Source organism: Delphinapterus leucas, chromosome 12 (assembly GCF_059928025.1).
Source record: "Delphinapterus leucas isolate spDelLeu-1000000601 "Yukka" chromosome 12, BTC_Dleu_Yukka2, whole genome shotgun sequence".
Classification (NCBI taxonomy): domain Eukaryota; kingdom Metazoa; phylum Chordata; class Mammalia; order Artiodactyla; family Monodontidae; genus Delphinapterus; species Delphinapterus leucas.
Window position 1 is genome coordinate 55,268,074 of NC_143140.1, and position 288,358 is coordinate 55,556,431.

The 288,358-nt window shown below is 38.8% G+C and overlaps 1 protein-coding gene across 11 annotated transcripts; it reads right to left on the minus strand.

Annotated features, from left to right (window-relative positions):
* Window positions 1-10,854: 10,854 nt before the first annotated feature.
* MAN1A1 (mannosidase alpha class 1A member 1) lies at window positions 10,855-223,402 on the minus strand. Of its 11 annotated transcripts, none has more exons than XR_004022419.2 (17): window positions 222,575-223,292; window positions 176,391-176,487; window positions 173,745-173,860; window positions 162,802-162,882; window positions 129,851-129,945; window positions 88,822-88,945; window positions 86,419-86,512; window positions 77,736-77,851; window positions 67,679-67,898; window positions 66,742-66,914; window positions 55,089-55,204; window positions 42,265-42,389; window positions 40,732-40,929; window positions 23,947-24,730; window positions 22,953-23,043; window positions 19,841-20,008; window positions 10,855-18,733 (listed from the first exon to the last, which is right to left on the minus strand). XR_004022419.2 is itself a non-coding variant. In XM_089921966.1 (12 exons), the coding sequence occupies exons 1-12, from the start codon at window positions 223,178-223,180 to the stop codon at window positions 50,161-50,163; spliced, it is 1,917 nt and encodes a 638-aa protein (XP_089778092.1). In that variant the 5' UTR covers window positions 223,181-223,292; the 3' UTR covers window positions 49,500-50,160. The 11 variants fall into 11 exon arrangements, 2 of the variants coding, with proteins under 2 accessions (XP_089778092.1, XP_022411129.1); XR_016395187.1 differs by lacking the exon at window positions 19,841-20,008 and having other exon boundaries at window positions 10,969-11,502; window positions 17,275-18,733; XR_004022421.2 differs by lacking the exon at window positions 19,841-20,008 and having other exon boundaries at window positions 10,856-18,733; window positions 23,947-24,718.
* Window positions 223,403-288,358: the final 64,956 nt, after the last annotated feature.

The following is a 288,358-nucleotide window of genomic DNA, read 5'->3' on the forward strand; positions in this document are numbered from 1 at the left end:
CTTTCCCTCCGATGTGGGACATGACAGCCAGGAAAGGTCCTTCCTGGCATCTAGGGATAAAACTACTAAATACAGAAAACCTGATTTTTGATAAGTGATGTTTTTGAGGAAAGAGCTTGATCGTAAGGGGAAAATGTGAAAATGAATAAAGGAAAACCTTACTCAAAATGGAGTAGAGAAGCCCTGAAGGTGGAGCTCTCACACACATAACACTCATACCACTTACTTTACATACCCCAGCAGGAAGAAGGATGATTTTCTCCTCGCCCAGCAACGGCCCAGCCAATGAGAAACTGCTGTAACTCAACCAATGAGACTGCTTGAACTCTCACTCTCCTCCAATACACTTTCATTCGAAACAACCTCTCCCAGTTCCTCCTTTCCTCTATAAAAGAATGCTCCTCTCCTTTTCTCTATGGACTTGCTTATAGCTCACAGTAGTTTGCATGTCCTGAATTGCAGTTCTTCTGCTATTCCCAAATAAACTTGATTCTGCTGGCTAAACTGCTTACCTTTTTATTTTAAATGTTGACATTACGTCCGATTGCTTCCCCTACCAGACCAGGGCAAGGACTCTGTTTTTCCATCTCTACCTTTTCTATACCTCTAACACTTAGCACAATGCATGGAATATAGTAAATGATAAGTAACATTTTTGTTGTTGTTGAAGAAAAGAAAAACGTGATATAAATTAATTTTAAGGTAGTCAAGGAAGGAAACCAGAATAGGCCACCACCAAATATGCCTCTTTGACATAAAAATTATTTTGAGCTGAAGGCAATTAAGATGCAGCAAATGCAGAAGAAGTTTCCTCTTTTTCCTAAAGACAGGATATAAATTCTCCTTCTACTGGAGACAGAATCTTATCAGCCCAGAGAAGGCACCAGAGGAATCTGTAAACAAAACTTACTCCATTATATTTCTCTCCCATATATTTACCTTCCTACAGTTTGCTATCCTTGGAAGCCTAAAACTGCTTAACTTTTTCCTGTTATTTCTCTACAAATGTATTGTTCTTTGTTGAATATGCTATGGAAGCCAAAATTCTAAGCCACCGCTTTGAGCTGCTTTTGATTTAGGTTTCTCCTGTGTGATATGTGCTGCATGTGTTAATAAAGTGTTTTTGTCTTGTTAATCTATCTTACTGTTAAAGAGTCCCAGCTGAAAACCAAAGTCAGGTAGAGGTAGAGTTTTGTCTCCCTACACCACTGGCGAGGTGGACCAGGTAATAGCGGCTAGTATTTGATTGCTGATTCCATACCAATCCTGGTTCTAAGCACCTAACGTAATGTAAATCTCATTTAATCTTTAGAACGATTCTATGAGATAAGTACTACTTCCATTTTATGGTTTAAGAAACTGAGGCGCAGATAAGCCATGTGACTTGTTCAGATTCACACGGCTAGTAAGGAAAGTAGCCTGTATCTGAATCTAGGTGTCTTGTATCAGAGCCTGTGCACTTAAGTGCCACAACATATTGCCTCACAGAATTTTCCTCAGTGTGATCTTTTGCTGTTTCAGTGTAGAGAGGATACTAGTTTTCTTTTGCTGCATAACAAGTCGCCATTAACTTAAAGCCTTAAAAGAACAATCACTTATTAGCTCACAGTTCTATAGATCAGAAGTCTGGGCATGCCATGGCTGGGTTCTCTGCTCAGCATCTCCCAGCACTGAAACTAAGTGTTGGCCAGGGCTGTGATTCTCATGTGAGGCTTGCAGTCATCTTCCAAACTTATTCAGGTTGTTGGCAGAATATAGTTCCTTGTGGTTGCAGGTCTGAGGTTCCAACTTCTGCTGGTGGCATTGCTCTTAGCTCCCAGGGGCTACCTACTGTTCCCTGCCACATGGCTCCTCCGTTGTCAGAGTCAGCATTGGAGACTCTCCTCTGCATCACATCTCTCTCATGTTTGACTCTCTTTCCAGGAAGAGTCCAATCTCTTTAATGAGTTATCTGATTAGGTCAAGCTCACTAAGGATAATCTCTCTATCTGAAAGTCACTTATTTGGGACCTAAGTCACACCTGCAAAATCCATTCACAGTAGCACCTAGGCTAGGGTTTCACTGAATAATTGGGAAAAGGTATGTGCACACTGGTGATAGTGGAGTACTATGGAATTCTGCCTACCACGGTTAGGGATGGGGTGGGGTGGGGGTACCAGTGGGAGGACAGAGTCTAGGAACTGACAAGGGAAACTTGTAGCTCTGCTCTTTAGAAAAATATCTAAGCTCATGCAGGCTATGAGAGGGCATGTTCTGGGTATCTAGCAATGCCATTGAACTTCACAGAAGAGGACTTAGCCCAGGAATTTGGAAACCTGACCCTGCCACTAAGTAGCTATGTGATCTTGGCCAGATCATTTAACTTCTGCAGGTCTAGAACTTAGGGGGCTGAACAGACCAGGGATTTCCAACCAGGCAGGAAAGCAAGAGTGAGGCAGCTGCCCTGAAGTCACCTGGGGGGACTCTTTCAAACCAAGTATGTCCCCTTCTTTCCCAAGATGTTGTCACAGTTCTGAGAGGTGGAAGGGAAAGGTTGACAAGGAAGGGTGATGAGCATGTGCAGTGTGGAATTGTTCCTTAAGTCATTCCCTCATCCATCCATTCATTCCACAAATATTCACTTAAGACCACCTACTTTGTGCCAAACACACAGGGAGGAAGTGAGAGAGAATAAAGCAGACAGGCTCTCTGCTTACTCTCCAGTCAGGGACACAGAGGCAAGTGAGTGCAAGATGGTGAATGTTACTGAGAGGGGAACCACAGGGTGCTAAGGGGGTTGAGAGCACGGGTCCTTTTTGAGGAACTGATGCTTAAGGAGTAGGCATTAGCTAAGAGAAGAGGGTGGAAAAGCAACAAAGCGGGGAAGGTGGGGACTGTTTCAGGCAAGGAAAGAGCATTTATGAAGGGTGGAAGCTTAAACGACTAAGGCACATTTAAGGACCTATAATTAGACCACTATGACCTGAATTGGTACATGTCCAGCTGGTACATAGCCAGCTGTACAAATCACGCTAATGAGTTTGAATTTTTTTGCTAAGCACAATGGGAAGACATTGAAAGGTTTTAGGCAAGAGTGACTTGAAGAGATTGGCATTTGAAAAATAGCAACTGGGCTATAGTTTGAAAAATATAGTGAAGAGGGTGGCTGTAGCAAAGTCAGGGAGGTCACTGCAGTTGGCTAGGGCCAGGATGGTGTCCATGGGCACGGAGAGAAAAAGGCAGATTTGAAAGAGATGCAGAGTGGTTGGTTGGATTTGAGGGATGATTTGTATATAACACCAACTACAGGAGTTATAGGATTAAATGTGACTGCACGTATTTTAACTCACAGTTGCCCCTTTGTACTACTCAAGATGTGTCTTCTCCATTCACAAGGTCTTTAGGTTGCAACAAGACAGCAGATCTTCTATATCCTTTCGGGATACTTATTCCATTGGTTTGGAATATTCCACTGGGAATAAGTTTTTAAGTGAGATATAGAAGATCTGGATTCCAATGCCTTATTTCCTTATCTGCTCAATGAGGGGGTTGAATTGCAAACCTCAGAGACTGATTCTAGGGCTGACCCTCCTGACCCCAGGTGAGCTAATCAGAGGAACTGGGATCACTCTGGTTTCCCCCCAGGCTGGCCCGAGCTGCTGGCTGCAGTAATAGCGGAATTGGCAGTACCCTGAGCAAAGTGCACATATGGATCAAGGGCCACCCCAAAGGAAGAACTTTTGTACTCCTCCAGTCCCAGGAGTAATGCAAAGGTAGTAGCCAGAGAGAGTCATGCCTGTAAATTTGGCTTCACAGCCTGATACCTCTGAAAGTTGCCCAACATGTCACATGGCAGGGTTATGTACCTTGAGCACATGCGGGTATTTAATCACAGTCAATTTCCTTTTAATTTCTCATTTCTCAGTGGAAGAATATGCATTGAGTACAGTGAATGACATGAATTCAACATAAAGTGTACTGCATTTTATAAACTTCATTTTGCTCTGTCCTCAGAGATTCCAATCAGCAGTGGAGCTCTGTGCCTGGTCGGAGATGCCTGAATGCAATCTGCTGGGGATGGCAATGGGAAAGTTATGTCTGTGGCTTGCCTACCCCCAGGATCCCCCCAGCAAAACCAGCCATGAAGCAGATATGATGGAGATTTTCCACCCTTTTAGGACCCAGACTCATGTCACTGGATATATATCGCCTTTTTGTAAATGCATCTCAGAATTTGTCTTTATGCGCATTTTAATCTAATTTCACTCGTACAATTGCTTAGATGAATTGTAGAAAATGCATTTTATTTTAATCCACTAGAGGGCGCCAGAGGCATTTAGACATTGGTGCAAACAAGCTTTACCTTAGGTTCTTAGTATACTTATTACAGAAATTTCCTGAACACACTGAACTTCATGGGGCAGGAACACACTGAACTTTATGTAGCATACACAGCAGGGTGTAGGAACAAAGGCTCACAAGGATTTAAATATTAAAAAACTATATAGAAATTAAACACTTAGAGATTGTCAATATTTAGAATATGGGTCATATATTTTTCCAGTTAAATAATTTCAACTGTTAAATAGAATCTATGTGATTTACATAGAGTCAGAGGACAATCTGAGAACTACCATTAGAGTGAGACTTCCAGACTCCAGAAATGAGATTTTAGGGAACCTCCAACTCAGGGAAGAGTATGTTGTTTCTGAAATAAGCATTTCATGAAATCCTGCCAGATTCCTGTGCATCTTACCCAGGGAATAGAAATAAATGCCTTAGATTCGATGGCCTTCAGAACCAGATGTCTCCATAGTATCCAATACAACCTGGCACACTGGCCCAGAGACACAAGCAGCTTAAAAAACTGAAGAAAGAAAAGAGTGCACATGGATCCTCATGGAGAGAATTTAATAAATTCTGTCCCCATAAACAGCAGTTTAAAATAAAATGAAAGTGCTTGGATTGATTTATAGGAAAGTGTGTTAGAAAGCCCAAATGGTATAAAGAAAATTAGCAATCTAGCCCCTTTAGATGCTGCTGGCCCTGTGGAAATTTACAAATTTATTTGTTTAAATCAACATCATATAGCCAGAATCTTTGTGATAAGAGCTGGTGGTTATAACAGGTCTCTGAAACCTAATTTGAATATCAGATAAAAACTCAGAACAATGCTCTATCCCACCCCACCAAGGCCCACCCTAACTGGGTATTTGCTATAATCTCAGGGTCAGAATTGTATTTCCTGATGCTGATGTATTTCCTAAACCAAAGGTGAAAGGGCATGCCTCCTTTTGGCTCAATCTAAAAACAAAGATTCTAAGCACAGTCAAATTTGAAATATTTTTCCTCAAAGATTGTTCTGGATGAATTAAATAAAACAATAATTTTAAAGAGTTGCAAGGCCCAAATAGCCCAATGGACCCTGATAAGTGTGGAAACAAGATTCTTCCCTTTACACTTCTGCCTGAGAAATCTGGGCAGGTTGGCTGCAATCTCGGAGTTCTTCATTATTCTTTCTTCAAAGGTTTGTTTCCTCTGTAAGGAGGGCCCTCATATACTTTTATAACCTAATCTACTCAATCATAAAATATAACCCTGTATTATGTTTTATGCTGTAGATGTATTTCAAAACAGAAAGACAGTAGAGGAGTGGGAGATGAGGTGGGGGAGTTAAAGAGGAATAAATTTACTCCTATAATTTATTCTCAGACTAGTATTTGGAAAGGAAGTTATGAGATGGAGAACAATTCAGTAATTTACACTTTACTCTTCTGAGTAAATCATGCAAATGAATAAAATTCCATTTCTAGCTAACTTGATTATATCTCCTTCCCTACATAATCATGTCCTATTTTGAGAATAAAATTTTAAAGTTTTTTTCCCTATAAAAATATTCTCTTTTTTTTCTGTTTTAAAATAACAAATGCCAAGTTCCCTATGGATTTTAATGATATTGAACATCAGACTGTCATTTTTCTCATAATAAAGAATACATTTACAATGTCATTCAGTCCCTAATGACTGCAGAATGAATTTCAGTCCCCTGTCTGCCCCTACCTGCTAAAAATTTTTCTCTTATCAGCCTTTGGTTGCAAATGCAATACAATTTATAGTAAGTTAGTTGGCTGCAAACCCTGGTAATTCCTACTAGGCTGGCTTGGCTAGAGGACAAGAACTCTTGTTTGAGGTTCTGATACAGCTTCAACGTCATGAGATCATTAAAATTGTCAGCTGGTCTGCAGCAGCTGCCTAGGTCCCAGGTTCAACAACTTGCACACACCAAACCTACATTTTTGAAGAGAAAGGTAATTCTAATTGTAAATGCCACTTTTCATTCATTTGCAAATTTCTTATTTACTCAATCTCTGATTTTTTTTAAACATGTTAACCACTTTCTGTTCCTGCCCTACCTATCCCACCCCTGAGAGACATATTTAATGGATTACAGCTCTTTCTTCCTTGGAATGGGGATATAGTCCTGTAATCCAGCACAGTAATCCATAGTTCCTACAATTATTGGAAGTTGGCACTTGAGGTGAAATCTATTTACTACCTTGGCTTTAAGTTATACCTATCTGAAACATTAGGTTCCAATTAGCTTTTCCCTTGGTAGTAAGGAGCTTAGAGGATGGGTTGAACTGGGACCCAGATGCTCACATAATGCTCCCTTCATTTTAATCAACACTTAGTATTGAAAATATCAGGGGACAAAAAGCCAAACCGGGCAGTAAAGACAGACTTTGTTCATAAATATTACTGGCCTGAGACTTCTGAGTTGAGAAACTGGGTGACATAAATCTTGTTTGATTGTGTTTGTTTATGCTCAGTTGTGGATATTTTTGTGTGACCAATGAGTGATAATCTCATCAGAGGTTTGAGAATTAGTAAATTCTCAGGAGGGAACCTGTGTTCAGAGAAGAAATCTCGGCAAGTATTTGGCACATAAGTAAACTCTAATTGGTTGCTGCCAACTGCATTCTACAGCTCAGTTCCTCTACAGGCTTTTTCACATGAGTTTTAATTTATTCTGATTGTTTTACTAATTTATTCTGAATTATCTTAATTGATTAAAAAATGTCAGAAAGATAATGTGGTAGATTAGCTATCCAGCATAACTTTCCTATTTGAAACAGTCAAATCTTAGATAGTTTTTTAAAGTCTCCTTTCCTTCCCACCTGCATTGGTAAACTGACATTGAAAGTAAGAAAACCAAAAACCTCCCAAACAGAAGAGAAAAGAAGAATTCTGGAAGGTAAGCAAGTTCAAACCAACCATCACTCTGAGGTTTCTGACAAACCTTGGAGACCTTGAGATCTGTTTGATCAATGCAGGGAGTAGCGGGGCAGGAGGTGAAACCTAGGGCCTCCTCCAAGTGAAAAAACTGATGCTAGACATTCACATACAGCTGAGACCCCAAAGAGCTACACTCTCAGTCTCAGGGTGAATAAGAAGTGAAACCCCCTGCCTTGAAGGGGAAAGTGAGAAAACCTGTCTGTCTTGACCTTGGCACCAAGGGAAGGGCAAGGAACAACTCTGTAGAGAATTCGTAACTCTATGCTGATCTCAAGTGGCTGTGCGTTCTGAATTCATCCTATCCATGTGGCCACAAAAAGCCTTATGTGTAGAATGTAATTTGAAGTGGTTTCAGGTTTGTAGTGCCCCTGGATGACTGGCAGAAGCAAACACAAATCCCCTCTGGAGAGACTCAGGCTACAAAGAAAAATGGAAAGTTGCCATGAAGTGATCCTCATTAGAGGAAACTCTGAAGTTGCCATGTACTTTGAGGAGAAGGAAGGTCTGAGATGCAAGAAGGAATGGGGAGCAAAAATATTGCTAAATATGCGGATAGATATAAACACATACTGTCTAAAACAATAATAATGTTTTATTTGTGGGGAAAAAATAAGGTAAACCAAAAGATTAGATAGCAATAAGCTTGTAAGGTGTAGAGAGGAAAGGAGTTAAGTTTTTTAAGGTTCATATGTTATTCAGGAGGGGAATAAAGATATTAACTATAGTTTTTTAGGTGTGTGTATTAAAATAGCTTGGACTGCCATTAAAAGGCTAGGAATAGTATAACTCTCAAAGACATAGAGAAGAAAGAATGAGATGGGAAAAGCATAATTTTAATCAGTCTAAAAGAAGGCAAGAAAGCTAGGGAAAAAAAAAACAGAAAGTTAAGACAAAGAGAAAGTACATGATACAGTGCTAGAAATAAATCCAAATATATAAATAATCACAACTCTCTAGTTAAAGACAAGTTTCGTCAAAATAAATAAAATCCTCTGTATGTTCTCTATAACAGATATACATAAACATAAAAACACAGAAAGATTGAAAGTCAAATGACTGAAAAGATATTCAGGCAACACCTAAATGAAAACTGGTATAGTGGAATTGCTACTAGACAAAATATAATTAAAGGTTAAATATGAAGTTACTTTATGATGGAAAAAGTTAAATTCATCAGGATGATATAACAAGTCAAAACTTGTATGCACTTAATGAAGTCTGAAAATATATAAACCAAATACAGAACTGCAAACATAAATTGATAAATCTGTAAGCATGGGGGAAATATTAAATATCCCTCATAGTAAAGAAATATCTCTCATAGTAAATTATAGATAAGGCAGACAAAATATCTGTAAGGATAAAGACGATTTAAAGAGCAAAATCAACAAACTTAATCTCCCAAGTTGGAGTATGCACATTTTTTTGAAACACAGATGAAACATTATGAAAACTGACACTGTGAAACTTGACATTAAGCTTCCACAGGCACTTTGTATAAAGCCTCAAGTCAAAGGCTTTATATCATATAGATATAATCTATATATAGATCATATATATATATATAGATCATATATCATATAGATCGCTCCTCTAACACAATGCAACTAAATTAGAGATCATTAAACAAACATAACTAAGAAAATCCTATACATTTAGCTATTCAAAAAACCACACATGTCTAAGGGTCAAAGAAACGAGTCAGAGAAAATTAGAAAATCTTAATCTGAACAATAAACATACTCCCCATCCAATTTTTGGGGATTCAGATAAAGTGGTACTTAGGGAAAATTTATATTAGAAAGAATAAAGGCTCAAAATTAATAAGCAAAATATCTAACTTAAGAAGTTAGAGAGAGGAGAATTAACACAAAGAAAGTAAAAGACGTAATGCAATTTGATCAGAAAATAATGAAACAGAAAACAAAAATACAATAGAGCAACATAGTTGCAAACTGATTTTTCAAAAAAAACGAAAAAAAGAACAAACCTCTGGGAAAATTAAGGAAAACAGGGAGAGTATTCTCAAATAAACGTCATGAAAAAAAGAGTGATATGACTAAAGATGTCAAAGTCACGAAAAAAAAAAAAGTCAATTGTGGGCTTCCCTGGTGGCGCAGTGGTTGAGAGTCCGCTTGCCGATGCAGGGGACACGGTTCGTGACCCGGTCCGGGAAGATCCCACATGCCACGGAGCGGCTGGGCCCGTGAGCCGTGGCCGCTGAGCCTGCGCGTCCGGAGCCTGTGCCCCGCAACGGGAGACGCCACAACAGTAAGAGGCCCGCGTACCGCAAAAAAACCCACGAAAAACAAAAGTCAATTATTTTACAATCTAGATGAATACATTCTTATGAAAATATAACTTGTTAAATCTCAAGAAGAAATAGAGAACCTGAATAGTCTTATAACCTTTAAAGAAATGAAATAGTTAAAAATTTTTGCACAGAGAAATTTTGATCTTCAGATAATTCCAGTCTTACACAAACCCTTTCAGAGAGTAGAAATGGAGGGAAATACTCCCCAACTTATTTTATGAAGTCAACATTACCTTGATGTCAAGTCTAGACAAAGACATTACAAGCAAATCCAAAACCCAGAACACCCTGAAATAGGCCAATCTCAATCATTACCACAGATACAAATTCTGAACAAAATTTATATTAGCAAATTGAAAATGCATAAAAAGACAGTACATTATGATCAAATTGCCTTCATCCCACAAATGTAATATTGGTTTACTTTTAAATTGTCTACCGCCTCATAAATAAATAGAGAAAAATCAGGTGATTATTCCAACAGATTCAGAAAAAAACATTAGAAAAACTCGACATTCACTTAGATTAGAAAAATTCTTGGTAAAGTGAGAATAGTCATTGTCATAGCTTGAGTCCCTCAGGAAGAAGAACCTGAGATGGGGGTTAACATGCAAGAAGCTGACTAGTGGGTGTTCCTGGTGTTAGCATCTATGGAAGAGAAAGAAAGTAGGACTGGGCAGAGGGGGGAGAAGTTGGGCTGCACTGTAGACTCAGGGAAAGCCTCAGCCAACCCTAAAGAGAGCTCTGAAATGAGGGTGGCCTTTTGCAGTTGGCTTGACTTGGGGTGAGTAGATTGGGCCTTTATATCTCATGTCAACCCGAGGTGGAGCTGCCCCAGGAGGAGGATGTGAGATGGGCAGGTTGACTCTCTTAAGCTAAAGAAGGCTGACAGTCAAGGGCTGTCTGGCAGCAGCACTCCCAGCTGCTGGAAGAATTACTTCAGCTCCCAAGTAATTGGGAGCTCAGAGGCACATCAGAGTGTCTGTTACAAGTCTGTACAAAAATCCTACAGCAGATGTCACAGTTAATGTTAGCGTGTGGAAACCGTTCCCTTCAAGATTAGAATCAAGACAAGGAAGCCCATTATCACCACTTCTATTTAGCACTGTGTGCTGAGACTGGAAAAGCAAAAGGTTTAAGGATTAAAATGGCAACAAAATGAATATGATTTGCAGGGACAATGATTGTCTATGAAGAAGATAATTTACAAATAAATTATTACAATAAACAAATTTGTCAGAGTTGCTATATACAAGGTAAAAGTATATAGATATGTGTATACATATGTCTGTCAATTGTATTTTTATAAATAGTTATTTAGAAAACCTTATTTTAAAATACTATTTACAACAGCATAGAAATATAACTTGAAATAAATCTAACAAAAATGTGTAATCCCTTTATGGAGAAAATGATAAAATTGTATTGAAAAATATTAAAGAATATGTTAAATAAATGGGAAATATATGGTGTTTATGGACAGAACTGTTCTATAAAGATTTCAATTCTTCCCAAATTGAGCTATAGATATGATGAAACTCCAATAAAAAAAAGTACCACTGTGGTTTTTGTGGAATTTCATTTATTTATTTTTGGCTGTGTCTGGTCTTCATTGCTGCACACGGGGTTTCTCTACTTGTGGAGAATGGGGGCTACTGTTTGCTGCGGTGCATGGACTTCTCATTGAGGTGGCTTCTCTTGTTGTGGACAGGCTGTAGGTGCGCGGGCTTCAGTAGTTGTGGCACAGCGGGCTCTAGAGTGCAGGCTCAGTAGTTGTGGCACACGGACTTCATTGCTCTGCGGCATGTGGGATCTTCCCAGTCCAGGGCTGGAACCCAGGTCCCCTGCATTGGCAGGCGGATTCTTAACCACTGTGCCACCAGGGAAGCCCGTTTCTTTGGAATTTGACAAGCTGATTTGAAAATTTATATGGAAGAATAAAAGACCAAGGAAGAAGAAAAGTGAAAAAACTTGCAATACTGGATAAGATGACTTATTATCAGATTATATGATTAAGAACATGATGCTGATACAGGATGAGACAAATTGACAAGTGAATAGAACAGACTAGAGCCCAGAAAGAAATCCCCATATATGCATATATGGAAGCTGGATTTTCACAGATCATTGGAAAAAGGAGACTATTTTGTAAATGGTTTAAGGACAATTTGGTTCCCATATATTTTTAAAAATCTGAAAATAGATCCTAATCTTATATCATAAACAAAAGTCAATCTAGGTGTTAAAGACTTAACGTGAAAGGCACAACCATACAGTTTTAGAAATAGCATATAGGGAATAGCTTCAAAATCTTGAGTAAGGGAGAGTTTCTTAAAGAAGACACAAAAGTGCAAATTATGCAGGGAAAGATGAATACACTCAAGTACATTAAAAGTGAGAATTCAGATTGTCAAAAGACACAGTAACAAGAATACAGAAACAACACGAAAACTGAGAGATGATGTTTGCAACCCTTATTATCAACAAAGATTAGTATCTGGAATATACAAAAACTTTGAAAAAATCAATAGGGAAAGACAAACCAACACAAAAATGGAGAAAACACACAGGAGCCAGATACTTACAAAAGAGGAATACAAAAAGTCCATAACCATAGGAAAAGGCGTTAACCTCATTAGCAATCAGGGAAATGCAAACCAAAACCAAGATAAGTCTTGTAAGTTACGTTTTCCTTTGCCCCCAAACTTAACAGCAAACATTTATTATCTAACAGTTCCTGTGGGTCAGGAATTTGAGGGTGGCTTAGCTGGGTGATTGTTATCCAGGATGTCTCATGAGGTTGCACTCAAGAAGTTAGTGGAGACAAGGATATACTGTACAGCACAGGGAATACAGCCTATATTTTATAATAACTATAAATGGATTATAATCTTTAAAAATTGTGAATCACTATGTTGTACACCCAAAACTTACAAAACTTTGTAAATCAACCATACTTCAATTAAAAAAAAGAAGGAAAAAAGAAGGTAGATGAGCTGTAGTCTTCTAAAGGTTTCACTAGCACTGGAAGATCTGCTTCCAAGATGGCTCACTCACACGGCTAGCAAGTTGATATTGGCTGTTGGCTGTTGCCACATGGAGAAACTGCTTGAATATCCTTACAATATGGCAGCTGGCCTCTCTCAGAGCAAGTGATCTAGAAGAAAGTCAGGCAAAGCTGTGCTGTCCTTTGTAATCTTGCCTCAGAAATCATAGTCCATCATTTTTGCAATATCTTATTGTTTATGCAGATCAGCTGTATTTATTGTGGGAGTGCAGTGTATCAGGAGGTGAATGTTAAGAAGCAAGATTCACTAAGAACCATCTTGGATACAAGCTACCATAGCTACCATTCCACATGTAATAGACTGACAACATTTTAAAAGTCTACCACTCCCTGTCATGAAAAAGACACAATGACACTCACTAGGACCACATGGGGAAAAATCAAGACAGAAGAGTTAACTATGTTGTGTGGGTCCCCTATCCTCTTGTCATCCTTCTGGTGAGAGAGAGGCGCTAGGGCCATTGAGCCATACTGTCTCTCTCAATCCAAGAGTATAGAGCAATAAAGACTGTCACCTGCCTGCACGTGGGAAGATAAACTGGTACAGACATGTCAAAAATATTTGCATTTCCTAGGAGAGTTGAACTTTTTGCACAAGCCATGATCTAGCAATTCCACTTGCAGTATATATTTTAAAGACAGTTTTGCACATGTGCGATAGAAAAACATGTTTACAGAAGTCTTACTTTTAAGAGCAAATATTTATAAATAATCCATTAATGGATAAACTAATCATGGTGTACTTATCAAGTGGAAAACTATATAGTAATGCAAAATGAATGAACTAAGGTACATGCTTCAATGTGAAGTAATCTAAAAAACAATGTTGAACAAAAGATGCAAATCACAAAGGAACATGCACAATGTATTCTTTAGAGACATACATATGAGATAAAACTGTAAAGAAAAGTAAGAGAATAAATGATCAATACAAAATGTAGGCTGGTAACTACTTCTGTGGGAGAGGGATCAGGAAGTAATTGGAAAGGAGCACTGGTAATGTTCTATTTTTCAAATGCCATGGTTCTTTAAATACTACTGATACATTTTATATAGTCTTTTTGCGAAAAGAATATGCTTCACAATAAAAAAATGCAAATAAAATGTTCTTAAAAAGTAATTTTAAATGTCAGGTCTATTTCAGTGAGCAAACGAATTTTTCTTAAATATTCATCGTTACACATCAAGCATCTCCCCATCCTCCATTCCTCTTCATCAAAAGAGAAAAGTATAAATGTACCAAGCCTAGAAAAGCGAGTTGAGTTTCTTCAATTCACAAATGCTACCACAAAAGTCATGGTAATTTGCCCTCAGAGCTCCTTCTGATTCATTGTCTGGCTCCACATCTTTGATGTGGATTTTCAGAACAGCTAAAATAGGCTGAGAATAATAAAACCAAATCCAACTTCATGCAAAAGAAAAATTAGAATTGGACTGAAATTGATTTGCTAGGTGAATTCTATTCTTCCTCAGGTCTGTGACATCATGCCATGTTAATGTTAAAACATATATTCTTCTCTTTATTTTCCTCATTGTTCTGTAAATGGTTCAGAAGAGAAATGTCATCAAGTCCAGATGAGTTACCAAGATGGTCCTAAATATTAGGGTTCTCTTACTGATAAAAAAATCAGAAGAATATTTCCAGAAATATAGTACATTTTTCTACAGTGCGTTAATCACTAAACTTTTTAAGAGTTTCCAAATCATAAATAGTTTCAATAGTGTATGTGCATTTTAGTTGCATAATCATATAAAAATAATTCATTGGCATTAAGAAAAGATCAATAGCACAGATGTGACAGACCCACGGATCAGTCAGCGTTCTTTGGTTGCAAGTAACAAACACCAAATCTGATTAAAACTAGCAAATAATTTATTTTGAGAATGTGGGGTGTCTCACCAAAGCAAAGAAACAACTGACCAAGCAGACTTTGGAAAGGGCAGGAATTAGGGTAGCTTCAGGAATCTAGATGGTAGAACTCATTAGGCAGTATTTTTTTCTTAGGTACTATCATCAAAATAAATTAGCTCCAGTATCTTTCAGTTCTTGTGTCACTGTGCTCGGTTTTCAAATTCCTGAGACAGTCTGGCCTGGGCCACCTCTTGGCAAGAGGAAGGGTATGGCATAATTGACAATTCTACCCAGACTGCTGCAGTGATAGGTTTGGGGTGGTAATGGGAAAAGATCCAGTATTCTCCAAAGTAAAATCAGGTGCTGTTACTAAAAGAATAGGGGGTATTGACATTGGGCTGGCAAAACAGCAGATATCCACTATAACCCTCTTAGCAGAAATTAATTTTGCTGTAATCTTCTTATCCAGAACCATTGCACAATTTAAATTAATGCTACAAACATTTGGGCATTGTCTTAGTCGGCTAGGACTGCCATAACAAAATCCAATAGATTGGGAGGCTTACGCAACAGAAATTTATTTTCTCACAGTTTGGGAGGTTGGAAGTCTGAGATCAGGGTGCCAGCATGGGTGGGTTCTGGTGAGACCCCCTCTTACTGTTTGTAGATGGTCATCTTCTCCCTGTGTCCTCACATGATCTTTCCTGTCTCTTTTTCTTAATGCCACCAGTCCTATCAGATTAGGACCCCACCCTTATTACTTCATTTAACCATAATTATATCTTAAAAGTCCTATCTCCAAATAGAGTCATACTGAGGGTTTGGGGCTTCAACATATAAATTTTGTGGAGACACAGTTCAGTTCATGGCAGATACCACTATGGGATTCACAGTTTGCTAACTTACTTTTTTTCTTTTTTCTTTTTTTTTTTTCGGTACGCGGGCCTCTCACTGTTGTGGCCTCTCCCGTTGTGGAGCGCAGGCTCAACGGCCATGGCTCACAGGCCCAGCGGCTCCGCGGCATGTGGGATCTTCCCAGATCGGGGCACGAACCTGTGTCCCCTGCATTGGCAGGCAGACTCTCAACCAATGCGCCACCAGGGAAGCCCTGCTAACTTACTTTTCACAGTCTTCTTGTCCTCATGCACACATTTGATTGCAAATTCTGGAGAATGTGTGCTGTTTTCTAAGTAATCTGTCTGGGGTGTGTCACGCTCTGTGGGGAGCCCTACCTCTCTGCCACCTGGACCAGGAAATACTGTGCTCAAAGCCAGAGGCTCGTGTCTGATATCCATGTCCAAGTCCATTACTTTTCTGCATTTCAGCTCTGGAGCACTCTCTGCTCCGGTCTTGGTAGCGTTTCCTCTTCTGTTTTTCAGACACCCCAACAGGAACTGCTTAGCTAGGCCATGTGGAATTGTGCAAAGGTGTCAGAACGCCTATGTTCTATCCCTAGCTCCAGCATCTCAAGCTGTGTGACTTTAGGGAAATCATTTAACTTCAGTAAATTCATCTATGCCACAAATGTGCACTGCTTTCTTACTTGCAAATTTGGGGCTAGGTGTTGAGAAGTCAGTGATACCTGCTACGAAAGAAAATGTAGGATGCTGTGAGAGCACGTGAGGAGGGTGAGGGCCTAGCAATGAATCTGGCAGTGTAGGTTGCGGAAGGCTTTCTGGAGGAAATGACCTTTGATAAGGAAAATGAAGGATGAGCAGGAAGGAGTTACCTAGGAGTAAAGTGGGGGCAGACTGGGGGAGGACACACCTTCAAGACAGAGGGCCCAGCATGTGTACAGGCCCTGAGGTAGGAGTGACTTGGCACACGGATCTTCTGGCTAGATCAGAGATGCACAGGAAGAGTGATGTAAGGTGAGGCTAGGCAGGAAGGCAGGGGTAAGAGCAGACCATTGTCAGACCTGTCGTCGATTCTGTTCTCTGTCCCAGGACCTGGGGTAGGAGTAAAGGAGACTTGCTCCAGTGTGTGTTTTCAAAAGATCACTCAGGCTAGAATATGGAGGATTACTGAGAGGAGGAGGAGGGATGGCTGAGGCTAGATCAGTGAAGCAGCTGGGGGGACGGTGGCTTGGAATAGAATGGGGAGAGTAGAGATAACGTATTAGTCATTTCTTTTTTTTTTTTTTTTTCAGTACGCAGGCCTCTCACTGTTGTGGCCTCTCCCGTTGCGGAGCACAGGCTTCGGACGCACAGGCTCAGCAGCCATGGCTCACGGGCCCAGCCGCTCCGTGGCACGTGGGATCCTCCCGGACCAGGGCACGAACCCGTGTCCCCTGCATCGGCAGGTGGACTCTCAACCACTGCGCCACCAGGGAAGCCCCCATATTAGTCATTTCTAACCAAGATTACTATGCCTGAGGATTATATTAAACCTACCTGACTGGCCCAGAGTGATGTTTACTGAGTGATGAACACATTCAACATTTATCGAACCAGACACTTCTCTAAGTGCTGAGGATATAGCAGGAAACAAAACACAGAGTTTTCCCTCACACAGCTTAGTTGCTAGTGAAATGGCTTACATTCTAGTGGGGTAGTTGAAGGGTCAAATGAGATATGTAAATTGCCCAAATGTGAACGGTTACCTTGGGATCTCTAGTTCACTGATATCTAGAGAATGCTGGTTTTCAGCTTCCGCCTTGTATTAGTTTCCTGTGGCAGCTGTAACAAATTACCCTGTATGTCTCCTGTGGCAGCTGTAACAAATTACCACAAACTTAATGGCTTAAAACACCACAGACATGTTACCTTCAGTTCTGGAGGTCGGAGATCTGAGGTGGGTCTCAGTGGGCTAAAATCGAGGCAGGGCTGCATTCCTTCTGGAGGCTCTTGGAGAGAATCTGTTTCCTTGGCTTTTCTCGCTTCTAGAAGCTGCCTGCATTCTTGGCTGAGGCCCGTCCATCTTCAGAGCCAGCAACAGCCAGACACGTCTCTCTCACACCCCATCCCTCTGGCACTCACCCTCCTTCCTCTCTCTTTGACTTATAAGGATTCTTGTGATTGCATTGGGCCCACCTGGATAAATCCAGGAAACTCGCTCCATCTGAAGATCCTTCACTTAATCACACATGCAAAGTCCCTTTTACCATGTAAGGTAAGGCATCTACAGGTTCTGGGGGCCAGGACATGGACACTTTCAGGGGTGGGTATTATTCTGCTGACCCCATTCTCCAGTGCAGGTTCAGTCTGTCCAAATCATGACACTGAATCAAATTTTTTCTTTTCTCTTTTTGGTGACCTCCCCAGGGTGTCACAGAGCAGTAATGTGAATCACAGAGACAACCAAGTTGGTTCAGTTTCTTTTTCCTGTGTCTGAGAGGTTTTAAGAGAATCCTAGAGGTACTCCCTCTTTATAAGAGGGTCTAGTGTCAAAAACACAGGTCTGGCCTGGTGCTGCTGGGGAAGAGAGCTGGGCAGGTGGTTCCTAGTTATGAGGGCCGCCTCGATGTTCTCAGAATATTCCAGCCAGTATCTGGAAATCTTTAACCATGAGTGCTCTGTCGAGCACGATATCCTACCTACAGGGTTACTAGTGGGGAAAAAAATGACACTTTAAAGAATATCCCCTGACACATTTTATAGCACAGGGGTAGGAAAAGGTTCAGGTGAATAAGAGAAGATCTGGAACTTGTTTCCTTATGGGGGAAACGATTCTAAGCAATTCCTTAAAGAATTACACTTTCGCATAATGCTGTTATTTTTCTTTTAATTTTCTTATTATTTATTTATTTTGGCTGCATTGGGTCTTCATTGCTGCGCACGGGCTTTCTCTAGTTGTGGCGAGTGGGGTCTACTCTTCATTGTGGTGTGTGGGCTTTTCATTGCGGTGGCTTCTCTTGTTGTGGAGCACAGGCTCTAGGCACACGGGCTTCAGTAGTTGTGGCACACGGGCTCAGTAGTTGTGGCTCATGGGCTCTAGAGCGCAGGCTCAGTAGTTGTGGCACGCGGGCTCAGTAGTTGTGGCACATGGGCTTAGTTGCTCCACGGCATGTGGGATCTTCCCGGACCAGGGCTCGAACCCGTGACCCCTGCATTGGCAGGCGGATTCTTAACCACTGTGCCACCAGGGAAGTCCAATACTGTTATTAAGGGATACCACTGGGGATTTTTAGTGACCCCTTTAAAACTAAATTTATTGGCATTTTATCGTCAGGGACCAGGCTGCAGTTTTGTATATCTTTCCCATGGTTGCTCTAGAGGAGCAGCTCTGAAAAGGAAATAAAGGGTTAAGTTAATAAAGGTTAAGTTCAAGTCCTCTTTTTTCCTTCAAGAAAATGACTAGGGTTTTCTGATTCTAGGTTAGAAACTGCCAACTCAGTAACAGCAAGTGAAAACCCACCCCCTTCAGATGCACACATAGTGTGAGGTGGGAGTGAGGCCTGGGGCTGCCGCAGCGCCTGGCGGGTCCTTGGCTGCACTTTGCAGGGATAGGCACATTTGGTTTGGACCTCCAGCCCCTGTGAGTGAGAGGGCCAGGCCGTGGAGTGTGGTTTCAAATACGTGGATGAAAACGGGCTTGAGAGGGAGGATGGATACTAGAGCGTTGCAGAAGTCAAGGCTGTTATCTGGGAGGAAAGGAGTGCACTCTGCCCCCATGAGTTGCCCCTGGTGTGACAGGGACAAGAGCTGACAGTGGAAAGCTGCGCTGAGAAAGGGGGCAGGACAATAAACTTTCTGGCCCCGTGTCTTTATTGCCTGCCATACACCACGCTCATGGGTCCTCAGGTCAGATTTGCTTCTTTGGCGAAAACGATTCTCCATTTTCCCCGGCCTCTGAGAAGCCACTGGAAGAAGCGGCCAGATGAACTTCAGGCGGGATGGGCCTCATCTTTGAAGGACAAATGCACAGAGGCACCCAATCTGCACTATCCACTTTCCTAGAGTCACAGTGCACTTCTTTCTTCCTTTCTCAGCCATTTTCCAAACCCTGCTCTCCGCTTTCCTTCAGTCCTTGTAATCAGCATCATCTCATCCACACCTTTCAGTGGCTGGCGACACAATGCCTGCAACCTGGCTCGCTGGTCTCAGTTCCCCGCAAGGCAGTCTCGGCTCTCAAGGGCACCGGCTGAAGAACAGACGCTGCCTCTGCGTCCCCTTTCCCACACTCCAAGCAGGAAAATGGGTGAAAGGGAGGTGAGGATGGGCCTCTCTTTCCCTTTCAAAACACTGGCATCAAAACCCTGCTAGGATTTCCATGCAGTACTTCATTGTGCATTGTGGGCTACAGCCCAGGTCTTTTCTATGAAAGCTAGAATTGATTCACTAGGTAATAAATGGAAGAATCCTCCCCAGGCTTCCCAGCAAAATTACTTACACTATTAGTAGCACTAAGCAGGCTTTTACAACTGGAGATAAGCTACCCTGATGTTCCGTCTGTCTAGATGTGTGAAATCCAGGGCTATTTCACATGGCCTCGAATAGGTGTCAGAGCCAGAGGAGAATGTGGCTGTTTGTGTCTCTGATCTCCTGCTTGGATTTGTTCCTATGAGGAAATGCTCTTTTTTATTCTTTCACTAGAAAGCCATAGCTCATTAAAACTACAAACAGAGAGCATAAAAAAACCACACGTTTAAACTCTGACTTTGCCTTAGGGTTTAGCAACCTGCCTAGTCAAATTGCCCTAGTGTTGCTATTAAAGCAAAGCTGCCTCTGTAAATAAATCACCAGGTGGCTCTGTCCAAGCATCTGAGAAATTTGTGTCAACATGTCTGTCACTTCTGCTGGCTGCCTGCAGTTTCGACAGTCAGGTGCAGGGTAGGCACCAGTCCCAGCTAGCGTCCTGGTTGTAGGGCTGCTGAGCTGTTGAATGGGGGAGATCAGCTGAACTCCTTTAAAAGCCCATCTCAGGGTCCCAGAGTTGTATGTCTGGAAGAGTCAATGTGATAATCAGTAACACCTTTTTTGTTTGTTTGTTTGTTTTTCAATAGACGAGCTCAGAAAAATTTTAAGTGAAATCTTATATTATTATTATGGTTATTATAGTCTCATTTAAGGAATCACATAACAAATCCTTTTTAAACACAAATAATCATCCCTTAATTTTACTTCTAGAAGTGCTGATTTTCATATGTTGGAAAATGGTTACTCCTCTAGAGAACAGCGTTCAGGGGTAAGTAAGCCATTTAGCAGTAATATAGTTAAATCTAGAGAACAGCGATCGGGGGGGGGGGGGGTGGGTAAGTAAGCCGTTTAGCAGTAATATAGTTAGATCTAGAGAACAGCGATGGGGGGGGGGGGTAAGTAAGCCATTTAGCAGCAATATAGTTAAATCTAGAGAACAGCGGTCGGGGGGGGGGTAAGTAAGCCGTTTAGCAGTAATATAGTTAAATCTAGAGAACAGCGGTCTCGGGGGTAAGTAAGCCGTTTAGCAGTAATATAGTTAAATCTAGAGAACAGCGGTCGGGGGGGGGGGTAAGTAAGCCGCTTAGCAGTAATATAGTTAAATCTAGAGAACAGCGATCGGGGGGGGGGGGGAGGTAAGTAAGCCGTTTAGCAGTAATATAGTTAAATCTAGAGAACAGCGGTCGGGGGTAAGTAAGCCGTTTAGCAGCAATATAGTTAAATCTAGAGAACAGCGGTCGGGGGTAAGTAAGCCGTTTAGCAGCAATATAGTTAAATCTAGAGAACAGCGGTCGGGGGGTAAGTAAGCCGTTTAGCAGCAATATAGTTAAATCTAGAGAACAGCGGTCGGGGGGTAAGTAAGCCGTTTAGCAGCAATATAGTTAAATCTAGAGAACAGCGGTCGGGGGGGGGGTAAGTAAGCCGTTTAGCAGCAATATAGTTAAATCTAGAGAACAGCGGTCGGGGGGGGGGTAAGTAAGCCGTTTAGCAGTAATATAGTTAAATCTAGAGAACAGCGGTCTCGGGGGTAAGTAAGCCGTTTAGCAGTAATATAGTTAAATCTAGAGAACAGCGGTCGGGGGGGGGGGTAAGTAAGCCGCTTAGCAGTAATATAGTTAAATCTAGAGAACAGCGATCGGGGGGGGGGGGGAGGTAAGTAAGCCGTTTAGCAGTAATATAGTTAAATCTAGAGAACAGCGATCGGGGGTAAGCAAGCCGTTTAGCAGTAATATAGTTAAATCTAGAGAACAGCGATCGGGGGTAAGCAAGCCGTTTAGCAGTAATATAGTTAAATCTAGAGAACAGCGATCGGGGGTAAGTAAGCCGTTTAGCAGTAATATAGTTAAATCTAGAGAACAGCGATCGGGGGTAAGTAAGCCGTTTAGCAGTAATATAGTTAAAGCACTGAGAGTGAATCATTTCTGCTACCACTCTCAGTAACTCTGTCTTGTGTGTCCCAGCTTGAAGGACCTTATGGAGGACGTGGACAAACATCTGAAGACAATACATCAGCTAGGCAGCCCGGGCCTCTCTGGGGTGCGGTAATTAAGGAGGTGGCGACAATTGAATAAGTCAGGGAAGGATGCAATGACCTTGCAGCCCTGATGGTTTCACTTCCCAACAGCGTCCAGGCATAACATTTCTGCCTGTCCTCTGGGACAAGGTGGGTAATGCAGAGCAGCAGAGGGGGCATTCTTCAGACACCAAAAGCAACAAAAAATAGAAAGTGTAAGGAGCTGACTTGATCTATTGAAGTGCATGCTTAATGTTCTCCCTTCTCCAGGGGATGAAAATGGCATTGAACATTTAGCAACACACAGCAAATGCAGTCCCAGTTAGAACCACAGGGGCGCTCAATAAGCAAGAATGGACTTAACACTCCAGGACCAGCAGCAAAAGGAGAAGGAAGTCCTTGCAGTCAGAAGGCACACAAGCTAAATGTCGGCTTAGACGTGATCTTTACTCCCATCCAGTGTGACGCTCCAGCATTTACAAAATGCATTTAATGCTCACAGAGATCCTGGAGGGCAGCTACTGTGGGTTGAATTATGTCTTCCTGAAAGTAATGTTGAAGTCCTAATCCCAGTACCCGTGAATGGGACCTTATTTAGAAATAGGGTCTTTGCAGATGTAATCAACTTAAGATGAAGTCATACTGGATTAGAATGGGCCCTATTCCAGTGCCTGGTGTCCTTGTAAAATGGGGGACATTTAGACACACATAGAGGAGAGAATGCCATGTGAAGACAGATACACAAGGCAAGACAGCCATGTGACAATGGAGCCATGTGACAATGGTTGCAGCTGAAAGCCAAGGATGCCAGTGTTGCCAGCAACCACCAGAAGCTAGAGGACGGGCATGGAACAGATTCTCCCTCTGAGCTGCCAAGAAGGAGCCAAACTTGCTGATACCTTGATTTTGGACTTTTAGCCTCCAAAATTGTGAAAGGATACATCTCTGCGGTTTTAAGGAATTTAGTTTGCAGTACTTTGTTACACCATCCCTAAAAAACTAATACTGTGGGTGATCTATTTCCAACTGTATGAAAGAAAAACCCAGGTTTCAGATATGGTAAGAAACTTACCCAACATTCTATAGCCGGTAGGAGATCAGTATGGAGACTTAAAACCCAGAGCTGTGACTTCAAATCCTAGGCTCTTCCCCCACCATGACCTCTGAAAACAGTTGACATGGAGGTGACTAAAGACGAGATGTGTAGAAATTTCATTTCTGAGTATACACTTAAAAATTATTGAAAGCAGGGTCTCAAAGAGATATTTGTACACCCGTATTTATAGCAGCATTATTCACGATGGCTAAAAGGTGAAAGCAACCGTAATGTCCATCGATGGATGAATGGATAAACAAAATGTGGAATATATATACAGTGGAATATTATTCAGCCTTAGAATGGAAGGGAATTCTGACTCATGCTACGACATGGATGAACCTGGGGGACATTTTGCTAACAGAAATAAGCCGGCCACAGAAAGACAAATACTGTCTGATCCCACTTATATGAGGGGATCTAGAGTAGTCGGATCCCTAGAGACAGAAAGTAGAGCAGCTGAGGAGGGGAAGCAGTAGGGAATTGTTTAATGGGTATAGAGTTCAGTTTTGCAAGATGGATAGAGTTCTGGAGACTGGTTTTACAACAACGTAAATGCACTCAACACTGCTGAACTATACACGTAACAACGATTATATGATACATTTTCTGTGTATTTTACCACAATTTAAAAAGGAGGGAGAGATATGGAGGGTCAGGGGTAGGGGTAGGGGGGCATGGAGGGAGCTTGTTCTGCTAACACGATTGTTAGGTTGGCTTTGCTCTGAGAAGGCACAGCCAGATTGGAAGGGCTGGCTTCCTCATTCCAGAAGATATTGCTTCCACCTGCCTGGGGCTTGTACCCTATGGAAGCCTTCAAAGAAGGAGGGTCACCTGCCTTCCTCCAGGGGGAGGGAGCCCACCCTCTGACAGTGCTGGCCTCGCCTTGCAGGCCAGCACACACTCTTACCCCAAACTGCTGCTTCAGGCAGCCTGGCCCAGGTGCTGGGCATCTGCCCCTGAGACTTACCTTGCTGCATTCTTCTCTCCGAAGACTCGGGGAACGCATCCTCCATTTGTTAGCAGAAGAGCGATTTTCATTGCTCTGCTTCCTGATCTTGCTGGCTTGTGGTGAAGAAGGGAGGCATGGGGGTCCGTTCCACAGACTATTCCCTTCACCTCCAAAGTCACGCTCCCTGATAGCAGAGCTGTGGCCCACCAGCTAAGAGATGGCCTCACTGCTGTTTCCTGGTTGGGAGCTGAGGGCTGAGCTGCTGGAAGCTCCAGTGCGGTGGCCCCTGGCCTGCAGGGGGCGCTGTCTCGGTGGGCGCTCTAGATGGGTGGTACATGCCTCTATTTTGTCTGCGCCTTCACTTGTGCTTGTGTCATTGACATACACATTTATGGTCTGATTCATTTGAGATTTACAACCCCTTCTTTCGAGAGTTTAAAGGGCGCAAAGGGACAGCATGGATGGATAAGCATCATAATGTTATGTGAATGTGTTGGTCCCTCTGCATCTGGCCTTCTCCATCCATTCCCCACACTCTTCTGCTGACCTCCAAGGGTGACATGTCCAGTGCTCCCCTTGCCCTCTGGCTTCCAACTGGGCTCAGCCCCTGGGAGGCACTGGCAGGGGACCACAGGCAGGGGGAGAGTCCATTCATGGTAGGTCTTCTCTCTGCTCCCTCGCTGCTGGCTCATGGCTGAATTCCTCCACTAAGCCTGCAGCTCCTGTTGGGGCAGAGTGGGGTGGCCCCTGCTGGCTTTGGAGCTCCCAGAGTTGCAGCCACAGCTTCCTCCTAGTGACAAAGCTAAAACATTTTAGTCATGAGTTTGATGTCCTATATTCAAGGGGAAGCAGTCCATGGACTGGGAGGGGAGGACAGTGCCTCACAAACAGTGGTGCATTCTTCCCTAGGGAATTTAAGAAACAGTCAGCTTTATAGAGCGTTAGAAACGGCAACTCGGAAACAGGGCATGATTGACTGGGGTTGCGCATCTGACCTTATGTAGAAAGGTCAAGGGGTAAGGAAGTAAGTATAGAGCCCAGAGTTGGCTTGGCATTTGGGGATTGGATGACCAGATATACTGCGTTACAGGTACATGAAAGTACAGGTACACCTCCGTAAAGAGCTCTATGGAAGAGTCTCTTCCATTCCTCCTCTGGGTACCATCTGATTCCTGCTGAGACTCTGACTGATACAGTGAGTGTCAGGAGAAAAAAATATTATCACAGAGAACCAAGGGGTTGGGAAAGGACAGGTAATATAAAAAATGCAAATCAAAAGTTGATGGATGTACTTAGGTTCTCTGACTTACTGACTGGAATTTTTAACATGAAAGGCCCAACAGCTGCATTGACTAGATCCTGTGGCTTTTTATTTTTAATAGTCTGCAAATCTTATCAAAAAGACATCCAGGGCTTCCCGGGTGGCGCAGGGGTTGAGAGTCCGCCTGCTGATGCAGGGGACGCGGGTTCGTGCCCCGGTCCAGGAGGATCCCACATGCTGTGGAGCGGCTGGGCCCGTGAGCCATGGCCGCTGAGCCTGCACGTCCGGAGCCTGTGCTCCGCAACAGGAGAGGCCACAACAGTGAGAGGCCTGCGTACCGCAAAAAAAAAAAAAAAAAAAGACATCCACCTTCTGTATATTATGGCCATGATTCCTGTCCACGGGTAAGTGTGGATGTTTTGAGGACCAGCTATGAGGAGGAGCTACACACTGGTGCCCTAGTCCAAAAGGATAATATTAATAACAGTAATAGTAACAGTAAGAGTGACATATAATATGCTGGGCATTATGCTAAATCTTTTCTGTATCGTCTCCTTGAATCCCCACAACGGCTCCATGAAGCAAACACCCTAATGTACAATGAAGAAACTGAACTTAGAGAGGCTAAAAATGTGCTTGGGGTTTTACAGTTAGACTTCAAGCCCAGGTATCTGACACCCCAGCCCTGCATTTGCAGCAGCCCTGCCCTTTCCAAATCATGGCCATTGCATTTCTAGGAAATCAAATATAGTTTTTCACCAGGATAGGGCAAGGTCCCCAAACTCTAATTAGAGGAACTAAGACACCCTGTGGAACAGTGGCAGGCTCTGTTTCACGTCTCTTGCTTCCCCCAGATGCCCACAAAATGGGCCACCCTACCACCACCACCACCATCACCATTACCATTACCACCACTACCACCATCACCACCATTACCACCACCATAACCACCACCATCATCACCACCACCACCACCATCACCACCACCATTACCACCACCACTACCACCATCACCGCCATTACCACCACCACCATTACCACCACCACTACCACCATCACCGCCATTACCACCACCATTACCACCACCACCACCACTACGACCGCCACCACCACCACCATAACCACCACCACTACCATTACCACCACCACCACCATAACCACCACCATTACCACCACCATTACCACCACCACCACCACCATTACCACCACCACCACCACCACCACCATAACCACCACCATTACCACCACCATCACCACCACCACCATAACCACCACCATTATCACCACCACCACCACCACCATTACCACCACCACTACCATCACCATCATTATAACCACCACCACCATTACCATCACCACTGCTACTTCCTCCTCCTTCTCTAGAAGCTTAAGTTTCTTCCAGGTTCCAATCCTGACTGAGGCAGCAAATATCATGACTGCCAGTGGGTAGATTTCCTCTCCTCTGCTGGCTGTCTACATGGCCAAGTCCAGCTGCTTGGAGTCTCTTGTCCCACCCCTGCTCTGTCTCCAGGGATCTTCTCAGCCCTGACTTTCCCCTCCCCCAGCACACACACTATTGCTGCCTGTATCAGATAGAGGACTAGCCAGCCCTATTCTCTCACAAGCCCAACATGGTTGTCTATCAGTCTCCCTGCCAGGCTTGGCTCTAGCTGAATTTTGGAAAGGACTGAGAAGTGGCCACACGATGGCACTGTAAAGCTGCCAATGCTCTCACAGAGTTGGCAAACTGCAAAGCTCCAGGGAGTCAGCATCTGTGCTTCTCTGTTTTTGTGAATGTCAGAAAACTGAAAACAGGTGGATGGTCAACAACCTCCAGAAAATCTTAATATTGTTTTGCCAAGGACTCCTCCTAATCAATGGCTAGTGGTGTTTGACACTTGCCAAACGTCAGCTGTCCTTCTTCAGCACACATCCCCACTGCCCAAGGCTCTCTTCTCTTTGCACTCAATACATTTCTCTTCTAAATAGTCTGTCAGTTGTTATGAACCCCAAAATACACACACAGAGATATAAGAAAGATTAAAATTCCTTACCTAAGCGCGAGTGAAATGCTTTCTCCTTTTGTTTTGTTTCATGGTTATGCTAAATAGTTAGAAGTCTTTTCCCTTTCTACACACATAGCTGGGCAAACATGCACAAATGAAAACTGCCCACATCTAGAAAAATCCCTCGGCTGCCCTGGCTGATTCGTCATTACATATTTATAAAACACAGGCAAGGTTGCCCAAGCAATCATACAAACATTGGCCATTTTCCTGTATCTTCTCTGGCTGATTCAAACTCTTAGGAATTGAGATTTGTTTTGTGCACGCTTTTAAAAACAGCACTGGTGAGATTTACTTGGACTTCTTATTTTTTAATGTGACTGAATGAGAGCCTAATGTTCTCTGAGCTCTCTGTCAAAGACAGCAAAAAACTGGGGAGAGATACATCTTCAGGATCTAGGTGGGGAGGAGAATGGGCTGAATCCTGGCTCAACCTTTACTTTGCGACCTTTGCCAAATAGTCTCAGCTTCTTTGACCTTTTTTTTAAAAATAAATTTATTTATTCATCCATTTATTTTTGGCTGTGTTGGGTCTTCGTTTCTGTGCGAGGGCTTTCTCTAGTTGCGGCAAGCGGGGGCCACTCTTCATCGCGGTGCGCAGGCCTCTCACTATCGTGGCCTCTCGTTGCGGAGCACAGGCTCCAGACACGCAGGCTCAGTAGCTGTGGCCCACGGGCCCAGTTGCTCCACGGCGTGTGGGATCTCCCCAGACCAGGGCTCGAACCTGTGTCCCCTGCATTGGCAGGCAGACTCTCAGCCACTGCGCCACCAGGGAAGCCCTTCTTTGACCTTTAATTCGCTTACCTGTGAACTGGGGTAAAGAGTATTTGACTTCCAAAGTTGTTTGGTGGGATTAAATGAGATAAGGCAAATATGCATAGAAGATGCTCAACCATTCATAGCTAGTATTCCTGTGATTAGACTGGATGATCACAGAGCGTAACCTATAGTCAAGTGGCTGAAAGGTCAGGAGAGTGCCTCACGCTCCTCTGGAGACCCCATGTGGTGATGAAGAGCACGATCTTTTGAGTCAAACAGTCTGGATTCAAACCTTGGTTCTTCCATTTCCAAGCCTCAGAGTCCCAGTTTGTAATAATGGTGACAATCATAGCCGTTACAACATTGAATGAGACAATACACATATTGTGGGTTGAATTGTGTTCCCCCCAAAGATGCTGAAGGTCTAATCCCCAGTACCTGCAAAGGTGACCTTATTTAGTAATAGGGACTTTGCAGATGGTCAAAATAAGATGAGGTCATTAGGGTGGGCCTTAATCCAAAACAACTGGTATTCTTACAAAAAGAGGAAATTTGGACCCAGAAAGACACTCACAATGGGAGAACAGCATGTGAAGATGAAGGAAGAGATGGGGGTGATGCACCTACAAGTCAAGGAATGCCAAAGATCGCCAACAAACCCCCAGGAGCTAGGAGAGAGGCATGAAAAGATTCTTTCTCACAGCCCAGGGCAGGAACCAACCCTGCTGAGACCGTGATCTCAAACTTCTAGCCTCCAGAGCTGTGAGATGATAAATTTCTGTTAAGCCACCCAGTCTGTGGTACTTTGTTACGGCAGCCCCCCAAAACTAACACAGCGTGGATGCACTAACCCAGTGGTTGGCACCTAGTAAGCATTCAATAAATGTTAGTTTTATTGCTGTTGCTGTCGGCTAGTGAGATTTCTCACCTTTTCTAACACTAGTTCCTTTGCACACAAATATTCTCAGCTGGTCTCTCCTGCTTGGTTACTAGAACATGCATTTTATTGTGATGCTTAAACACGTACAGAAAGGAATATACAAAAGCTGTTGTTCGGATTTTTAAAACATTTAAACGCCTTCAACAGAGCTTTCACTAATTAGAAAGCCCAGCGTATAAAGAATGACTTTACACAAGGTGAGGGTGGAACCAGAAAACATCCCTGATTAAATTGTGAGGTATTCTGGCAGGTGTCAGGCCCGTGGCCTGCAGGAGACAAATCAGCAGCTCTGAGGGGGAGGATGGGGCATCCTGACTTGCTAGTCACACATTTCTAGGGGGTGGAAGTTCACCTCATGAAAAGCACAAGATTCCTAGCGGGGCTCCTCAGTGGCTGCTTTATTTTACACTTGTCCTGTAACAGCACCATAGAAGCAGTTTTATTCTCTCATTTCTTGGTGTGACCTGTCTTGCTGATGACAACTACTCAGAAGTCTTGACCGATCTGACCTGTGACTTGATTTTGTATCTTGGCATTCGAATTGTCTCTAAAACACAGCACAGAAGCTCACACAGCTTCTGACTCACAGAAGCTATTCAACAATATGTATGTGTTGAAAGAAGAAATGGACTGCAAAAATAAATATGTATTTTACTAATACTCGATTCTTGACCTTAAAGATCATTAGGATGTTCTCACAGGAAACATGCTTTAAAAGTTTCAGGTAGAAAGTGTCGGTGGTCCTTCTTTCTGGAGAAATTAAAATTGCAAGCATTCTCTTCCTCTCATACATGCAGTGTACAAACAATCCCTAGAATTGAACTGTCTGGAGTATTTTATTTCTTAATTAATCCAGTTTTGCTATTTGGTATAAGTAGGATGATGTTCAAGCTGAACGAAAGAACAGGAAAGTTTAGGGAATATACAATCCAAGGAGGAGTTTTAACTCCCTCCACATCTGCTGCTCTATTTTGCTTTAAATTAGATTTAAAAATTAATTTAATTTTTCATTTGAAGCTGCTCAGCTTTCCCTCACCCCTTTCTCTTTTCATTCTGTACCTGGTCCTCCTGTCTGTGTCCCCTTGGAGGCCAAACACTACTTTCTACATCACCTGATAATTCTTTTCCCATCTTTTTTTTAACCATTGAGCTATATTTCCGTAAGAAGAGCATGACATCACTTGACAGAACTATGCTTATTGGTATACGAAAAAGGCAAAGCTCTCCCCTACTCAAGTTAGAAATTCCACTCCGTAATTCACGTCTTTGTTAAAGCACCGCCCTCTTTCAACGTGCAAATACTCGAGGGAACACAACAGTACACAACTTGACACACCTTCACCTTAGTTTCCGCATTTGGAAAACCAAGACCCGGCATGGGGATAACTATTTCCCGGGACTATTGCTGAAGATCACATTTTCATGTATTTGTTGATAAATACTCAGCTTTCCACCAAGCAAGATTTTTATCTGCTGACCACAGGTATGATACAAGAAAATATTGGTAAAATAAAATCAAGGAACCAGGAACAAGGATATTACGTACAATAGCAGAAAGTCAAGACTAAGTTAGGAAAAACATCTTGGGGGATGGGCCGGGCTGGGCTACCCAGTTTCCGTAATGAACCTTTAGTTATTTACTTAATTATATATTTTATTTTTTTTGGCTGCATGGCATGTGGGACCTTAGTTCCCTGACCAGGGTCAAACCCATGCCCCCTGCAGTGGAAGCTCAGAGTCCTAACTTCTGGACCGCCAGGGAAGTCCCTGTAGTTAAGCTTTAAATATGACTGAGATTCTTGAAAGTTCAAGGGTTAAGAATCAGTTATATGATTTTTATGATCAGAGAGAAGAGTAGGTCTTTTAAGAGATGACGTGTGGAACTTGAATGTCCTTAGCCCCATCAGCATGTGGTGCACTGAGGTCGCATTTTCATTAGTATCTCATTAGTATCTCACTTTCCCATAACTTCTGCCCCAGCCCTGTGGATCTTAACCCCTTATCTTTCACTTACTGCTCCCCTCTGCTTCCCTGCATCTCCATGTTTCCTCCAGTCACCCTTCCAGTAACAGTAACAGGAACAGCACACAAAACAAGGGCCACAAAACAAGAACAACTGCTTGTAGACATCCTTTTGCACAAACAGACCTGGGCAGGGGCAATGGTCCCCTGCTGCTAATTATACGAAACTAGTGTCCCATTTAGGCTCTCTGGGATTCTTACCCCTATGAGGCTCTCCTATGTAAAGTGCTATGTAAATGTAGGATTGCATCCATGGGTCACTGAGACATTTAGAAGCTGTTTAATAAGTGTAAAGAGGGAGGCTGAAGACCAAAGTGGCCCCTTCTCCAGCTTTGCCTTGGCTCTAGGCTTTCTGGCATTGTTGTCAAGCCAAGGTTTCCTCAGTGTTCCTAACAAATGTAGGTTTCTGTCTACTGAGTACTGCCTTTTTTTACTTGGGCTCCTATAACAGAGTACCATAGACTGGGTGACTTGTAAACAACAGAATTTACTTCTCACAGCTCTGGAGGCTGTGAAGTCCAAGATCTAGGTGCCAGCAGATCTGGTGTCCGGTGAGGGCCTGCTTCCTGGTTCATAGACGGCTCTTTTGCTGAGTCTTCACATGGTTGAAAGGAGGAGGGAGCTCTCTCGGGTCTTTTTTATAAAGGGCACTAATCCCATTCATGAATGCTCCACCCTCATGACTTAAGCACCTCTCAAAGGCCCCCACCTCCTTTTACCACCACAGGATTTCGACACATGTATTTTGAGGGGAACAAAAACATTCAATCTGTGGCAGTGGCAGACCCCTCTGCATGGCAGTGGGTTGGGTATGGACATGGAGAACTCGGATCTTTTTTTTGATTGCTTTCAATTGAAAATGGACTCTTTTTTTTTTTTTTTTTTTTGCGGTACGCGGGCCTCTCCCTGTTGTGGCCTCTCCTGTTGCGGAGCACAGGCTCCGGACGCACAGGCTCAGCGGCCATGGCTCACGGGCCCAGCCGCTCCGCAGCATGTGGGATCTTCCCGGACCGGGGCACGAACCTGTGTCCCCTGCATCGGCAGGCGGACTCTCAACCACTGCACCACCAGGGAAGCCCGAAAATGGACTCTTTTTAAAGTTGTCTTTTTGGACACAGTTGAAACCCCTTTAGTAGGAGGGATAACAAAACAGTTAGGGAGCTAATATAAGCCCAAAGAGGAAAAGAAACCATGAGGAGTTTACCTGCATTTGGGCTGAGGACTGGGCTCCTGACCAGTAGCCGATTATGCTTTCTTTCCTCCTTTCTTGGGACATCTGCTTGTACTGCACCACATGTACCCTCAGGAGAGTGTTAAACCTATGCTAGGTATCATCATCTTCTATGAACTTGTCTGTCTCTCTCTCTGGATTCTGGAGTTGCCTGAGGGGAGGTTTTTGTTTTTGTTTTGTCTTGTATCTCAGTATCAGTAATTCCGAGCAGATTCTTAGCTCCAAGAGGGCAGGGAATACATTTTGCTACTTTCTGTATCCCCTGCTCAGTCTCCAATAAATATTTGTTGCATGAATAAATAAATTATTCAGCAAATTGTAGGTATTAATAAATATTGATTCCATTAATGAATTGTATGTGGAAATTAAATCATATTTTCATGCAGTAAGGGAGTTAACTATTTTGAGACACATTTAATATATCTTATGTAAAATGACTCTCTTATCCGTTTAAAATCTCTAGTCCTGTCTTTAGGTTTTTCTGATTATACAAGTAATACACGTCCCTGACCGAAAATCTAGAAAACACAGATAATAAAAATGACACAGAACCTTCCCACATAAAATTAAGAACAGTTAACATAGCCTTACTCATACTGCACACATAAATTTTTTTTAACATCCTTATTGGGGTATAATTGCTTTACCATGGTGTGTTGGTTTCTGCTGTATAACAAAGTGACTCGGCTATACATATACATATACCCCCATATCTCCTCCCTCTTGTGTCTCCCTCCCACCCTCCCTATCCCACCGCTCTAGGTGGTTACAAAGCACCGAGCTGATCTCCCTGTGCTATGTGGCTGCTTCCCACTAGCTATCTATTTTACATTTGGTAGCCTATACACACACATAATTTTTTATTCTGCTTTTTTTAATCATAAATATTTTCCTACAGTGTTAAATCTTTTTGGTTAGCATCCTTTTTAAAGGCGATACAATATTCTGGCTTCTTGATGTGCTTTCTTTTTTTTTTTTGGCGGTACGCGGGCCTCTCACTGTTGTGGCCTCTCCCGTCGCGGAGCACAGGCTCCGGACGCGCAGGCTCAGCGGCCATGGCTCACGGGCCCAGCCGCTCCGCGGCATGTGGGATCCTCCCCGACCGGGGCACGAACCCGTGTCCCCTGCATCGGCAGGCGGTCTCTCAACCACTGCGCCACCAGGGAAGCCCGATGTGTCTTCATTTTATTTAGCTATTTCTCTTATCCTAATGTAGGTCAGTTTTGATCTTTCACTATTATAAATAACAGTGCGGTGAAAATCGAATATAAATTTCTGTTCGCATTTCTGATTGTGTGCTTAGAATCAATTTCTAAAAATCTTTTTTCTCCCAAGTTGTTCAGGGCAGTATATTTGAGTGAACACTGGTACTTTTTGCCTTTCATTAGTGACTTTGGGTAAAGGAAAACATTGTTACCAGCTATTAGTTTGCTGACGGTTCTTTATTAAAGATAGAGACCCAATAATTCCTTCTCCTCTAGCCTTGTGACTACCTACTGAATTGCATCATTACCTCAGCCAGGTTTACAATGCCCCCCGCCCCTACCCCACCCCACCTGGGCTGTCTGAATGCCCTGGACATTTCCCTGACACCCAAAGAAGGGTTTTGAAAAAGCTGAGATTGATGGAGGTCCACTCAGGAGTGTGCTCTTTAGGTGGAAAGGATAAAGGTAAGTGCATTTTTATGGTAGCCTTCAGTCACCCTGAAAACCTACTGACCTAACCAACTTCCTGAGTTTATGCCCCTTGTAACCCTCTGAAGACTACTCTGGACTCTAATACAAACTCAAGGACATGCTGATTCTATAAACACAGTGTGTGGCAGCAGATCTCATTAGAAGAGGAGATGGGTGTACTTTAGCCCAACACGTTACATAAAGAATGCCAGTCTCCATAGCAGGAGAGACAGCTTACCTTGACTGTCCAGAGGTAGCCTTTTCGTGGCTAAGACCTAAGTGGATACAGTAGATTTTAAACTGGGCTGAATAGAAATTGCCATGAGGATAAAGACACAGCGCTGGTTCTGGTCCCCAGCTCTGCACTGGGGAGGTTCCTGTGTAGATCCCTACGGCTGCTGGCCTATGATCTCCAGCTATGATCTCCTCTATCCACGGGGAAAGAGGCTTAGTGGACTCCATAATAAGCCACAGCTAATGGCACAGGGTGGCCCTCAAGATGGTCATGTGGCTCAGAAGAGGGTCAAGAGGGTTAGGATGCTAAGTGCCCACCTCTGCTTTTAGACATTTTATGGGTTATCGTTCCCTGAGAGATTGGCTGTTCCAGAAGAAAGGAAATCCTTAGAACATCAGGGGAACTGGAGTCATGTGTTGGAAAGCTGCATATCCCAGGTATGAGGTGAGCACAGAGGCAAGGACAGGGTAGGAAAGGTGGTAGAGGGAGGCTGCAGGTAACTCTCAACCTGCCCAAGTCCATAGCCATATACTTCATTCTTGGGATTTCTGGTTTTAGAACAAAAGGAACACTTGGTCTCGAAATAGATGACAGGCAGGATTAAAGCTGACATTTATTAATTAATGGCACGAATTTTAAACAAGTGATATACACTTCACTGTAGCCAAAACACTGTGGTTTAAGAAAAAATATCACGTGGCCGGCAAGCCTTGCCAATATATTTTTACAAGGCGGTTAATACTACCAACACTCTGTGATGTTGGGCGAAACTGCTCTGGAATATCGTGGTACAGAGCACAACACCACGTAGTTGTGAAAGGCTAGATACCAGGGGAACAATCCCTATAACTCAGGAATGCAGTGGGAGCCGGAATGTATTGGTGGGATCCAGCCCCTCGGGCTGAGCATCTCCCCTCCCCACCTCTAATGGTAGGTGGGCGTAGAGTTAGGCTGAGTGAGACATCTTATTCAGGGGCAGGGAAGCCAAGACCTGGGGTTTGTCTTTTAAAATCCCGAGAATGTATCTCATAACTAGAGCTGGGAACTTCTCCCAGCCTAACCTTTGCCTCAGTGTGTGTTGCTCGGTAGAGCGCCAGCAATCTTTTCCAAGAGCCAATCTCAGCACTGGCTGGAGCTCCACTTGTAGGAGACTGGAGCAGGTCTCCTTGAGATCATTGACCTCCAAACAGGCCCAGCATCCTCCAAATGTTCACCACATCCGTGGCCAGGCCAGGCCAGCTGCTGCCTTCATAGATGCCCCCCTTGCCAATGCACTCCCAGTGGGGCTGACCTGCCTGACCGGAGCCTGCCTGACCGGAGCTCCTCTAATTCTCTGACATTTAGCCAAGTTGCATAATGAGGAAGCCATGGTTCAGTCTGTACTTTAGTACCAGGAGACACAGAGGCCTGTGGTTTGGCAACGATTTGACTGGTAACAAAACCAGCTTAGAGCTGAGAGGCTGCTAAGTGGGCAGATGGGTTCTTTACATCCGACTTTTTTCAGAGGTTCTCTGCAGAGTTGGCTCTGCCTTGTTGTGTAGCACGTGGTCTCCCAGAGCGCTGGTGAAGATGGGCAGACCGGAACTGGGTGAAGGCACCGAGAGTTATTGGGGTTCAGCAACCACACAGACCAACCACATAAGCATCTAGCACTTGCCGTGGAGCACGGAGTACGTGTGCCCTAGCTATTCTCTGAAAGAAGATGTCAATGCTCTCAACCATGGATAACATTGAGAGAGAGAGAAAGAGGATGTATTTTTCATACAAGCAGTGGTTCTATTCACAGCAGCAACCATCCTCCCCACAACCCAGCCTCCAGCTAAGCTGTGATGACCCAGTAGGGAACGAAGAAGCCCTGACCCGAGGGAAGTCTTTGCCAGATGGAAAAGGAAGAAGAGAGAGCTCCTTCCTTCGTGGGTGGATTTAGAAGTGACAGAGGACATGACACGGAGGGTGAGGGGTCAGCTGTGAGAGTCCTGGCTACCATCTGTTGCTGGTAGGTGAGGCTTTGGCAACAGCCTCAGGAGAGGATTCTTTCAAGTAGTAAGGGACCCTGGAGCCCCTCCTCACTGCCCCCCTCCCTCTACCCAACCCGGTGCTCTGTCTGTGATGAAATATTTCCCGGGCCACTGTGGTTAGAACCTGGAAATGCAGAATAAAAGAACAAAAATGGAGGATGCCAAAGCAGTGCAGTCTGTGCTTGCCATCTGTGAGTTTTCAGAGCGATTTTGCTTCCAGCCTCCCCTCCAGAGGCAGCTGACATTATTTTCATATGCAGAACTTCCCATGTCCTGGCAGCCTTCTTTGGCTGCCAGAAATAGAGTCTCGGGGTCGAGGAGCTTCCCCAGAGATCTGATCCACTCAAGAAGAACGTTGTCTGCGGCTGCCCACTCACCGGCACGAGGGCAGCATTTGTTCCTGGTGATGAACTGAGCGTGTGATGTGCTGTCTGGAGGGGGCTTCACGTGGGATGTGCAGCTGCCCGTTCCTCAGCAGCATAAGCCTCATGCATGAAACTTTCAGTGACCCCGCATTTCTTAATGGAGAATTTCTCAATGGAGAATTTTAAACTTTTCCCCCTGCTTTCAACATCCTACTTAGCCTGGCCTCACCCCGCTTATGCAATTTGTTTTGTACTCGTCCTTAACATCCCATCCTCAGTCTGGTTGCCCTGTTGGCCTTATTCTTAGATTCTTCATCTTCCATAGAATCTTCCAGGTCTCCTGGCTCTCCTCCTTTTTGATCATTGCTTATCACACGTTAATTGTATGTTTTCTTCCAAAGCTCACCCTGGTCTCTTGTGCCCGTTTTGTTCTCCCCAGCTCATCTAAGAAAGCATTGAGGCCAGAGTCCCTGCCTAATTTTTCTTTTTGAAGCCCCATCTTAGTAAACATAGACAAGGGCGAGCTTTTGCTGGGATTCAGATATTGTGTCTCTGACCTAAGACCCAACTCTTTTAGCTGTGACCTGTGTGGAACAGGGAGGGAGAGCTCGTTCTCGGTAGAGGAAGAGGAATGAGATAGCTGCTGGCAGACAACTAGGGTGAACAATTCCTGGAACTCAGTCACATACCAGTGGGACAGATCCTAGGGTGGCCACAAGGGCTCCTGCCCCTTCTTGTCACTTGTCATTTTCTCTCCTCCTTCCAGGCTGTAAGGTCAGGGCTAGAAAGGAAACCACAGCCTATGGTCCTGCTGGCAAGGAATCCACAGCACTTCACTGTGTTGGCCTCATCCCTGGGAAGGGAGGTCTGCGTGAAGGAAAGAGGTATTTGCAGCAAGAAATGGTCTGGCTTTTGGAAGTCTGGCTGTAGTGGACGTCCATCCAAGCACCTGCACCTCCAAGGTAGGAATGGGGGGACTGCTCTCTTTTCATGTCAGCATTTTACTACCTCTTACTGGCAATGAGAGAGGGAGGTGAAACCCCAGCCAGAGAAGTGGCAACTAGCTTCTCCCACCCCCAAGAGGCGCCAGAGAGGAGCAGCCCTTCAGACCCCCTGGCGCTAAGCATTTCTCTTCTGGAAAGGCCCCCCCCCAGTTGTTTGCTGTCCCTTCTTCAGCCCCCCTCCTTCCCAAGAACCTGCTGGTCCACACATGTTTTGCTCTTCAGTGAAATGGGGGACTCTTAGTTGTACCCAGTGGCACACCCCAAGGAGGTCCACATGACACTGTACTGCAGGATAGGACCCCAAAGGCATGGAAGTGGGATGGAGGAGGGGAGATCAGGCTGGGGAAGGGGACCCCTTGTGAACAAAAGTTCCTGCATCTGACCTAGAGAACAGACTTGAGGACACAGCGGGGAGAAGGGGAAGTTGGGATGAAGTGAGAGAGTGGCATGGACATATATACAGTACCAAATGGAAAATAGATAGCTAGTGGGAAGCAGCCACATAGCACAGGGAGATCAGCTCAGTGCTTTGTGACCACCTAGAGGGGTGGGATAGGGAGGGTGCAGGAGGGAGATGCAAGAGGGAGGAGATATGGGGATATATGTATACCTATAGCTAATTCACTTTGCTGTACAGCAGAAACTAACACACCATTGTAAAGCAATTATACTCCAATAAAGATGTAAAACAAAAACGTTCCTGCATCTCTGACTCTCTCCCTCGACCCTGGGTCTCCAGCAGGGGCTTTGGTGGCCAAGAGCTTGGACTGCTGGCTGGGGAGTGGGTATGGAGGGGGGTGAAAAGGCTCAAATTTGTTGTAAAAAAGACACCTTGCTTTAAAATGTTTGCCCTCTGTTACTCTGTGGTGGGACACAGCTTCCATTTCCCAGCCCTGATTTTGGGCTCATTTGCACTAGTTATGCCATCTGAGGTTAAAGAGGTGGGGGGAAATTTTTCTGATCTCTTTTTTTTTTTTTTTTATTGCGGTACGCGGGCCTCTCACTGTTGTGGCCTCTCCCGTTGCGGAGCACAGGCTCCGGACGCGCAGGCTCAGCGGCCATGGCTCACGGGCCCAGCCGCTCCGCGGCATGTGGGATCTTCCCGGACTGGGGCACGAACCCGTGTCCCCTGCATCGGCAGGCGGACTCTCAACCACTGCGCCACCAGGGAAGCCCAATTTTTCTGATCTTTATGGAGGCTCTACCTTGTGCTCCGCAGATCCTTTCACGCCTATTATCGTGTTCTCACAGCCCCTCGCAGAAGGCATCTTATATCCATGGTACCCAGGGGGAGCCGAGAGCAGAGACAGGCGGCTTGTTCCTGACAGTGGTCCCCACGCCTGCCCACCCCCAGCATCCTCTCCTCTCACTCATGCCCTCACTCACTCCACTCCTGCCGTCTCCTCGCTGTTCCTTAACCTCCATGCCCCATCGTGTCTTAGATCCTTTGCTCTAGCCAGTCTCTCTGCCCGGCACACTCTTCCCTTGGATGACCCAAATAACTCCCTGCCTAATTCTTCCTATCCTTCATGCCTTTCTGCCAATCTTCCATTCTCCACGGTGGTCCACCCTGACCACCTGATCTTCCTACTGCAACGTGTACAGCAGGTACCATCCCCGGCTCTTGTGATTGTCTCACCTTGTCCCACTTCTATATTTTCCTGTACTTCTCATCTTCTAACATTGATATAATTTCCTTATTTATGACATTTATTGTCTTCTGCTAGAATATAAGTGGGCTGTTTGTCCACTGCTGTCTCTGAAGCACCTGGAATCATGACTGGCAGGTGGCAGGCACTGAATTAATAGCTGAGGAATCAATTTAATGAAAGGTCACCCTAGCCTGGATCTAGCAAGAGACAGAGCTGGATTCAGACTCTAAAGCCGGTCGTCTTGCTCTCCCATCTCAGAACCCACGGCCTGTGCAGGTGGAGAGCACATCAGTGGCTGCTCAAGAGATGCCTGTTAATTAGATTTCCCCATCAGACGGCTGCTCCCTCACAGCAGGGATACCAGAGTTAACGTCCGTGAACACAGGGCCTTGCCTTGTTTTTCCTGGTTGACAGGTGTGCTGGCATTCGGATGAGGTGGCACGCTCCAGGTCACAGGGCACCAAGCTCTGTGGTACTCAGGAAGGTCCTGAATGAGCCCTCCTTGAAAGCAACACAAGCTGTTGGGCCCATGCTGAGCGCTCAAGACACAAGCTTGAGATCTCTCCAAGTCAGACACCTGTCAAATCCAGAATTGGCTCCCAGCCTTGCTTGAAGGATTTGCTCTCTAGGAAATGATGGATAGAAAGAGCTGGGGCTTGTAAGGCATGAGCTGGAGGTACCAGGGCAGCACAGAGCCTGAGAGGATGCGAGAAGAAGCCAGTGGAGCAGTGGCACCAGGTTATTACCTGCGTGGCTGCTCTCCGGGCAGAAAGGCAGCTGAGCCCCAGAGGGTTATGTTGCTGCAGTGGTTTTGTCATTTTTGTTTTTAATTAGGGTCTGTGGATGGAGACACTGTGAAGAACTCTAAAATGTGAGGGCAGAATTGGGTCAATTGGGGTCCACTGGCTTGAAGGATGCAGGCATTTCACTGCTCATTTCATAATCTGTTTCCTCAGAACAGATTCTCCCCTGAACTCCATTTACCCCGTCCTTTTACTCGTTATGCTTGTGGTTCTGGTTTCTGTTTTGTTTTTCTTGTTTTAATTCCTGTTACTAGCTGACCTTGTTTATGTTGGCATTAAGGACAATTTTCTTCCTAATCTCAATGGCTTGGTAATAGAAAGTTACACGTGGTTTGGATTCTTGGTGAAAGGGAACATGCGTATTTATTCTCATACTTACTGGCTCACTGTGTTAGTGTTTCTAGGATAGACCCAGAATTAATGTTTTAATGAACACTCCAACTACTAGGAACACCATTCTAGAACATATTAACCCAGTCAGAGAGCTGCCAGTTAGGTTGGTATTTGGTCAACAACAAGCATTTTCTTCCCCACAAAAGAGAGTAATGGAATTAATTTAGCATTTCCTAGCTTGTGGTATCTATTTCAACATAAATTCCTATATAGGGATCGATTGCACATATAACTATAAAACAGAGTATTGGGGGAAATATTATGATGAGGAAAATCAGAACACAAGCACAAATCAGGTCCTGGCTGATGACATACAGGCAACCGATACATGTTCTCAGGAACAGCATTTAGAAAATGGACTTAATGAGAATAAATCACCTCTGTATGATTTCCCATTGCGAGAAGCTGATATCTGCGGCTAATCTCAGTAGTTGGAACGAGCGTGGCAATGTTTCAGTTAATTCTGGGTGATTCTGGGTGATTTAGTTTTGCTCCCAATGGATATACATTTTCTGTTCATGAGTTGCTTTGTAACAGAAGTGTGTCTCAGGATTGAGACTGTCACTTTTTGATGACCTAACAAATAAATAAAACAGTTTTTAAAACCAGCATCCTGGTGACTTGAGAGAATCTGCTTGGCTTCCCAAAGTGTATAGCTCACCAGGACGCAGTCTGCCTCCCGCCCCAGATTGCCTGGCCTAGCAGAAAATACACAGGGTGCCACACACAGTAGCAACATCTTTTTCACATGTGCATCTCTTCCTTTGTATTCTAATAAAATCTCCCAAATGAATAAAAAAGAGGCTCAACTTCTTCACCATGTTAACTGGGATCACAGAAGAAAAATGAGCAATTTTAGCAGAATTCTCTAGATCTAAATGGTGCAATGAACCTACATTTGGAGAACTCCTAGGTTAACTGAGCTACAGTTTTTAACTTGCTAACTGTAGCATCTAGCTACAACAGTGGTTTCCAATTTTTTCAGGTTACAGACTCTCTCCCACTTTGGGAGTTTGGTTAAAGTTTTAGATCCTCATTCCTGAAAAATGCACATAGAGGTATACCCTGATTTTCGAAAGTTCACTTTTCGAAAGTTCACTTTATGCCACTTTACCAAAGACCGACATTAGTACTTGTTTTCGCTAACCAAAAGAAATCCAAGGAGGATTTTCGATTTTACAAAAAAGGCAAAAAGTGAAAATAGTGTTCAGCATGTGTCTTGCAGTGAGCCGTCATAGAGGCAGCTCACACCTTGAGCAGCGACGATGTCACCACCAAGCTCCTTCCCCAGGAACTACGCTCAGCATCTCAGCATCCAGGCACCATAGCTTTGAACTGTGTCTGTGATCATCTGGGCTCTCTCTCAATTTATTTTGTGCATCCGTTAGCAAGATGTGTCCTAAGGTAACTGCTTCTTCCATTTTGGCTTACGGAAGTCTTTTCGGACAGTGAGGAACCCTGTACACTCACAGGCCCCATTCATAGACTTCTAGGTCAACAATCCCTCATCTGACACCATGCCAGAAGCTTCTTGTGCTTATGTTCTTTGGTGTGCTCTCTAGAAATGTGCCCAAATTTGCTGTTTATATTGAAGCAGGTACACACACTACACACATACACATATGTATGTGACATTTTCTCTATTAGAATGAATAAATGAAATAATGTATGAAAAGATATGTCATAAAAAGCCAAATATGAGAATGTTGATATTATTGTTGCTATTATTATTACTTGCATTGGCCATTTAAAGATTCAGCACTAAAACTTTTGGTTGATGTTGCAGCAAATACTTTCTTTTATGGAAATTGCTTTAAAATGTGACCTTTACATTCTTATAATCCAAACTGCCTCTTTATTCTTATTTCATTCTAATAAATCTTTTTTAAAAATCACAGCACACCCACTCACCAATATTTGTGGGACATGTACTTTGCGGTGTATACTGTACGTGGAGTCCTTTTCATTCTGTGAGAAAACCACTTCTCCGTAGTACTCTGATGGGCTTGCACCTTACTGTAACTCCGACAAAGGTCCTGCCAAAAACAATTTAATTCTGACCTGAATTAGTGATTTTATTAATTACATTTTAAGCAAGTCAATTGCTTGTTTTTTAAACTGATTTCTTGTTATAAACTGATTATAGACCACTAATGTTCACTAATATACCAAATTAGATTTCACATCTTCTGCATTATACACTGGAAATGACACCAGTCCACACGTTGACAGGATCAGTTAAAAAGAATGCCTGTTGCAATCACACTGTCCTGTGTAATTGTGGAAGCAGATAACCACTCAAGAACAATTTATGAGCTTGCTAATTCTTTTTTTTCTCTCCTTGCCTGTAGTGGTAATATACAGCTCTGACATGGAGAGCCCTCAGGAGTGCTGTCTAAATGAAATTCTTACAGTGGGGTGGAAAATAACTTATGAGAGGGATAACTTTGTTCCAGCATATGGTTTATGGACTTCTGCTTAACATTTGGGGAGAAGGAGTAGGGAATGGGGGGAGCTGGGAATTGGAGAAATACACTGAGAGAAACAATGTTTATTTCCTATTTTGAAAAATAGCATCTCAGATCAGTAGAATCAAACTTGAACTAGTGGACTCACGCAAAATCTTTGACAAAGAAAGATCTCTCAGTATATAAATTTGTTGAATGCCTGAAAGAGTGGGTGCCACCTATCGATATGGATTGAACTCAGAAGGAGAAAAAACAAAATTACATTTACACTGTTAGTCCATTTGGGCTGCTATAACAGAATACCATAGACTGAGTGGCTTATAAACAACAAACATTTGTTTCTGAGAGTTCTGGAGGCTGGAAAGTCCAAGATCAAGATGCTGCAGATTTGATGTCTTATGAAGGCCCTCTTCCTGGTTCACAGAGGATTGTCTTATTGCTGTGTCCTCCCTTGGTGGAAGGGATGAGGAAGCTCTCTGGGGTCTGGGATCTCTTCTTATAAGGACACTGACCCTATTCATGAGGGCTCCACCCTTATGACCTAATCACCTCCCAAAGCTCTACCTCCAAATACCATCACATTGGGAATTAGGTTTCAACATATGAATTTGGAGGACACAAACATTCAGTCTATAGCACATACTCATTTACTAGATGCTTATTATATGCTATGAGCTAGAGTCAAAGATGACTAGGCATCATTATAATATTTTCTATAAAAAGGAAAATGTATCTTAAATATTGCTTTCTAGCAATCAATTTTGGACTTCAAAGTTGTTCCAATTTGTCACCTAGTACTAGACATTTGTTTCAACCAACCTCCCAAATTAGATATTTTGGTTGTTTCAACTTTTACAAATAACATAGAGTAGCAACAACTAGCTGAAAAAAATAATTTAGCAAAATGAGAAAATCTCTGCTCCCAATTTTGAAATAAATGACAAAAATGCTTAAATTCTGGACCCACAAATTGTTGCAGAACAACACTATTCTATAACAAAGTGATCAAACTTGGCAACAGTGACTGAGGATATTAATTTTGGACCAAATTATAGTGCAGACCGGCCTTATATTTGTCCAATTTATGAAGTTAAATTGCTTTTGATAGGTTTTCTTGGTCTAAATCACTAGCAGAGAGAGAGAGACTGGCAACAAATAATTGCAATATAATGTAATAAGTACACCCATTTAGGCTTATCCAAGATGCTAACACAGCAAAAAGGAGGAAGACTGGGAGAGGTTCATGGGTGACATTTGAACTGGGCTTAGAAGGGTAGGCATTTCTATCTAAACCTAGTGAACAATGCAGAGAAAACTACTCCAAAATGTCTTTAAGTAATTTTTTAAAAAAAAATCAGGATTCTATGCTGATGACTATTATTAAACTAATAGAGTCAGTGTTTTTTTTTTAAAAAAAATCTAAGCTCTCCCTCGGAAGACCATTTAGCTTTCATCATTTTTATGTTCCACTAAGTGGGGTATAAAACTAGGCTGATGTATTTGGGTTGGCAGATAAAGACTTAGAAAAGTGCTACTACCAGTCACGTGAAAATTTGGAGTTAAGATCAATTGTGATCCAAAGCAGGGTGACCAAAGGTTAATCACTGACATCTAAAACGATCATTTTGATGGCCATACCTTCTTTAGGTTTTACTTTAGGCTTATCTGCCCTATTCTCTGAGAACAAGCACTTCATGGACTCATTGATTTCCTTCTCTGAAGTCTATTCTTTGACTGAAAGCATTTGTTAAACTTTTTGGATCTTTCACGGATGGGCAAATGTGGCTTCTCACCAGCAAGTTCATCACGGAGATATGAAGACTCAAAAATATGTTCAACATTTTTGCTCTGCAGCTCAGGGAGGACTCATGGATCCTTGCAATCAAGGTTCTCAATCTGCTAGTTTCTAGCAGCTGGTAGCCTTGAGGCTTGTTTTTTCAATGAAGACCTCTCAAGCTAAGCAGAGGTTCCAAATGGTGAGTCTAGCTATAGCTACTTTTGTGACGTTTACCTGTTTGCTCTCATATCTATTCCCTGAACTTCCTCAGCTTGGCTCTGCATCTCAGGGAACTACATTTCCCAGACTTCTTTGCTCTGTTTTCCTGGTAGTCTTGACCAATGGAAGCATTGGTAAAAGACTGTAAGGTAGGGGAAAGGAAGAAGCCAGTGTATTTCTCATATTCATTGTGCTTCTAGTGGTGTCTCTAGCAGTTGCTGTATCACCTTCATGATTCTAGCTCCTCTTGGACTATTCCTTCCCTCTGTGGTCCCAGTTTCTGCTGTGAGTCCTCCACTCTTGATCTAGCTCATGCTCCGATCACTTGTGCTCTCTGGTAACATCACCTCCACCTTGTGTCTCTCCCGCTTCTGCCCCAGATAGTGGCATACTGCAGTTGCTAATTGCTGAATTTCCATCAGAATTCACCATCCACTGTTTGGCGTCTCAGCTCTTCTATCACCGATGTAACTAATTCTTTGTGTTAAATTTCTTCTTTCTGAGACTGAGTGGTTTCTGTTTCCCTGGCTGATATACCACTTGTAATAATTACAAAGCTAATGACCAAAAAAGAAACTGGAGGAATTCTCTATTTAGACAAATCTGTTCACAGTGTGATGCCTGCTCCTGAGAATCTAGGAATCTTGGTATCATAACGATTAGAATCACAGAGAAAAGGTTTCTCCAACTTCCTTTGAGACGTGGGGCATATCGATAGTTTAAATAAAGGTCTCAGGGCAGTTACTAATATGTATTGGGGAGCTGCCAAGTAACCTCTGTCCAGTGGAGTAGTAATTGGCACTTGGTCTTGAAACTTCCTCTCAGGAGATAAACTACAATCTCGTTGCCAAATAGATTTTTTTTTCTTGCTTCTAGCTTTTTATAGAAATATCATGGGCAAAAAAAAATGTAATATAGCATATTTTTGCAGGGTCGGGGGGTATATGTATGTCTCATTTTTCCCTTTACACCTTTTACTCCAAAATAGAATAAAACATTTATTTTAGAGAGTATTCAAGACTCATTTTAAGCAGAATAGCCTGTACAGTTTTAATCAATAGATAAAGACCCTGGAGAAGCCTTTGCTCTTGCTCGGACATGCTGAATCTCCTATTTAAAGAATGAGCTGCGTACATGAGCCAAGAATGCTTTCTGGTTTGGCAGCCTTTATCTAATCTTTGGGAGAGGTTAAAAGCCCAGATACACAATGTGGAAATGTTGAAACTTCTCCCTAATGCAATCATCATTATATGAGGAGAGGGAAAGAAGAAAACCATCTATTGTATACCTTTTTTTAAACAGAAAAATAAATCCAAGATCTTGTGAAAATTCATATTTTTATTTACCTTTTAATCATGGTTTTGACATATTACATGGTTTTTATCTAGTGTTTAAAGAAATCCTGTATATCGATTTGTAATAATGACAGAAGTCACTTTCAGATTTTCAGGGACCGATTAATCTCTCTGAGAGCCCTTGTTTTTCTCCCTCTCTGTTATTTGCTCATTTATATTAGCACTTCCACTAGAAGTTAGAGGCAAGAAGATAAGGTGGATGAGAGTGAAAATTCTAACCAGTCATTTTTGTCACCACTAGAATGGTTGAAGAAAGGGCAGCTTGGGAAAAGGAAGCTGAACTTATTAGGAAGAAAATTACAATGTAATTATTAATGGATTTGCTTGAGTCCTAAAATCCTTGGTCCTGTTACTAGAGAGGATTACAAAAAGGCTGCAGTAACTACAGAGGAGTCCTTTCTCCTTTACATCACTGACAGTGCCCCTCGTGTGTTTCATAGACCAGAAGAAGCCAGTCTCAGATGTGTGAGCAGCCTTTATCTATGATGGCTCAAATGAACAAAAACCCCCTCATCCCCCCAAAACAAAATAAAAAAACAAGCCTAACCCTAATGGCGAGAGAGTCTCTGGTGTGTCTGTTGACCTTACCAGCGGTGTATAGTCCAGAAGCAGTTAAAATACAGGAATACAGCTTGGACTCCTGTGGGTTTTCCCTGAGACAACTGATATATTTTGAATATACTAAAAGATAAGAAAATTGTCCTATTTTTGGTGAGTTTGCTTTTGCAAGTACAGTGAATAAAATTTTCTAATGACAGCTTATAATTAGGTATCTCACAGTTAAGGTAAACACTAGATTACCCACTAAAAATAGAATCTGCATTCAGTTTTGCAGATAGAAGTACCACTTTGAGTTAGTAGGGCCTAGCAGACGCTGTATTCTGTTGCAAACTTAAGATGAAAATTCTGTTTATATTTTTTTGAAGAAAAGTTTGAGACTTTTTCTTCACTCTTAACACTTTGTTCACTCTTTACCAAATGCTCTCTGAGTGCCTCCCAGTGCAGGATGGGTGCAACCAGACTGAAAACAGATATATGCCAGATGCCATATTGTCTTATATTTATATTAATTAATAAGCCATGGCACCTTCCTTTTAAAATTTTATGTATTTTTGCATATTTGCCCTTTTTCTAGTCTTTAGCTCTGTGCAGACAAGAAGCAAGTGTAACTTGCTCTCTTCTGAATCCCTAGGACCTAGGATAGTGTCTGATATACTCTGGGTGCTTAATAAACATTTGTGGAATGAATGAATGAGTAAACAAATAATGACACTGGAGTGTGATGCATGTGAATAGGAGTTTGCATAAAGTCCTTTGGAGAGTCAGAAGGAGCAAGAACAAATTGGGGGAAGAGAGAGGCAGACAGGTCACAAACGTGTAAACTGAGACTTGAAGGAAGAGTAGACATTTTTCAAGAAGAGAAGAAGACAGACAGGGAGGGCTATTTCAGGTAGAGTCCAGAAAAGTGAAAGTCAGCAAGGGTGTGGCTGCGGGAGGGAGGGGAACTGTGTGACTTAGTCAGGCAGAATCTGGGGCAGAACTGCAAGCCCCTCTTCAGGAGTGAACAGTGTTCTGTCACTGGGGGTGGGAGCGGGGGCGGGGTAGGGGGTGGGAAGTACCAGGAGAAAAGGCAAGTGTCACTCTCACCTAATGCGTGTCTCCACTGCTGTGGAAACAAAGGGTTTGTTTGTTTTGGAGGATGGGGACAGGTGAGGGGACTCTCAATCAAAACCACTTTATGCATTCTTCTTTGGATATGATTATTTTAAGTCACTGTAAGTGCTTTTCAAACATGTAAGCTGATTTTGGAAGCAATACTGGCTCCCTCAGAAGTTATTTCATCCATCTTTCCTAGTTCATAACATTGAATTTGTTGGTTTCCAAAGCTACTCTGGGATGAAAACAAAACTATACTTCAATTTTAAAAGCAGTTCTTGCAGTCATGGTTTTATTTTCATGGGATTATTTGAATATACCAGTGACACAATTGATAATAATGCTCTTACCAGAGCAGCAATCAGGTGGGTTGAACTCTATTTCTTTTCTTCCACAAATGTTAAAAGAAAACCTCTTGTTCTTCAATAAAAAAATATGTGGAAAACTCTTCAATTACTGCATCATACTAGTGTGAAGAAAGAACTGGATATTTCTGTTCTCATGTCAGAAAATAAGAGCTAAACTCTGACCTTGGAAGATGAGCAATAATATGTGTTTGAAGCAGTCTGATTGAAGGACAGTATCCAAAAAAGCCTAGGGTATTTGGAAATGGCAAGCAAGATAACAGCAAATGTGTTCTCATAACAAAACAAGCTGGAGGCTTCCCAAGGTAGAGAGATGATTCTTTCTAGCTCTTTCTTACAGAGCTAGAAATAGGGGCTGGGATTCAAGGATTGAAGGCATAATCCTGCCAGGTACAGAGCTAAGAACATGTACATATATTAGCTATTTTAGTCCTCACGATGTAGGTGTTATTATTCCCATTTTACAGATGAGAAAATGAAGGTTTTGATGTCTCGTAGTCTGGGTGTGGTGGCCTCTAGTCCATGGATGGAACATTGCTGGCTTGTGTACTGCTGTTTCCTGCTCCAGCATCCACAACAGACAACACTGAAGGGATAGCCTAGCTGCTCCACCTGGGCTGACCACTCCTCTCATTTTACAGATGAGGAAACTGAGACGTAAAGACTTCAAGGGCTTGTTCCAAATCACGCAGGAAGTTAATAATAGAGCCACGTTTGGAACTCAGTTGTCTTCTCAGTGAAGTCTGCTTCCCATTGGCCCAACTGTACCTGCTTTCTACCCCTTCTCTACTGCATCATATAGAGAAAAGAGACTAGAGGGATTTTATTTTAATGGTGGCATTTAAAACATATAAAATTTTGCAGCTCCTCGCTAAGACTACATTAAGTCACAAAGTTATAAATCTGGAAATAGCAGATAGCAGTGTGAATAGCAGTGAAATTTACTTAGGATTTATTTAACTAGTGAGGTTAAAGTATTGTATTGACTAGCAGGGTGGTGACGAGGTTTTGCACAAAGAAGGAAGAGACTTAGTCTGCTTCTCCTTCTGTCACTTACCAAAATAGAGGCTTGGGTCCCAAGAAGCCAAAGCTGCCATGTCCATGAAATGGGACCAATAGCACTGTGCTTGCCTTAAGAAGTTGCTATGGTGACCTCCCGTCTGGTTCTAAGCAGCGATTCAAAGCTATGTGTTTCTACTTTCCACCAACAACTATAAAAATCGAAAGTCAGGAACAAAGTTCTTAAAGATTCTGTGAATGAGAATCATCACTTATTTCTCCTGAAAGAGTTAAAAAACAGAACAAAATAAGACAAACAAAACAAAGAGCTCTCAGGTGTTAGTCATTTTCTGGAAAATGCTATTTGAAAATCAGTACATTTTATGGCCCTTTCTGCAGAATTATGAATTAATATGTATTCATAGCCTAAGGCCAAAATATCCCAGGATGCGGAAAAGTTGCTATGCATCTATGACTGTTCTCTAAGCTTTCATGGTAATTTGCATTCGCTGGGGAATCAAATGGATCTGTAACACAAAATTACATTAATTTATTAGTAAGTAACGGCATGTCTTAAGGAGATTCAAAGTGATCATAAGTCAAAACATCTTTGGCGATTAGCATTGCAATGAATGTAAAAACGCAGCAGGGGTGGGGGGACGTAGGTGGGTGTGGGTGGAAATGAAGGTCCTTTTCAGAGGTCATTTGCAAGAACATCTTATATATTTACATGGCACGTGGCCAAACTAGGAATTCTGTGTAGTCTGTGCAAGTGACAGTCATGTTAAAATTCAACAAGAAGAAACAATTTAAGAACAAACTTTAAAAGCAGCTTTTGGGAGAAGAAAGCAAATGAAACAAAGGAGTGATTGAAGTTAATACTTTTAAGATTACCTCAATAAGAAAAGAGTTGTTTAAAAATCCAATGTAAATATGTTTCTTAAAGATTTAGGTGTACGGCTTAGTGTTCAGACATGCTTTTGTGAAAGGATGAATCTACGTTTTCCAAAATGATCCAAATTATGTTTCAAGTTGTTGTGCTTAAACCTTGAAGTAGAAATAAAAATTCAGAAAAAGGTACATATGCTTGTCATGACTTGCTAATTAATTCACGATTTCTTCTATCTCAGGACTTCCACCTACCTATAACTTAAAACTGTGGCTCTCGACTTTAGTATGCATAGGAATAACAGAAAGAGCTCATTAAACATGGATATTCCAGGCCACCCCCCAATTTTGATTTGCTCAATTTAGGGTAATGCTCTGGAATCTGCATTTTAACAAGACCTACAAGAGGTTCTGATACAGGTGAACTGTAGCCCACACCTTGAGAAATACAGCCTTGGACCAATTTCCAAGGGTGAACTCTGAGTTGACACCTTTATGTTGGAGTGGCTGGTTGGATATAACATATGCTCTCATATATTGTTCCTTCTTATGAGCATAAATCTTACCAAATCCCTGTGTCTGGTAGCACAGAGCCAGGACAGAAAAGAGTTCCTGACCTTGGGAAAATTTCCCAGTTTCCTCATATTTAAAATAAGAGAGTTGGACTAAATGCTGTCTAGACTCCTATGTAGTTCTAATAGTTTATATGCATATCTGATGCCTGGCAAATATTTTGTAAAGATTATGACTCATGTGTTGGCCAATGTAGACGGAATGAGCCAGGAAAAAACAGAGATCAGTCTTTGGGTCATTAAATCAGTTAAAAAGATGAAATAAGATTTCCCCTCAGCCCCAACCTAAGGAGCTAGAAGGTCAATTAGATAATGAACCCTGTGCTTAAATTAAAAAAGATCTATGTTGTTTTCCTAAAACTTTATGCAACTGTCTACATATAATTATCAGAAATTAGATGTATTGATTGCCAAGTTGCCATCACTGTGTGGATGGTTGACAATTAGTATGAATAAAAATCATGCTTAGAATCTTTTTAAATAATCCTGTCACCAACAGAGTAAACACAACCAACGTCAATTGTGTTACAAATAATTGAATTCAGAAGGTTCCCATTTGACTAACTCTACGTTAAGTGAAAAACCAATTTCTTTGCTTCATGCTATCGAAATAGTTTTTTTTATATGATATAGGGACTGTGAGATTAAGTTACAGGAAACAATAGTAGGCTATTCAAACAGAAACACTGGAAAAAACTCAGTATTAAAGAAATCACGACTTAATTTTTTTGGTGTGCATTTTACACAAGGCCATACATGGTACCTTAATGATATAAATGGAGTAAAAAAAAATCTGTTGGTTGAGGGTTGATTCCAGTCATAAATACTAATTTACTCTATAGTTCCCTAAAACTACTATAGGTAGCAATAAAAAAATTACCCATTCTTATGATTATTTATTTAAAACAACAGCATGTTATGTAATACTGGTACTTAATATTTTTAAATAATGTACTGCTTTTAAGACATTTGCAAATAGCTGTAGCAAAGCCTATGGATATACGGTAGAATCTGTTTTGTTTTGTTTTCTTTCAGCAGTGGTGGTGGTGGGGGAGTTTGAGCTCCTCAATTGGACCGTAAACTTAAGAGCAAGGACCATACTCTTTATGTTATTTCTAACGCCAACTCCCTGCCTCTACCCTACCTGCCCTGGTGTTCACCATATGTTAGATTCTTAATAAAACTGTTTGATTAACTAAAGATGGTTATGCAACATTATTTGCAATTTAAAGTTTTTAATGGGAAATATTTCCTCATCACAATTCTCCGGGTGTGGTACGGAATCACTGTTAGGATCTAATATTTCCATTTGCAACTGTACACACTCATCCCAACATATTCAGAAGCTTCCTTAAAAGGAGAGAAAACCCAAAAAACAAATGACGAGATATATTAAAAGGCTTTATTTACAATAGAGAAATTTTACAAATATAGTTTTTAAAAATTATGTGTCGATCTATCATTTCCCGTAACATTAGAGATTTATATAAAGTTGGAAATGACAGAATGGATTTAAGTACAAATCAAAAACAATCAATGGAAAGAACTGGTAGTACATATGAAGGCATCATGACAAACATCACTGAGTTCTATAAACTGCCATACAACTTATATGCGTAATATTAATTGCACGACGTATCCCAAACAAATGCAGAAACACAAAATTAAGTGCTATTTTAATTATTCACCTTTTGGGATGTGAAAACATATGTAAACTTAATTGCACAGTTTTTGCTGAAAATGAATGAAAGACAGCATTTACCTAAGGACTTCAGTTGTTTAAAATAATTAGTGCAAAATATAACTTTAATTAAATTACATCACCATAATATTAATCTCTTATCTTGTTTACATTTTTGGTGTTTTGGGTTTTGTTAAAATATCCAAGTTCTAGAATCGAAATACCTTTGTTCTTGCCACTGGCCGAGCAACACGCAGTACAATCTTCTTGCCTATTTATTCCAGAATACAAAAGGTACGTCATAGTGCAGTGCGTACATACAACCTGATTTTAATATCCTATCTGCTGCAGAAATACCTATCAGCTTGTGCTCTTTCAAATCAGATTGAAAAGCAAAGAAAATAAATTAATTTAAATTGCTAGTCCAAGGACATTCATGTGAAAATTATAATCTAAATACATATGGCCCAATTTTAACAAGAATCTTCTATATTTTGCCTTTAAGTCCTGGGAATAGCAATCATGACGTACTAAGGGATCTTTTTTTCACTTACTAATTTTATTGACTTATTGTTTGAATGAATAATATTGAAAAAAAGGGCAGGTCACACAAGGTGGACTAAGTCTATTGAGATCTAAGAAAATAACTGTCTTAAAAAATATTAGGTTGAATCACATGAAATTGCTGATACTGAACAATCTTTAAACTAGAAATGCCTCAATTTCACGTGCTTCAGCCTAATCCATGGGGTTGCACTGATCTATCTGACCACTGTAGTTGAAAATGCAGGTGGTCAAAATCTTTGTACCTCAGTATATGCATCATCATATTAGCCCTTTCATGGGAATATATATAAAATATGAACAAATATGGTAAGAAAACACAAGGTGTCACTAGATCTATTTTTGGGAAAACCATTCATATCTCAAAAAAGGCTTTGAAGAGTCATGTAACCATAATTATTTTGAGCTGTTATAGGATTGTAGGGGATTGGGAGTGTCCATTCCTATATATTACTTCTAAGTGGAAATCGCTATGTTGAATTTAACCAGACAAAATACACTACATCCTAATTTGACCTAAAAGTTTATTAGATTTTCCTCAATTGACCATGAATAGATACACTGGCAAAAATTCTTTCAGAGTTAAATCCTGCTTTCATAAACTGAAATGAAATAATTTACTACATTTGAGAAAGGGCTCTTTTCAAATCTGAAAAACCTGAACGAAATGTAAAGGTTTCTTTTTTTCGAGAAAAAATAATTAAAGGTGAAATGCAAACAAAAAACCATATGAAATACTCACCCTCTCTTCAGAGAGAGCCCCAATTTCTTCATATATTCAGATAAAAGCAAAAGCTAACACACTAAAAGTTATACAATTTCCCTTTAAAAAATATAATTCGGTTAACAGCAGAGCTCTGAAAAACTGGAAAGCTCACTTCACTGTGTGGTAGAGAATGGAAGAAATTAACCAGTACATGATCCAGAGATGACACAGGGCATTTAAAGTAAACCTTGAGAACTAATTCCCAAATTAGGGAACACTAATATAAGTGACCAACAAAAATATACCATGGATCCAATGAAATGAGGTCAAGAGGAGATGATCCTTCTGGAATGACATTCTAATTTGAATTAAAATGTGAGTAAAGTATTTTAGAAGACATTCTATCAAATAATGATAGACCTGCATAAGGAGGCTTGTCACAGTTATAAGATCTGTCTCTGGTGGATAGACAAACCAGATTAACACGAAATTGAAAAGGAAAAAGCTTTTTTGTTATTTATTATTATGGCTTTTTGCAACATGGCAAAACATTACAGCTTAAAGCAGACATCATCTCCTCATAGAGGAGGAAAAAGTTTTGCAGTCAAATCAAAATTGTAATTAAGAGGTCATTGGTACACCATTCTATTTAGTTTAATAAAAATGATACTACACCTTCATGAACTCCAGAGATAAAAGATTACTTCAAACAAACAAACAAACAAAAAACCATGTGATTCACTGAATGAATAATAAAGGCTACAATTAGGAATTTAGGTCCATCTATGCCTATGGTAATAAAAGACTGCAAAACATAAAAGACTGCAAAACAATTTTAAAACTTAGAATAATCACAGACCTATTAATAAAAATTCATCATATGTCTGATCACCAGAAAAGGAATTATTAAGGTATGCAGTGAAGGGAATGGAGGAGAGTAAAATACAAAATGTCTTTTTATTTCTCATTGACTTCAACTTTCTTTATATTCCTAGAGAGTACAGGGAGGAGATGTGCCTCGGTATTGAAGATCCAGTGTTCCAGTGGAAGTAGATCGTCATCAGAAAATATTAAGTACAAATATCTGGAGAGAGAAACATGGGTATGTGAGGCCTGAGAGACCCTGTCAGCCAGTGAAACCACAAAGAGACAGAAAAAAAACACATCAATGTCTCCATTCATCTTATGGGAGAATCATGGACAACCGTCAAGTATAGCAAAACCTTAAGGGGTATACTCATTAATGCCGAAGAAAGAAGCTGCTCTGTGCTTTGGTCCCTGTGTACGAGAACCATACAAAGCAGTCCCAAGTTGTCGAGCTTACATGATGATGAAGACACACCTGCAATTACTGCCGTGCACCTAGAATGGCATTCGGAAGCAGTCATGCCTGATGTTATTTGAATGTGTTCATGATAAAGACAACTAGAAAGAAGATCTCTTCAGGTATCTTAGTCACATACAACCAGAATAATTTTTACTTACTTTAGTGTTTCTGCCAGGAAGAAACTCTGCTGCACATCATCATAGCTCTCCTTGTGGAAGTAAACATCCCTGAGGCCTGAATAGCCTCCTTTCACTCTGCAGTGTTTCTCCAAGGCCTAAATCACAATGAGGAGGGAAAAAAATGGTCACATTCCAGTAAACTGACTGTCACAAATTTTTACCATTAGATTGTCACATTTAACTAAAATAAGGATTCAAATGGAATGATAGATTGCAATAGTTTCAGGTGAAAATTTTAAAAAACATAACGTAAATGCAAATAAAGTATGAAAAGTTAAAGGACATATGGACGGTATATCTCATCTAATTGGAAACACTTCTATATTTAGTTCTGGAATTTCAGTGATTTTTACCATTTCTTTTTATGGTCTAGAGCAGGATGCATCAAACTACAGACCACAAGCTATATCCAGCCTGCTTTTTGTTTTTGTAAGTAAGGTATTATTGAACCACAGCCACACTCACTTGTTTACATATTGTGTGTGGCTGTTTTTTCACTACAATGGCAGAGTTGAATAAATGCATAGGGCCCCCAAGCCCAATTCTCTCTGGCCCTTACAGAAAAAGTTTGCTGACCCCTGGTCTAGAGAGATTGTTCATGTCAACTGGGATTCTAAACCGCTGGTTGAGAAAGTGCACTGGAACCAAAACAGCTGCTACTATCGTCAGAATATCTTATTTAAAAAAAATTGACTGTGGAGTACTGAGTGATATTGGTGACTGACAGATATAAAAGAGAAAATGGAAAGCAGTGAAAAAAACATGGCTGGTATCCATTTCTGAAATACATCTTTCTTTTCTTTAGTCTGAGATGGAAGAAAGATGGGATGAAACCACTGGTAACTATGAGGAGAGAAATGAGCCTACATTTCTATAGCTGCCTGACTACAACGAGTACTACAGTCAGAGATGGGGAAAGACATGGGTTGGGCAGTGTGGGAACGAAAATTTAGGTAACACCTAAAATAACTTGCCTTCCATTCTGTCAGCTGCTGCTAACCTGACTGCTCTTTGTATTTGGAAATTACATTGGCTTGCTTTGCTGGTTACCAGGCATAGTCATCTCCAGGAAAGTTATTTTCTATTCACCACATCCTATTAATTCTAAAAACTAAAAGGTCAAATGAAGATTTCCACTGTATACAAACTGTCACTGGAAATCTGGTTCTAATTCATAGAATGTGTACAAAAATAATAAAGTGTAAGCCTAAGCCCCTTAAAATTTTTAATGAGATAAAGAAAACATAGGAAACATGAAAAAAATGTTACTCTTAGGTTCTCACGTCATTATTCATTTATTTTTCAGTTTTCTTTTACAGATTACAACGCTTTTCCTCTTTTTTTATGTGCATAATTACATCATATTTTCCTCCCATTTAGCTCAACTACCAATATATGGCATAGGTCTTGCCATGTTACTTGAGAAAAATCTTCATTGGCTAGAAAAGGGCTTTGGAAGAAAGCACGGCTCTAAACATGTGGAGCCCAGAAAACGTGGGATGGATGAGGCAAAGGCAGGGAGCAGGAATGTGGTGCTGAGAGCTCAGCTTCCATCTGCAGACACTGATAATGAGGATATTGATTCTGCACCCTAGGGCTGGAGGGCAGAAGGGAGAGAGCATGGGGCCCAGAGGAGAAGCATTTAATTACCAGGTGAAAGAAAATCTAACTGGCAGGCTATGTGAATAAAAAACACCCATCTCCTGGTTTGGTACTGTTTAAAAGCCCCGGGGAATATCTATCTCCTGGTTTGGTACTGTTTAAAAGCCCCGGGGAATATAAGAACAATTAACTTAAAAAAAAAGCTTCGATTATATTCTTAGTTTCAGACAAAGAGCTAAGTGGGGGAAAAGCCTGAAGAAAGGAACTTTCAGGTCCTATTATATTTTTCCTTCCTTCTTTTTTGATAACAGTTCTTTTTGATAAAAAGTCAAATGCCAGATACATGCAGTAGGCCAAAAATTATTTATGAAAAAGGAAAAAAACCCCAAGATTTAGAAGAAATGGGTAAATTTGTTATTACTGAACATAATGAAATCCTATTTCTAGACATCTCCTTAAAAAAAAGATCTTATCCACAGATGTTTTTCTTGGTTTGCCCCTTGAAGTTTTTTGGTAATAAAGAAATAAGCTAAAGAGAGGGCCAGGCATGATAACAGCTAACCCTCCCTCCTGTAGAAATTTCTATAAGCTCCTTCTTTTATTATAGAAAAAAGAGTTGTTTTGGGGGTAGGCACTGCCCAAACGTTTTTCATCTTTTCAGATCACCTCCACTCATTCTTTTTCTCCCCCAATCCTGATGTGGTGAACCAGAGTAGTCAAGAAGACAATCTAACGTTTTAGAGGTGGGGGCCGAATCCCAGCTCCAGACTCCCTAGCTGCGGCCTCAGTTTCCTGGACCCAGGCAGCATGCCTTTTCTCAACATGAGGTTGTCCTGAGAAAAAAACTCAAGACTAGTCCAGAAGATGGCAGAGGAGTAAGATGTGGAGATCACCTTCCTCCCCACAAATGCATCAAAGATACATCTACACATGGAACAACTCCTACAGAACACCCACTGAACACTGGCAGAAGACCTCAGACTTCCCAAAAGTCAAGAAACTCCCCACGTACCTGGGTAGGGCAAAAGAAAAAAGAAAAAACAGAGACAAAAGAATAGGGACAGGACCTGCACCTCTGCGAGGGAGCTGTGAAGGAGGAAAGGTTTCCACACACTAGGAAGCCCCTTCATGGGCGGAGACAGGGGTTGGCTGGGCGGAAGCTTTGGAGCCACGGAGGAGAGCGCTGCAATAGGGGTGCAGAGGGCAAAGTGGAGAGATTCCCCACAGAGGATCGGTGCCGACCAGCACTCACCAGCCTGAGAGGCTTGTCTGCTCACCCGCCAAGGGTGGGCGGGGGCTGGGAGCTGAGGCTCAGACTTCGGAGGTCACATCCCAGGGAGAGGACTGGGGTTGGCTGCGTCAACGCAGCCTGAAGGGGGCTAGTGCGCCACAGCTAGCCAGGAGGGAGTCCGGGAAAAAGTCTGGAACTGCCTAAGAGGCAAGAGACCATTGTTTTGGGGTGCGTGAGGAGAGGGGATTCCTTCCCTGTCTGTCCACAGAAGGCAGAGCACTGCCTAAACAAGCTCCAGAGATGGGCACGAGCCGCAGCTATCAACTCGGACACCAGAGATGGGCTTAAACACTAATGCAGCTCCTGCCGCCACCAAGAAGCCTGTGTGCGAGCACAGGTCACTATCCACACCTCCCCTCCCAGGAGCCTGTGCAGCCCGCCCCTGCCAGGGTCCTGTGATCCAGGGACAACTTCCCCGGGAGAATGCATGGCACGCCTCAGGCTGGTACAATGTCATGTCGGCCTCTGCCATGGCAGGCTCGCCCTGCACTCCGTGCCCCTCCCTCCCCCCGGCCTGAGTGAGCCAGAGGCCCCTAATCAGCGGCTCCTTTAACCCCGTCCTGTCTGAGCGAAGAACAGACGCCCTCAGGCAACCTACACGCAGAGGCGGGGCCAAAACCAAAGCTGAACCCCAGGAGCTGTGCGAACAAAGAAGAGAAAGGGAAATATCTCCCAGCAGCCTCAGGAGCAGCGGATTAAAGCTCCACAATCAACGTGATGCACCCTGCATCTGTGATATACGTGAATAGACAACCAATCATCCCAAATTGAGGAAGTGGACTTTGGGAGCAACTGTAAACTTGGGGTTTGCTGTCTGCGACTGACTTGTTTCTGATTTTTATGTTTATCTTAGTATAGTTTTTAGTGCTTGTTATCATTGGTGTATTTGTTTATTGGTTTGGTTGCTCTCTTTTCTTTACTTAATTTTTTTATTTTAATAATTAAAAAAAATTTATTTTAATTATTTAATTTAATTTATTATTATTTTCTTTCTTTTTTTCCTCCCTTTTCTTCTGAGCCATGTGGCTAACAGGGTCTTGGTGCTCTGGCTGGGTGTCAGGCCTGAGCCTCTGAGGTGGGAGAGACAAGTTCAGGACACTGGACCACCAGAGATCTCCAGGCCCCACATAATATCAATCGGCAAGAGCTCTCCCAGGGATCTCCATCTCAATGTTAAGACCCAGTACTACCCAATGGCCAGCAAGCTCCAGTGCTGGATGCCCCATGCCAAACAACTAGTAAGAGAGGAACACAAACCCACCCATTAGCAGAGAGGCTGCCTAAAATCAAAATAAGGTCACAGACACCCCAAAACGCACCACTGGATGCAGCCCTGCTACCAGAAAGACAAGATCCAGCCCCACTCACCAGAACACAGGTGCCCGTCCTCTCTACCAGGAAGCCTACACAACCGACTGAAGCAACCTTACCCACTGGGGTCAGACACCAAAAACACCAGGAACTACGAAATGCAGCCTGCGAAAAGGAGACCCCAAACATAGCAAGTTAAGCAAAATGGGAAGAAAGAGAAATATGCAGCAGATGAAGGAGCAAGGTAAAAACCCACCAGACCAAACAAATGAAGAGGACATAGGCAGTCTACCTGAAAAAGAATTCAGAATAATGATAGTAAAGATGATCCAAAATCTTGGAAACAGAATGAAGAAAATATAAGAAACGTTTAACAAGGACCTAGAAGAAATAAAGAGCAAACAATGATGAACAACACAATAAATGAAATTAAGAATTCTCCAGAATGAATTAACAGCACAATAACTGAGGCAGAAGAACGGATAAGTGACCTGGAAGATAAAATAGTGGAAATAACTATTGCAGAGAAGAATAAAGACAAAAGAATTGAGGACAGTCTCAGAGATCTCTGGGACAACATTAAACACACCAACATTTGAATTATAGGGGTCCCAGAAGAAGAAGAGAAAAAGAAAGGGACTGAGAAAATATTTGAAGAGATTATAGTTGAAAACTTCCCTAATATGGGAAAGGAAACAGTCAGTCAAGTCCAGGAAGCACAGAGAGTCCCATACAGGAAAAATCCAAGGAGAAACACACCAAGACACATATTAATCAAACTATCAAAAATTAAATACAAAGAAAACATATTAAAAGCATCAAGGGAAAAGCAACAAATAACATACAAGGGAATCTCCATAAGGTTAACAGCTGATCTTTAAGCAGAAACTCTGCAAGCAAGAAGGGTGTCGCAGGACATATTTAAAGTGATGAAAGGGAAAAACCTACAACCAAGAGTACTCTACCCAGCAAGGATCTCATTCAGATTCCAGGGAGAAATTAAAACCTTTACAGACAAGCAAAAGATAAGAGAATTCAGCAGCACCAAATCAGCTTTACTAGAAATGCTAAAGGAACTTCTCTAGGCAGGAAACACAAGAGAAGGAAAAGACCTACAAAACCAAACCCCAAACAATTAAGAAAATGATAATAGGAACATACATATTGATAACTACCTTAAATGTAAATGGATTAAATGCTCCAACCAAAAGAGACAGACTGGCTGAATGGATACACAAACAAGACCCGTATATATGCTGTCTGGAAAAGGTTCACTTCAGACCTAGGGACACATACAGACTGAAAGTGAGGGGATGGAAAAAGATATTCCATGCAAACAGAAATCAAAAGCAAGCTGGAGTAGCAATTCCCATATCAGACAAAAATCAACTTTAAATTAAAGACTATTACAAGAGACAAAGAAGGACACTACATAATGAAGAAGGAATTAATCCAAGAAGATATAACAACTGTAAATATTTATGCACCCAACATAGGAGCACCTCAATACATAAGGCAAATGATAACAGCCATAAAAGAGGAAATTGACAGTCACACAATAAGAGTAGTGGACTTTAACACCCCACTTCCACCAATGGACAGATCATCCAAAATGAAAATATATAAGGAAACACAAGCATTAAATGACACATTAAACAAGATGGACTTAACTGATATTTAGAGGACATTCCATCCAAAAACAACAGAATACACGTTCTTCTCAAGTGCTCATGGAACATTCTTCAGGATACATCATATCTTGGGTCACAAATCAAGCCTTGGTAAATTTAAGAAAATTGAAATCATATCAAGTATCTTTTCTGACCACAATGCTATGAGACTAGATGTCAATTACAGGAAAAAAACTGTAAAAAATACAAACACATGGAGGCTAAACAATATGCTACTAAATAACCAAGAGATCACTGAAGAAATCAAAGAGGAAATAAAAAAATACTCAGAAACAAATGACAACGAAAACACAACAACCCAAAACCTATGGGATGCAGCAAAAGCAGTTCTAAGAGGGAATTCTGTAGCAATACAATCCTACCTCAAGAAATAAGGAAAAAGAAAAATCTCAAATAAATTTACACCTAAAGAAATTAGAGAAAGAAGAACAAAAAAATCACAAAGTTAGCAGAAGGAAAGAAATCATAAAGATCAGATCAGAAATAAATGAAAAAGAAATGAAGGAAACAATAGCAAAGATCAATAAAACTAAAAGCTGGTTCTTTGAGAAGATAAACACAATTGATATACCATTAGCCAGACTCATCAAGAAAAAAAGGGAGAAGACTCAAATCAACAGAATTAGAAATGAAAAAGGAGAAGTAACAACTGACACTGCAGAAATATAAAGGATCGTGAGAGATTACTACAAGCAACTATATGCCAATAAAATGGACATCCTAGAAGAAATGGACAAATTCTCAGAAAAGCACAACCTTCTGAGACTGAACCAGGAAGAAAGAGAAAATATAAGCAGACCAATCACAAGCACTGAAATTGAAACTGTGATTAAAAATCTTCCAACAAACAAAAGCCCAGGACTAGATGGCTTCACAGGTGAATTCTATCAAACATTTAGAGAAGAGCTAACACCTATCCTTCTCAAACTCTTCCATAATATAGCAGAGGGATTCTACGAGGCCACCATCACCATGATACCAAAACCAGACAAAGATGTCACAAAAAAGGAAAACTATAGGCCAATATCAGTGATGAACATAGATGCAAAAATCCTCAACAGAATACTAGCAAACAGAATCCAACAGCACAATAAAAGGATTATACACCATGCTCAATTGGGTTTTAACCGAGGAATGCAAGGATTCTTCAATATATGCAAATCAATCAACGTGATACACCATATTAACAAATTGAAGGAGAAAAACCACATGATCATCTCAATGGATGCAGAAAAAGCTTTCAACAAAATTCAACACCCATTTATGATAAAAACCCTCCAGAAAGTAGGCATAGAGGGAACTTAACTCAACATAATAAAGGCCATATATGACAAACCCACAGCCAACAACATTCTCAATGGTGAAAAACTGAAACAACTTCCACTAAGATCAGGAACAGGACAAGGTTTTCCACTCTCACTGCTATTATTCAACATAGTTGTGGAAGTTCTAGCCATAGCAATCAGAGAAGAAAAAGGAATCCAAAACGGAAAAGAAGAAGTAAAACTGTCACTGTTTGCAGATGACATGATACTATACATAGAGAATCCTAAAGATGCTACTAGAAAACTACTAGAGCTAATCAATGAATTTGGTAAAGTAGCAGGATACAAAATTAATGCATGGAAATCTCTTGCCTTCCTATACACTAATGATGAAAAATCTGAAAAGGAAATTAAGGAAATACTCCTATTTACCACTGCAACAAAAAGAACAAAATACCTAGGAATAAACCTACGTAATGAGACAAAAGACCTGTATGCAGAAAACAATAAGACACTGATGAAAGAAATTAAAGATGATACAGAGAGATGGAGAGATGTATATACCATGTTCTCAGATTGGAAGAATCAATATTGTGAAAATGACTATACTACCCAAAGCAATCTACAGATTCAAGGCAATCCCTATCAGACTACCAATGGCATTTTTCACAGAACTAGAACAAAAAATTGCAAAAGTTGTATGGGAACACAAAAGACCCTGAATAGCCAAAGCAGTCTTGAGAAAGAACAACGGAACTGGAGGAATCAGGCTCCCTGACTTCAGACTATACTACAAAGCTACAGTAATCAAGACAGTATGGTACTGGCACAAAAACAGAAATATAGATCAATGGAACAGGATAGAAAGCCCATGGATAAATCCATGCACATATGGTCACCTTATTTTTGATAAATGAGGCAAGAATATACAATGGAGAAAAGACAGCCTCTTCTACAAATTGTGCTGGGAAAACTGGACAGCTACATGTAAAAGAATGAAATTAGAACACTCCCTAACACCATACACAAAAATAAAATCAAAATGGATTAAATACCTAAATGTAAGTCCAGAGACAATATAAAACTCTTAGAGGAAAACATAGACAGAACACTCTCTGACATAAATCACAGTAAGATTCTTTCTGACTCACCTCCTAGAGAAATGGAAATAAAAACAAAAATAAACAAATGGGACCTAATGAAACTTCAAAGCTTTTGCACAGCAAAGGAAACCATAAGCAAGACGAGAAGACAACCCTTAGAATGAGAGGAAATATTTGCAAATGAAGCAACTGACAAAGGATTAATCTCCAAAATATATAAGCAGCTCATGCAGCTCAATATCAAAAAAACAAATAACCCAATCCAAAAGTGGGCAGAAGACCTAAACAGACATTTCTCCAAAGAAGATATACAGATTGCCAACAAACACATGAAAGGATGCTCAACATCACTTATCATTAGAGAAATGCAAATCGAAACTACAATGAGGTATCACCTCACACCAGTCAGAATGGCCATCATCAAAAAATCTACAAACAATAAATGCTGGAGAGGGTGTGAGAAAAGGGAACTCTCTTGCACTGTTGGTGGGAATGTAAATTGATACAGCCACTATGGAGAACAGTATGGAGGTTCCTTAAAAAACTAAAAATAGAACTACCATATGACCCAGCAATCCCATTACTGGGCATATACCCTGAGAAAACCATAATTCAAAAAGAGTCATGTACCACAATGTTCACTGCAGCACTATTTACAATAGCCAGGACATGGAAGCAACCTAAGTGTCCATCGACAGATGAATGGATAAAGAAGATGTGGCACATACATACAATGGAATATTACTCAGCCATAAAAAGAAATGAAATTGAGTTATTTGCAGTGAGGTGGATGGACCTACAGTCTGTCATGCAGAGTGAAGTAAGTCAGAAAGAGAAAAACAAATACTGTATGCTACTACATAAGTATGGAATCTAAAAAGAAAATGGTTCTGAAGAACCTAGGGGCAGGACAGGAATAAAGATGCAGACGTAGAGAATGGACTTGAGGACACAGGGAGGGGAAGGGTAAGATGGGACGAAGTGAGAGAGTGGCATGGATATATATACACTACCAAGTGTAAAACAGATAGCTACTGGGAAGCAGCTCCATGGCACGGGGCGATCAGCTTGGTGCTTTGTGACCACCTAGAGGGGTGGGATAAGGAGGATGGAAAGGATATGCAAGAGGGAAGAGATATGGGAATATATGTATATGTATAGCTGATTCACTATGCTATACAGCAGAAACTAACACAACATTGTAAAGCAATTATACTCCAATAAAAATATTAAAAAAATAAAACAAAACTCAAGATGAAGACACGCTTAGCACAGTGACAAGGGCCTTTCAGATGTTTAGAGAGACCTAGCTATTTTTATTTTTTGAGGCTTTTGGTAAGTTAAAATGAAAAAAGGTGGGGGGATGCTGAAGAGGCATTTTTAACTTTCAAAAAATGAAAATCCTTCATGTCAAGTCTAAATTTTAAGACTTTAGGGATGTGAAGCTGGGGACAAGCAGCTCTCCTGGGCCCCCCGTAATAGGCCCTGGTTTTACAGTTTTTCCACAGTGGAAGTGGCAATGTAACCAGGCTGGTTAGTCTGATCAGAACATCATTTCACCACAATCTGTTCTGGGGCTCTCAGCCTCTGGGCACGAGTTCCTCTAAAAAGAGAGCATGAGACAAGGATTGGATGCAGGGAGATTTTGGGGGAGGTGATATCAGGAAGTGAGCGAGTGAGTGGGGAGAGTAAAACAAGGAAGGGAGAAGGGCCAGTGAAATACACGTTGAGCAGGTCACTGCTGTGTGCATGGGGGGGGGGCTTGCTCCTGCTGGAAAACCTGTAAGGAACCATCTAGAATGCATCTCAGAATTACTCTTCAGAGGAGCAAAGACTGGATAGTTATCCATCAACTCTAAAACCTCACTGGCCTATTGAAGACCAAAATAATTCCCAATCACCAAGGCTTAGATGAACCTCAATTTTAATATACTTTTTTCAGAGGAAAAAACATAAACTTAAAGAAACTGAAATTACAACTGACTAACCATAATTAGAAAATTATGCAAAAGAAAGAGGCCTAAAAAATTGCTATTACTTAAAATGATTGACAACTGGTTATAAGACACACATTAAATGAAGAGGGTTAATAAGCAAGATTCATCAATGGCTTTCTGAGATATCAGTTAAATTTTACATAAAGGCAATATTCATTTTAGATTTCCCAAGAGAAGTTATTCCTAATGGTTTTAAAAGACAGCTAGCTTTCTAACAAAGAGTGCTAGACAATAAGAGAATGTAATTAAAGCATTTGCTTGTTCTTATCCCCTGAATTCCCTTTCACTCCTTTTGGAATAATAGCTCTTAAAATTAGACGTTGTGGGCTTCCCTGGTGGCACAGTGGTTGGGAGTCCGCCTGCTGATGCAGGGGATGCGGGTTCGTGTCCTGGTCCGGGAGGATCCCACGTGCCACGGAGCAGCTGGGCCCGTGAGCCCATGTATCGCAAAAAAAAAAAAATTAGATGTTGTTTGATGCATATCCTGAAGGGCGCCTCTGCTGGCATTCAGCATACAAAGTGTTCAACGGATTAGTTCAGGAAGATGATACACCATATTCAGCAGGAAGAGACTCAAGAAGTGACAAAGACAATTCAAATAACATACTGGACAGATATGAAGCTTATAGATATTTGGAGACTCCTGAGACTAGCGTCGGAATATTCTGTACAAAGTAGTTCTTCTATAGGTACTTTCTAAAATTTAGCTCTAAGCAGCTAAGTTACTCTAACTAAAAGCATATTTTATCATTTTCATGCCCAAAGACTAAAAGAAGCAATCATATAGTGGTTTCTTGAAACAGAGAGCAGGTTGGGGTAACTATTCCCAAGTTGCCCGTAATCCTTTGTGGAATTAACCGATCACCTTTTTTATAGTCATGAGAACTTAATTTTATAATATGCCTTTCTAGATTTCTCCTTCAACACCAGAGTAGGTATATTTATATCACTGTTACATAAAGCAAAGCTGAAGCCAGGGATATAGGATGACTTAACTGAAAACAGTCTTGAATGGAAAGATGGCTGGTCAAAACTTTAAGCTTTAAAAATCAAAGAAATGTTGATATGCTAGATTTATAGGTATCACTGAACATTTTTTCCACAGACATTTTTCTTTCTTTTTTTTTTTTTTTGCGGTATGCGGGCCTCTCACTGCTGTGGCCTCTCCCGTTGCGGAGCACAGGCTCCGGACGCGCAGGCTCAGCGGCCATGGCTCACGGGCCCAGCCGCTCCGCGGCATGTGGGATCTTCCCGGACTGGGGCAGGAACCCGTGTCCCCTGCATTGGCAGGCGGACTCTCAACCACTGCGCCACCAGGGAAGCCCCCCACAGACATTTTTCTATAAGAAACATAAGCAAATTAAAACGTCACCTCTACAGCTTCCCAGGCCCATTTCCTGTATTTTGGATCATGAGTCAGTCTCCACATGTACATGTAAGTCTCAACAACTTCTGGCCGTAGGATGTAGTATTTTTCATTTTGCCTCGTAGCAATGGCTTCAACACCGCCATCGAATCTGAAAGCTTCTGGTCCCAGTTTCACAACTAAAGGAGATGCAGTGGAGGACAAGGGTTATTGTCCTAGACAATCTTTAGTGTCTATAACTTTAATGAAACTAGAAAGTACCTTACAACATTCAAGAGAGGTGCCAAAACAATCATTTTAAGGAATAATTATAAACACTGTAAATAAGCAATATTCAATATACCTTTATAATTTATTCATTGAAAAGAGTCCATTTTAGAAAATGGTAATGATCCCTTATTTTCTTTCATTTAACCATCATTTACTGAGCACCCACTGGGTAGGTGCAAAGCACCACCTTATTAGTGAGCTAGAAAATCAGTGGTTGAGAATTCTAAGTCATTATGTCATGAAGGTTATTTAGTATTTGTACATCAAACTCCTATTTTTATAAGAAGGCTGCCAGACTCATCATATATTTCATGGAGATTCTGGGAAGATTAATAACGGTTTATAACATACCAAGTTTCTTTTGTACTGGGACAGAGACTCTCACCCAATGTTATTTACCTAAAGCAGGGCCAACAAGTTAGACAGACTTAACCCTTTATGGCCTGGATTTTTGTTTCTTGGTAAACTAAAGGTAAATATTTTTATACAGAAGAGTAATGCCTCTTAAAGTAAAAACAGAAATTCCTTTAAGATATTAATCATGATCATCAAGTTTCATCAGGCATATGGTGGATGTTCTTTTGATGGCAACAAATGGACAAAATGGACAAAGTTCCTTACTGAATGAAATAAAAAGCACATAGACTGTGTATGAAGGGTAACAGGTACTCACATGTGCGATTGTAAGATTCATGACAGGTACGGGCAATTTCAGCCCCGAGTTGAAGGTAGTGTTGGGTCAGGCCTTCAGGAGCGTCATCTGCCCCGAGGGCAAACATGCCTCCCGCAAAGCAGGTCAGGTGGCCCATCTTGTGTTCCAGGAGGCCCCCTTTCCACTCTGCGATGTAAGTCAGTCCGTTACGTGACTTCCGGATCAAGTGAGTCTCAATTGCCTGAAAATAATACTTATTTTCAACATTTTGTAATCTCTTCTCAGATTTATACCAAAAACACCACAACATTAAAAAAAGATAAAACATCACTCACGATTGATTTGAGTTTGTTACTACAAACCCAATTCGACCTGAAATTTCATGTTATTGCTCTCTGTATATGTCCTCTAGTCTATGCCTTATTAGTTTGGTTAGTTATAATTAACACTGTTGGGCCTGCCCAGTAGGTTTTTCTTGGTTGCATGCCCAAACACTTGTAGTCCTCATACTGAAAAAGCTGTTTCCTTTTCAAAGACAGGCCACTGGTATAGTGGTAAGAGCTGCTTTAGTGCATTTCCATTTTCACAAATGGAGAAACAACACAAAGCACAGGCTCTACCATGAATGGTGAACAGACCATATTTGTGTATAAAATCCAGGCTGGTGGTCCTACCCCTCCTTTCTCTCTCTTAGGCTTTGAGGGATAGCAAAACAGAGTGGGAAAAAGGAGCTGTTCTTGAGTCAATCAGATTGCTTGGCTTCAAATTCCAGCTCTGACACTTGCTATCTGTAAATTTGTGGGTAATTTGCTTACTGTATCCTTAAATCTCAGTGTCCTTATTCATAAAATGGGAATAGTAGCATCCACTGTGAAAACTGCAATATTTTGTTTATAAAGCAGTCAGTACTGTGATTAGCACTTGATAAAGGTCATTTATCATCATCACATCTCCACTGTGGTACCACATGAATTAAATTCCTCCTTAATAATTCTTTTAAAAAGGACATTAATATACAATGAATAAGTATTTTTTTTAAAAAAAGAATAAAGGTCTGTAAATTTGGGAGAAATGATGTTTACAAAAGTGGCTTGTTAAACACCTTTTATTTCTGCCCCAGGACTGTTGATATTCTTTCGAATAAACAAAATAAAATAAGCCCTTTTTTTTAAAAAAAACCCAAAATTGTAGTGTAAGTGCTTGGCATTACTATTTTTAATTACTTTAACAGGAAATGCTCCCCTACACCCCCAATTACTTCTTGGAAGGAGAAGGGCTATGACTGTGTCTATAATTGTTATACTATTATAAAAAAAGAGAGGATTTTAGGAATCACATTTGGGAATACAGGCATAACTCATTTTATTGAGCCTTGCTTTATTGTGCTTTGCAGATACTGCATTTTTCACAAATTGAAGTTTTGAAAGTGTCAAGCAAGTCTATCAGCGCTGTTTTTCCAACAGCATTTGCTCTTTTCATGTCTCGATGTCACATTTTGATAATCCGCAATACTTCAAACATTTTCGTTATTATTATATTCGTTAGGGTGATCTGTATCAGTGATCTTTAACATTACTATTATAACTCACTGAAGACTCAGATGATGGTTAGCATTTTTTAACTAAGGTAAGTACATTGTTTTTTTAGACATACTGCTATTGTACATTAAACAGCCTAGAGTATAGTGCAAATACTAAGTTTATATGCACAGGACAACCAAAAATTTCATGTGACTTGCTCTACTGTGTTATTCACTTTATTGCAGTGGTTTGGAACTGAACCCACAATATCTCCAACACATGCCTGTAGTAGATAGAGACAAAACTTGTGATATAGAAGAATGAATGAAAATGAATGCAGAGGTAGATAAAACCTCTCCTTCCTTTATTGGAAATAAACAAATGAAACCAAGATGGTAAGAAATAAATGAACACACTACTGTGCACATTAACTGTGGTTAAGCTAATTTTATTGATGGTCTAGTTATTACATTAATATTTCATTCTTATTTAATGCAACTGAACATCTTAGCTAGTTATACTTCTCATAGCACAAATTGCAGTAAAGTCCTTCAAGCAGATACATGTTCATCACCCAAGAAGTTATTCTTTCTACATGGCAAGAGTAATAGCTTTTGAGCATGCATTAGAGAAATATTATTACCCTGTTACAGATCCTGAATAAAGTACTATATTATTTTTGGCATGATTCTGACCAAGTTGCTATCTCTCAAAATAAATTACAACGAAGTTCCAAGACTTTTAAAACAATGTTTGTGTGGCAATGGGAAAATGTAAATAAATATAAAGGAGGAAAAAATAGTCTTTAGTGGCTCTAAAAAATTTTGTGTCAAGCCTACAGAGAATTGATTAGGAAAAGAGAGTATTGTATATTTTGTGATTTCATCCTTCTATATTTGAAAAAAATTAGTTGGCTGTGCCTATAGAATCCTAAATGCCTAATATATCACCTGCCCAGGTATCATTCACGCCAATGGACTTTCTTGCAGCATAAGCAACCACCGCTATGGATTCTTAGTATGGCCTCCAGATGAGGCCATAACAGCCAGTTGAAAACTCAAAGTATTTCATTATTAACACAACGAAAGAAAACATGCCACTCTGGGATTAAATGATTTCCAAAATGCACTGGAAGCTAAAACTGATGGACTACATCTCCAGTAACTCAACTGTCTGGAACAATATTGTAAGGCATCCTCTCTTTCATAATAATGATATTTTAAAGTACAAGAAATACAAAGAAATTTTACTATGTAAGACACGACTACTTCTTAAAATCAGAAGCGTAACTGTTCTAGCTTTGCTTTCTATGTTGAAAACACACAATGGATTGAAAGTGTTTTTACTATTAAGAGAAAGAGGAAACACTTTGACTTCATTTGCTCTTAATGGATTTTCCTGTCAATGGTTTGTCTAAATACAATATGCTAAAAGCTGTGTGGGTATAGTTCTCAAAACGGGAGGAAAAATATTTCAAAGAGTATTTTAAAGTTGTCTTTCCTGGAACATCAAGATCCTAGGGGGCCACTTTAAAATTAGAATAATTAAAATGTCTGCCAGGACTGTAATTAAAAATGACATAATGGAAACCATACTGTATGGAGAACTCCCTGGTTTAAAACCTGAAACCTCATAGGAATGAAGAAAAATAAACTTAAGAGTTTGCCTTTAATGTTTATCATGTCCTTTAAAGGCTGTGCGAAATGAAGGCCAATGTTCTAACTAAGGTGCCTGGTTCCTATATGTGAAATAGTAAAGAGTTGTGTCTGCTCTACTTAGTCAAGTTCACTACTGACCTTGGAGGGAACCAACGTAATATTAAATCCAGTCAACTAGAGCAGTGCAAGTTGTATTTATATTTAAACAATTAAGTTGGTCTATTGTAAAATCACCCAGAATTCCTTTTAGGGGCACTTACTTTAGAACAATGGCAACATCACTGGAATTACAAATATCCATTTTTTCCCCTAAGAATTATTATTATTTTTTTTTTGCGGTATGTGGGCCTCTCACTGTTGTGGCCTCTCACGTTGTGGAGCACAGGCTCTGGACGCGCAGGCTCAGCGGCCATGGCTCACAGGCCTAGCCGCTCCGCGGCACGTGGGATCTTCCCGGACCCGGGCACGAACCCATGTCCCTGCATCGGCAGGCGGACTCTCAACCACTGCGCCACCAGGGAAGCCCTATTATTATTATTTTTAAAAAATTCTAATTTCATATCTAAACTATGTAAGAGGCTGAGCCCAACAGGACATCTCCCACATAAGGCCACTTCTCTAAGATTAGGATATGTAAGTTACCTACCTAACACATAGAAATAAACATAGAGAACTGGGAAAAGGGGGAGACAGAGAAATATGATCCAAATGAAGGAACAAGACATAGCCTCAGAAAAAGAACCAAACAAAGTAGAGATAAGCAATATACCTGATAAAGAGTTCAAAGTAATGATCATAAAGATGCTCACTGAACTCAAGAGAAGAATGGATAAATACAGTGAGAATTTCAACAACAAAGAGTTAGGAAATATAAGGAAGAAACAGAGCTGAAGAATACAATAACGGAAATAAAAAAATATACTAGAAGGAATAAACAGTATGTTAGATGATACAGAGGAATGAATTAGTGATCTGGAAGACAGAGTAGTAGAAATCACACAAAGTTGAACAGAAAGGAGATAAAAAAAGAAATTAAAAAGTGAGGTTAATCTAAGAGATCTCTGGCACAACATCAAGCATACTAACATTTGCATTACAGGGTCCAAGGAGGAGAAGAGGGACAGGAAGGGACAGGGAACTTATCTGAAGAAACAATGGCTAAAAACTTACCTAACCTGGGAAAGGAAACAAACATCCAGGCCCAGGAAGCAAAGAAAGTCCCAAACAAGACACACCAAGGCACATCATAATTAAAATGGTAAAAATTAAAGATAAAGACTCTTAAAAGCAGCAAAAGAAGGGCAACTAGTTACCTACAAGAAAACTCTCATGAAACTATCAGATGTCTCCTCAGCAGAAACACTGCAGGCCAGAAAGGAGTGGCACAATATATCTAAAGTGATGAAAGGGAAAAGCCTATAACAAGGAATACTCTTCTTAGCAAAGTTATCATTCAGATTTGAAAGAGAGATAAAGAGTTTTACAAAAAAGCAAAAGTTGAAAGAATTTAGCACCACTAAACTGGCTTTATAAGAAATGTTAAAGGGACTCCTCTAAGCAGAAAAGAAAAGGCCACAACTAGAAATATAAAAATTATGAGAGGAAAAACATCACTGGTAAAGACAAGCAGATAGTAAAGGTAGTCGATCAACCACATAAAGCTAGTAAGAAGGTTAAAAAACAAAAGTAGTAAAATCATATATATCCATAATAAGTAGTATGGATACACAAAACAAAACGATGTAAAATATGACATCAAAAACATTACATGTGGTGGGGGAAATAAAAATGTAGAGTGGTTAGAACGTATTCAAGCTTAAGAGATCATCAACTTAAAATAATCATATATACATATAAATGATGTTCAATATGAACCTCTTGGTAATTACAAACCAAAAACCTATAATAGACACACACACTCAAAAAAGAGGAAGGAACACAACATAAAGCTAAAGACTGTAATCAAATCACAAGGGAAGAGAGCAAAAGAATAAGAAAGAAACAAAAAAGAACTACGAAAACAATGAACAAAATGGCAAAAAGTACATACGTATAATAATTATTTCAAGTGTAAATGGACTAAATGCTCTTATCAAAAGACATAGAGTGGCTGAATGGATGAAAAATCAAGACCCATATATATGCTGCCTACAAGAGACTCATTTCAGATCTAAAGGCACACAGACTGATAGATAAAAAAGGTTATTCCATGCAAATGGAAATGGAAAGAAATCTGGAAGCAATACCATATCAGACAAAATAGAATTCAAACAAAGACTGTAAAAAGAAACAAAAAAGGACATTACATAATGATCAAGGGATCAATCTAAGATGAAGATATAATAATTGTAAATATATATGCTCCCAACATAAGACCACTTAAATACATAAGCAAATATTAACAGACATAAAGGGAGAAATTGACAGTAACACAATAATAGTAAGGGACTTAAACATCCCACTCACATCAATAGGCAGGTCATCCAGAAAGAAAATAAGGAAACACTGACCTTAAGTGACACAATAGACCAAACAGACTTAATAAATAGATAATTTAAGAAAACTGAGATTATATCAAGCAACTTTTCTCACCACAACGCTATGAGACTATAAATAAACTACAAGAAAAAATGCAAAGAAACATAAACATGTGGAGGCTAAACAATACACTAGCAACAACCAGTGGATCACTGAAGAAATCAAAGAAGAAGTAAAAAAATACCTGGAGACAAGTAAAAATGTAATCACACTGATCTAAAATCTATGGGACACAGAAAAAGCAGTTCTAAGAGGAAAGTTTATAGCAATACAAGCCTACATCAGGAGACAAGAAAAATCTCAAATAAACAACCTAAACTTACACCCAAAGGAAACAGAAAAAGAACAAACAAAACCCAAAGTTAGTAGAGCAGAAATAAATAAAATAGAGACCAAAAAACCACAATAACAATAGAAAAGATCAAAGAAACTAAGATCTGGTTCTTTGAAAAGATAAACAAAATTGATAAACCTTTAGCCAGACTCATCAAGAAAAAAAGAGAGGGCCCAAATAAATGAATCAGAAATGAAAGAGGAGCAGTTAAAATGATACCATGGAAATAAAAAGGATCATAAGAGATTACTATGAACATTTATATGCCAATAAAATGGACAACCTAGAAGAAATGAAAAAATTCCTAGAAATATATAATCTCCTAAGATGGAATTGGAAATATAAATAGAAAATATTAATAGACCAATTACCAGTAAAAAAATTGAATCAGTAATATAAAAAAAAGTTCCAACAAACAAAAGTTTGGAATCAGTTGGCTTCATGGGTGAATTCTACCAAACATTTAGAGAAGAGTTAACACCTATTCTTCTCAAACTATTCCAAAAACTGAAGAAGAAGGAATGCTTCTGAAATTCTATACAGCCAGTTTTACCCTGATACCAAAACAAAACAAAACAAACAAAAAAAATACAGGCCAATATCAGTGATCAACATAGATGATAAAATCCTCAACAAAATATTAGCAAACCAAATTCAACAATAAATGAAATGGATCATACACCATGATCAAGTGGGATTTATCCCAGGGATGTGAGGATGGTGTAATATCTGCAAATCAATCAATGTGCTATACTACATTAACAAATTGGAGAATAAAACTCATATAATCATCTCAATAGATGTAGGAAAAGCTTTTGACAAAATTCAACATCCATTTATGATAAAAACTCTCAACAAAGTAGATACAGAGGGGATATACCTCAAGATAATTAAGCCCATATATGACAAATCTGTAGCCAACAGCATAATAAATGATAAAAAGCTGAAAGCAAGAAGATCAGGAACAAGGCAAGGATGCCCATTCTTGTCACTTTTATTCAACATAGTTTTGGAAGGCCTAGCCACAGCAAATAGACAAGAAAAAGAATAAAAGAAGTCCAAATTGGAAAGGAAAAAGTAAAACTGTCACTTTTTGCAGATGACATACTATATATAGAAAAATCCTAAAGACACTACCAAAGAAGCAGGACTGGGCTTCCCTGGTGGCGCAGTGGTTGAGAGTCCATCTGCCGATGCAGGGGACACGGATTCGTGCCCCAGTCCAGGAGGATCCCACATGCCGCGGAGTGGCTGGGCCTGTGAGCCATGGCCGCTGAGCCTGCAAGTCTGGAGCCTGTGGCCCACAACGGGAGAGGCCGCAACAGTGAGAGGCCCACGTACCGCAAAAAAAAAAAAAAAAAAAAAAAAAAGCAGGACTAATAAATAAATTCAGTAAAATTGCAGGATACAAAATTAATATACAGGTATCTGTTGCATTTCTATACACTAATAACAGACTATAAGAAAGATAAATTAATAAAACAATCCCATTTATGACTGCATAAAAAGTGTAAAATACCTAGGAATATATCTAATCAAAGAGGTAAAAGACTTGTACTCTGAAAAGTATAAGACATCAATGAAAGAAACTGAAGACAACACAAACAAATGAGAAGATATACCATGGTCATGGATTGGAAGAATAAATATTGTTAAAATGACCATACTACCCAAGGCAATCAACAGATTCAATGCAATCCCTATCAAAATACCAAAGACATTTTTTATAGAACCAGAACAAATAATTCTAAAATTTGTATGGAACCACAAAAGATCCCAAATAATCAAACCAATCTTGAGAAAGAAGAACAAAGCTGGAGGTATTAGACTCTCTGCTTTCAAACTATACTACAAAGCTACAGTAATAAAAACAGTACGGTACAGTCACAAAAACAGACACATAGATCAATGGAACAGAATAAAGAGCCCAGAAATAAACCCATGCTTATATGGTCAATTAATCTATGATAAAGGATGAAAGAATATACAGTGAGAAAAAGATAGCCTCTTCAATAAATGGTGATGGGAAAACTGGACAGCTACATGCAAGAGAATCAAACTGGACTACTTTTTCACACCATATATAAAAATAAATTCAAAATTGATTAAAGATTTAAGTGTAGACCTGAAACTATAAAACTCCTAGAAGAAAACACTGGCAGTTCACTCTTTTGACATTGGTCTTAGCAATATATATATATATCTATATACACATATAGATATGTGTGTGTGTGTGTATATATATATATATATTTTTTTTTTTTTGATCTGTCTCCTCAGGGACGGAAAATAAAATAAAAAATAAACAAGTGAGACTACAACAAACTAAAAAGCTTTTGCACAGTGAAGGAAACTAACAAAAAAAAAAAAAAGTGAAAAGGCCACCTACTAAATGGGAGAAGATATTTGAAAATATATCTGATAAGAGATTAATATCCAAAATACACAAATAACTCATACAACTCAACAAATAACCAGATTAAAATGGACAAAAGACCTGAATAGACATTTTTCCAAAGAAGATGGAAGGCAGAGAGACGGCCAACAGACACATGAAAAGATGCTCAAGATCACAAATCATCAGGGAAATGCAAATGAAAATCACAATGAGATAACATCTCACACCTGTCAGAATGGCTATCATCACAGACAACAAATAACATGTGTTGGTGAGGATATGAAGAAAAAGGGAATCCTTGTGCACTATTTTGGGATTGTAAATTGGTGCAGCCACTATAAAACTGCCATACGATCCAGCAATTTCACTTTAGGGTATTTATCTGAAGAAAACAAAAACACTAATATGGAAAGATATATGCACCTGCATGTTCACTGCTGCATTTTTTCCCATAGCCAAGAAATGGAAGCAACCTAAGTGTTCAAATGGGTGGTTGCCAGAGGGGAGGGGGATGAGGGAGCAGGAGAAATAAGTGAAGAGGATTAAGAGGTACAAACATCCAATTATAAAATAAGCCACAGGGATGCAATATACAGCTTAAGGAATATGGTCAATAATATTGTAATAACTTTGTATGGGGACAGATGGTTACTAGACTGATTGTGGTGATAATTTCATAACATATACAAATGTCAAATCACTATATAGTACACCTGAAACTAACATAATATCATACATCAACTACACCTCACTTAAAAAATAACTATTTAAACTAACACAACATTGTTAATCAATATAAAATAAAAATAAAAAAAAAACTAAGGAAACAAACACCACATAAAGTATCTGCCTAACACACTACTTAGTACACAGAAGGTAATTCAAATATTTATTCACTCTCATTCCTCCTCCATCACAAAGGACCTTTGAAAACTATTAATAATCTTCGATTAAATATTAGTTTGGTTAGTTCAGATTTTTTTTTTTTTTGCAGTACGCGGGCCTCTCACTGTTGTGGCCTCTCCCCATTGCGGAGCACAGGCTCCGGATACGCAGGCTCAGCGGCCATGACTCATGGGCCCAGCTGCTCCGCGGCATGTGGGATCTTCCCGGACCGGGCCACAAACCCGTGTCCCCTGCATCGGCAGGCGGACTCTCAACCACTGCGCCACCAGGGAAGCCCGCAGATTTTTATTTGAAAGTACTATTTATCTCTGGAGGTAAGTTTACTTCAAAGGGAGGTAACCATTAGGATTGTTTGTAATCTCGGGCAATTTTAACTTCCTCAATTTTTAGAATATATAATAAATTCAGGATTTTTTCCTCTCCATAATTTTAACTGTGACTCTAATAGGGAACTCATACTTGTTGAAGAAAAATACCCTTTTTAAGGTGTGTGAATCTTAACTGAGGTTTGAACCATGGAAAAAACTTTTAACTACCCTATTAGAACTAAACATTATCAAGTATGATTATTATTGTTATAATTATATTAGCACATATTGAACTCTATCTAACTGGAAACATTTTTTAACCCACTCAGGTAGTATTCCATTTTTTCATTAAAGCTTGATTAATATGCAAGTTATAAGTTAGTTGAGTGGCAACGATGATTTAAATTTGGGTTTACCTTAATAGCATCGAAATACATCTTCTTAGCTTGTAGGTCTGTCTTGTCAGACATTAACCATGCCTTTAGCAAATATTCATAAAAGCTGTCTCCAAGTCCTCCAACTGACACGTGATCTGCAAAGAGAGGGAAATGAATTTTAGACTGATTCAGACTTTAATTCAGATAATGCAGTAAAATCATATTAGTAACTAGGATGCAAAACCGTTAAGTCAACTGCAACTCAATGTTACATTTAAATTCCAACAAATCTCGTTTTTGAAAGATATTCTGAAATGAGCTGATGTGCTGTTAACTAATGTGATATACTTTAAATAATTACCAATACAGTTTTGTAAACATGCAGATAAAAAATATATAATCAACCCTAATTCTAAAACTCTGTTTCTTTAGTAAAAATACCAAATTAAAATGTTTCACCATATTCAAATATATTTTTAATTGCTTTATCTCTCAATAATAAACTATGTCAAAGCTGTGAGTATCATCAAATCTTAAAAAAAACAAAACAAAAAAAACTGGCTTGCAATATAACCAGAAGCTCCTCAGCTTCTTGTATTATAATTTTTATTATCTGATAGGTTTTGTAGTGTTATTAATCTGAAGGGTCAAAATCCTTTGAGAGAGGTAAGAAAGAAGACAGGGCAGGAGAAGTTTTTCTTTTTAATACAGTCACTCCTCCATATCTGTAGGTTCCCCATCAGTAGATTCAATCAACTGTGGATTGAAAATATGATAAAAAAATTCTAGGAAGTTCCAAAAAGCAAAACTTCAACTTGCCATGCACAGCCAAATACTATTTACATGGCATTTACATTGTATTTACATAGCATTTACATTGTATTAGGTATTATAAATAATCTAGAGATGATTTAAAGTATCTGGAGGATATGTATAGGTTATATGCAAATACTGTGCCATTTTACATAAGGGACTTGAGCATCCATGAATTTTGGTATCCCTGGGGTCCTGAAACCAATCCCCTGCAGATAGGGAGGAATCAATGTACTCCATTCCTACAGTCCCCCTCCACTGTCATTTATTATGCCAGATCCACTACATATTTATATTATTGCTATACAAACAGTCTTTGACTTATAGGTAGGTAATCCTCATTAAAAGTGAGAAAACTGAGGCTTAGAGGGGCTAAATGAAATTATAACATTGGTAGGTGCCAGCTAACTCTTCAGCCCACACAGGGTCTCAAACTTGGAATCACTTGCTCTCTAACATATAACACTAAATGTACATATTCTTTGGCCTACTGTTTGAATTAATACTGTTACGTTTCAAGCATATTTACCTACAAAAACAAAGACATACTCTCTTTGAAATATCATTCCTAGAATTCATAGAGAATTTGCGCATTAATAAGGTAGTCTTATTTGGGAAATTTGCATTTGAAGTTTCATAACTCGAAACTAACTTTATGTATCTATTACAAAAATAAAACCTTTATTAGTTGATTTAGTTACACAAAAGTAAATTGGTTTTTATACTACTATCAAGACAATTTTCTCCTGAGTCCCACCCAACAACTCCACTTGGACATGGGGACCTAAAATTGAACACAGGTTAAAAGTGAATGTATTATCTTTTCCTCCTCAACCTTATCTTAGCCTTGGTCCCTATCTCACTAAGTGGTGCCAGCATCCTGCCAAGACTGCACAAGTCAGACATCAAACAGTCATTCTTTACCTCTTCTCTCCTTCACTCCCATATTCAATGAGTTACCGAACTCTACTAATTTTACCTCCGATGTATCTCTTAAGTCCATCTACTCCTTCCAGTCCTCACTAACATGATTCTGGCCCAAGCTACCACTATGCCCTGCCTGAGTCTGCAATGGCAAATTATCTGGTCTCCTGCACTGTGACAGCATCTTGCTATTTAAATTTATTAAAATTAAAAAAAAAAATCAGTTCCTCAGCCATACTAGTGCTCATACATGTGGCCTGTGGCTACTGCACTGAAGAGGGAAGATACAGAACATTTCCATCATCACACAAAGTTCTGATGGCAGTGCCACTCCAATCTATTTCCCACATTAATGAATGCCAGAGCAACCCTTTTAACATGTGAATCAGATCAGCCCTTACTTGAAGCCTTCAATGATGAAGACTCAAATCCTGGGTCTCTGGAGACCTGGAAGGCCCTGTATGACCTCAGTCTTCTCTATATCATCAGTCCTGCTCTATCTGCTCTCTGCCCTCTTGCTATATGGTCCCTCTTTTGGTTTCTCAAAACCATCAGGCTGCTTCCCACCTCAGGGATTCTAAAGGCATTGTTCCCTCTGTCTGAAGTGAGCTCCCTGATTCCTTTTCCCTTCATTTAGTAATCCTTACTCATATTTCATATCTGAGGCCCACTAAGTTCTCTCATTATACACTTTCTGATAGCACACGTGTACCACACCTGCACTTTCATAAGATGGTGAAATTTTTTTGTCTCCTTCATAAGATTATATGATCCAGGAGGGCAGGGACCAGACCTATTATGTTTCCCAGTCCACATCAGCTCCTAAAAAGCATCTTGCACATAGTAGGTACTCAGTAAAAAATTGATGAACAAAGCAAAATTCTTTTAAGTCAGTCTTATTAAGGACTATACCTATTAAGCCCAGAAGGGCTATATTTTTAAGTAAATATGGATTTTCTTTTGCAGAAAGTCCAGAATTAGTTTTAATTTTAATGTAAAGTTAGTCTTTTTATAATTGTAAGGCTGATCCTTAAAATAGCAGTTTGAAGTGACCTTTACAATTTCCTAAATAAATCGCCACAGAAACCTCTGACATTTACAAATTAAATAGACTAAGTACTATCTCATCGATAATAAGCCCTGTTGTTATAAACATGATTGCAGGAGACAAATGCAAGTGATGTGTGGAAAAGCAAATCACTGTCCAGTTACTGTCAAAATAACGGGGACTAAATGAAGTAATAGGAAATGATGGCCATGATCCAGACATGTCCTTTAGAGTTAAAGCAATGAGAGCTGAAAACTAACAGCCAGAAGCAGCTTCATTTTCTTCTCCCTTGGGTTATGATTCTATAATGAAGGAAGAAGCAAGCTTGGGCATTTGGTGATTTTTTAAAAAAGGAAAAGGGTTTACATATTTGTTTTAATTAATGTTGCTAAGTGCTAGTTGATTTTCTATTTTCCTACCTATAAAATTTTTATATTTGGAAAGAATCAAAATAAAGGAACATAAAGGAACATAGAGGAGAAACAAGAAAAGGTCTTTTTGATAATTTAGCATATCACTCACTAAGCTTCCCCCATGTCTGGATGACTATTTGTGTTATCTGTGTAAATATCTTAGTGGCTGTAAGAGAGAACATGCCTGATTTTATCAGCAGGAAAGGACTGTCTACTTCTAGAAAGAACATATATGGTATTCTTATTCCCAAATGTTCTAAACATAATGTGTATAATAGCTACTCAAATATTATGTTCTTTTATAAAAGGGGTAATGTATTCTTTTCAATAGGATTAGGTCACATAAAAGGATTCCTAATACTTAAAAAGAGAAAAAAGAATCAAGACAAAAAGGATTAAATACTCAGTATCTTCACTTCTTAATTTTATAGACTTCATCTGAATCTGAACTTCTCTCAAAGCAATCCCCCAATGATACTAGTAACACCATATTTTATAGATACACACACACACACACACACACACACACACACACATACATATAATGTTGTTATGTTAACTGAAGAAGGGTGATAATTGTTCTGTTTATAAGACACGGAGCCCCATATTTGGCCTCAACGGTCAAGAGAGATTATCATTGACCAGGACCAGATGCTGCCTCTCAGCCACAACTGAGGAGCAGGAGACAAATTGTTCAGAGAGGAAAAACAGAACCATTGTTAAAAGCAGAAGCAGAGGGCTTCCCTGGTGGCGCAGTGCTTGAGAGTCCGCCTGCCGATGCAGGGGACGCAGGTTCGTGCCCCAGTCCGGGAAGATCCCACATGCCGCGGAGCGGCTGGGCCCGTGAGCCATGGCCGCTGAGCCTGTGCGTCCGAAGCCTGTGCTCCGCAATGGGAGAGGCCACAACAGTGAGAGGCCTGCGTACCGAAAAAAAAAAAAAAAAAGCAGAGGCAGATTGGATAGGGACTGCATGAGTATTCACAAAACTCAAGTAAGCTCCTACTAGCTGTAAGATACTATGTGCTGAGTTAACAAATATGATGAAGTCACTGTCCTCAAAAGTTTTGGATCCATAGGAAGATGGGTATGTATATGAATCATTAGGAAAAGACTGTGATAGGAAAGTACCCAGAGGGTTGGGACAGAGGAGGAAGAAGGGGGCGGGCAGAGGAGAAGCGGGTGCTAACAATTTCCAAGCAGTGTCTTGAAGAAAGCCACCTAGAAGAAATGGAGATTGGGCTGGTTATTGGTAGATCCAGAAGTTCAGTAAAAGGGCTGAGGAAACAGCACAAGCCAAGACCTGGATGTGGCCAAGCAGACCTTGATTAAAGAATAAAAAAAAGTGTGTCTTCCTTGTGGCTGGAACACAGGATGGGGGTGTGGGAAGAGAGACAGGAGACTCATGAACCCTATTTGTTTTTCCATCAGGAATTGGCCCATAAACAATCCAATTACAAAGGGCCCTTTGTACCACGAAGCATGGCCAAATACGTAGTGTATCGGTGACCCAGAAGGTGAAGCTGGGATGTTCCAGAACAACTGACTTTTTGTCCCTCTTCATAGTGACCTCTAAATCCTATATCACAGGAAGAGAAAAGTAAATCATAGAGGCTTTTCTTCAACTTTTGAAATCTTTCGTGACAAGGAGAACTTTAAAAATGCTTGTCCTTTCAGAGAATCGTATCTAGTTATCTTGAACTCAGAAGGCTACTCAGGTTCTCTTTTATCCCAAATACTGGAGTGGCCCTCACACTTTTTAGCCTCAGCACCCTTTAACACTCTCAAAAACGAATAAGCACCCTAAAGAACTTGTTTATGTAATATCTATCAATATTTACCATATTGGAAACAAAAACAGAATTTAAAATATTTTATTAATTTATTTAAAGTAATAATATACCCATTATATTAATATATAGATTTTTCATAAGAATATGTTACATTTTACAAAACAAAAATAATTAGTGGGAAGACTGATACCACTTTACATTTTTGCAAATCGCTTCAATGTCTGCTGTACTAGAAGACAATTGGATTTTCATATCTGCTCTACATTCAGTCTGCTGCTGTATGTTGTTCTGGCTGAAATATATGAAGAAAATTCAGCCTCACACATTTGTACAGTTGGAAAGCAAAGAGTATTTTGATAGTCTTTTCAGATAATTGTGGTAATTTTTCTTTGGTACTACAACAAAACTTGACAGGTGGTCAAGGTTTTTTAACAGTTGCAATGTGGAGTTAGAAACCACATCAATTAATTTTTGTACTATTACATTAAAATCCATTGGGTCATCTTGCACTTTGAATGCACTTTTTCTCACACATGATTTTATAGCAGCATGCATTGGTCATTTGGAAAATATTGGTTCACTGAATTATGCACATCTTCCAGATGTTGATACATTTGATTATACAACATTGAAAAACCATATTTGTTAATATCATCACCAATCTCAGCAGAAGAGTCTTTTAGTGTTGGTGAAAGACATTAAGGTTATGGTGGCAATGTGCAAGCTTTTCAAAATTCTAATTTTCATTTAGAAGCTCAAGTTTTACCTTTGGCACAGATACTGTTAGTTTTGCTTGAAGCAACGTGCTCACTTTTGCGACCACATCTATCAATTACCCAAGTCTGAATAACCAGTTTGTCTTCAGTAGTTCTTTCAAGTAAAAATGGTGACTTGTGAAACAACATGCGGCTAGTTCAGCTTGCAACTCAATCACACGAGTGCTTTTCTATGAGGCAACCACTATTTTTCATCATGCAGCAGAAACACCTTAAGCGTCCTTTCCATTTAATCATACAGAATATTACAATGATGTGTACTCAATGATTGAGATTTACTAGAATCAGTAAATTTTTTGCTTCATTAAGAGCATTCATGAGTGAAACTGGCATCTTTTTATTTGTTATCTGCAGTGAAGGATATGATCACAGGTATATCTCATTTTATTGCCCTTTGCTTTATTGCTCTTTGCAGAGCAGACACTTCGTTTTATAAAAATTGAAAGTTTGTGACAACGCTGCATTGAGCAAGTCTATCAGCATCATTTTCCCAACACCATTTTGCTCACTTTGTGTCTCTGTTTGAAAATTTTCACAATATTTCTTTTTCATTACTATTATATTTTTATGGTCTATGTGATCAGTGATCTTTGACATTACTATGACTTACTGAAGGCTCAGAAGATGGATAGCATTTTTTAGCAATAAAGTATTTTTACATTAAAGTATATACAGTGTTTTTAGACATAATACTACTGCATACTTAATGGACTACAGTATAGTGTAAACATAACTTTTTTTTTTTTTTGCGGTACGCGGGCCTCTCACTGTTGTGGCCTCTCCCGTTGCGGAGCACAGGCTCCGGACGCGCAGGCTCAGCGGCCATGGCTCACGGGCCCAGCCGCTCTGCAGCATGTGGGATCTTCCCGGACCGGGGCACGAACCTGTGTCCCCTGCATCGGCAGGCAGACTCTCAACCACTGCACCACTGGGGAAGCCCCCTAAACATAACTTTTATATGCACTGGGAAATAAAAAAGAATGTGTGACTAGCTTTATTGTGATATTTGATTTATTGCAGTGGGCTGGAACTGAACCCACAATGTTTCTGAGGTATGCCTGGTGTTAGTACTATCTGGTGTCTCTGCCATGGCTATCACTATGGCTTCAGCAGTTTTGCCCACCACTGCTTTTGCAATGTAACTGCACCTGTCAGCACAGTAAAAAAGGCAGAAAGTCTTAGTGTTATTATAAAAATATAATAAGCTTTGATTGTGCAGATCCCCTGAGAGATTTCAGGGATATCTAGTGATCTGCAGATCACACTTAGGTTAAGTGGCAACCTTGACTATGGTGTTGTGGTCTCAATGCTAGGGCCTTCCATAGACATTATTAACACAGACATAGATTTTAGCACATTTTTTCTACTACAGTATTCTTTAAGAAAAATACTTCTAAAGTAGCAGTGAGGCATAATCATCTAGGAATATCATATTTAAATATAAAGAAAAAAGCTCAAATTAGAGTAAAATTTCAGGACGTCGCTAACATCTGCGGCACAGCTAGACATCTCACTTAGGATTTTTCATTTGCTCTCAGGTGCTGCTTCATCTACCACTGTTCTTCCAAATCAGCTTGAGAACATTTCTTTCAGCTACTCTGAATCTTTATATGCCTGGTTAAAGTCCCTAAGGATCTGAAGTGAGGGCTTCTAGCACAATACTTTCTTCTATGGTGAAGTTGGCTCTCCTGGCAGGAAACCTTTATCTGCTGGCTTAAAATTGACTAAAGCACCCTGTTTGCTCTTACAATTTCTCAACCCTTAAAGGCTCAGTCTCCTCTCCCATCCTGTAGCCAAACAGAAAGAGAAAATGTTATGAAATAGAATACTCTAGCTAATCTGGGTAAACCCTGCTAGTCATTAGCACAAAGGAACAATTTTCTTATCTATATAACCAGTTTATTATAGGCTAGCATCCCCACAGTACCCTGACCAGATATTCCCTTCCTGATTAACAGCTTTAAATGTGCTTACAGATCATCATGCTCATAGTTATGCATGAAAAATGAACAATCTAGTTCCCCTGGTAACATTTACAGTCTGTCTTATGACAGAAGCCTATTTATTAAAGGAACCATGCTCCCTTTCCCCTTTTCTAAAGATTCTCCAACAAGATTTGTGCTTTTCTTGGTGTTCCTTCTCTCTGTTACTAGAACAGTGCTGGGTATCATAAAGAGCTAAAACAATGCTTAACTTTTTTTTATTATTAATTACTGAAGTATAGTTGCTTTACAATGCTGTTAGTTTCTGTTGTACAGCAAAGTGAATCAGCTATACATATATATGTATCCCCTCTCTTTTTCATTTAAATTAAATTAAATTAAATTAAATTAATTATTTATATTTTTTTGGCCGAGTCGCATCTTAGTTGCGGCACATAGGATCTTTGTTGAGGCATCAGGATTTTTCCTTGCGGCACGTGGGCTTCTCTCCAGTTGTGGTGTGCAGGCTTCTCTCTAGTTGTGGCATGCAGGTTTTCTCTCTCTAGTTGTGGCACAGGGGCTCCAGAGTGCGTGGGCTCTGTAGTTTGCAGCACTTGGGCTCTCTAGTTGAGGCGCATAAGCTCAGTAGTTGCAGCGCATGGGCTTAGTTGCCCTGCGCCATGCGGGATCTTAGTTCCCCTACCAGAGATCAAAGCGGGGTCCCCTGCACTGGAAGGCGGATTCTTTACCACTGAACTATCAGGGAAGTCCCTATATCCCCTCTCTTTTGGATTTGCTTCTCATTTAGGTCATCACAGAGCACTGAGTAGAGTTCCCTGTGCTATACAGTAGGTTCTCATTAGTTATCTATTTTATACATAGTAGTGTATATCTGTCAATCCCAATCTCCCAGTTCATCACACCACCATCCACCCCCCACCCCTGGTATCCATACTTCCATCCTCTACGCCTGTGTCTCTACTTCTGCTTTGCAAATAAGTTCATCTGTATCAACAATGCTTAACTTTTGACTTACATTGAGCCCATTGTCCACTATTGGGATTCAGATAGTTAGGATAAAGGCCTTGTGGTTTTTCCAGGTTGTTCAGTACTGTTCGAATATTCATTACCTACAACAGAAAATGGAATGTTACTATGAAAATATGAAAAACAAGTTTGGTGCCATTCTTCTCTCTTTCTTGATTACATTTTTCCATGTTAGAAAAAAACCCCATTGATTTAAATGATGCAGAATTAGAGCAAAGAGAGTTGCCACCAGCTTACAAAAATAATAACGGTAAGTGAATACAGTCTATCATATGCCAGACACCACAGAAGAAACTAGGATGTATCAGTGGATAAACAAAGTCATTACCATTTTGGAATTTGCATCCAGTGGAGTGAGACAGCTAACAAACAAATAAATATATCAGGTGGTAATAAATGCTGTGAAAAAAATACAAAAGAGTAATGGGACAGAGTGATGTGAGGTGGTGAGGCTGTACTCTGTTAGTCAGGGTGGTCTGGGGAGGCTACTGGGAGAGGGTTTCAGCAGAAATTAAGTCATGCAGAGCAATGGAGGAAGAACATGTGGGCAGAAGGAAGAGCAAGTACAAAAAAGTCCTGAGAAAAGAGTGGGTTTGGCAAGACCACCAAAGGTGGAGGTGAGGAAGTGAAGGGGAGAATGTCGGAGAGCCTAGAGGTGGCCAGGGCCCACATCTTGCAGGCCTCACAGACCATAATGTGGGCTTATCTTATTCTGAGTGTGACGCAAAGCCATTGAAAACTTGTGTTTTTACAGGATCGGTGTGACTGAGGGGGCAAGGGAGGAAGTGGTAGTCAGATGGCTACTGCACAGTCCAGGTAAGAGATGATGGATCCCTGGACTAGGGTAGCAGCACAGGTAACGGGATACAAAGGATTTCTTGATGGATTGGATCTGAGGTTTACCAAAAAGAGAGGAACCAGGATGACCTCAAGATTTCTGGTCTGAGACATTGGGTAAACTGAAGCGTCTTTACCCAGATAATGAAGACTAGAGTAAAAGCCAGTGTAGGGTCTGAGACATTTTAAGTGGGAGTTGTCTGATAGGTCTTTCAGTGGAAATGTTGAATAGGTACTTAGCTATAGAGCCTGGAGTTCAGGGGACAGGTTGGAATTGGAATTACAAATGTGGAGTTAACAGCCTACAGACAGTATGTCAAGTCATGAGATTGGATGAAATAATGGAGAGAGTGAATGTAAAAAGAAGAGGCCCTGGTTTGAGTCTTGGGGTTTTCCAATGTTTAGAGGTTGATGTGATAAAGAAGATCCAATATAGGAGACTGAGAAGGAGCACCTGGCAAAGACGGAGGCAAGCCAGGGGCAGAGAATACCTGTGGAGAAGGAAGTGATCAAGTGTGCCAATGCTGAGAGGGAGAGGGAGAGGGAGAGGGAGAGAGGGAGGGGGGAGGGGGAGGGGAGGGAGGAGGGAGGGGAGGGGAGGGAGGAGGGAGGGGGAGGGGAGGGGAGGGGGAGGGGAGGGGGAGAGGAGGGAGAGGGGAGGAGATGGGGAGGGAGATGGGGAGGGAGAGGGAGAGGGGGAGGGGGAGGGGAGGGGAAGGGGAGGGGAAGGGGAGGGGAGGGGAGGGGAGGGGAGGGGAGGGGAGGGGAGGGGGAGGGGAGGGGAGGGGGAGGGGAGGGGAGGGGGAGGGGGAGGGGGAGGGGAGGGGGAGGGGAGGGGAGGGGGAGGGGGAGGGGGAGGGGAGGGGGAGGGGAGGGGAGGGGGAGGGGAGGGGAGGGGAGGGGAGGGGAGGGGAGGGGAGTGGGAGAGGGAGAGGGAGAGGAAGATGGGGAGGAAAAGGGAGGGAGAGGGAGAGGTGAGAATGACTACTGGATCTGGCAACAAACACAGCCCTCACTGGTGTGGCTAGGAGAAAAGCCTGGTGGGAGAGCATTCAAGGGAGTGGGAGTCAAGAAGAGAAGATAACAAACACAGACAACTCTTCCAAAGAATTCTGCTGTAAAGCAGAGCTGACAAGTGGGGTGAGTGGTGGGGTGATGGGTGTGTTTCTTGAAAATTAGAAACTGATTCAATTGCTACTTTGCATTTGTAAAACACTTTGAGTTTAAAAAGTCTTTCATGTATACGGTTCACACAGTCCACAAAACACTATAGTTTTAGATAAAGGAAAAACTTCAGAGATGTAAAGTTACTTGCTTGAGGTGTAGAGAATCAGACATGTAAGCGAGGCCCTCTTGCACTGAGTTAGAATGGTGCCGTGAAAAGAATGGTTTACAGTTTGGTTAAATGAAATGCTGCATGTAACAAAACTTCATAAAGGGCTATATTAAAATTGGTGGTTCTTTTCCACATTCCATATTACTAAATCTCCCCAGAGAGGGATATTGTTTCCAACAAGTACTTTTTTGCAGTGCAAGGTATACTGAAGAATCTCACCTTATCAGCAAAGATGGGGTTTCCTGATAAGTAGCTCAAGTGTATAAACTCCAAATGCAGAGTTCCAAATTCTGCCAAAATACTGCTGCCTCCTGAGGCCCAGGGCCAATTCCTTCCAATCCCACTAAAGAAGAGAAGAAAGTGAAAAGTTATGGGTCAGAATGATTCCATTTTTTGCAGCTCTAAGTAGAAGTGAAAGAGACAGCTTTTGAATAATGACACCTCAGTTAATAGTTTGCTCTGTATATTTTAAAATATCCAGTATTGCTTTCTTTGGCTACTGGTTTCAGGCTTTGATTCCTATCTTCAAATTGAAAACTACTTTTGACTTAAGTCAGAAAGAAGTTGTTATGTGCTTGCTGCTGCTGAACAAATATTTTAGAAGGTACAGGTGCCATAAAGAGATATACACCCATTCCAAGTAGAATACAAAACAAAATCAGACCAAAACACCCCTATCATGCTCCATATCCCATATTAAGCCTTTCAACATTTTAATTAATTTCAGTCTGAGAGTCCAGGGACTTTTATAGACATTCACATTATATACAACATTTTTCTTGGATATCAGATATATTTCAAAGATTCGTTAGTTATATACTCATTCCACCCTGCTTTAAACTTCCTCCCCGTTTACTAGACTTCCTTTCTTATGTTTCCCTTCACACAATTTTACCTATTTTCTAAGGCACTCATGTATTCCATGACCTATTTAATCTATCCTCAAGAACTTCAACAAAATTATGTAATTCAAATCTGAAAGAGGTCAAAGGAATAAGCTTAAAAAATTATTGCCTTGTGGCTCATCTTAGTGAAATGCTTTTTAAAAAGAGTTAGTCCTAAACATACATTGACACAAATACACATAAAGTGGCTCTTGAGACATGGTCATACCCTTGGGTACAGTTTATGTCTGGAGAGCTACTTAAAATGTCAAACACAGGTGATAATTCAAATAAAGTCAATGATTCTCCTGACCAATAAATTCTCTTCCAGAAAGCTGAAAACCCACATTTTGGTTTTCATTCAGACTTACATTTACTGCATGCCTACACTTTGCCAGGGACTATGCAGGGCACTGGGTTACAAGGATCCTTATGATGAATAAATCACTCTTAAGGACCTTATAGCATAATGGGAAAGAAAGACCTAAGCGTAAATAATTCCAGTCACATACAGTAAGTGCCAAGTTAAATGTGTGAAGTGTTCTGAGCACCTAGGGCCAGGACATGCAATCCAACATGGAAGGGATCACAGAAGGCTTCTTCGAGGCGAGTCCTGAGTAGATTCTTGAAGGGTAAATAACAAGTAGTGAGGGAAGAATGGAGAGAAGGAGAATCTGGACACAGAGAGACACACAGCAGAAGGGCTAGCCGGGAACCTGAGGTAGCTCCTGAGACTGGTGAGTGGAGGAAAGGGAAGGTGGCAGGAGAGAAGGCTGCAAGGTTAAGTTGAAGCCAAACGTTGCAGGCTTGTGGATTTCTCACTTTCCTCTCTTTCTAAGTTGGCCCCATAGACATACTGCTCTCGGTGTCCCCTAGGTTTCCTATCCCCTTTGTTTTTCATTTTACACATTCACAGCCCTGGGTAAACCCTTCCAGTTCTGCCACAGGCATGCTGAGGATGCTGATGAAAAGGAAAACAATGGTGACAATCTGGTGTCTGACACTGTAGGCTGCCACCCTCTTATTCCCTGTTTCTTTTTGGAGTAAAATCTAGATTTTGCTCCCAAACACAGATTTATAGTAAACCTAATAAAAAAATAAACAGAAATAAAAGACAGAGATCTGAAAACCACATATTCATTTATTTTAAAAAATGCCTTACATTTATTAACTTCTGGGACTGAGAGTCAGTTTTTATTTTCATCGTTGGCTTAGATCAAAGGAATATCCAATCATCCAAATAGGATGAACAGCTACTTTCAAATTTTATTAACATATGGCAAATGCATACAGTAACTGGTCACTAATTTGCCATCATGACATGTTATGTTTTTATTCCAACCGTTCTATCACTGACCAAAGTCAATAAACCTATTTAGCAAAACTCCAAATTTCTATGTTCCAGAGAAACTATAAAAGCCACGGTATCAGGGCAAGAGGGAGTGATGACTTCACCCTGGAGAAGGAAGAGGATGGCATGCCAAGGAGCCCAGCCCAGTTTCCAGAGCTTCAGGGACTGGTTCTTTTCAAGTTCAGGGTGTTAGAGGCTATGGCAGCACACTCAGATGTGAAACTTAAGCTGTATATGTACTAAATAAAATTCAAATTACTTTTGTATGCAGGCATTTGTTCTCTGCTATTAATGTGGTTAATCAAGAAAAAATCAGAGATATACTGAAAAAATTTCAATATGTTAAAAAAAGATTTAAAGGTTTATATATATATATATATATATAATGTCTTTGTCTTTGCACACATTCATATCAGAAGGAAAACAGCACTGTATCACTAATTATACAGGGAGCAAAATATTAAAAGCACTAGCAAAGGATATATCGTGAACAGAAAGGAAGCTGGGTTTCGAATACATATATATTTATATGAAAGTATAGCTTTGGTTGCCATTCTTTCAATCTACAAAATTACTGTGTTTCAGTAAAATTATAAGATCAATGGTTACACTGGCTCTTAAATGTAAATCAGGGAAGGGTTTCAAGAAATCAGATAGGGCATCATTATATCTAGATATTAAATAAGGTCATTTGCCTTTTCTTAGGCAAAGCTGCAAAGACATGGAGATTGGCCTGGAAAGCATGAGGCACATGCCATGGGCCATCACAGCTGAAATACCTGTGTGTCAGGGAAGTGGCTGCCTACTTGCACAGCAAATTTGTAGTGAGTCAAAACCAAGTTTTGGTCACTCACAGAACAATTTCTAAGATCTTTTTTGTGTCTAAATTCTATGAGTCTATTGAAAAATCTATATATTTATATGGCTCTAATTTCTTTTTTTTGGTATTTTTATTTTTTTAAAACTTTCTATTTTCTATTGCAGTATAGTTGATTAACAATGTTGTATTAGTTTCAGGTGTACAGCAAAGTGATTCAGTTATTCATATACATGCATCTATTGTTTTTCAAATTCTTTTCCCATTTAGATTGTTACATAAAATTGAGCAGAGTTCCTTGTGCTATACAGTAGGTTCTTGTTGGTTATCCATTTTAAATACAGCAGTGTATCCATTTTAAATACAGCATATATAAAATAATATATATGGACAGTGGGCATTTGACATGAATATGGTGAGTCTGTGATAAAGGGAAATGAGTCAAGAAAGATTCTGCTCCCTTGGTCTGGGAGTCAGGGTGCCCTGGGCATCCCATGATACCAAAGGCTAAGCTTTCTAGACCTCTGGCTCAAAATGAATTTAATTTGAGAGAATAGGGGATTTTAAACGTCTTTAACTTTAGTTCTGCTATCATAGTACTTTAAAGGCAATCATGTTCTCCTATCTTTATTTTACAAGCACTAATAATATTTTAGAAAAATATTTTAAAGATAAAATAACAGTTTGTGTTCAGAAACTGTATGTTCCATAAGGCAGGCATGAAAGGGAAGAACATTTAAATATTGCCAATATTGTTATAACGACTGCATTTTAAGCCAAATATTGCCAATATTGTTATAATGACTGCATTTTAAGCCAAAATGATGACTCAGCATATGGAAATATATACAGACACAAAAAGGCAATTAACATGACTGGGGAGCTGTCAAGTGTTTGGTTCAAAGAATCCTGGAATAGAACTTCAAACTCTGCTATCATTCTAATTTCATTTATTTCGGTTTCCTCCAATCTCCAGTTCTTCCATTTTAAATTGGAGTATTATTTAAAACATGTGTCTCAACTTTTAATTTAAAATTTCACTATTCTACAAAGGTAATAATTCTTTGAAAGTAAAACATCACATCAGAAAATAACTGATTATGGCAATTGCAATTAGAAACGTGTCTTTTAAAATATTGAGTTGCGGGCTTCCCTGGTGGCGCAGTGGTTGAGAGTCCGCCTGCCAATGCAGGGGACATGGGTTCGTGCCCCGGTCCGGGAAGATCCCACATGCAGCGGAGCGGCTGGGCCCGTGAGCCATGGCCGCTGAGCCTGCGCGTCCGGAGCCTGTGCTCCGCAACGGGAGAGGCCCGCGTACCGGAAAAAAAAAAAAAAAAAAAATTGAGTTGCTATGATTCTTTTGAAAGTGTGGATTACTGTGTTGTTGCTCTAGAGACTGTAATTTGAATGTGGTTTAGTAGCAGCCGTAATATACTTCCTCATTCTACTGCACTCAAAAACAAGAAGGTATAATTATTTACCGAACTCATAACTCTGATAAGCAATGGGTGTTATGTTTTCTCTTCTCTCTCCTGGGAATGGTTAATAGCTCCAGAGGAAGGAAGTACAGTACTAATGATGTTATTCTACGCACGTTTGAATCCTGTGGGAGAGCTGCTCTTTCGCCAGAGCTTGTAATGAATCAAGTAGCTGGAGGATTGCTCTGGATTGATGGTATACGCCTTCAAAATAATCTTAAATCTAGGTACCTGAAGTTATATGCTATCGTTACTCCCCAGATAAAATTTGGAATATTAACAAATACATTTATTTACTTAATATAATCAAATGCAACAAATAAAGAATTTACAGAACTGAAACAATTCTAAAAAATTGCCAGATGAATATGTAAGCAAAACATTAAATAGTTCTAAAGTCTTGATTAGATATAGACTTTCAATTTACTCTTCCTTGCTGCTTGCTCTTCTCTGCGAAATGGGAAATGGACCAATAAAGAAATTTATTGAGGATTCTTGTCTGAATAATTTCTGATTAGCTGATCAGTAAACAAACTCCTTTCAAGTTCATAGTCCAAAATACAGCTTATTCCTTGTGGCTATGGAGTTAACAAGTTTTGGAAGAAAAAAATTTCCCATATTCTATATAACATGGTAAAGCTTTACTTATGTTTGCAAATGACGGGGCACACAGGGATATTTAATTCAAAAGAGCAGATAATCCAATAATATTCCTTTTGGATTTTAGCATTGATTAGGAAAAAAATAATTGGAAAGTTCATGATGATTGTTTCATTTAAATGTATTCCCAAAGCTAATTGATTTTGAGATTAAGCAATTTCAGCTTCACTTATTACAAATGCTTCCTTCCTGCAAAGGTTTGCACAGTGCCAATCTTTCAAGTTTGTAGTCTAAGACCTCATAAGACTTGGACTAACAATTCCAGGGACTGGCATTCTAAGACTAGTCAAGATTCTACTGTAGCTCATGCACAGAAATTTTGACTGGGGAGCACTAGTCTCCTGAGGGCTATCCTATCAGGGAAAGCTGGCTAATAAAGGGTAGCCACTTGACTGAATTCATTCATAATCCAATACTTACTGCTTCTGAACAGCAGCATGTGGTTTATATCTCCAAAGAATGTTCATACTTAAGTTTTTTAAGCAAGGGCCGAAATAATTTTTTAAAATTATCCATATCTTGTCCCACTTTGTAGGTATTTATTTTAGACAGAATCGAAACTGAATATTTATTATTTTAGTTTATTCTCACAGTCAATACTGCTGTCCTTGTATTTGACTACCTTGGATTGGAGGATAGGCTGGGGCCTACAAAAACTGAGATGACATGTCCTCTTTAATTCCATAACTAACCTGCTCCTAAGGTTCAAAGATGCTAAAATTGTTTTCCAGCTGCCCTTTGGGTAAGACCTCCTTGCTAACCAAACCACTTCCAACAGACTGAAAATAAGTTGAACGTAGCTTCTGCCCAGTTATTGGGCAAACTGGGATATCCTATCATTAGGTCAGAGAACACCACCAAAAGGCAGTACTGATGAGAAAGCATTTCAGTGCCCTTAGGATGTGTGGGCATGCACACACATTTACTTTACCGCACTTAAAAAAAATCGTATTCTACCTGTTGTTTTAAATATACATTACATTTTTCACAGACATTTCCCATGTCAATCAATGTACATCATCGTTGTTGTTGAGTGTTGAGTGCATAGTATCTGACTGAATGGATATATTCTAATTTACTTAAACACACCCCTACTGATGGACACTGAAGCTAATTTATTTTTTATTTTTAAGTTTTTTTTTTCCACTGTAAACAATTTAGTGGTATGTCTGGACCTTTTATAAAGCTAACTTATTTCTTAATAAAAATGCCTACATTGATTCCAGCTGGAAGATGTTAGTTGAATTGTCTAAACCGATAATGAGGATGGATTTCGGAATGTGTACTGGAGGCATAAATGCCCACTATTTACAGTTATTTCTCTTTACAAAATGGGCCTATTGTATCCCACCACATTTGGTAGAACTCTAGAACTCCTGGGATAGCTCAAATCCATTTGTTGAAATCACATTAAGTCCTTTAAAACTGGAGATGTGGAAGTTACAGACAAGGATCTATATCCACTTTTTGAATAAACCTCACAGAAGCATAGTACAGTCCATCTTCCAAATGGTAATTCACTAATAATAGTTTGCCAGAACTTCCCTTCCTTTTAGATACAATTATTCCACTATTGTAAGAGTTTAACACATAACATCATTCCAAAACATTACTTAAGATCCAAGACTACAGTCAGATTTGGCTATGTTTATTCATCTCTTTTTCTGCCTTTCATTCTATGGGTCTATGGCTCATCTACAGATCAAGATAAATGAAATCAGTACAGATCCCAGGCTTTTAATTTTCCAAATGGTATACAACAGTCTCTTTCCACAACCAGAATGGCAAGGATTTCTCCTTTCTACTAGATTCTAAGATCCTCAGGGACCCAGATTCTGCTTTATGCACCTGTGTAATCCCGAAGTCCAGGGCATTAGACATTCCCTAATGATTAATAAATTAGTTATCATTATACTTCAGGGTGGGCAATAAATTGTTTTTAAGGCAAGATCAGTAAAATAAATGCTAAATTAAGGAACCTGTAGTGGGAAAATGTAGCTAAATCCTATTCAAATTCCCAATGATGAATCAGCAAGAAAGTTCAAGAAAATAGATGATATATAGGTAATCAGGGCTATTAACTAGGGCATTCTTTAAAGCTGCGTTATGTAAATTTAGATATTTCTCTTATCATCTAATGGAAATCTAATCAGCCAAAGAAACTAGATGGTTAGTTAAACGACCTTATCATTTGAAATGGTAGCATTCGTTTTGAACTTTTACATAAGGATCATGCAAACAAAAATGTGTGCATAGCTTGTGGGAAGAACAAACAGATTCAGGGATTACTCTGAACAGATGCTGGAGAATAAAGCTACCAAGCTATTGCATTCTCATTTTTCTGCCTTCTGCCTACAATGTATGGTTCTGAGACTGTGGAAAACTGTGTTATGAAACAGTGTGGCAACTAAAGTTTTAAAAACATAAAGATTAGGAAAAATCATGACACAAGAATAAAGAGGACAATCGCGAATAAAGAATAAATTGTTGAGGAAAACTCAACAATAAAGACAGGTGTCCTCTACCGAACGTAAAATAGACAGCTAGTGGGAAGCAGCCGCATAGCACAGGGAGATCAGCTAGGTGGTTTGTGACCGCCTAGAGGGGTGGGATAGGGAGGGTGGGAGGGAGGGAGATGCAATAGGGAAGAGGTATGGGAACATATGTATATGTATAACTGATTCACTTTGTTATAAAGCAGAAACTAACATACCATTGTAAAGCAATTATACTCCAATAAAGATGTTAAAAAAAAAAAAAAAAAAGACAGGTGTCCTCAACAGAACATTGAGCTACTATGATGAAATCAATGACTGTCCTGTTTTGGCTCTCACTGACATCCTTATATAAAATATAGTCAGTGCTAAAGGATCATCTGTGTAAATTAGCTATGTGCTGCCTTGTGATGTCTTCTCTGTTACTTATCTTTCCACATGCTGAAATTCATCTCTCTAACCTGAGAATAAGACCTAAAGGTGGAGATACAATTGTTTCTTTTACCACCACCGCCCCTTAAAATAGATATTCACATAGTAAATGCCATAAGTTGATGACTGATGCATTTATATATTTCAGCAACCAATCCATTTCTAATATTACTGTAACTCATATTTTTTTTCTATAAAATTCAGAAAGTAGTCTAAGGTTTACTACTTACAGTTAAAATATTTTACATGTATAGACACTTTCAATTGTTTACCTTTAACTTACACGTTTATATATTTTCAGTAATTAAGATTCTTTATACTATAGGAAAAAATCCTAAAAAAAAAATGTAAATAACTCCCTAACAACTTTCACAAAGTGAGAATAATCAAAATGGGTAGTTTACATGGTCTGAACTTTTGGTAGCCTCCTAATGCTGATATGAACATTTGAAAAATGTTTCAAAATACTAAGCAAAATGGTTGGTGGAACTTTGATAGTAAAACTACCTATTTCCTAGTAGAATGTTCAAAATATGAGCACTGACAACATAACTAACTTTTAAAAATCTTTATTTAATGTGTGTTAGCTCTGTAAAATGCCAAAGTGAATACATGAGTATAGTACCTTGAGACCATACAATCATACTTATTTTACCTTTAAGGAAATAATCAGATAAATGAGTGCTGACATAAAAATGTAGCTTTTGGTAACTTTGTTAGAAAACATTATAAAATGCTAAAATGAAAACATCAAAATAGTATTTTGAAATTAGAAAGTAATAACCACTCTCATTTTACCTGTAAGGAAAAGGAAGAGAGAAAAAAACCCTTCCTTCTTTACCCTCTGCTCATGGAGGCTGGGCTTTATATTTCATTTAAGGTTCAGTACAAACTTGCTGGCTCAGAGAATTTTATGTAATTATTAGGCCCCGAACACTGCTGTTCTTAACCCACTTAGGATAGAGTTTGGTGGTATTATGAGAAGAATCTCCAGAGGAATCTGGAATGAAAGGGGAGAGGCTAGGCTTAGGACAAACTATACTAGACTAAGGTAAGACCAGACTTTCCAGAAAGATCTGGTCTGAAATGAGCTGTTGTGAAATAAAGCAATGAACTAGTAGGAGGATTCCAGGGTTTTATGGATTGGGGCTCGTCTTGGTGCAAAATAAATCTTACAGCTCTGATGAGTGTCTTCTTGTTCCATGAATGCCAGTTTAAGAACAGTAACAATGTTTATGGGCTATTCCCCCCCTCCCCCATTCAAAATGAAAATGCTCTCTTGGGTCCTTGAGGAAAATGTACTTTCTTGGAATTTAAGATAACCTACTTCAGTTAATAGTAGGATGTCAATGTGAAAAATGGCACAATTATCATGTAACGTTAAGCACTAAGAAGAGAATAAAACAGGCTGATGTGACAGAGTCTGACAGGGAGCTTCTTTAGATGGGTTTGTTGGGAAGATCATGTTAAAGAGGAGAGTTTCGAGCTGAGACAAGCAAGATAAAAATGAAACTGTCAGTGAGGACCTGGGAATGGTTCCTGCAAGTGCCCTAGGGGGTCATGACTCTGAAAAGTGTGAAAACAGAGGCTGGCTGTGTGGCTGTAGTGACAGGGACACTGGAGAGCTGATAAAGGGGCAGATCACCCAGGACTGGTAGGCCAGAGCAAGCATTTGATTTATTCTAAGTACAATGGGAACTCACTCTAGGGTTTTAAATAGGAGGTGATAAATCTGATTTGCTTTATTAAAGCTCACTCTGGACACTGTGGTAAGACTGCACTATGTGAGAGCAAGACCTGGAAGGAAGCAAGCAGGCAGGTATCTAGGCAACAGGCAGATGGTGGTCTGGACTACGTGCTAATTGTGGAGATGGACAGACATGGAGGGATTCAGGCTACGTCTGGAGGAAGAACCGGATTTGGGGATAAGGGAAGAACGGAATCAAGGATGATTTCTAGTTTTTTTGGCTTTAGCAGCTGGGTAGGTATTGATGCTACTTAAGAAGATGCAAAAGACTGACACAGGAACAGGCATGATAAAGAAAAGCATGCGTTCTCTCTTTCAGATTTTGCTATAATAACCATCATTTATAATTACAAGGACAAAGTCAAATTTGATCATCTTAATTTTCCTTTTTTAGTTTTTTTATAAACATCAATTTATTCAACTTGAGGAAATTTTTAGTTTGAAGAAATCTTTTTCTTCTCATACTCTAGATCCTAATATTTTTCAGAGTAAACACCATCAATAATTTACTGAAATCTCTTCTGAAATTTCCAAGTACATGGTCACTAGACAGAACTTTTAAAAATACAAATGGAAGTATGCTATACATATTACCATATACTGTGTTTCATGAAAGAGTTAAGTACCTTGGTGCTCTACTGCATTATAGCTGCATAGTATTTCAGTGTGTGGGTGTACCGTGACTTATTCAATCATTTGTCTCTGTTCTCAAGTTTTGCTATTATAAAAATTGTGGCACATTCATGAGTAGGTCTCTAGGATAAAATCCTACAAGTTGAATTTCCAGGTCATAAAGTATGTATTTAAAATTTAATAAACACCACCCAGTTACCTTCTAACGAGTTTGTGTGCAAACACAAACTGAGTGTGCATGAGAACATTCTAGCTACTAACTCTGGGTATTTATCAAATTTTTAAAACTTGGTGAGTTTGCTAGGTGAAAAATAACATCCTAATGCTATTTTAATTTGTATTTATTTATGAGCTTCTGATGTTCAATGGCCAATGTGCATCTTTTTCTGAGAAGTACATGTTTATGAAACTGTCTCATTTATGTATTGGTGTTACTGTCTCTCCCGCTTCTATTACTTTTTATAAATTAAAAAAATTATATAAGTAATGTGTACACATTGTTATAAATGAAACAATGTAAAGATGAACTGAGAAACAGCTAAATATTGAATCCCTACCCCCTTGTAATGTCTCTCACCTGTAAATCCTAGTTAACCAATGTTTTCCACCCATATGCATACAAACATACAGATATATATCTATATAGATATATATCTCAAGGATTTGTTCTTTCCAATAAAAGATATTACATTATATATATTACTTTTGTAAGGTATCTGTCTCAATTAGCAGCTCATCACAGACACTTTCTAGGATAATCATTTTTAACAGCTGCATAATAATATTCCATAAAATGGATAATCACATGTCATTAAGCCAATCCTCTACTGATAAACAGGTAGATCTCTTCTAATTTTTAAATACTATCGTTATGCCATATTAACCATCCCTATTCATACTAATGCTTTTAGAAAGAGCTTTTTATACATTAAGAAAACTTGCCTTTTATCCATCATGTGTTTTGCCAATTTTTTCCCAAGTTGCTGTTTGTCATTTGATTTTAGCCATTTTTTGCGGCTATATTAATTTTTATTTGGTGAAAGTTTCCAATTTTTTCCCTATATATGTTCGGGGTTCTGTGTCCTATTTACAAAGTCTTCTCCCCTCACCCAAGATTATGCTTTAAAAATCCTGAAAATCTGGGCAATAACTTCTTCTTTTAAAAGTTAGACTCAACAGTGAAAATCAAAGTATTATTGTATGTAAGTAAGCATAAAATTTACATTTTTAACCATAAGTATTTTGTTTCTCAAGTCATGTAACACTTTTTTAAAAACTGTATTAGGCGCACCTGTTCAATAGCTTAGCTAAGTATAGCTGTTGAATATTTAAGTATTCTAAAGTTAATTTCTCTCAGTATTTATTTTTGATCCTACTGCAAATTTACTGATTTATTTCTTCCCTGTAGAGATTTAATAGTTTCATCAATATTTCCCCATTAATGGAGGAGAAGAAAAGTTGCATTTAAGCAATAATGGAGAATATTTTATCCAAAAAGACAACAGAGAGGCTACAGGTAAATCAGAGAACAGGCTGCATAAACTTTAAAGATTATTTATGCATTTAGAGAATTTTTAGGTGTGACCTTGGGCAAGTCCTTTAAACTCTCTAAGGCATCCATCTCCTGATCTTTAAAACAAAGTAACACCTATGCCACCCACCTCCTACAATTTTAGCCAGATCAAATGGGATAATACACATGAAAGTGCTTTGAAAATATAAAGAGTTTAGTCCAGAAAAGTATTTTTATCTTTTGCATTAAGCAACTGACATTTAGCTAACCAAAAGAAATCTGGTTTTGGTTTTTTTCTCTTCAATTTTAGAGATATCTGCTCAATAAAAATAAATTAGCCAAATGTTCACTTGGAGGTAGAAATTATAACTCAAGTAATAAGGAAACAAAGTGAGGCATTCCCAAGTTTTAAAAGTGTAACAAATTGCTACCATTAACAGCCAACTTCCTTAAAGCAATTTAATTGCTGTAAAGCTACCAAATATGCAGCACTTTAAGAAAGCTCTTATATGTCTTGCAAGTCCTCTAGAAAAAGGTAATTCAAAAAATATTCCTAGGGACTTCCCTAGTGGCGCAGTGGTTAAGAATCTGCCTGCCAATACAGGGCACACGGGTGTGGTTCAATCCCCGGTCTGGGAAGATACCACATGCCGCGGAGCAACTAAGCCCGTGTGCCACAACTACTGAGCCCGCATGCCACAACTACTGAAGCCCACACTCCTAGAGCCCGTGCTCCACAACAAGAGAAGCCACCACAATGGGAGGCCCGCGCACCTCAATGAAGAGTAGCCCACACTCGACGCAACTAGAGAAAGCCCGTGTGCAGCAACGAAGACCCAAGGCAGCCAAAAATAAATTAATTAAAAAAAATCCTAGTAGTAAGAGACAGCTGCACAGACTGATGACATATTAATCAGGAAGAGTATGAAAATCCTGCCCAGGGATGTCCCTCTCCCTCTCCCCATCCTAGCCAAAGGTTAAGAAATCTTAATTTGTTCTGGACAGGTACAGTATATCCTTTCTTCAAGGTGGCTAAATAATCAACTATGAGTCTTTAATGAATCATCATTTAAAAAATTCACATACTTATAAATATACATAGCAAATTATTAAAGATTATTCTCGTAAATTAACCCCTGCTGAAAGAGGACTTACACAACAACATCCATTTTAGAATGATTTCCAAAAGACTATCACAGAAATCTTTCTTAGGCTCAAACTTGATCATTATGCCGACTACTTTACTATAGTAAATATGTAATGTTTGTAAAGGACATTATGATTTCCAGAGCTGTTGATCCAATCAACTGTGAACCAATGGGTTAAACCCAATAGGAAGTTTAAAGCTTAATTCTAAAGGGTAAAGAGTTGGTAACTCAAAAATGTATTTTACTTGGCAAGTTTGAGTAGACATTGTTGTAAATAATTTCTTGAAATTAACCTAAATTTTAAATTTAATTAAGCTTTTTTTTTTTGGCTTTGCTGTGTCTTCGTTGCTGCGCGTGGGCTTTCTCTGGTTGCTGCAAGCGGGGGCTACTCTTCATAGGGGTGCGTGGGCTTCTCATTGTGGTGGTTTCTCTTGTTGTGGAGCACGGGCTCAGCAGTTGCGGCATGCGGGCCACAGAGCGCGTGGGCTTCAGTAGTTGTGGCGCATGGGCTTAGTTACCCCCGGCATGTGGGATCCTCCCAGACCAGGGCTCGAACCCCTGTCCCCTGCATTGGCAGGTAGATTCTTAACCACTGGACCACCAGGGAAGTCCTAAACTTACTTTCATATAAGGTCTTGTTTGCAAGGGAAATAGTTTAAATTTCATTCTTGTTAAAATTACCTATAAATAATGAAACAATGTAATAACCAATGTCAAAAATAATAGTCCTTCACAGACTTATTGGTAATTCACACTTTAAAAACAGGCAATGGGTGCCTCTTTTAAATGAGAGCATGACAGGTAGGAGGTTGTTTATATAATTCAACTAATCTTCTCAACAACTGCATAGGTAATATTACCTTACTGTTTAACAAAGGAAACTGGGATTTAGCAAGGTTAGGTGACTTCCCTAAGGTCTTCAGTTAAATGGCAGGAATGGGGTGGGGTTCCATGCTAGGTCTATTTCTAGAATGTGAGCTCTAACTCTTTTCACATACTACATCATGCCACTTTTTATGCTGCTAAATATGGTAGGGCCATGAAAATAAGCCAACTACCTGAGTCTAGGAGAGCAAAAGGAATTTATTAGCAGTGAAAACTGAGATACGACCAATCAGTATTCATTATTTGAAACAAGATGGTGTTTTAAAAAAGAAGAAAATAATATATATATAAGATTGACTCATAATATACTTCAAAAAAAAAAAAAAGAACTCCCCAGTGCAAATATCTCTTGTTATAGAGATAACAAGAAAAATGATGCTGAAATCTTACAACAAAATAAAGCAAGTTCAGTTTTTTAATGTTCCCAAAATGAACTCTAAATGTCCAGGTCAACAATAGTTACTAGATGCACACAAGCTTAATGCTTTGCCAAAATCTGAAGTCTTTTGGGCATGAAAAATTATTTTTCTATTTTTTTTAGGATCCAGTCCTTAATGGTAATTTAGGGCCATATTCTCCTATAATGTATGTTTTCATTAGATATGTTTCAAAATATTAAAAAGCATTAAAGAAGTAAAGTTTTACTTCCAATTTCTACCTCATCTTCTCTTTTCCTATTCCCTCTTCCCACAGAGAATCATTACTGTCTCTTGAATCACGTTTCAAAGATAAATTTTTTTGCCTATGCTAACAAATATGAATAAATATCCATCCCTTTTTACATAAATAGTAGACTAAACACTGTTAAGACCATATTCTTGTTTCATATTTAGAATATTCACAGATCCACTTTTATAAACTTTATTTTTAATAAAAAATTTCAAATACATAGACAAAGTAAAGCAAAAGTTCAGTAAACACCTAGATTTACCCATATACCCACCACTTAGATTTAATAACTAGTAATATTTATATTGCCATATTTGCTTCACCTACATACCTATATGTAAGCATATTAGTATTCTTTTGAGGAATTATCATTATTTTTTTAACATCTTTATTGGAATATAATTGCTTTAACAATGCTGTGTTAGTTTCTGCTGTATAACAAAGTGAATCAGCTATACATATACACATATCCCCATATCTCCTCCCTCTTGCATCTCCCTCCCACCCTCCCTATCCCACCCCTCTAGGTGGACACAAAGCACCGAGCTGATCTCCCCGTGCTATGCGGCTGCTTCCCACTAGCTATCTATTTTACATTTGGCAGTGTATATATGTCAATGCCACTCTCTCACTTCATCCCAGCTTACCCTTCTCCCTCCCTATGTCCTCAAGTCCATTCTCTACCTCTGCATCTTTATTCCTGTCCTGCCCCTAGGTTCTTCAGAACCGTTTTTTTTTTAGATTCCATATATATGTGTTAGCATATGGTATTTATTTTTCTCTTTCTGACTTACTTCACTCTGTATGACAGTCTCTAGGTCATCCACCTCACTACAAATAACTCAATTTCATTTCTTTTTATGGCTGAGTAATATTCCATTGTATATATGTGCCACATCTTCTTTATCCATTGAGGAATTATTTTAATGAAATTATAGATATCTAGTCATGAAATATTTCAGTATTCATCTCCAAGGACATTTTCCTATATAACCACAATATCATATGGCACCAAAGAACATTAATAATTTCTTCAAATCATGTAATACCTAGTCATTATCCAATCTCATCAACCAACTGACCTCAAAATGTAAAGAACCATTATTTTTTACAGAGCTGTTTTTGGCTGTAGTACTGCTGGCATAAGAGAAATAGTACAGGCTTCATCTAATACCAGAAGTTTACAGTGTTTATTTTTCATTTTGGTTGTTGTCATGTTATTTTTATTAGCACCTTTCATCTCTATCAAAAAAATACTGTCTAAACTTTACTTTGACATTGGCATAGGAAAATTTCCTCACTATGTTTAGCTTTCCACAGTTTGACACGCACAAAATTGCCCAAAAAGTGTTATTTATATAATTATAGCTAACATCCTGAGCAAAGTTAGGAAATGGAGAGGAGAAAGTCCAGCTCCCCTTGTGGCAGAATCTTTCTTCTCTGTGTTCCACAAACTCTCTACTCACTGACCTTGCCAGGACTCTATCTAGTATTCTCAATTTATTATTTAAAACGAAGGGATATCAGTGGTGGTGATGGCTGCACAGCTCTGTGAATATACTAAAAACCTTTGAACTGTACACTTTAAATGGGTGAATTGTATGGTATGTGAATTATATCTCAATAATGCAGTTTTAAAAAGAGAAGAGAGGGAATACATATAAAACTTATTCTAAAATATCTTAGAATTAGTTCCCTAAAGTGAAATTTAAAAATTTTCTATGTATTCTTAGCACTGAAAAAAAAAAAAGCCTAATAATTAAACTAAATGAACTAAAGTTCCTATTTATTCTACTACTTTGATTATGTAACCATATTACAACTTTGACTCTTGCAAATGTAAGTACAGTATGTGGAGACAGTTTATTAAAAAGTATAGTCAGGAATAATTTTTTGCTTTATAAAAACCAAATAATCCTTTAAGCAAAAAAAATAACTCATAATAAATTTAAAGTTATGTGACTTGAAGGGAAATAAGCAACCTCATTTTCATAGGTAACACTGACAACTGGTACAACCATTCTGCAGGGGTGTTTGCTAAAATATATCAAAAATATTAATAATATTCAGACTCACTAATTTAATAATTCCATTTTCCAGAAATTTATCCTGAAGAAATAATTTAATTCTATTACCAAGTATAAACACTTATATTTCCAAGTATAAATAAATGACTTGTACATTAGGGTATTATAATGTAAGAGTGAAAAGAGCTTGGCTATCTAACAATAAGAGAAAGTTTAAAAATTCTGGCCCATTTAGAAGATCTTATAGTATGCAGCCATGTTGTAAGAAAATGTTTAACAACATGAAGGATTCTTTCTAATATTTTTTAAAAAATGAAGGGACTTCTGGCTTCCAGCAATGGTGAAGGGAATTGGTTGGCAAATCCTCCAGTAAGTAACAATTATAAAATCAGGTATCTATCTTTTTTTTTGCAGTACGCGGGCCTCTCACTGTTGTGGCCTCTCCCGTTGCGTTGCGGAGCACAGGCTCCGGACGCGCAGGTTCAGCGGCCACGGCTCACGGGCCCAGCTACTCTGTGGCATGTGGGATCTTCCCGGACCGGGGCACGAACCCATGTCCCCTGCCTCGGCAGGCGGACTCTCAACCACTGCGCCACCAGGGAAGCCCTATCTATCTATCTTTTAAAAGCACTAGAAAGTGACCAAAATCAGGCTTAATCTAAAAAAAGATAAAAAGCACAGACCACTGAAAGACAGCCACTGCAATGATTTAGAGTTCGAGTTAGTGACTTTTCCCCTGATCTCACAAAATTTCAATCTTACTTTAGACAGAGTTAAAGGTTGGCAGGGTAGCTGAAAATGTATATGTGTGGGGGTGGTGGTGGTGGGGAGGGGTAGTCCACAGAAGCCATAGAAGGAGTGGGACTAAAAATCTGAGTATACTCTGCCTAAATCCCTGGAGGACCACCAAATAAGATACCATTGGGTCACCAGGAAAACAGCTGACAGAAACCAGAGGAACACTTACCTCTGAACGGCAGAGCTGCACCCTATGAGATTTGTGAGTTTGCGGCTTTGTCCGGCTCAGGTTACTCCTGAATCCAGGCCTAACTCAGAAGGCAGAAAGCTAAAGCCTTACTGATTTCAAGTGTAAGAGGACAGAGCTTGCTAATGCTACCACAAACTTTGCCCCAAACCTTGACAGAATGCTAAACTGCACAGGTATAAGAAAGTTCCCCAGGAGGCCAGATTAAAAACAATAGCTGGAAGCTAAAAGAACTGAGCTTTTGCACACTGCAGGGGAGGCAGAGCTTATGGTTTGAATCCAAAGGAGCAAACTGCTTACTAAACAACAAAATCATCCTCGGAAGAACACAGAACATCAAAGGTTGCCAAACATATCCACACTATCTAGTTTTTAACCAAAAATGACTAGATATGCAAAGAAACAGGAAAATGTGACTCATACTCAGGAAGAAGGACAGTTAAACAGAAACTGGCTCTGAATGGATCTAGAGGCTGGATTTAGCAATGACTCCAAAGCAACTACTTAAATACATTCAAAGAATTAAAGTGGAACTTGCCAAAGAAGTGGGCAGAATAAACAGTAAACTTGAAGCTATTAATAAAAATGATCACATCTGAAGAACAGAAAGAAGACAGTTTAAACATAATGAATAGAGCTTCAGAGTCCCGAGGAGAACATTTAGAACCTTTCACAGCAGAAGTGTAACTGAAATTCCAGGAGAGAAGGAGAAAGAGGTGGAAAAAATATCTGAAGAGATAATGGTTGAAAACTTCCCAACTTTTCTGAAAAGCATGAATTTGCTAATCTAAAAAATGCAGTAAACACAAGCAGGATAAATACAAAGACACCCACACCTAGCTAGGTAGATTAGAGTCAAATTTCTGATAGCCAAAGATAAGGAGAAAAATTTGAAAACAGCCAGAAAATAAACAGCGAATCACATACAGAGAAATAATGACAAGGTAACGGCTGACTTATCAGAATCAGTGGAGGCTACAAGCTGAAGGAATGACATATTCAGAATGTTGATAAAAGATCTGAAAACTAAAAATTCTGTATCTGATGAAACCATCCTCCAAAGGTAAAAGGGAAATAGGTATTTTCAGATAAGCAAGAAACTGAGATGATTTGTTACCAGTAGCAAACAAACAAACAAAAAAACTAATACTAATGCTCAGTAAATACAAAGGGCCAACTATACGATGCCATTTTATTTTATATAGGGGACCTGAGCATCCTTGGATTTTGGTATCTGAGGGGGTCCTGAAACATATCCCTCTCGGATACCAAGGGCTGACTGTTTACAGTTGTAAAGTTCCTGTATTTTACCTGAAATAGAATATTAACTCAAAGTAGATTGTAATCCTTAGGACAACTATATGTTATATCTAGATATATAGATTATATACCAATATGTAAAAATATATGTTCTTATTTAATAATACAGGAAAGGAGAAAAAGAGGGACAGCAGGCAGCATGAGCTTCATAGGTACATCAGTTCCTCTGCCTTCACATCACACAGGGGTGAGGCACAGCGACCTGGGTGGACGCTACACATGTGGTTGCTTTGTATTACAGTCGAGGAACCTTAATCTTTTAAAGGAGCTGCTAACAAGCTTGCCCAGCTTTTGCTCCAGGACGGGACGTTATCTTTATTATCTTGGGCAGCAAAAAACCACAACAAAACAATACAAAACAGAACTGCCCACTGCCCTAGAAGTCATGCTAGATATTTTATCTTCGGAGGCTGTTTAAAACATCTTTGAAAAGAGAGTCAGGAACAAAAACTGTATGATTCAACAATTTCGCTCCTAGGTATTTACCATAAGAGAACCGAATACATAACATGTTCACATAAAAACTTGAACTTTTCATAAACAGCTTTATCCATGATGACCAAATTTTGGAAATAACACCAATGTCCATAAACAAAAGAATGGATAAACCATGGTATATCCGTGAAATAAAGTATTACTCAGCAATCAGAAGGAATTAACTATTATACATAGAAAAATATTAATGAACCTCAAACACTATGCTGTATGAAAGAAACGAGACAGAAAAGAGCATTTACTGTAGGATTCCCTTTGTATAAAATTCTAGAAAGGGGAAAAGTCATCTATGGTGAAAGCAGCATATCAGTGGTTGCTGGGAGTCAGCTGAAGGGGAGTGATGATTGCAAAGGTCACAAGCAAAGTTTGGTGAGTGATGAAATGCTGTATATCTGATTGCGGTGGTTACAAAGTATATATTAATATATTTGTCAAAATTCATTGAAATTTACATTTAAAATGGGTGAATTTTTGCCTGTAAATTATATCTCAATAAAGTTGACAAAAAGGAAAAAAAAGCATGGGGAAAAAGTATATGATTTCATTGTTGACTCCTTGAAAATGAGCACTGAATGATATATAAAGTGTTTACACAGGATTGAAATTGTGAGTGATTATTTTTTTGTTTTCTACATTTTCATATTTTCTCCAATTAATGTAGTTTCTTTTATAATAAGAGAAAAATAAACTATAAATTTTATTAAAAACAATAGCTTACCAAAGACTATTTTACTCATTAAAATTATTAAAAAATTCGATATCTAGAGAGAAAATACACCCATAGTATTTCACTGCTCTACGCTGATGCTTAGAAAACCAAACATTTTCTAAATATGCAAAATACCTACTGGAGTGAAAAAGGAGACAAGAAAAAACTGCTTGAGTTTCTAGCTCTTAGGTTAACATATTCAACTGAATGCTAAACAATGTTGGAACACTAAACTTACTAGACTTGCATAAGTGATGTGGTTCAGAGAGACCCTTGTAATATAGCTTTGTGGTAATTACTTATTGATTGTTCACCAGCACATTTATTCCTTGATAACTTAATTGAAGAAAGTTTTACCGTTAGTCCAGACGAAGCAAAGAATCTGATTAACTTCATTCTAACCCTACTGGTATTTAATGTGTTTATGATGAATCCAAAGCTTTGGTCAATAAAAATGATCACACTTTGCAAATATCATGATATTATCATATTGACTTAGGATTTTCTTTAATATATATTGATAATTCCCAAACATTTTTTAATGATTCTTTTAACAATTTTTTTTTTTTTTGCTGAGAAACTCAAGCATCTTGACTGGCCATTCAAAAATGCATCATGGAATAAATTGTTAGCACACAAAAGGTACCTGTAATTCAGAAAAATAAGAGTTCTGTAACTGTACACCTTAACTTTGTCTTACAAAATAAAATAAGTCAGACTTTTTTGGGAAGCTCAGACTCTTAGGAAACGAATTGCTAAACTAATGTCTTAGTAACAGGATTATTGGAAATTGAGAATGAATCTAAAAAACTTTAAAAAACAAACATGGAGGCAATACTAAATTTTTTCTAAATAGAAATACAGATGCTTTGCTTGTCCACAGATGAAAATGAATAGTTAAAGTTTGTGTCAATCTTATACCTTTTAAAAATTACAAAATATAGAAATAAAAAGTGTGGGCCCTCATACTGGCCCATAACAAAGCATCACATAGTAATTATGTATAACTCTACCACTACTCCTGCTACTTAACATTCAGATTTCAAACCTCTCACTGAGGGCAAACATGTAAGTCTGCTCTTTTGCAATTAAAAAGAATCATAAAAATAAGCAATAATGCTAATTTTCTACAGTGGGTACTTTTTGAGATTAAGATTTCATATTTCTAAACACATGGAATTCTCATTAGTAACTAACATAAATGAATAATACATGACATCTCAATTCATTTTCAGATATATTCCTCGCAATAAGTTTATTACTAGAATAATGATATATTTACTAAGATGACTTCTTTGGAGGACATGTAACAACATTCATCTGAACCAGTAATTTATGAAAGTGTATTCTGGAGACAAGAAATGTAGATCAGAAATGGCAATAGTTGTTCTGGCTAAAAGAGGTTCCACGTGAAAGAAGTCTGGAAAACAATGTTGTGAAAAAGCTCTATTCCAGAGATTAGCAATGCACTCTGCACTTCGACATTGGCCAGTTAATTGTTCTGAGAAGCCTACAGTGAGGAAACCTTTGTAACCCAGTGTTCACATTTACCTACAGGGCTATTTTCTTTCCATAGATCACCTATTAATATCTCACGGACATAATATTCTATGAAACACCACTTGGGAAATATAACTTATCTATAAATTCTGCTATGCTGGTTTAAAAAATATATATTTCACAAATGCAGTTGAGTTGCAGGCATTTTTTTTTTTTTTTTTGCGATACGCGGGCCTTTCACCGCTGCGGCCCCTCCCGCCGCGGAGCACAGGCTCCGGACGCGCAGGCCCAGCGGCCATGGCCCACAGGCCCAGCTCCGCGGCACGCGGGATCCTCCCGGACCGGGGCACGAACCCGCGCCCCCCACATTGGCAGGCGGACCCCCAACCACTGCGCCACCAGGGAAGCCCTGCAAGCATTTTTGATTGACAATCAACAGCACACACTTACGTCCTATGAGGATAAGTGCTTTACCAATACAAGAGTAGAATGCTACATCTTTCATGAACCTTTCTCTTGTTTTTCTGCAGTGCTACTTCCTCTGTAACATTCTCAACTAATGTAATGCCCTCTTCTCTATCTATTTTAAACATACATAAAATAAACTGATAAAGATATGCTGTATACCTGTACTTTCTGAGTTCAGGATTTTCGTGGTGGGACTCATCTCAAGCTGTAGTAATTTTGAACCTGAATCCATTTTACATGGTGTTCTCTTCTCCAAATTAAGGGATCAGGTTCCTTTTTTCAGTCTTCCTTTTTGACTAACCAAAACAAGTAAACAGAACTGAAAAATACAAACTTGCTACTGGTATAAATCACAGGCTTTTTCTCTTAAGTTAGGTCATTTTTTGGTAGCAGTCCCTTGTCAAACAATCTGATTTCAGAGATCATTTCAACTGAATGGAAATCTTAGAGGTTGCTGCTTGATGGCTAAACCAGTGACAGAAGACCAAATTTAAAACTGGACCCAGCATTTTGAGGACCTAATTGACTGTGAACTTCCACATGCAGGACTTCATAAGCTTGTGTTCTGGGGAAAAGTTAAATACGAAAGAAGTAAAATACAGAGATCTAAAATCATCAGCTCCTGAGAGTGGGCATGATTTGGTTGTATGCTTTTTGGCTTTCGAGACAGGGATGAGCAGTAAACCTAACTCAGCTAAACTGAAGCCCGATCATGTTGCTCACGCTGCTTAAAATCTTCAATGACTTCCCACTGACGTCAAGAGAGCTATGGAACTCCTAACAGGAGTCTGTTCTTGCTCCTCTCCAGATGCTGCTCCGGGCCCCCGGCAGCCTTGCCTTTGTTCTGCATCTCAGCCTTACCCTGCTCCTTTCCGACACAGAAATTCTCCTTCATGGGCCCCACTGCCCGGATAGTCCACTCTTTCCTCTTCACCTAGATCTCATCTACACATCCCCTTGATCTCACCTTGAAAATCACTTCTTCAGGAGAGCTGTCTCTGACCTCCCTGAGATTTGATATGTTTTGGTTTTTTTTTAAAGAAGATGTTGGGAGTAGGAGTTTTTAATTAATTAATTTATTTATTTTTGCTGTGTTGGGTCTTCGTTTCTGTGCAAGGGCTTTCTCTAGTTGTGGCAAGCGGGGGCCACTCTTCATCGCGGTGCGCGGGCCTCTCACTATCGCGGCCTCTCTTGTTGCGGAGCACAGGCTCCAGACGCGCAGGCTCAGTAGTTGTGGCTCACAGGCCTAGTTGCTCCGCGGCATGTGGGATCTTCCCAGACCAGGGCTCGAACCCATGTCCCCTGCATTGGCAGGCAGATTCTCAACCACTGCGCCACCAGGGAAGCCCTGATATGTTTTTGTGATTAATTAATGTCTGTCTCTCCCATAGACTGTAAATTCCATAAGAGTCACCAAGAAAGTGTTTGTGTTTACCAGTTTATCCCCGGCACCTAGCCCAGGATCTAGAATGAGGAGGGTGGTCACCTGATGACTGCTGAATAAGTGAGCAGGTTCCTTTAACTCACTGCAATGGAAGCACAGGTCTAGTTCCCAGACCACTTTCCCGGCGCAGCTTCTCTGTGCCAGCACTTCCCCTATTTAATATAACTGCAGCGACTACAACAAATATGTAACTGGACCTCAGATAACAAGCACAGAATATGTCTTGGACCACATGTTCCTTCTGCTGATTCTACAATTCTATGCTTGCTCTACACCAGCCTACTGCTTTCTTGTCTTGCCAAAGCATTAATGAAACTTGTTTTACCCGATCATTAACCCTTGAAACAGCTTATCAAAATGCTCATGAAAAGTAGACTCTTATTGGGTAAAGAAATAAAGCTGTATTTTTGAGTCTTAAACAATTTTCACACAAAAGGAATCTACCCAGAGTTTAAAAGGCAAAGGCTGGGACTTGCCTGGTGGTCCAGCGGTTAAGAATCCACCTTCAAATGCAGGGGACGCAGGTTCAATCCCAGGTTGGGGAACTAAGATCCCACATGCTGTGGGGCAACTAAGCCCATGTGCTGCAACTACTGAGCCTGCACACTCTAGAGCCAGTGCGCCACAACTAGAGAAGCCTGCGTGCTGCAAGGAAAGATCCTGTGTGCCGCAACTAAGACCCGATGCAGCCAAATAAATAAATAAATATATATATTAAAAAAAGGCAAAGGCAAGAGAAAGGTACTGTTGGGCCACGGTCTGGGCAGTAGGTTGGTGATTAATGGGGAGTATCTGCCACACTGCACTGTGATATTCTACTTTTATCATTCCAGATACAATGGACCAAAGATTCATGCATTTACATATTCTTAATTGAACTTACTTTCTACCTCATCTTCTAATTAAAATGCTTTCATACTAGAAAATTATGAAGATGTTTTCCCAAAGTGGTCTCTCTACCTTTAAAATCAGCCTACCTGAACCAAACATCTTCCATCCCATTCTTCTTATATCCTTCTTAAAGTATCCAGATATAATTTAAATCCTTCCTATGATTCACACGTTTGGAAATCTTGTTTTCTTATCTTGCCAGCATAAGAGAATCTAAACGTTGTTTAGATAAATCACTGGGCTTGGTATACCAGTTTTTAAGGTTTAGATGATGCGGGAGCCTCAATCTCTTCTCTAGCTATGTAAAACAGGAAAAAGAGCAAAAGATGGAACACCACTTTGTTACATATATACAATGGAATATTACTCAGCCATAAAAAAGAATGAAATAATGCCATTTGCAGTGACATGGATGGACCTAGAGACTGTCATACTGAGTGAAGTAAGTCAAAGACAAATACCATATGATATTGCTTTTATGTGGAATCTAAAAAAATGATACAAATGAACTTATTTACAAAACAGAAATAGAGTCACAGATGTAGAAAACAAATTTATGGTTACTGGGGGGGAAGGGGGAGGGAGGGATAAATTGGGAGATTGGGATTGACATATACACTCTAATATATATAAAATAGATAACTGATAAGGACCTACTGTATAGCACAGGGAACACTATTCAATACTCTGTAATGACCTATATGTGAAAACAATCTAAAAAAGAGTGGATATATGTATATGTATAACTGATTTACTTTGCTGTACACCTGAAACTAACACATTGTAAATCAACTATATTCCAATAAAAATTAAAAAAAAAGAAACACCACTTTGTAAAAAGCTGCCTACATTATTTTTCACTACAAATTAATGCCATATTTACACAACGTAGATTTACTAGAAAGACAGTTTTGCTAATTATACCTCTATGCATCGTTTTTTGTTTTAGAGGGGAAAAATAAATGATCACATTACTTCTTAATTCACTCAGGAGCTTTCATCTCCATGAATTCAGCACACAGTTACGCAGAACTTTTAGAAATCCCACAACTCAGTGGTATAGCTTATATTTGTAGAAGGAAACAAAATGTTAGGAGAACAGAGAAAGGAAGGTGATTAAACTTGTCTAGGGTGGGGAAGGGACAAGGTAGAGAGAAAGGAATTAAAGAAAATCTTTCACAGAATAGGTGATATAACTGGACCTTTAAAAACTGCAGACATATGATCCAGCAATCCCACTCCTGGGCATATACCTAGACAAAACTATAATTCAAAAAGATACATGCACCCCTATGTTCATAGCAGCACTATTTACAATAGCCAAGACTTGGAAACAACCTAAATGTCCATCAACAGATGAATGGATAAAGAAGATGCAGTACATATATACAATGGAATATTACTCAGCCATAAAAAAGAATGAAATAATGCCATTTGCAGCAATGTGGATGGACCTAGAAATTATCATACTAAGTGAAGTAAGTCAGAAAGAGAAAGACAAATACCATATGATAGCACTTATATGTGGAATCTAACAGATGACACAAATGAACACATCTATGAAATAGAAACCGACTCACAGACATAGAGAACAGATGTGTTGCTGCCAAGGGGGAGGGGAGGTGGGGGAGGGATGAATTGGGAGTTTGGGATTAGCAGATGCAAACTAGTATATATAGAATGGATAAACAACAAGGTCCTACCATATAGCACAGGGAACTATATTCAGTATCCTCCGATAAACCATAATGGAAAAGAATATGAAAAAGAATATATATATGTGTGTGTATAAATGATTCACTTCACTGTACAGCAGAAATTAACACAACGTTGTCAATCAACTATACTTCAATAAAGTTTTTTTTTTAAATGGCAGAGTTTTGTTGGGGGTAAGAGGGCCCTTCCAGCAAAGGGGCTGAATGAATATGCATGAACATGGGGGTTTGAGAGCACAGTGCCTATTTGAAGAAAAGCCCTGTACCTCTTGGGAAGCTGTTAAAGATTCTTGAATAAGGGGAGAAAGTGTGGAGAGCAGAAGGATAATGTTTTGAGAACATTACTCTAGCTATAATAGATACATGCATGTAGTCAAATTGGAGGGTAGAGAAATTGGCGGCCGGGAGACTATTTCCAAAGCTACTGCTCCAGACAAGAACTGAACTGACAGGGGCTAGAACCCGGGGATGAAATGAGAATGGGAAAGAAGCCTGGCTGTGAGAGGAGTCAGAAATATTATGGGAATGAAGTACATAGGATCTGATGACAGACTAGGTATCAGGAAAAGTATTTCAAAATGTCCTCGGGATGAACTGAGGTTACTGGTGTAACAAAAGGTCAGTCTGAAAGGGACACTGGTTTGGGGATTAAAATCATACAGATGACTTTTGACAGGTTCAGTTTAGGAGCTATCTGGCGCTCAGCAGGATATACGGAGTACATTCTGTAGTGAGGACTGGGTTAGAGATTTGGATTAAAGGGTGGTTACTGCCACAAACGTAGGACTTAACAGTAGAATACCCAGATGTTTCTATCTAGAGAAGGCTCATAGGAGAATATCTTAACATCTCTGCAGAGTGGGGAGGATGAGGTGTGGATAAGTAGGTTGTGTGAAAGGTGAAGAGAGAAGGATTGATGCCTTGAAGAGTCAAGACAAGACAAGAGAGGATACAAAGGCCTCTCTCACTGCACTGAGGGCCTGGCCACGGTACTAAGGGAAGCAGGGGGAGACTGAAGCACAGAAAAACGCTTTCACTCTTTCCTATACCACTAAGACTCTTAATGAATACAGTTTCAAATTTTGATCACTTTGATATTATCACAAAGATAAGGAGAAAATACAGAAGTAGAAGAGTAACTAAGATGGTAGGAAAGAAGAAAAATTGTTTCTAACAAAAAAGGTTTAAAAGAATTCAGGTTCTACATGAAAGGCTTAAAAATATAATCTGTAATTTTTATCAAAAAATTTGTATCTGTTTTTCATTTGATCCTTACTTGCAAAATAAATCTTTTTGTTTTTCTTCCCAAAAAAGAAGAAAAAGGAATTCAGGCTCTTTATTCTAAAAGAGAGAATAGAGGGAAGATTTACATAATCCTAGCTTTCACCCAGATAAGAAAGATGCTATGCACATAATTTTCCATTTTTAACTCTTTAGAAAGGAGAGTCTATTTGTTTACATTTATTTTTATCTTTAAATAGTGAAAGTGGGTTTAACAAAAGGTATAGTTCTAACCGAAGGGTACTGGTGAAATTTCATTCTGGGAGGCATGTGGAATTCAACCATACTCATTTAAAACACTTTTAATAACCTGGAAGTGCTGAATGATCGAAATAGTACAAAGAGACAAACATGGTGATAGCCTATAATGGCAATAAAATATTAGGACAGTTTTCTCTTCCCTGTTTTTCTGCCAGGGATCAGAAAAATTTTAAAGCATAAAATTATTTCTTTTCATTGCAACTGTTCCAAACTATTTCAAAAGGAAATCTGAATTACAGAATTGGATATTTATGTCTGTGCCAGACTAGATTAAATCAAATTAATGAAAAATATACATATATTTGGAACTCCTTTGTGGACTACAGAGAATTGCAGAAGCATAAGGCATTAATATTAGCTTGTCTGGCTGCTTGTAGCTTGTGCACTCATACTTCCTCTTGCTTCCCATCTCGTCCCCTTTATATCTTTTCCTTTAGGATCAACAAAATAATAAATGTATTTTGTAGCATCTTTAGTTGGAAAAGAGGCCCTAGGCTTTACTGTCTTTCGAAAAACTGGAAAAGCAAGTTTATTATTCTTATAAATCTATAAATTCCAGTTTTTGAAACTTCTTTTTAAAATGTAAGTATGAAATCACCATCTCTTGGTCATAAGCCTCAGAAACATAAATTAGCGAATTCTGTAATTTGAAGTCCTTTGAATCTAGCAAAAATTTAGGATACTAGCACTAAATTTGGTGTTCATTTTAAAATACCACTCTTCCAGTATAGGCTAACACCCTCAGCCACTTTACTGCATACCCAATCAGTATTAAAGATTAGTGCCTTTAAGCACTTTCTGACCTATTTCATCTTAAAACCAATAACTCACCTAAGAAAAGCTCTTGATCTAATTAACAACTTTTTAAGGCAAACTTCCATGGTTGGCCCACTTTAAAGTGGAGAAAATTAATACCACAAGATTATGTAGTCTTATAATATTTATATCTAGTTAAAAGTAATTTAGAACTTCCCTCGAAACCAATTTAAAAGATATTCTCAAGAGTAATCTAAACAGGATCAAAGTCCACTAAATATAATAAGACAATATGCCCATTATAAACTGCCAAATGATAAGACATTGGTCCAGGCTTGATAAAGGCAAATGACATTTAGATACTTATTGTTTATGGCAGTAGCCTTTGAGACAGAATGCAAGCCTCTTAATTAGAGTGCAGGAAGAAACTATCAGAGCTGCTATTTCTAAATTTTTTTATCTAAAAGAAAAAAGCTTTATTAAATATTCAGATATACACTGCTCCCCTCCCTTGGTGCTTACGTAAAAGGTTTCATATAAGACACCCAGAGATTCCTGTAGAGACTACACAGTGAGGAGAGGTCGGCAGTGGAACCCTTACTTGTTCTACAGCTTTCAGCGACTTCGGATGTATTGGGGTTTATGAGCACAGAATGTCATTGATGTAGTTAACTTAAAAATCCAAGACCTCTACACAGTAGAAGAATTACAATATTATAACACTTTGTAAAGGGGTGGAGAGTGACTACACAAATATTCTGCACTGAACAGAGATTTTTCTGATTGTCCTGAGGCAGAGTATTTAATTAAGAGTTGACATTTCACAAAAGAAATGTGTCCCTATTTGCTGATGTATTCTGGTACAAGTGGGTAGGATGCTACCTACCAGATAATTAAAAAAAAGAAAGAAAGAAAAACAGAAGAAATAGAAAGAAAGCATGCTTAACCCATCATTTGAAGATAAAGGTAACAATTTAAGAAGAATTTAAAAAAGAAATCTGAGTTCGAAAGAAACTCTAAGAAAAGATCATTTTGAAATTGGATGTTTATGAAAATATGCATGAATGTGGTTCACCTTTAAGATTCATATTTGTATCAAACTTGAGAATGGAATTTCCTATCCTGTTTTAAAATCTTCCAAAGGAAGAGTTCCAGAGGCTTTTCTTATTTTCTATTAGTTTGTAAGAAGAAATGATGATATCAGGAAAGACTGAAATTTTCTAGCAGAGTTACAAGAATATTCTTTGCATAATTAAAGAACAGGATTTAAAGCAAGCATCATGTTTTAAGAAGATCAGCTAATACCACGCTTCTCTCATCAACACAACTTTTTATCTTTTCCACCTGGACAAAATTCAAACCAAGTTTTGAAATAAACACAGAACAAGACCTTGGAATCACTTACTGTATCACAAGCATTAAAATGAAATTTTAAAAAAATACAGCTCACACTAAAAATATCATTCATTTACTCTTAATAAAATTTTATTTCCTCATCTATATCTTATCCTTTTACAATTTTTTGAGTGTTTTAAAATGATCATGACATATTAATACAGTGGTGCATATATATATAATTTATAAATAAAAATACATGTTCTGGGGTAAGTGCTCAAAAATAATTTACTGATAAGACAGCAAAAACGCTTAAAAACCATGGACTTGTCCTGATATAATTATGCAGTACAAATTCTATCATGCAACTAGCTATGGTAATTGCATGTAAATAAATGGCTAAAAGTGATGCATTTATACAGTGTTAACATTAATTCTTCCTGTTAAGTTCAGGAACCATAATTTTTATACCTCATAATGAATGAAATTGCCACAACTTTAGTCCTTATTTTACCTTATTTAGTCCTTATTTAGTCCAATGGTATCCCTTCTTCAGCTGGGCAGTTCCACTGTGTACTTCCCTTTGTTGTTCCAGATGATGACAATTACTATGAGGCCTCTATAATGTTTCCTTTGTTTGAGGAAGACTATGAGTTATAAACTGAACACATAGGAGGCTTGTCAGAATTACAGATGTGTGTATACATATTATACACACACACATAAACACACACACAATTCTTTACTTGAAAATCCATTCTTCCCTCCTAACTTAAACAGAGGTGATATGGATGGCTACCACAATGATGTCGGGTTCCTGAAATTCCACAGTGATCTGCTCTTTTGCACCTAAAAGACCCCCAACTTCTTGAATTTCTAAAGACCTGTCATAAACTTTATCCTTGTAAAATTGATACTATTTATTAATCTCACTTTAACAAATGAGGAAACCAAGGCTGAGAGAAAGAAGAGACGTGATCACATTATTTTTTAATATTGTTATATTCAATAAAACGCAGCATCTTAAACACATGGTTTGATGTATTTTGAGAAATAAATATGTATTTGTCACACTATTCTTAAGGTAGTGGAAGCAGGACTTATATTCCTGTTCTTTCTGCTGCCATTTTCTTACATACTTACAATCAGCAAAGTTATAGGAATTGGCACTGTCAGATATTTAAAAACTTATGGCAAATCTGTAATTCAGAACTCATTTATTTTCCAAAGTCCATTTGCAGAATGCCAACCAGGTATAAAAAATCACTATGCTGACAGCAGTTTGGAACAGAGAGAGTGGGACAGGACATTCCGTAGCTCCCTGAGGAGAGAGGGCACCAACCCAAGGGCACAAGGCATAGAAAAGCAGAGATAAGAGAACACAAGAATGTGTAATAGTTTTATCCAGCCCATATAGATGATCATTTAGAAAATCATATGCTTTAAGAGGGTTTGGCAGGTAGATTTACTGGCCTTTGAAATAAATGTAATCATATTTTAAAAGAAAGAAACACAAAAAATCCAAGCTCTTTGTATAATGTACACACACATAGCCATTAGGAATGATATGCACCTTAAAACAGCTTATGCAACTTTTATTGTACTTCCAGGGAGTAGAACAGACTTATACGTAAATTTTGGAAAACTGCTCACTGATAAAGCCATTATAGTAATTGCACTGGGTCTGTTTATTAATTTGTCACAATTAAGTCAATAACAGCTTTACTAATGTCCTATTACTTGATTAGTTTTGAAAGTGATTATCTTAAGAACTCGACTTAATTGGAAGCCTCTCAATTTACAAGGTACATTAAACTCTCAGTAGCATCTTAAGATTATTCAACATATGCAGGTCAATTACCAGTAATCACTGTTTTGTACAAATGTTCCATAGAAACTATAGCATGACATGCCAAAGAGGGAGAATGAGAGTTAATTAATAATGCCAGAGTCCAAGTGACATTTCCAGGATAAAACGGCAACATGGGCATTCATATAAAGTCTTCCTAAAACTGGGTCTGTTACTAAAAATCAAATAATGGAAAGCTAGCAACTCTACACCTTACAGATGAAGATAATTTGTCATGATTGCTAAATCACCAGATTGCACTGCCTCTACTCATGCCCAGCTGCACATTAATTTCCAGATTAGTAAATTACAATTAATTCTTACTACTGCTCCATCACTTTTCTTTTTCCAGTTAATAAAAGAGACTGCAATCAATAATTGTTCATCCCAGTTTTCAGAACAGTTCAACTACAGCTATTTTACTACATAAGCAGGAAACATGAGTGGTTCACGTACCCAAGGAGACTGAGGTCTTTAAAAATTATTGGCTGCAGCATAAGCATTTTATATTGACCTTCCAATTCCGACTCAAAGATTCAAAGTAGTTAGTTGAATATTTACAATGATTAACAATTATAAAGGCTGAGAAAGTGCCTTGAGACCTAGGCTGATTTTCAAACACCTATTCAAACAATTTCATAACTTTTAGATTAAACTCTATTAGATATTTGAAAGGTCTGCCCCACACTAACAATGTGAGTCTGGTCTTGAGATTCATCACAGGAAAACTGATTGCTGCTTCATTAAAAACCTGGGATTGTAACTCCTTGAAAAGATTATTCCACTGCTGACCTGTAAAGGCACTGTATGAATTATGTGTTTTGACTTGTTCCTAATCTAAGTTCTTCACACAGAATACATTTCAAATTGCCAAGGCTGATTTGCCCCCAACTGTGTGAACACAGTGAACAAAGCTGAATCTGTAAAACATTAGTTCTTCTTGGGATGAAAGGCACTTTGAGTTTGTTGCATTCAAATAACTATGCGTCCTTAAACAAAATTTTCCTGGTGAGTTAACCACTTAAACAGTGGGGATGCTATGGGGAAAGTCATGGTCATATTTAACAATCCAATCCCACGGATTTTGTACCAAGAATCTATCTGCCAAAAGTTGAAGAGTGAGGAAGGCCTCTTAAGAGACTTCCCACACACCACAAGTCGTTTTTTAACGGCTTTAAGCAATCCTCTTGGGATAGTTTGTCTCTCAATTGCCTACATATCACCTTTGATACGTTACTGCACTTTAATTACTCATTTGCTGTAATTGAGCCATAAAGGTAGGACCTTACGAAAATATACAAAAAATATCTTTCAATATCTAATCCATGGTTGAGTAAAATAACCAGTTTACTCTATTCACACATCACTTTTCTGCCACTCCCCTACCAGAAGCACAGCAGAAGAGGTCTGTGGCAGATGGAGATTCATGGAGAAAGAGAGTGGGTGGTGTGGAGAACTTATGAGGACTCTTAGAGCCTGTGTTCAGAAACAGATTAGATCTGCTTCTTCCTCCAGAGAACAAAGGACACTGAAAATCCCATTTACCTGGGTATTAAGTTCAATTATGACCAGAGGAGTGGGAAGAAAGGGAACAGTTCATCTGCCCTTAGGCTCTTCAAATTCCTTCTGCCTCACAACGCATGACTAAGAGACAGCAAAGCATCCTTTGCTCAGAATTACTTGTCCCTTAAGTCTTAATAAAGGAGGCTATACACAAAGTACATTTAAATTAACTGTTGCCATACTTATTGTCCACTTGCAATAAATAAATGCCTTTAGTTTGGTCAAGCTACTAAGTGCCTGGCATGGACGCAGTGATCGGTAGCTTGGTGAGGGGATTAAATGATTTGGAAGAAGCTTAGGTTCTCTCTTCCTCTGGTGGAAGGATAACCTTAGCCTCTTTTCATGGGCTGTGGAATGTCCTCAGATACAAAACAGGTCACCAGCTGCTATTAATAAAGTCGCTTTGCTTGAAGCAACAAGAATGGCTTTATGGAAATAGCTCTTCTTTTTAACAGTCACCCCGAAGTCCTTAATTAAAAATGCCTTTTTTCTCCTTCTATGCTAAAATGACCCAAACTTTGCTTTCTAGTCTTCCTGGATTAAAAACTATATACTGCAAGGGAAAAAAGGAGATGTAAACTCTTTTTGGGTAATTAAGGTCTGGAATTAGCTGTTTTCTAGAAGCAACAAACTGCTTAGGGATAAGTGAAAATGTTGGGTAATTATTAACAAAAATAAATTAATCACAGAAACAGACCCCCTAACCCCCCCACCTCCACCCCATGGATGTTTGGAGTTGGCTGCCTCTCTGAGCAGCTCTGAGATTTAAGAATCTAAACAGCTTGGATGTCTCAGTCATTTCTTCTATTACAATGGTTCTCAAAGTGTGACCCCTGAACGGAAGCATCAATCAGCCTCTGCATCACCTGGGATCTGGTAAGAAATGCAAATTATCAAGGCTGGCCAAAAATCTGCCCAATCAGAAACTCTGTGGGAGGGGCTCAGCAATAAGTGTTTTACCAAGCCCTCTAGGCAATTCTTACATACTCTAAAAGGTTGGAAACCACTGTTCTATTAAAGCTGGGTATTTTCAAACCAATTGCCTAATATATTTCTATATTTCAAGAATTAAACTGACAATTAATGGGGAGGGAAAAGTTTTCAAAGGTAACTGAGAAGAGAAATGCAGCTATCCTTAGGATAAAAATACTAGATTCATAGCAGTGATTCTCAACCCTAGAATGAACACTGGAATGGCTGAACAGGCTTAAAAAAATACCAGGACCTTACTCCAAGCCAGATGAAACTGAGTGTAGGGTAGAGAGGCAGCGATGATATTTAAAAAATGCACCAGTTATTCTAAAGCACCGGGAAGGCTAAGAATCACTGATAGAAAATAACCACAGCAGTCAGACTCTTAATAGAAGTAGGAAGCCTAAGAACTAGAAAACAGGGCTACATGGATGTTTCTAGCAAGAATATATATATACGTTTTCATAGACTAGGTTTGTGTCATATTAATTAAGCACTAGCTGGCATGCAGGACTTGGGAAGATAACATTACATTTTATTGCCTCATACTCTCCTTAAACCTCATGGGTTGAACAGTTCTTATTTCTAGAAGAGATAAGTCACCAATAAATATAATTTGAGAGAGGAATCTGAGTTTTGATCTTATAGGCTTATTCCAAAATAATTTAAAAAATAATATATGTTGGAGCATGAAGCCACCACGATCCTATATGGACTATGGGGATACATTCTCTCTACACTTCCAGCTGGTTCTACTAATACCATCTTCCTTCCTGACAGAGGAAAATGGGACTTGAGTTTGAGAATGGATTAGAAGCACTGAGTGGCTTAAAAACAGAAGATTACCATAAAAAGGCATCAAAACCAAGTCAGTTTTAGCTATGTCCTATTTTACTGTTTTATACACACACACACAATTTCATAATGAATATTGAGCGCAAAACCATAAATTAATAATAATTCCAATTTACATTTATTTCATAGCACTTTGCAGTGATTAATCTTCTTTTACACATTAATTCATTAGATTTCCACAAAAATGCCTCATGAGGTCATCAGGATAGATACAATCATTGTTGTTATTTTAGTTTTGCTTATGAGAAGACAAACTTAATTAAGTGAATTATCCAAGGCCAAGAGTTATATTGACAATGTTAATAAGTAGCAGCTTTAGCTGTGGTAATAATATTTTGATGTCTGATATTAGTAATTTTGTGCATGTCAGTTTTAAAACCTCAAAGTATGGTTATTTTTATTTCCAGAAGAGTATAAATAGACAAATGAATTAAAATATATAAAAGAGGGAAACACAATATAATAAAGTATCCAATCAGAAAAAATAAACACATAAAACACTTTCGCTTAAAATACTTGGAAAGACTGTAACTTCTTTTTTACTTTTCTAGAGTTGGTAGAACTTTTTTTTTTTTGTGGTACGCGGGCCTCTCACTGTTGTGGCCTCTGCCGTTGCGGAGCACAGGCTCCGGACGCGCAGGCTCAGCGGCCATGGCTCACGGGCCCAGCTGCTCCGCGGCATGTGGGATCTTCCCGGACCGGGGCACGAACCCATGTCCCCTGCATCGGCAGGCGGACTCTCAACCACTGCGCCACCAGGGAAGCCCTAGAGTTGGTAGAACTTATCTTTGAATTCTTAACAGATCCATAAAACATATAAATAAAAGATAAATTGTAAGATGCAGCTCTGATTTTATATTTGGGCTATATAACTGCTACAGATCATTTTTAGGATAACTAAGTACTATTTTACTTCTTAGAATATTAGCAAATCATTAAATAACTTTGATCTGCTCATATCAGAAGATTTGTTTCTTGATAAATTTTATATTATTCTTATGGTGTTAAAGTATAGAACGGTATTCTGCTTCATTTTAAAACATAATACACCTCTTTCAAATCTGAAACCAGGTACTTTAAAAGATAGTTAGCAAATTAAAAAATGTAGAAGCTTATATTTCAACTGTCAAGTAAATATGCAGGGAGATATATGGAAAATACTTAAAAAAATTTTAACCTAATTAGACTGTCTTTCATACTTTGTGTCTATTAAAACTCATCAACTATAATTTAATATTCAAGCATTTTACACCACCAAAGTATTACAAAACACAAAAAGGGGGTTTGTTACAATATACATACTACATGCTTCATACAGGATAATCTCTCACTATTAGAAAACATTAAGCTGTGTACTATTCTTAATTAAGACCCCATTTCAGATAAAGCAATTTGCAATGTAACTAATGACATAGTATGCATTTGCACTGGATAATTAGAGTAGTCAGTAAATAAAGCTTTACAAAGCAGGAAATAAAAACAGGTAAGGGAGTTGTGGTTCGTTCATCTCCTTGCTTACTAATGAGAGCTAGAATAGAGATCAGTCACTTCCCAGCACGTTCCTTGATGTGTGCAATAAAATCACATGCTGTAGACAGATACACTAACCTAATATAACCACCAGGTAGGTGTCAGTTCAGAGAAATACACGAAGAGAAACAAGTGATAAAGCAGTATAAGCTAAAACTAACTCATAGTAAAGACAGAATAATTACTAGGAATGCCCAGACTATATGCCCTGTGATGTAAATGAGTAATGGGAATATTAACCATATTATTTTAAATTAAGAACATACTTTAGAAAACCCTAAATTAGTATATATATTCTACTTAGGCTTAAATTATACCTAGAGTTATGGAAGTGGTGAAATGTTTGATTTTACAAACCACGGAAGTGATTTTTCTTCTTTAGGTTGGAGAAAAAAAAATGCATAGGGTCTCTTGCTAATAGTAGTAACAAGATCAGACATCAAATTTTAACATTTTCACATTAGAGAAACTGAGTTCTACCAAAATCTAATCTGTTAAATCTAGGCAATGATTTCCTTTTAGCAGAGGTATTACGTAACTTACGCATCTTCATTCTACTGTCATATTGGTGAAGCAAGCATGTTGCTCTAATCAGGTACTGTGTATAACACCCAGGTGTCTGTTCAGTCAAATTACCACTTGTTATCAACTCATAATTTCAATTAACTTACAGCTTAATACAGCATCTCTTGAATTGAGAATTTATTATAGATGGAGCAGAAGAGATAGTTATAACATTTTTTTCTGAACAGATTTTGGGACAGACTTTCTAATGCAGGATATGAGTAAATTATTTAGGTTCTCTGCTATTCTCAGTTTGCACAAATACTGAAATCTAATTTGGCTTATTGGTGTTTTGGCTCCAAATACATAAACCTCCCCAATTCAAAATACTGCTTGCTTTAAATCAACCTGGTGAGTACTTATTATTTTTCCTTGGCACAGACTACCTTACATTTGTCAATTACATGAGTGAGTGTATAACACACAAAATATATATTCTGCTTTACTAACCAGGCTGTAAATATGAATACGCTGAGAGAAAGACCATGTCTGTTATCTTTTTAAATAAAGTGAAAAGAAGCAGAAAATCTTACCTGGACCTAGCATAGAAACTTCATCACAGCAGGGACTAAAATAAATGCTTTTTTTTTTTTTTTAACAAAGAAAAGGTAAAGAAACCAATTATCTTTAGGCAAAAACCTGAATACTAGAGGAATGTGAACCGATAATATCAGTAAGTTCACATTTTTGTTAACATATAGGTGTTGGCAAAGAGTAGCCTCCATAACTATTTTCAAAATTGAGGCGCAAGAGCATAATTATGATATTACAGACAGCATATTTGCCTCCCCCATCATAATTATTGCCAAGAGTTTCAAAGCCAGTCAACAGTGAATACGGAGCTATTCTAAAAAGCATCCTTGAGCACTTTTTTCTCTTGGGCATCCTTTTTTTCTTGGGCATCCTTCCTATCTATAGATACTCCCTTATTCCGAGAAGTTAATTAAAATATAATTTTGCCAGACATATTTTTCCCCATCTCCTTTGAAACTTCTACTGGTGACAGGCTTCAGAAAACTAGAAAATAAGCTCCATGCCAGCTGTCCCTTGTCCCCTGGCCCATACTGTGAAAATACAGAGATTCAGAGAAAACAGCATATATGTACAGGTTGACATCAATAGCACATCCTGAAATCTAATTATTGCAGTTACATATGAAACACTGCTTTTGTCCCCTAGAGAAAATTCTTCAAGATGATAACTCAGTTTCACAGCTGGAAGAAGAAAGGATTCCATCAGAGTACTTGATTGGGCAAAGGGACAGGATGAATTTTAGTGGGTTGATATTACTATTAATTTTGCCAAGGTTTATTGCATAAATTTGGGTAAGGCACTGCTATTTAGTAAATGGAATTGAGAGTGGATAAAATATATAATAAAAAATTCATACAGGTTGGCAGGAAGAAGTTAAAACTGTTCCTGTCAGTTGTAAAATGGTCACCTAATTTCCTCTAGTTTAATATGAAAACATCAGAGAATACATAAATGAAATGGCACATTATTTTTGACCCAAAATAATTTTCCTGTAATATTTGAAATTAAAAGTTCTAATGTAAAATACTGTAAAATACTGTAAATCTAAAATAAGGTCTTAAGAAAAAGTTAAAGCCCTAGTTAATGAACTTCCAGGAGATACAGATAAAAAAGATAACAGCAGATTCAATACTGAATAGTTTTTAGAACTACTCCTTTATGTACTGAAAAATATCTCCACTGTACACAAAGGGTAGGTATAACTAAGGAAAAAATCCTCTTGGCTGTAAAAAAATAAACACTATGTTAAATATGCTTTAAAACCATCTAATTTCTTATGATGATTTCAAGAGAGGCTAGAATTAATTAAATGATATCAGCACCTTACAATAACTGAACTTTTGCAAAGATGTAGGCCCACACCTCTATTAGTTTTTGGAGGCCTTTATCTAATTCCATTACCTTCCAGGAAGCAGTAAGAACTATCTCCACAGCATCTTAGAGTAGAAGGCTGGAGTGATCATTCACTCCAGTATTTTAAACCTGGGGGGCCCTTAGGTTCTAGGTGGACTCCAATGGTACTGTTAGCTTTTGGAAACTGAGTAAAAGTATGTGCACTCAGGAATATGCATTTTATGAGGAGAGGGCCGTGTTTCATCAGAATTTCCAAGTGAAATAAACATGAAAAGGTACAGAAAAAACTAGTTAAGTAGCCTAACTTCCAGTTTACAAATAAGCCTGGAGAGTTAAAATGATTGCTCTAAAGACAAACCTAGAATAGCTATAAAATACCCAGAACCAGGTCTCTTGATAACCAATTAACTCAGTGTACTATTTTGCCCGTATCATTCTTCTCAGAGGGTAAGTAGGAAAAATGTGTTAAATGTGCACAGTGTTTTCATAACTGGATCTTATCTCAAGTAACAGAGAAGTTTCTAGGTCAGAATACTACCTATAAATACAAAGTCTGAAGATACGGAAGGCAATACAGGTGATCTACGTAAGCCAAAAAAAAAACCCTCATGGATCTCCCAATACCATGCTGCCTCCAAGCCAAGCACATATGCCCGCTTTCACCTTAAGACAGCATAGCACATGCCATTGATCTCCAAGCTGACAGAGAAAGCCGCAGGAGTCCAAAGGGAAGAATGGATGGATCCTGAGATATCACATTATGCAATAGAGAACTACCTCAGTTTAACATGGCCCAGGGGTTTGAACTTTCCCTGGCTCACTGCCTCAACACCCATGCCTCTGCCCCAAACACACACACACACACACACACACACCCACACACACATATATAAAATTATAGACAGGTACAGCGTGATTTCAAGGTATAGATATATAACATACAAATGAAAACAAAGCATGAATTTAACTGATTTATTAGCCAATTAATTTCATGATTTTTCATGATTAATTTTAGGAAGGAATGTCACTAAAATAAATAATTAGGAAGAAATGTGCATTAATCTTGCCAAGTCACCCTGTGTATCCTCTTGCCATTTCTAAAACTAGAAAGCCATTTAACTTGTGCCTATGAATCAATGTGTGTATAAACATCTAAGCACATATTCTAGCTCTACCGTTTACATATGGTATGATTTTAGGCAAATGACTTAGTCTCTCTGTGACTCAAGTTCCTGATTAGTAAAACAGAGAGAACAGCAGTACTGACCTTACTGAGCTGTTGTGAGGATTAAATGTGGTAATATGGGTAAAGTACCTAGAATAAACTTTCATATTTTATGATGACAAAAGAACTGTCATCATTGTCATCCTCACCATCATCACAAAGAGACATATATGCAATTAATTAGTTATGGAGAAGAAGGAGTTAAGAAGGAAGCTTAAGATAAAATTGTTTATTAACAAAATGCTCAAGCTATCATGAAAATTCAAACTACTTCCTGGGAGAATACCAGAAAGTCTATTCGGCCCAGGCGTTTCTTGGGGCCGCATTGCCATGGACTTGGCATGCCAGGGTTCTCCACCCAAATGGGATGAGAAGGATGGGTTGATCTGGGCCAATGGAGCAGTCCCCTTCCCTCCTTACAACTGTGGGTGAGCAGCGTCAGGTGCTCCAGCCTCAGTTACACCAACTTGTTGTGTGGGAGATCTGATTAGTCTAAATGTTGTATCTCTGCAATATCTCTGACCAGCAGCTTAACTGAAGGGAAGTGATCTTAGGAATTGACTTCTTTGAAAGTGAAATGCTTTGATGACAATTTTAAAGATAATGGGATGCTCTTGGAATTTATGGAGACAGTATGCAACATCACCATGAAACAGTGAAACCTTGAATCATGTCTTGTGTGCATGACTCTCTTGCGGTCATTCGATCCCACAATGGGAACCCATCTAAAGCCACGGAACACTGAAAAACACTAATAACTTCCAACACAAAGACAGGCACCAAGACTCCCAATGGTGTTAGTCACCAACATCATTCAAGTAATTATCCATCCGGTGTCTATTTGTTAGACCACAATCTTGAATATATCAACTTAAAACATGTTGTCGAAAATGAAGAGCTTTACCTTTTTATATTCAGCAATGCCCAAGGTATTCCAGAGGGAGTATGAAATGCAGGTAGCAATTTTACCCCAAGTTCCACTGCTTTCTTTCGAAATATCTGAAACGTTAAACAATTAAGTGAGCTACTGTTGAAAGAAAAACAAAATATGCTATTCTACTATCTCACATTGAGCATGCTTCTACTTAAAATTTTTTTGATATGAAAAAATAAAAGTTTCTCAAATTAATAGAATTACCTAGGAACGTAAGAATGGTCCAGGGGCCATTGTGCTGTGCAGTATTTATTACCAATCTTGGTTGCACAAAGAATCGTGTAGGGAGATTTGAATAATACTGATGTCTGGGTAGCACTCCTACGATTCTAATTTCTATGGTTTGGGGCTCCCAGGTGAGAATTTTTTAAAGCACCACAGGTGGTGTCAAGTGATTTCAACGTGCAAGCCATGGGGGAGAACCACTGTTGCTGGTGAGTAAGTCTTGGATTGAAAATCAGGAGCTCTGGTCCTGTTCTGCCTTCACTTATTTACTAGGGCACAGAGAAAGGATAAGTTGTAAAAAGACATATTATTACAAGTAATCTATACATCCTCTCAGCCCTGTGCGGTTTTAACTTCCTCTTATGTTAAGTGTAGGTGATATGAAAGATACAAAGTTAAATTTGATACAAATTTCTGCCAATAATTTAGTAAAGAAGGCAATATATGCATATACATATCTGGAACACAGATAAAATGACTGCATAACTTAAAATCACCTGGGAGTTCAGATGAGTTCAGTAAGGCTGTATGGTGGAGATGGCATTTAGATGAGGATTGTATGCAGTGTGTAATGGGGGTTAATGATGCTAGAGACAGGCTGAGGTGGGGGGAGTGGAGGGGCATCCCTGAAGGTAAGCACAGACACAGGCAAGCGGGGGCCTGCAGAAGAAAATGGAATAAGTCAGCTTCCCTGTCCACAAAAAGGGGGAATACTGGAAAATAAGGTCAGGTATACATAGCATAGGCCCAAATCATGAAGGCTCATAAATGTAAGGCTAAGAATTTTATCCCGTTAAAATGGAAAAATATTGAAAGTTTTTGAGCAGCCAGTTCACTTGAGCAGAACTGTGCTTTAGGAAGGTTAATTAGATGACATCCCTTCACAGTTTTAGGTCCAAAGAAAAGCACTAAGTTAATTTACTCATTGAAGGAAGGACTGCTACAGCTTTCCCTGTTATAGCTGTGGCAGCAAGCAGGAGCCTTGTCCCTTCTCCTTGCCATACTGTACGACTGAGCGTGGTGGGCTGGGAACTTACTATTTCCTCTGCCTCTTCCTCAAACAAGGGAGACGTGAGAAAGGTTGGGGAAACCCTGAAAAGCATGGAGAATGAAAGCAAAGTCCTCTCCCAGCAAGGGAAAGCATTCATTAAAGCCACTGTCAGAGAAGGCTTGTGTGCCCAGAGGAAGGGGTTTCAGTCCTTAACTCCTGCTTTAAGACCCAAGCCTCCCCACAGAGAAATCCAGGCACTGGGTTTCCGGGCTGAGGAGAATTCAGTAATACGGATATTGACACTGTTTCTGAAACCCTACTCTTTTGGAATCTAACTCTTACTTTGTAATGAAAGTTGAGGAAATAATGAGTTTTAATGTAAGAATTTGGCTGGCAGTCAATTTAGATAAACTAGCATTCCTGGAATACAAATGAGGACACAGACATTTGTAGTACATAAGGAACTAAAAAATAAAGATACCATTTTTTCCCCGCAAATTATTATTATAACTCTTTCTGAAGTGGACAATTTCCTGTTTCAACAGCAAACGGTGAATGGAAGAAGAGGAGAAAGAAAAGAAGCCAAAAGGTATATTCTTCCTTTCCTGTCTCTGTCATGCCCTAGAGAATTCCAAGGTCTCTTCTGCTGTAAGGGATTATCCAATCACTGCCCAGCCATCTCCTGACTTTCTAGTTTCCACCCAACTTTTAAAACTGTTAATTAATTAACTCCTTTTCAAGAAACTTACATAGGACAGAAGTCAGACTTGTAATTAAAACACCATCATGAATATTATAGCCATATGGCATGGGAGTTAAGGGCTCAGGCTTTGAAAACACAATGCCTATATTGGAATCTCAGCTCTACTTCTTCAAATTGGGTATAATCTTGGGCAAACTGCTTAATCTACCTGTGCCTAAACTTCCTCAACCATAAATTGGGGATAACAATAGCATTTGCTATTTTAAAGGTTGTGGAAAGAAACTGAATGAACTATTATATTTAAAGACCTTAGGATACAGTCATCACTCTAAAAGGTTAGTGGTAGTATTTATGGTAAAATGATAAGGGTATTTCCCCAAGAACTTTCCCTATTTACTGCCTGAAATTCTTTCTTTTCTTTAATCCAGCTGCTGTTTTGGTACGCTCTACTTGGGTTCTCTGTGTGCGTGAATATATATTTTTATAGACAAATATACTGGGTTGGCCAAAAAGATCATTATGGAAAAATCCGAATGACCTTTTTGGCCAACCCAATACGTGTGTGTGTGTGTGTGCACGCGCGTGCACGCACATGTATGCCTCCCCCACCCTCAAACACACATTCTTCATCAAAAGCATTCATTCTCAAGAGCTAAGCCTTTAGTTCTCATCATTGCATTCCCAAATTCAACTTTCCATCTTGACTCTAGCTCTGCACTTCTACTTCTGTGCTCACATCACAATCTGGGCACCCTGTTGTCTTTTGGAACTTAAGATATCCAAGGTGAAATCAATCATTTAATGTCCAAGGCAAATGTCCCTACTTCCATCACTGACACTTCTGGTCAGCCAGTCCCTGGGGCTCAAGAGAGCACGCATTTTGACTTCTGATTTCTCTCTTCAGTTATTAAGCATCAACATTAAAGTTCTTGGCAACATCGCATATACAGCCCATTTCCTTTCTGTAATACAAGCACAGTCCATTCATATTTTCATCACCAGTTACTATGAAGGGCATGAGAGCAAAGAAGGTCCTCTTACCTGGTTTCCCATTCTCCAGGATTTCCCCTCCTGTCTCCATTAATCTGTATCTATGTTATCTGATTTCTCTTTTTACCATACAACTTTCTTATTCAAGAAACCATAATAATTCCCTCCGTTGTATGAAATGTCAAGTCAGAAATGATCTACTGACTTATCAATGACCTCTATGAATCAGACCATCTATTATCTTCTATTTTTTCAAAGACCATCCTGGCTGAAGCTTGAGTCTTCAGGGTTTCAAGTACTCATTCAAGTTCAGTCTACCGTAGTATCTTTGTTAAAAAATGTTTTTCCCCTCAGATCTATTGAGATATAATTGACATACAACATTGTGTAAGTTTAAGGTGTAACACATGATGATTTGATACATGTAGATATTGTGAAATGATTACCACAACAAGGTCAGTTAACACTTCCATCTTCTTGCATAGTTATCTTTTGTGTGCATGTATCATGCCATCTTAGCATACTTATTTACATAGTTCTCTCATCCTGAAACACGCTGCTCTGCCTCCTGTTGGCCAATCCAAATTCACTCATTCTCCAAGGTCCAGGTCAAGTCCCAACCCCAGGCCAAGATCTTTATCTCCTGTGAACTTCTACACTGACAACTGGCATCACAAAATGCAGCATTTGATTAAAGAAGGCAAGATCCAGATCTCTCAATGTTTTCTCGTGTTACTCTCTTGTATCCTCAAATAATTTTCTTTTCTTTAAAAGTAGAGAAAAAATCTCCATTTCTCCTTCATTGTCTATTATACATATCCAACCCAAATTTGGTCATTTTGTGTTAAATTTATTGATATCTCCACATTATTCCTATGAGTGGTAGGTGGGAAGTTTTTATAATCTCAGTTAACAGACAGGAAGGAAACAGCGACCCATTCCATCTTGAGGTTTTTGCCTTTGCTGTTTCCTCTGGCTGCAATGCCCTTTCCCTAGCTCTTTGCATGCCTGGTTCATTCTTAACTTCAAGAATCCACTTAAAAGTCCCCTTTTAAGAGAGGTCTTTCTTAACAACCCCACATAAAGTTGGCCATTCTCATGTATTGTTTATCATATATCACCTTGCTTATTTCCATCCCACTATTTATCACATCCTAATTATCTTATTTGCTTGCTTGTTGATTGTTTGACAACCCCACTAGATGTAAGCTTCATGAGGGCAGGACTTTGTCTTGTTCTAGCATCCAGCAAAGTAGCTGGTACTCAATAAATGTTCATTTAATAAATGAATGAATCAATCAAATATTAATAAATATATCTGGAGCACTGTAATGAGAAACCACTAATATTCTAGTATTTGCAAAGTGTTCTATTCTATTCCACGAGTTTCTATTGTCTGCAAATAAATACATCAGGTATTCTGCAGTCTCAACCTTGGGCACAATTACAAAATAGTTTTTGGATGAAAACATTAACTAACCTATTGATACTTTAAATGAAATCATACGTTGGCCTAAATCAATTTCAATTCTTAATATTTGATTTGTTACCTCCTCTTGAGACACGAAGAGGTTAGTTACTTGGAGGAGGAATCCAGATTCTCAAAGAGAGCATCTTTCTACCCAAAATGGTGAGTAATAAAATTCCAAACTAGCTAACAAAGTTAATATTGTTAAAAGAATGAAGGAGAAATGTCACAAATCATTCTGAAGTGCAGTTAAGTTTTAACTAGCACATCTTAGATAATGTGCTCAAAAGTAAATGACCACAAAAAGCACACTAAATGGTACTTCACTGCCCCTTCAAATGGGGCAGGCATGCTGGAGGGGGCATTGGACCTAGGTCAGCACTTGGATCCTAGGATTGGCTCTACTACGGTTCAGTGGGAGGCCTGGACCCATCACTTAACTTTTTTGGTTCTCAGCTTCCCCAGTGAAATGGGAGAGCAGGGCTGATAATTTCTAGTTTTGATTTATTCCTGAAAAAACTAGTATCAGGAGTCACAAAGCTAGTACTAAAATGAGACTGGCAAAAAAACGAAACTATCATAATTTTTTAGATAGAAAGTGTTAATTTGCCACCCAATTCTTAGTCAATCTTGGTTTTCAGGGTTTGTTGGTACCTATATTTGGCAGGTGGGTTTTGTAAAGTTAAGAGGGCAAGATGAAAAATGACAGATAATAAAATGTAATCTGTGCTGATAATAGAAGACATACTCATTTTTAAAAAAATGACCATTAAAACTGAATAGGGTTTTTGGGCAACTTGCACCGATCAGTTTGAAATGGGCAGATATCTAATGACCCAAAAGGAATCTTCAAAAAGATTCTGCATTATGGAGATTCTGATTACATTCACAGAAAAAATCAAAACTAATAAGATTTGCTTAAAGAAGGATGGTAAAATGTTATGAAACAGCTTCTAAAATAATCTTTCAAGCATGTAATGAATAAATAGGTGTAAATAAAAACTTTTATGGTCTAAAGTTAAGAGTTTCAAAATGACTATACCTAAACTGTATCTTTTCATTATACTTAAATAACATCATCACAGTCTTACTGCTGTTTTTGATCAAAAGTTTAAAAAAACTTCAGATTTTAGAACCTACCAAATAAATCTTTTATCTTTTTACTTTACCCTTACAGATAGGATTAGACAAGGCTGTAAACAAGATGTATGGCTTTCTTTGCCTTTCTAGTTTGCAGATCCCTGAAGAACTATACAAGAATATTTACACACCAAAGCAAAGAGTAAGGAAAGAAGAAATGAATAAGAACAGATGGTTCTGGAAAGAACTAGTTTCAGTTCAGACATGGTTCGGTTTGAAATGTACAATATCAAAGCCTTTCTTCAAATGCTCATGCTGAAAACTTCACTGTTAAAAGATCAAACACTAATTCCCCATTAGTACAAGCAGAGTTTACCTATTACTCATTTTTGCTACATAAAGCTTTCAGCACAAAATGCCGTAGATCTGATAAATATCTTTGGCTGAAAATAACTGAAATAACCCACATATCATTAGCTGAGTTGATTAACACACATAATATGGGCCAACCAATAAGTACTTATTGAGCTACTCTGGCTTTTCAATTCAGAGTGGAACCTTAAAAGTTCTAAATATTTGAATAAAGATATAAAAATAGTTAATCCAGGAGAAATTTAGAGCTGGAAGGGACATCAAAGGTCATCTAGTTAAATAATCTTGGTTTACAGATAAGGAAACTGAGGTTCAGAGAGGCCCTATTCCCCTAATTAAATGCTCTGATGTGGGATAGTTTGATGACAGCTATAGCCAAGTGAATGCCAGATTCATACCATCTCAGATACACGTAATTCTTTTGATCTGGAGGGATCTCCCCTGTGAGTCCCTTATATGTAAGTGTGTACACATCTTTCACTGCCTCTTTCTAACTTGTGCATTCTCTCTTTAATTAATCAAAACCCTAAACTGAAGTTTTTCTAAATTAAATGATTTGTTGTATTTGTCAAACTGCATTATGAACTTCATTTTTTAAATTTATAAATTTAATTAGATGAGAACTTTTGTCAACTGTTTTGTTTTTCTTCCCTGTGATTCAGTACAATTCAATTTTTAGCCTCTAGGCCATTAGATGAAGAGAGTATTCTTCACTTTTCTGAAAAATTAAAGCATTAAAATCTCCCCAACTTGTTTATTCAAAATAACAAGGATATGCATGCTAACCTGCCAGTAATCATAGGTTATAACCAAGAAGAATCAATACAACTGTACCTTAGACTTTCTAATGTATGAAAGCACAAAGTGTAAGTGAAAGAAAAAACTTCTGATAAATATAACTCAAAAAATCTAGATGTAGAATGCTCTTAGTGAACAGGCGTTTTAGACTTAGCTAGCTTTTTAAAGATATTTATTCTCATGAAAAAATTAACAGCTAGTGAAACTTTTTTAAAGTTTGCTTTTATACTATCCCCTAGTCAAAATGAATAAATGTTGATAAATGAATTAATAAAATTGTATCCTGATACTATTTTTTTCCTGAGGGTTCAATTTCATTCCCTAGCTCTCAAGTTGGGAAGATTTCATAAAGTTAAGAGGGCAAGATGAAAAATGGGGAGAAAAACTGGGAAGAATTTCAGGCTATTGTTCAAGGTCGACATCACTAGCATCCATGTGGGCAGAAACCAATGCCACCTACTCCTGGAAGTGGTCCAGTGCTTTCCCTGAGCGTAAGCCAGAGTCAAGGTGGCTTGGTAACACACACACACACACACACACACACACACACACACACACAGAACAGGGCCCGAGTTCTAGTTCAGGGTCTACTACTCACCTGTTCTGCCACAATAAAGATGAGGCATTTCACTTCTCTCATTTTCTCGCTTGTAAAATGAGGGCACTAGATAAGACACTTTCTAAGGTACTTTCCTGCTCCATAGGAAGTGGTTTTAAGACTTAAGAAGCACTTAACTACATGTTGCCCAGTGTGGTAAGGGAGATACACCAGAAAAAATAAGATCCCTGATCTCAAGGAGCTTACAACCAGGAAGGCAAATCAGCCATATAAAACTACATAAACATAAAACATACACCAGAAAAAACAATATGAAGCAACATATAAGTAGAGAATAAACAGAGTGATATAGGCTATAACTAGGGAAATAAAACAAAAAGAGAGATTGAGTTAGGTGATAGGGGAGAGCAAAACTTCTGTGGGTACAGATGTGTGTTTATTTGGGGGTGAGTATATACATGTTTGTGCACACTCTGGGTTAATGGGGTGGAGGATAGGAGATAAAGCAGAAGGGAAGAAGAAGGAGCCTGACTGAGAGCAGGGGAGAGAGGTAGATTAATAGGTTCTAGAAAAGGATAAGAAAGAAACAGAGGAAAGAAGGCAAGCTAATGACCTTAACTATCAAGTTAAAGGGTTGGTTAAAAGAGCACATCAGTGGGCTTCCCTGGTGGCGTAGTGGTTGCGAGTCCGCCTGCCGATGCAGGGGACACGGGTTCGTGCCCCGGTCTGGGAAGATCCCACATGCCGCGGAGTGGCTGGGCCCATGAGCCATGGCCGCTGGGCCTGCGCGTCCGGAACCTGTGCCCCGCAACGGGAGAGGCCACAACATTGGGAGGCCCGCGTACCGCAAAAAAAAAAAAAAAATGCACATCAGTTGGGTCAAGAAAGTCCCAACACTTACCATCTTGGTGCCTCCCATTTACAAGTGGAAGGATTTCTCAATCATCAGGATTCTGAGAGATGGGACAGGGAGAAAGGCTGTGGTTCTCATTGGTTATGGAAATTTTCTGAGTTGTAAGGGCAAAGATACATAAATGACAACACCAAGAAACATTACAATGGCTGTCTGAAGGAAAGACCTTGAGAAATAATTAGGGTCCTTTAAAATAATGTTTCCTCAAGAAGAAAATTTCTCTACATGTGCTCTAGAGATAAATGGGGCAGAGGTGGGGCTGGGGAAAAGGAAATAGTATGGTAATAGAAAGTTGTATGTCCTTCTTCTAACATACATTCGATATGGAAGTTAAAAATGCACAGAAAAGGAGAGGAAAACCAATGGCTAGATAGCTCTCACTCTTAGAATTATCGTTAGGTGTACTGCACACTGTGTTATCTTAGATGTTCTAACTCCTAAAGCATTGGCCCAAGAACAGTAAATAACAGCATAGTTCAAGTCATCACACAGGGCTTAAAGATGGATTTTTGAGCTGATCTTTCCACCTCAATTTAAGTTTAAAAAAATGGGCAAGTTGCCAACATAATGTTTTGAAAATATGCAGTCTATTGTTAATAATATTTAATATTAGGTAAGTATGCCACATAGTTCCTGAACATACATCTTACACCAAAAAGAAAACATCTTCCTTTCTTCTTCTTCTTTTTTTTTTTTTAAGAAAACGTAATGCCTGCTAAAGAGACAGAGAATTATGAAAACATGTACCCTATCTGGCTATTATTTCTAACAGAATTTGTGGGAACTACCACACAAAGGTTGTTAATATGTGATATCATATGTTAAAATGGGGACTGCTTTGTTTATTATTACATTTGTAGGTAAACATCACAAATCATTTGATATATACAAAATGCAGGCTTAGAAACCTTTGTTCAAAAGAAAGATAAGAGGAAGAAAATGAAAGAAAACAGCCTCATTTATGCAAATATATTGTGATTTTCTGGCATTTTTGAGTTATGAGGCATTCTCTGCTAGTGAATTTTTCCAGATACTGAATCTCACTTCTAAAGAGCATCAAAATGTTTACAGTTTAACCTTTTTATTTGTATAGGTTTTATAAACATGTTTATCTGTTCTTTTGCTTTAGTGCAATTACATGAATCCTGTCTTGATGACTCAGCATCAGCATCACATGCCAACACTGAGTTGAGGCTAGAAGATCTAGTTCCTGGTCATCAGATGACTGAGCTGTACAATCTTGAGAACTCACTTAACACCCTCTTTGCCTCAGTTTCTAAATATGTGAATAGGGATCATTCTTCCAAATCACAAGATGATTGTGATTAAATGCACACGTGCTTTTGAAAGAGCATAATAGTTATCATCATCATTGTTCTTTGCTGTAAGATACTGGTTCCCTCAGGAGTAATTTAAGCATATTAGGCTTTTGTCCACACACTAAATGGTCCAAAAACTGCTGAGCTTTTACGTCTGCTTCCTATAATCCTACTGTTTCCTTCTGTTATTAGCTATCCGTTAATTACAATGAAGACTTCTCACTGTTGTAGTGTATTTGCTCTCCTTCCAAGTTGCGGCCTAATTTTGTAAACAGTTGTCTGTACCAGGGCCTGAGGATAAGTCAAATGTCTCTTCTGTGTCTATTTTACAGTGCAGGGTGTGAGCTTCAGGAAATGTGCCCTCTTTTCTGTCAGATGACTACATTTGAACTACTAACTCTATAGGTATGAAAAAGCAACTAATTAGTATGTTATTTAGGAGTAATAGTTTGTAAGTTTACAAAGTAAACTAAATACCTATGTCTACATAGGTTTTGTTTGCTTTTTTAAAAAAAAATGTAAAATGTTAGCCACTCTTTTTTCATTCTATCTAAGCAAATGTAAACTTACCTGGTTGTGCATCTATTCCCATTTAACTGGTGTTTTTTGATTTCTGCATCACCCTCCTTTATTTATTTATTATACATGGATACCTCCAAAGTGCCTCTGGGCACAGAGTTCATAATTTCATATGTCAGTTGATGGATGAACATTTCAAGTTATCAAAGGGTGATGCTGCTGGACATAAAATTTGGAAGCAGGGCTATTTCTGTCTTATGTTTGTGTGCCCCAAAGCAAGTTGATTAATCTCTCTTAGCCTCAGCTTCCTCATCTACAGAATAGAGAAACATACCTTTGCATTCTATAACTCAGAGAATTTCTCTTTTCCCTATTCTTTTTCCCATGCCAAAATTAAAAATTTTAATTTTCTTATTCTACTATGAATATATTCTCATTATCGAAAAATCATAAAATTAGACAAATAGACAAAAAATATAGAGCTCCATCAATCCTATCCACCCAAACACAATTATTGTTAACATCTTAATTATCTATCTTCTAAATGGTATTGATTGCATTTCTTTTGAAAAATGGCATCTTCCCACATATACTATTTTGTAATGTTTTAAATTCATCCCCAGTTAATCTACATTAAACACATCATTCTACATCAGAGGTCAGCAAACATTTTCTGTAGAGGGTCAGATAGTAATTATCTCAGGCTTTGCCAGGCACATTCTCTATATTTCATGTTTTTTAAATTTTTTCTTTTATCATCTTTTAAAATGTAAAACCATTCTTAACTCTGGTAGTACAAAAACAGGTCTCAGACTGAATCTGTGCTATCGGTTGCTGACTCCTGTTTTACATCAATGCATAGATTTCTGCAACATCTTTTTTAAAACAGCTATATAGTATACTAGTGTATGGATATGTCAGAACTTAGATACCAGTCCCCTATTATTTGACACTTAGGTTTCCACTGTGTTGATGTTGCAAACAGCAGTGAATAAATATCTCTGTACATACTTATCTGTATTCATGACTATTTCCTCAGGTTGAACGTTTGAAAGTGGAATTTTTGGTCAGAGGGCATTCGCTCATTCACTCACTCACTAACTATAGTTGTAGGTTCAAAGCAGCCAGAGACAAAATGTAAATGAATGAGCACATCTGTAGTTTGCGAACCCCTGGATTACACTAATTTGACTGAAAGCATCTTAAATATTTTTCATTTAAATGAAGAGGTTTTAAAATATATTCACATACCCTATTTCACGATAGCACTACTATGTTTTTAATAGATAAGTGTTATATTCTTACAGTACCATAAGTAATTCAATGAAACAATGCCTTTTATTAAAAATGATCATCATCAGAATACAAAATGTCACATAACTCAATACTTTTCATATTAGAGGAGTTTTGAATGTATCAATTGAAATAATTTGGGAGGCACTTCCTCTTTAAAATATGAGCATAAATAATAACTAATATGAAACATAATTTATCTTGTCAATTGTGGCCACTCTTGTACTATCTGAATGCATTTTAAAGCGATTGCACACACACACACACACACACCTTAACATAGTTTAAACTTTCTAAATTATAAGCTTCCAAAAAGGAACCTGCTCTGTAATTTTGACCTTTTAAAGATGTCAACTCATTTATTCAACAGATATTTATTGAGTGCTTATGAACTACATGCTAAATTGCACAAGGTACCTGGAATACATAAGTAAATGAGAGAGTTGTGGTCAATGATTCCTAATAACACGTATTTTTGAAGTGTGACAACAGAAAAACATTCACAGAGTAGTATTTTATGATATACAGGGAAGGCCCAGGTAATAACTTCCATTTCTTCTCCAAAAAGAAAATGAAGACAAATACAATAATGTTGCAGTACTTCACAAGGTAATCAGACAAATCCTTGCCATTAGTCTGACCATGTAAAATTGGCAAAGGTATCAGATATATGGAAAAACAATTGTACAAAACTGTAGAGAAAGTTATCATTTAGGTGTTTTTGAAGATCTCAAATTCAGCTTTAGACCAAGCAGGCTTACCCCAATATGATCTATGTAAATAAAATGTACATTTGTGTGTGTGTGACTAGTCAACATCTTGAAGGTTATCATTCAGATGGGAATCACCTACAGTAGTTAAGAACTGACCAATTAGATCTGTAAAAAGAACCAGCTCCAACAGAAAGCACTGGAATAGTCTTTTAAAAAGACTCACGGACAGAGAAAGACAAATACTGTATGATATCACTTATACGTGGAATTTTACAAAGCTGAACTCATAGAAGTAGAGTAGAATTATGCTTGCTAGAGGAGGGGGGCAGGTGCGAACAATGGGGAAAGTGGGAAGATGTTGATCAAAGGGTATAGAAGATGAGTAAGTTCTAGAGATCTAATGCATGGCACGGTGATTATAGTTAACAATAATATATTATATACTTGAAAGTTGCTAAGAGAGTAGATCTTAAATATTCTTACCACAAAAAAGAAATGATAATTATGTGAGGTGATGGAGGTGTTAGCTAACCCTACTGTGGTAATCATTTTGCAATACATAAGTGATCAAATCAACACTTTGCACATCTTAAACTTACACAATGTTATATGTCAGTTATATCTCAAAGAAACTGGAAAACAAGTAGAAGACATGGCAATCACGGATAAAAGGGGAGTAATCAGAAGTAATGGAGGGTGCTCTGCAGCCCACAATCCAGCTGAAGGGCCAGGCGGCAAACCCACAGAGTCAAGATGCAAAGGAAATGGAGTCAAGTTCTTTTAACAATAAACAAACAGCAATGCACTGGATTAAAACTTGACATGAACACTGAAAATTTCATCTGTTAACAAAATAGAGTAAGAGTGGGGTATTCTTACTTTGGCCCTAACTTTATCACTACAGACAGTACCGTTGAAGACAACGACTGAAGACCCTGGGAAAAAGCAACTATCTCTTTATAAGGGTTAGAAAAGGGAAACTATCTCTTTTTTTTTTTTTAGGGATAAAAAAGAAAAACGAACAAAAATTCTGGCCAAGTCCAACATGGATCTTGGACTTTGGGAAAATAAGATTTCAAAAGGCTCTTAAAAAATCTTCATTATATATTAGAGTAATGATAGAAGTTTGTGTCACACATTCCTCAGGGATTATGACAGGACTCTTCTATTTGCAGGGCAACTCTATTTAACTGGAGTTGTCCTTAATATAAATGAAACCCCAAATAGCTTATGCTCAGTTTGATACATTTGTCAGATTTTAGTTAAAAAGCTTTATTATAATTCCCAAAAGAGAAAATGTTTCCCTCAATTTTTTTTTTTTTTTTTTTGCGGTATGCGGGCCTCTCACTGCTGTGGCCTCTCCCGTTGTGGAGCACAGGCTCTGGACGTGCAGGCTCAGCGGCCATGGCTCACGGGCCCAGAAGCTCCACGGCATGTGGGATCTTCCCGGACCGGGGCATGAACCCGTGTCCGCTGCATCGGCAGGCGGACTCTCAACCACTGCGCCACGAGGAAAGCCCTCAATTTTTGATCCAGCAAATTATGACATGGTTTTGCAAACAATGGTGAAAGCCAAATCTGGATGTCTATTTTCTTAGTTCATTTTTTTTAGAAAAGGAATCCTGTTAATTGCACGAGGAGGGACTCATGGTATTAGGTCAGTGGTTCTCAAACCAGCAGCATCAGGATCACCTGGGAACTTGTAAGAAATAAGAAATACAAATTATCAGGCCCCAACTGAGATCTACAGAATCAGAAACTCTGATAGTGGGGCCCATAAATCTGCGTTTTAATAAGTCTTCCTGGGAAATCTGATACACATCACAGTTTGAGAAGCACTGAACTAGGTGAACTCAGGTAATTCAATACGAATGGGAAATAAATTGATTGGAAAGAATAATAAAAATATTTATTGCCACAGGTATAATGTATACTGTTTCTGTAGTGAACTAAGCAAAAAATCTTTAATAATCTTCAAGTTTCACAAATAGCACAAGAGGTATTAAGCCATGTGATGCTGAATTTGCAGTTTAACCGCCAACTCTCCATTTGCTGCTCGCCTGATATTTAAGAGCAAGCGGGACAGCCAATTCCTAAATGAGTAGCAGTCATCACTGCATTTCAGTCTTATGTGCTTGCCACTGTGGTTTAGGAGCTTGTTTTGCTGTTAAGTCATGTCTCTAAGTCACTTAATAGCATTAGAATGGAAAGATACGATCAAATTTATGAGGCCAAGAACGAACCTCCTGTGAGTACTTTATACCACATTGAGAATCTAATTATTGGTTCACAACACGGCATTTATTAGTTTTTTCTCTCTTCATACAGACTCTGTGGCAAATCAGCACACAATAGTATTGTTTTAAAGGGCCATTTATATGTAAAGTAGTTCTTGTATCTATTTTTGGTAGTTCACAGGTAAAATTATCCTGTTTTAGCGTAAGACTGGTCATACAAGGTTAAACACATTAAAAAACAATAAAACAATTATTTTTCAACTGTGAGAGTTAGGCCAATACTGTAGATTTGAAATAATGTAATTGAGAAATATCTGTAAAATGAGGCATGGTTCGTATTAATACTGTGAAGAAGATTTATGTACAATTTTCTTAGGCTATATTTTGGGCTTTTTTTCATTAAAGTTCTTAATAAGGAAATCAACAGGAAAGAAATGGAAACTAGTGGATATATGTAAATATTTCTTGATGTCTAGATTCCTCAGAAAACTTGGAAAAATTAAATACATAAACATTTTTAAGTTTCCTAAGGCCTTTCCAAACTCTTTCCACACAGGCTAAGCTTTGTTTGTCAATGATTGGTTAGAATCTAGAATTGGGGTGGAGGGGATCAACATACTGGTTTTGTGCTGGTTGAATAACTTTTTACATTTGAAATGTCATGATAAAGATTTTTCACTAAGAAATACAAATATAGGTGAATAAAATAATCACACAGCTAATTATAATCACAGACCACACGCATATCGTTAAACTGGATTGCAAATCAAATATTTCAAGGTCACTCCTTTTCCCCATGAGTTTTTTTCTTTCTTTCTTCCCCCACTTCCTTCTTTCTTTTCTTTCTTGCCTCCCTTCCTCCTTTCCTAAACATCTTCCTCTTTTATAGCTCTTGCAATAATAGACACTTATACTGTGAACTGATAACATTTCAAGATAAAAAGAACATAAAAGAGATTTCGCTCCAAGTTACCTGTAACATGCTAACTGTATTTGAAAGTGAATATTCAGACATAAACTATAAAATGTGAACAACGTGCTTTGTTTATACTACTGCCCCATACTAAGCTGCTTAAATAGGATGAGAACCTCTGAGAAAACACAATCATTTAGTAAGAACGCCCAAGTTCAGGGATGCTCGGAATGAGAATGTTTAAGTAGGCTTTCAGCCATATGATTTCCCAAAGACTGAAATGCATAAATGACTTTGGCCAAGTAATAAATAGCTGATGCTTATATAGCACTCAATATATTCCAGTGACTCTTCTGTCTTCATTTATTAAGTCACATAATCCTTCTAACAAGCTTCTGAGGTTGGAAGGGTTATCACCCCTAATTATGTTCACACAACGCCAGCAAGAAGCAGAGCTAGGATTTGAATGCTACAGGCTGGTGCCAGAGTCCGTGGTCGTCAACTGACCACTACTCCACACTGCTGAAACCAAGTTTTGGAACAACTCTGAACAAAAGTAACATTTGTTTTAAAATGAGAATGAATTAATGAAAAAATTGTTCAGTGTTCTCTATACAATATATGTCATATCATAGTGCATCCTATTAAGTATATAGTATGTTTATGACTTGAAAATTTACTAAAAGTGGTAAATAAAAAATTGTTTCAAGTTATTTGGGTAATCTGTTTCATAAAGTAAAAAGATGAATGCTGTAAGTTAAAATACCTGTTCAACCAGAACTTTAAGGCATGTAGAATATTTACATGTACATTTGAATTATGCTTGTTTTACATGTGAAATATGATCTCTAATTTATACATATCACGCTAATGCAAATGCATTAAATATCCTTTTAGAGAGAGAAAGAGATCCAAAATACATCCCAAGATCCAAAATTCATTTCACCAAGCTTGACTGTTGTTCTGGGTAATCTCTTTTATTACTGATTTATTTAAAAACATATTTAAATTCTAAAGACACACAGAGATATAGATCCTCTCACCCACGACACACATGCCTACAGAATGCATAGCCTAGTGTCAAGACACACATCCTAGTAATTACCATCCAGGTCAAAAAACAGGACTTCGTCAGCCCCACTAGAAGCCCTCTGTGTGCCTTGTCCCAGTCGTTACTCCTTCCCTCTCTCCAAAAGTAACCACATCCTGGCATTTATTCTCTTATATTTCTTTATCAACCAACAGCACATGCTTCGACACGACAGACAGTCTTGCCCACTTTAAAAAATAACAACAACAAAAACTACTTCTAAGCCTTTTTTAAACCATAGGCCCCCCCCCTTTTCCCCTTTCATTTCTTTATAATTTATCTGGACAAATTTAAGTCATTTGAACTTTAGGAGCCTCATCCTGCACATGCATAGTGCAGTTCAACACATTCTTCTCACCGTATTTTTGACAAATTGGAAGCTGGATCCAGAGACTTGATCCCTTTGACAAGACTCCGGGTGATATGTTCTTTTATCAGGAGGCACACATGAGGTTTGTTTTCCTTTTGAGAAGTCAGAAGCTTTGATAATCATGGCCTGGATCCATTAACTCATCAGGGGTTGTAAAAATGGGTGAGCTTCTACTTTTATCATTTCACTTTCGTTTATTAACAGAAATAATTTTATTAACATATACTTGGCTTATCTATTACTTGGTTTCCAGTGATACAGTTCACACAGTCAAAGGCTTGATTCAGTTTTCAAGGTAATAAATTGCTTCCCTGTCATTCTTTGAAAGTGACCAATTGTTTTTGCTTTTTAATATCATTAACAAGTTACCAACTTAAACATACTTAATGGGTGTTAATCTGTTACATTTCTTATTTTTACTGAAACTCAAAATGCTCATCTTCTGCTGGAGGAAGCCTCTTTTAAGTTGGCCCTTGTGTCCTTTTTACTTTACTCTAGTAGTCTTTGTCAGCATCTTTGTTACTTGGTTTGATAAGATGTTTCAGAATAATCTTGTAAATTTTCTATTTTAGCCATTTCTCCAGGAAACCGTGGTTAGTAAGAAATAGGAATTCAAGACCCAATCTGGGTGCTAGGGATGATTCATTGTTTCTAGGCCTTTTCAGGGGAGACACACACACACACACAGATACACATGCATATTTATATATTTTAAGATAAAATATCTCATAAGTTTTTACTAATATTTTCAATTAAAATTGAGAGCTACAATGTTTTTCTTTTTAACACTTTCATCATACAATTTACCCATAAGTATACATTTCGCTGGTTTTAGTATAGTCATACTAAATTGACTCTCACAATATTTAGAACATTTTTATCATCCCTCCAAAAGAAACACCATGTTCATTAGCAGTCGCTCCTCGTTTCCTCCAACCACTTCAGCCCTAGGCAACCTCTAATCTACTTTCTGTCTGCAGATTTGCCTATTTTGGACATTTCATAAAAATGGAGTCACACGATACGGGGCCTTCTGGTTGTCTGAAGCTTGTTGCTTGGTATATTCATCAGGAAGAGCTCTTGGAAACAATATTCCCCAAGTTCTTGCATGCAGATAATTGTTTGCCTGTGTTCTTTACACCTGAAAGCCAGCTTTGCTGTATATAAATCCTTTTCTTTCTTGCTACCACTGCCAAAATTCTTGTTGAGTTTGTCATTAAAAATGGGAGATCTGATTATAATGGAAAGCAATCTGCGTTCACATTTTGGGTAAGGAAGGAGTTAAGACTGTAGGTATTCATAAGTAAAGAATCAGTGCATGTTCCTAACTGTTTGTGTCTATAGCAGTTTCTTGTTCTCTTTGCAGTGCTTCTCTAATTTCTAGCATCTCCCTTCCACTATCAACCAGCCAATTTCTCTTCCACAGGACACAAGGTTTTTCCAGAGCATAAAGATGCCCAACTTTCTTACTTCTTTTTCACTCCAGGTATTTACGTATCTGGACTACCTAAACATCATATATCATGAAGCACCAATCTACATTTCATCAGAAGGAATCACTGTGCTTACGCCCAAAAGTAAGTTAAGAAGTGCTGAGTTATGAAGAGGAAACTTCTCCCACACACTGTTCTTCCAAGTTATAACATTCTGTGAACTTGAAAATCAGTGTATCATAGCTCCAGAACACTGAATTTAGCAGATGCTTAAAAGACATTTATTTCATATTCCATTACTTTAATGAAAAAAATCTGAAAAGTGATAAAATGGCTCGCTCAAGGTAATACAGTGGGTCAACCACTAAACAGGGTCTGAGAAGCCAGGATTCTAGATTCTAAGAGCAATGTTCCTTCTACTCCATAAGAGCTACTTAAGTTCACTAGGTGGGTGTCTCCAATATGATGAATATTTCAAATAGACACCTGTTTGCAGATGGTTTACCTATAGGTCCAAAATATGGCAACTTTCCTTAGAAATACAATTTTAAGTAGTGAGAGCCTCAGATCATTACACAGACGTCTACTCCAATTACAGGATCACAGGTAAGTAGCTAATCCTCATAAATGGAAGGAGAGGCAGAGTTTTAGGGTGAGAAGAGAGTGCAGTGAAAGAAGACACTTGGCTATTCATCACATCTATGGATTCCCCAAAACAGTTTTTAAAAATAAAGTATTTCAAAATATAGAAATTTCCAATATCTGTGTACCCATAAGCAAGCTCTAGCAATTCATATCATGTAGTCATATAGCCATATTTGCTTTAGATTTTAAAATATAAAGGAAAATATTACAAATTTAAAAAAATAGTTTCTAATTACCTTGGGTTTCCATCATAATGCGAATCTAGACTTTGAGAACTCTCATGAGTGTCTGGTAGACTATACGTTCCCCTCTTTATAGTTACCTCCTTTATATTTCAGACAAGGTTTTCTTTTTTCCCTGACTCATTACTGAACAGCTTTTCTCTTACTCTCTTCTTCTTCAAGCAAGCATGCCTGCTTTTGAAGTTTCTTAAGGGATATTTACTGCTGTAACAACAGGAAAAAGGCTCTGTGCTATGTCTTCCCTAATACCTTCTTTCAATTAGATCCTGTACAGAAAGACAAAGTCACAGATTGTGCCAAATGCCTCAGTAGTCCCAGATTTCCTTCTATGTTAGTAATGGACATAAACTTTATTATTGACTCTATAATAATAATCACAAATAATTCCACTCTTTTCGGCTTTTAAATGGTTGAGGATGGAAAATGCAAAGAGATTTCCAATGAACATATTTTTTTTAAGGGTATGAAATACTCTACATACTGTTTTGTATCACACTTTAGATAGGTGTGTGTGTGTAACAAAAAAATCTTGTTACTATAATTAGCTTTTGTCTTTTTAAACTGCTCTTGAAAATACAAAGACTAAGTAGTTAGATCTGAGACTGTGCAAGGATTTATGACCAATCTGTTTACTTAAGCTTTGTGTCACCTCCATTTCCATGTGAACTGAGGATGATATTAACATCTAATGGATGTTGCTGTAAACAAACCCACCATCTGAAATGGAAATCTATAAATAGACTATAAAGAAGGAAATTCAATTATCACTGAGTAAAGCCATTTTCTTTATGAAACAGATAAAGGAGAGAAAGAGAGAAAGTTGACTTTCAAGACTTCACAAGCTGGATTCTTGTAAGAAAAGTTAAAAAAATTCAAACCTTAAAAAAGGCTAGAACAACTAAATCCTGAGGAAGCCTAGGGGCAAAAGTTTGGTAAGGATTTTTTTCAAGTTTATTACAATTTTTCCTTTAATTTTTTCTGATCATAAGATTAGCACTAGTTCACTGTGAAAAACCTAAGTATAGAGAAACAAAAAGACAGGGGAAAGATCATATACCAATTATAAGCAAATGTTGTTTACATTTAAGAATAATTTCCTATGTCGTTTTTCTGTTTTCTGTAGCTGAAAACAAAGAAACAAACAAAAATACTAAGTTCATAGATACAGACAACAGAATGGTAGTTGTCAGAAATGGGAGGGGTGAAGGGTGGGAGAAATGGGTGAAGGAGGTCACAAATAATCATATACATATTAAATTTTATATCTTGCTTTACTTATCAATATTTGCCCATGTCAGTAAATAAACAAGCATACATTTTAATGGTTGGGGCTTCCCTGGTGGCGCAGTGGTTGAGAGTCCGCCTGCCAATTCAGGGGACACGGGTTCGTGCCCCGGTCCGGGATGATCCCACATGCCGCGGAGCGGCTGGGCCCGTGAGCCATGGCCGCTGAGCCTGCGCGTCCGGAGCCTGTGCTCCGCAACGGGAGAGGCCACAACAGTGAGAGGCCCGCGTACCGAAAAAAAAAAAAAAAATTTAATGGTTGTACAACATGCCATTATGTGGGCATTCCATAATCTGCTCCACTATTCTTTTACTATTGGATATTTGAGATGTTTCTTCCTATTTACTGAGTATATAAAATATATTCATTAATTGCTTTAGGCATAATATGATTACGTTTTGGATTATTTCCTTTGGCTAGATTCCCCAATGCTGAATAACTAGAACTAAATGAATACCTTTATTAAGGATCTTCTTATATATATAGTACTCAATAGCTTTTCAAAGCAACTGTATTGAATTACATTCCCTTCAGCAATGTCTGCGCAAATTTTTGCCCTACTCTCACCAAACTGGGTATTAACATGGTTTTTAGTCTTTGCTAATTTGATAGGGAAGAGGGAGAGAAAGAAGTCAAAGTGTTGGTATTTTACTTTGAGTATTTATAAGGAGAGTCAGTGATTATTCTGCATCTGTCTGGACACGGGGATGGGGGGGAATACATTGAATGGATAAGTAAAACTAGTGGGAAGTGCACGCCAGGCAGTGGTGACATGAGACTGGTAATCCTTGAAAGTGTGGCAACTACCCATTTATCTGAGTACTAATTAAACCCCATTATTTAGGTAGCATCTTGAAATTCCACAATGGAAAAACTTCTGTAGCAATGCCAGGTCACTGGATCTAGTCTTAGTTTAACCCAAGGCCCTGGTTTTGAGTCTTGCCTTTTGACAACAGTTAACATAATGGAAGGAAAACATACTAGAAAATGGTTGACTGCAAATCCTTAATGACTATGAGAAGTAGATATATTAATCATTTTTTTGCAGTTACTATTATGATATATGACAATAAATATGAGCTTTCCTTCTCTTTGTCTAAGTGAGTAAAATATAAAAAGCAAGTAGGCAACTGGATTCCAAATTTTTATTCACAGTCAGGAGAAATTTATTAAAGTGCTTTTGTCATATGGTAGATTTATGAGCTATTTCTAAGTTCTTTTTGGAATTTTCTAATTACATAAAAGCATTCCAATTGTATTGGTAAACCTTCATAATTTATGTCTATTAATAAAACCAAACTATTTTAATTTAATTTGAAATGACAATGTACTATCTTTTTCCTTCATATTTCTGTATCAGAAAATATGATTCAAAACTTGAAAATACTATTCTTTTTTCTAAATTGCATACATCTACATCATTCAGTGCTATCAATTACTACTGTCCTCAATATGCCTTTTATTCTGATGAAGAGGGTGAGGGAATGAAGAATAAAAACACAGAGAAGGAAAATGAGAATGCTTGCAACTCAAAGAATTTGGAAAAATTCAAGGAAAATTTTGTTTTGGAAAAACACATGAATGTGATGAATAAATAATTTCAAATACAACTGGAATAAAAATCTGTTATAAACTCATAAGTGTTAACATATCATAGTTTAGTTTTCAAATATCAGTTATTCTTTGTTGCTTAGGAAGTGGAAGATTTCATGGGTTATAGAAGATTGCCGCTAGCTCATTACATGAGGGTTAGATGTTGAACTGATGAGCAAGTAAATAAGAAAGAAAGACTGTGGTACTAACCCTGTTGGCTTTGGGAATAATATGTGGACAGGGTTATGGCACAGACAGAGCAGGGTCTAATTCCAGTTCTACCAATTCCTACATGACTCAGGAATCAGCCGGTCCGAGCTTCAGTGTAACTGGAGATTATGGAATCTCTCCAGTATTAATACTGTACACCTGGCACACAATAAACCCTCAAAAAATGGTCTTATTATCACCAATATCATCACCATCACATTCCTCCTCCTCTTCTTTGTCCCAAAGAAAAGAACGAAATCTACCATAAACTCAGAACTCTTGGGTTCCTCTGTTTAGAATGTTATTTTCTCCAAATCTTCAATGGTGTCAGTCCAATCTGAGCTCCCTAAATTCACCCTAAAGTAGTCCTCCTCTTCCTACCCCTCTCTCTGTCACTCTTTATCACATGATTGTATTGTATTTTCTTCACAGCACTTACTGCTATCTGAAATTACACTGTGGACTTCTTTAATATTTTATCTCACTAGCATGTACATTTCATGAGAACAGAGACTTTGTCTAGTTTGTTCATCACTGAATCCTCCAGAGACAAGAACACAGCCTGGCACATAACAGATGCTCAAAATTACCATAGGTGGCACATAATATTTGCTGAATAAAGATGTAAATCATAAGCAACTAAACAGGTTAATAACTGCAAGCCTGACAAGATGATAGAGCTTTAAGGTCCACTATACCTAATTCTTCAGAGTTAAACTCTGGGTTAATATTATTCTAAGTCTAGTCATAATGCATTATATAGTCATAAAGATTAGATAGCAGAAACTCAACACACTGTCATACAGAGTGAAGTCAGAAAGAGGAAAACAAATACCGTATGCTAATGCACATATGTGGAATCTAAAAGAATGGTACTGATGAACCTAGTGGCAGGGCAGGAATAAAGATGCAGATGTAGAGAACGGACTTGAGGACACAGGGGGGGAAGGGGAAGCTGGGACGAAATGAAAGAGTAGCATTGACATATATACACTACGAAATGCAAAATGGATGGCTAGTGGGAAGCTGTTGCATAGCACAGGGAGATCAGCTCGATGCTTTGTGATGACCTAGAGGGGTAGGATAGGGAGGGTGGGAGGGAGGCTTAAGAAGGAGGGGATATGGGGATATATGTATACATATAGCTGATTTACTTTGTTGTACAGCAGAAACTAACACAACATTGTGAAGCAGTTATACTCCAATAAAGATATTAAAAAAAAACACTCAACACACATGCTACAGTTGTTATTTGAATTAATAGTTAAATCTAAATTGAATAATAAGTCTACTTTCTACCTGACTAGAGGAAGTGCATGACACAAGGCTAAAGTAAGAAGCCACTATTTAAAAATTTTAATACCAAGTTAGCTATAAGAATTGAAACACAGAAGTTAGCAGCAATTTATAAATTAGAGCAACTATCACGATTATTATATGAAGAACTTAAAAATATCTGTTAAAATAAGATTAAACAAATAAATGCATCAACCAAATGGGACTTATAAGACAAATGTGACAATCTCTTTTGCTTATCTGGTCTAACCCTAACCTTCTATCTAATGGCACAAATGAAAAACAAAAGTGTTTATAATAAAGAGCTGTGAAAAAATTCTTGTGTTCTATGCCCATATCATTAAACCTCTTGGATTTCCTCGTTTTGCAGGACCCTGGAATTAGTCACTATTTGTACTGCTTCAGAGGAATGGGATACCTCAGATTAAAATAAAGATCAATTATTAAGTTAAAAACAAACATTACCCTCAAGGCTTAGGTCCACTTTATTATCAATGTAAAAGAATTTCCAGCTAAATTATAAGATGAACTTCCAAATGCAAAATTAATGGTTGTATATCCAGATATATCAACAGATCTCTCTTGGAGAAACACTTCATAATGTATCAGAAATGACTTAAGTTACTAGAATAGTTAACCCTAAGATTTGTCAATGAACTATCTTCTAAAACATTTTAAAGAAAAAAACTTTAAATACATAAACTATAAATCTACATCATAAAATGGTAACACAAGAAAGCTTTGTAAATGAAATCTTTAGAAGACATACTTTAGAAGGCACCTACTATAGACTGAATGTTTCTGTCCTCCCAAAATTTATATGTGAAATGCTAATCCCCAATGTGATGATAATTTGGAGGTGGAGGCTTTCCGAGGTGTTTAGGTCATGAGGGTGGAGCCCCCATGAATGAAATTAGTGCCTTTATAAAAGATATCCTAGAGAGCTCTTTCACCCCTTCTGCCATGTGAGGACATTTAGAGAAGATGGACATCTATGAAACAAGAAGCTGGCCCTCACGAGACACCAAATCTTCTGGCACCTTAATCTTGGATTTCCCAGCCTCCATAGCTATGAGAAATAAATGTTCATTGTTTATAAACAACCCAGTCTATGGTATTCTACTATAGCATACAGCAGCTTGAACGGACTAAAGGAAATTCAAAACAAATTCACATCACTACAATCAAATTTACTAAATTTATTGTAGATACAATTTCATCTAGTTATAGCTTAAAAGAAACAGCTCTGCATAGGTACATAGTTGCATTTAATCTAATTAGTTAACATGCATTTTGTTTACATTTCTACTGCCAACTCTAATCATCTGTACTGACTTCTTAAGGCTCTAGAGTCATGAATGTTTGTCCAACAATCATATATTTAAATTTCATACTGCATGAATATTTTTCTCTTTTTTGTTTAAACAGTAACCTTTGTTCAGTACATATTTTCATATGAATTTATGAATATTATGTAAAGTGCTTATATCTTAGAAAATTTAAAAATAAGTTCACTGATGCTTGAAAGTTGTTTTTTTTTTTAAGACCTATTTTTTTTCAATTAAAATATATTGCACAGTAAGCTATGCAGAGAGCTTCTGGCAAAATCCCTCCTTAATCACTCAGTCTTGTGATGTTATCCTGGATTATGACATCACTCAAGACTTCCCTATTTTTTAAATATCTTATTCATACATTCCACTATATAGCCTTAACTTCCAGAGCTTCTAGTCATCTGCTAAATTACTGCTACTTCTACTATCCTACTTCAACTAAACATCAGGCAATTTAACCAGTCCATTTTCTCTCTAACCATCACTCACCGGTTTTTTTTCATACTGTCTTATACTCATTCTTGGACTTTATGGTCTATAATTTTAATGAAACTTTTTGCCAATACCATAAAATCCATACCTTTTTTGGTGTCTCTGTCTCACCTGTCTAGCAAAACTCAATGAAAACACACCAACTACCTTCTCCATGCTTGTATCTGAACTGCTGAGCACTACTGAAGAAAGAAATATCATACATCTGAGGATTGATGCCACCATGAATTCATGGTCACCCACGTTGATACTGTCCAGAAATTCTACCATGTATCTCTAGTCACAACCCTCTCTAGAATGACAATTTCAAATTATACACACTCATCTGAAATGTCTATTCTCTCCCCGTGAACCTCAGCAGATGTCCTTGTCTGATGCTTCTTCATACAGTTAACAGGGGCCATCGCATAGTAAACATCTCATATCTTTGCCACCAAATCTACCAAGTCACTGACATGTGTGCCCATTTTCTCCTCTGCCCTCTCATACTGCAGCGGAGGAGGGACTACTCCCTAAGGCTATCTGTCCTCTGAATCCTACCCTCCCTTACCTTCTAAAAGACCTTCTCCTCTTCAATAAAAATCAATTTGGATTATATGCTATTATTCTACTAAAAGTACTTTCAGTAAAGTCATCCGTGGCCTCCATATTGCTACATCCAAAGATATTTTCAGTCCTAAACAACTTGCCCTAGCAGCAACCTCTGACACAACTGAACACTTCCTCATTTTTCAAAATACTATTTTCCCTTTGCTCCTGTGATAATCACATTTATTAGTTTTCCTCCTACTTCTGGGATTACCACTTCTTAGTCTCCTTTTCTAGCTCCTTCCTCTCACCAATGCCTAAATGTTAAGGCTCCCTTTTTTCAATCTATAAGAATTCTCAGCAGCCCCATTCCCTTCTATCCCTTCTATTATCATTTAGCTGTTGATGACTCATAAGTTCAAGCCTATAGCCTACTTCTATCTTCTATGTTTGAGATCCCTAATGTCTGGTTGCTACTTGCTGTCTTGTAGCTAGACTGTCCAACTTTGAAGGCCAGCTCTGCTGCTTTGTATGCCCTTGGGTAAGTTACTTAACACTCAGTGCTCTGTCTTTCCCTATGTAAAATGAGGATAAAAACAATATCTACTCCTACTTTACAGGGTTGCTATAACATCTAAATGAATCAATATTTGTCAGTGGAGACTGTTTCTCTTGTTCACTGGTTCTGCAGCACCAAGTGCAGTCAGTGCTTCAGTGCAGGTATTCAATAAGCATATGCTGATCCACTAAATAAATGAACTTACCAGATGGTAACTTATCACAATTCTCAGGAATTTTCTACTAGTCCCATTAAATTTTAAGTTCCTTGCTATAGGTACCTCATGATACCTTCCTAAAGGACATTGCAATAATTTCAAAGAAAAAAATATACAGAAATATTACTAGAAAAGTACAGCTTTTGTTTAAGTCACACAAATACATACACACACAAATTTAGTATTAGAAATCTATGTCAATATGATTCAGACAATAAAAATGATTTAAGTATTGGTTTTAACAGACATTGTAAATTACGAAATGATTCACTATAAATCTAAATATAAACATATTACCTCATCTTTTACATTAGGTTTTGCAAAACAACAAGTTCCTGGTCTGAGCAAACACTTAAAGAGGAAGTGGTTGGAGGAAAGGCACCAGGTCCACAACGTCTGCTCAACACAGCAGGGTGCTGCTGAAGAGCAATGATTAGCTCCCCCACTAGACAACTGCAGTACTGATGACAGGCATTCCTTTTCTATAGCATAGTTTACCTGGGTTTCTCAACTTTACTGTTTGAAATTTGGAGGGTTACAGGAGAAGTCTAGAATAGGAGATGTTTCTCACAGAAACAGAATTTTGTAGACAAGTGCTAGAAGAGTAGCCTTTTACTTGACAAGTCAGTGAATATGTTTTCCTATCCCAAGGCATGACTCTCTAATTACTACCCTAGGGCCATAGTATGGAAGTCTTTTCCTTGTGGAGCAGACTAATTCCAGTTTGGGGACCCTTGAAAAAATTCCCCTCTTTTCACAAATTCCTATCTTCTGCTTCTCCTAGCAGCTGGGAAGGCTATACAGTTTAACCCAAGTCAGTGGCTACTGTGGCAGTCACTAGCACTATTTACTCCCAGGCGTGTGGTGGTAACACTGCATCCTGTCCCCCAACCCTTTAAATTACAGTGACCATGTGACTTGCTTTCGCCAATAAGATGAGAGCTGAAGTAACAAGTGTCTTTTCAATAGACATGTTAAAAGCCAGTGTGTGATTTTCCAGGTTTTCTTTTGCCACCTCAACACCCTGCCTCCTGCCTTGGCAAATGGAAATGACTCAGATGGCAGCTGCTGCACCAGTCTGGGCTCTGGAGGGAGGATGATGAGAAGCAGAGTTGTGGGCAGAGCATGCAGCATGGGCAAAGCATAAAGAGTGTGTAGAACGTATTGTCTTAAACCATTGAGGTTTTGAGGTTGTTACTGCATCATAATAGGTCTATTCTCACTGATACGAATTTGTAGTCCACTTACTATATGCAAAGTACTGTGCTAAACTAAAAGGGATACACATATTTCATTAATAAACAAGTTAATTTTCTGAGTTTCCCTCTCCTTTAGGTGCCAAGCCCTCTCATTTGGTCTACCACATTTATCACATGCAAATCTATACCAGCTTCTGCCACTTATACCTTAGCCATGAATAGGTTTTGGAGCTCAAATTCTTGGCAAACTGTAGAACTGCTTTCATGTATTACTGAGATAAAGTTCTTATGGCTAATAAAACTTCTGTGCTTCCAAAAACAATTATAAATACAGGATAGAGCTTTGTACAGAGTGAGACACATAGAAAACCTGAGTTAGGGAGTAGGTATGATTTCTGTAATTCAATGTAGGCCAAAAAAAGGTAGCATTTTCATTTGACGAAAGTGTACATTATTTTAGAATCAATTCCATGTACTCCTAGATCCCTTTTAAAGTACAAAATAAACTTCCAATCTTAAGAAAATATTCAACATGAGACAATTTAGCTCATTAACCACGGAAACAATTACAAATTTAAGCAAAATTACTGTAATCTAATATCATTTTGCTAAGTTAAACCTTTTAAAATGAAAATATTACCTATTCAGTTTATCATATTCCTTTATTTTATAAAGTTTCAATAATGAATGCTAAACAGTAAATTAATATCTAAAGTATATATAAGGATCATCACTAAACAAACTCTACAAAATTGATGTCCAGCACCCCAAACGTCTGAATCCTATTATGAGAAAAAAATAGATCTTTCTACCACTACACTCACATTCTCAATCTTATTTCTCTCCTCCCTACTCCACAATCCTACCCACTTCATGTTTTCCCCCTTGATATTTTTAAAATTAGAGGTATTAGCTACTTCTCTTTTTCAGTAAGTCCTTCAGCAATCTTTTGTAGTGGTGTCTCTGGAGCAGTGGATTTCTTTTGGTTAATTTGGGAAAACGTTCTTTTGCTGCCTTCAGAATGAAGGCTACCTTGGCAGAGTAAACTGATCTAATGTAAAAATCTATTATATGTGTTTCCCCAGTCTTGGGTCAGATGCCCTTGTTGCCTTTATTCAATGAAAGCTCATTCTTCAATCTTTTTAGCTTTGATGAGTTGACTTTTTCTAGTTCACATACTTAAAACATATTACTTGAATGTTTCCTTTGAGGATTAAATACCTTGTCAGTTCTAAATGTTCTCTCTCAATTTACAGAATAAAGTAGTTTATCAAATCAGGAAAAGCTTTCCTAAGTAGTATTTTATTAAATTATCAGTTTCCATACAGCTTGTCTATTTCCTCTGACACCCTTATTCATCATAGTGGAATTATGTCTTTTTTTTTGACTCCCAAACATCTTTTCTTCCTACCCTTCCAATAGGGCCTTCAATTTCCTATTCAGGAATTATCTATACTTGGTCCTCATGGGATACTGAATTCAAACCCTGTGGAAGACTTTTTATCATATCCTCTCTTTCATTTCCTAAGATCCTTAAGGGACCACATTAAATAAAACTGCCAATTGACCTCCTTCTTCTGGAACTTTGTGTCTTGACAAGGGTAGGAAAAAATTAGTGCATGTTTATTAATTCTAGGGTGACCCAGAGAGATTGCTGAGCCATAGAGATCCTCTGTGGCAACTTGAGAGTGCTAGTTCCAATTTCTTCTTCAGCCTTCTCTATGAGTCTGTGGCATTACTATATCCCATTAAGTTTACTTTCTGCTCAATACAGCCACTGATTTCTGTTGTAAAGCAAATAATAATAATGTGGTATAGTCATACATGCTATTTTCTACGTGTATCATCTTCTCTTGAAATGTCTTGTTTTGCATTTGCCAATTTTCAATATCACTTTTGCTTTGGTTACTCTTATTCTACAGTAATATTTCCCAAAATTGGTTCTGGGAAACAATGTTTGTAACTCAGTGTTAGCAGATGTTACATTAAAAAAAAAAAAAAAGAGGGAGGTTATAGTTAAGTAAGTATGGAAATACAGAGATAAAAAAATTAGTTTCTTTTTCTGTAAATTGTGAATTTCTAAGAAAGGATATAGGATGTAACTTTTTCCAAATTTACTTTTAGTATATATACAGATACAGATTTATCCTGCCATATCTAAAGAAACTAGTGGTCTGTAGAACATAATTTGGGTAATGATATTCTAGATGCTATTTACTATCTCCAATGAGGACTTTAGTTTCCGTTGAGCTTATAATAGAGCAATGCTATCTCTTTTATTTATTTTTATTACTGATCATTTAGTATTTGGTATTCATCTTATTTTCATCCCATCCGTTTGTAATTCTTGTGCTTATCTGCATTTCTTATATAGACTCTGGAAATCTTGTGGCTTGGCTTTTGTTAAAAAAATAATACTACAAAATATTTTAACTGAGCTAGGGCATTTCAAGTTTTTGAATATGTCCCTGTAATCAAAGTATATGTCAACAGGTATTTCATGTTCCTATTGTTCTTTTCATAGGTTTAGAGGTCCATTGACATTCTTGATTATTGTTCAGTGTTTCTAATTGTAATTTTCCTGAAGCAGGTAACGCAAGTCAATGGTATTTCCTCTTCTGTTTTTGTAACATAAACATAAGAATCTTGAACTTACATCAGTGTGGGCCTATATACTTCTGATGGTGATTTATAAGATGTTCTCAGAATACTCCTGAGCCTCAGTGATGAAATGAGAATGTTAAATTATGGTGATTTAGTAGTCCCTCTATGAGGTAATTTAAGAAGATGAATTTTCCTAGACTATCTTAGTACTACCTTGATCTATAAAAGAGTGTGTAGCATAGAACTTTATCAGCAATCTAAAACCAACTAATCCATAATGTGGCCATGTTGATGTGCTTTCTATTAAACGAATGCCCAATTTTTCATTTTGATATGGAGACAAATAGATCAAGCTCAGGCTTAGGGTAAAATAATTTTCCTTGATCACATTCCTGACAGCTAATTCTCCTGAGTGCATTGGTCAAATGAAAGGCAACCATCAGTGATGAGGTAATAACTGGGGGGAAGAAACAGGAAATGATGGTAAAACAGTCTTATACTAATTGTTTCTCACTTGGCAATCCCACTTTAGAGGATAAATATATTTATTGGCTGATTATAGCTACATTATTCAAAATATAGGAATACTGGAAGCAACCCAACTGTCTAACATTTAGGGAATAGTTAGCAAAAACTATGCTGAGAAGATGAATCTTTAAGGACTAAAATTAAAAATGTATTCTACAGAAACAAAGAAAAGTATTGATATATAAGAAAGGAAATACCTAAGGTAACTTTTATCATAAAATTAAAATACAGAAAATATAGATATAATTAACACAATGAATGTTTTGCACAGGGATAAGGACAAAGCATATATACTAAAAGAATAATTATTTTCAATGGAGGTGTTTTTTGTAGTCCTTTTCTTACTAAAGTTAGCTAAGTATAGAATTTAAAAATATCCTTACAGGGCTTCCCTGGTGGCGCACTGGTTGAGAGTCCGCCTGCTGATGCAGGGGACGTGGGTTTGTGCCCCGGTCCAGGAGGATCCCACATGCCGCGGAGCGGCTGGGCCCGTGAGCCATGGCCGCTGGGCCTGTGCGTCTGGAGCCTGTGCTCCGCAACAGGAGAGGCCACAACAGTGAGAGGCCCACGTACCGCAAAAAAAAAAAAAAATCCTTACAATGTCTTAGGCAGATGATTTTATCTGTAGGCAAGCTATATCTGTATTATATTTATATCAGTATATAAACATATATGTCTCCAGTAAGCATACACACATATAGAAACAAACACAGGTATATAAACTTAAGATACTGTTATGAGTAAAAAAGTATCCTAATCTACATGATGCATATTTAGAAGAAATACATAATTGTTTCTCTTGGCATGCTCCATTACCCTATCTAAGCCCAGATACAATGAAGTCCTTATTTCCTCCAAATTGTCTCACCCCACAGAAATGATGAAGGAAGTTAAAACCAAGGTCATCCTAAGTATGTCATGCCAAAAACGATGAGAATACACAGGCACTGGATACTCAAAGACATATATTCTAAAAGCATAAACTTCTTTAGTAAAAAACAGTAATTAATTTTAATTATGAGTTTTTAAAAATATGGATTCCCAGGCTTAGCGTTTAGAACATCCTACATCAAAATGAACAAATGAAGTTATGTGCAACTGGAAAAAGGGAAGAAGAGGGATAATGAAGAACAGGGTTTATCACAAACAGGACAGATACAGGGGAATATAGAAGCCATCCATATACTTTGAAAATCTCCATGGTAGAATAAAATCTAAAAAGAAGGAGAATGTTAAGATTGTACAGACTGTTTTGTTATGACTAGGAAAGCGTCTGAGAGACGAGAAACAAAGTAAAGCAGTCTTTCTCATTAAGCATATATTGCTCTGCTTAAATTTGTTTGAAGGAGCATAGAAATACATGAACTAGTACACTTGGTAAGATCCCCTCTTCCCCCCAGCCAGATTGCTCAGGCTAACACAAATCTGATTGATATGCAATTGAAATGCGTGACTGTTTTTCCTGATGTCAGCTTTTAACACTGTTGAAATTAAAGGTGAGGTCCATTCTAATGACTCTTAGTGGACTCTTAGGTTGTTATTCATAAAGCTGTCCAAAACCTTTCAGGATAATAGCACCTGTGCTCCTCATGAGCATGATACAAAAATCCTTTCTTAATCTATTGATAAAAGGCAGCTAAATTAAAAATTCCTTCTTTGTTCTGAGCAGCGATAATTAATTAAGCTCCAACCTAGGAGGAGCTGCAAAGCACTTTATGTAGGGTTACTGGCCTACAGGACTTCTAACTGGGAAGCTGAGTATCTCACTCACCCCCTCAATTTCTTAAATACTCTAATTTTTATATCTCACTTGCCAAGCTTTATTTCAAAAAAGTTTTTATTAAGTTAATATTATACTAACATTAAAATAATTTTTAAAGAAAGAAATCCACAAACCTGCCACTATACTAAACTCTTTACTTTGTCCATAGGCATATATAATTTGTAGTTTTAATCACACCATACATAACATAATGGAGCCAGGCTTTTTTAAAGGCACTGCCTAACATTTCCTGACAACATGCTCTGTCAGACTTTCCCAGTGTGCTCATTTAATTAGTACTTATTATAAGAAATTCAGTATATGCTAGAGGCCCATCAAAACGTGAAAATTTAATGGATACCATAAAAAGCATACTTTACTTGGAGAATATCATTTTAAGACACTTCATAATTCCCATTTATATGCCACTTTTCATCTTACCTCTTCTCCAGACAGGTAGTAAGCTGAGATTAGTCCACCGACAAAGCGTATATTTACTTCAAAAACAGAAACTTCAGCATTCTGTGGAAACAAAATAAAGGAGGTTCATATATAAATGGTAGTACACAATTGAGAAAAATATCACCGTGATAAAGTGCATGAAATATTTAAATTTTGTTCAATCCTACGTGCTTGCACAGAGAAATTTATACACAAGAGGGAAAAGCCCTGCCTTCTAACAGTGTCAAAACACATGTAAATAGATCAAAAAATTTTGACTCTTAAAATAACAATTATAAAAATATTTATAAAATGAAGTTATTTCCTCCCTCTATTCAACACTAGATACAATACTCAATATTCTTTGTGCAGATGCGACAGGCCCAGGACATTCTATTTTTCTATTCTGTGTTCTTTTATTTTATTCATTTGCCTGTTTTTCTTCCCAAAAGACCATTCAGACTCTTCATACTTTTGCTGGTAGTTCAACATTATTCTAGAATTCTTCCCACACCATTTTAAAGTAGCACAGCTAGAATGTAAATAGGATTTGAAGCTGGAGTGACTTGGGTTCTAGTGCTGGTTCCCAAATGTTCTGTCTGTGGTCTGGGATGATCACATTTCTCTGAGAAGAAATTTTATCTTTGCATAAAGGAGATTATAATAATATATGTTGTACCTTGTTAAAACAGCTCTTATATACATCAATAATAGCTTGCTTTTATTATTATTTACAAAGCTCTATATCCTGTGCTAATCTCTACATGGACTATGTCATTTAGTCCTATATCAACCGTGTGAAATAATTACTATTCTTACATCCATTTTACAAATGGAGAAACTGAAATTTATAGTGGTTACTATGACTTTCTTAAGGTCAGACAACTAATAAGTGGTTGGGGGCTTCCCTGGTGGCGCAGTGGTTGAGAGTCTGCCTGCCGATGCAGGGAATGCGGGTTCCTGCCCCGGTCCGGGAAGATCCCACATGCCGTGGAGCGGCTGGGCCCGTGAGCCATGGCCGCTGAGCCTGCGTGTCCGGAGCCTGTGCTCCGCAACGGGAGAGGCCACAACAGTGAGAGGCCCGCATACCGCAAAATAAATAAATAAATTAATAAGTGGTTGAATCAGGATTTAAACTTGACTACTCTGATTCCTGGTTTAGAGCTGTTATCCTGACTCCTATATCACCTCACATGATAATGCATCAAGTATCTTTATTAATGGTCATATAATTGTGGCATATAATTAGTAATTATTGCCAATACTTTTATTATTTTACAATATTTGACTACTACATGGATCTGTCCTACATTCTATTACTAGATAATTTAGCACAGCTAACCTACAATAGATGGTAGGTACACTTTGTTACCGAACCAAACTTGGGTCCACTTGCCCACACACACTAAAGCCAATCTACTGACACCATGTTGTGTGTGGTAAAGGAGAGTACAACGTTTACTGTAGGGCACTAAGCAACAAGAATGAGCAGCGCGTGCTCAAAAGACCGGAACTCTCGATGGCTTTCAGGGGAGGGGTTTTAAAGGCAGTGTGAGGGAGGGGCTGCAGGGTGTGTGATCAGCTCGTGCACCATTCTCGGATTGGTTGGCATCAAGGTGAAATTTCAAGCGTCATCAACCTTCTGGTTTCAAATGGTCTAGGGTCTATGTGCTTGTGGTCAGCAGTTTTCATCTGGTGTGGGCCTGCTTCCTGTAAAAAGAACATAGGAATGTGTGCCAGGCCTTTATGTATATCTTTCAGGGGACTGGGAACTCGGTGATTCTGCGATGTGGCAGATTTATAGTCTAACTTGTTACCAGTTTCCTGGCCCAACAGCTATTCTTTGTTTCTACATCTTCATATTTCCTGATCATTAACTCTTCAGCCAGCCTTTTGAGACTCAGGGGAGGCCTAGAAGACTAAAGAAAAAGCCTTTTGCTTCAGAGGATGGGGACACAGGGGCTTGTGTATGGTTTCAGCTTCAAGCTTTTGTTAGCTTCTTTTCATGTTTGTTAGGCCTACCCAGTAATTGTTCACTTTTGTCAAACAATTCGCTGAAATCACAGGGGCTAACAGCAAACTAATATATGGAGTCACATATCCAGCAGATCAGCTTAGTCACAATCATCTGAGATATTATTTCCTTTAACATTTATTAAGCAACTACTATGTGTCAGGCACTGTCCTAGGTTCTAGGGACATGGCAATGAAGACTCATAAGGTCCTCAAATTCATGGAGTCTACATTTTAGTGGGCGAAAACAATTCCAGAAGAAAAAAAAGAGGTATATTTTCTTTAATTTCCACATGCTTTCTCTAAAAAGGTATAAGGATCTAACAAATTAAAGCTAAGTAATTGCTTAAGTTAAAAAAAATTTTCAAAAAATTTCTTGCAAAAGGAAGGTCATGAATATTACTTGGGAGAGACACATACTAGGCCAGAGTTAGGCAAAAGCATCATAATGTAAGACTCTGGTGAGTTCGTTCAATTGTATTTCATAATTTGTAATATGCACCTAATACAATTTGATTAAAGTACTTTACATGGGAACAATTTATCTGTGATGTGTATTACTCTGAATGAGTATTACATAAATATTGGTAAAAGCTTTAATATTCCACAAAATTACTGATAAGGAAAGAGAAAGCGAATCGTTAATTTGTTTTGGCTCACACAGCTATACTTCTTATGTCTAAAGGTAACAACGTCTAATAATAAAATCTAATAAATAAAACCCTCAAATCCTATCATTCTCAATTTGTACTTGTGTTTTTCAGTTTTTAAACCTAAGAATAGTCCTCCACGTTTCTGCCTACTGAAGTCTGTTAAGATGATTTTATATTCTTATACTAGCTTTGGCTTCATTTGATATACATTCATTCTCTTTTCCTCCTATGAAAATTTTGGATAATCAGGACTTTTATATAAACATCTGATGAAAATTACTGCATGGTAGAAGACTGAGCCATGTCAAACACCATCATAAATACATCTTCAGCAAGACATCAGTCACCTACTGGGTACAACCAGTTATTGATCCAGCAATGTGTTCTAGAACCTAAATTCTATTTATCTTCCGCTGTCTGTAAGATACTGAGAGACGGTTTTGCAAAGTGCCACGCTCAAGGTCAGTGCTTTGTCTTTTGAATTTCTCGGATCTAACGGTTTGGTGAGCCTATCCAAGAAGCGAATCTGGCTTGTTAGTGAATCCATACAGGTTCCCAGTTACTTGTGTTCTTGTCTTTCAAGATCTCGCTCAGGAAGTCACATCACCATTAGCTGTATTCAACAGTCATCATATCTACCTTCTTTTGAAAACCAAAATTACATTTGAATTCCCAGCATATAATATTTTCTACTTTTTTTTTTCCAAAGTTAAATCTAAATTATTTAGAAACCTTAATTTGAGAGCTCTTAACATTTTGGGTTATATTATGTTTTAGGTCAGCAGACTGAAATTTATACACTTCAGGTCACTCTTTACAGATCCTTTGATGAAAAACACTAAGAAGATAAAAATATAAATTGGCTGGCTCGACTGCGGGCAGCAGACTATCAAAACACTACCTTAGAGTCAGAAAGGCCTGGGACTGAAGGTTGGTTCGGGAGCCCACTGAGCGCAAGATCCCAGGCAAGTCACATATTCTCTCTGAGCCTTGGTTTTCTCATTTGTAAAAAGGGACAGTGCATTTCGTACAAGGCGCTACAAGTCCATGAATGTAAAGCACCATGCACAATGCCTGCCACGGGTAAAGTACTCAATAAAATAAGTGCCATTACCACTGCACAAAAGCTCAGCTTAAGTAAACCAATAAGGCCTAGCTTCCTCAGGGGTTCTTGGAAAATCAGAAACTCCAGAATCATAATCTTCTAAATACTAGAATGCAAACTGATATACCTTCTCTGACTCTCATGGGAGTCATGTTTCAAATCCTCTTTTGAAATACAGTATCCTGACCAAGCTTCCTTTTGGGCTTGATACAATTTATACGATATCTGGGTTTTCAAAAGTGAACTTCTACAATCTGAGGGTTTGAGGCCAATTTTATCAACTTCTGACTCTGATTTCCATTAAAATGAACTTATTAAATCTAAATGAAAATATGCATCCTATTAATATTCATGCAGCATTTTTTAAGATGTTCTAAAACGTTTCCAGTGACTTACCCTAATGACAGGAGAGGGGTAAGGGCGGGCAGAGAACAGTATGTAAAGGAGGGAAGCCCCAAACAGCCTGCAACACTAAAATCTTTTGGATTTATCTTAACAATGTAGATTTTGTAGTCTCCTTCAATCTGTGCTTGTTTTAAATGAGATTAAATCCCTTAAACCTTTAAGTAAGGTCACATTCCAGGAATATGTCCCACGTAGTCCATGGCTTCTAGTACATAGCTGTATGTGAGCACCAGTTTGAGAAGCAGATCCAGTCTTTGTTTAAACTGCACGCACCTGCTAGTTAATTTCACAATTGATGAGCAAGTGGAAGGTGGATATTTTTGGCTTAAGGCCTACCCACAAAACCATGCGGACTGGAGAAACTGCTCTTTCACTTTGAGTTTCCTCTACCAACAGCCTTTGAATCAAAGAACACACTTAACCAGAATCATACATAAATCATACATAAATACATACATCTAAAATCAAGAGGTGAAATCATGGAAAAACTAGGCTTCACTACTTATCTCTCATATTGCTTTAGGTGTCTTAGACTGATAATTTCCACCTTAAGTTTATCCCTTTCTTTAGTATTGCTGTCCTCTGGCTTACTATACGTATATGTAAAATTATGAGATAAAGTGATAAAACTTGCTAAAATGGAAAAAAGTTTAATTCAATAAACCATTTTGTATGGCTCCCTCCCCCCACCCTTCATGTTATCTTCCATCTCTCTACTGGGAAAGGTGTCCTTCAAATAAACAGATCAGGAGCTCACAGGCATGAAGAATCTAACCATATCCAGACAAGAGGGAAAGTGAACACTTCAAAATCCCTGTTTCAACCTGAGTGCCTAAAAGATCAACCTCTTACAAGATAGTATTTTAAATAACTCAGAGAAATTAGGTTGTATTTTTTATAAGCAACTTATTTACCAAAATTATCTATAAAATGATAGATAATAATGGGCTTGACCATTTTAATAACAAATTTAGGTTGGAGAACAGATTCAGCCACAGTTTTTGACTGCAGAACTACAGAGGCGCAGACTTTCCTTGAAGAATAGATATATTGTTTCTTTGCACCTTCAGGCCTTATGATAATTATTCAGAATCAAACCTGCATCAAATTTAAGGAATTCTCCTTGTTTTTTTTTTTTTTTTGCTGTATGCGGTCCTCTCACTGTTGTGGCCTCTCCCGTTGCGGAGCACAGGCTCCGGACGCGCAGGCCCAGCGGCCATGGCTCACGGGCCCAGCCGCTCCGCGGCATGTGGGATCTTCCTGGACCGGGGCACGAACCCGTGTCCCCTGCATCGGCAGGCAGACTCTCAACCACTGCGCCACCAGGGGAGCCCTCTCCTTAATTCTTAACTTATGATTCCATGCAGCAGGGCAGGTCTGATTGATTGCATTAAATTGAAAAAGACTTCTTGGAAAAGAACTTTCATTTTCAGAAATATCTTAATCCTCTTCTCAGTGTTTGGCCCCAATTATTAGAGTTGGTTTTTTTAAAGAGTATTTCTCTGAGCCCTAAGATCAGAGAATACTTCTTTGCTAGCTATTCCTCCAAACATCCTGTCAGCTTTCTACTCGATGAGCTATAAGCGAGGAACAAGCAAGCATTAATAACAACTGTCCCACTACAAACCAATGCAATAATTGTTTAATAACAATTGCTCCGCTACTAACATATGGTAACTATGCTTTACCTTACTGAGAACCAGTGGAAACACGAGACTTTACAAACCCATTGCTTAAAGAGAGGTTATTGCCTATAAGCCTTGCCTGTGTTTAGGCTTAGCATACACATTCATTTATAAATGGTACTTTAAAGTATGTGTTGTATTAACATTCTGAGGATTACAACTCCTTTTAACAGACTAAATAGCAACATTAAACTTTATAGCTTAGTATAACATATGTCTGAGCAGCTTTTAACTTCATATTTAAGTAACATGATAAATTTCTTTAGATGAACAAAGTGCAAATTCTTTGGGCCACAAAGATAGGCAAAATCAACATCTTCTCTCTGTCAGTAGATTGGTTTCACCACGAAGGTCCAGAAGGACCCTCAAGTAGCAGTCCAATCTATGTATCACTAATTATGGTCAGAGGGAACAGATCAGTATCCTTATAGCCAAAACCCAAATCATCACCCTTAGCAGACACTGATTAGCATTCGGATAGAATTTCATATTAAATAACTCCATCCGACAGGACAAGTAACTCAGTTATCTGCACCATTAGGATGTAATGCTGCTCTAAAACAGAGCTTTTACAAGAGCAATACTAAGGCAAATGTCACTTCTTTCATGCTCCATGGCATGGAGCTCTGGACCTAAGTCAAGAACTCATTCAGGCATTCAAGAAGATCCAAAGTTGCTTTTTGAGGTCCATTTAAAACCTTCAGATAGAGAACCCTACAGCTTATTTTCCTGAAGAATAGGATGGCATTCCGGTTGGATAAGAGACCAATCTGGACCTTTAAACTAAAAAATAAAGTCACTGTTGCCGCCAATAGTTATTTTTCAGGAAAAAAAAACGGTGTAATTGTTGACATAATCACTTGAATCTGTGGGTAGAACGAGTGAATATAAGACAAATTCTCTAATGGGACATAATAAAACCAACTAGAAAATTGTAAGTTGAAGCACTTTAAGATGATTAGGAGATGGGACTTCCCCGGTTGCACAGTGGTTAAGAATCTGCCTGCCTGTGCAGGGGACACGGGTTCGATCCCTGGTCCAGGAAGATCCCACATGCCACGGAGCAACTAAGCCCACGTGCCAGAGCTACTGAGCCTGTGCTCTAGAGCCTGAGAGTTACAACTACTGAGCCCATGTGCCACAACTGCTGAAGCCCGCGCACCTAGAGCCTGTGCTCCAAAACAAGAGAAGCCACCGCAATGAGAAGCATGCGCACCGCAACTAAGAGCCACAACTACTAAGCCCACTTGCCGCAACTAGAGAAAGCCCACGAGCAGCAACGAAGACCCAACGCGGCCAAAAAAAAAAAAAAAAAAAAATGGTTAGGAGAGTAAATCAAGATAGCTGTCTTGAATTTATGTTTGTTATTAATTTTGATATGGGAAGTATTATCATTTGGATATTATTGATAAACTTTTATATTTTCAAAGGAAAATATGGCAATACCCAAAGAAAGAACTGCAACAAATATGTTTCAAGACCTTTCAAATTAGGAATAGTAAAATAAACAGAAATTCGAGACCTGTGCCTATGGCTTTTAAAAGTATATTTTTAAAGTATATTTTGAAGGGTATAACCCAAGACTATCAGTAACAGTCTTAAAACGATATTTTTACATAAAAATCTTTCAACTCATTGAATAAAATCTTATAAAAATACAAAAATACAACTTTAAAGAAACAAAGCTCAGTATCTTAGCCATCACTCAACCTATAGTCTAATCCCTTTATCTTACAAGTAAGGAAGCCAAAGAATTTGCTCTTCTTCTCTTCTAAATACTCTGGGCTTCTCTGATGGTGCAGTGGTTAAGAATCCGTCTGCCAATGCAGGGGACACAGGTTTGAGCCCTGGTCCGGGAAGATCCCACATGCCGCAGAGCAACTAAGCCCATGCGCCACAACTACTGAGCCTGTGCTCTAGAGCCCGCGAGCCACCACTACTGAGCCCAAGTGCCACAACTACTGAAGCCCGTGCGCCTAGAGCCCGTGCTCTGCAACAAGAGAAGCCACCGCAATGAGAAGCCCGCGCACCGCAACGAAGAGTAGCCCTGCTCGCCCCAACTAGAGAAAGCCCGCGTGCAGCAACAAAGGCCCAATGCAGTCAAAAATAAAAAAATAAATTTATAAAAATAAATAAATAAATACTCTGATATCCTCTATTAGTTTCCCTCTGCTTCCTAATAGGTCCCCACAGTCCATGGAATACATTCATGTCACCTGCTCATGGTCTGAGGCCAGCCAACTGCCTTCTGTTACCTTGTCTATTACCTTGAGAGGCCTTTTTGCTTAGTCCTTTTAAATAAATGATTCCAGAGTTTCTCAGGCTACCACTGGGCATGAAAGCAAAGAACTGCTGCAGTATTTGGGGGAGGTTTGGGGCAGTAATGCTATATATGCCAGACAAGGGACCTGGACACTATTCGGGTCTCATGTCACTAAAGTCTACTTTCCCGTCTTCCATCATTAGACTCTGGAAGAATCTAGTTCTCATTCCCCTAACTTTCTGGAGGTGAGGGACAGTGGAGGAAACACATTTTCCATTCTCTCCTCCATATATAAGCTGAAGACAAGCTCATTATTATTTACTGGTAGGTAGCTGAATTTACTCAAAAGTAACAAGGCAGGAAAAAAGTATTATTAAGAAACAATAAACCCTCAGAAGAAAATCTAATTTTTTGTTCATTGCCTTAATTTTTCACACTCAGTTCTATTGGTAATATCCGAGCTACCAGACGTCATATTCAACCAAAGAGCTGTAGAACCTTACAAAATCCCTCACTCCTTGGGCCTGTTTTCTCATATTTAAAATAAAAAGACTGAACACATCAATCTCCAAGGTCCCTTTGTATTGGAATACTGTCTCCTTTATATTCTAAATTCAATTATAAGGCAGATTAAACACAGACTCATCTGCTTGTACTTTAAGTCAGTGATCTCCAAAATGGGGTACATATAGCAATTAATTAGAGGAGTAGGAACAAAATATTAAAACTTTTAATTTATATATATTTTTAATCCAAAGAGGTAGGAAAAAGACTCAGCTTTATGCTAGCTTTACACTCTGAACTATGTTGGTATTCTCACTTGGTCTGTGGGAGAACAGGAGAGCCACAAAGCAGAGGTGTCAGCAGGGAAACACCCTTTCTTTGTCCATTCTCAACATACAGCATGTTACTTGTGATTGGTTATGGAGATTTACAGATATTATCAAATGCTTACCAGATAGACAAGAGGCTTACAAGAATTTTTGCAAAGTAATCTCAGATTAAAAATAATACCAATAGTGAAATAAGTGAGGCAGAGAAAGACGAATATCACGATACCATTTACATGTGGAATCTAAAAAAATGATACAAATGAACTTATTTATGAAACAGAAATAGACTCACAGACGTAGAAAACGAACTTATGGTTACCAAAGGGGAAAGGGGGAGGGATAAACTGGGAATTTGGGATTAACAGATACATACTACTATATATAAAATAGATAAACAACAAGGACCTACTGCATAGCACAGGGAACTATATTTAGTATTTTGTAATAACCTATAATGGAAAAGAATCTGAAAAAGAATACACACACACACACACACACACGTGTATATGTGCGTGTATGTATAACTGAACTCAAAAAAACACCAATAATGCAAACATAAGTGAATGACTCAAAAACACCAGGGTCAACTTCTCCTGTTCTTAAAACAAGCTCTCTGTTAACCTCATTACAAGGTAAAGCAATGACTGTGGAATTAGATTAGCTCTAACACGATGTAGCCCTCCTTAATTATCAAGAAGTAGTATTAGAAGAGTGCACTGTCCTTAATTATGAACCTTTTCCTTGGTATACAGTGGGTATTGAGGTTTGTTAAAAATGATAGTACATATATGAAATTAAAAAAAATATTTCATATATAAATTGACAAAAGGTTATACTGGGAATTCCCTGGCAATCCAGTGGTTAGGACTCTGAGCTTCCACTGCAGGGGGCATGGGTTCAATCCCTGGTCAGGGAACTAAGATCCCTCATGCACATGATGTGGCCAAAAGAAAAAAAAAAGTTTAAACTGATAAGGGTCTACAATCAACAAAGGTTAAAGGCTTATTTATGGGAAAGTGGATGCAGCTGCTCCTGGATGCAGTGGAGTGTTGAGATGAGCTACTTCATGGTATTACTGACTCGGCAGCCATTTTGTTTTGCCAAGTGTCTTGCAGGGGCTTTAAATGGACACTAGCCCCTCATGCAAGAGTGTGCCCTCGATTAACAGCCCCAGAGTCCCAAGCAAATGTCAGTTCCTGATATGACTCCCTCTGTGATCATGTCTCCCCCACCTCCCAGGGTCTTCCCCTTGTGCACCCCTTAGAAAAGACCACTGTGGAGCTTACCAGTTGGTTTGAATTGACCAATTTGGCCTTAGCTTTGGAACCCCAAAGCACTTCACCCACCCTAATAACGGCATGTGCCCCAGGTCCTGTCTTTCTGTCTGTCTATAGTCTGCCTTGATCTCCCTGTGTGGCCCCTGCGGGTGAGTCATGTACCTTCTCAGGACCTGTTAAGTAATAAACTTCTCTATTTCAATTTCTTTTGTGGTCTTTCATTGAACTGCAGCTCACCATGACACCCTGGGCTCCATTCAACAAACGTTCCTCTAACAAAGTCACAATAACGCACCATGGTGCAGTGCAAAAGCATGAGCACTGAGTCACACAGACCTGTGTTAGGCTCACAGCCCTGACACACAACTAGCTGTGTGGTCTAGATAAGCCTCTGAGGCTCCGATTTCTAATCTGTAAAGGTGTAAAAATAATACCCATCTCACAGGGTTGTTGTGAGACTTGAACAAGAATACTTGGCACATGTAGGTCTTAATAAATATTAATTTCTTTTTCCTTACTCTTAGTTTGCCAAAAAACAAAGGCATGGATTTGTGTAGTAAAGGAGGGCAAGTTAAGAATATAGTATGATACTACTTAAAACTGCATTATTTGTTTCTGCTAGGGTACAGTACAATAATCTGCCCCACAAGAGAATTTATTTATGTTAACTGAGATTTAAGAACTGAATTGGCAGCTTTTTTTAACTTACCATATTAAAATTTAGATTTTCGTCAACCCATGCTTTTGCCTCTTCAAATTCGTCTTTCATTTTCATAATAAAAAGTGTATCTAGGGCATCTACTATTGTTGCTCCTTGGATATTACCTGAAAATATCAGAAAAATATTTACTCAGTAAAACACCTTTGACAGATCCATACATGCACATTGACCACACCTTGGAAAGGAAGTGGATAATACTGAATTTACTGGTAAACAAGAATACTGAACACAGTCTAAACATCTTTCAGTGAAAGAAAAGTGAAAAGTTGCATCAAAACCAAACTAAAAACTATCACAGGCTATAGATTGGTACACTAATCTTTAAAGTCTCTTCTGAGTTGCAGAAAATGAATCTCTTAGAAATTTCATTTGGGATTGCATTCTCTAGCAAGAAAAAAAAAAGACCTGAAACCAAGGAGCAACACACTTATTAATTTTAATGTAATTACATCAAAGTGCACCTGTGCAAAACTCTTTACCTATAATTAGATCTAAAATTGTTTAGTGATAGCTCTAAGAAACCATTACTCAAAAATGGAATTCTACCCCCTCTTTTTGCAGCCCTGACTGATCCTAACCTCTCCTCCGATCCTCCTAGCCAGTCGTGACTCTCATGTATTTCCTCTGAACTTCCTCGGCAGGAAGACTTTACATTGCTCTTGCACTCACCACTTTCTGTCTTCCATTATAACTACTATTATGCATCTTCTTTTAGTCTGTAAACTTCCTTAGGATAGAGAAGTCATGTCTTATTCACCTCCACATTCCATACTAAGAGACTCAGTATGTTTTTAAGGCTTAATAATAAATTTAAAAACTATCACTGTATTAACAGAGAGCCAAGTAATCTCTTCGATAAAGACTATGGCGGGCTTCCCTGGTGGCACAGTGGTTGACAGTCCACCTGCCGATGCAGGGGACACGGGGTCGTGCCCCAGTCCGGGAGGATCCCACATGCTGTGGAGCGGCTGGGCCTGTGAGCCATGGCCGCTGAGCCTGCGCATCCGGAGCCTGTGCTCCGCAACGGGAGGGGCCACAGCGGTGAGAGGCCCGCGTACCGCCAAAAAAAAAAAAAAAAGACTATGGCAAATTTACACAAAACTGACTTAATACTATGAACAACTTATAGAGATAAAGGCAAAAATAGAATTAAAATTTTTTAAAAGTTATAGTAAACAATAAAAAATTAAGACCTTTGAGTCTGCATGAAGTTTCTGAGTTTCTCTCTTCAATTCCTACCTCCCATCACCCATGTTAACTAGTCACCGTGTCCTCAAAAACACTACTCTAGTAACATCTGAAATCACTTGTACTGCCACGGCTCCAGGTGTGGCTCTTTTCATCTCTAAAGTGTGTCACTGTGATCGACCAGCCAGCCTTTTCCCCACTCTTCCAGCTCTCCCTAACCATTCCTGCAATGCCTTTCTCCCTACCAGAGAGCCTATGGTTCTTCAGAACTTCCTATGAATATCTATTGAACCACCTGGTGCTTTGATAATTCACTATCTACACGTACGTCTTCTGCACTAGGTCATGAACTTTGCAGAGACTTGTATTGTGTTTCTTAACACCAGTGCTGGAAAGAGAGCCAAACACATGGAAGGTCCTAAATAAATGGAAAAGCATAATGGGGTGATTAGGAGCAGACTCTGACCTTAGCCACATGTGGGTTCAAGTCCCAGCTCAGCCAGTTAGTAGGTGGCTAACACTGGGCAAGCTGTTCTCTCAGCTTCGTATTTCTCATCTATAAAATACATATAATAATGAGGTTAAATGAGAAGATGCACAAATGGCACGTGGCACAGTGTCAGCTGATACTGTTGTTATATGATTTGATACTATTTAACACCTTTAGTTAAAGTATAGAAAGTCACCTTTTCTATGGTGAATTCAGAAGCATCAGACCAAGGTTCCCTCCTCTTCATCCTGTTACTTATAGACAAAATTGTGGGAACTGAAGAGGAATTGAGTTCAGTGAGAAGGGCATTGGGTAGCTCTGTGACCCAAGGAATCTACCTAACACTTCTGTTACCTAGCTTCTGCACCTCCACGATGGGAATGTTTTTAATACCTAGAGTACTCATCACAGAGGGATGCTGTGAGGACCAAAAGCAATAAAATGATGCCAAAGTGGATAAATGGAAGTTTAAATAACTGACGACTCCATCCTCACTTTCTCTTCCACTGCACAAACAGGAGAAATTTAGAGCCAATGTTGAGAGTCACTGAGATACAGTGAAGGTCACCACGGCTGGCTGCCTTGGCCAGCTTATTGATAAAGACACAGCTTTTACCTGACAGGAAGCAGTTAACGCAGCCAACAAATGCTCCTCTGCTTGGTACCACATGGGAGCTGAAAATCATGATACTGTGCCCATATCCATTAAATAAGGATCTCTGGAAGTGTGCCCCAGGCATCAGTATTTTTTCAAGGGATGCAGGTGGTTCTAAAGTGCAGCCAGTGCTCTGTCTGAAGGACACACTACACACATTCCCTGCAGACACCTCCATCAGGTATGCAAGTTTCCTAGCAACACAGTCTGGAGGATCACACAAACTTTTTCCATTACCCACAAGTTCAGTCGATTGGAGAGAAGTTACTGTCAGTAAGGAGCCAAAGCACATTCTACTCACCAAACAAACTGCTTGAATGGCCTCCTTTTGATACAGGCTTCAGTTCATTTTTTCCCCAGGCATAACGTTTATAATTATTCCAAGCATGTTTCATCATCTGAGAAAAGAAATGAAAACGGGATTATATTTTGAATTTGAGATGTTTTTGTTTCAAAATAGATCATATATTCAAGACCTAAAGGTTAAAACATTAAAACTCACTGCTTTGTTAAAAGGATGATAATTAAAAGGGTGACAAAGGGTATGAATAAGCTGGAACACACACATAACACACAAATACACATCATCCCTTTATGTCTACAAGTGGAGATTTTTTTAATCCATTTAATCCTATTTCATATACATATTTTCAAAAGTCAGTTCTCAGCAACAGAAACTTAGCTTATCATAAAAGGATGAACCATTCTTACATTTATCTATTTCATCCTCATGATGCATTAAATCTGCAAAGACTGCATACTTAAAATTCACATTTTTGCATAAGGTTCTCTGTACTTAGTATATAGACAAATATCCAAAAGTTATGACTTTAAACACTTTGATATATCTTGACCAAGTCTATATGGAGAAATACTTTTAAATATCTATAGGAAATGAAAAAAAGAAACTCTATGGGTATACATAGATTTTGGAAAACTTCAGCTTAGTATAATTAATCTTTAATTGCATACATATCTGTGTACACATATGTAACTGAAGACTAATTCTACATATTCCCAACCTAGACTCCTTGTACCAGGAATGTTTTTAAAGTCCCAAACTCTCTGCCATAAATCAGTTGTATACCTTTTTAAATTTTAACAAAATTAATTTATCTACATATAATGAAAACCAATCAATTTCTCCTGACTTATAGACTAATTTCTGACCTATTGTGCTAGATATTAACTCTAGCAGAAAGTGAATAATTTTCAAGGGGAGAAATTGTTCTCTAAGAGCCTATCAAAGTTATACAAAAATTTGTATAACTATTGTGTAATAGTTGTACAAATTTTTTTCAATGACTCCAAGAATATACTGTAGATAATTATTTTTGCATACTTTTTTTTAAAAGGGTTGAGGACTCCTCACCTGTCTAGAATTTATTCATGCCACTATTCCCAATCCATTAACAACAGTAATTAAAATATGGACATAATCTGGAAATATTCTAATCTGGCTCCATATTTTAAAATATCTTAAAAAGCATCACATAAAGTTATAAATACTATGTAAAGGCTGTTTCTCACTAAAAGTCTGCAGTGAGATCAATACAATTTTATTAATAAGAAAGTCTTCATATGTCCCTGAAAACAATAATGCACATCTTTCTTTAATCAATTTGTATATTTTCTTCCTATCTCACCAGTACTGCTACTAATAATAGCTACCAAAAAGTCTGTACTATCTGCTGGGTACTCTGCTAAATGCTTTAAATTCAGTATTCAATTCTTGTTATAACGTTATGAAATGCGCTGTATTATCATTGTTTGGTAGATGAAGAAACTGAGACTTTTAGAAGTGAAAACATGAACAACTTTACTCAAAGTCATGACATTTCTCCACAGCTGTGGAGCCAGGGTTCATCCCTGTGTTGGCCTGACTCCAAAGCCAATGGCATTAACCATACACTGCATCAACTTCCTTTAATGAGTCGGCAACAGAATCTTCCTTTGATGAATGAGATTGCTGATCTTCTAACAATCAATAGAATGTGTACATCGTAGTGTTTTTGAGATTTTCTCTTATAAATTAATCTTGTTGGAAAGTATAAAAGGTTTGAAGGTAAAATAGCCTGATTTATAATCCCTATCGTATCACCAATTAGTCTCATAATCATGGATGAGTCAGAGTTTTGCGAGACTTTATCTGAAAACTTGGGATCGTAATTCCTCACAGGGTGCATGTAAGGATTACATGAGCATGGCCTGTGTGATGGCTCACGGCACACATGGCGAATAATCACACGCTTATTGAATTTTAAGCCTATATTGAGATCAATTAAATTCACATCACAGAAACAGAAACCAATGAGCCTCTGAAAAGACTAGGTACATGAACACTAGGTATAAAAACACCTTGAGATTACACCTCAATTTGACTTGGTTTTCCCATTAAATGTACTGTATTTGGTAAACTCTTCATTCCTATTCCAAGGATAAATTCAGAAGCTTTTGGAATACACCTGATGCAAGAACCGAAAAAAAAATGTTATGATGATTTGTTTCAGCTCCAAGTCTGAATCGAAACCAGTGCCATGTACTATTAATAACTCAAAGACAGCATAAAACTTTCCTATAGAAGACTGTTGTCAAAAATTATCATTTATACAATGTACCACTAGAACAGAACCTCACTGAGTTACCACTGTAGTATATATTAACTTTCCTTATCTCGTTTTCCCCCAAAGAGAAAATTTGACACCAACTGCTTATCTGCCTACATTTCAAAAGTTGCTGTGACCCATTTCTCAAAATGGGCTCCTCATCCCATGGGATTTCTATGTGCAAAGTTAGAAAAGAAAAAGAAAACAATGTGGTCAAAGTGCCCTGTATGGAGCTCTAAGAGTGGTTTCTCCAAGAAGCTGTGAAATGAGGAACAGCCATATTGGTCATGGATTCCAGTGGTTGGTCACCTCTGGAAATGATTTACCACTTTAAAGCCAAATAAGACTTCATGTGTGTGTTTGTGTCTGTGTGTGTGTAGAACAACGAGATTAAATTCACAGGTCATATATACAATCAACTTTGTAACTCAGATTTATGACATACAAATATTTGAAAGCATCAAAATGCTACTAGCCTCTAATTTTACAGTATTAAGCCACTAGCCAGCTAAGGGACCATGAGAATGAAAGCATTTACTCTTTCCAGACTCAGTATGCTCAGCAGCTGACAGGACAAGAAGGTCACTTTTAAAATTCAACTACAAAGATGTCCATAGATAGGATTAATCCTTCATTTTCATAGGCTCCCTCATTTTGTTTTGTAGTCTTTCATCACTTTAATCAGGGTTAGGCAGCCTGACATCTGAGGTAGAAAGATTAAAACAGGCCTAAATTCCATGCTGATTAGGATTTCAAACTCCATACTGAAACCCTAATAAAAAAAAGATAAACTGAAAACAAACCAAAGATTTTTGTTTGAATTTTATTTTTTCCTGAATATTCATATTTGCATTGGTCATACAGCTAACATACAGTGTGAAGGGAAATAAATGAGATTTTGTAATAGTAATCCTTTGTTTTGACCCAGAGAAGCTGGAATTAGGCACGAAATATCCAAAAAATAGCATGACTTCTCCTTGACTCTATGCTTATTGAAGAGTCTTTGATTAGCACTTTGTTATCAATTGGCATCAGGGCTGCGTAATTAGTGCCACTTATTGAGTGTCCGCTACACTATGCGTGATAAGATGCTAAAGGACTAGCAGGGAAATGTACATGAGTCTATCATGCTTATAATCTAATAGATAAGATGGAAGCTTAACGTTTTCCCTTCTTACACACTCACAAATGTTTATAAATATGAGAACAATAAGAAAAGCAATTAAATGTTGTGCATAACTCCATGAAATGATGCTCAACAACACTAATCATTAGAGAAATGCAAATCAAAACTACAATGAGGTATCACCTCACACTGGTCAGAATGGCCATCATCAAAAAGTCTACAAACAATAAACGCTGGAGAGGGTGTGGAGAAAAGGGAACCCTCTTGCACTGTTGGTAGGAATGCAAATTGATACAGCCACTATGGAGAACAGTATGGAGGTTCCTTAAAAAACTAAAAATAGAGCTACCATATGATCTAGCAATCCCACTCCTGGGCATATATCTGGAAGATGAAAACTCTTAATTTGAAAAGATATATGAACCCCAATGTTTACAGTGGCACTGTTCACAATAGCTAAGACATGGAAAAACGTCTATCAACAGATGAACAGATAAAGCAGATGTGTTATATATATACAATGGAATATCACTCGGTCATTAGAAAGAAGTAACACCATTTGCAGCACCATGGATGGACCCAGAAATTATCCTACTAAGTGAAGTCAGAGAAAAACAAGTATCATATGATATCAATTATATGTGGAATCTAAAGAAATGATACAAATGAACTTATTTACAAAACAGAAACAGAGTCATGGACATTGAGAACAAACCTATGGTTCCCAAAGGGGAAGGGTCGGGCAGGGACAAATTAGGAGTTTGGGCTTAACAGATACACACTACCATATATAAAACAGATAACAAGGACCTACTGGACAGCACAGGGAACGATATTCAGTATGTTGTAATAAAGTATAATGGAAAAGAATCTGAAAAGATTCAGTTAAAGTGATATAACTGAATCACTTTGCTGTACATCTGAAACCCAACACTGTAAATCAAATATACTTCAATTTTAAAAAAATTTTGTAACTAACAGTTTGTTTCAATTTTATGTCCTAATCAAGGGCATGGGAAGCAATGAATAAAGAAAACTATGCTTGAATTTCCCCAGGTATGTGTAGATTTCATAACCTACATTTTGTTGCTAAGAACTACCCTTAGCAAATGTTTTTATTTACTGATTCTTTAATCACATGATCTTAAGTTACTCATAAGGCACATTAAAAATCTTTTTGAAAATCTCACTTTTTTTTTTCCAGACAGGTTTGATGAGGATTTTGGGCTTTCACTGCCTCTTTTAAAAAGCATACAAGTTCAAGTCCCACTTACAGGGCCATCCTGTGAGGTCTTATACAAAATCTCTATAGTCTGACAGTGTGATCTGGGTCCCTGGCCCCACTGACTGACCCAGGGCCTGGTGCCTGACCCACAGGGAGACAACTGAGGGCTGGCCATGAGCCTTCGAGGTGAGGCACCCGCAGTGTGACACTGTCTCCAACGGATGGACCAACCCAATCATCTACTCTACCTAGGGGAGTATAACTGGGAGATAGTCACAGAGAATCCGGAGGCCAGAGAGTGATGTAGAAGCAGAGAAGTACAAATACATAAAGAAAAAAACCCACAAGAAAGAGTCACGAAGCAGTTGAAACCACGAGGGAGACGGAAGGCAAGGAGAGAAAAATAAGAAACTGGGAAGCAGGTATGGGGTGCTCAGTTAGTTACATGGTGCCCCAGGGGAATTATGTTAGGTTTGTAGAGCCTCTGTAAAACAGCAAACTATGCTGCTGAATGCTGACTGTTGATGAATTATCTTCCTCTCCTCCATGAGGCATGGCTCTTTGCCTGCTGAGACTGTTTACTTACTTCCCCATGTGTCCTTATAGAAAATCCTCTTGTTTACTGAGGAGGAATGTATAAGAACGGTCACAGGAGCAGGCATCTAACAAACTGGGTTCATATCTGAGCTCTGCCATCAACGGTGTGACTCTAAGTGAGACAATCTCTCTGAGCCCACTTTCCACACCCATTAAAGGTAAATAAATAAAACTACCAGTCCAGTGGCACTCACATTCCCGCTGTCCTAGAGGACATGAAGGAGCTGTATCCGGTTCAGCCGAGGACTAGGGTAGGGGTCAGTCTACCTCCCTGATTGCTGAAGTGGAAATTGGTGGCCTTCGCTCTTAAAATTATACTTACAATGGATGCTTGGAACGACACTGATTTTAAATGCCTGTCAGTAGTTTCCACCAAACTTTGTCTGACATTACTTGATTATCCCATGAAAGAAAGTAACGTCTGAAACTTCCAGATAAAAATCTCAACACAACACATTTTCAGGATCACTGTATCAATCTTTCCTTTCATCTTTGGTGGAACAGGGAAATGGAAGAAAGGAAACAAGATTAAAAAGTATTTTCAGGGAATCAAGTCACACCTTCACCAAACCCTCGCTTATCCACTGGAAAAAAATTTTCTAGATATGTGAACACGCGACAACAATCTTGCCGCCCCTTCCTCTTATCTGGTGTGGTCCTGCTTCCTACATTTCCCTGTGGGAATGAAGACTGAGAGTGAGCCAGCAGGAGACCCTGGGCTGAGGATGCCATCCCAGGGAGCAAGGCAAGGCAGGTGGGCTTCAGCTGGGGGAGCCAGAGCCCTGCTGCCTAAGGGCCTGATCTCTCAGACTCTCAGTTTCTCATCTTTAAAAACAATAACTAGGGCTTCCCTGGTGGCGCAGTGGTTGGGAGTCCGCCTGCCGATGCAGGAGACACGGGTTCGTGCCCCGGTCCGGGAGGATCCCGCGTGCCGCGGAGCGGCTGGGCCCGTGGGCCATGGCCGCTGGGCCTGCGCGTCCGGAGCCTGTGCTCCGCAACGGGAGAGGCCGCAGCGGTGAGAGGCCCGCGTACCGCAAAAAAAAAAAAAAACCAATAACTGAAGGAAACCAACGTCCCACTGAGGTGCAGGATGTTAACAGTGGAGGAGGTGCTGTGAACCTAAAACTGCTCTAAAAATGAAAGTCTGTATCCAAAAAAATAAAAAAGAGAGAGAGAGAGAGAATAGCATTGTCTTCCTCACATCATGGTCTGGAGATCAAATCTGATAATGTCTGGCTGGAGGGAGACATCCAAAGAGTGTTCCTGGCCTTCATGCACATCTCCGCCTCACCGCCCCACCAGGTGCAGGAGTTAAACAGAGATAAGGGAGAGCAGTGCAAAGGAAAGCAGACACTGTGCTACACTCACAGCAGACAGGGCAATTCAGGGAGAGAGAAATTAACAGGGTAGGAAAGAGGTCAATGTCACTGAGAGGTGACAGAACGTAGAGCATGGTATAACTCTGCACTCCCAGACACCGCAAGCCTGGAGTCTACCACAATTACAGGCGTTTAGCATCCTCTTACCCTAAACGGTATTAGGATGCCACCTAAGACAGTACTGGGAAGATCCTCCCCTTAACACAGTGTCCTGGGAAAGCCCAGAGTCCAGCCACCTTCTATCTGTCCTCATCCAGAATGGAGAAAAACCCTCCCAGCCGTGATAGTTTCCAATTTTACCCCGTATCAAATTAAAACACTCATTCAGCACCTTGCTCAATTATCTCTTTCGAAAGCTGAAATATATTAGTTCTCTCTCCCCTTCCCCAAGGCTGTTAAGGTATTCTATTTCCAAGGTTCTTTTTCCCAAAGTCACAATGACAATTACTACTTATTGAGTACTTATTGGTGGCAGGGCGTGAATTACAAAGATGATACAGTAAGGGTGCCAGATTTAGGAAATAAAAACCTTGCATGGGACACACACATACTAAAAAAGCATTTATGTTTATCTGACATGCAAATTTAACAGAGTCCTGTATTTCATCCAGCAGCCCTAGTAGAGAGGGATAGGACACACTGAATCCTTGGTTCTGTGTCCAGGGCCAGCTCCCTGGATTGTGCCCTGCTCTGCCTTGGGCTCAAAAGAGGGACTGAAAATTCAAGGGCCAGACAGAAATAGAATGGCCAGGTCTAGGGCAACTGGAAATGACAGGGAATGAGGCCAAACAAGAGTCAAGGCCCTGGCTAAAGCCATTTAAAAATATATTCTTAAAAAAAAATACTAAGCTTGCTTTCAAGGTTTGAGCCAGGTTTTCCAGGGGTCTAGAAAAAAAAAAAACAGTATGTTAGCTAAGGGGAAAAAGCATCCGTGAGCCACAGATGGCCCACAGACCAGCCATCTGCACTGCAAGCCCTGGTTTCTGGGCACATGTCTAGACCTGACTGCTCTGTGCTTAGTAGGCCTGTGGGCATGTCGCTTCCCTCTGGCCCTCTCCCCTAGCTCAGGGAGCAGTGTCCAGCCCACTTCTGAGCCAGGCTGCCTTCTGTGCGTGCTCTTGACTGTCCAGGGCCTGCCAGGACATCAGTGCTGACTCTACCAAGAATTAGTGAGGTCCTCGAGACCTGAGATGTACAAAGCATTATGCACACACCTCTCAGCAATCCTCTTCCTGCTGGATGAGTGGTAGGTTCACACTTCAGAAAGCATTTATAATTCTAAATCCTACACTGTTCTACAAGTGAAACTGAAGAAGCTGTAAAGGAGAAAGTGCCTTAACTTTGTCCAACACCTGTAAGGCACTGGGAGGCGAACCTGATAACAATTTACCACACACTTAATCCTCCTTAATACCTCTGGGGTATTACTACCCCATTTTACAGATGAGGAAGCAGAGGCCCAGCATAGCACAAAGGAAGAGCGAGGCGTCAAACTCTCATTCTGATTCTTTTCCCTGCATCACTTAGGATGCCTTGACTTTTTTGCTGCTTGCAAAACTTAAGACGGTCAGCCACAGCCTCCGAGCTCTTCTGCTGCTCCATGCGCAGGGCCAGCCCTACCTGGGGTACAAAGAGACGCGGCTGGGCCTGGCAGCAAAACGGCACACACCAAGTTGGGCTTGTAAACTGGCTCCAGGACAGGACCTGGCAGCACCAGCTTTTCTTGCCTGCATCGTATCCTTTAACCCTCAGGACCCTCCTTCCCTCCAATTCAGCTCTCTCTCCAGCTCTGTCTCCCAACTCTTCTCCTCTGGCTGTGCAGGCTACTTGGGCAGACAAGATGGCTCTGCCCTGCTCCGACCCTGCCCGTCCCTGGATTTCTGGAGAACTGTGAATCCCTCTCCTTCACACCAAGCTGCTGACTGTGCTGACAGCTGCTCTCTTCAGCTGCGGTATTTCCTGAGCTTTATCACCACCACCAGAGCTAAGGGTGGCCAGTTTTTCTTTCCTCTTCTCCACTACTCTACTGCTTATTTTTTGTCTCTGTGTGCAATTTGTTACCATGCATCCCAGGCTGCCTCATAACCAAGGAGGGGATAGATACGTGTTCATATTTTCTTCAGATTCAGATGTCCTGAATTCTCCCACAGCCAATTTAGTATACTTTCTTTTTAAAGATAGCAGGAGATATATAAAGGAGTAATTATTTAATGCTAACATTGTATGAACCCTAATGGGCTAATAAACATTAATTTCCCAATGAATTGAAAGAGCAGTTAGAGCAGTAATCTCTTTTGAAAAAGACTCAGAATGCCTGATAAAGCCAGTTTTAAAAAATGAGAATTCCAGTTAATTGCCACTTGTAGAGGACAGATTGTCCTGTTTCTAAGAAGAATCTCACACTCCTAAGAAAAAGCCAGTTTTTCTAGGTCTAGCTCAGAGAATTGGGTTATATGCTAGTTAATGGTTCTCTTTCTTTGTGACCAAATTCTGACATTATTTTATAAAACTCTGTGCTACTACCAAATGGAAGAGGGTAGAGGACACCCCTCAAAACCCCAAAACTTGACTAAAATGTAAGTATATAACTCTGAAATATTCGAAGAGATAGTCATTTCACATCTCAAAAGTTGGCCATTAGAAAAACACTTGTTCATATGTGACTATCTAGTATATTTCTTTTTTGGAAAGCAGTACTGTTGGTGAGAATGTTTTCTTTACATAGAGAAAAGCTCTCGATCAGCCAAGGGTCTATGACTTGCTGTTATTTACTTCTCAAAAATATCCGTCTCATAGTTAATGATTGTAGTCTCTTTCCACAGAAGTTGTCACTCGAGTTTAAACACTCAACGTCGGGGTTTTTGTTGTTTGTTTGGTTGATTTTTAATTGATCTAAAACTGCCTTTGTTAGATTACCCCTGCTAAGTAAGAACTAGCAGGCTAGCAAGTGGGCCTTTGCAGGCCAGATGCCAGCTGATCTTCCCTGCCCGGTCCCCAGGCAAAGACCTAGCAGAGCTTTCCCAAACCTGGGAAACATCAGCAACTACAGATCTTTCCTGGCAGTTAAGAGAAAATGATATCGCCTGATGTGATATCATGAAGCTCCCTTTATTCTAAGAAGGAATTCTAAAAAACATATCCACATAGGAAATAAATACTATCCTCATCAGTGAGTACCTTACCTCAAAAGATTTTTTTTTTAGTTTTAATATTTGTAATAATAAAGCAAGTCCAAACATTCTTTTAATTCATGCATGTCATTTCTACAGCTTCAGATTTTCACTACATTTATCTTTTTTCCAGTAGTGACACAATAATGTTTTAGAACAAGTATGCTCTCCTTTAAGGGATTTGTTTATAAGATTTGTCAAGTTCACGAAGACTAATAAACTTAAAATTTTTCTTTTAATATTCCTTTTTTAAACATTACAAATACTATGAAGTTAGAACATAATTAATGAGAAATGAAAAAATTAGCAAAAATTCTCTAAAAAATATTGCTAATGAGCAAAAGTTAGAGATATGTGCCTTTTAAAATTATGTTCTTCTTATTTTTTTAAGCAAGCAAAGTAGCCCTAGAGAGTCAAGACCTGTTCTCCTTCAGTTATCAAGAGGAGAGCTGCAGGATACAGCATTTCTTTTCCTTTTTTTCTTTTGTGTGTATGTTCTTTTAATAGACTTTATTTTTGTTTATAGCAGTTTTAGGTTCATGGCAAAATTGAGCAGAAAGTACAGAGATTTTCCATATACCCCCTACCCACACACCGTACCACCGCCCCTACTACTAATATCATGTTCCAGAATGATACACTTGTTACACTGGTGAGCCTACACTGACACATCACCAGAAGGCCACAGTTTACACTAAGATTGTTATTGTACATTCTGTGGGTTTTGCGAATGTATAATGACTTGCATCCATCATTATATTATCATACAGAATAGTTTCACTGCCCTAAAAATCCTCTGTGCTCCCCCTTTTCTTCCCTCTCCCCTACCCTACCACCACTGATCTTTTTACTGCCTCCATAGTTTTGCCTTGTCCAGAATGTCATATAGTTGAAATCATATAGTATGTAGCCTTTTCAGACTGGCTTCTCTCACTTAGTAAATATGTACTTAAGGTTCCTCTATGTCTGAATTTTCATGGCTTAGTAGCTCATTTCTTTTTAGCACTGAATAATATTCCATTGTCTGCATGTCTCACAGTTTATTTATCCATTTACCTTCTGAAGGACATCTTGGTTGCTTCCAAGTTTTGGCAATTATGAATAAAGCTGTTATCAATAGGAGAGTTGCAGGGAAGAGTGTTCCCTTTTCAAATTAAAACCAGAAATCACTATTTTCTTAACAAGGATTACAAATTATAATTTTGTAAGTTATTATTTCTTGAAGGTAAAATTCGTACATATATATTGGTTACAAAATGTCACATATTACAGGGAAATTTTTCTTAAACTTCTGAAATGATTACCCGTAAAACTGTCCACTATTAGTAAATAGTTGGGGCACTCCTTGTCATTCAAGATTCCATAATTTTATATTATGAAAGTAATCCTTTTGTATACTGCAGATCACAGTTTTAAACATTATTATCAGAGCATATCAATAATGAAAATGTTTTATAAAAGGTACTATTTTGAAACTTACTTATGAAATGTAATATTTATGTATACTAAATATCAAAAATGCTAGTTCCTAAGTATAAACTTGCAGTAGCAACTAGTGCTCCTATAAGACTTAAAATCCATAATTAGTGTGTCACAAAAAGGTACTTATCCTTAATAGAAAGGGCCAGCATTTATTGAACACTCACATGTCAGGAAATATGTAAAGCATTTACATATTCTCTCAGTCCCTCACAACAATCTTACAAGGAAAGTAGTCTCCTCACTGAGAGTCCCATTGCACAGATGAAGAAATCAAGAGGTTAAATAATTTTCCCAAGGTCAGCCCTTTAGCAGGGGTGGAGGTTGTCTCTGAATTTAGGCTGACCCTGAAGCCTGTACACTGTACTGAGCTAAAGATGTGACCCATGCAATCGGGGGAACATGCCTTCCAAATAACCTTCTAAACAAACTGTTAACTCATGTTATTGATATACATATTTGCATGCTTTCTATTACCTATTTAATTATTTTGGATAAACTCAACTTTCAGTAGTGAGACTTCAGAAACATGCCATGCAAAACCACCTTCCCATCTTTCCCTTTTTGAAAACTTTGCTGACACAGGAGAGAAACATTAAATATATTGGTAGATTAAGAAATTAAAATGAAAATGAGAATATCTCTTGCTTCTGATGCCCTGTGGAAAAGCATATCTTACATACATTGAAAAAGAATTTTGCTTTACATACATTTTAACATCTAAAGTTTCCTTCCAGTGAAGTTCATCTCCATTTGAGCATCCTACAGTGGATCATAATCTTTATTCTTGGTTTCATAGTATATGACACTTCTTCACCAAGAAAACACACCAATAATTTTGTTTTTTGGCAATTGAAAAAAGACATTTTAGTTTAAATGTCAACAGCATTCTATAAATTGCCCCTACATTGGCAATAATATCAGATTTCTTTCTAAATACCTACCAAAAAAGTATAGCAATACTGATTATTTTTCAATGCTCTTTCTACTATAGTTTTATTTAAACTTCTACTATGTTACTAATGTTATTAATGAAGATGGCAAACAATTGTTTTGGAGTATATGTGGTAACACTGTTAAGGCAAGCAATCATACCTAGTATGGTTGTATCACTGCCACCCTATAAGCCATATTTTCTATGGGTTGAAGATAATCTGAGATGTTCTGTAAGTGGCGGCAAGTATTTCCTGGATCTGAAAATGTATTACTCTAACCATTCTGTTAGAACTTTAAATTCTGATAAGGCTAGATTTTTTTTGGTAGAAAGAGATAATCATCATTCATTCTACAGTTGCTGGATGGCAAGTGCACAGAATTAAATATATGCCAGGTTCAGTGACCTGGTAAAAGCAGACGGTATTACTTAGTATTAGCTTTGGAATGACTTCCAATTTTGTTCAGCTATTTCACGGCTTAAAAATTGGGCAAAGACCTTCATAGATTTAAGAAGGAAAAAAAAAGTGCCAAGTTTATCAGCAGAGGTCAAATTATTTCACTATTCAGAAGACTACATAAAGTACAAAACAATAATAAAAATGGGAAAATTATGAATATACATTCTACCTGTCGCAGACTGATTCACTCCACACCCAAATCTCCTTCTGCCTTGCCTGTCCTTGGAAGAGAAGCTGTAAAAGCCGAATGTGTGCTTCCCTAATCTCTCTACAGCTAGAGGTAGCTACGTGACAAAGCTCACATCAATGAGATGTTTGTCAAGGTCTGTCAACAGCCCTGTTGTCCCTCTTCTTTCTTCCTTGAATGGAGGTGTGATGCAGGTAGATGTGCTGTCACAGTGGCAGTTCTGCTACCATAAATGAGTGAAAACCCAGAACTACAGAGACATCATCCTGATGGAGGAGACCGTGACAGCCCGCCCTGTTATGTTTTAAGTTCAAACTACAGTTATTTTATTACTTAACTCATTGATTACCAATCACTAATGAATTTAACATTTGAGTAGCTATCCTTTGGTTGTCTTTTAAAAACCTGAGTGACGAGATCAAAACTGGACTTACACCATACCCCAACCTGGGGAAAGAGGAAGTTTTTCTCTGGATTATTTCTTTTCATAATACTGTTTGGTAGCTGAAACTACTCTAAAGGTTTGATCAGAACAGTTGTATAATAATAAATAGTACGATTTATCAAAGAAATTATGGTAGTTGAGTCCTTTGTTCAAGCTTTAAAAGACCGGTATGGGTGAAGGGGACGGGCATCAATGATTAAAAAAAGAAAAAGTATGTAGTCAGGACTCCTGGATTCACCCAGTAAACAGTAACTTCATGGGACAATTTGAGTTGTTTTCCTCCACCTTACTTGAAAAAAGTAAAATATTTGTTCAAAATGGGATAAAATATTCAAGTAAATATTGTTATCAAAGAAGAAGATTATATTTTTGAATGAAAATCTCAAATATTAGTTCAGGCATCTTCTATAATAGAACTTATCCACAGTGCTGGTAAAAACTGAATTACCGTAAGAGTTGCATCCCATTCCTGTTAAGCTATCTGAAAAGGGCTCTGGTTAAAAAATATATAAAATAGTACGTACTAAATATTGTGCTTCTGGTGAGTAAAACTAACAATATGAGTTGAAATGTTTAATTTTTATGTACTTTTATGGAGCATCATAGCTGACTTATAATTTCTTTCTCTCAAGTGAAAAATTTATCTCCCTTAAATATGTGTTCCATTTACCACTGCAACAAAACAAATAAAATACCTAGGAATAAACCTACCTAAGGAGACAAAAGACCTGTATGCAGAAAACTATAAGACACTGATGAAAGAAATTAAAGATGATACAAACAGATGGAGAGATATACCCTGTTCTTGGATTGGAAGAATCAACATTGTGAAAATGACTATACTACTCAAAGCAATCTACAGATTCAGTGCAATCCCTATCAAACTACCAATGGCATTTTTCACAGAACTAGAACAAAAACTTTCACAATTTGTATGGAAACACAAAAGACCCCGAAGAGCCAAAGCAATCCTGAGAAAGAAAAACGGAGCTGGAGGAATCAGGCTCCCTGATTTCAGACTATACTACAAAGCTACAGTAATCAAGACAGTAAAGGCACTGGCACAAAAACAGAAATACAGATCAATGGAACAGGATAGAAAGCCCAGAGATAAACCCATGCACATATGGTCACCTTATCTTTGATAAAGGAGGCAAGAGTATACAATGGAGAAAAGACAGCCTCTTCAATAAGTGGTACTGGGAAAACTGGACAGCTACATGTAAAAGAATGAAATTAGAACACTTCCCTAACACCATACACAAAAATAAACTCAAAATGGATTAAGGACCTAAATGTAAGGCCAGACACGATAAAACTTTTACAGGAAAACATAGGCAGAAAACTCTATGACATAAGTCACAGCAAGATCCTTTTTGAGCCACTTCCTAGAGAAATGGAAATAAAAATAAACAAATGGGACCTAATGAAACTTAAAAGCTTTTGCACAGCAAAGGGAACCATAAACAAGACGAAAAGACAACCCTCCGAATGGGAGAAAATATTTGCAAATGAAGCAACTGACAACGGATTAATCTCCAAAATATACAAGCAACTCATGCAGCTCAATATGAAAAAACAGGAAACCCAATTAAAAAATGGGCAAGAGACCTAAATAGACATTTATCCAAAGAAGATATACAGATTGCCAACAAACACATGAAAGGATGCTCAGCATCACTAATCATTAGAGAAATGCAAATCAAAACTACAATGAGGTATCACCTCACACCAGTCAGAATAGCCATCATCAAAAAATCTACAAACAATAAATGCTGGAGAGGGTGTGCAGAAAAGGGAACCCTCTTGCACTGTCGGTGGAAATGTAAACTGATACAGCCACTATGGAGAACAGTATGGAGGTTTCTTAAAAAACTAAACATAGAACAACCGTATGACTCAGCAATCCCATTATTGGGCATATACCCTGAGAAAACCATAATTCAAAAAGAGTCATGTGCCACAATGTTCATTGCAGCTCTATTTACAATAGCCAGGACATGGAAGCAACCTAAGTGTCCATCGACAGATGAATGGATAAAGAAGATGTGGCGCATATATACGATGGAATATTACTCAGCCATAAAAAGAAATGAAATTGAGCTATTTGTAGTGAGGTGGATGGACCTAGAGTCTGTCATACAGAGTGAAGTAAGTCAGAAAGAGAAAACCAAATACTGTATGCTAACACATATATATGGAATCTAAAAAAAAAAAAAAAAACAATGGTTCTGAAGAACCTAGAGGCAGGACAGGAAAAAAGACGCAGACCTAAAGAATGGACTTGAGGACACGAGGAGGGGGAAGGGTAAGCTGGGATGAAGTGAGTGAGTGGCATGGACACATATACACTACCAAATGTAAAACAGCTAGTGGGAAGCAGCCACATAGCACAGGGAGATCAGCTCGGTGCTTTGTGACCGGCTGGAGGGGTGGGATAGGGAGGGTGGGAGGGAGATGCAAGAGGGAGGGGATATGGGGATATAGGTATACATATAGTTGATTCAGTTTGTTATACAGCAGATACTAACACAACATTGTAAAGCAATTATGCTCCAATAAAGATGTTAAAAAAATGTGTGTGTGTATATGAAAGAACACAACTTTTTGCTGTTTAATTATAACTACACCAAATCTTGTTTAAAATAGATCAGTATATTTGTGATCTTCAACTACTGATTTCCATATAAACTGACTGTTTTGTACTACATATTTTCTTCTCATTGTTTGAACAATATTGGGATTCCACATCCTTCATTTCTGAAAACAAGACTGTTGTTCCAAATAGTATGACCTTCTACCACCAACAGAAAATACCTTCCTAGCCCTGAATATAAAATACTGTCCTTGGCTTAAGACTCTCTAACTTGGTTTAGAATATCCTTGTCTAAAATGCTTCTCAGAAGGAGGAGAATATTCTGCCTTCTCCCAGGATGGTCTGTCAGGATTTATGAGGGATCTGTCCCTCCTGCCTGCTTCCTTAGCCCTGTCTCAGAAGGATACCCTCCCAGGAACTAACTACTCATTTAAAAATTTTACTGGCAAAGATCTGAGGTCCTGAAATGTAATAATAGATCAAACTCGCAACCTGCAAATGTGTACCCTGGGCAATAATGAGGGTGATGCAGTAGGCTCAGCCTCCGACACACCGGCCAGCTCCTGGAGGATGTGCTCTCACAGAAAGAAGCAGATGAAACCTGTCAGCCAGGCAGAGAGCAAATTCCAGAACAGATTCAGTGGGGCAGTGGGGTGCAACTGCTCTGCTCTCCTCATACTGGACTCTCTGGACTCCAACTCCCAACTTCATTCCCACCTGTTCCTTTGTGCCAGACTGAACTGTTCATTCCTTTCATGAACATGTGCGTGCCTATAGCTACAAGGCCTGTGCTACATTCACTTTCTGTCCACAAGGGGCTAACCTGTGCACGGGTGTATGTCTGTGTGTGATAAGTCTTACCAGTGTTACTAAGTGCTGTAATTCTGGTTCCACTGTTTCCTCCCCTCTCTGACTTGGACCTCTGGGTCCTGGGCTCTGCTCAGCTTAGACCCAGGACTACTGTGATATGCCTTGCTGGTGATATTCTTTGGAACCCAGACTCACACCTCAGCTCTATTCTCAGGACTACTGGTAACCAGCTCTTGTACAGGAACTGTCTTCCTAGCATGACTTCTACCTTCAGCCCAGTCCCCTCAAGTCACTGCCCTAGTCCATCACAAAAAAATGCCATTCTACATGTTTACACGAGCAAGAGGCATGGTCCTGTGATTGCTGCTGAGCTAAGCCTGTTTACCAAAGTTCTTTCCATAGCAGAACATGTGTAACTGTCGATTCATTGAAATCCAAGGTCCCTCTCTCCCAGATCAACTAATTCTCGATGGAGAAACTTAAGCATTTCCCTATGTTTCACTGGTAAAGCTGTTAAAGAGTTTTTCTGAGTCTTCATCACAAGGCTCTGAATTATGAGGCGGCAAAATAAAATTTGGGTAAGTCATTTCAAAATTGAAGGAAGGCCTTAACTTGTTTTCAACTGCTATGTAGCTTGATCTTTTAATGCTCAAAGATGCCACCAAGCCATATTGAGGTGGTCACTGATGGACACGACTCTCCATTGTAACAGCCTGAGATCACAGGACATCAGCTGGACTTTGTCCAAACCCTTGAAAGATGCCAATTACTTTTTTTTTTTTTAAACATCTTTATTGGGGTATAACTGCTTTACAATGGTGTGTTAGTTACTGCTTTATAACAAAGTGAATCAGTTATACATATACATATATTCCCATATCTCTTCCCTCTTGCATCTCCCTCCCTCCCACCCTCCCTTTCCCACCCCTCCAGGTGGTCACAAAGCACTGAGATGATCTCCCTGTTCTATGCGGCTGCTTCCCACTAGCTATCTACCTTATGTTTGGTAGTGTATGTATGTCCATGCCTCTCTCTCGCTTTGTCACAGCTCACCCTTCCCCCTCCCTATATCCTCAAGTCCGTTCTCTAGTAGGTCTGTGTCTTTATTCCTGTCTTACCCCTAGGTTCTTCATGACATTTTTTTTTTCTTATATTCCATATATATGTGTTAGCATACGGTATTTGTCTTTCTCTTTCTGACTTACTTCACTCTGTGTGACAGACTCTAGGTCTGTCCACCTCATTACAAATAGCTCAATTTCGTTTCTTTTTATGGCTGAGTAATATTCCATCGTATATATGTGCCACATCTTCTTTATCCATTCATCCAAAGATGGGCACTTAGGTTGTTTCCATCTCCGGGCTATTGTAAATACAGCTGCAATGAACATTTTGGTACATGACTCTTTTTGAATCATGGTTTTCTCAGGGTATATGCCCAGTAGTGGGATTGCTGGGTCATATGGTAGTTCTATTTGTAGGTTTTTAAAGAACCTCCATACTGTTCTCCATAGTGGCTGTACCGATTCACATTCCCACCAGCAGTGCAAGACTGTTCCCTTTTCTCTACACCCTCTCCAGCATTTATTGTTTCTAGATTTTTTGATGATGGCCATTCTGACTGGTGTGAGATGATATCTCATTGTAGTTTTGATTTGCATTTCTCTAACGATTAATGATGTTGAGCATTCTTTCATGTGTTTGTTGGCAGTCTGTATATCTTCTTTGGAGAAATGTCTATTTAGGTCTTCTGACCATTTTTGGATTGGGTTGTTTGCTTTTTTGTTATTCAGCTGCATGTAAATTTTGGAGATTAATCCTTTGTCAGTTGCTTCATTTGCAAATATTTTCTCCCATTCTGAGGGTTATCTTTTGGTCTTGTTTATGGTTCCCTTTGCTGTGCAAAAGCTTTGAAGTTTCATTAGGTCCCATTTGTTTATTTTTGTTTTTATTTCCATTTCTCTAGGAGGTGGGTCAAAAAGGATCTTGCTGTGATTTATGTCATAGAGTGTTCTGCCTATGTTTTCCTCTAAGAGTTTGATAGTTTCTGGCCTTACATTTAGGTCTTTAATCCATTTTGAGCTTATTTTTGTGTATGCTGTTAGGGAGTGATCTAATCTCATACTTTTACATGTACCTGTCCAGTTTTCCCAGCACCACTTATTGAAGAGGCTGTCCTTTATCCACTGCACATTCCCACCTCCTTTATCAAAGATAAGGTGACCATATGTGCGTGGGTTTATCTCTGGGCTTTCTATCCTGTTCCATTGATCTATCTTTCCGTTTTTATGCCACTACCACAGTGTCTTGATTACTGTAGCTCTGTAGTATAGTCTGAAGTCAGGGAGCCTGATTCCTCCAGCTCCATTTTTAGTTCTCAAGATTGCTTTGGCTCTTTGGGGTCTTTTGTGTTTCCATACAAATTGTGAAAGTTTTTGTTCTAGTTCTGTGAAAAATGCCATTGGTAATTTGATAGGGATTGCATTGAATCTGTAGATTGCTTTGGGTAGTAGAGTCATTTTCACAATGTTGATTCTTCCAATCCAAGAACATGGTATACCTCTCCATGTATTTGTATCATCTTTAGTTTCTTTCATCAGTGTCTTATAATTTTCTGCATACAGGTCTTCTGTCTCCTTAGGTAGGTTTATTCCTAGATATTTTTGTTGCAATGGTAAATGAGAGTGTTTTCTTGATTTCACTTTCAGATTTTTCATCATTAGTGTATAGGAATGCCAGAGATTTCTGTGCATTAATTTTGTATCCTGCTACTTTATCAAATTCGTTGATTAGCTCTAGTAGTTTTCTGGTAGCATCTTTAGGATTCTCTATGTAGAGTATCATGTCATCTGCAAACAGTGACAGCTTTACTTCTTCTTTTCTAATTTAGATTCCTTTTATTTCCTTTTCTTCTCCGATTGCTGTGGCTAAAACTTCCAAAACTATGTTGAATAAGAGCGGTGAGAGTGGGCAACCTTGTCTTCTTCCTGATCTTAGTGGAAATGCTTTCAGTTTTTTACCATTGAGGATGATGCTGGCTGTGGGTTTGTCATATATGGCCTTTATTATGTTGAGGAAAGTTCCCTCTCTGCCTACTTTCTGCAGGGTTTTTATCATAAATGGGTGTTGAATCTTGTCAAAAGCTTTCTCTGCAGCTATTGAGATGATCATATGGTTTTTCTCCTTCAGTTTGTTAATATGGTTTATCACATTGATTGATTTGCGTATATTGAAGAATCCTTGCATTCCTGGAATGAACCCCACTTGATCATGGTGTATGATCTTTTTAATGTACTGTTGGATTCTGTTTGCTAGTACTTTGTTGAGGATTTTTGCATCTATGTTCATCAGTGATATTGGCCTGTAGTTTTCTTTCTTTGTGACATCCTTGTCTGGTTTTGGTATCAAGGTGATGGTGGCCTCGTAGAATGGGTTTGGGAGTGTTCCTCCCTCTGCTATATTTTGGAAGAGTTTGAGAAGGATAGGTGTTAGCTCTTCTCTAAATGTTTGATAGAATTCGCCTGTGAAGCCATCTGGTCCTGGGCTTTTGTTTGTTGGAAGACTTTTAATCACAGTTTCAATTTCAGTGCTTGTGATTGGTCTGTTCATATTTTCTATTTCTTCCTGATTCAGTCTTGGCAGGTTGTGCATTTCTAGCCAATTACTCTTAAAACTAATCCCTCTTAATCACGAAGTCTGTGAAGAAGTAGTTATCACTGTTCTACCACTTCTAAAGAGTGTCACAAAAAGAAAGTTTTGAAGCTCAACAAAAGACCACACTAAAAAATGTAATTCTGCTGTAAACTGCTTTTCCCAGTTTCTGGCCCTGAAGACAAAGTAAGGCAGATATGGTGCGTTATCAAAAACATTTTGCTTGTTCCTTTTAAATGAAGTGCCTGGGGGTTTCTCTTTGAACCTCTTTAGGTACGTAACGACCTGAAAAGGACAGAGTGGATGTCATCTTCAGTGCAATGAACACTCTCCTTTTGCTGATATTTGTATGAGCCAAGAATTTGTTAAATACAATAAGAAAAATCTATTTCTATTTTATACAATCACATATTTTACCAATACTTAGTAACTGTATAATGTAATCATGTAATCAATTTTCAAGTATTTCTCAGCACCTACTTGGTGCCCAGCATATCCGGGTTCTGCTTAATCCATAATAATTTACAGCTACAGGTTGTTGTGTTTGTGTCTTGTGGTTCTCAGTTCCTTCAGGAAGATGACAGAGAGGAAGGTAAGGGAATGCACCCAGATTCTCTGCTTTCCCTCCTGGATGACAGTCTAACCAGTTCTCTGCACCCTAGTGGTAGTGCAGGTATTGATGACTAATTGACCCAATCATCAAAAGGACAAATTCTGTGAAAAGGGAGAATGGATAAATATAGTCCTGCATAGTGAGAAAGACAACTCAAGTAGCTAAACTTGAGGTGGAGGTAACAGGGGTGAGGGGTAATGGAGAGGAAGGACTGGTTGAAGAATATTCTAAATCATTTGATACATGTAAGAGAGAGGGGAGGGAGTGAAGACAGTAAACACACAAGCCTTACATAATATTCAGAAATAAAAATGACACTGGCACAAATGTTTCAGGCCTTTCTAGACCATATACTACAATGTAGGTAAATTCTAAATTGGTAACTAGAGTGGGTAGTTATCTTGACTGTTACTCTGTTTCAACATACATAGTAACACCAAATTCCCAAATTCAAGTAATTTCTTTCCTATGATCTCCCGAAGAAAGCTCACTAGAAAATTTTTTAGGAAAATTAGAAATTCTGCTCATTTCTTCACAAGAACAGAGTATTTCTAACACCTAATTGCGTATTCTAGAGGTTAAGCACATTCTTGTGAAATCTGTGTTACATATAAAAATAGATAAGTAGATAGACAAGGATTTTTTTTAAACACTGGAAAACAATTATTATTATTACTATTATTATTATTATTTTACTGTAGAACTCAGAGCCCCATGGCTGTCAAGCATGAACATCCTCAGTGTTTAAAAGTCATTAATGAAACATGAATATCTTATTTGCAAATGAAGTTGTTACTAAAACCATAAACCACTGGTTTAAAACAGGGTTTCTCAACCTCTGTACTACTGACATTTTGGGTGGATAATTCTTTGCTGTAGGGGGATTTTCTGTGCATTGCAGCATGTTTAACAGGATCCCTGGCTTCTATACACTAGATGCTTATAGCATATAACCCCAGATGTGACAGCCAATGTCTCCAGACATTTCCCAATGTCCTTGGGGGGGGGGCGCAAAATAGCCCTGGTTGAGAAGCCATGGTTAAAACAAACTGTTTGATTAGAATAATAATCCTAATACTTATACAGCACATGTACTAGGCACGATTCAATTTGATGCTCAATGACAACTTTATGAAGTAGGGCTTATTTTAACCTCCATTTTACAGACGAGGAAACTGAGGTACAGAGAGGTTAAGTTAGTTGCCCAAGGTCACTGGACACATAAGTGGCAAACAGGGAAGTCAAACCCAAGGAGTATGGTTCCAGAGTTTGTGTTCCTAACTTCTATACTACACTTGCTATGATATATGGATAATAGACACAAATCAGAATTATTTTTCATTCAAGATTTTTAACAGTCTATAACATCGGGGGCCTTATATACCCCTGAGTTCGGAATACTCATTTGTAAAATTAAAATGATAATGAAATTAAAATAAGATACTTTATCAAAGGCCTCAAGAAAATCTCTAAGAATAAAGAGTAGAATATTTTTCTTATTTAGCAATACTCTTTACATCTGGATATATCTCTGGTTTCCTTTTCCTGTTTACCTGCAAAGAGCAACTGGAGTCAGTTATACACTAAGGAACTACTATAAAACCTGGCTTCTTTTGGTGTGGTTTCCCCTACTCATAATCTGAAGCACGAAATGCCTCCTGGGTAACAGCTTGGTTGATGACAAACCACAGCAACAGGCCACACAATTCACCAATAGCTGTTGAGTAACTCTTGTATGTAAGGGACTGTACTGCACTTAGTGCCACATTCTGGATCACACATAGTACCCACAAGTGGTAAGTAGAAATCCCCCCAAAGAGGCCCACTCCCTGGACTTGTGAATATGTTACTTTACATGGCAAAAAGTTTGCAGATGTAATGAAAGTTACTTGAGGATAATTAAGACAACCTTAAAATGCAGAGATAAACCCATATTATTCAGGCACACCTAATCTAGTCACTCAGCTGAGCCCTTAGAAGCAGAGAACACTCTTCAGTTGGAGGCAGAAGGGATACAGCAGTGGGGACAGTCAGAGATTCATCACACTCAATGTTATGTTGCCAATTTGAAGATGGAGGGGCTATGTTAACATGAATGCAGAAGCCTCTAGGAGGTGAGAGGCCCCTGGCTGACAGCCAGCAAGGAAGTGGGGATGTCAGCCCTACAGTTACAAGGAACTGAATTTTGCAACAATTTGAAAGAAACTCTAAGTGGATCCTCCTCCAGAGCCTGAAGGTAAGAGCCTGGCACCTTGATTTTGGCCTTATGAGACCCAGTGCAGAGAAACCAAAAAACAAGCCCACTCAGACTCTGACCTACAGAACTGTGAGACATTAACTTGTATTGTTTTAAGCTGCTATGTTTGTGATAATTTGTTGCAGCAGCTATAAAAACTAACAGCCTGAGACAAGAAAGAACAGTAATTCACCCACTGCCATGGCATAAATTACCAAGTGGTAGACAGGGGTTTAGAAACCTGGTCTTTCAACCTCCAAACTATTTCCTTAAATAATCGATATCTACATCATAGCGGAAGCAAATAGTTTTGCGTCCACTCATTCACTGGCTCCTAACAACAGCCGTGAAAGGTAGGCATTATCGTCCTTTTTACAGAAGAGAAAGGTTCAAAGAATTGTGTACTTACACAGGGTAAGCTGTTCATAAGTGACAAAGCCATGAGTTCTTTCATCTCACTGCCTTTGCATGTGCTGCCTTTAACAGTAAAACTGTAATAAATATATTATAGAGGATTAAACAAAGCAAGCCATAAGAGCACAGAAAGACAAATGATTTTCTGCTGAAGGAGGATAGGAAGAGGTAAGAATTTGTGGAACTGGTAACATTTAAGTTGTATTTTGATGGACAGGTAGGATTTCAAAAGATGATGATTGCTGGGACTTTCTGCTGTTATCGTAAACTTGGAATCAAAGCAGCAATATGATAGGTATTAAAGAGTGAACATCTCAGGGCAGGTTTGGTTCATGAACTGGTATTTTTCAGGCAAACCTGCATCATAGTTACTGGAACAATATGAAAATGCTGATGCTGGTGAAATGCAATTTCATGACAGGAGAACTTTCTCTACTTAACATATAGCAGAACCACAGAAACTCTGCCTCTAACAAGTAGTCCTACAACAGAGAAACTACCAATAAGAAAAATGCAGCTCGGTGCAGCAGAGATGGTGGGAGACCTCTGTGTAGCCAGGAAACCCTCTCCTCCCTGATAGTCAGGAGGCTCTGTGCTATGGCTGCACCAGTGCTAACAACCAATTCTCCACCCCTTGGCCAGAGCTGATTAGATGCCTAACTACTGCTGGGTCAGATTCCCTATTCTGGGAATTTGGAGTTGAGTCTTTGCATTCTCCAAATATGGCAGAGTTGCTGAATGCTGCTACAGAGAAAAATCAAACAAGTGAGCAGATGGGACCATCACAAATCCATGGCCGCCAGCCCCAAATGTGTGCTCAGGAGGGCCCAGCAGGCTACTTATTTCTCTGTTCAATCTTCCCATTGTCCCTTGTCATCTTGCAGCTACTACCCCATTTCTCTAGTCCCATTCACGGCAGCCTTCTTGAAAGACTTCTCTCAGTTCTTCCTTACCTCCACTATAACATGGAGCTCACCGCAAATATGCCACTGAAGATGCTCCAGTAGGGGTCGCCTTCTACCTGCTTACTACCAAACCCAAAAGCCAATTCTTCGTCCTTCTCTTGCCTGTCAGGGACATTTGACACTGCTGAGACTCACCAGAAAATATCCAAAAATGCTCCAGGGTGCCACACTCTAGTTTTCTTTGTACATCTTTTTTTTTTTTTAATTTTTCATACAGCAGGTTATTAGTTATCTATTTTATACATATTAGTGTATATATGTCAATCCCAATCTCCCAATTCATCCCATCCAGCCCCCCACTCTACTTTCCCTTCTTGGTGTCCATACATTTGTTCTCTACGTCTGTGTCTCTACTTCTGCCTTGCAAAACACTTGATCTGTACCACCATTTTTCTAGATGCCACATAGATGCCTTAATATACGATATTTGTTTTTCTCTTTCTGATTTACTTCACTCTGTATGACAGTCTCAAGGACCGTCCATGTCTCTACAAATGACCCAATTTTGTTCCTTTTTATGGCTGAGTAATATTCCATTGTATATATGTACCACATCTTCTTTATCAATTCATCTGTTGATGGGCATTTAGGTTGCTTCCATGACCTGGCTATTGTAAATAGTTCTGCAAAGAACATTGGGGTACATGTGCCTTTTTGAATTATGGTTTGCTCTGGGTATAAATCCAGAAGTGGGACTGCTGGGTCATATGGTAATTCTATTTTTAGTTTTTTAAAGAACCTCCATACTGTTCTCCATAGTGGCTGTATCAATTTACATTCCCACCAACAGTGCAAGAGGGTTCCCTTTTCTCCACACCCTCTCCAGCATTTGTTGTTTGTAGATTTTCTGATGATGCCCATTCTAACTGGAGTGAGGTGATAACTCATTGTAGTTTTGATTTGCATTTCTCTAATAATTAGTGATGTTGAGCAGCTTTGCATGTGCCTCTTGGCCATCTATATGTCTTCTTTGGAGAAATGTCTATTTAGGTCTTCTGCCCATTTTTGGATTGGGTTGTTTGTTTTTTTAATATTGAGCTGCATGAACTGTTTATATATTTTGGAGAATAATCCTTTGTCCATTGATTCGTTTGCAAATATTTTCCCCCATTATGAGGGTTGTCTTTTCGTCTTGTTTACGGTTTCCTTTGCTGTGCAAAAGCTGTGAAGTTTCATTAGGTCCCATTTGTTTATTTTTGTTTTTATTTCCATTACTCTAGGAGGTGGGTCAAAAAAGATCTTGCTGTGATTTATGTCCAACAGTGTTCTGCCTATGTTTTCCTCTAAGAGTTTTATAGTGTCTTGTCTTACATTTAGGTCTCTAATCCATTTTGAGTTTATTTTTGTGTTTAGTGTTTGGGAGTGTTCTAATTTCATTCTTTTCCATGTAGCTGTCCAGTTTTCCCAGCACCACTTATTGAAGAGACTGTCTTTTCTGCATTGTATATCCTTGCCTCCTTTGTCACAGATTAGTTGACCATAGGTGCGTGGGTTTATCTCTGGGCTTTCTATCTTGTTCCATTGATCTATGTTTCTGTTTTTGTGCCAGTACGATATTGTCTTGATGACTGTAGCTTTGTAGTATAGTCTGAAGTCAGGGAGTCTGATTCCTCCAGCTCCGTTTTCTTCCCCTGAAGACAGCTTTGGGTATTCGGGGTCTTTTGTGTGTCCATACAAATTTTAAGATTTTTTGTTCTAGTTCCATAAAAAATGCCATTGGTAATTTGATAGGGATTGCATTGAATCTGTAGATTGCTTTGGGTAGTAGAGTCATTTTCACAATATTGATTCTTTCAATCCAAGAACGTGGCATATCTCTCCATCTGTTGGTATCATCTTTAATTTCTTTCATCAGTGTCTTATAGTTTTCTGCATACAGGTCTTTTGTCTCCCTAGGTAGGTTTATTCCTAGGTTTTTTATTCTTTTTGTTGCAATGGTAAATGGGAGTGTTTCCTTAATTTCTCTTTCAGATTTTTCATCATTAGTGTATAGGAATGCAAGAGATTTCTGTGCATTAATTTTGTATCCTGCAACTTTACCAAATTCATTGATTAGCTCTCATACTTTTCTGGTGGCATCTTTAGGATTCTCTATGTATAGTATCATGTCATCTGCAAACAGTGACAGTTTTACTTCTTCTTTTCCAATTTGTAATCCTTTTATTTCTTTTTCTTCTCTGATTGCTGTGGCTAGGACTTCCAAAACTATGTTGAATAATAGTGGCGAGAGGGGACATCCTTGTCTTCTTCCTGATCTTAAAGGAAATATTTTCAAGTTTTCACCACTGAAAATGATGTTTCCTGTGGGTTTGTCGTATATGGCCTTCATTATGTTTTATTTTACATGGTATTTTTGCACCTGTTGGGCATGTTTTTGTACCTGTTGGGGATGTTTATAATAAAATATAAAACTAACTGGTATAGCATATGTATCTGGTACAGCATATGTATCTAACTGGTATAGCATATGTATCTAATTCTATAAAAAATTCTATAATATATACTAATCTATATCAGTGTCATTTTAAAATGGCAAATTAAACATATTTTTCATAAACTAGTAATATAATCTCTCAATGCCATAAATATGAAAGTAACATGTTATTTCAATAGTCATGATGTCAGGAAGATATTATTTAGGAACTTAATGGGATCAGAGACTTACTGCACAGAAAAAAATATATATTTTTCCATTATTCTTCCCTCTATGCCCACCTTCGGAGATTTTTTATCATAAATGGGTGTAGAATTTTGTCAAAAGCTTTTTCTGCATCGATTGAGATGATCATATGGCTTTTAATTATTCAACTTGTTAACATGGTGTATCAAATTGATTGATTTGCGTATATTGAAGAATCCTTCCATCCCTGGGATAAATTCCACTTGATCATGATGTATGATCCTTTTAATGTGTTGTTGGATTCTGTTTGCTAGTATTTTGTTGAGGATTTTTGCATCTATATTAATCAGTGATACTGGTCTGTAATTTTCTTTTTTTGTAGTATCTTTGTCTGGTTTTGGTATCAGGGTGATGGTGGCCTCACAGAATGAGTTTGGGAGTGTTCCTTCCTCTGCAGTTTTTTGGAAGAGTTAGAGAAGGATGGGTGTTAGCTCTTCTCTAAATATTTGATATAATTCACGTGTGAAGCCATCTGGTCCTGACCTTTTGTTTGTTGGAAGATTTTTAATCACTGTTTCAATTTCATTACTTGTGATTGATCTGTCATATTTTCTATTTCTTCCTGGTTCAGTCTTGGAAGGTTATATCTTTCTAAGAATTTGTCCATTTCTTCCAGGTTGTCCATTTTATTGGCATAGAATTGCTTGTAGTAGTCTCTTAGGATGCTTTGTATTTCTGCAGTGTTTGTTGTAACTTCTCCTGTTTCATTTCTAATTTTATTGATTTGAGTCCTCGCTCCCTCTTTTTCTTGATGAGTCTGGCTAATGGTTTATCAATTCTGTTTATCTTCTCAAAGAATCAGGTTTTAGTTTTATTGATCTTTGCTATTGTTTTCTTTGTTTCTATTTCATTTATTTCTGCTCTGATCTTTATGATTTCTTTCCTTCTGCTAACTTTGGGTTTTGTTTGTTCTTCTTTCTCTAGTTCCTTTAGGTATAAGGTTAGATTGAGATTTTTCTTGTTTCTTGAGGTAGGCTTGTATAGCTATAAACTTCCCTCTTAGAACTGCTTTTGCTGCATCCCATAGGTTTTGGATCATTGTGTTTTCATTGTCATTTGTCTGTAGGTATTTTTTGATTTCTTCTTTGATTTCTTCAGTGATCTCTTGGTTATTTAGTAACGCATTGTTTAGCCTCCATGTGTTTGTGTTTTTTCCTTTTTTTTTTCCCTGTAATTCATTTCTAATCTCAGAGCGTTGTGGTCAGAAAAGATGCTTGATATGATTTCAATTTTCTTAAATTTACTGAGGCTTGGTTTGTGACCCAAGATGTGATCTATCCTGGAGAATGTTCTGTGCACACTTGAGAAGAAAGTGTAATCTGCTGTTTGGGGATGGAATGTCCTATAAATATCAATTAAATCTATCTAGTCTATTGTGTCATTTAAAGCTCCTCTTTCCTTATTTATTTTCATTTTGGATGATCTGTCCATTGGTGTAAGTGAGGTGTTAAAGTCCCCCAGTTTATTGTGTTACTGTCGATTTCCTGTTTTATAGCTGTTAGCAGTTGCCTTATGTATTGAGGTGCTCCTATGCTGGGTGTATATGTATTTATCATTGTTATATCTTCTTGGATTGATCCCTTCATCATTATGTACTGTTCTTCCTTGTCTCTTGTAACATTCTTTATTTTAAAGTCTATTTTGTCTGATATGAATATTATTGCTACTCCAGCTTTCTTTTGATTTCCATCTGCATGGAATATCTTTTTCCATCCCCTCATTTTCAGTCTGTATGTGTCCCTAGATCTGAAGTGGGTCTCTTGTAGACAGCATATAGATGGGTCTTGTTTTTGTATCCATTCATCAAGCCTGTGTCTTTTGGTTGGAGCATTTAATCCATTCACATTTAAGGTAATTATTGATATGTATGTTCCTATAACCATTTTCTTAATTGTTTCGGGTTTGTTTTTGTAGGTCCTTTTCTTCTGTTTCCCACTTAGAGAAGTTCCTTTATCATTTGTTGTAGAGCTGGTTTGGTGGTGCTGAATTTTCTTAGCTTTCGTGTGTGTGTAAAGCTTTTGATTTCTCCATCGAATCTGAATGAGATCCTTGCCAGGTAGAGTAATCTTGGCTGTAGGTTTTTCCCTTTCATCACTTTAAGTATATCATGCCACTCCCTTCTGGCTTGTAGAGTTTCTGCTGAGAAATCAGCTGTCCTTATGGGAGTTCCCTTGTATGTTATTTGTCGTTTTTCCCTTGCTGCTTTCAATAATTTTTCTTTGTCTTTAATTTTTGCCAATTTGGTTACTATGTGTCTCGCATGTTTCTCCTTGGGTTTATCCTGTATGGGACTCGCTGCGCTTCCTGGACTTGGATGGCTATTTCCTTTCCCATGTTAGGGAAGCTTTCAACTATAATCTCTTCAAGTATTTTCTCGGGTTCTTTCTCTCTCTCTTCTCCTTCTGGGACCCCTATAATGCAAATGTTGGTGTGTTTAATGTTGTCCCAGAGGTCTCTTAGGCTGTCTTCATTTCTTTTCATCCTTTTTTTCTTTATTCTGTTCCCCAGCAGTGAATTCCACCATTCTGTCTTCCAGGTCACTTATCCGTTCTTCTGCCTCAGTTATTCTGTTGATTCCTTCTAGTGTAGTTTTCATTTCAGTTATTGTATTGTTCATCTCTGTTTGTTTGTTCTTTAATTCTTCTAGGTCTTTGTTAAACATTTCTTGCATCTTCTTGATCTTTGCCTCCATTCTTTTTCCGAGGTTCTGGATCATCTTCACTATCATTATTCTGAATTCTTTTTCTGGAAGGTTGCCTATCTCCACTTCATTTAGTTGTTTTTCTGGGGTTTTATCTTGTTCCTTCATCTGGTACATAGCCCTCTGCCTTTCATGTTGTCTCTCTTTCTATGAATGTGGTTTTTGTTCCACAGGCTGCAGGATTGTAGTTCTTCTTGCTTCTCTCAATATTACTCTTAAGAGCAGCTTTTCCAAACAAAGTGATCATGGGTTTTACTTTCAGAATTAAGTGTAAAAAAACAGAACCAAAAAAAAAAAAGAAAACCTCAGCATGTTGTTTGCCACAAGCTGAGAAGAAAGTAGTGTCAAGCTTTGTGCTCCTGCTTCCCCCCTATACTTCTCAGGCAAAGGAGTGACTCTGTGACAGTTGTCCCAGTGCTTTAGTCAAGGTGGGTAAGATCCTCAAGGGTCTCAAGGCATGGTGGGTGCGGTGGGGAGGCTGAGGGGCATTCACCTGTGTGAGCGTAGTGAGAGTAGGATGTGTGCCAGGGCCAGATGACCCCATGTCAAATCCCAGGTGAGGACCCAGGAGCTCTGTAACCTTGGGCAACTTGCTTGAACGCTGTCGGCCTCAATTTCCTGTGTGTAAAACTGGGAAAATAATACAAATCACAGGGTTGTTCTGAGAATTAAATGAGTTTATGTATGAAGAGTGGTAAGCACTGTGCCTAACTAGAAGTAAATACTCCACAAATGGTATGGTGTAATTACTTTCATACTTTTCACCACTCTAGAATTAAAACTGCAGATAAAGGGGACACAATCTATACAAAGTTGAGATTGTAAAAATCTAGTTATTGTTTGTTTTAATTATATATAGATCAAGCTACACAGAAAATCACTTAAGGAGGCTATTCTCAGAAAAAGAAAAATAACACATGCATTCTACTGGGAGGAAGAAGGGAGCATATTTTAGACTATAACCGAGAAGGGGTATTTTTAATTAAATATTTAGTCTTGACTGGTACCACAATTTTAAATCTAGAGAAAAAGTGGAAATTATCAGGCATTATTATTGTTGTTGTTATTCATCAATGAAACATACCTGGAAACTAATAGCCAAGGTTTGTGTCAATTAAGGAATAAAAATCTTATTTTAAATATTAAGGCAAAATTCAGTTTCATAAAAGAAATAGCTAACTTGGGGTCTTGTTATATAAGGACAGAAAACTAGGGTGCATTATATACAGACACTCACTTATATGATCACTAATGTGTTCTGTACCCCTGGGGTTTGTGAAGACAGGATACTCCAGAGTGAAGTACAGGTGCAGTAATCTCACCTAGAAGTAGACAAAGAAGCTTCCCTCCCTGCCAGTTTAGTTTAACACCTTCAGATCAGCTCTTGAAAGTGCTGTCTTCAAAAATCCTCCAGTGTTTTGGAAAATCCTAGCAACACTATGGTGATGCCTGAGACTTCAAATCAATCAAAGGCATTCCTTCCTGATAGCTTTCAAGCAATTCCATTGAGAGCCAAAGGCCCACAAATATGCTAACCAATCATGTAACTGGACAGCTTTCTCCCTCAGGAATTCTAAAACCTAGCAGTGAGTGCCTGCAAGTCAGGGAAAAGGTGGTCTGTCTGTGTGCCAGTGCTAATGTCTGGACTCCACCTCTTAAGGTTGCAGGAAGCCAGAGTGCTGCTCAGTCCCTGATGATAAGCATAGTCACTTCTGGATTATTAAGGAGACTAGTAATCTGACATGTAATGTACGTAATTCCACTTGTGCTACCCTCTGCTATCTACTTTTGTGTCATCAGCACCACCTCTCTCTGAGAGAAAACAGAAAAGGATGGAAGATGATTAGCAGCATGGTAAAAAGCATGACAGAAAAATACAGCTACATTAAGCTAAATTAAGACAGCTAAAACTAATACCTGATTACATGTGGTGTATTTGGCCATAGAATCCTAAACCTCTATTACCACATCAAAGTCAAAGTAGAGTATTTAGGTCAAAACTTTCACTTATCAAGAACACATACATGCAGAGAGTAGTTTTCCTGATGAGGTATCTGCAGCTGGTTAACTCAGTCCTGGTATTACAGTTTATCAAACGTCTTCCTAGTCCCCAAAGAAGTCCCTTCTAAATGCCCAAATTCTAGTTCCTCTACCTTACGAAAACCTAGAGTGTAATTCTCCAGATCACAGGTGGATGGAGGACTGCAAGCACAGGAACACATACACTGAAACCCAGATTTACAGGCATATTCTAATGAAACTATATTAACGAAGCATTAAGAAAGAAACAGATGAACAGAGTCTCTCTTCCCCACTCCACTAAGGGCAACTGTTTTTTAACCTCTGTATTTCAGCTTGTCACATCATGCTGTATCTTGGAATAGGACTCTTTCCTATTTATATAATTACAACTGTCTGTCTGTTTTCAATTTTAGAAGCATTTGGCAAGGCATGGCAATACAAATACCCTTTGATTTTAACTTTTCCTATTTTCCTTTCCACCAGTGGCAAACAGATTTAAATTCTAAGATTGGAAAAAGTAGATGGGGCTGGGGGGCTGTGGCATTAAAAAAAAAAAAGCTAGAAAAAAAGGAGACTAAATGAAACATACTCATGGCCAACAAGAATACCTTTACTTCTTAATTGGTTTTTATTAAACAAATTCTACTTTGAAACCTAAGATGAAAAAACTTAAAAATATCATAGCTCAAAAGTTTTCTATTGTTTTAGGTTGAATCATAAGAACTTACATATCACCTCTTACGTTAAGACTAAATTCAGCCAAAATATTCTTCAGAAAGTCTTTAATATAATGTTCCAATAAAAGAAAGTAAACTTTAAGAACATTAGTTGGTGTTCTGTTTCCAAATCTAATCCTCCAGGCATAAACTACAAAGTTAATAAAGAACAGATTAAAACCAACCAAGAACAAATTATTAATTCCGTTTTCCATTTCACTCTTCAATTCTTGTTTTAAATGCACTAGGAATCTCTGCTGCCAATGTAGTTAAAGCTGCAGCAGCTCTAATAATCAACGGATCTTATCACAAAGGGTATAGATACTTCCTAAATGAAAGCACCATATGCCTAATTATTGAGCTAAATTTATACCCATAGCTATCTCTGAATGAAACATATTCAGCTTTTTCAGCTCACAAAACATTTCTTTCCATGCCCTTAAGGTATTCTAGATTTCATTCTCCTCCTTTGACTTTTTTCCTCTTCCCATATCTAAGTGTTTGTGTGACACCAGGCTGGGAAGCCAGAGGTAACTGGCCACTGACAAATGGACACCCTCTCCCTGGTTTTTCTAAGGACGACCATCACTTCTGTGAGATGACAATTGAAGAGGCAAAAGAATGCTTTATTTCCTGCCACGGGAAGCAGCAATTTGGGCAACAACAACTAAGCAGGGAGGTAACAGCAGAAAATAAAACTATTGGTTAACACAGCAATACTGCAGCCCAAACTTCCTTTTCTTTCCTGGAAGTGACTTCTCAAAACTAGTTCTTACCAACAATCCCTTTTCTTAACCTATTACTCCAATCAATCCCTAGTTGCTAATAAATACTATTTATTGAATAATGCTATGTACCAGGAATCGTGCAGAGAGATTCACATACATTTTCTACTTTAATTCTTAGAAGAACTCTGCAAAAGGGAATTATTAGCCCCATTTCACAGATGGAAGGGGAGGCTCAGAAGGGTTTCTACTCTGCCATCTTGTCTCACCGTCTGAGTAGGTTGTAAAGAATTTTGGTGACATACTTAAATTGTTTCTCATTTTGGTTGTATTTAAGACAAACTGCCCTCCACTGTTAAATTCTGGACCATGAACCTATGGAGTAGAAAAAGGCGTCTCCACACTGAGGAGGTCTAAACTCCAGATAGAAGATAACCATGCCCATGAACTTAGCAACAAACAGGCCAAAGACAGAAACAATCAATGCCACATGACTTCGGAGAAGGGAGAGATCAGTAAAGGTTGGGAATGTGAGAGAGGGCTTCAAGGAGGCATAGATTTTTGCGCAAATGAGAAGACACTCCATTTGTGAAGAATAAAATAAGGTGTGTTTTGGAGACAGTACCTATGCAAGTTCAGCTGAAGCACAGAGTCCTTCCTAATTTAAGGGATGTGACTCCAGCAAACTGAGGCAGATTTGTAGAAGACAATGAATGCCAGCCTAAGGAGTTGGGACTTCATTATAGAACAATGTTTCTTAAACTTCAGTCACTGGACCAGTGGTATCAGCATCACCCACAGGAATATGTTAAAAATGCAAATTCTGGGGCCCACCCAGACCTACTGAATTAGAAACTCTGGAAGCAGCAACTTGCAATCTGAGTGCTAATGTGCTCTCCAGGTGACTCTCAAGCTGGCTAAAGTTTGAATCAGTGCTCCATAGGAAACGAGGCCCACTAAAACCTGAGCTGGGCAACATGAGAGAAGTGATATTTTTGGAAGATTAATCTAATAGTGATCTGCAGAATGAACTGGAAAAGGGACCATGTGCAAATTCATGAAATTCACAGAGCCTCTACCATGCAATTATTTCTATGAGACAACGCTTTTCAGGAGAGATAATATTAAACTGGGAAACAGAAGACTAAGGTTCTTTCTCAAAATATTACCTTCTTACAGAGAAAATTTTTATTAAATTCTAATTTCGTGGAAATAACACCTAACCTATGACTTTTCATTTCAATGTGGTATTGTAAGCACTATTTATAAAAACACCATGGTCTCCCAAAAATGTTTGCTGGGATAGGGGAAAAAAAAAAAAAAAACAACCCACACTAACTTTAGTTACGGTGTACCATGTACAAAACTGAAATGTAAGAAAAATGACAACTCTTATTAAATGTAGTCCACAGCTCTAGATAATAATGAACAGAAATGAATGACTCTACCTAATTTAAAAATGAAAAAAAAAATGCTGAGTGTAAATATAAAGCAGATTAACTTTTAAGCAAAACAGGACTTTTTATATTCAAGTAAGTGTCGACCTTCAAAAGAATCTCACAAGTACCCACATTTATTTCAGCGATGTTACATCTGCTCAAAAGACTTTTTTTTATGAACCACCTTCACAGCCAGTTTACAAGTCATGTAAGAAAATGAATACAGCTTTTCACTTTATAAATCATTCTAAAAACAACTTTAAAACTAGAAAAGGTGTTTCCTACATTGACGAATCTCTTTATTCACTAGATCTGGTTCTGAATGACTTTTGACTGTTATAAAAAAAAATCAGGTCTCCCCTCCAAGACAATGGCCTGTAGCCCATGAGGACAGGTAGCAGGGGTTCCAAAGATGAGTGGACACCACTTTTGGAATATGTGATTATTTAAAGGGGGGGAGGGTGTCACACTTAACCTAAGTAATTCCTCCTGGTATCAAAAAGGTGTATTTATTCAACTAATATTTACTGGGTGCTATTATGGGTGAGGCCCAGGGCTACGGCTCCGGTGGACGAATACAGGGGAAGTTCTTTCTCCTGCTCTTAACATGACAGTCCTGTAACAGATTCATGACTGTGAAGAACCAGCATCACAGAGATTCTGTACTCTCAGAGTAACTGAAAACAGAAGTACTTCTAACCTCTGCTGCGGCTTTATCTTATTACTGATAGAACACTTAATAAATCATAATTTTTATTCACCAAAACTGCTAAAGCTGCTTTCCACAGTAGTTAATAAATCATCTTCATTTTTATGCTCCTCCAATTAGCTGCTCACCCCACCTGCTTTTTTTTCTTTTTTAAGCTAAGTTCTTCATCACACATTCTAAGTTAAGCAAGCCCTAGGAGGATTAAATAATGAAGACTAACCAAAATGCTTAATATGAGTGAACGTATACAATGTATTAAACACATGCCAATCATAAAACACGTTTTTTACTACATAAACTTCCTTTTACACTTACCAAGAATGCCTTATAAAATTGACTCAGGCTAACTCCTGAAATCACAACATGGACGTTGAGGCACTTCTAATCATGAGATGAAAGCTTGTCGTTGACTAGATACATTTTGACAATCAACACTGCTAGTTGACTACAAAAATAACATGTCTCAGAGAACAGCATCCTGAATATTCTAAAATGACTATCATCTCAAACCACAATTTATAAAAATAATATAGTACATTTATGTCAATCATTATTCACCATGTTAATGCAGTCTCAAAGCCAAATTTAAACATTTCTGGCATTTGGCAGACTTTTATGAACTAACCAAGGTCAGAATATAAATACATTTTGAAATGTGCAGCTCCTCACTACCTTAAAAAAGCATGACTAAAAACACGTTTATTTGGAGTTAGCCAAAAAAAAAAAAAGCCTAAACTTCATAAATAAATCATGCTTTTCTTTTATTCTAAAATAGAATACCTTAGACAAAATGCACATTTATCCTATTTAAGACACCAAAGGCCTCTAATATACAAAAGACCAGCCTGCCCCTTCAAACGTCAACATGTATATTGCTTTGAAATCTTATTGGCAATTTCCTTTTGGTTAATTTTTCTTCTTTAAGAATTCAGCTTTGTCAGACTTGCCATTTTCTGGCACCACTAAAAAAAAAAAAAAAAAAACCACTTCTGAAATTCTATTTGGACCATTTCTGAGCTTCAAGTATGATCTTAAAATATTAGGAAGCCATCCTGATGAATTCTAAAAAAGAAGATTCCATCCCTCCTTTCCCAGATCTTCACAGAGGCCAACATCTTCCTCAAATATGTGATGCAAAAACCCAACGATAACAATGAAGATGAGCTGCTGGAAGCTGGTGGGCTGCGTCTTGGCTGAGGGAAAGCAGGCTGTTCCAACATGCTTGGTAGGTACTCCTATCAATAAAGGGCACTTATAATCCTAGGGGTCCAGCCCAGGGAAGAGGCAAATTTTGCTGCTGTGTTTAGTAGACAACGCTGTCCACTGCCTTTCAGGACTTTGCTCCCTTCAGGAGCCATATGCCTGATAGATCCATCTTCTCTGACACCCGCTTCTTAGTCTCCAAGCTCTGCCTTCGTCCCAATCCTGCTTCTTTAAAAGCCTCCTTGTTCTATACAACTCACAGTGAGGAAATCCAACTAGTCACCCAACTCAGGAGGAAATGCTGCTTAAAGAAAGGAAAATTAAATATACAAGACACTGTTTCATCACCCATGAAATTTATAGAGTCAAGACTAGGTTCACTACATTACAGGTGGAAGTATACATTGTTTTTGGAAAGTCATCCCTCAAAATGTACTACGATCCTTCGACTTATTCATTTCCTCTACTAGGAATTTAAGGGGAAATCCTACTCATGGGGTTGGGGGCGGCAATGAAAAATGAGCTGGAATCTTAATGGACAAAGGTGTTTATCTCAGCATTTTAAAATAAAAACAAAAAACTGGAAAAAATCTAAATGTTCAGGTCCAAGGGCATGGTTAAATAAACTATGATGCTTCTATTTCATATACTATGCTATCATAAAATTACACTAAAAGAAAATGAAAAAAAAACCATGTATACATAGTATGGTTATAACTGGGGGAAAAAATAACCTATATGTTGGGGCAGGAAGTGTTGACACTGCCTGTGACAGTGATTGAACTGTGAAGGATTTTCTTTTTTCTTTTTTCTACTCCTGTGTACTTTCAAAATGTTCTTTCCTAAGCAAGTGTTACTTTATAATGAAATAACACAGTGAAAGATACTTGCTTCTTTTACAAACCCATTCTCGCCCTTGTTAAGATAAATCTCAAAGTATAATAATTTCTGCTGGGCAAGTTTAGTGATATTGTTTTAATAGCAGCCTTTAAGAAGCAATACATCAACAAAAGGGAGGCACTGATGGTGAAATTTCAGGCAGCTGGGAATGAGACGTTGAGACTAGGTATACACCCCGTGCTACCTTCATCATTCCACAGGTCTGTCCTTTTGCTTTGCGCCCCAACAGACAGACATACAGTGAGGAAACACAACTACTAGACACTATTTGTAGTTGTAGCACGTATTCTTGTGAAAGAGGAACTAGAGTCAATCATGGCTCAAACATCAGCTCAGGGAAGCTGGACGTGGCCACCACCAGTGTAGACCATTAGCCCTGGACTCCTATCTCTGGACCCTCTTGTCCCTTAGGAGAATCAAGTGCTCTTCATGGGACTTTGAAAAGACCTTTCCAGGACCTCCCTGGCAGTCCAGTGGTTAGGACTCCAAGCTTCCACTGCAGGGGGGGCGGGTTTGATCCCTGGTCAGGGAACTAAGATCCCTCAAGCCACACAGCTGGGCCCCAAAAAAAGATCTTTCCATGAAAAAGGATTTGGCAGATATGAAGATTCCAGCAATAGCTCATGGTCTTTGGATGGCCCAAGTTCATGTCTCAACCACAATCATTCACAGGCCCATGTACATCATTATTACTGCACCTTTTCTCATAAACTCCTGGCCTAGGCAAGTGTTGCAACAAAGATTGTTTTAGTGCGTAGTGCGCTGTATTATCAAGCCACCCCTGCAGAGCTCGGCACCCTTCACCAGGTTTTTATCCCCTCACTTCCAGTCCTTCTCTCATACTAAGCACCTTCACACTAGGCACTGGAGACAGGACAATCTAATGGGAGACCCACATATATAAATACATTAAAAAGTATTTATATAATACGTAATATAATATAAAAATAAAAAGTTAATATAAATGTTAATAATATTAACAAAGTTAATATAATATGACCTGCGTGTCACTGTATGAAAGGATGTAGAACAACAGTGACCAGAGAGTACAGGAGCAAATGAGGGACTGGGCCTTTGATAAGCTTAAGAGCGAGGGAGACAAATGGACTGGCAGTAAAAAGGAAGTGAGGCAGCATTTTAGTTACGAAAGTCAACTAAGTAACAAAGGCTACACGGGCTTTTTAATTTCATTATCTCTGTTCTGGATTATCTGCAGCTCTGCTGGGCTCTAACGTACCTAAAGCAACTGCCAGAGTATTCATGACAGGAATGAGGGCTGCGACTTTTCAACGCTCTTAAGCCTTAATCTTATTTGGTTTTCTTTCAAGTACCTAATGATCACAGAAGTCTTTATCAGGACTCAGTGTGTGGGGCGGGGGGGGGCAGTGCTGCTGCATTCTGCAGAGCAAAGGAACTAGCCAGGGCTGCTTTCCTTCTAGGACGGTCTCAGTGGGCTTCTTGCTGCTGGCCTGCTACAGGGCTGAGGAGGAGGGAGGGCCAGGCCAGCCAGCCTCCAAAGCGTATGTTCTCATTAGAGACAAGATGTCACAGGCATCTCACAGGGGCCTGAGAGCTAAGAGGCAGTTTCCAGCTCTGTAGTTAGTGCACTGGGGGAATCTCGAAGTCACAGCTCACAGGGCCCCGTTTCTCATATGTAAAATGAGTACCGGGGTTAAGCATCTCTGAGGTCCTTCTGGGCCTGATACCTTAATAAATCTAATTTCAAAGCTCTCAAAAAAGGCCAAAATCTGTGAGTTACGAAGTACAGCTGATTTATGTGAATTTTGACTACCAGGTGACAGACTGAGCTCTGATTATAGAACTGACCACAATTATATAAATTTTTGCCAAATCTAAAATAATTTTCTTCTCACTTCTTAAAAACATTCCTCCAAAGACAAAACAGGTTAAAATGCATTTTACTTAATCCCTCTTTTTCTCTATTTCGGGGAACAATTTCAATGCTTAAGGAAGTAACTCAAGAACTGTGATCATTCTGAGAAGATGGTACTTCAGGAACAAGCACATCTGACTGTGAGAAAGAGACTAATTCTTTAACACATATTTTGAACTACAGAAGCTGGAAAAGTATGTAATTTTAAGGATAGCAAAAGTTTTATGGAATTTGGCAGGAATGTGAGAAAATCAGAGTTGACAGTAGCACAGTAAAATCATAGCTGCCTGGAATGATCATCCTGAACTGGAAATGTATCCCTTTAAGCAAACCTAATTTAAACTGTTTTTGATAACTTTTTGAAACATGCTTACTCACTTCCCTGATGTATTAAACAGTAGCTGAAACAATGTAGTCTTCGCTTGATGTCTTTAGGTAGTGATTAATAACAGTAAGAACAGCAAGCAACATTTATTATACACTCCCTGCATACCTGATACCATTCTAAGTGCTTTGTGTGGATGATCACATTTAAACTTTCCAATCCAACAAAGTGGGTACATTTACTACCTCCATTTTACAAATGACAAAACTGAAGCTCTGACAGATTAAGCAATTTGCTTAAGGTCACAAAGCTAGTAAATGGAAGAGGCCAGATTCAGACCCAAATCAACTGACTCCCAAAACTAGCCCTTCTCACAACACCATGTTGTTGCAAATGAATGGAGCAGGGGCAGGTAAAAATCATCCAGAGAATCTCCAGGACCTACTTGGGTGAAGAGAACTATGTGCTCCTATAATGAAGAGACCACAGATTGGTGTGATTTTTAAATGTATGTCTGCTTTTTTTTTTTTTAAATGTAAGTGTAGTTGCTGTACAGTATCATATAAGTTATAGATGTATAGTACAGTGATTAAAGGTTATACTCCATTTATTGTTATTATAAAATACTGGCTATATTCCCATGTTATACAACATCCCCTTGCAGCTTATTTTACACCTAATAGTTTGTACCTCTTATTCCCCTATCCCTATATTGCCCCCCTCCGCTTTCCCTCTCCCCACTGGTAACCACCAGTTTGCTCTCTATATCTGTGAGTCTGCTTCATTTTTGTTATATTCGCTAGTTTGTCATATATCATGGATTCCACAGATAAGTGATATCATTAAATATATGTCTACTTTTAAAAACACATACTCCTTCAGATTAGCTTTCCATTCTTCTGTTATGCATTGCACAATGTCCAAAGAGCATGTACATTTATAGTTGAAAAGAGCTCCACAACGTTGGTCCACACCTTTTCTCTTTTTTTCTCCCTATTTCTCCCCCATCTCTCTTTGTAAAGAATGACCAACTGAACGATTACTAATGCCTCTGTTTCCTGCAGATATCTTTAAAAGGAGAAAAAGATGTCATCAAATTTTCCCTGGGTGGTTTTAAAAAGAGGCCTTCTGAATTATGCCCCTAATAAGCTTTGTTTTTTTTAATTACTATAGTTAATGTAACTTAACTAATACGAGGTCAAAGTTATAATACTGCAGGGTTGTACATGTTTTGTACTCACTTGACATTAGTGTCTGCAAATAATGAATATAGGCAGTCAATTTATACACCTCTCTGGCATTTTACTTAGGAGACAAGTCATGTCAGGATAATGAGCAACATTCCATCCAGGATTGGGCTTCTATTCTCAACTCTACCACTAACTAGCAAAGTGATTTCCAGAACAATCTTTGCGTCTCAGTTGCCTCTATTGTAGCTATCTCTAAAGTCTCATTCAGATACAATATTTTATGGCTTAGAGCATATGTTTACTTTTAAAAATCAGAGAGTTATAATTTTTATGGCATATTTTTGGTAACAGAAAAAAAATTTTGCAGACTTTGTGTAAAGGACCTTTAAACATATTTAGTAGTAAAGGGTGGGGGACTAGAGGTTGTTCAATTATTTAACACTAAACAAGGTGCTAGACAAAGAACACTGAGGGAAAACTCAAGACTTAGTTTCCCCAAAGAAAGAATCTCTTCCTTGAACTACCAAACACTGGCTTCTCCTGTATCATTTCTGCCTACTTAGGGAAAAGGCATGTCACAGTATCCCTGGAGCCCACAGGGGGGCTGCTCCTATTTTGACTAACCAAAACTTACCTTTGACAAACACATACATTTTTGTGGTTTTGCAGGTTATAAAGAACTTAAAAGGCCACAGGTTCTCTACTGGGTTATGAGGTATAAACAGGGTCCAGTGCAGTGCTGATCTACCCATGTATATTTAGCCCTCACACTGATCTGTTGGGTTTCCTCCCCTCTGACCTTGAGACACATGCTTTAAACGCTCTCTAATAAAGAATTTGTATTACCATAGCTTATTAAATAATTTAATACAAATACGTTAACTAAGCTGCTGAAGCCCAACAAATTCAGATCTCATCAGAGACACTTTTTACACATGTGAAATATTAGCATAAATTTCTCAAAGTGGTTTAGATTATTAGCTCACCTAAGAGATGCAGATGCATTTACTCAAAAATGCATTTTTTAACCTCTTTTCCACAGCCTGAACTAGGTTCTAGGTCCTATATAGAGCTCCTTTATATGAATGTTAAGTTACCCAATATGAGGAAGACAGAATACTCCTCCCAGACAAATTATCAATAGCTTACAGAAAATTAAGTTGAGAATAACTGATTATCCATTAACAATCTTCTCCTGCTTTTGTATATTAATGTTCAACAGTCAGCATCTACTCTAATACATACACTGTTGACACCTTAATTTATTTATTTACTTGTTAAAGAGAGAAGCCTTTTACAAACACTCCATGACCTACCTGCTCTGGGAAAGGTCCAAAGAGTGGGGAAATCTTGCATTTGCCCATGTTCAATGTCCAGTGTGTTTCAGAACAGGGTGAGCAGAACAGGCAAGGTAACCCAAGGACATCTAAGCTCCTTCAGACTCAGGTCTTCAAACTGTGGTCTTATTTTGCAAATATTATTTTCCACACTACTACCCACACAAATAAGTTAAGTTTCAAATTAAAAATGTCTTGTTTTAATAGGTCAAGGTAGATTATTCCTATGTCTGACCTTTAATAAAAGGGTTAATCGTCAGTAGTTAACATAAATTATAGACTCAAGAACAACCTAAGGCTAGTGTAAGGCATAAAAATATATATTCACCATTAGCCATCAATATGAAAATTTTCTTTCAACTTTTTATTATAAATAGTTCTGGAATTAAAAACTAAAGCCTGTTTGGAGAAACCTAGAGAAGACAACTGTGACCCTACAGCTAACTGGTCCGAAAGCCTTACCTGATAGGCCCAAAGCTGGCTGTCAGCCTCCCCACCCCCACCCCACTTAGACTGGTAGGAGTTCCAGTCTGAGAAGAGAGGAATCCCACTGATAATTTGATAATTAGGGCTCTAATCCTAAAGGACAGTGCAGGCTCTTTGTAGTGACTCCTCGCAAAAGCTTCCTGATTTTAAAAAAGAGTTGGGGTGGAAGGAAAAATGGACTACTTTTCTAAAAATTCCATGGTGGTCTTTAACTTCTGTACTTCGTTTGTCTACCAGTGCTTTTTAAAGTTAAGGACCGCTTGAGCACAATTTTTAAAAGATCAATCTCATGAGAATATGCACTATGTGTGTACTGTAAGTTTCAGGGAAATCCCAGAGTTAATTTATCTACAAAGTTTTCATGGGGTGGGGGGCTGTCTTCATTTCGGCTTTAAGTTGTACATCAAATGTTTACCACCCATCAGAGATCAGAACTGGGAAGCACGTAGCACCTTTGTGTGAAGGGTGCTAGGCAATAAATATCCTATTTGAAATGAGAAAGTGTTTCCCCCTTAGCACAGATTTGTTAAAAATTTACCAGGGTACCAGTAACACAGCTGTGTTGGCAATATAAAAATAGCATTGGCTGTCTTTAAACCAAATTTACAAAGTGAAAGTTTGGCTCAGATATTACAGTCCAAGCTCCCAACATGTGAGACTTGCTTATACCTTCTAAATTTTACCCATAAAACTGTTAGTACTTTCAGGTGTGATATTACAGTCCAAGCTCCCAACATGTGAGACTTGCTTATACCTTCTAAATTTTACCCATAAAACTGTTAGTACTTTCAGGTGTGACAGAGAACCCAAGTATATGAAGAGAACTAGAAAATACAGGAATGATAAAAATCAAGATCAAGGCAAAGATCCGCTGGTCCATGACAGGGCATACATGGTGGTATCTGAACTGAATCTAAATGTGTAAAGTCCAGAGTCTTATTCACAGCGGGCAACCACTCTTTCCTTTCTAAAACTGAACATTTACAGTGTACTTTTAGAATAACATGAGTAACTTTTTTTTTTTTTTGGTTTACAAAGGAACACATCTGCCTGAACTAATCTGATGAAAATCCATAATCCATTCCTTCCCGTTAGCCTTTGACTAAATACTGAAGCTAATCATGCTGGCTTCCCTGCCCCCTGGGTTCTCACGGCAACAAGAAATTTTAAAGAACCCATTTAGTTCAACCACTTTATGCAAGACTGGGCAGTTTCAAAACATCTAGGTGCGAAGATGTTAGCACCACATGGACCACAGGAGACTACATAAATTTCCTTTACGTGGTTCATTAAGACCTTCTGATCTAGAGACATAGATAACATGGATCTAATAAGGACAGATATGCATACTGTTAATATGCTGTCCTGAATTGACTGCTACTGTCTTAGTGCTTCTGCTCTAGATGCACTTTTAATCACTATTGGTCAGCACCGATAGCTTTTTCACATCCATGCATCTTTAGTATTTAAAATAATTTCCTGGGACAATTGCCTGTGATCTGCACTAACTGGCAGCGCACAGGAATTTAGAGGAATGAAACGTGTGAATTACACTGCTTCAAACTCAAGAGAAACATAAGCAGATACAAATTTGGGGCTAAATTATCTATGGGTTTTGGTTGGCTATTTTCAAGGATCCTGAGAGATGAAGAGGAGAGGGAGAAGGTTGGTGAAAGCAGAGACTTTTTTCCACCTTCCTGGTTTTGCAGCACTGACAGGATTTCTTGGAGAAGGGAAACTGCTAGACAGAAGTTGTCACAGGGAGTAAAATCCAACCCTCCCCCCTCAAGTCTAGGAGGGTCCTAGGCCTGAGGAAGGGTCTCAAAGCAGAAAGGCTGATGGGCTGTGGAAGGAAGCTACTTGCACAGGAGGGATGGATCAAGGCATTCTGCCTAGGGTAAACTGAAAGGCACCCAAATCCACTTTAACTTGCTCAATTACAGCTTAGCCAAATTCACCTGGTCTTTATACTAAAATCAGAAATCCTACAACAATCAAGCTGCCTCCATTCTGGAGCCACTTAAGCTAAGTACCTCTTCACAACCTCAAAATTGTCTCTGAAAATTGGGGGGGGATCAGGAAGCTTCCTTTCCTGATTACCTGCCCAATGTCAAAACACAAAATTTATTTTCACAGAGACTCTGTGAGCCTTAAAAAATGACAAATATATTACTTCCATTCATAATGTATTTTAGAAATTGGAATCAAGATTTGAGATGAAATGCTTTTAATATGGTTCCTGCAGCTCTTGGATTGTGTAAAAAACCAGGCTGGCATAGTTTCACAGGGGAGAGTAGCTGTAAAAGGAGGCACGTCCACAGAGAGCCTGGTGACGAGAGGAAGTCCGGGCTTCAAGTCCTGACTCAATCACTAACTGGTTCTGGGGCTCTGGGCCCTTCAACTTTCATCTTTAAAATGACAGTCCGAAATGATTTGGAAGGTCCTCTTCAGCTTTAAGGTAGGCATGAACTAACCGCATGTTACAAGTTCTAAGTGAAAAACACAGGAAAGAAATTATGAAAGACTTATCAAAGTCCATGTTTGTCCTAGATTAAGTTTGTCATCATTGTGCTGCTGTGGAGGAAAACCTGTTGCATCACATGGAGTACTCTTTTTCTGACTACACCTGAAATGCAAGAGGCGGTAGGCTGGCTTTTTACATTTTTCATTTTTTGAAAAGTAAACAACAGTGTGCTCCCTATGATAAGAAGTTCTCGAGTTTCACCTTTATAGTCTGTAAGTACACACAGGATGCCACCTGGCAGAATGGGGCCACATGACCCAACGCGGGGTGTGCTGACTTGCTGTTAGAACATTTCTATCATGCGTGATTGATGCTTTGCGTTTACATGCAAGCTTCATTTCAAAGCCACGTCCAAGACTCATTAGTGGGCTGTTTGGAACCTTCACTGTCACTGCTCTCAGGGACGATTAACCATGGATCAGGCAGTGAAAGAGGAGGTTTGCACAGCACCTGCCCATGTATTTAATACCTACCTTGTGTGGCTTATGCTCACCGGAGCATGCAGGTTAAGAACAACCTCAGATAATAATTGGCCCCATCTACTCTGACACTGAAATGGAAACGAAAGAGCCTTTGATACTGCACCTGGTGTAAGTGGAAAACCATGTCTCCCCACACTGTAATGTTACCGTCAGGTCCTCCTACACTGTAATGTTACAGTCTTAAAGAGTTTCAAAGGTTTGTCGTTTCTCCCTGAAAAACACTGCGGGTCCGCAGGGATTTCTAGCCGGGTGCACTCACCTCTTTGATCTTCTCCCTTTTCTCGCGGATGGCGGCGTCGGCCGGCTCCCCGTCAATCGCCCCAACGAGGGGTGCTAAGTCCACTGGAGGCAGCATCTTGAACCCCACCCTGTTACTCAGCTGGTCCTGGGCCACCTTCTCCTTCTCCATCAGGATGTCTCTTTGGATCTCCTCGGGCAGCTTCTGCAGGGTCTCCTTGGCTTCCCTCAGAGCCCGCTCGTGGTTTTCACGGATCCTGGCCAAGTTGTCCTCCAGGGCGGCCGCGGGGTCCCCGGGCGCGCCCTCCTCGCCGCGCCGGGCTCGCCCATCTGCCGCGTCCTCGGCGCGCGCCCCGGGCCCGGGCTTGCGGTCGGCGGGCGGCTGCAGGGCGGGGCTGGAGTGGAACAGGACCCCGCTAAGCAGCTTGGAAGAGTCCGGCAGGAAGAAGATCGCCCCGAAGCAGAGCGTGATGAAGGCGCTGAACACCAACAGCAGCACGAACTTCTCCGTCAGGCGGAAGGCGGCGGGGCCGGACCCCTTCCTGCCACCGCCGAGCCCCCCACCCAGGCCGCCGCCCAGGCCGCTGCCCGCGGGACTAAAGAGCGGCGACAGGCCCCCCACCGGCATCGCTCCCGCTGCCGCCTGGCTGCCCGCTGTCCAGTGGCCTTGCGCCGCGCCGCTCAGCAGCCAAACTTCGCCGCCGCCCGGCGTCAGCGGCTGCGGGGCTGGGTTCTGCGCATCCAGGCCGCCCAAACCCCCCGCCTGGGCTGCAGGTATCCCTTGGGGAGACAACTCCCCTCCGAGTCTTCTCCCCGGGGCGGCTCCTCTGGCAAACAAACAGGCGCGACAGAGCGCTCACTGCAGCCCCTGCGGGGAGAACAACAGTAAAACGTAGTAACTACGATGATGGTGATAAAGTTTCCACCGGTCTCCGCCCTCCGACGGCCGCGAGAGCCGCCAGGACAGCTCCCCCTGCACGGAGTCCGGAGTCCGGCTCCCGGCACCGCCCTCGGAGCTCACACTTTGGACTTGGGGTGAAGTTTGGGGGTCTCGGGGGCGGGCTGTCCCGTGCACACCTGGAGCAGAGCCGTGCGCGGGCACCTCCTGGAGAGGGCAGCGCACCTCTGCGCCGCAGAGGCGCAGCGTGGGTGGGGGGGCTAGTCAACTTCGCCCGCTCCTCATCCCGAAGCTCGGACTAGCTGTGTCTCCGCTTCCCAGTTGGCGGGTGCGCGTGCAGCCCGGCCACCCCGCAGCGCTGGTAGCCGCTCAGCTGGGCTAGCGCGCCGACCTGCGGGCGAGCAGGAGCGAGCACGGGAGCACGACGCCCTCCACCGCGGCTCCTCAAGCACTAACACCACTGCCGGTCTCGGGGCGGTCGGAAACGAGGGCGGTGACGCGGCCCGAGAGTGATGGCGCGGCCGGGCCAATCACGAGCGGCTCAGGGTCCCGCGGGGGCGGGGCCGAGGCGGGGAGGGCAGCGCCGGGAGGGGAGTTTACGGGAAGCGCAGCCTTGCAGGGGCCCGGCCGGGGGCTGGGAGGTAGCGGGGCCCGGAGGCGCGAGGCGGGTGTGGGTGGCGGCGGGGAGGGTGGCCAGACCCGCTGCGGAAGCCAAGGGCGGGAGGCGGCGGGCGGGGCCCGGGGTTGAGGAGCTTATCCCGCTCCGGCCTTGGGCCCGGGTCCCAGGGGCGGTTGGTCTCGAGTTGTTGGGGGAGGTGCCTGGGCTGATGCGGGACCTCCCCGCCGTCCCCTCGGACCTGCGCCTGGCCGTGCGGGGCCCGCCCGGAGGAGGGTCAAGAAGGACAGGGTCTTGCAGAGAATTGCCAGATTGTTATGACGTGCGTCTTTTCTCCAGTTATCCTCCTTTTACCCAAGGCAGGGATTCCCCCAGTGCTCGGTAGCCGTTAATCAAAAGTCCCTCGGTGAGGAGCTGTGATTTGGAGAGCTTTTGAGCTCAGCTTTTGGGCTGTCCGGTCGAACATCCCTTTACATCCGGAGACTTAATAATGGTTTTGTGGTTGCTTAGGGAGTCTTCGTGTTCATCATCAACACCCTTTAAAAAAAAAAAAAAAAAAAAAAAAAGTTGTGTAGCTCCCCCACCCACTCCCACTTTCAAAATTAATTTATCTCATGCAAGTTGGTCATATTTTCCATTTAAAGAAGAGTTTTGTGCTGCCATAACTTCAAGTAATAAGTTTCAACACTGTTGAAATTAAGTCTTGGATTTGACCACTTCGAGGGAAGTAAGGACTTGGTCCCCCAGAGATTGTCTTCAAGACAGCATTATTTTACAAAATGTGTTCGTAATTCCCCTGTTGCTCTGCAAATAAAGGGTTATCAGAGAGGAAAGAGTTGACTGACTTCCCATTTCCCACTTGTGAAAGCTAGTTTGTAGCAGCCTTATCCTATATCCCTCACCTTTCTCTGGAAACGTGATTTGAGCTCTGTTTCTGCTTGTTGTCTTTAAAAAAAAGGAAACAGCTGACACCTTTCAGGAAGGTGCCCATAATGTAGTTGTTTTCAGGTGTTAGACTGTGTGAGAAAATAAAATTAAAAATCCTTATTACAGTTTTAAGGATTCATTTTAACAATCATTATTTGTTTTGTGTAAAATGAGTCATACACCCAAAGTTTCTGTTAATGGGAAATTATTGTTTGATAAAGCCAACTGTATGGCTTTTTTTTTTTAATAACTGCTATGAAATTCTACGCCCAGAAGGGTGCAGCATATGCAAGCAGGGTAACAAAGTTTAGAAGGACTGAAAAAGAAAACAATGATTTTTGTTTTTAATAATGGAAGGGTAATTTTTGTTTCAAACTGCAACTTGTAGATAGGCTGAAGAGTTTGAATCCCTGGGAATTAAGGTCAGTCGCTTTATGATCATCTCTTTTGGAATGACTATTTCAACTACTGTGTTTTAAGAATGGAATTATTTCTTGTAACCACAAAATATTTAGAAATGTTGAAATTAATATTACAAAGTATTCCAGAAAAGCAATAAAATCTGCTTATAAATGCATGTTAGAGTGGTGATGAAAGGAGGTTATAAACCTAAATGCTATTCTGGCACTCTTTAATTTTGATATCAAACCAGTTTGAGCATTTAACCTATATCCTGTAGTGGAAACATTCAAAATTTAGCATATGGACTTAAAGATGATTTTTTTTTTCTAAAACCTTCAAATTTGACTCATCTATATTGTTTAAATCTTTTAAAGGGACTGTTCTGTTTATTTCTGTTTACCTTTATGTAGCTTATTTTAAGATTGCTTTCTTATTATCTGTTTTTCTTATAAAACAGATTTATTATGAGTGAAGCCTGCCTTTAATGACTTGTTAAACAAGAAGCTAGCATGGGTGGTTGATTATGCGATACATATTAAAGGGTGCCAGTCTGTGTTAGGTAGGATGAAAAACATGTGGGAATGCTCATATTTGGGCTAAAACAAGTAAAAGAAATTCACAGAGAAGGTATTTGAAGAGACATACCAACTAAATTAAACCAACTAACGGTTTTAACCACATAAAACCGTTAAAACTAACCATGTGTATTCATGATAAGGAAGGAGTACAGAATGTACAATAAGTAAAAATGTGCATTTTGTAGAAGCAAAATCTGAGACTTTGCCCTGATTTCCATTCCATAAGCACATATTCTACAGTTGGAAACGCAACGCTTTGTATCCTCATATAAAGCAAAAATAAAGGGGACTGGTTCTGGTCTCCAAATAATAAAACCTTGAATATGTCCTGTAAATTTAGAGACTCTACCTTGCCTACCTGAAGACATAGTATGATCTTTGGGATTACCGTGATTGTGATAAAGTTGCTGTTTTCTCATTATGAACAGTCTAATGTAAACTTAGCAACCTTAGTAATTCTGTGCAGCTTTTCTGTTTAAATACTTGCTGTGTTTTCTTCTGTGGCCAGCCAGTCCTGAAGCGACTCCCTTGTACTTCTTGCAAGTTTGCTTGCAAACTTAATTCTTACCTTTTCCTTTTTCAAAGCTTATATCTCTGTATCTTTCTTTGACAATTTGTAAATTTTTTGTTTCAAGATACAACCTTTAGAATCAAGTAATTTTTTTAAAACCTGGTTTTGGTTGGAGATATCTCCCCACCCTCCACCAAAGTACAAGGAAATCCCCAATTTATTTGACTGCTTGAATTTCTCTGTTTTTAAAAAAACATTTAACAAATGGTAGATTTAACTTTTACATAGATGTGCCTAAAATTAAATATAATGATAATTATAAACAGGATTACAGAAGGAAAAGTGACAATATTTTTATGAAAACTGTGGTGAATAAATTTTTTTTATAAAGTTATAAGTTCTCAAAAATTAAATTGCCAAAAACATTTCTTAGTAGGAAGTTTCTAGAAAGTACTAGGTTTATGGAAGAATCCTTTTGATAATCTTTGTTCTTTAAAAATAAAAAGCAATCTAATGAAAGAATTAACATATATATGTAAAATTAATACTGAAATGCTCCCACAAGTTAGATTTCTGATAAAAACCTTCCTATAGCTGATTTTCTAATTGTCTTTAAATTCCAGATCAGAGTAGGTTTCTGCTTTTATTTTTAAAAAACCAAAATATAATATGCAAAAAATTGTTCATTGTGAACATTAATCTTGAAATTTCAATACTTCAATGGGCAATGCTGAATTTTACATGAAATGTATTAAGATGAGAATTAACCAAAGTTGTAAAATAAGCTATCAATAATATTCTTTGTCATTTGAGGGGTTACAATTGTATCTCTGCTTCTTTCTTTTCCCCTCCTCAATTTACTTTGGAACAGCTTGAGTAGCAGATAATTTTTATACAATTCCAATCACCTTTGTGTGTGCTTGGGGGCAGTGGACAGGGAGTTAAGAGGCTGAATCAAGGAGCCCTCTCTGTACCTGCATGCGCCTGTTGAAAGATCTGTTTTTGTTCTGAACGTTCACTTCGTAAATATTAGCAGTCTCCAAAAACATTGTGATCCACAAAGTATTCGTGCATTAGCTCTTTAGAAATTTTAGAGCATTTCTCTCCATAGAAACGAAGTTGTAAACGGTGCTTTGGTTGCTAGTCTGCTCTGCAAAGATACATAAGACCCTAGGGAAGAATAAAATGTTGGAAAAAATAGTGTTGTAATGCTAGTAATCAAAGTAGCATTAAATTAATAGGTGTTTTATTTATCATGACTGATGGAGCCTGAGGACAAACAGATTTATTTGGAAGAAGAAGAGATATAATGATTGTTTCAGGAAGATTCTAAACAAACTTGCAAGGTCAGTAAGGTTTATGGAAGTTCTTAGGTATAGTTTTCCTTCACCACGTATACATTTCTTTTGGTTTCAAGTGTATCACTAGTGCTACCCTTAGGGTGTTTTGTTTCTGTTTTGTTTTGATTTGATTAACAAAGGAACTGAAAGAGGTAAATAAGTTCCTGGAGAGGTTTTCCTGAGGTAATTGGGCAAGGGTTTGAATGAGAGAGTAATTTATTATAGAGGACATGCATGTCCTTGGCTGTGTGACCATGGGTGATGTCACCTATCTTCTGTATCTCTCATTCTTCATCTATAACATTGCTGCAGCTCTTAGATTAAATGATATAACTAATGTGTCTGGCACAACAGCATTCAAGAAATTCAATTTCTCTCCTTCCCTAAAAAGGGAACTAATGTCACTAGTTTCACTAGTGGTGAAAGAACAGTCTATAGGATTCTTATAAGCAAGAACCAGAAAAGGGTGGCAGGAAAGAAATTTTGGATTATGTGGTTCCTCACATGGTTGTCACTTTTAAACTTCTGTTTTCTATTTAAATAATATCCACTAGAGAAAAAGTGGGGGAAAGAGCCCCAGGTTTGGTAGGGAGAACGTGCTACAATGTTTCCCCACTCTTTATATAAATAGGACCAAAAAGTTTACCAAACAATCAACTTTATATTTCCTAAAGCCTTGAGAAAATGTGAGTGATGGCAAAGTCTCCATGTGAGAATGATACTACTGCTCAGTGCTTGAAGAATCAGGAAAAGAAGAATTCAGGGCAGAAAGGCTGGGCAGAGAATGCCAACAATGACCTTTCGGAGCCCTTGTATATAAAATGTTTGAATTTTATGACTTGAAGAGAGTATACTATCTCAACTGAGTGAAACTAAAGGAAAAAGTTTTTTCCCTATGACCAGAGAAAGAGACAAAATTTTTCTTAATTTTAAATTCATTAGATTCATTTTTTAAAAATAGCCTTTTCTTTAAAAAAAAGTATTTTTTCTCTCCATTCTCTGTCCCATAAAGATCACATGCTTTTCCAGAAAAACCAAATGAATTCAGAAAAAGAGAAAAATTATGATACATTTTTCTGCCCAATTGAAAATTTTTTCATGAAATAAAGTGAAATGAAACCACATGTGCTTGTTCCTATTTTGGAGAAACTCTCTACAACTATGACAAGATAGCACTTGGCTTCCCAATTTTACTGCAGAATAAATGTGCTGTTTGCACTACATGTTTGGTCTTTCATACTGTCCTCCAGGGCACAACTTTTTCTCAGTCCTGGGTCTCTGTAAATGAATAGGAATTCCCTTGTGGTTCTTTGTCCACAGAACGTATTTTCAAGTTCACTTGAAGCATTCCCCTGCAATATACAGTTTCATTTAGGGGCTAAGGTAAAAGCAGATCTGTGTTGCAGATAGTACCTGAACAAATTATATCTACTGAATGTGTGACTGGTAGTCTAATTGTTTGGTATAATTAATACTGGTCTGGACTGTGGGAATGGGAGGGACATACTGAAATTAACATAGGAAAAGAGAAGGGAAGAATTCCAAACCAGTGACCCATATATCTGTTAGACTTAATGGTCTGGAACTAGCTGGGTCTCATATAGGGTTTCTCCAAACTACTAGGCTTAAAATGTGTTGAGTTTGAGATACTTACTCTGGCTCTTAGATTATAAACAGCTTTTGAGCATCTGCTGAGATCATTAGGTTCTCCAGTTTCTCCCAAATATTAAATGGGTATAATGCATTCGACTATTATGATATATCATATCTTGAACAGTACCCTGCAAGAAATGAAAATATCAAGTGCCTAAAAGTGCCATTCATTTAAAAAATTCTTAAAGTCCTTATATATCTCTATCAAGAAATTAATTTCAGTGTTTCTAAAAGTAAGAATTTAGTTTACTTAAGTAACTGTAGAGCTATTTTCTTTTATTCCACAGCTGTTTATAGGATAGAATAAATTACTATAAGAAGAAAGCTAGGAAATGTAAATTTGTGATACTTTTCAATTAATTAATAAGCTATACATAATGTGCCATTAAGTACATTTTATTGTGTGTATAGTTTCATTATTTCCCTCTCCTTAAAAAAAAAGTTTTAAATCACATACACTGCTGGTGGGAATGTAAAATAGTGCAGCTGCTTTGGAATACATTTGAGCAGTTTTTTAAAAGGGTAAATATAGAGTTACCATATAACCCAGCAATTCCAGTACTAGGTATATACGCAAGAGAAATGAAAATATCTGTGTACATAAAAATCTGTATATGACTTTTCATAATAGCAATATTCATAATACATAGCAGCATTATTCACAGTAGCCAAAGGTGGAAACAACATAAATGTCCATCAACTGATAAAATGTGGAATATCCATACAATGGAATATGATTCAGCAATAAAAAGGAATGAAGTGCTGACACATATTATGACATGGATAAACCTTAAAAACTTTATGCTAAGTTAAAGATGCCAGTCACAAAAGACTACATATAGAAATGTCTAGAATGGGTAAATACATGGGGACAGAAAGTATATTAGTGACTGCCTTGGTCTGGGGTCCTAGGGGAAAGAAGGGTCACTGCTGAAGGGTACAAGGTTTCTTTTGGGGGTGTAATAAAAATGTGATGATACTGATTGTGATGATAGTTGCATGACTCTGTGAATATACTACAACTGTACACACTAAATGGGTGGTTTTTATGGTATGTGAACTATATTTGAGTAAAGCTATTACTAAAAGAATGTTTTCCTTTCAGAACTCATTTATAAGAATCTTTCTTAAGAACAATGGAATACCTTAAGCAAAAAATGGTAAAAATAACAAGATGAAGTTGACATCATACAAAATGGTATTATTAAATATTTAAGTCTGAAAAGTAGTAAGTAGAGAGTATAAAGTCAAAAAAGATTTTTAAGAACACAGAGGAAAATGCTACAAATTCTCAGCTTGAGAAATATATATTTTTATTGAGTAGTCAAACCAAAGGAATGTTTTAAAATTATGTATCACTTCTACACTCTACACTCTTTCCTATTAAATAAAACATGGACAAGTAATATCATTCATAACTTTTGTGTGTGTGGAAAATTACTATTAAATTAACTGTACCTCACAGAACTGTAGTGACCAAAATGTTTCCAGGAGAAGTTAACTGCTTAGAGTAAGCACCTTATACTAAGCAAAATGATGCAGGGGCAAGAGAGTTGGATTAGGAATCAGAAGACCTGTTTTTAAAACTAGCTCTGATTTCTGTGAATTTTCAAACACTCAGCTTCCATTTTTTTCCTGTAAAATAATGGGGACTCCTAGTTGAAAGGGTTGTTGTGATGATCAAATTAGATACCGTATATATATATCAGAGGATGCTCTACAACTATAAGGTATTATAACAACTATTAATAATAATATTAATTATTAACACAATAACATATATTAATATTAATTAATAATAATAATAATTATTATTAAGCACTTGGAAAATCTAGCATCAGAATTCCAACACAATGATCTTTGATAAGACTAAAGGGATAATATTTTATATCTATTATATCATTTCTTTCTTTCTTTCATCTTTTCTTTCTTTTTTCTATCTTCTATCTCCAAGATATTTAACTTAATATTTCAAAAAGTTGAAATATTTTGAACAATTGACTACTATTCTATTTTTTAAAGAAATCAGAAGTATTTAATAGACTATATTATAAAATTTATAGTAGAATCTACATCTGACTCTTCTATGTTCAGTTAATTCTACCAAAATAGAAAACAATATTTTGCATGCCTTCAATAAACAATAAAAACCAGACATCCTGAGAAATTTTATACTTTTCTGCTTTCATATAGTATTCATATATACCCATTAACCTTATGTTTTCTCCTCTTGTTTTTTACCTTTTGCATTTTTATAGTTTTATAAGCTTATCACAAACATAATACGTATATAATATAGAAAATTTAGAAGGTATGGGCAACAAAAAGAAAAAAAACTTAAAATTTTTACCACAATAATGCCTTTGTACATATCTTATGTAGAAGAGGAAAACTTTTCCCTTCTAGGTTCTTTGGCTGGTTGAATAGCTAAATTGACATGAGAAAGATTAACAGGAGAAAAACAAATTTAATTTCATATTTATGGGAGTTCATAAAATATGAGACTCAAAGAAGTAACCAATTCAGGCAGCTTTTATACCTTCTAGATAAAGAAACTATTATTTGTGAAGATTTGACAAAACAAAGGGGTTTGGGCTTGGGTTTGCAAATTAATAAAGAGTAATAAAGTTTGTTTATACGGCCTTCTCGGCCTTGAATTTCCTATCTCTGGTGATAAGAATGCCTTCTACATGCTGGTATAGGGAGGATACCTTCATATGGGAGACTTATTTTCTGCATTCAGGGGGACAAAGAGGGTCAGTATTATTCTTGCACTGGCTATTTCTAAAGTAACTTTAATTAAAAATAATCAACATGCCAAAGTGGCATATTCTGAGGTAGCCTATTTTGCTCACCCTCAGTCCTGCCTTTGAAACTTTCCTAAGAAGTTTCACTCTCCAGAAATTGAGTTGGTAGATTGTTCCATCTCATTGAACCAGTCTCCTATTCCTGACAATACGTTGGTTCAGATAAACTCATTTCAGGAACTGGTGATGCAAATGGGATCCCAAAATTAGGCCTATATTGTGCTAGCTCTCAGGTATTTGATAAGAGACATTTCTATGGAAACAAAAGAAAAACAATACTTAATGATTGGAGTAGACCATACATCTAGTTTCTGAGTTCTGCAGACAGCCAATAAGGAAGAATTTCTAGATATCAAGCTCGAAGCATCTTCAGATAGATGAGGGCAAGCAGTGGTAATTTGATAAATTTTCCTGGTTTGTGGATTGAATATATTTGATGATCTGAGTGGTCCACACAGTAGTAGATGCAAAGATTGTCCATATATGAGCTGTTATGGTGATGTTTCTGAAGTTTATATCAAGTTGTCCTATTTTAGCTTGCATGACATCAGGAAAAAAATGCAGTTTTAGTTCTCAATGATCTCAAGTCAGAAGGGTGGGAGAAAAATTGGAAATATTAGTTTGGAGAGCTGTAGCCAGATATTGGAGAAAACCGGAATTCAGGATTCAGTCCCGTTTGCAAGTAGGAAACAAAACCGCAATGACAATTAATAGCACTGAAATTTGATATCCACAAAGATATATTACTGAAACATATTTTTTCTCCCTATAATCACCCCCATTTCTATCAAAGATAACCACAATAAGACTAATTTGTTTGCAAATTAAGTCTAGTTTAATAAACTTGACCTGCTTGCTTACATACGTGCAGCAAGAATGGTGAATGATCATATAGGCTCTTTCAAATCTGCTTTGCTGAAACTTTTCATAAAAGTACTCAGACAGAACTCTAAAAAACCTCTTGAGGCTAGGAAAGCAAGGTAAGAACTTGCCATTAGACTTTGCCTGCAATACCTATAGATTTGGGTACATTCCTCTCTTCTTGAGTCACCCCAAATCCTGAGGTTCCTGCAACTGCCAGGAAGTGACCTTCCTTACTCCACCTGGTAAGGCTGCTAGGAACCCTGTAGGCAAGATACCAGGTTGTTTTTCCAAGTGGGTTTATTGACTCCATAAACTCAATCTTAGTTTCTTAAAGCTGTCTGGTCAAATTCGAGTCTATGCACATCTCTCTTAAGTATGACATTCCGGTTAAAGCCTCGGTAATATAACTAATGTTTTCAATTGTGTCCTGTTGAAGTTATGCAAATAACTGTATTGCCATGAAAATAAGAATGCTCACTGAGAGTTTTCAAATTCTGGAGGGATCACATAGGGAGAAAAAGTAATTGCTTTATCTTTGTTCACAGGGTATACTTTACCAAACTGCTTTAAGTTAGGGGTAGCTTGAGAGAAAACAAAAAAATATATTTTCTTAAATCTGAGAAAATAAAACATAAAAGAACCAACAACTTTTCAAACAAAAAAATCATGAAGGGGCTTCCCTGGTGGCGCAGTGGTTGAGAGTCCGCCTGCCAATGCAGGGGACACGGGTTCGTGCCCCGGTCCGGGAAGAACCCACATGCCGTGGAGCGGCTGGGCCCGTGAGCCATGGCGGCTGAGCCTGTGCGTCCGGAGCCTGTGGTCCGCAATGGGAGAGGCCACAACAGTGAGAGGCCCGTGTACCACAAAAAAAAAAAAAAAAAAAAAAAATCATGAAAATTATTATCATCCTTATTAGTTCATTCAGTCCCATGTAATTATTTCATGTTGATCTTGATCTTTTGTTAGCAGCTTTATGAAGCTGTTAGTTTCTCCATTAGAGTTTTGTAAATTCTTACCCAATTCAGTGGTATGATCTGAAAGTTATCAGTACTTGTCAGAGTCCTTTCCATGAATATCTCTGAAGATGAAACACTTTTGCAAAAGCATCAGAGTAAAATAATAAATGCAGAAGACTTTAAAATGCCCATGATTAAAGATCTGATGAGAGCTCATCACAAGGTTCTTGACAAGGAAATTTTAGTTATTTCTGTGACATATATTTTAAGATAGTAATTAGAGTTATAAGTGATAACATCATGCTGGGACATATTGGATTTTGAAGTATTTTGTATAATTTCTGGAGCACTTATGACATACCTATACAAATAAAACATAAAGAAGGCTTAGCATTATCTTCTTATTTGACAATGTTTCCCATGTAATTTAACATATCAAATAAGACTAATCAAATTAAATTTCTCTTTCATAAGGAGAAAGAACAAATCTTTTGGGATGTTCCAGTATCCCTCTGGAAAATCCCAAGGTACTTCCAGGTTAAAAAAAAAACAAACCAAAAAACCCACAAAACTTCACTTAGAATTTGATTTTGGAAAGTTTGTCAGAAATATCAAAACTTCTGTACCATATGACCCAGCAATCCCACTACAGGGCATATACCCTGAGAAAACCATAATTCTAAAAGAGTCATGTACCACAATGTTCATTGCAGCTCTATTTACAATAGCCAGGACATGGAAGCAACCTAAGTGTCCATCGACAGATGAATGGATAAAGAAGATGTGGCACATATATACAATGGAATATTACTCAGCCATAAAAAGAAACAAAATTGAGTTATTTGTAGTGAGGTGGTTGGACCTAGAGTCTGTCATACAGAGTGAAGTAAGTCAGAAAGAGAAAGACAAATACCATATGCTAACACATATATATGGAATATATATTAAAAAAAATGGTTCTGAAGAACCTAGGGGCAGGACAGGAATAAAGACACAGATGTAGAGAATGGACTTGAGGACACGAGGAGGGGGAAGGGTAAGCTGGGACGAAGTGAGAGAGTGACATGGACTTATACATACTACCAAATGTAAAATAGATAGCTAGTGGGAAGCAGCCGCATTGCACAGGGAGATCAGCTCAGTGCTTTGTGACCACCTAGAGGGGTGGGATAGGGAGGGTGAGAGGGAGACCCAAAAGAGAGGTGATATAGGGATATATGTATATGTATAGCTGATGCACTTTGTTATAAAACAGAAACTAACACCCCATTGTAAAGCAATTATACTCCAATAAAGATGTTAAAAAAATATATCAAAAGTTTTGGACATTTGACTAAAAAGGATGACAAATCACTATGAAACTATACATAATTATCCATTTAACCAAATGAAAATAGAAGATTTCAAAGTCAAATACAGAAGGTTACATAGTCCTGAGCAAACTTAGGTCTTTTAATATCAAGAAAACTTGGTTTACCTAAGTAATCAAAGACTTGATATAAAAGATAACGATGCACGGTGAATTACTTTGATAAAATGCGAAATCTTTGCTTTCTAGAAAGACTACTTAAAAATGTTTTAAAAAAACTTTCCCAATATCTTATCAAGAGTAAGCCAATAGTTCAATAAAACTACATCCTTTTAGCATATAAAAAATTAACTTGTAGTTTTGCGTAAGTACATTACTGGTGTTAAAGCTTATTTTAAAAACTCTTGTAATAACAATTTAATTTTTAGCCAACTTGACCACACAAGATTCTTTTCTGTCTCTTTTTTTCTCTCTCTCTTCCTAACTTTTTATGTCCATAGTTTGTCCTTTATTCTCCTCTCTCCCATTCTGAAATAACCAGCTTTACTTTAGGACAAAATTATTTTTCCCTTAACAAAAAAATGCATCTCCAGGGACTTCCCCGGAAGTCCAGTGGTTAAGACTGTGCCTTCCAGTGCAGGGGGCATGGGTTCGATCTCTGGTCAGGGAACTAAGATCCCACATGCTGTCAGGTGCAGCCAAAAATTTAAAAAAAAAGCATATCCATACCTCATACCTGTTCTTAGCCAAAAAAACACAACTAACTTGCTTTGCATACAAAGTTGTTTCTCTTAATTTTTTTTTTTTTTTTTGCGGTACGCGGGCCTCTCACTGTTGTGGCCTCTCCCATTGCGGACCACAGGCTCCGGACGCACAGGTTCAGCGGCCATGGCTCACGGGCCCAGCCGCTCCGTGGCATGTGGGATCTTCCCGGACCGGGGCACAAACCCGTGTCCCCTGCATCGGCAGGCAGACTCTCAACCACTGCGCCACCAGGGAAGTCCTCTCTTAATATTTTTTAATAGCTTTAATTACATTAGAATTCTTAACCCTTAAAACCCTTAATATCTAGTGAAAATTAAGAAGTAAGAAATTGCGAACTGTTATATCAGCATTCTTAAAACTGGCAAATTTATGAATACATTTCATAATTCCTAGAAGCATATACTTTCTCACGTACATATTTTTAAAATGTGGCACAAAACACGATTACTGACAAATCCAAATATCTTAATTTCTCTTTAATAAGAAGCCAAAAGTGGTTAAACATTCAGTAATGAATGTTTCAGTATTTTATTTTATCTGGAAATGATCTAGATATTTAATAAATACCCATCATTTAACTTAGCAAAGCTTCAAGTTACCAAAAAATTTTAGGAAACATAATTATTGCTGAAAAGTTCACCTATAAACTTTTATCTCACTTATATATATCTAAATCATTTGTTCCCAGCAATGATGTTTAGACTATATTTAAAAACTTCTTGAGACATTGGACAAAGTCAGCCATCACCCTAAGCTATTTTCCTTCCTGATAAATTTTGTAAAAAATAACATGAACTTATTTGACTAGTAAACTTGGGTAGAATAAAAATTGTATGTCTGCATTGTATTTAATGTTGATAACTCTGAAGACATGTCTATTTTAATTAAACCAACAAACTTAAATTAGCTTCTATTTACTAAAGGTTGTCCCAGATCACAGAAACTTAAAACACGCACACACACACACACACACACATTTGCGTTAGTTTCTATATTTCTGAGTTTTAGAAATACTTTGTTCATAAACACTTAATTTTAAGCCAGTTAAATACAGCTGTTTTACAAATTAATTGGCAATATCATCTGGAGGTAGAAAAACACCATACCTATAATGTACATACACAGACCTGCATAAACATACAGACACAGAGATCTAAAAATTTTATTCTAAAATTTTAGGTATGAATCAAGTATAACAATATAAAACTCACTAGTTTATAAATAACCATTGAATTCAAATTATACCTCTTTTTTTTTTATTGGAGTAAAATTGCTTTACAATTTTGTGTTAGTTTCTACTGTACAATGAAGTGAATCAGCTATGGCTAAAGCTTTTTATTAACATTTATGGAAGAAGGCTTTTAAGATTTATATTTGCCCTTGACAAGTAATCTTATGGAGGCTGTGGACTCAATTTTGGGCAAGGGAGCTTCTATAGCAGTCTGTATTTTCAAAGGCCTCTCTGGCGACTGGGGCCTGTGTTTTACTTATTTCCTGAGGTGTTACTATTTCAAAGACTTGGTAAGATTTATAACTTCATGGAATAGGGAAAGAATGTAAGTGTTTTCCTAGGAGTTTTGGAGTCTGTTTATCTATATCAGAAGTCTAGGGCAATTACTATTTACATTTTTTCTTTTTTTTTCTTCTGTGCAGGACAATTGTACTTCCAATGTCCCAATTTTTACATCTGCAAATGTCTGAAGGCAAGTAGGAAGGTGTATGAGTGGAGTTGGAGTTGCTCTCAGAGTTATGCTTTTGTTTCTCAAAAGATTCAAGTGGCAAATCAAGAATTATTGACTTTAACTCCCTTTTTGTCTGCTGTACTCTTGCAATCTACCTTCAAAGAATTGGGTAGCTGCTTTTATTATAATACTTAGAGGTTGATTAGCCCACCTAGCCACACTATTTTGAATTTGTCATCTTATATCAGGGAGAAAATTTCCTACAAAGGTGGAAATTAGAGGATTTCTATGTTCTGGAGCTTTAGGGTTTAGTGCAGTATGCCTTTGAAAAGTTTGTACAGAGCATTCAGCAAAGGTGTTTGGACGCTCTTCTTTTTGAGTGCACAGTTTAACCTTAAACTAATTCACCTTAGAGCAGAAAACCTCTGCCAATGTTTCTATTTGTCCTTGAATATCAGCTTCCAGTTAAGCCATTTCCTGATCATTTGCAGGAGGGCCTGGGAGAATTTTTGGCCATCTGTTTCCTCTGTGAGGAGAGTTTTTTCCAGGGGGCCATCTGGCTTGTCTGATAACTACAGTATAATCATGGGTGGGAAGAATACCCCTTAGTAGCCAAACAAGGTCCCTGTGCGTGGGGTTGTACATGGCTATTAATCTTTTTAATTACTCTTTAAATTTGGTAGGATCTTCTGAAAGTGGAGGTAAAAGGGCTTTGTAATTCAAAAGACTTGTTGTTGTCCAGGCAACATGAACTCTTTGCGGAGGGCGGGTCGGGGGGGCACCTAAGTCATATCTGTGAAGGACATTGCTTGGGAAGGCCTGAAGCTGGCAGAGCCTGATTATAGAGCCCTGGAAAGTAGGAGGAGTTTTTAAGAGACAGCAAAGCAAGTTTTATTGTCTGTCTTGGGTGCTTCTGCTAAATTCACTTACTGGCTTCCAGCATTTACCTGAGTAACTTATATACACTGGGCCTTGAGACTAGAATGCTCTCTGTAAATCTTGTAGGAGAAGGAAAGTTAAAATAAGTAGTTGGATGCTTAAGAAATTTTCTGAGGAAGGTGGAGGATTTGGGGAGTTAAGGGAACTAGTAGAGGAAATGGGGGATTTACATTGGATGTGGACTGTAATTTTTGTTTTAATTTTTTTGTGTGTGTGTCGTACGCGGGCCTCTCACTGCTGTGGCCTCTCCCGTTGCGGAGCACAGGCTCCGTAGTCGCAGGCTCAGCGGCCATGGCTCACAGGCCCAGCCGCTCCGCGGCATGTGGGATCTTCGCGGACTGGGGCATGAACCCGTGTCCCCTGCATCAGCAGGCGGACTCTCAACCACTGCGCCACCAGGGAAGCCCTAATTTTTGTTTTAATTTTAATTTCTATTATTTCATCTTGTTAAGGGAGTCTCTCAGGCTAGTGTTATATTCCTTTGTATTCATTTTTCAACTTGGTCTTTCTTCAGATATCATCAAGACAATTGTTTAGGATGAGAGCTCCCTAAAAAAATTTGTTCTCTCTTTCAAATATAATCAAAGGATCCATCATTTAGCCGTTGACAATAGGATCTTATGTTAATCTCAATAGCAACTCAAACTAATAAGCCTCTTTATAGTTTAATCAAGGATGCAAGAGGTACCCCCAAAGAGGGTGCAAAAGATGCAGCCCTTACAACATCCAGAAAGTATACTTTCAGACTTAGCCTAAGAAAGCAAAGACCTTTGTTGTCAGAAGCAGTAGGAATTGTGTAGTGAAAACGGTGACTCCAGTCTCTCATGGGAATGGGAAACACCTCCAGTTACACATCGGCTAATCTTTGATACCAGGCAGGTCCTAGTGGGATGAGACTTTTCCAGTACTAACAAAGCAACAAATGTTGAGATGGCAAACGCCCCTATGGACTGGGACCCCTTATGACAAACTCCCCTGAGAGCTAGCATAACCAGACAAAGAGAAGGCTGCTTGTGACCTTGTGTCTCAGAATCCCAGTCTATTCAACCGGCCACCAGATGCACACTGGTACACGACCTTCCGAATGGTGGAGCCCAGAGAGAATATTCTCACTGGTCACAGAGCCACACTCTCAGCACTTAGAACAAGATGAAAGGAAAACCTCGTCTGGTTTTTATATAGGGGACCCACAGCAAAATTTGTCTAAATAGACACTAGTTTGGGGACTTCCCTGGAGGTCCAGTGGTTAAGACTCTGTGCTTCCACTGCAGGGGGCACGGGTTTGATCCCTGGTCTGGGAACTAAGATCCTGCATGCCGTGTGGTATGGCAAATATATATATAATAATAACAATAATAATAATAAATAAATACATAAACACTAGTTTGGTGAGAACCATGAACTCACAGATCTGTGAGCCCTGCTCAAACAATAGGCTTATAGACCCTAGCTTAGATGGCAATAATGGTATTCTGCTGCAGTGGTTTTGATGTTCTGGCCAGATAGTTCCTCCTGTTCACAGTGCTTTGTGGCTCTAGCACCTCTGGAGTGACCTCAGTTCTTATCTATTTTCTAAGCCTGATCAGGCAGAAAAGTGGGGATTGCTTCTGAGGACAAAGGTGCATTTGGGGGAGGTCCTTTTCTATGTTGTAATCCAAATTCTTTTGGTACCACTTGTGAACAATCAACTCTTATTTTCATATGAAACCTACATAGATTGACACTGGAGTGGGATAGATTGACATTGAAATGTAGCAAACCCCAAAAGAATTCATGCTGGAAGTGGTGAACGTCTCATTTTGGCTTAGGTTTTGCCAGAGATGAGAGGTTTTGTTAGTCAGAACTAGAATAGTCACTTCCAGAATAGTCACTGGAATTTCCTAGGTTTTAATTCATACTGTGAGCCAAAACTTTAAGTATTTGAATTTAGTCATCTCTTTCTTCAAGGCTTCTAATGCTGTCAGAAGCACTAACTTCCACCCATGGTCACTGAATTTGTTGGATCCTTCACTGGTGGTGGCAACATTGTCTCCCAGATCTTTACCCCTATTGGGTACTTGCTGCAGGTGGCCAAAGATGATAATTTATTACTTTTTGGTCATTGTATACCACAAACTTCTGGATTATCTTCCTATAATATTAAAAAGGCTTTCATCGTTTTCTGTAACACCCTACTTCCTGGTTCAAAATTCTTTTATTAGTTAAGATGCTTTTGATTGCAAATAACAGAAAGCAATACTGGTTTCCTTCAGCCAACAATAAAGGAGAGTAGAGGGGCTTATTAGAAGGATACAGAGGATTCATGGAATCAATGTGTGACTACTAGTCCCTTAAATGAGGCGGTTATACTGCTAGTGGGAACTAGAATTATTTGCAGACTTGTATCCAGAGTTAAAACCCAGAAAGTCCCAGGGAACCAGTTATAAAAGTGAAATCTGGGAGGAGAAGGCTTAGACATAAAAAGATTGTGGGTCATATGATATCGTTTATATGTGGAATCTAAAAAAATGGTACAAATGAGCTTATTTACAAAACAGAAATAGAGTCACAGTTGTAGAAAACAAACTTACGGTTACCAAGGGGGAAGGAAGGGGGAGGGATAAATTGGGAGATTGGTACTGACATATACACACTACTATATATAAAATAGATAACTAATAAGGACCTACTGTATAGCACAGGGAACTCTATTCAATACTCTGTAATGACCTATATGGGGAAAGAACCTAAAAAAGAGTGGATATATGTATATGTATAACAGATTCACTTTGCTGTACAGCAGAAACTAACACAACATTGTAAATCAACTATACTCCAATAAAAATTAATTTAAAACAAACAAACAGTATGAGGCACACACACACACAAAAGATTGTGGGACTTCACCAATTTATATTAGCAGTAATTTGGAAAACATATATAAGGATAGAAATTTAAGGTGTATAATCAAAGATGGAGAAATATATTTTAGATTAAACAGAATTTATTGATATGAGTTCACTTGCCAGAGATTCCTGATGGCATGTGAGCATAAAAAGCTGGGCTGGTTAACACTATCCTAGACTTACAAATGAACCTGAGATGTCAGAAATGTCTTAGAATAATATAAAGAAAATAATACAAAGAATTGGGAGTTTGGAATACTGGATTTGATTTATTATAGGTGTCTTGTCCACTCATCCAATAACTATGTTCCTTCAGCAGGCCCTGAAGACATTCTACTCACTAGGATTTTGGGACATCCATTGTGATTGAAGCTCTGGTATATTACAAAAGTGGTATAGTGGTTGTTCTCTGGAGGCTGTGGCAGAAGCTGAAATAGAAATGGGTTTCCTGATTTCAGTAGGAACATTGAGTCCCTAAGGTGGCAGAAAACAGATAGGTAGTCACCACTGGAGGAATGGTGGGTCTGGTTTCTGTAATGGCAGCAGGGAATGAAATGGGCTGACTGTAGGGATTTTTGCCAGTGACTAATTGGGGTTGAAACAGAAGAATAACCAGTTAAGGTCACTTTTTATTTCTCTAGACCCAAACTGCAGGTCTGGTGGAGCTCTTTTCTCTACACTCTACACTAGGGTATAATACATATGGCTTATTAGTGATGGTTAACTCTAAAATTTATCTTTTAGGCTACAGAATACATATCACAATGAAACTAGAGGAGGAAGGGACATTACCCAGAGTTTGTAGACTTGTGACAGGATAGAGTAACTCATGAGATTTGGGACTGTCTTCATTTGGAAAAGGAGTGTGTTTTTGTGGTACAAGTAATGCATTGTATTAGGAAGAAGAATTGTGGGGGAAGTATAATTTTGGGAAGAAGGATATTAATGAATGTTTGTCTGCCAAAGGTGTGGACCATACATTTTTCATTTTATTTCTGTCTCATATTTAACCATATTTCTATTTGGGGCATTCCCCAGTGAATATAGTCTTGGAAAGGATAAGTGCTTTACCTCCCACTACTGATACTGAAGATCCTAGCTCCTGTCTTTGTCTGCCCTTGGAAGACAGGCTTGGGCATATGACCTAGCCAATTAGACACTGATACCTTGGATTGTAAGCTTGAATATGGAGGACATAAATAAAGATAGGATGAGGATTCATCTTTGGTAGTATAATGGCATAATTGTTGCAGTGTCAGGGTGTTCTGGTTGGATGATTCTTGTCAAAAGATACTTGTTATGGCCCCTGATTCTTGGACTTCCGGACTGCTTTGATTCCTGCCTGGTTTCCAGGGCTTGTGGTCCAGCATTTTTTGGTTTAGTGAGCTCTTGATAACATTTCTTCTCCATTTTCTTGCGCTTAAATAGTCAGAGTTCATTTGTATTACTTGCATATGTTATATGTATCCTAATAGGCACAGAATTTAAATGGGAATTTCTTTCCTCCGTAATCCTGGTCCTCTTCTAATATTTCCTTATCTCAGTGAGTGGCACCATCATTTATCCAGTTGAACAAGCCAATAGCCAGGGGTACATCCTTGGCAATCCCTGTCTCCCAACTCCACATTTAATCCATCACTAAATTTTATCAATTTTTCCTCCTAAATATCCCTTGAGTCTATCCACTTCTCTACAGCTTTACCACCATCAATATCAACACCCTAGTCTAAGCCACCATCATATCTCACCCAGGCTATAACAACCTCTTTGGTCTACTTGAATTTTTTTTTCCTCCTCTAATCCATTATTTTCTACATGTAAAATGTGGTCATATTACACGCTATTTTTGGTGAGGGCCTGCTTCCTGGCTTTTAGACAGTTGACTTTTCATTGTGTTCTTACTTGGCCTTTTCTGAGTGCATAGGCCTCGAGGTGTGGGCATCTCTTCCTTATCTTATAAAACCATCAGTCCTATCAGATTAGGGCTCCACTCTTACAACCTCGTTTAATCTTAATTACCTCTTTACCTTATCTTCAAACACAGTCACACTGACATCACAGATGAATTTGGGGCAACACAATTCAGTCCATAGCATTCTGCCCCTGGCATCCCAAAATTAACATCCTTATTGCATGCAGCACACATTTATTCCATCCCAACAGCCGCCAAAGTCTTAACTCATTCCAGCATCAACTGTAAAGTCTGAAGTGTCATCGAAATAGAATTTAAATCAGATATGAGTGAGACTAGAGGTATGATTCATCCTAAGGCAAAATTCCTCTCCAGCTGTGAACCTAAGAAACCAGACAAGTTATGTGTTTCCAAAATACAATGATGGGACAGGCATAAGATAGACATTCTTCATCCAAAAGAGAGAAATAGGAAAGAAAGAAGGGATGATGGATCCCAAGCAAGTCCAAAACCTAACAAGGCAAATTCCATTAGATCTTAAATCTTGAGAATAATCTTCTTTGGTTTGATGTCCTGCCTTCTGGAGCCACTGTGGTGGTGGCCCTGCCTAGGTGGACCCTAGGCAAGGGTCACAACCTCATGTCAGGCAGAGGCTATCCTGCCTGTTGAAAATGAGTTGGTGGCCCTGATGATCTCTGAATCACCTTTGGGGTCATTCTTCCTTTTTAAAGGGTAAAGCATGTTCACAGCCAAATAACTATGGTTCCATCCTGTAGAATCCAAGAAGTCTGACAGCCTTCCTTCATTCTGTTCCACTTTCTCCTTTGGTCCAAACTGGCAGTATCACTGTTGATATAATCACATCTCTATTCCAAGCTTCTGCTGAGATGGTTGATTATAATCCATGAGTCACACCCATGGTCTCTTTACCAAAAGTTGTTCAGCCATACCTCTATGCTGTCTTTAGAACAAGCCTCCCCCCTCCCCCTTAATTTTTAGCAATATGGATAGGCTTAGCATGTTCCTAATCTTCAAGTTCTGGTTCCTTTATGCTTACCAATTATTTATTTGATTCATCTTTCTCCTCTCACATTTTACTAAAGCAGTAAGGAGGACCCAAGCTGCACCTTTTTAATACTTTGCTTGGAAATCTCCTCTGCTAATATTTAAATTCATCCCTCAAAAGCTCTACTTTCTACAAAACACTAAAACATAATTCAGCCAAGTTCTCTGCCACTTTAGAAAAAGGACCACCTTTCTTTCATTTTCCAAAAACCTCTTCCTCATTTTTGTCTGAGACCTCAGCAGTCTGGGTGGAGTAGTGTTTGAGAATTTGCATTTCTAACCTTGAGGATCATTATAAGCTATAAAAGTGCCTCTGACTTTAAAATGCATTCTAATTTCTGGTCATTTTGTTAAATGTGGGTTCTGATTCTGTGGGTCTGGGGAACCTGGGGATGTTGCAGTTCATACAAATAGGAGATTAGCAAACTGCCCCCAGGTCAGCTGCATCATCTGAAAGCTTGTTAGAACTGCAAAATCTCCATCTGAACCAAAGCCTTCCAAATCTGATTGTGCATTTAACAATGCATCTTAACATGATTCATGTCAATTAATAATTGAAAAGCACTGTTCTAGGTGCTGTGTATCATCAGGAAATTTAGGGAAACTGCCATGCAGGCTATGATAGGCTTGAGTCACAGAAAACTTGTGGACAGATGCTTTGTTCATGACAGATGGTGTTTAGCTAGACAGTCCACTCACTTTTTAAAAAAATTTAATATTTTAATTATTTTCACATCTTTATTGGAGTATAATGCTTTACAATGGTGTGTTAGTTTCTGCTGTATAATAAAGTGAATCAGCTATATGTGTACATATATCCCCATATCCCCTCCTCTAGCTTCTCCCTCCCAACCTTCCTAGCCCACCCCTCTAGGTGGTCAAAAAGCACTGAGCTGATCTCCCTGTGCAATGCAGCTGCTTCCCACTAGCTATCTATTTTATATTTGGTCATGTATATATGTCAATGCCACTCTCTCACTTCGTCCCATCTTACCCTTCCCCCTTCCCATGTCCTCAAGTCCATTCTCTACATCTGCGTCTTTATTCCTGTCCTGCCCCTGGGTTCTTTAGAACCATTCTTTTTAGATTCCATATATATGTGTTAGCATATTGTATTTGTTTTTCTCTTTCTGACTTACTTTACTCTGTATGAGAGTCTCTAGGTCCAACCACCTCACTACAAATAACTCAGTTTTGTTTCTTTTTATGGCTGAGTAATATTCCATTTATATATGTGCCACATCTTCTTTATCCATTCATCTGTCAATGAACACTTAGGTTGCTTCCATGTCCTGGCTATTGTAAATAGAGCTGTAACGAACATTGTGGTACATGAGTCTTTTTGAATTACGGTTTTCTCAGGGTATATGCCCAGTAGTGGGATTGCTGGGTTATATGGTAGTTATATTTTTAGTTTTTAAGGAACCTCCATACTGTTCTCCATTGTGGCTGTATCAATTTACATTCCCTTTTCTCCACGCCCTCTCCAGGATTTATTGTTTGTAGATTTTTTGATGATGGTCATTCTGACCAGTGTGAGGCGATACCTTGTTGTAGTTTTGATTTGCATTTCTCTAATGATTAGTGATGTTGAGCATCCTTTCATGTGTTTATTGGCGATCTGTATGTCTTCTTTGGAGAAATGTCTATTTAGGTCTTCTACCCATTTTTTAATTGGGTTGTTTGTTTTTTGATATTGAGCTGCACAAGCTGCTTGTATATTTTGGAGATTAATCCTTTGTTGGTTATTTCGTTTGCAAATATTTTCTCCCATTCTGAGGGTTGGCTATTCATATTATTTATGGTTTCCCTAGCTGTGCAAAAGCTTTCAAATTTCATTAGGTCCCATTTGTTTATTTTTGTTTTTATTTCCATTTCCCTAGGACGTGGGTCCAAAAGGATCTTGCTGTGATTTATGTCATAGACTGTTCTGCCTATGTTTTCCTCTGAGAGCTTTACAGTGTCTGGCCTTACATTTAGGTCTTTAATCCATTTTGAGTTCATTTTTGTGTATGGTGTTAGGGAGTGTTCTAATTTCATTCTTTTAATGTAGCTGTCTAGTTTTCCGAGCACCACTTATTGCAGAGGCTGTCTTTTCTCCATTGTATACTCTTGCCTCCTGTATAAAACATAAGGTGACCATATGTGCGTGGATTTATCTCTGGGCTTTCTGTCCTGTTCCATTGATCTATATTTCTGTTTTTGTGCCAGTACCATACTGTCTTGATTACTGTAGCTTTATGGTATAGTCTGAAGTCCAGGAGCCTGATTCCTCCAGCTCCATTTTTCTTTCTCAACATTGCTTTGGCTATTTGGGGTCTTCTGTGTTTCCATACAAATTGTGAAACTTTTTGTTCTAGTTCTATGAAAAATGCCATTGGTAGTTTGATAGGGATTGCACTGAATCTGTAGATTGTTTTGGGTAGAATAGTCATTTTCACAATGTTGATTCTTCCAATCCAAGAATGTGGTATATCTCTCCATCTTTTTCTATCATCTTTAATTTCTTTCATCAGTGTCTTACAGTTTTCAGCATAGAGGTCTTTTGTCTCCTTAGGTAGGTTTACTCCTAGGTATTTTATTCTTTTTGTTGCAGTGGTAAATGGGAGTGTTTCCTTAATTTCTCTTTCAGATTTTTCATCATTAGTGCATAGAAAGACAAGAGATTTCTGTGCATTAATTTGTATCCTGCTACTTTACCAAATTCATTGATTAGCTCTAGTATTTTTCTGGTGGCGTCTTTAGGATTCTCTATGTATAGTATCATGTCATCTGCAAACAGTGACAGTTTTATTTCTTCTTTTCCAATTTGTATTCCTTTTATTTCTTTTTCTTCTCTGATTGTCGTGGCTAAAACTTCAAAACCTATGGTGAATGATAGTGGTGAGAGTGGGCAACCTTTTCTTGTTCCTGATCTTAGAGGAAATGGTTTCAGTTTTTGACCATTGAGAACGATGCTGGCTGTGGGTTTGTCAAATATGCCCTTTATTATGTTGAGGTAAGTTCCCTCTATGCCTACTTTCTGGAGGGTTTTTATGATAAATCGGTGTTGAATTTTGTTGAAAGCTTTTTCTGCATCTATTGAGATGATCGTATGGTTTTTCTCCTTCAATTTGTTAATATGGTGTATCACATTGATTGATTTGCATATACTGAAGAATCCTTGCATTCCTGGGATAAACATCACTGAATTGTGGTGTATGTTCCTTTTAATGTGCAGTTGGATTCTGTTTGCTAGTATTTTGTTGAGGATTTTTGTATCTATGGTCATCGGTAATATTGGCCTATAGTTTTCTTTCTTTGTGACATATTTGTCTGGTTTTGGTATCAGGGTGATGGTGGTCTTGTAGAATGAGTTTGGGAGTGTTCCTCCCTCTGCTATATTTTGGAAGAGTTTGAGAAGAATAGGTGTTAGCTCTTCTTTAAATGTTTGATAGAACTCGCCTGTGAAGCCATCTCGTATTGGGCTTTTGTCTGTTGGAAGATTTTTTAATCACAGTCTCAATTTCAATGCTTGTAATTGGTCTGTTTATATTTTCTATTTCTTCATGGTTCAGTCTTGGAAGGTTGTGCTTTTCTAAGAATTTGTCCATTTCTTCCAGGTTGTCCATTTTATTGGCATAGAGTTGCTTGTAGGAATCTCTCATGATCTGTTGTATTTCTGCAGTGTCAGTTGTTATTTCTCCTTTTTCATTTCTAATTCTATTGATTTGAGTCTTCTCCCTTTTTTTTCTTGATGAATCTGGCTAATGGTTTATCAATTTAGTTTATCTTTTCAAAGAACCAGCTTTTAGTTTTATTGATCTTTGCTATTGTTTCCTTCATTTCTTTTTCATTTATTTCTTCTCTGATCTTTATGATTTCTTTCCTTCTGCTAACTTTGGGGTTTTTTTGTTCTTCTTTCTCTAATTGCTTTAGGTGTAAAGTTAGGTTGTTTATTTGAAATGTTTCTTCTTTCTTGTGCTAGGATTGTATTGCTATAAACTTCCCTCTTAGAACTGCTTTTGCTGCATTCCATAGGTTTGGGGTCGTCATGTTTTCATTGTCATTTGTTTCTAGGTATTTTTGATTTCCTCTTTGATTCCTTCAGTGATCTCTTAGTTACTAAGTAGTGTATTGTTTAGCCTCCATGTGTTTGTATTTTTTACAGATTTTTTCCTGTAATTGATATCTAGTCTCACAGCGTTGTGGTCAGAAAAGGTACTTGATAAGATTTCAATTTTCTTAAATTTGCCAAGGTTTGATTTGTGACCCAGGATATGATCTATCCTGGAGAATGTTCCATGAGCACTTGAGAAAAATGTGTATTCTGTTGTTTTTGGATGGAATGTCCTATAAATATCAATTAAGTCCATCTTGTTTAATGTATCATTTAAAACTTGTGTTTCCTTTTTTATTTTCATTTTGGATGATGTGTCCATTGGTGAAAGTGGGGTGTTAAAGTACCCTACCTGATTGTGTTACTGTTGATTTCCCCTTTTATGGCTGTTAGCATTTGCCTTATGTATTGAGGTGCTCCTATGTTGGGTGCATAAACATTTACAATTGTTATATCTTCTTCTTGGATTGATCCCTTGATCATCATGTAGTGTCCTTCTTTGTCTCTTCTAACAGTCTTTATTTTAAAGGCTATTTTGTCTGATATGAGAATTGCTACTCTAGCTTTCTTTTGATTTCCATTTGCATGGAACAGCTTTTTCCATCCCCTCACTTTCAGTCTGTATGTGTCCCTAGGTCTGAAGTGGGTCTCTTGTAGACAGCATACATATGGGTCTTGTTTTTGTATCCATTCAGCCAGTCTATGTCTTGTGGTTGGAGCATTTAATCCATTTATATTTAAGGTAATAATCTATATGTATGTTCCTATTACCATTTTTGTAATTGTTTTGGGTTTGTTATTGTAGGTCTTTTCCTTCTCTTGTGTTTCCTGCCTAGAGAAGTTCCTTTAGCATTTGTTGTAATGCTGGTTTGGTGCTGCTGAATTCTGTTAGCTTTTCCTTGTCAGTAAAGATTTTAATTTCTCTGTCAAATCTGAATGAGATCCTTGCTGGGTAGAGTAATCTTGGTCATAGGTGTTTCCCTTTCATCACTTTAAATATGTCCTGCCACTTCCTTCTGGCTTGCAGAATTTCTGCTGAGAAATCAGCTGTTAACCTTATGGGGATTCCCTTGTTATTCCATTATGTATGCATGTTCTTTGTTCCTTTTCTCTTGCTGCTTTTCATATTTTTTCTTTGTATTTAATTTTTGATAGTTTGATTAATATGTGTCTTGGCATGTTTCTCCTTGGATTTATCCTCTATGGGACTCTGTGCTTCCTGGACTTGACTATTTCCTTTCCTATATTAGGGAAGTTTTCAACTATAATCTCTTCAAATATTTTCTTCATCCCTTTCTTTTTCTCTTCTTCTTTGGGATCCCTATAATTCGAATGTTGGTGCACTTAATGTTGTCCCAGATGTCTCTTAGGCTGTCCTCAATTCTTTTCCTTCTTTTTTCTTTATTCTGCTCTGTGTTAATTATTTTCACTATTTTATCTCTAGGTCACTTATCCGTTCTTCTGTCTCAGTTATTCTGCTATTGATTCCTTCTAGAGAATTTTTAATTTCATTTATTGTGTTGTTCATAATTGTTTGTTTGCTCTTTAGTTCTTCTAGGTCCTTGTTAAACATTTCTTGTATTTTTCCGTTCTATTTCCAAGATTTTGGATCATCTTTACTACCATTAGTCTGAATTCTTTCTCAGGTAGACTGCCTATTTCCTCTTCATTTGTTTGGTCTGGTAGGTTTTTACCTTTCTCCTTCATCTGTTGTGTATTTCTCTGTCTTCTCATTTAGTTTAACTTACTGCATTTGGGGTCTCCTTTTTGCAGGCTGCAGGTTCACAGTTCCTGTTGTTTTTGATGTCTGCCCCCAGTGGCTAAGGTTGGTTCAGTGGGTTGTGTAGGCTTCCTGGTGGAGGGGACTAGTGCCTGTGTTCTGGTGGATGAGGCTGGATCTTGTCTTTTTGGTGGGTAAGTCTGTGTCCAGTGGTGTGTTTTGGGGTGTCTGTGACCTTATTATGATTTTAGGTTGTCTCTCTGCTAATGAGTGGGGAGGCTGTGTTCCTGTCTTGCTACTTGTTTGACTTAGGGTGTCCAGCACTGTAGCTTGCTGGTCGTTGAGTGGAGCTGGGTCTTAGTGTTGAGATGGAGATCTCTGGGACATGCCTTGCCGATTGATATTATGAGGGGCCGGGAGGTCTCTGGTGGTTCAATGTCCTGAACTCAGCTCTCCCACCTAAGAGGCTCAGGTCTGACACCCAGCCGGAGCACCAAGACCCTGTCAGCCACACAGAAGGCACAGCATGGCGGTAAAAGTTATGCCTTATGGTCTGCTGGAGCTCATGATCAGGTGACCCTTTCTGGAACTGCTGATTGAGAAAATGTCGCATGTTCTTGTTCAGCTTTCCTCCTGTAGCAGCCTGAGGCTCCCTCCCCCTTATTCCCTGTCCACTCACTTTTAATACTTTTACAGTTTATAAGCCACTTCGAAAATATATTACTTGTTTTTGATCTTGACAGCAATATTGTTGTATGGGTAGAGCAAGTATTTCTATTTCCATTTATACTTGATAAACTAAAAATTAATGTATATAAATCACTTATTTAAGGGCACACAAGTAATGCATGGCAGGTCTTTGGTTTGAACAAAGAACTCTGCCCCAAGTCTAGTGTTCTTTTTCGCTAAATCACACTTCCAGGTCCTTCTATCTATTAAAAAACTACTGATTTGGAAGTTGTATTACTTGACGGAACTGGTTTTTCCAATCAAATCGTTTCCCATGATTTACCAGTGTGCCCCTTCAAATTCTCCAGAAAATAGCCTTTATCCTAACTATCATCATCATGCTCTTCTAAGATGTTCTTTTCTGTATATTTTACTTTTTCAACATGTGGAACATGGCTGGAAGTCAGGAAATAAAGAGAGCTCTGCACAGCCAAGGTGGGAATAAGAAGATCAAAATGCTAAAGCTTATGCAATTTGCTCATAGGTGAGTGGTCTCTTATGTAGAAAAGCCCCTGGAGCACTCCCCCAGAGTTGGAATACTCTGGAACAGGTCCTAGAAGTATGGAAATTTCTGTCGTTCTTCTTCCTCACCCCCACCCAAAGCTAAAGCATATAATAAGAAGCATTTGGAAGGAGAAGAGTTCCTGAGGTGCATTTAATGTTGTCCCAGATAACAGAGGGGAAAAAATATTGGATCTTTTATGGTAGAAAGGAGACAGTAACCATGAAAAATGAAGGAGAAAGAGAAGGAGAAAAAGAAGAAGGAGGAGGAGGAGGGGAGGAGAAGGGGGAGGAAGATGAGGAAGAGGAAGGGAAAGAACTCAGAAAGCTCAGCAATACACAGTCTTATGCACCACAGTAGGTCATGCAGTCATCACTGCATTACACTAGAGTGGAATTTTATTTTAAAATAACAATGATCGTACATCATCCAAGAAAAGGTTAAGTTATATTTAGAGTACCTTTTGAAGAAAGCAGTAAAATATGCAGTGCAATTCAGAAAGCTTTCTATAAAGGGATTTAAGTGAGCAAATCTCTAACATTTCGGAGTGACACATCCTCTAAGGATTTCTGATAGATGAGATTATATTGTATATTCTTTGTAGTGCTTTATAGTATGGAGAAGACATATCACACTTGCATTTCACACCTGGTGTATATATCCAGAACAAAAAAAGGAAAACAAGAAAGAAAAGGAAGAAAAAATCATGGTGGGGTTTTCACCAGCCATTCCATCAGTGAGCGCATATTTTGGCCTGAGCTTGGGGTGGAAGACAGGCCTTTGCTGTTACTTCAATCTCGGCTGCTCTTAGGGCTCTCACGATGCCTGCATCCTGCGATTGTAGTGTTTGAAGGCACGTAGTTTTTGTGCTCTATCATCAAATAAATGTTTTATCTGTTGAACTGAGAAAATATTAAACTCTTCAAATGCTAGTAAAACCAGATTCTATCGTACTTATTGAGAGGATATTGAGTTGGTATCCAGCGTTCAGTGTCAAATAAAAAACAAATCCGGACTTAGTAAGGAGAGACTTTATTTGAAAGGATTATTGCAACATGGGGGAAGGGCAAGCATCTCAAGAGTGAGGGGAAAAAAGTAGATTTTATTTTATGGAGAGGAGTAAACAAGACTAGAAGGAACCAGGTGGGGAGAAGTGAAACGAGACAGCAGCATGATCTGATAGTAGTTCAGAGGATGTTTACTCTGAGACCAGCCTGTTTAGGTGGGTTTTGTGCTGATTCAGGCTGTGGGTGAGCCAAAGTTCAGGAGGGGAAGAAGAGAAGTTACCAAAGTTTGGTTAAGAAGCATTTTGTTCACATTGATAAGTGGGGATGAGCAGTTCAGCTAATCATTTATGAAGCAAAGAATGGGAACTTGGAGGGTCTGTGTTTGGTCTCATCATAGGTAACTAGGGGGTGTGAAAGGATTTCAATCTGAAAAGGAACTGGAGAGGGAATTCCATGGCAGTCCAGTGGTTAGGACTTGGTGCTTTCACTGCTGTGGCCCGGGTTCAATCCCTGGTTGGGGAACTAAGATCCTGCAAGCAGCACAGCATGGCCAAAAATAAATAAACAAACAAACAAATAAATGTAAAATGGAACTGGAGAATATGAAATACAGAATCTCATACATGTGTCCTCAGAAGAATGGAACTTAAGAACTGAGAGACTGATTTTCCCTAAATGCCTGATTTACAGAAGATGCAGACTTATCTCCTGACCAATGACTGTTCTCATAGAATCTCTCCCCATCCTCAAACCAATGAACTTACGGCTTGGACTCTAGCTGGACTTCCCCCTCTTTGTACTCCTTGCTCATGAATACACCCCAAACCTTCAACAGACTTGCCTAAAACTTGCTACAGCATGTGTTTCCCGAATTGCAATTCCTCTGCTATTCCTGAATAAACTCAATTTCTGGTAATTTGAGCTTGTCTCAGATTACTTCTTTATTTAGGTTGACAGGGGGTACCTATAATTCTTATCTAAGGGTCATTTGTTTTTACAATGATTCATTTCCTGGAACACAAAAAGGTGGTGGTCGGGGGGGTATTTCTTAACCTTTGCTATTTTCCAAGAGCACAGGGTGAAGTTAAAATTCAACACTGTCAATAGTATATAAATATTACTACATATACTGAATTTTGGGGTTAATTTAAGGAACTTCCAAAGGTAATTTTAACTATAAACAATAATCAGCTGGCAACTGCAGAATCTAACACCTGCTTAAGATGACTTTACTACAATTACTATTTTTTTAATTTTTTTATTTTTTTGGCTGTGTTGGGTCTTCGTTGCTGCGCGTGGGCTTTCTATAGTTGCAGCGAGCGGGGGCTACTCTTTGTTGCGGTGTGCAGGCTTCTCATTGTGGTGGCTTCTCTTGTTGCAGACCAGGGGCTCTAGGCACACGGGCTTCAGTAGTTGTGGCATGTGGGCTCAGTAGTTGTGGCTTGTGGGCTTTAGACTGCAGGCTCAGTAGTTGTGGCACACAGGCTTAGTTGCTCTGTGGCATGTGGGATCTTCCCGGACCAGGGCTTGAACCTGTGTCCCCTGCATTGGCAGGTGGATTCTTAACCACTGTGCCACCAGGGAAGCCTGACTTTACTACAATTATTATAACCACATATGTAAGTTAGAAATTTCAGTTCCCAGTATTTCAGAATCTCTAAAGAATGAAATCCTATATATCTAGATAAAATGCAAAGTCATTTCATTTCCTCCAAAAAGCCTTTCTTGACCCAGACCAGCTTTAGTTTAGGGGTCTGTTACCTGATTGCATTCTTAATACTCTTCACATTTGTAAGTCATGCACTTAATACCTCTCTTTCATGATAGTTTGCAAGCTCAATGGGAGCAGGGGGCCTACCTGTGTCGTTTGCTGCTGTCATCCAGTATCTGGCCCATAATAGATGCTCAAATCATATTTGTTGGATGAATAAAAGCTATTTCTATCATTCTCTCACTGTAGAATAGACTGAGGAAATGATAAAATTATTGTTGTTTCTAAAAAAGTTACTTCACCCTATGCTCTCCAGTGTATGTAGTTTTGACTAGCGATTCCTTGTAATTCAGGTTTGTGAAAACTGGAAGGACTGTATTGAGAATCATTTTACAATATTTTGGATAAGTCTATGTAAATGTAATACAATCACTTATTAATCAATACTAATATTTATTAATGCTTATTATATGTCAAATGCTTTACATAAATTTTTTAAAATTTTTGAAATAATCTTATGAGCAAACTGTGGAATATATATAGAAATGGTTTTAGACAATTTATATGTAAATAAAGACCAGGATAGTCAAAATATCTAACTCTTACTGTAATCATGGATTCCTGGAGCATAGAAAAGAATGGATCCAAGATGAAGCGGTATCTTTATTTCCTGCAGTTATTTTGCATAATAATTCTAAAATATACACATTATGAAAACAAAGTGTGGTAAAAGGAATTTGGGAGAGGGCTTCCCTGGTGGCGCAGTGGTTGAGAGTCCGCCTGACGATGCAGGGAACACGGGTTCGTGACCCAGTCTGGGAAGATCCCACATGCCGCGGAGCGGCTGGGCCCATGAGCCATGGCCGCTGAGCCTGCGCGTCTGGAGCCTGTGCCCCACAACGGGAGAGGCCACAACAGTGAGAGGCCCGCGTACCGCAAAAAAAAAAAGGAATTTGGGGGATAATTCTTACTTATGGAGATCCACCCCAAATTTACTACCATAACAGTTTATAATGGTTTCTCCTCTGATTATAAGTATGGATATTTTTGTGGGGGAAAAAGCATAAAATATGCAGCTATTTGCATTAGACCGAATTTATATAGCATAAATTCACCTCTGTAAGTCACAGGAAATGATGACTAAGTATGGTGTAAGCCAAAAATAATAAGTGTAAATTAAGGACTAATAATATAATTTCCAAGGAAGATCCTTTTGTCCTAGCAGGATACAGAAAAGATGAGTGGAGAGGCCATAGACAGAGGACCTTTGTGCTGGGTCCCTGGAACAGCTTCACAGACTTTAGCCACTTCCAAAGTCTTGGACTCTAAAATCTGTTTGAACCTGTTGGGTTATGATGGTGGGAGGAGGGGTGTGGAGGCAGCTCCTTCCATCTCCCAAGGAAGTTTAGCGCTTCATCCTCCTCTCCCTTCCCTCCTTCCTAGTGCCTTTGTGTACTCAGTAAATGTGGGGGTTTGGGGAGGATGAAGGATAATTAAGAAGAAAAAAGCCTCTCTTGTCCTTTGTTATTTACCCTCTATTGCCCTGAGGCAGAATCCTAATTACAGTTTTGAAATTAAAACCTAGTTTATTTAGATTAATAGAAAAGAGACTCCCAATTCAAGATTGCCAAACTTGTGTATTATTTTTGAATTCTTTCCAGAATCCAGCTTTTCTGTTTTTCAGAATTTGTTTGATACAGAATAATAATGGTTATCAGAATTAACTCAGGTAGTTATTGAAAAGCAATTTTCTCTCTAAGCCAGTTCTATGTGCCAGGTGCCACTGTTTTAGGCACTGGAGTTATACTGGTGAACAAAGCAAAGTTCTTGTCTTCTAATGATGGAGACAAGTGATAATCAACAAAAACGTAATATGATTTCAAGTAGCATTAAGAGCTCTGAAAAGAAAGTAAGATAAAACGTAAGAAATGAAGTGTGTGTGTGTGTGTTTCCCATTTCCGATGAGGTGATATTGGAAGAAAGATTTCCATAAAATGAGAGGGCAGGGCAAGTGATAAGTTGGGCTAAGAGTTCTCTAGGTAAAAGGTAGAGCAAGTACAAAAGCTTAGAGGGAAGCATGTCCTTGGCAGGAGGCTAGTGTGGCTGGGGAAGAATTAAGGTATGAGTGGGAGGAGACATTAAATCAGAAAGGTAGCCTAGGACCAGATCATATAGAACGTAAGAGATCATGGATTAAGATTTTGGATTTTATATTAAGTGTGATTGGAATCCACTGGAGAGTTTTTGTGGAGGAGTGACACTATCAGATTTACATTTATAAAAGACCTTCTGGCAAAAGAAAAATTACAGCAGATGGAAATTTGAATCTATACAGAAAAACGAAGAGCGCTGGAAATGGTAACTATGTGGCTACATACAAAATATTTTATTTTCCTTATATTTAAATATCTTGAAAAGATAATTGTTTAAATAAAAAACAACAATAATATATTGTGGAGTTTTAAACCTATATAGAGGCAAAATGTATGTCAACAATGGCACAAAGATAGGGAGAGGAAAAAAAAAAGTATACTGTTACAAAATTATTATACTACATGTGAAGTGCTAAAATATTAGTTGAAGGTAAATTGATAATTAAAGATGTACAGTATAAACCATAAACAACCACTAAAATAACAACAAAAAAAATTACAGGTAATAAGCCAACAAAGGAGATAAAATGGAATCATAAACATACTTAATTCAAAAGAAGACAGAAAAAAGGAACAAACAACAGATGTGAAAAATAGAAAACAAATAGCAATATGGTAGATTTAAACCCAACCACATCAATAATCATTAAGTGTAAATGGTCTAAATATCCAATTAAAAGCAGATGGTCAGATAAAAAAGCAAGACCCAATTATATGTAGCTTACAAGTGTTTTATTTATTGATACATTACCATAGGGACAAATTATAAAGACTAACAAGGAATGATGAACACAAAATTGGGGGTGTGATTATTAGAAAGGGTCATCTAGGGACTTCTAAAAAATTATAAGATGTATATATACAAGATGGCTAGCATATACAAGATGGCTAGCATGGTGTATTGCAACTTTGATTTTAAAAACACATGCAGAGAAGACTAGAAATAGTTACACCAAAATCGTAGCAGCTGTATTTGGAGGGTGGCTTTCAGTTCAGTTTCCTTCCTGATGATTTGAATGTGAAGTAAAGGAGACAAGAACAGAATCAGCCACTTTATGTTTTGTTTTAGTCAATTAAACAAAATTTGATCACAAACATTTCCTCATGCTTTACAATTTTTTGTAAACAATATAGACAATTTTTTTCTGACTTTTTTGGGGGTATATTCTAACTTTTTAAAAAACAGAGGCATGTTATATTTATAATGATAAAATAAACTTTAAAAATAAACTATAATTTTCCTTTCCTTTTTCAAAGGTGAAACAAGCTATTGAAGAGGCTTGCAGGATGTCCTGATACGTTATTACAAGCCAAAAAAGATTACTCTCTCTGTTGCAAGCATGACAGCAACACCGTCCTTCAAATCCCGTAGCATAGCAGGCAGAGCTGACCCAGAGCATGCCTGGGTCAGAGACCAACATTAGAGCAAGCACTCCGCAGTCCCAGCTAAGGACCCACACTTGTTCTCACTAAGCTAAGAGCTTACCCGTTCTAAGGGACAGGGCTGGATGCTCTAAGTGCCTGTCCAGCTATTGTTCCTTCTGAGGATCATTATTGCAGGTGATTCCTCATGACTGGTCCAACAGTTGGTTGGACAAAGGATTGATCTGAAGACACCATCCATGGGCAAGTCAGTGACCTTGAGTGGGCCTGGTGAGAGAACTCTGTCCAGCAGGAATGCACTTTCTGGATTGTGTCTGCTAATCCATTCAGTCTTTCTCTCTCTCTCTCTCTAATTTGAATGTAGGATGCCAGGGTAGAAGTGTTCGGAACACATGTGCACCAAAAAAGAGGAAGCAGAAGCCATGAGGCACTGGAGGCTAACAGGAAAAGAGACAAAGTTGCAGAACAGAGAGAAAAGCAGCTATAGAGGCAGAAACAGAGAGAGAAGCTGGAAGAGTAACTACAATTGCAAGCAAAGGAAGCAGGGGTGCTCACTTTTGAGGGGGTTGGCTGCTTCTCTATCCAGGAGGCCTGGAGCTATAGTTGTTGAGACTGAAGCAACCAGAATATGCATTATTTCCCCTTACAAACTGAAAGAACCGAATGCATATATTATTTAATTTAATGTTAACAATTCCAAAAGGTGATTCCCATTTTATTGATGATAGAAGTTCAGAAAAATTACTTGACTTGACCATGGTTTTGTGAAAACCCCCGATACTTGCTTCTAATGGAATACTTTCTTCTAATGAATGGTAGTAAGGTAGAGTTTTTGAAGCCTATATTCAAGTAGAAGAACATGAGACTTTTTTTCTATTGTAATTCCCTTTTCTGTTCACATTCCAATGTAACTCTAATGCTTTATTCCCTACTTCCTTCCATTTGCCACTTCCTCTCTTTTTGTCTCATTAACTGGCATCACATACAGGCTAGTTCAACCATGTACTATTTGATACCCGTATTTTGAAGACTTGTCTTGATAAACCCAAGTTGGGATGTTTTATTTTGACACAATTCATAAAATGAAATAAACTGGAAATGCTCAGTCGAGACCAACCTGATTTAACTAACAGTGTAGCAGGGATTATATGTAATTTGTGACCTGGAAAACGTAATTCCCTAATTAGGAACTAAGAGCATGCATGTTATATATAGCCTGTGGGGTCCATTTTGGTTTAATATGTTTATTTATAACTCTTGAAGTTTTCTCTCTTTTAAACTCAGGGTATTAGAAAATAAATTATTTGAGAATTCATTGAAATATGTATAACTAAAAAGGTCTTATTTAATTACTGCTTCCTCCTCAAGATAAGGCAGATTTTTACCTATCTATTTATCTATCTTCCTCAACCTAGGACTGATGAACAATTCTGAGTCCTGGCCAGGGCCCTTTCCTCTGATCCTCACCTGCTCTTCACCACTGACATAGAATTTCATTTTTTTTAAGGGTTTATTCTTCATGATTGGTTTCGTATGATGACTTGCGCCACCTTGCCTCAATAAATTCTCTACTGCCGGTGCTGCTTTCTGTTCAGAGCTCTTGGACTCTGTGTTGCAGTCCCTGTGCTGGGCTTGGTTTCTCTCATGCTGGTTTTTGCTGAGCTATGTAACCTAAGTACACGCATTCTCTGTGGGTTCCTGACTTCTTTAAGCAAATCTGAGGCTTCCTTGGTTCAGTTGCCAGGTGGCACTACCATTTTTGCTCAGAGTTTTCTGACTGTGACCTTTTTTTTTTTTTTTTGCGGTACGCCGGCCTCTCAGTGTTGTGGCCTCAGCGGCCATGGCTCACGGGCCCAGCCGCTCCGCGGCATGTGGGACCTTCTCGGACCGGGGCACGAACCCGCGTCCCCTGCATTGGCAGGCGGACTCTCAACCACTGCGCCACCAGGGAAGCCCTACTGTGACCTTTGTGTCCTGTGATTTACTAGACTTTCCTCTTACCATGAAGGGAGAAGCCATTATCCTGTGCCTGGGTTTTGGGTGGGGAGGAAATGCCCCCAGGCAGAAAGCCCTTGGACAGACAGTCCTTGAAGACAATAGACATCCTGGTCCACAGTCATTTTCTGGCTGAGAGGGTTTACAACCATGCTGGGGCTCAGGGCCAGGCCTGTGTACAGCTGGAGGAAAGCCTCCTACCATACTGTTCTTTAACTTCTCTGCCTCTCTTTATACTTCATAGTGGTCTCATCAATGAGACAGAACTATAGAAGAGTTATCAGAGAGAAAAATGAAAATAAACAGGTTTGGCCCCCAACTGGGCTACCGACATTTGGCTCTTTCTTGAATTTTCCAAAAAAATGGATTTAAAAAGGTATCATTCTATTCTAGAAGGAGGTCCTAACTCATCATTCCTCAAGAATTTCTGAGAACGAGAAGTCATTTTTGGCTGTCCGCTCTGGGCTAATGCCTGGTTTTTGGTGCAGTGGGGTTGGTTCTATTTCCGTCTCTATGGTCTCTGGAGACATGTAGGGCTGTCTGGCTTCAACTCCACCTGGAGCAGCGTTTCTAAACTCCCCAGCAGGGCCGGCTTTATGGGCATGTGACCTACGTAGTCACACAGGGGTCCACACTTAGAAGGGCCTCACTTTTGGTTTAACACTCTGCTGTCGCCATCTTGAAATTCCTGATTGTTTTTGCACAAGGGGCCCACTTTTTCATTTTTCAATGAGCTCCACATATTATGTAGCTTGTCCTGGTTCTCAGACCGTTCACCTCAGAATCACCTGGTGTATGTAGATAAATCAGATTCCTATTGTATCAGACCCTCTAGGGCTAAAACCCCTGAATCAGCATTTTAATAAACATCCAATTAATTCTTTCACAAAGTTTGCAAAGCCAGAGAACGACTGGGATAGAGAGTCAAGCTATCAGATTCTCAGGCAGCTTTGCTTGTTGAAAGATGAAAACAGAATTCTTGGCTTTTATTTCAGGTGGGGGTGGGGGAAAGACACATCCATAATTAAAAACGTTTTATGTAAATTATATTAGGTGGTTTTGTCTTACCGCCAAGATAAATATTTGGAAATATGCCTAAATTCTCACATTCTCTGTTCATTGCAGCATTATTTATTTATTTATGTTTATTTCTATCCGTTTCCCATTAAGTCAGGACAATGCAATCCCCCATTTGTTAACTAATTAGATCTGCTAAAAGGGAATAATATTGCCCTGAAAACAGTCTCAAAAAATCTCCCCCAATCCCCTAAACAACTCACAAATCAGAAAAGGAGTCCTCATACGTGACTTGTAGGTTTTTGAGTAGGGCTAGTTGACAGTCCTGCAGGCATATATATTTAAGTTTCATTCCAAACTAATTTCAAGACAGGAAACAAGATCAGCTTCCTAGAGGACTTCACTTCCTGGCTGTGGAAGGGAAAGGCCCTGGACATAGGACGACGGGGGACGGCTGTCTTTCTGTGGATCTTTTTTGGGACTGTTAACGTGAAATTAATCAGTATTAGTTGCGCTAAGATTGTAACATTAAATATTTAATCCAGGCTTAATCACCACAGAGTCATTAGAAGGAAACAGCTTTTCATTACGGTGTACAGAACACAGTTTTAACCAACCTGCCTGTGATAGGAAGGTCCACCTGACACCAGAAAGCTCCTGACTCATCTGACTGCAGTGCTGTTGATGTCTAGGCTTGAAATTTCATTGTGTCTAATCACATCAAGCTCAGTCTGTACACATGAAGTATTTTTCTAATCCATATTCTTAAAACCTAGGGCAATACACTGTTTTGACAGATTTTCTCTGCATTTTAAAAATAATAGATTATGTTTTTTCCTTCTTATGAAAATGAGAGAATTTCTTAGCAGAAAATTTGGGGGGAAAATCTATACATTGTTGGACAAATATTTTGACGCCTTTTGAAATTTCATTTTACTGAATCCATTTTACTTAATAGTTAGAACTATTTATAATATATCGTTGTCATCTTTTGATTCAAACATATGAATAAGAATTTTTGGAAGTTAATTAACAATACTATTAATTTAGAACTTTTACCATTATTGATTTTATCTCATATGTTTTAAAATTAAAATCTTTTGGAGTGGTGTTCACTCTTTCTTTAAATAAACTCTTTTAACCTGGACTTTCCACTGTCTTTTTTTTTTTTTTTAACATCTTTATTGGAGTATAATTGCTTTACAATTGTGTGTTCGTTTCTGCTGTATAACAAAGTGAATCAGCTATACATATACATATATCCCCATATCCCCTCCCTCTTGCATCTCCCTCCCACCTTCCCTATCCCACCCCTCTAGGTGGTCACAAAGCACCGAGCTGATCTCCCTGTGCTATGCGGCTGCTTCCCACTAGCTATCTGTATTTTTTTTTAATTTTTGAATTTTACTTTATTTATTTTTTTATACAGCAGGTTCTTATTAGTTATCCATTTTATACATATTAGTGTATATATGTCAATCCCAATCCACTGTCTTTTGATAAGGAAATTCTTTAGAGAGGAAAGAGAACATAAGTCATACCCAAGTCAGACCCCAAAGACAAACAGTGTAAATGATTTCCTGCGAGCCTCTTCTCATCTTTCTGTGTTTCCCTGCGGATTCCTCTGCCCCCAGGTTTGGGGTGGCAGGGAGCCTCTCAGTCCTGCTGCTCGTAATCAGTCCTTAATGCAAGCCTTATCTGAACCTCTCCCAGAATGGCATTCAGCCATCTGCTCTGCCAGGATGTAAGGCCAGAGAAACAAAGTGAACTGGACTAATTGCCTTGACTGCTAAACTCAGTCAAACAACTGGGCAAGGGCCTTAACAGGTATAAACAAACAAAACCTCACAAATAACTGAGATGTATTTATTGTTTTTGATGTTATCGCCCAATTAAATAGTGAAAATGGTTTGTGTGTGCAGTTATTCATAATTTTGATTGGGCTCTTTCTCTATAAAAGATCTAGTTATTAAAGAATTAATACAATGTTCTGTGTAAACAGGTTTTACGTGGTTTATAATTATTTGGTTAAAAAAAGGTAAACACTAGAAGGATCTCAAATAAAGATTCGCGTACTCAGGTTCACTGCTGTATTATTTATAAGCCAAGAGGTGAATGCAACACAAATGTTCATCAAGGGATAAATGGATAAAGAAAATATGGTATATGCACACAATCGAATATTATTCAGTCTTAAAAAGAAGCAAGTCATGTCACATGTTGCATCATGGATGAACCTTAAGGACATTTTGCTAAGTGAAATAAACCAGTCACAAAAAGACAAATACTGTATGATTCCACTTATACGAGGTATCTAGTCAAATTCATAGAAACAGAGAGTAGAATGGTGGTTGCCAGGAGCTGGGGGGGCTAGGGGGAATAGGGACTTGTTAAATGGGTACAGAGTTTGTGTTTTGAAAGATGAAAAAGTTCTAGAGATCTGTTGCACAGCAATGTGAATACACTTAACATTACTGAACTGTATGCTTAAAACTGGTTAAAATGGTAAATTTTTTTCTTACTACAATTAGACATAAAAATTAAAAAGAAAGGTAAACACTATATGATGACAAATTAGCTCAGTTAGTTAGAGCAGGCAATAAATTTTAACCCTAACCTTAAAATTAATTTTAATCCAAAATTTAACAGTAATTGTCTTTCTGAGCCAGTTCGCTTTCCCTCTTTTGTATGTTCTGATACTACAACAGTTAGTTTGGCCATCTATTTTCTGAATGTTTGCCCAATGTTTCATGGCATTGCTACTGGACTCCAAGTTTAAATGGCAGGCCTTTAGGACAGCTTTATAAACAAACAGGATAGAACATTTGCTAAGTACCTCTCAATCAGTGTTATATAACCTTCCAAAAGCACGCTATTTAATCTTCCTAAGTTTAAAGGTGGATAAGAGAAAACACACAAATTCCCACTCCCTTTTCATTTGCGCTTTAAAATTTTTTTTTTTTTTTTGCGGTACGCGGGCCTCTCACTGTTGTGGCCTCTCCCGTTGCGGAGCACAGGCTCCAGACGCGCAGGCTCAGCGGCCATGGCTCATGGGCCCAGCCGCTCCGCGGCATGTGGGATCTTCCCGGACCGGGGCACGAACCCGTGTCCCATGCATTGGCAAGCGGGCTCTCAGCCACTGCGCCACCAGGGAAGCCCTGTGCTTTTACATTTTTTTAATTACTTTTTTGAAATTTAAAAAAGAATCTTCCATTTATAGATACTAAAAGCTGGGGAATTAAAAGGGAATTTTAGTTGAAATTAACCATTTTGCTTAGACTGTACATTCAAATTTAATCGGTAAAGTTCATCAACAGGCTGCCCAATTTACAATTACAAATTCATTTTCTATTATCAGGCACTGCACTATAAGTAAAGAGATTATATGTGTAGTCTTTCTGTTCACCAGTCTAGTACAATTCTTGTAACACTAGAAGGAAACACTGGGTTAAATGTTTAACAATTTTTGCCAATGACTAATGGTTGACTTTGTAAATGAAAGTGGTTTGAACTCAAGTTTGACATAGTACCGTTCCTCCTTTGGAGGAATAGTACCAAATTCAAGATAATATATCTAATGGCAAACTTTGTATTATTTTGTACCAGTATTACTATAATCGACTGATCTTTTGTCATTCTCAGTAGCCCTGTGTCCTTTTTAGGAATGAAACAAATTTTAAAAAATGTATTGAGCAAATTTATTACTTTGAGAAATATCCAGCTCAGTCTTTGTAGGAGATATTAATTTACAGTTCATTGCATTTACATTCTCAATGAATTATTGGGAGACTTCCACCGAAAGTTTTTGCTGGAAGAATTTAGCTCATTACTTTTGGCTTAGGAATGCGACTCCATAGGAATTCACCTATTAACCACATATGAAATACGGATTTTTTTCCTTAAAATCTCACTCGTGTAGCATGTTTCATTTAACGCAGTTATATATCATCAATCTGTAATCTGAGCTAAACTGCTGCTGTGTCTAAATCGTTGTATCATTTATTTAATTTTACTCTTCCCTTTCAGAAAATCAAAGTGCAACTAAAGTAGAATTAAAATAAAATGCCAGGATTAGAGAAAAAGATTACAAGTGAAAATATATTATAATATAGCTCTTTGTTAAAGATTTATACACTGTGGTTACACTGTATTCCCTTCATGTAAAAGTAAATTTATACAGTTTTCCTATTGAAATAGTCTTAGGCCTATCTCCCACCAGTAGTATTAGAAAGGAATTCCACCATCTTGGAAAATAATGGAATTTATGATAAATGTAACCATGAAGTAAATATGCTGGGAAAATAATTTTTTATGTTTATTACAATAGTGTTGCAATTCGCCTAATAGAAAGCATATTGCTGATCATGTAGAATATCCTTCTAGAACTGGTGCCACTTATTGGCAGGGTACAAGGACACAAATGACATTAAGAAACAAAAGTCAGGGAGTAAAAATATTCACAAATATAGTTTTTAAATCTTTCCTTTTGACAAATGCTTTTATTTGTGAAATTATTATTTTTATCTCAATAAGCTATTTACCAGTAAGCAGACAAGCACATCCATAATTTATTAAGCTATTTCAGATCTTAAATATTCTTCCCTAGGCCTGACTTTCCCATCTCTCTTAGCAGATGACTTTCTTATCTCCTTAATTACAGACAGTCTATCAGGAGACAGCCTCCTCATTTTCGTATTTCCTTCTCCACCCCCTACTACTAAGATAGCTCTGTCTAAACCAGGACATAACTTACTCCCTCCATTTTAGAGGAATTATTTTTCCTACTGTCAGAAATTTAATCTCCATTGTTCCAGTGACTCCACTCGTTTTTGCATTCTTCCTTGTACCAAGGGTCTTTCTTGTATTTTTGTCCTGTTAGGATTTCCTCCTCCTTAGGATACAAACACACTGAAGTCTCCATATCAAACAAAGGAAACAAACGCATTCACAAGTCCACACCCCCACCAACCCTACAGCACCCTCTATCTACTAGCTTATTTTTCTAATTCATTTATAGCTGAAATTCTCCCAAGAAGCCAACAGTATCTTTATCTCTCATCTCTTTTTTTTTACACTTGAATTCACTGCAGTCTACACCCAACAATTAACTAAAATTTCTCTGTCCAAATCATCAGGGTTCTCATTGCTAAATGTGACACTTTTCAGTCTTTTGCTTACTACATCTCTCCCCTCAAAGTTCAGCATTCTTGTTCATTCTATGAAAACTTTTCATCTTGTTTTCACTTTACACTAATCTTTCATGGTTTTCAGGATATCTTTTTGGCATCCTTCTTCCTTTACATTTCCTTTAAACGCTGGCACTCACTAGTAGCCTACATGCTCAGACCTCTTTTCTTCTTAATCTACACACTTTCTATGAAAGACCTTCTCTATTTTGCTGGCTTCAACTATGACCTGCATGATGGTGAATCTCAGATCCATATTATATCCCAGATTTCTCTCCTGGACTTTTGCCCTTGACTGTGCCACAAGCACCTCAAACCTAATTTGGTCAGAAAATTGGAGTCTCTACTGAATCTGGTTCTCTTCTCTGTGGTGTCCTGTTCAATGGACCAACGGATATCCAGTCATCCAAGATAAACTGGGACACAGTCTATTTTTCAACTTCTCCCTTCACACCATATCTAATTAGTGTCAGAGCCTTGTCAATTTTACCTCTGTAATATCTTCCAAATTCATCTCCTTCTCATGTCACTCATTGAATTTTGAGCATTATCATTTACTGATAGAAACAATCACCTTACTACTCTTTCCACATTCAGCCCAATCTCATAAAGTCCATTCTTCATCTTAAAAAACAGAAAATTTTCTAACATTCAAATCATATTATGTTATAGTCCTATTTAACATCTTTAATAGCTCTTTAATGCCTTTAGAAAAAAAATCCCACTCATTAGCATAGTGAAGAAGATCCTTTATTTGGCCCCTCTCTGACTCTCCAAACTCATCTCCTAACACAACTGCTATTTCTTTCTTGTAGCCTTCACTCAAATCATATTAAACCTCTCTCACATTGTGAAAAAGGCCAAATGTTCTGCCTCTGTGTCTTTGCAAATCCTATTATTGTTGTTTGGCACATTTTTCCTGTCCCTTTTCATACCATGTATCCTTCAAAACTTAGGGTGGACACCAGCTCCTCTGAGAAACTTCCCACTGGTTTCGTTGTCTGTCTTGTGAGCTCATTTTAATCCTGTGCTTACATCATAGCACTTTTTCATTTATATTGAAATTATTTTCCTCTTCAAACTCCTGTTGGTCAGGGACCTTTATCTCTGATTTCTCCGTGGCTGAAAACACAGTAACTGATAGAGTTGGTGTTCAATAAATGGAAAAAGAACGAATGAAGGTGGAAAGAAAATTAGGTGTTTTGTTAGAGCCAAATAAAGAACTCTGAGATCCTGTTCTAGTTATACTGAGATTTGAGAGAGCAACTCAATTTCATTATCTAGAAGATAGAATCAATTGTGATGATGATTTCTAGTTTTTCTTCTGAAAGCTTTTGACAGTAGAATTTCCTAAGTATAGAATTTTAGGACTAGAATATACTTTAGAAATTAAAGCTGTGTCTATTAGCCACATAGACACAGTCATAATATATTCTATATATTATAATGTCAAGTAAATATATAAATATTATTAAAAGACAAGATGTAAGATTCTCTGGTAACTACTCAAAACAATCTTGCTTATTAAAGTATTTTCAGTGGTGTAATGTATATAAAAGTTGATCCGTTGTAATGCACCCCTTCCTAAGATATTCTTCTAGAGAAATTAGCATTTCCCTGGCTTAACTGTAACCTTTAATGTCTTTCAAATATTATTATTGCATACATTCTCAATTAACAAAGAGCAAAGTAAAAATATTTGCAACTATATAGTTTCAACATCTGTCGGAAGAAAGTACTCTCATTTTATTTTCTGTTTTCTGAAATGCTTTACTAAGCTTATCAACCACAAACAACAAGTTTCCATTACCATTTTTTTTTTTTTTTTGCGGTTCACGGGCCTCTCACTGTTGTGGCCTCTCCCGCCATGGAGCACAGGCTCCGGACACGCAGGCTCAGTGGCCGTGGCTCACGGGCCCAGCCGCTCCGCGGCACATGGGATCTTCCCGGACCGGGGCACGAACCCGTGTCCCCTGCATCGGCAGGCGGACTCTCAACCACTGCGCCACCAGGGAAGCCCTCCATTACCATTTTAATGTTGGCTCTACCCTGTCAAATGTAATGGTCGAAAAGTAAACCAATTTAGTCACCCAAATGTTTTGTTTACTTAATCTAAGACAATGGGTTTGGCTTTCCTCTATTACCTGGAATCATGAATAAATCAGCCAGTAATTTTGGTATCTTGCAGTTATTAGGGGCTAAAAACACACTATTTGGTGCTGCAGTTGTATGCATTCATACTTGTTCTTTCAACATTATTCCATGGCCTTTGTGGAATGGTAAAAACAATTTTTTTTATAATTCAAAGTAAATTTGAAAACCAGTTGAATAAATTGTTATGCCTAATGATGCTTTAATCTAAAAAGTCAGAAATAAACAAGTAACAAAAATATATTTAAATAACAACCACAAAAACCACAAATCCTTCTAAAATCTACCACCCAAGTATTTCTCTTGCTTTTGAAAATTTCCACCTCTAACTTTGTTCTACCTGCTTATGCAGGACTGTAGCCTCTTATAAATTCCCTCCTTCCAAGAATTCCTGGAAGTCCTCACACACACACACACACACACACACACACACACGTCTCATGAATTACTGAGTGACATTTTCCTCACTCTCCCATGCCTACTGCCTCCTGTTTTTCTTCCTTCCTCAGCTGTACTTCTAAAATTTGTCTTCTCTAAGCCAGTCTGGGGAGACATCCTCACTTTATTTTGATGTAATACTGTGTTAGAAAGTTGCCAAAGTACCACTGCCTTATGTCCCAGTGTATAATGAGATTTTAGGGCAACCGGCTCTTAAACCACTGGAAATGGGGTTAGAAACAATTCCATCTTGCCCATTGTCCTTTTTATATGGGCTATCATCCAAAAATGCAAGCCTCTCCATGTATCAATAAATTCTTGAACAGAGGACTCACATCTTCCTTGGGGATTGGGTTATACAGGTGGTGCTTAAGGCAAAATCAGAATCACTCTTGAAAAGCCTTCAAATTATCCACACAGGATAGTGTATGTGGTTTTGTACAATTTTGTACAGAAATTCTTTGAGATCCACTGAGGGAGACTACAGGAAGGAACGAGGGAAAGAATATATGTAGTTGTGTCTGACTTGTTTCCTTCAAAGCTGTCATTACATTCCTGGTGGTAATGTGGGTGGAGGATTCTGAAGTGTTCTAGCTTATCTGCTGACCAATCCACTCTGCTTATATATTAAACCTTTGCAGTCTTAATATACATAGAGTTTGATTTGTGGTGGTGAGAATTAAATGAGATAATATATGTGAATGTACCTAGCTCACGCCTTGGCATGTAGTTAATGCTCAAAAAAAAGAAAAAAAATTGTTTGCTGGGTTTGAGGATAAATCTTGCCTGGTCAGATCAACATATACACTGTTCTTTGAAAATGAGCCACCTGTTTCCTGTTTTTCCAAATTGCTTTTCCTTTTTGGACAGCTGTCATTTCATGGGCATTGGTCTCATGACCTCTAAGTGGAGTCAGAGCTTTATCAAGGGTTAAGATCTATGTCAGCCTGTGTGTCTGATGCGTCCCCACTGGACATACAGCCTCACCCACACTCCTCTGTACAATTCTTTTCCAACTCAACACTCTCCATTATCCTCACTTTCTCCATGCTCTAAAAATCCTTTATTGAGTAACAAACTCTTCAATTATTTGTAGGCTTTTCTTTCTTTTCTTCAGTTCCTTTCCTTGCCTGAGACCTAGTTGGACACTCTTTTTTTTTTGGCTGCGTTGGGTCTTTGTTGCTGCGCGTGGGCTTTCTCTAGTTGCGGCGAGTGGGGGCTACTCTTTGTTGCGGTGTGCAGGCTTCTCATTGTGGCGGCTTCTCTTGCTGCAGAGCACGGGCTCTAGGCAAGCGGGCTCAGTAGTTGTGGCTTGCGGGCTCTAGAGCGCAGGCTCAGTAGTTGTGGCGCACGGGCTTAGTTGCTCTGCGGCATGTGGGATCTTCCTGGACCAGGGCTCTGACTCGTGTCCCCTGCATTGGCAGGCGGATTCTTAACCACTGCGCCACCAGGAAGGTCCCCAGTTGGACACTCTTAACCAGGATTTAAAAAAAAATTTTTGATGTAGTGTTTTATTTGTTTGCTTCATGCTCCATCTTCTTCAAGGCCAGAAGTGGGGTCACTGTCCTCCTTGCTTCCAAGTGTTGCTTCCAGACCATTATTCTTTCTCATTTAAACTCTGCTCTTTGAGGCTAACCCTTTTCCTCTCATCTAACGATATTCATTAACACTTATTGAACACTTCTATTGAGCCAGGCAGTGTGCTAATCACTTTGCACAGAGTATTTCACTGAAAACTCACAATAACTCCGTAAGGTAGAAACTATCATTATCATATCATCGTGAGGTTTACAGAGGACAAGAAACTTGTTCTCATCTGAATACCAAGGATAAAGGGTGCCTAATGCATTGGGTTTACTGTGAGGTATAACATATGTAAAGAGCTCAGTAAATACCATGTAAGTGTTTGCTGTTATTTTGTTGCTGAAGGAGACTCTGAGAAAGTGGGGGAGCTGGCATTCAAACCCTGGCAGTCTGACTCTAGAACACGTGTCCTTAATCATTATGCACGGCCAGGTGACATTCCACTGACCTCGCCTCATTCAGTAACGAGATCCTTGGCTCACAGCCTTTGAAGCCAGTTCTGCTTCAGTTCTCCGAGGCTTTTTCATAGTGCATGATGTGGTTCATTCCCAACCCTTGCTCTTTTTCCTTTGTCTCCTCTGCTGCAACTCCTTCTTCTACCTTTTTCACATCACCTCACTGCCACAACATACCCTGCATCCTTCGCTACCTCTGAAATCTCTACCTCACGTATTTCACTATCTCATCACAACCTAGTGCCTTTTAGTACATCCTCACTGACACGTCCGCTCCATCACAATTTCAGTATCAGCTATTCTTCACTTCTTTTCGCCCAGCTTAGATTTTTATGGTTCAAATCATAATCATGTCCTTGTAGAGACTCTCAACTCCCTTATCTATCCCTCTGCCTCTCACACTCACCTGACTTTAGCAGTGGTTGAGCCCAACTATCTACTTTCTTTGCATCTACATCTGAACAATTGTGTATGGCTGGAGAAAAAAGTCAGTAACCAGGCTGACTGCTTTTTACATTAAACAAATCCATCATTTTATTTAAGTCCCTTAAAGAGGCACTTGGCACTGCGTGACATTATAGTGTTTCCCTAGTAAACTCAACCACTTTCAAGATAATTATTTTATATTTTCTCCCCTCACTTCACGTCTCACATCTTCTCTTTACACCCATTCTCACTGATGATTTCATTTCTTACTTCATTAAGAAAATAGAAGTAATGAGATGGAAACGTCTTCAACTTCCCATTTGCAGGCCCATTTAAAACCGCTCCTGCATGAGTCTCTTCTTTTCTTCTCTTTTTCTTAATACAGAGGAAGTACTCTCTTTTGTCAAAGACCAGCCTCTGCATTTGTTCTGGATCTGATTCTCTCCTGTTTTTGCAAGGATTTCCTCCTTCTCTTTTCTGCATGTCCAACTCTCCCTCTCAGCAATGTTCCAGGTTGGTTCGTCCTAAAAATCCTCCTGCAGGTACACACACCCTTTGAATGTTTAGGAATCTTAGATTTGAAGGGGGTCGCTTTCTTGGACCTCTGTCTCTGCTTCCTCATCCACATTCATTGTGCCCCCACCTCATCAGCCCACTCCCATTTGGCAGATGCCACTTCTCCCCTGAAACTGCTTTTTCTAAGGTCACCAATGAGTTCCATGCTGGCAAACCCAATGGCTGCTTTCCTGTCTTTAGTTGTTTCACTCACAGGATGGCTCCCTTTTTTCATTCAGGTCACATCTCCTTAGCGAGACTTTCTCTGACAACTCAAGCTGAAATAGTGCCTCCCTTCCCCCATAATGGTACCATTACATCACTCTGCTTTATTTTCTTCATGGTACTTATTATCTGAATTTATCTTGATAATTTATTTGTTCATTTGCTGGCTGGGTGTCTCATGCCCCCGCCTAGAACAGTGCCTGGCACATCACAGATGCTCAATAAGGATTTGTTGAGTGACAGCACAATGCTTTGTTTAGAATCTTCTCTCCCCTGCGATGAGTAAGCTTTTGTTAACTCGATGAGGTCTGTCTGCCTGACTCTCTAATATCAGTAGAGCTTTCTAGCGCCTCTATCACTGAGACTTACTGGTGGGCCACCCTCATTTGTGGACAGGTCTGAGTCCCCTAAAGGACCGGCTTCATTTTAGTGCTGTGCTTCCCGTCTCTCTCCTCCTCTTTTTCTCCCCACCCCTCCATACCATTCTGGAGACACATTTCTAGTCTTTTCTTTTTTTCAATATGATCCTTGTTTTAAAACCTCCTTCTTCCTAAATACTAATTACAGGTTGCTGCGTTGGTGGTGATTGGTGGGCATCTCTGGGACAGTTTGCGAATGTCACAGTCCTACACTTGCTCTTTAAGTCTGTAAAACGTCCCTGTTTGGGGCCAGCTGGCTACGTTCTAGATCTTGTCTCTGGTCTTCTGCAATCTTAAGTACCTGGGTCAAAGTTATTTGCAGGCTTGACTTTTGCCAGCTAGCCATTAAAAGATTGTGGTCACCCAGTGAAGCATCCTGATAGTGAAAACTAGGAGTGTCCCTATGAGAAGTCCAATCTACATCTTTTTCTAGTCGACAGGGCAAAGCAGCAACAGTGCCAAAAAGAATATCCAATTAAAAAAAAAAACAACTGCTAGCCAGACAATGTTATTCTCCATTCTCCTATTGTTAAACAAACATGAAAACAAAACAAAGCCCACAAGGGCATTAGTATTGAGAAATATTTTGGATTCTAGTTTATTATGTTTTGAGTGGTCTTCAATCTCTTTAATTCATGATTTATTGATAATGAAAATATTGTCATATACACATAGACATAAACATCTCCTTGAGACCTGGACTCGGCATGCGTGTATGCTAGAAACCTAACACTTTACAATCAAGTGCCACTGGTTATTCAATTTTAGCTCCTATTCTGACCACACCCAGTACACGTGCCATAACCAGGGGATTGTTTAATTTACCATCTAAACTGGGATACTATTAAAAATTAGGCTGGAAAAACATGATTATACAAGGGCTGTCTTAAGAAAATGGGAACATATAGTCATTCCAACCATAAGTTCCTATGATGACACGAACCAGTCCAATCTCCTGCAAGTGGAACAGAGGCTCTGGCCCCTGCAGCTGTGACTCATTGCTGCCCTTGGTCCACAGGCTTAAAGATGTACAGAAGCCACTGTTAATCGTGAACTAGGGACTTACTGTTTACAAGTGCGTTTTTGTATTCTCACAAGTTTGTGATAACAGACCATATCCTTTTTGGTGTTTTCCAGTCCACCTCTCACAACATAAAGCAGGTCTTAAAATAAATGTCTTTGAGAAAGAAGGAAATTTCTCTCTTTGAGAGAAAAAGCAGAGAGAAAGAGAATTTTTCTCTCTTTGAGAGAGAGACTTATGTGAACTAACTTCCCTTCCCCCAGCCCAACCACCGTTTAATGCGACATGAGTCTTCAATGGCAAGTGAAATCAAATCATTTTTAGAGAGCATCTGACTTGCAATGCACTTGCCATTTCTAGCAGAAGAAAAATGTGTGTGTGTGTGTGTGTGTGTGTGTGTGTGTGTGTGTTAGGGATAGTGGGGTGGGTGGCAAAACAGAATGGAAAAGAACTGAGGTTTGTTAGAGCTAAATTTGCCTTTTCTCCCCTGAATGTGTGTGTGTGTATATGTGTGTGTGAAGCACATGAACAAAAAAGTTTCTTAGAGAAAGGTTATTATTACCCATGCCAAAGGCAAGCCAATAATTTGATAATGCTTATATTCCAGTAAAATTTTTTAAATGCCAGGACACCAAAATGGTCTTCCTCCTTCAGGGTGGCTTCTGTGAGCTGATACTGGTTATTCTCCTTTAATTGAGGCCCTAAGGCTGGCCCTGGGGAAGGTCACCAGCACTGTTCTCTGTATGAGCAGTCAACTGTGGGAAAAAAAGCGATGAATACTGAGAATATGAGGCATGTCTGGAAGTAAAGAAACTCTTTTCCTTGGTGGCTCAAGGAATGTTCCTCCTCATTTCATATCCACCTTGTATGTGCATGAAGTCTTTGATTCCATAGGTGGGCTCACCTTTGAAAGTCCTCGACTCCTACCTCCTCTTTATTGGCCACTTCACGCTGAGCTGAGTCTGAGTGTCTCCAGAGACAGCAAACTTGTTACCTCCCACTGGAAGGTTCTGACTGCTGAAAGGTGCCTTCTTTAATTGAACGGAAATCTGTCACCCCAAATGAGCAACGTTCTTGTTTGCCTAGCAGTGCTCTGGTTTTAACTGCAAGTTCTGCATCCTGGGGCACCCCTCTGCCCTGGGCACACAAGGATAGATGGTCACTCTGTCTTTAATGCTCATCTGTTGGCCCTATTGTCCATCTTGGGCTATGCAAAGAAGTGCTATTATTTCTTCTAAAGAAATCCATTTTGACACACTTAAGGCACATTTCTCTTGTTCCAAACATTCTCAGCTGACATAGCTTTAGATTCTTTATTTCACACTCAATCTGCTCTGCTCGGAATGTGCTGTCCTTTGTTGGTGGAGAAGCTTTCCTTTCCTTTCCACATGTTTCCACAGAGGAGGGGAATTTTACTTCCCTCTTCTTTGGGGAGAGGGTGGGTGTGGACACTTTCGTTTTACACTACCCACTTTTTTTTCTTATCCCACTGAGAGGAAGAGCTGTAGCTAATCTTATTGCTGAAAACACATCCTTTGGGCCAAGGTTCTCACAATGGCCAGGATTACTTTAGCTCAAAGGTAAAAACAGTTGCTCAACATCACTAATTATCAGAGAAATGCAAATCAAAACTACAGTGAAGTATCACCTCACACTGGTCAGAATGGCCATCATCAAAAAGTCTACAAACAGTAAATGCTGGAGAGGGTGTGGAGAAAAGGGAACCCTCCTACACTGTTGGTGGGAACGTAAATTGGTACAGCCACTATGGAGAACAGTATGGAGGTTCCTTAAAAAACTAAAAATAGAACTACCATATGATCCAGCAATCCCACTCCCGGGCATATATCTGGAGAAAACCATAATTCGAAAAGATACACGCACCCCAGTGTTCACTGCAATACTATTTACATGTCTTGAGCTAAGCAAGACATGGAAGCAACCTAAACGTCCATTGATAGAGGAATGGATAAAGAAGATGTGGTACATATATACAGTGGAATCTCAGCCATAAAAACGAATGAAATAATGCTATTTGCAGCAACATGGATGGACCTAGAGATTATCATTAAGTGAAGTAAATCAGACATGGAAAGACAAATATCATACATCACTCATATGTGAAATCTAATTTTAAAAAATGATACAAATGAACTTATTTACAAAACAGAAACAGACTCACAGATTTCGTAAACAAACTTATGGTTACCAAAAGGGAAATGTGGTGGGGAGGGATAAATTAGGAGTTTGGGAATAACATACACACACTACTATATATAAAATAATCAACAAGGACCTATTGTATAGCACAGGGAAATCTACTCTATGTTCTGTAATGACCTATATGGGTAAAGAATCTGAAAGAGTGAATAAGTGGATATGTATAACTGAATCACTCTGCTGTGCAACTGAAGCTAACAGCATTGTAAATCAACTACACTCCAATAAAAATACAGAATGCAAAACTATGCATTACCTGTATAATTCCAATTTTGCTTGAAATATTTTTAAGATTTACGTATAACTACGCATAGACAAGGAAGAATGTGATCAAGAGCAATAAAAAGTTAGCCTGAAAAAGAAGGTGATGAACAGGCTCTATCCTGTCTCTTTCACTGCCAGCCTCAGCCCCAGGGATCACACAACAGACTTGAATTTACTCCTTCCTCCTTCCTGCCTCCAGGCAGTGAGCACGCTGGCAGCAAGATGGAGCCTGTCCTCTAGAGGCAGCCAGAAAGTTCCATGATTTTGCTTTAATTTCCAATTTCTCTGCTTCCTGGGTGAGTAGGTCAGGTCATTTTAGAGAGGGTGAGAGGGAGGAGGGCCCACCACTTCCTCCCATTTTTCTAGGGAATCCAACACTTGTCATAACAATTAATAAGTGTAATTCTTTGGTCTCTCTTTTGACTTAATACTTCAGATCTTTTCTTTATCCTCTGCAATAGTGATGGAAAGGAGGAGTGACTCTTTGAACTGAAAGCACATTAAGCTGGAATTTAAGGTACAGTGCCCCAAATGAGTGTAATGCTTCATGTGTGACGACTTTTGTTTTTGTTCCAGATTCAGCACTTCTTTAATCCAGTATATGATCACATCAGTTATTTTACTGTCTTCACTCCAGGTTCCTAGTTTTCTTAATGATGACTAAAATCCCTGATAAAGAACACATTTCTCCCCACGCTTCTGTGCTGGTTGTTTCTACCAAAGTCCAAAGGTTTGGCCACCTCTGTACCTGCCATTCACTTAACTCACTGCTGTAAGCCTCCTGTCCCCCAGTGCTCTGGTGTAACCGCTGCTATTAAGGTTACTGATGATTTTCTACTGGGCAATGATCTTCATCCCTGGCCCTCTGCTTTACCACCATTCACTTATACTGGGTGACCTCCTTCAAACCAATGGCCCTTATCTACCACTTATGCATTGATGATTCTCAAATCTATACCCACAGCCCAGATCTCTCTCCCAACCTCCATACTCATGTAACCCAGTTGCCTGTAAGCTGGCTCTACCTGAATATCCTACCTGCAAATTCAACATACCCCAAATCAAATTCATTATTTTAGTGTAAGATGCTAATTTTACTCCAGCAGGCACTATTTTAGAGACTGGCACTGCTATCCACTTAATTTCCGAAGCCAGAAACCTGAGTACTATTCTTAATTCTATTCTCTTTTTCTTTCTCTGTCACCAATTTGTTCTGTTAATCCTGCTTCGTAAATATCTTTTACATCCCTCTCTTGCTCTTGGGTCGCATTGTCACTGCCTTACTGCCCTTTCTTGTTGGTGTTGCTTCAATGCTGTCCTCTCCGCATCCAGTCCTGCCCATTCCTACTCTCCACACAGTCGCCAGAGTAACATTTCTAAAACACAAATCAGACCGCGTCACATCCCTGCTTTTAAAATCCTTGAATGAGCTCTCGTATGCTTCAGAATAAAGATCAGACATTTGGGGTTAACACAGACTGCCCTTCATGGCTTGTCTCCTGACCATGCTTTAGCCTCATTTCCCGCCACCCTCCCGACCTCTGGCATCCTCATTCCTACCATGCTTAACAACATGCAAGTTCCTCACTACGTTGTGCCGCTCTACGCTGCAGTGCTGTTTCCACACACGGCTCCTTCTACCTGGAATTCCATTCCTCCCTTTGCCCTACCAAACTCCGGCCCACACGTCCTCATGATCATATCAGGGGTTACACTCTCTAGAGGTCTCTCCTGAGCCCATCTTCTTCCATTATCAGCCAGTCTCATGTGTGATGCTGTTGTTGGAATCTAACGAAAACTCATGCCTAAATGGACAGTCATTTCAATTCTCCACTGAGATGACTCAAAAGAAGATCTTTGGGTGAAGAGTAAAATTATCCGTAGAAAGCCCCTCTACATCGCACCATTAACAAAAATAAATGAAGTATCATGTCCCAAAGCTCTATACTATAAAACACAGTGGGTATATTATATCCTGGAATATTTTCAAAGGAGGACTTGCCAATTGCCTGTCACAATCATAGAGGGTTCCTAGTAGTTTGCTCAAGGAACATCTGGTTTGGCAAAACTGAGCCACAGAGCTTCCCAGTGAAACTGCCAAGGTCCTAAGTAACCAAATGAATGATTTATTAGATGGAATTACTGAATATAAACTAATTGAACCAGAGAATACCTGCCAAAAATAATGATTTTTACCTTCAGAATGATTGGTCTTAACTTATTCTTTCTAATAATCATAGACAGCTGAATCAACTAATTGTCTATCGCTGCTATTAGTTCATGACAATAAAATTGTATCAATAGTGCATGGGAGGGATTTTTTCTTTCTCTCTGCCTGGAGAATGTGCTTTCAAATCATCCTAAAGAGATTTTATTTCATTAAAGTATAAATTTAAGAGGAGTTTAAATTATAATATGATCTTTTAGGAAGCTTTCTACAGATCCCAAGTCTCATCGTGGTGCTAAAGAGGAGGTTTTGTGTAAGAATTATCAGCTTGGCAACATACAGCTTAAACTACAATTGTTCCTGGTCTAAGAGTTAAAGGCCCAGGACGGTCAACAATATTTTATTCATACCAAAATGACCGCTTGTGCGACCAATGCCATGTTATACTTTTGTCTTGACAAATGTCTTCAGAAGATGATTAGAGTTTAACAGGCTCTACAGTGAGAGAGGGGATGCTAAAGATCATCAGCTCTACTCATGTTCTTTTGGACTAAAAATTAGAATTAAATAGTCATAAGGGTTATATGGAGTGTCTGACAACAAATGTGACTGTGGTGTAAAACACTGTTTATTTTTTACAAATGAGGTAAATAATATTTCACACCCAGCCAGCTAGTATCTTGCCTAGACTTAATAAAGACAAATACATATGCTGTCAAGAATTAGAAACCATCAGTGAGAACAAACAAATCCATTTCTTAAATACGGATTATAAAACAGAAAAAAATAAGTCTCCAGGTGCTAGGTGGGATCTGGACTTCTGCAGGCTTTATCAGATCCACACCAAAGATGAATCAGTCCCCAGTTACACCTAAATGTTTAATGTTTAGTTAAATTAATAAATGTCAAAAAAAGTTGTGTCAAGAATATTTAATTACAAAAACTCTTATCAAAGAATATTTAATGGCACAACAAAATATTTAGGTGAAAAAAATGTAAGAGCAGCATATGTAGTATAATCTTTTTTTTTTTTTTTTTTTTGCAGTACGCGGGCCTCTCACTGTTGTGGCCTCTCCCATTGCGGACCACAGGCTCCGGACGTGCAGGCTCAGCGGCCATGGCTCACGGGCCCAGCCACTCCGCAGCATGTGGGAACCTCCCAGACCGGGGCACGAACCCGTGTCCCCTGCATCGGCAGGTGGACTCTCAACCACTGAGCCACCAGGGAAGCCCCTATAATCTTAATTTTTAAAAACACATAGATATGCCTATACAAATATTGGAGAAGTATTCAGAAAGATTTTTATTTGTTTATTTTGAAGAGTTAAAATGAGAGGAAATGGTCAAAACCCTTTGACCATGTTTCAAAATGCATCCTACGGAGTATGGTAAGCAGGTATTGGCAGACAGTGCTGTAGACCACCAAGGATGGGAACATGAACAAACATTTCCTCTGCTTTCTCTCATGTGCGATATCAGTTTTTGGTTTTGACTATTTTTAATGAGAAGTTTTATACATGAGTTGACACAGCTGACCCTAAAAGAATGGCATGGGGGAGAAAGCCCCCCTCTGCCATGCTGACCCTGGTAGAGTATGGTACTTTGTGGATAATCAGCCCGCACAAAGCAGTTTTCAACTGTACTGTGACTGTTTGTCTGTATTCTGCACTGTACAGTTGTACAGTATTTCTAGATGAGCATATATCTGCAGAAGAACAGGGTTTCTGGCTCCTACATGGAAGCCCCCATACAGAAATCTGTGCCATTTCCATTGAACAGAGGGCTTTGGAATTGGTTTGGGGAGGTGAAGTAATGTTTTTTTCCCTGTGGCGGTCTCTGTCATATGGTATGTGGACACGCAGAGGGAAGGGTGGCCACCCCTGATGTCACTGCATGTTTGTGCACACGCATGGGCGTCTGTGTGTTTGTGCTGGTGGGTGCACTCATGGTATGAAGAGGATGCAAATGGTTTGGTCTGTAGGATCAAAGGTCTTGAGCCACGTGGGTGGACATTGTCTGCCATGATTCCATTTAATAGGGAGAGAAAAAGGCAGGCTTTTGTTTGTTTGTTTGTTTCTGATGGTGGGGGCAGGTGATGGGCTCATTTGAGCTTCTTTGCGCTTCCAGAAATCAGGCAGCTCAGAGAGCTGAGTTCTGATAATCCTGAGTGAGCAAAGGAGTGGGGCAGGGTGTTCATGCATGCGTCTGTGAGTGTGTGTGTGTGTGTGTGTGTGTGTGTTTCCAGATTCTATTGTGGGAATCCCTTGCTAACAGGCCTTAAATAGGAAACCTATTAGGGACTTAGTACGGTATCCTTTTTAGATATGCATGAGGAGAAAAAGTTGGGAAACACACATCCAGCTGGCAGAAAGGTCCTTTCCCTTGCCGATTCAGACAGGGTTGAAAGCCGTCTCTACAGTACAGTGCTTTCTGCACTTTCAGCTGCAACTCTGAAGCTTTGCCTCATTTAAGCTATTCATGGAGAAGCTGATTTTTATAAGAACAGAAATTGTATTCTTGAGGCCAAGCTTTCCCTTTTTTCTTTAAAATTTCTTGAAAAGACTTAAGACGGTTAAACAGTTACTACATGACCACAGAGTGAAAGGCATAACACTGTTTAGAGTAAATAAGGGAGTCTTATGAAAACACCATGATGCACATACAGTGGTTTCTGCATGAATCAAATTGTATGTTTTCAAAACATAATTGATATTCTTAGGTGGGATGATGGTTTGATCCTGTCAGCAAACTGAATGTACTAGTGCCAGCCTGTGAGGGATAATGATTAAATCAAAAGGAATGACACCAGCAGAGGAGTACAAATAATCCATATTAAAATACTTGAGTTTGGGAATTATTTATAACCTTGAAATTCAAAAGGAATTGCCAGAGTGCACGTATGAGCGCATACAGATGATTCACCTCGGCATCTAATGGAAACTTCACTTTTCACTGGTTAAGGAAGCTGGAATTCTTAGGTGTAATTGCGTATCTTTGTTAGGAAGATTATAATAATTTGCCTGGTCTTGGAAATGGTATGAAAAAAAAGAGCACAATTCATAAATGGAAGTCCTCTTTTCCCCCTTTCACTCTTTCTTAGCATATATTTTTTAAAAAGTTACTATTTTAGAAAGTAAAATGGATACAATTTATTGATAGAGTGTGTTGTAGGAGAAGCTTTCTGAGTTAACAGCTCCTATGGGAAGAAATGCAAAAGTCTTTTAGCTATTGAAAAGCATTGGAGTGTGATGGCAAAGCTTAAATAATGCCCTGTTTTTAGTCAGGGAGGGGGCTCGATATGTCTCTTGCGTATCACAGTAAGAACAAATATATACAAACACTTACATGACATTGGGCTGTCCTCCACTAAATGTTTTTGTTCTACTCTCAGTGATGTGAAGAAAAAAAAACAAACCCTGTAACTCATAACAATCGCATTTCTCCATTTCATTTCAAGTATAAGTTTTGTTCCAGAGACATATTCAAAGTGGAGAATAGGACAAAATATGTTTTATGTTCGCATTCATCTTTAAAATAGCCTCTTGACACTGTTAAGTTGCGACTGGACAATTACTTGGCACGTAACCCATGCAGACCGCAACCTTGACAGAATTAGAGGAAATCCTTCTCCAAAGATGAATGTTCTTGACTGATTCATCAGAAGCATTAAGCACAAATGCACTTTTTCTGCACCTCATGCATGCCAACTTTCTTGCCCATTTTCATGTATTATAAATGGTCTTGTTTCCTGTTTCCTGTTTCATTTCCACCATTATCCCTTCCCTGTGACTGAGATCAGGTAAGCAGATATGGAAGTATCCCACACATGTGTAATTCCCATCTCCTCAGAGCATTTTTCTTGTCCACCCCTGCCCCCCACCCAGCTGCTTACATGGCATTAACAATAACCCACAGAGTTCTTCAAATGTCATAACTCTTTAGGAAAAAAAAAGCCTTTATTTAGCTCACTTTTTTTCCTTTTGCTGAACAAAATACAATCTCTAGCATGAATTATAGATGTAAAGAACAGCATTCCACCCCAGTGCTGGGCCTTACCTTGTGCTTAAATGATAGAATGAATGACTTTCCTACTTGGGGAGACTGTTAGTTGCCTTTGTGAATTTTTTAGCGGCCAGGTAGACACACACACACACACGCAAACACACACACACACGCGCACACACACTACATGCTTAATATAAGCTTAAAAAGAACTGGGGGTATGATGTTAAAAATGTCTTGACAAGCATGATGCCCTTAACTGCTCCTACCTAAGCTCCTGCCTAAGAAAACATGGATTTTCACACCCTTACCCTTTAGTGTTGTGTCAGGGACCATTTGGGGGCTCAGTCTCCTGAAGTCACTCTCTTGGTCTTGCTTGTTTGAATTCTTCTAAATTTCTAGCTTCAGATTCCATTTTTCTATCTAGCCGTGGCCTTGATGCTTTAGAGTTTCTCTTGCTTTCCAGCATGTCCATATGTGATACTGTGATTCATAATAATAAGAGTATATATTTGATCTTTGTCCCTGTTCCTGACACAGAGCTCCTAAAACCTTGTAACTTCCTAACTGCTCAGGATGATCAAGGTGTTTTTGTTGTGTTAATAATGTGACTTTTGGAAAGTCCTTAGGTAACCTAAGGGTGGAGGCTGGTAGCCAGTGGAATGAGCCAAGAAACTTTCAGTCTTTCCAACCCCACCCTTCCCCCTCCAGGGAGGGAAAAGGGGCTGGAAATTGAATCCAGTCACCAACGGCCCATGATTTAATCATGCCTATGTAATGAGGACTTCAGAAAAACACAAATGGATGAGGTTCGGAAAGCTTCGGGGTGGGTGACTCCGTGGAGATGCAGGATGAGTGGCAGAGGGCATGGAAGCTCGACGCTCCTTCCCACATACCTTGCCTTGTGCATTTCTTTCATCTGACTGTTCCTAAGTTATATTCTTTTATAATACACTGGTAATCTAGTAAGTAAGATGTTACTCTGAGTTCTGTGAGCTCTTCTAGAAAACTGATTAAACCCAGGAGGGGGTTGTTGGAACCTCAGACCTATAGCTGGTCCATCAGAAGCACAGGTGATTATCTGGGTTTGAGACTGCCCTTTGAAGGAGGGCGGGCTTCTTGTGGGACTGAGTCCTTACCCTGTGGGATCTGATGCTATCTCCAGATAGATAGGGTCAGAATTGAGTTGAATTGTAGGACACCCAGCTGGTGCTGTGGGAAAAGCCCCCATACGTGGGTTTTAGTGTTGGAATTGTACCATATTTGGGTGATTGCTCCCCTTTGAGCATATGTCTTGCCTCCACGGGTAGCCTTCACCTTGGTAACCTTGGCATCAGACTTCACCTCTTCTTGTTCCATATCCAGCTGCCAGCTAACTGCCCATTCCATATCCAGCCACAGCCCCAAGGGACTTTGGCCAGGGTCAGAGTTAAGGGAAAGAGAGTCAGTAGAGAAACGGAAATGCTTTTTCTCTTTTCTCTTTTGTTCCAATCGTGGCCATGAGTACGTGTGAGCTAAGTGTCACATCCTAGCATTTTGTGGGTACCTGGAGGAAAAGAGATTCAGAGAGAGGAGCTTTCTCACTCACTTACCTAGGCCCCATTTTAGTCCTCTTTCCATTTACTCTGTGAAGTAGAACACCTCACAACAATATCCATGCATTAATTTTTTTGTAGCCTTTGTGGCTTCCATGTCTCAGGGACAACTTGAGAAAGACTGAACCAAGGAGGGTGCTGCTTTCCATCTACCTTCCTTGGACTTTCTTCACGCTCAGCTTTCTCAACAGCAAGGACACAGCCACCAGATTATCATCCCTAAAGCAAGCCATTAGCAGGAGAGAAACTCAGAAAAGCCCTTCTGTGGAAAATCTGTTCTTGAAGGCCCACCCTCTGCCACATCTTCTGGTGGTTTACACAGTGCCTACTATGCTCCCCTGAGGGGGTGACAAGGGTGGAGGTCAAGATCAAGAAAACCAGCATGGAAAACCCTCAGTGTTCTTACAAAACTGGGACCAAAGATTCACAACATTTTAAAGTTACAAAGAGTTAGATATTAGGATTCTGTTGCCCCAGAGATTTTCAGATGAAAATGTCTTGTTCTGCAATATTATAAGAAGCAGAAATCTTTCGAATGAACTGGTCAGACTTCAACATGAATGATGATAGTGGGATCATTTTCCTGATAGAAATTTTAGCTTGAAATTGGAGAATTGTTATTTATTATACAGTTCAGATGAGTACTGAATCCACTCATTTTTGCAGCACAAAACCAAAAAAAGCCCATTAATGTCTTCCTAAAGATTCTCACTAGTAACTATTTTAACCAAGGTGAAAATACATTTAATAGTTCCATCTAAGGTTTCAGATTAATTTTACTTAGGAAAGACCTTTCAAAAGAGTAATTGTTTGAAGCGTCTAGTTTATTCAAAATGTATTTTATTATATGAAATTCAAAGGGGTTGCCATCGTTTTTTTTTTTTTAACCTAACCCATGGCATGGAAGACATTAGCATTCCCATGAAGACTTAGCGATGCTAGGTTTTTAGTGTGAGATGCATACTTATGCATAATGCAGGCTCTCTCTCATTTCTATAGTAGGGGTTGCTTAGTGGTACTGAAACTGTTGCAAAATTATAAATTGATGTAACTCTGACAGAGGGTAGACCCTGGCCAAATGGGCTGACTCAGCATCGTAGCATAATCTCTGCTTTGGCCTTGGCTCTGAATCAGTCCTAATCACTGAGTACCACACCCATGCTGATCTATTAAAAAAATAAGAAAACCCCCCAAACAAAAAATGAGTTGAAAACACTGACGTTTGATTGATTCACTATTAATTTCTTGACCACTTACTATATGCAAGGGGCTGTGAGAGGCCCCAGGGATAGAGTAGTGAACAAACAGATGAGATTCTGCTCCCATGAATGTGAAAAACAACACAATTAGACGAAGCAAAGCCAAAATCAAAATAAATCATACTGGTTTGCTCCAGGTATTTTTCTTCCTTTTTTTTTTTTAATGAACTCTTGGCTCTGCATCTAAACGCTGGCTCCCACATTTGGGAAGCACATCATGTTTAATGCTTTTGCACACTTCCCTCCAGGCATTTGGGATCTTTGCACATCTCACCACCCTACTTTTTTTTTTTTTTAAATATAATTGACTTACGATATATTCATTTCAGGTGTACAACATAGCGAGTCCACATTTTTATAGATTACCTATCATACAAAGTTATTATAATATTAATATTATTGACTATGGTCCCTATGCTGTACATTACATTCCCATGACTTATTTATCTTTTAGCTGGAAGTCTGTACCTCTTAGTCCCTTTCACCTACTTTGTCCATCCTCTCACCCCCTTCTCTTCTGGTAAGCACCCATTTGTTTTCTGTATCTATGAGTCTGTTTCTGTTTTTTTTGAATATTCCACATATAAGTGAGATCATACAATATTTGTCTTTCTCTGTCTGATTTATTTCACTTAGTGTAATACCCCCCAGGTCCATCCATGTTGCCAAAAATGGCAAGATTTCATTCCCTTTATGGCTGAGTAGCATCCATTGTATATATACCACATCTTCTTTATCCATTCATCTGTTGATGGACACTTAGACTGCTTCCATATCTTGGCTATTGTAAATAATGCTGCAGTGAACATCAGGATAAATATATCTTTTCGAATTAGTGTTTTCCACTTTCTTTGGATAAATACCCAGGAGTAGAACTGCTGGATTGTACGGTAGCTCTATTCTTAAATTTTAAAGGAAACTCCATACTGTTCTCCCTAGTGGCTGCACCCATTTACATTCCCACCAACAGTGCCTGAGGGCTTCCTTTTCTCCACACCCTCTTCAACACTTGTTTCTCACCACCTCCAGTCTGTTCTTCCCTTTGACTTCAGTGTCCCCATTGCTTCGCGCCAGGACTTACTGCCAGTGACACTGGCCCTAAGAAACCTGCCCATTTCCACCTCCCCATGCCCTGGTAGTCTTAGAGACCCAAAAAATCCTGTGGCGTTGCCTGCATGGTGATGATTTCTGTGACTGCAGAGTCTGCTTACAAGTGATTTGGATCTACTTCTACTTCTATGATCTCAGGTGGGGAATTAGGTGCAAACATTTTTGGGGTTTGTAGCTGAAACCTCATCATGACAGATTTTCAAATATGATGAGACAACGATGACAATGAAATGGAAGAAAAACATCTGAGAATACTTGACTTGTCCTCCTGACAGTTTCATTTCTTGGAAGTAAAAAGGGGAACTGGCACTCTGCACCTAGTTCTGATGAATAAGGGAAGATTAATTGCTGAAGTGGAAGGGACTGTTATGATATATGCAATAGCCAGAGGAAAGAACCCTAACGTCTAGGGAGAGGGAGATTTATCAAAAAGCATAATCTTAAACCTGAGATTCTATAAAGGAGCCAAGAGTAATGAGTGGTTATTTAGAAAAGAATCTGACAGTCCCAAGAGAACTGGTTCTTACGAGGGATAAATTTTTGTTATCTAAAGAAACAGGAAGCTCTCAGGTAAGTGCATGTTTCAAAAGGACGTGCTCCAAGCCTTTTGGTTCTGGATGTGCACCAGAACCTGCAGAACATCAATCCCATTCTTGGAATCTGAAGTGAGTGTGGTATAGCTGTGATATAGCTAACAAGTAGCTATATCACACCCAAGTCTTTCCTATTCACTCTTGTTCTGTTTTCCTTGTTTGCTTTTTAATATCTCCCCTGGTGCTGGATCTCCTAACAAACTCTTCTTTGTGTTTAAATTAATCTCTCTGGCTCTCGTTCATTCTTGTATTTTCTTCTTGGTGTTTCTCTTGGATTTCAACCTATTTCAGCCCACACTTACATAGCTTTTCCTTCTCTCTCATGGTCGGTTGTTCTCTTGGTCCTCCAATTTTACCTCCTGATTTCTTTCCCCTTTCCTAACTCTCCCTCCCAGTTATGATGTCCAGAGAACCTCCATATAAACAGTGTACCTCCAGTTGATGCCGGGGCTAAAAACCCAAAAGCTTGCTATAGTGATGCTTCCTTCTCTTCAAACCCCACCACCCCCAGCCCCATTTTTTTGACATTCGTAGCAGACTGATTATGCGAAAATTGGAAGGTGAATTCAAGAGTGAATTCTTTCACTTAGCAAAGTACAGAGGAATCAGAGCTCCTTTAAGTAGCATCTTCTCAAGTGTTTGTTTACAGATCATTACATACTTAACTTGGTGAGAGACTAAAAGTTGAAATGTTCCAAACCACTGCTGATTAAATAGCAATCTCGAAATAAGATAAGGCAAATCTAAAATTAAAATAGCAAATTTGAAATGTCCATGTTATCAGATAAGAAGCTAAAATACGTGACTGTCTTGTTCGACAGGAGACATTTGGCCAGTCCAGGTCTTGCCTTTTCTGGTTACTAAGATCTGATGTTCAACCTTTGTGCCCTTCTGATGACCCGTGCTGCTTGTACTTCCAGGACCTCCCCAGGGCAGGGGACACCTGCTCCATTTCAGCCTGGCTCTTCCAACTCTTCACCCCCTCTCCCTGGGCCAAGATACAAAAGACTGAAAGAGGGACTCATTACCAGGGATGACTATTCCTAAAGTGGTTAACAATGTAAGAATGAAATCAGCAAGGCTAACTTCATCATGATAAAATGCTACAGATAATAGAAAAGGACATACAAATCTATATTTTGAACTAAAGAATCAGGAAGAGATAAAGGCTAGATGGAGTAGGGATGGGTGGTGTAAGGCTAAATGAGAGAACAGAACTACTGAGCTTTGATTTCGCCTCTGTCTTTTTTTTTTTTTTTTTGTGGTACAGGGGCATCTCACTGTTGTGGCCTCTCCCGTTGCGGAGCACAGGCTCCGGACGCGCAGGCTCAGCGGCCATGGCTCACGGGCCCAGCTGCTCCGCGGCACGTGGGATCCTGCCGGACCGGGACACGAAGCCCTGTCCCCTGCATCGGCAGGCAGACTCTCAACCACTGTGCCACCAGGGAAGCCCTCGCCTCTGTCTTTTATATCAAGAAGAATCATCTTCAAATGAAAAAGAGCAGACCAAATATAGAAAAGAAGAACAGAGAGGGTTTCCGGGAAGATGGCGGAAGAGTAAGACGCGGAGATCAACTTTCTCCCCACAGATACACCAGAAATACATCTACACATGGAACAACTCCTACAGAACACCTACTGAACGCTGGCAGAAGACCTCAGACCTCCCAAAAGGCAAGAAACCCCCCACATACCTGGGTAGGGCAAAAGA

What these genes read in the sequence shown, in the direction of transcription:
- MAN1A1 (XM_022555421.3), bottom strand. Translation starts at nt 223,180, where the DNA reads ATGCCGGTGGGGGGCCTGTCGCCGCTCTTTAGTCCCGCGGGCAGCGGC. An exon ending in AAAGGGAGAAGATCAAAGAG is followed by an intron (nt 176,488 to 222,574) that starts GTGAGTGCACCC and finishes TTCTTTTCTCAG; the next exon opens with ATGATGAAACATGCTTGGAA. An exon ending in CCATTCAAGCAGTTTGTTTG is followed by an intron (nt 173,861 to 176,390) that starts GTGAGTAGAATG and finishes TGATATTTTCAG; the next exon opens with GTAATATCCAAGGAGCAACA.